We start from the raw sequence: 234,560 nt of genomic DNA, 5'->3' as shown, positions 1-234,560 counted from the left end.
TAACATTTGTTCTGGGATCAGTTGATGTGTTTTTTTTTTTTTTTATTTGAAGCTTTCTTTATAGTCTAACATCATCAGTTCCTAGTATTCTGTTTATATGACACAGATTTTACTATATAACCTATTAAGTGAGCCTTTTTATTATAGTTTGCTATAGTCTCACTGTTTTGCAAATGCCAAAAATGAGTTAAAATCTTTGCAACTGTTGTTTCTAGCATTTTTTAAACTTTTTTGCTTTATGTATTTTGATGCTTTATATATTTTAATTTTTTTCAGCACATCAAGGTTCCAATAGTTTTTTCATGTTGGTTATTCCCTTTATTAAGAATTACATTTGACCCATTTCATGTTTTTGTCTTGAATTCTACTTTGCTAGATAGTAACTCTACATTGTTGCCCATCCTTTAAAAATGTGTTACAAAAATTTTCAAACATACACAAAAACAGAAAATTGTGAATGAACCAACCTAGATTTACCAGCAGGATTTTTTCACATTTGCTCCATTAATCCCTTTATCCTTTTTTTCTGACATTTTATTTTTTTTAAGATTTTATTTGGCAGAGAGCGAGAGCACAAGTAGGTGAAGCAGTAGGGGAGGAAGAGGCAGACTCCTCGCTGAGTGGAGAGCCAGAGCAGGGGAGGATGGGGCTCATCCCAGGACTCTCGGATCATGACCTTGAGGTGAAGGCAGATAGGACCGACTGAGCCACCCAGGTGCCCCTTCTGAAGTTTTTTTTTTTTTTTTAATTTTTATTTATTTATGATAGTCACAGAGAGAGAGAGAGAGGCAGAGGCACAGGCAGAGGGAGAAGCAGGCTCCATGCACCTGGAGCCTGACGTGGGATTCGATCCTGGGTCTCCAGGATCGCGCCCTGGGCCAAAGGCAGGTGCTAAACCATTGCACCACCCAGGGATCCCATTTTTTGAAGTTTTTAAAGTAATCCCAGACATCGTATCATTTCACCCCAGAATACATTCACATACTTCAGTATTCATCTCTTAATTATTTTTACAGTTGATTGTTGCAAATCAGAATCCAATTAAAGTCACACACAAGATTTGGATGTTGGGTCTTTTCAGCCTCTTTTTAACCTAAAGCTGCCCCTGCTTTCCCTCTTACCTTACCCTGCACCACTGACTTGTTAAAAAACAAAGGTCAAATGTCCCATATTTTTAATTTATCTTTACTTCATAGTGTCATTTAACTTGTTCTTCTATCCCAGGTATTTCCTCTAAATTGGAAGTTAGTTTCAATGCCTCAATTAAAGTCAGGTTCAACTTTCTGACAAAAAAACCCAAAAAAACAAAAAACAAAAACACCTTCCAAACAGTGCTATGTTTAATTTAGTGTATCAGAAGGTACAGGAGATAGGCTTGGCATCAGAAACGGATAGCCTGCTCATGGTCAAGTTCCTCAACCTTTCATGTAATGGTTTCACCCAGTGAGGAGCTTGGCCTAAAAAAAACTATTTCATTAGGAATTACAAAATAGTGACTTTTCTGATGTTACTTTTTTCCACATTTATTGGCTTGAATACTTTGTGAAGAACTTTAATTATGTCTATTAGTTGAAATAGTTTATTTTTTAAATATTTTGAGAGAGCAAATAAATAAATAAATAGATTTTGAGAGAGCAAGTGAGCACACAAGCAGGAGTGGCCGGCAGAGGGAGAGGGAGAAGCAGGATCCCCACTGAGGAAGGAGCCCAGTGCGGGGCAGAACTTTGGGATCATGACCTCAGCCGAAGGCAGGTGCTTAACCAACTGAGCCACCCAGGTGCCTGAAATAGTTGTTTTTTTTTTTTTAAGATTTTTATTTATTTATTCATGAAAGACAGAGAGAGAGAGAGAGAGAGAGAGAGAGAGAGAGAGAGCAGGCTCCATGCAGGGAGCCTGATGTGGGACTCAATCACAGGACCCCGGGATCACGCCCTGGGCTGAAGGCAGGCGCTCAACCGCTGAGCCACCTAGGCGTCCCAATACAGTAGTTCAAAAAGGCAGGATAAATGCATATTTTTTTTCCTTCAGTGCATTTTTTGAATGAATTGGAACGCTTGATACCTTTTTTTAAGGATGGACAGCTTGTGATTGGATTTTGGGTTGACCCAATGCCTTCTAATAGGGGGTCTTTACTAATTCATAATTATCTTAAGTATGTTTGGTTCTTTATTTACGCTACTTTGCTGATTTCTATCTTTAACTCTTGGTATATAGGATGCATTTTTCTCTGGTAATTTTAAAAGCATAGTCCCATTTTACTAGTGATTTTTAATATTTTAAGTTATCTCTACACCCAACATGGGGCTTGAACTCACAACCCTGAGATCAAGAGTCACACACTTCACTAATGGAGGCAGGCAGGCATCCCACTAGTAATTATTTTCAACGTAAAATCAATGCATGCTCAATGCAAAAATTTCAAACCACCCAGGAGACTATACAACTTAAAAGTGTCCCAATTCTACCCAAATGTCTTGGATAGAGAGCATGTTCAGTTGTTCACTGGTATCTCTTCCAGTAAGTCTTCCAAAGGTTCTCCCTCCAATGCTAGGGACTCTTGTTACCAAACTTCCCAGGGACGACTGTTGGGTCCTTCCTTGAATGGGAGTTCTAACCACACTCCAAAAGCAAACTGAATGTTTTATTAGATTCCTCATGTTTCACTTGTCTGAATCCTTCAATCTTCAGAGAGATGGCTCAGTGCCAATTAATTCACAGTGGAGAGGGAATGTGTGGTATTCATTTCTGTTTTGTACATTAAAGGCACACCTGCATCAGACTGTTGTAACTAAAGCACCTCTCCATGGAACACATCTTGGCCCTCAACCACAATTTATCTTCAGCATAGTGCCTGCCCGTATGATCAGGGGTGATGGGGCCCAGGCTCTCCTCTGCTTATGTCATTTAAGACCACACGGCTTTCTAGGTACCCTCAGCCATCATTGCTCTTCTCCATTAGTCCATCTGCCATCTTTGTTAGCAATCTCAAAAGACTGTTGGGTCTGTGCATGCTGCCCTTCCTCTTGCAGGTTTTTCCTACAGGATGTAAGCCTTATCAGGTCAGATGCCTCTGCTCAGAACTCCTGCTCACTTAGAACCTTCCCGGGTTACCACATTTAATTTTCATTATGATCCTGAGGTTTGTGAATGAGAAAAGGCAAGTCCTAAAACAGTAAACAAGTAGTTTAAACAAGCAATTAAATGCTCAAAAAGAGAAACTAATGATGTAGTATGGCTAATTAACTTAAATTAAAAAAAATTTTAAATGCTAAGAGTAAAGTGGGAGGCAGACCAGATCCTCTGACTTCAAGGGCAATAGAATGCTTTCTACCATCTCACCTTACTTTGTCTTTTTTTTTTTTTTTTTTTTTAAGTCATCTTTACACCAAATGTGGGCCTCAAACTCATGACCCCAAGATCAGGAGTCACTGTGCTCTACCAACTGAGCCAGCCGGATCAATAGTATGAACATTTTTAAACAAAATGATGATATTGAAATAATTTTCTATGTTCAAATACAAAACTGTAATGTTTTAACTCTGCAACAAAATGTCCTTTCATACCACATTTATGCTGAGGAACTGAAGCACAGAAAAGGAGATCCCTGCTTGCCACTCACCCTGCTGTTACATCTGCAAGTTGGACCATCTGTCTGTCCTTGTGTTCTGACTTACTTAGAGACAAGTACAAGGAAGCAGTGCTTAGAAACCAGTGGTTTGAAAGCAAAGAGGAAGCTCAAGAGAGTAGAGGATTCCTTTTTAACATAGTTCAGTGAAAAGCACTGTCATCAGCCCTATTGTTGTTTGTTAAGATATAAGCAGCCCTGAGGGCTAACTGGCTCCTACACACTCTAACCATTAGGTAACTACACCAGCACATACCTGTAGGCTCATCTTTCCATTTTAACAAAAAGTCCACTTCTAGTGAGGGCATCTCAGAGTTGTAATTATCTCAACTGCAAAGGAGCCTCAAGACACACAACACCGTATCATTATTTTTAATGTCCAATGTTTATAATATGAGGGCCGGGGCTTTCTCCTCAACTCAAGTTTATAAATTTTCAATTGGCTTGTGAGGCCAATAGGGATACTTCTTCTTGTCTAATTTGGTTTCTGGGAAGACTTCATTCAGGTCCTCAATGGTCATCTGATCAAATGGAATTATGTTCTTCATCTTCTCCAGCTGAAAAGAAGGGAATTGTGTCAAGGTAAAACAGGGCCACAGAAATGCAAAAAAAGAATCCAAGGTAGGTTACTGCTGCTAGGTGAAAGATGGGTGGCCATGAAAGAGAGAAATCATATTACATGCACAGGCCAAGGCTGATCCTTACCTCTTTTTCATATTCTTCAATCCTGGCCTTTGAGAGGGACAAAAACTCAGCACAGCTTTTCACCTTGAAGAGAAGGGAGATACTGTTTTGAAACCAAGTTGTACTGTCCTGACTCTGAGGCTCCCAAGACAAAAGTCCCAGAGCCCCACACTCTTGCTTTCCCACTCTGTATGCAGAATATGTGGCTGTCCTGACTCCAGAGGGAATGCTGGCTTTGGGAAGCAAACTACAGCTTTTCCTAAATGCACAAAGAAGCCCATACAGGAGAACCAGCTTACTCTAGCAGGACTAAGGATTGTCAGCAAGTTATTCACCTAGGCAACCTACAGAGTGCCCGTGTTTCACAGACTAAATGTCAGGACAAGCCGCCTGATCTCCTAGCCAGATTTCTCTTTTGGTGGAGCCACCTGGGTTCCCACATTTGACTTGGCTTTCTCTTTTTTTTAAGATTTTATTTATTTATTCACAAGACACAGAGAGAGAGAGAGAGAGGGGCAGAGACACAGGCAGAGGGAGAAGCAGGCTCCATGCAGGGAGCCCCACGTGGGACTAGATCCTGGGTCTCCATGATCACACCCTAGGCTGAAGGCAGTGCTAAACCGTTGAGCCACCCGGGCTGCCCTCTTTTTTTTTTTAAGACTATTTATTCATGAGAGACACATAGAGGCAAAGACATAGGCAGAGGGAGAAGCAGGCTCCCTACAAGGAGCCCGATGTGGGACTTGATCCCAGGACCCCAGGATCATGACCTGAGCCAAAAGCAGATGCTCAACAACTGAGCCACCCAGGCGCCCCCCACATTTGGTTTTCATACTTTCAAGCATATAGTTAGGTATTTGAATACTACCTTGGATAATTTCCCTACCCAATTCTAACTCCTTGTTTCTAACAGCTTTGTGGAAGTATAACCAGCAAACAATAAAATGCACATACTGCAAGAAGGCTACTTGAGAAGTTCTGATATACGTATCCACCTGTGAAACCATGACCACAATCAAGACAGTGAACGAATTTATCAGCCCCCTCCCTCCCAGTCCCAGGCAACTACTGAAGCACTGTCACCATAGAGTACTTGCATTTTCTACAGTTTTATTTTACTGCTTTTAATTCACTCTACCTTAACCTAACTTCTAATGTAAGAAAACTTTAGAATAAATAGAGTCCAGACTACTTACATCTTCTTTTTCCTCAGCATCCACCTGGACAGTGTATTTATCCTCTGGCACAGGAACCTTCAGGGCATTAAACTACAAACACAGGGACAGTTATTTTTTTAAAGATTTTATTTACTTATTCATGAGAGACACACAGAGAGAGGCAGAGATACAGGCAGAGGGAGAAGCAGGCTCCCCGATTCAGGACTCGATCCCAGGACCCAGGGATCATGACCTGAGCCAAAGGCAGTAGCTCAACCAGTGAATCACCCAGGTGCCCCAGGGGCAGTCGTTATTAATATACTGGGGAATCCAAAGAAAGGGCTCAAACCCACCAATCCTTATAGATAAAAACACATTCTCCATTTCAAGAGGAAACCAGTATGCATCTAGCTAGCATGCTGTAGTAGGAGTATTACCCTGAAAACAGGAACTCAAGGTTCTGAGTCCTGTCACTAACTGGACAATTATTATGATGAGCTTCAGTTTCTTCATCTGAAAAGGACAGCTGGATTTTGATGACCTCAAAAATGGCCTCCTAGAACCTTGTACTCCTGAAGAAACTCTGACTTCTCTTTCAAATGAAACCCTAATGGACTGACTGGCAGAAGTAATGTTTATTTACCCCATGGTGATGAACACAGTCTTCTTAGAAGACTGCTTAGTCCTACAGCCCACAATGAACACTGTACCTGGCAGAGAGCAGTTGTTTGAAAAGCTCTGCCAAATGAATAAACAAATAAAATCTGGATACTGAGGTTTAACATGTAAATGTCAGGAGACGTTCAGTGGATGAGACATTAAGCCAAAAAAGAGCAGAAAAAGGAGGAAAATAGTGAAAGGGTAGAAAAGATGTTAGGGAGACAGGTGAGGGGCTAAAAAATAATTGAGAAGACCTGGGATGGAAACTTAACTCCACAGCCCTGTGGCTCCCTGATTAAGGCTATACTGGACTGTTTCTTTGGGTAAGAAACTTGTTGAATGAAGACGTTGAATTCTCTGCACATATTTACCATATAAATCTACTACCTCAAGACTTTTGATCACACCCATCTTTCCTGAGCTTCCTTTGGGATCTGACTGTTAACAGCACCCTTGTTTCCATGCTGTCATCCTGCATGTGTAATTACCTACTGTTTTGCTCCGCACCCACAAGCCACACTACAAGACCAGTGCATTAGCCACCTGAAGTCTCTCACCTTCTTCTCAAAGTCATCTACCAAGCCAGCCTTTGCCACATTGGCCTTGTAGTAAGCCCAGTCGATAGCAGGTGGTTTCTCAGGAAGAGTAGCCAACCTGCTCACATGGAAAAGCAGAAGTTAATATTGTTCTATGAGCAAGAGAAAATTCACACAGTACTTTCCCTGTTATCCCTATGGCCTAGAGCTATCATCACACTTTTCTCTAGGAGGAAGATCATAGAATGTCAAAAAACTACTTTCACTTGGAAAAATGCATGCATTTTTTAAAAAGATTCATTTATTTAGAGAGAGCTCGTGTGCTTGAGTGGGGGGAAGGGACAGAGGGAGAGAATCTCAAATAGATGCCCTGCTAAGCAGGGAGCCTGACATGAGTCTTGATCTCATAACCCATGAGATTATGACCTGAGCCAAAACCAAAGTCAGAAGCTTAACTGAGCCATCCAAGCGCCTCTATGCATGGATTTCCTTATATCAGAAGACCATAAGGAATTCATATGTAATTCCAAATCACTGTTTTGCTTCCACATTCAGTAGCAAGGAGGTCCCTCTCAGAATGGTACTGACCTGGAGGTAAGCATCTCATTCCAGGATTTCAGGGAGTTGGCAATGGCCTTCTGGTTTCGGGGTATGATCTCCCCAAAAGCTACCCAGTCAATGGTTTTTAGAGCAAGTTTTCGCCCAGCCATCTTGAGATCCTGGAAAATAAAACAGGTCAGATCACAACAGGGCTCTTACTGAGAATCCTCTAAATGGCACCTTAAAAACATGCAAATCTTTAGAAAGTTGATCAGCATTCTAAGAGCTTGAGGAGTATATTTATAAACTAAAAGGATAGGGATCAGGATTACTAAATAAGGAGGAAAGTTTAGCTTTTCAAATTCAAGGGATGCAACCTGGCATATAACCACATCATTTGCCCCGAGGCTGTCCCCCTCTATTCTCCAACTCCTACTCAACTGTAAAAGCCCAGTTCTCTAGTGTTTGCTCTTCATGTACCTTTGGAAATACTTCTAGTTGTACGCATTGCATAAAAGTGATCATTTAAATACATTTCCAGTCTGATTGCATGTGTTTTACTCACATTACCCAGTGCATAGAACCTAAACATATATGCAAGTTTCAACAAACCTTAAATAGAACAGAACCTAGGCCAGAATTTCCTCACCTGAAAAATTGAGATAAAATCAGCCCTTCTTACCTTAGAAGGCTGTTAAAAGTACCAAGTGAAATTGTGCACATCAATCTGCCCTACAGTCTTACCAAGTTTCAGGGGCTCTCCACCCACTCCCTACCTGACTGATAACACCTGCGCTTTCTTAATTTTTTTTTATTTATGATAGTCACAGAGAGAGAGAGAGAGAGGCAGAGACATAGGCAGAGGGAGAAGCAGGCTCCATGCACCGGGAGCCCGACGTGGGATTGGATCCCGGGTCTCCAGGATCGCGCCCTGGGCCAAAGGCAGGCGCCAAACCGCTGCGCCACCCAGGGATCCCATGCGCTTTCTTATTTATTTCTGATTATCTTCTGCAGCACTAGCACATAACCCCGTTTTTTTTTCTACCAATACCCTTAACAGAGGTATTCAGTACATATGTGAATGTGAAAGAAAACGGAAAGTAGTTACAGCCATTTTTTTAAAACTAAGAAAATCAGAAAATTGACTAAAGTTAAGATCAGTGTCAGACAGTGGGAGAAAGACTGAAATGTCAAAGGCCTTTACACACCATGGGGTGGATCCCAAAGGAGGTGGAAGAAATTCTCAGGATCTTAAAAAAGGAACTAGTCCAACACCTGCCCCTTGCTTCCCCTCCCTCTCAGCAACAGCCGGTTTCCAGGAATGGAGGTGATGGGCAGATGACTTTTAAGTAACCTCTACACCCAAGGTGGGTTTCGAACTTAACAACCCAGAGGTCAAGAGTCGTATGCTCCACCCACTGAGCCAGCCAGACACCCCAGCAGGTGCCTTGTAAAGACGCCAGAAGAATAAGCGCCCTTACAAGACTTTTCCAAGCACCAGTGCAGGTAGGCTTCGTAGATGATGGGATTTTTGTCCTTTATTTATTGCTGAATCCCCAGCGCCCAGAACGACAGTCAGGCAGGCGCACAGGAGGTGCTGAGTATCTGTCGAAAGGATACGCGGACCCTGCATTCGAGGAGCCCCGAGCGCTTCGCACGCTCCAATGTTGGAAGCCTCAGGAGAAGACCGAGTGTCCCCTCAACAAGTTAACATCATCTCGGGGTCACGTTTCCCCCAGCCCCCAAACCGGAATGTCGATGTCGGCCGCGCTGGGGACGGACCGAACGACACAAGCTGTGCGGAACGAGACCCGGGTTGGAGGAGGTCAGAGGAGGCAGGGTCACAGCCCGGCGCCGCGACCGCGCGCGGGGGAGGGGAGAGGACCGGAGAGCGCAGCAGAGCGGCGGTGGCGGCGGCAGCTACACCCGGGCGCTCTGCCAGCCGGACGACCGCAGGGCCCGGCCTCCTCGCCGGGAGTGCGACAATGGTCGACGCGAGGACTGCAGAGGGCAAAACAGGGCGGCCCGCCGGTGTCCGGGACCTGCGCCCCGAACTCCACTCACCTTCACCGACCCCGGCGGCCCACAGTCCACAGCAGCAAGGGACGGAAGTGGGTCACCGGAAAGCGTCCCTGAGCCAATCCCAAAGCCGAAGGGGCGGGCCTTGCTGCTCAAGTCAGCCCGTAGAAATGGAGACTGGCTCCGGAAGTCCCGCCCCCGAGGGCGGGCACAGCGCCTCCCCCTCACGGGTCCCCGGGCGCTGGTTGGGGGCGCTCCCGTCCCTCTCCCCCAGCCCCACCCCCGCCGATGGGCCGGCCCGGCTCTCCCTGCCGAGAGATGGGCCGGCCCGGCGGCGCGCGGGCAGCAGCGGCGGCGGCGGCGGCCCAAGATGGCGGAGCTGCAGCTGGACCCGGCGATGGCGGGGCTGGGAGGGGGTGGCGGGAGCGGGCTGGGCGACGGGGGCGGCCCGGGCCGCGGGCCCCCCAGCCCTCGCCCCGCCGGCCCCACGCCCCGCGGGCACGGCCGCCAGCCCGCCGCCGCCGCGCCGCCGCTGGAGCCGGGTCCGGGACCGCCAGAGCGGGCAGGGGGCGGCGGTGCGGCCCGCTGGGTCCGGCTGAACGTGGGCGGCACCTACTTCGTGACCACCAGACAGACCCTAGGCCGGGAGCCCAAGTCTTTCCTGTGTCGCCTCTGCTGCCAGGAGGACCCGGAGCTGGACTCGGACAAGGTGCGCCCCGCCCTCGGGCGCGCCCCCGGCCTTCGGAGCCCCCTCGTGCCTCCGAGCTCGTCCCCGAATTCCTGCGACACGCTCCTCCTCACCGGCGGGCTTTCCGGGCCGGGACCCCCCCTCCCCCCACCCCCCGCCAGGCTGGCCCTGGGGGCTGTCCCCCCCATCCTAGTCGCACCCCGGCTTTCCCTCTGACCCCGCCCTTCGCTCCCAGCGACTCTTTCCCCACGCAGTGCCCACCCGCTCCTACGAGAACCCGCTCCACACCCCTTCTCCGTATCCCTCCCTCTCTACACCTCTCATGCCCGCCCCTCAGATCTCCACGAGTGTTCCCCTGGCTCCTCGTCAGCCCCTCACTGCCTCTGCCAGATGCGTCCAGAACTGGGTCAGGGTTGAGCGAAGGCATCTTCCTAGCTTTCTCAGACTTCCTCTCGGACCCCTCTGCCAAGTTGGGTGAAAGCCTGGGTCTGACAGCTGCAGGAAGTGCTTCTCGTGATAGCACACTTCTCTCCTGTGGTCCTGGGCCCTGAGCTCATACGTATCTGGTAACAGTGTTTTAGGACCAAATTAGAGCTCAGATACATGCCTCAGAAAGAGATTTGCACAGTTGCCAGTGCAAACCTAAGCTGACTGGTTAAGGCCATCGGAAAATGAAAACTGAAGAATGCTGTTGAGCAAGATGCATGGCTGCTAACCAAAAGTTGAGAGGTGACGGAGACACTTCCAACCCGTTTCCAGTTTGAGGTGTTGTTTATTAACACATTCATCATTTAGTTGCCAGCTTAAAGACGTTGACCATAGCTTACACCACCTTCTGTCCTGTATAGTACTCAGCCGGTTATATTGAAACAGTAGGGTTTGGGTAGAGATTGGCTGATGTTATTTTTTTCACCCTCTGCCTCTCCTCTGATTGATCTCAGATCGATGGAGACCTGTCCTGCCCTAACTTTAAGGAGATTCCAAAACCTTTGCTTATAAAGGAATTATTTTTATCTACCCTAAATCTCTCTCGTTGCAATAGAAGCCAGTTTCTTCTTGTTCCTTTTACTGTAAAGATGAGTAGGATTAAAGCTGCTCAGTGCCAAGTCCTGGCAGTGCCAAGCTTCCTCTGGGCACAGAACTGGGGTGTGTGAGTTACAGCTGGCAATGCAGACTCCCACTGATGCTGGCTTGAGTTCAGTATTGCCAACCATACAGAGGTTTTCTTAGAATTAAGAATGTGATTCGGGGGCAGTAGACAACTGTGAATGTCCATCTCAAGCAAAGATTTAAATGATCAAACTATGGCATTTTCTTCCACTTTCTTTATAACAGATATCCCCGAGAATAATGGTGGTAATTGTGTCCAAGCAGAGATTTGGAAGTTCAAGGAAACACATAGATGATTTGACTAGACATCTGTAACACCCCACCTGAAATGATCTCAGAGCGCAAGATACAAGATACATAAACCTAGCCTTCTTGCCAGTAGTTTGTGATAAGCAGCGTCTAACGAAACTTGCCCTCTCACCAAGGAATTGTGACAGAGAGGCTGAAACCCTGCCCCAACTTCGTCTGAACGCTCCAAAGTGATACCTTTGTGTTTGGTTGGCAGGACGAGACAGGGGCCTATCTGATTGACAGGGACCCCACCTACTTTGGTCCTATCCTAAACTACCTCCGCCATGGGAAACTCATCATTACGAAGGAGCTGGCAGAAGAAGGTAAGAACAATGTCTGAACTGGGCATTTTCAAAATTCAGGCCATATCTTTAAACCTTTGAATTTTTTATTTATTTTATTTATTTATTTATTTATTTTTTTTTTTGAGATTTTCACCGAGCTCATGTGCAGATGTAGTAAAGGTTTATAAAAGTGAGCCAGGAGTCTCTAGTTACCTAGTCTTATCTTAGGAAGTACTGCTTAAGGGATCCCCACTGGACTCCGTTCAGCCTCCTTAATGAGAAGGAAAATAGTTAACTCAGTTTTGCAGATAGCTTTGGGAGCATTCTCCAAACCTACAGAATGTCAGAATCCCTTTTTACTTTTACTTATATGCTTGTTAGTGTGAATGTCCGTAGCCTGAAGCATCACATCTCTGACATTAATTATTTATATTTTCAATTTCAGTTTGAACTTGCTGCTATAAAAAATAATAAGGACTTGGCCTCATTTCTTTTAAGACTGGTCTCATGCTTCCTTGTAAATTCTTGCAGCTGACCTAATTCATTCTCCAGTCCATTGTCAGGTGTATCATCGGTTGCCTCATCTTTTTGGTTTTTAGGGCATCCGGACCATAAGTGGGTCTAGACATCTTTCTAAAAGGCTTGATGTGGTCTCACCAAAAGCATTCAGTTGAAGATTGGGGCCTGTCCCTAAATCCAGGGCATCCTGACCTGGAAGCTTTAGCTCTGAGTAAGAAAGCTGTAATGGCTGTGCTAGTTAATGAAGTGGCCATGAAACACATCTGTTTCAGCCAATAAAAAGAGGACTCTTGTGTGCACTCTTTTTTTAACATTCCAAATGCATACAAAAAATAGTAAATTCCATACACTTACCATCCAGCTTTAACAATTACCACCTCACAGATAATCTTGTTTCTTGGAAAGAAGAATCTTCAGCATCTTTCTAAAAACTTAAAAAAAAAATTGTTTTCTATTTTGAAATATTTTCAAACTCAGAGAAAAGGGCAAGAATAGCACAAAGAACTCCCAGATTCACCAGCTTTTAACATTTTTTGTCATATTTGTGTTATCATCCATTCTCTTTCCCTCCTCCTGCCCCTCATCCCTCCCCATCATAGTTTTTATTTCTGAACTATTTGAGTCTAAATTACAGATTCACCTCTTAATACTTGAGTGTATTTCCCAAGAACAAGGGTATAGTATACTTTTCGAGTATAGGAAATTTAATATTGATAAATATTTTTATCTACAGCTTATATTACAATTTTATTAGTTCCAATAATGTTCTTTGTAGCAAGTGTTTTTTTCTGATATCAGATCACATCCCACTTGGTTGTCCTGTCCAAGGCTTTTGATTTTATTTAGTACAGCATTCTTTCGGTGCCTGCCTTTTATGTCATTCAAATAATAAGCACCCGGGATCCCTGGGTGGCGCAGCGGTTTGGTGCCTGCCTTTGGCCCAGGGCGCGATCCTGGAGACCCGGGATCGGATCCCACGTCGGGCTCCCGGTGCATGGAGCCTGCTTCTCCCTCTGCCTGTGTCTCTGCCTCTCTCTCTCTCTCTCTCTCTCTCTCTGTGACTATCATGAATAAATAAATAAAATCTTTAAAAAAAAAAAAAAAAACAAATAATAAGCACCTTATTAAATTTGGTCCACATAAATTTATACACATACAGCCACCCCTGGTCATTTTTAGGAGAAACTGGGTAAGCATTGCAAGTTCAGGAGTTCTCCAATCTGACCAGTTCCAGGAACTAAGTGACATATGGGAAAGGTATCCTGCAGCTAATGGGCAGGTACAGGGAGAGTCTGGGAAGGTGCCAAGTGGGAAACCACAGGGATGAAACAGAGTGAACAGAGCAGACCTAGAGCTTGACTCACTCACTCTGGGGAGAAGGAAATGGGTATATTCTGAACAGCAAAGAATGTTTCCTAGGCTGGAGGGGAGAGACTAGGCTTCCATTTGAAAAATGCAGTTCTTAGCAAGCATGTAAACTTCAGCCTCTTCTTGCTGTATTCTGGGGAATGCACACATCTCTAACTGCAGTTTGGTCTCTGTCCTAGGTGTGCTGGAAGAAGCGGAGTTTTACAACATTGCATCTCTTGTGCGGCTGGTTAAGGAACGGATACGGGACAATGAGAATAGAACTTCTCAGGTAATGGGTTTTGAACTTTTTTTTTTTTTAATAAGATTTTTAATCTCCCACACCCAGCCATGGGGCTCGAACTCATGACCCCGAGATCAAGATTCACATGTTCCATAGACTGATCCAGCCAGGTGTCCCATGGGTTTTGAATTCTCTTTTTTTTTTTTTTTTTTTGGGTTTTGAATTCTTAAAGGGAAAAGGTGTCAGTGGCTCTCTTAGTCACTGTGTCTGAGTGGGATTTGAAAAGGATGATGTCTAATCAGGCAAGAGCTACGTCTCCCTTAAAACTGGAGGTCTGTGTGGAACACGGTCCATCTACCAGGCGGGTAGTACTTTCATCACCAGACTTGGTCAGAACAAGGAAATAGAGAAGAAAAAGTAACAAAACTAAACAGCCACTCTATCCCTTTAGAAGAATGAGAGATTGTGGCTGTTGACCATGTGGCAGCAGGAGGAGCCCATGGCACCTTAGATCCAGAACCTGTTTCTGCAGATAGAGTGTCTGTCTCCCTCCACATAAAGGCCCAGCAAGCTCTTGCTTCCACCTGTTGGCCACTCTTTATTAGGACCAGCCTTTAAAGTGTAACCGTTGTCACATTCAGCTCCTGATAGTGGCCAGTCTTGTGAAACCAGTCTTGTGGCCTAGACTTTAGAGCTGCTTGTGAATCATGCTTCTGAGGAAATAATCTCAAGCTTCTCTGTTTATTATGAAGTCTCGGTTTTTATATTAACTCAATAGATAGAGTAACAAAAAGAAACATACGATCTGCCACCTAGTTTGAGAAGGGAAGACAATAGGACACACAGAGCTGATTTCCCATCACATGTCCCAAGTAGCCACAGTGGCATCTTTTAGGCTCTTGAGATTCTCTGCCTCCTAGGAGAGGATCTGTGCCCTCTAGAAGCTTGAAGTCTAGCAGGGAAAACAGATGCTCCCTTTCCTGTGTAGGCTCTATTTTAAGAAAGTACAACTGCCATGACAGAGGGCAGCATTGGACTCCACTGTGACCATCTGTCTTGTAGCATGACTTCTTATCCCATCAGATCCTGGTGATGGATGCTTCCCTAAGATTCATCTATTGCAATGTAGAATTTTCCTGTGATTAAAAAGGCAATATGATAAAAAAAAAAAAAAAAGGCAATATGTTTCTTTTCAAAAGTCAAAACAAAACAAAACAAAAAGTAAAAAAAAAAAAAAAAAGTTCCTTGCTCTTTCTGTGTTACATACAGTTCATGTTTTCTGGCTCTAAATGGAATTATCTGGTTGGTAACTGACACCTATAATAAAAAGTGACCTCTCTTGCTCACTTTATCTCTAGTAGTTTGCAAAAATGAAAAGAAGCTTATTTAGTTTTCCTCTTGACTAATGGCTGAAAGCCTTCTCTTTAATGTTCAAAGATGAATTTATAGTTGGTTTTCAGTTTACCATATGAATTTGGTCTCAAATTTTACGTATGTGGCATCTTTCTCTATTGTAGATATTTAATAGCAGGACATTCTGGAAATCTAACTTTATCCTCAATTTTCCACATTCCAAAAAAATTTCTGATTGCTTAGTGTAAATTTTGATAGTACCATGAATTATGTAATTTGAAGCCATTCAACCCTGAATGTTCTCGGTTCTTCGCCATTAGCTAAGTCCTTGAGAGCATTGTAAGATTTGTTTGATGACAGCGATTAAGTTAATTAGTCCTCTAGGTTCTGAAGGCTTGTGGTTATAGTCCCAGTTGGAAGCTCTTTCTGTTCTAGGGATGTCAGGGCCTTTTTTATGTTAATTGATCTTTCCATCTGTCCTTTTTATTTAGTGAAACTCTGAGCAGTGGATTTGAGGTTGTTCAAAAACAGCCTCTTTTGCATGTGTCACCTATGGCCCTAAGACAGAGTTGGCCATGTGTGTATTCTTGTGGTTGTCCCTTCAAACACATTATCTCCTTTAACTTGTCTATTTTCTATAAAGATTTTATTTTTAAGTAACCTCTACACTCAACGTAGAGCTGGAACTCATAATCCTGAAATTAAGAGCCACATACTCCTTTGATCCAGCCACGCACCCCTAACTTGCCTATGTTTTAAGGAGACACATCTTGACAGGTAAAAGCCCAAGATGTGGGTGTCCTACCTCACCTTCTTTTAGTGTCTTGTCTTCTAGGGGTGCCACCACTCTACTACTTTACTGTCTCTGATAATATTTTTTGTTAGGTCATTAATCTTAGTGCATTTGAGAACACTTATGGGTTACTTTGGAAGAGAAAAATTTAAAAGAGGTAATACATACATCTTAAATACCTGGCACTTGGACAGTTTGTGGCCAGTATCATAGATCTTTCATGATACTCTGAGTTTTGTAACATAAAACACTTGGTTTTTCCAAAATGTGTGATTAAAGCCAATTGAAATCTTTCGGAGATTTGTTCTATGTTTTATGTGGAGTGAATGTTCTTGGCATCTCGTGTAATGATAGTCGCACTCAGTCTGGAAGGGGAGAGCACGGGAGAAAGAGTGCAATGTTGAGGGCAGACCAACCCAAGCCCTGGCGCTGCCTCCAACCCAACGAGCACTGCCTGACGTGGGCAAGTCCAGTGACAGCAGTGTCCCACAGAAGACAGGAGATGGGACTAACACTCAGGGCTTGTAGCACTCCATAATCCAGAGCTGCTTTTGCTGAGCCAGGCTTTCCCCAGCAATGAATTCTTCCAAAATGATTTTCCAGGGTAGCCCTGGTGGCGCAGCGGTTTGGCGCCGCCTGCAGCCCGGGGCGTGATCCTGGAGACCCTGGATCGAGTCCCACGTCGGGCTCTCTGCATGGAGCCTGCTTCTCCCTCTGCCTATGTCTCTGCCTCTCTCTCTGTCTCTATTAATAAATAAATAAAATCTTTAAAAAAAAATGATTTTCCAGATAACTGAAGCCCAGTCATCCTTTTGGAAAAGTACGAAAGCCAAGTTTCTATCATTCTTGAGGAAATAGTCCCTATTTTCTTTTTTTTTTTTTCCTATTTTCTTAAAATCGTGTGAATATAACCAATCTGTCTGTGATAGAACATTATTGTTCTGAGCTTTCGTTGCTGTTTGTGCTCTAACAAATGCCTCATGTCCTTTGGGACATGCAGCTGTTGGACCCAACACCGACAGGTCCACGACTGACAAGTACTGAACCTCCCTGTGTGCCACCGATGGTCCTCCTGTGAACAGGAGCTTTCATCTGGTGAGCATGCCTCCTGCAGCAACCCTTGCCCTCACTGGACTCTGCCTTTTAATCCCTTGTGGGCCAAGTTCTAAATGTGAGGGGTTCTGCTGTGGATAAAGTGTAGGGGCCTTGGTGCTACAACTTTGGGGCATCTGGCCTTCTCATTTCTGGTTCTAACTTCTGCTCCAGAGTTGAATGGGCTAGTAAATGACTTCTGTCTGAATCTCTGACACGGACTGGGTGTCCAGCAGCTTAATCCTGTCCTGACACTAACTGACATGTAGTAACTATTTCTACAGATTTCAGGGCTCAATCCAAGACTGCCCTTAGTTCAGACAGCAGTGCCAAGTCCCAGGTACCCAGGCTACCTGCGCTTCTGTCCACCTTGGGCATAAATTGAAGGGTTCCTATGACATCCCCCTTTGGGTTCAGTAATTTACTAGAACAGCTCCTAGAACTCAGGAGAATGCTTTGCTTACTATTATAGTTTATCTCTAGGAGACAAAGGAACAGCCAGGTGGAGAGAGACATGGGGCTGGATCTGAGTGCAGAAACCTCCATGTCTGTGCAGTTGGGATGCCACACTTGCCCAGCACCTGCTTGTGTTTGCCAACTTGGAAGCTCCCTGAACCCCAATGTTGGGGGTTTTTAAGGATGCTTCATTATGTAAGCACAACTAAGTAGGTTAAATCCTTGGCTGTTGGTGATCGAATTCAGCCTTCACCCCCTCTCCCTCACACCAAGGTCAGCAGGTAGGACTGGATGTTCTAACCCTGTAATGGTGCTTGGTTTTTCTAGGGACAGGTTGTTAACACAAAAAAGGCACTTATATCGATCAAGAAATTCCAATGTTTTAGGAATTCTGTGCTAGAAACCAGGAACAAAGACCAAATACTTTTAGTGAGCACTTTTGTAATAGGAATGCTACCATGTAACACGGAAACACTTTCAGGTACTGTCAGCAGAGGGAAAAGTAGTTTGAACATTGGTATATTGTGGGATTCCTATTTAATATATTATTCCCATAATAAGGTATCACTCTGTTAAACCAAAGTACGGTCTACATTTTCAGCATATATGTCAGATATGAATAACTTAAGAGGATGCTTTCTTGTCCAAAGTAAAATTACTTTGTTTTCTACTCCAGGAAATAGATGAAATCTAAACACATAATTCATTTTTCTGAACTTCAGAATTATTTTACCTACTAATTCATAGCCTTGAGCCTGCCTTTCTTTGTTTGTTTGTATAAGTTTATGTTGAAAAATGACTGCTGCTTATAAGAGGGGCTTGTGTGTGGCTGTCTAGAAAAAAGTCCAAGCAAACTCCTTTTCAGTGTTCATTCTTGGAAAGAGCCGCACCAGGGCAACTGTAAACTGTTGTGTCCTTGAAATCGTTCTTCAAAGTCTGTTGGTTGTTGCAGGGCCCTGTGAAGCATGTGTACAGAGTCCTGCAGTGCCAGGAAGAGGAGCTGACACAGATGGTCTCCACTATGTCTGATGGTTGGAAATTCGAACAGGTATGTTTCCGAAGTGGCAGCCACCATGGCGCCTCAGCGCAGGAGGCCACACGCCTCAAATCATCACCGCCTGTAGACAGCTAATAACCCCAGGGGTTCGTAGGGCCAGGTGCGAACCTGTTCAGAAACATGGGAAAGAGCCACTTGGCGTGGATTATTTGCTCAGTTTTACAGATTGAGTTGGGGAGAATTCGGAATAGTATCATGTCTCCCGGCTTCCCATCCAAGTTTCGATTTGATTATTGTACCCAGAGGGAGCCAGCCAGCATGCCTAGGCTTGAAAGTGCCTCTCTGGTTTTTTTTCTCCTTCAGAGGGATTCCTTTCAAAAGCACCCAGTTGACACATTCCAGAATAAGCACCTAAAGAGGGCTAGGATTCAGCAACAGTCCTTCCTTTCCTTCCCCCAGGGTGAGGATGCTAACATATACATAACCCATCCCGAAAAACATGAACAGATGTAATGCGAAAGGAGTCAGACGTGATGAGAAGTGTGGCTTGGCCGTTTCCCATCAGTCTGTGCATTTCTGTTTTTTGAGCTTTGTACTGTGGCAGAAGTATCCAAACAAAGCCACGCAGTCAGAATCGTAATGTTTTCTTCCATTAGGTGGCAGAATTGTGTTTGCCACGGGGAGGCTGGACTTGAACAGAATGAGTATGTTACAGTTTTGTGTGGATCATGCCTCTTTTTATGCAGAGTTGAAGTTATGCAGAGTTGAAGAGTCTGTTGAATAGTCCCCATAAACTCATCTTCTCAAATAGCCACTGTGCTTCCCATTAAGAGCATTGTGCTAAAGATTGAACATACAAGTGTCTGTCTTCAGAGCCAGTACAGGATCATTCCTCATACTTACCTGCACTGCCGACTCCATTCAGCCTGCGTATGCCACCCTAGTTCTTAGGTGGGGACTGCAAAAAGTTGCCATGCTTCCACTCCATAAGTATTTTCCCCAACATGTCTTTTTTTGCCCCCCAGAGATTTTAAGTAATCTCTACGCCCAATATGGGGCTCAAATTCATGACTCCAAAATCAAGAGTTGCACGCTCCTCCTGCTGACTGAGCCAGCCAGGCATCCCTCCCTGATATACATCTTAAGCAAAGAATATTTTTTTAAAGATTTTATTTATTTATTTATGAGAGACACACACACAGAGAGAGAGAGAGAGAGGCAGAGACACAGGCAGAGGGAGAAGCAGGCTCCATGCAGGGAGCCTGATGTGGGACTCCATCCCAGAACTCCAGGATCATGCCCTGGGCCTAAGGCAGGCGCTAAACCGCTGAGCCACCCAGGAATCCCCTGCAAAGAATATTATTTTAAATGTTTTAAGTATTCTTTATGAAACCAGTGAATAATTTTGGCTTTTTTTCTCATCTTGTTAATGTTCTGGGGGTGGGCAAGGCACATCCCTACTAGCTCTTTCTTTCTTTCTTTTTTTTTTTTTTTTAAGATTTATTTATTCATGAGAGACACAGAGAGAGAGGGGCAGAGACACAGGCAGAGGGAGAAGCAGGCTCCAATGTGGAACTCGATCCCGGATCCTGGGATCACGCCCTGAGCCAAAGGCAGATGCTCAGCCACTGAGCCACCCAGGCGTCTCCATACTAGCTCTGTTATATAGATGAGGAAGAAAAAGGCACAGGGAGGCAGAGGGGCCCAAAGCCCATTCACAGAGCACGTCAGTCATGTTCTTCTGACTTGACGCCCTGTTGTGCTTACCCAGATGACCTTACCCTTGGGCTCCCGTTTTTCCCTGTGCATGTATATTTCCAATTTAGAACTTTAAAATTTTTTTTAATTTTTTAAAATTAATTAATTAATTTTTTTTAGTATTTTCTTTATTCATTCATGAGAGACACACAGAGAGAAGGGCAGAGACACAGGCAGAGGGTGAAGCAGGCTCCATGCAGGGAGCGATGCAGGACTCGATCCCAGAACCCCAGGATCACACCCTGGGATGAAGGCGGCACTAAACCTCTGAGCCACCCAGGGATCCCCTAGGATTTTTTTATTTATTTTTTTATTTATTTTTGCGAGAGAGTGCACATGAGCCAGGGGAGGGGCAGAGGGAGAAGCCGTCTCCCTGCTGAGCAGGGAGCTCAATGTAGGATTCAATTCCAGGACCCCGAGATCATGACCGAGCCACAGGCAGATGCTTAACTGACTGAGCCACCCAGGTGCCCCTCTTATTTAGAATTAAATCCTGAATTCAATTTGCTGAAAAGGTTAAAAGACCCAGCAGCATATGGCTTATGGTAACTCTCCAGTGATTCACTCGGTGCTTTCCAGAGCCTTCTGAGTACCAGTCTCCCATCTAGGACTTCCGCCTAAAGATGAGCCAGCTCCGTGTAGGTGTTTGGCTGCAGCCAGTGTCCGTTCTCATTCACAGAAACACTCCCTTTCACCTCAGCGTTTTGCTAGCAGGAATATGATCGTGTTAATCCTAGCTGCTGCCTTTGGGATTGTTTCAAGTGCTTGGGTGCGGAGACCATGGCAGAGCCCAGACTTTGCTTCTCTGGGGAAGACTTGCTGAGGACGCGCTGGCAAGTGACTGAGATCCCGTGGTCCCCTGGGGCCACGATGGTCCCAGAGCTTCATTGTCCATGAGAAGCAAAACTACAAATTGGGTCAGGAGGAGGGCTGGGTTTGGTGGTGTTTCAGTCAGTACTGGAAAGTGACTGTTGATCGTGTTTTTGTTCTGTCAGCTAATCAGCATTGGCTCTTCCTATAACTACGGAAATGAGGATCAGGCCGAATTCCTTTGTGTCGTCTCCAGAGAACTAAATAACTCTACCAATGGCATCGTCATAGAGCCCAGTGAGAAGGCAAAGGTAAGGAAGCACCTCACCATCGGCCTGTTGCGGAGGCCTCCTAACTCTGGGAAATGGACAAGGGGAGGTGGGTGGGGGGTTGGGGCAACCAGGTGACAGGCACTGACGGGGGCACTAGATGGGATGAGCACTGGGTGATACGCTATTATATGTTGGCAAATCGAACTCCAATTAAAAAAAAAAAAGATCAAACAAACAAAAAAAAGCGCCTCACCAGAATTAGGTCTCCGTCCTGTTTGTTCCCCGCCCCTCAGGGAGCTTTGCCTGAATTGTTTGATTTGTTGCTCGTGGTTTCCTCCCTTTCCTTCTAAAGCTAGCTTTCCATTTTGCCTTCGTTTTGGTCTTTGTCATTTACATCAGGATTTATGGAGCAGTGACAGGAGGCAGGCGCTGAAATAGCATAGACTTTACCTACCCTGTCAAATCCACAAAACAATCGTATTGCCACTAATTCCTCCAACATGAGAATCCTGAAACTCAAAATTGGAAAATATTTTGTGTTTATCCTTCGAAACCGTTCTTTTCTTTTTTTTTTTTTTTCTGCCTCAAGAGAAAAGGTATTGGGTTACCTTTGTGACCTCCCCACCCTAAGTTACCAGGAAATCATACACTGTTACCTCACACACACACTCCCAAGTCAGCAGCACATGGTGTGTCTGAACCGTTTCCTTTACTGTGGGAGAAGTGGTCCAATAGCATGTAAACTTGGGGCCCCACGGTGTTTAGCAAGAGTCTTTTACAACTGAAGGGCTTCGGGGGAGGTCTGGGCTGCAGCCCTGCCTTGCCTCCTGGGATAATGAGGATTGTGCTGCTCATCCTCGCCGGGGTCCCTTGGGAAGCAGCCTCAGCCTAAAAGCAAGTCTGCTCCAAAGTCCGAGCCTCAGCCCTCTCCCCAATCTTCCACTTGCAGATTCTTCAGGAGAGAGGATCTCGGATGTAAAGGGCAGATCCTTAACCATTAGGAGAGCAACCGGCAGAGCACCTCGTGAAGTTAAATCCTGCTGTACAGTAACCGAGCTACTGCAAAGCAAAGCTGAGCCTGGCCCCCCAGTGGAGAAGTGTTCTGGTCAAAACCAAAGGAACCCCTGCCCCCACCCACAGGAACCTGAAGACAGAAGCAACTTCTGGCTGCGAATACCTTTTCAGAAACCTGCTTTTGTTTTCTTAGCCAGTGTTATCAATCTTTACAGCCGCAGCTGGGCTGGGTTCCCAGTGGGAGCCCTTATGGGCATCTGGGGGAAGGGAAGAGGAAGGCCTAGCTCCTCGTACATGCCCTCACTTCAGAGGAGCTGGAGCACGTGTAAGAGGATCGTCCCTAAGCTGTGCCATGTTTTTGCCTGAGCGCCACGTTGGACGTTGGCAGCTGCTCTGTAACACTATGTTTCCCCTCCTTCTGTGCACCCCAAATTAATGTGCAGCAGATGCCAAGAATGATAGCTTCAGTCTGTCAGACCGAATTGGGGTTTTGATAAAGGATAGAGTTGCCAGGATACCCCCACTCCTGCAAACAAAACCTCTGAGGAAGGGGACGATGGCATGTCCTTGGTTGTGGGTGGAGGTTGGGGATCCTGCTCTGGGTTTGGGGCACTCAGCTGCTCCCATGTTCATCCTTGCCTCATTTGCCTCCAGCAGCCCAGACCTTCCAGTAGCTTGCTTTCTCCCCAAGAGGAGGTTTGAGGCAGGCAGCCTCCTGCCCTCGGCCACGCAGACAGATGGGAGCTTCAGGTAGTTGGTCCGCAGCCTTCACTCCACCTCCGTCGGCCCATCTTCCTTCTCTGACTTTTTAAACTGGACCTAAGACTAAAGGGACTTGGGATCCTCTGATGGCTTGGGGTGGGGATAGCATTTCTTTGAAAGTTGCCAAATGTGTTATGTTGTAGTATCCAAAAGTGTTGTTATCTCTGTGATTGTCTCTTGGAAATGCCTTGACTGGACATTCAGTATTTGTTTGTGTCTCTTCTTGGTTCCTAACCTTGGCAGATTTGCCCGGCAGGTGTGTCAGTGACCCCACACCATCCCCAGTAGAGTGTGTTTGCTGGGCAGTCTGAGGACAACCCTCACCCCTTAGCATCACTTCCTTCTTCAGAGTGCCATGTCATCAAGAATCAAACGCTTGTTTGACTGAGGGGGCAGTCAAGCCCTCCTCTGGGCTGGGCCCACAGAGCTTGTGTCTGGATCGTCTCTCTGAACTTTTGAGTGTTGGTGAGCAGTCATTGAATGCAAAGGGCCAGAGAATCCTTATTTTTCCCTAGATGACTTTCCTAGTATGGGCAAATGGCCCAGAGAAGGGGAAGGTGCCATGGTACACTCCATCTGTAACAGCCACTCATGCCAGTCACTCCTGGTTTCCTTCACAGCTTAGGTTCTCTCTGCTTCACAGCTCAGCTGCTTACTAGGTGGGTCTGGGGCTGTAATTTTTGGAAATGACTTACAGACTGTGCCAAATGTCCTCCGAGCTTGTGACCTGCCCGTGTGCAGATGGTGTGACTCTTCTCCAGGATTCTCACTTTGACCTTCTCTCTCTATGCTTACAGCAGGATAGAAATGTGTGTAGGGATGTCTGCTGATAACGTGTGTATGTACACACCAGCGAAAGCACATGTGTTGACACTGGCACCTTAACTACGGCCCATGCCCATGATTTCTACAACTATAAAATGATAGAGGAACTTCAACCTGCAATAAAAGCAGTCACCTTTCAAAAAGGTCCAGGCATCATCCTGTCCTCTTTCAGAAAAAAACAAGATTGAGCATGTCAAGGAAAAGCTACTCTCACCAGAATAGGACAGAGGACTCTAGAAGAGGGGCTCCTTGGCCAGTTCAAAAAAGTGACGTTTGACTCAGAGGAGGGAAAACAGCTTCATTTGGGGCTTGGAGCCCAATCAGATTTGCTTGCCCAGGGCATGCCTGACGATCGGCCTGTGCTCCCAAATCTGCACGAAGGAGTGAAGCAAGGTGGGCCAGAGGGTGGAGGAGGGCAAGCCCCTCAGAAACACATGGTTACTCATTTCTCTTTTCAGAGTCCCACAGTGGATCCTATAGAAAGACTGAGCCCCTGACTGAGCGCTCTGAGAAACAAACAGAAGTGACATTTCTGTTCTAGAGGGCTGGCTTTACTGAGGATTCCCTCCTCATGGCAACCCAATGACGATTGTTCCAGGGCTCCTGAATCTGAGGATGATTCATTTCTTAAGGTTTCTGGAAAAGTATTCACCCCAGCCCTTTATGAACCGAGTCAGTATTTTTTCCTGAAAGCCCTCTTCCCCCTGGGAGAGTCTGGCTGATGACTTCGGAGAGAGGTCTGGCCATCGATTTGGGGGTGTCACATGGCCAGTGACCCACATTCTCTCCAACTGCCCAGTGCTGCCAGGAGAGTGTCTTCCTTCTTTGTTCTGTGCCCAGGCCTGAGGCCGCAGGCGATACAGGCCCAGCTCATGAAGCAGCCTGGCCTCTCCTAGGAGAGGCCACAATAGTGCGCTTCTGTCTTTCCCTGAGAACCTGCTTTCTCCTTGGCAGCAAGGCACGGCCCAACCTCCTCTAGAGTGACTTCGTTTCTGCAGTCTTAACTGATCTCAGGGGTGTCAGCGAGGTGTAGGGGAGGTAGGGACAGAGATGCTGGGGGAGTAAGGCCAAGAAGACACCCACACCCTCCAGCATGGCCTTTGACCCAGAGGTGAGGGACCATGCCTGTCACTTGTGGGTGCCGTTTGTTATTGTTTGTGTATTTAACTAAAGTCTGAAATGCTGTGACTTTTTTTGTCAATAAAGACATGAAACAAACTTCTGAATCTCCTTGGTTTCCCATCACTACTGATGATTCTCCAACTCTTCTCAGGAGATGACTTTCACTAAACCTTTTCTACCAGGGCTTCTTATAAAGTTATTTCTCCTGCTGAAGCTGCCTGAGAGGGTGCTGGGCCTTCCTCCTCAGGACCAGGAAAATGGTGAGAAACAGGAGGTGGGGACAGATGGGCTACCCACCAGGGAGCTGGGATGGGAAAGGGAAAAAGGATGAGGCCGTTTTTAAGGGAAAAGAGGTCTTCCTGGAAGAATGTGGCCAGGAGCCCGTTTTCTCTGCATGGTAGAGAAAGGAATAAACGTGAGACAAGTAACCAGCAAGCTAAGCATCGGTCACTTGGACCAGGCAGGGTGTGGGACCCTTGGAAGGTGTTAGATCGTCCCCTCCCGTGGGCTGCTTACAGTGAGGAGACACTACACACAAAGGTAGCAAACAAGGTATGTGTTTTTTAAAGATTTTATCCATTTATTCATGAGAGAGACAGAGAGAGAGAGGCGGAGACACAAGGGAGAAGCAGTTTCCACACAGGGAGCCCGACGTGGGACTAGATCCCAGATTCCCAGGATCACGCCCTGGGCTGAAGGTGGTGCTAAACCACTGAGCCACCCGGACTGCCCAGGTATGTGTTTGTATCATCGGCCAGGGTCCAGTGGCAGACAGACCACAGCAGTTGTTAACGGGTGGTAAGAGGAGGGAAGGGCTCTGAGGGACACAGATGTCACAGACGTAGTGACTGCCGGATGGACATAGTTCTTGCTCCTGGGGCAGGAGAGCTAAGAGAAGAGGTCAGGACTATTAAAATGTAGAGGTTGGGAGCGCCTGGGTGGCTCAGTGGTTGAGCATCTGCCTTTGACTCAGGTCGTGATCCTGGGGTCCTAGGATCGAGTCCCACGTGGGGCTCCTTGTGGGGAGCCTGCTTCTCCCTCCATCTCTGTCTCTGCTCTGTCTCTCTCTGTGTCTCTCATGAATAAATAAGATCTTAAAGTGTAGAGGCTTGGAGGAGGGGCCTTGTGCAGGAGATGTGCCATCTCCGGGGGCTCAGTGAGGCTGCCTCTAGGACCACACTTCTGGGACCAGGCTATCGCTGTCAGCGAGAAGCTGTGTTGCTGTGGTTCTCTAGTAACAGGAAGGAGCATGTCCCTTCTTTTTTGCCTCTAGCCTTACAGTCTCCCTCTCATGTTTCCCCACAAGTGAACCTGCCCAGGGATGGGCTGGTGAAAGCGAACTGCACTTGGCAGCTTCGCAGCTCCAGCAGCACGGTGCAGAGTCCAGAGGATGGATTGGGGCTGGAGGTAATAACAGCCAGCTCTCCCACCTTGACTGCTCAGCACCCATACATGAGCTTCTATGCATATTTGAACATACAACAGTAAAAAAGCTTTATGCTTCTACATAACACGATAACAGCTACTCTACACAGAGGTGATCTTGCCCTCTCCCCAGCGTGAAACACGTGCCAACAGGCTGTTCCCAGGTCACATCTATTTCTGGGCTGGGTTAACTACTCAAATTGGCTTGATGGTGAGACAACACCTAGCTTGTGACCGGCAGTTCAGGCCACATGATCACTTGACCCATGGTTAGTTAGGTACCTGGTTCTCAAAAGGAGACAAGTTAGCTGCAAAAGAAGGCATGGATATTTTCCCAAACCCTGCAGTTTGGCATGGCAATTCTCCAGTCAGGGCTAGCTGGAGGCTCCATACAGCGTCAGCATTTGCAATAGATCGTTTGAGTATTGCCTGAATCTGCTCAGTCATAAAGCCCAGGTGACAGCCCAGAATGAAATGTTTATTTTTTTTTTAAGATTTTATTTATTCATGAGAGACACACAGAGAGAGAGAGAGAGAGAGGCAGAGACACAGGCAGAGGAAGAAGCAGGCTCCATGCAGGGAGCCTGACGTGGGACTCGGTCCTGGGTCCCCAGGATCACACCTTGGGCTGAAGGCAGCACTAAATCACTGGGCCACCAGGGCTGCCCTGAATGAAATGTTTAATAAGAATAACACCACACAGGGACACCTGGTTGGCTCAGAGGTTTGGCGCCTGCCTTCAGCCCAGGGTGTGATCCTGGAGTCTCGGGATTGAGTCCCATGTCGGGCTCCTTGCATGGAGCCTACTTCTCCTTCTGCCTGTGTCTCTGCCTGTGTGTGTGTGTGTGTGTGTGTGTGTGTCATGAATGAATAAATAAAATCTTAAAAAAAAATAAAAGAAAAGAATAGTACCACACAGGGACACTCCTGGATTCCCGGATGGAGTCCCACGTCGGGCTCCTTGCGTGAAGCCTGGTTCTCCTCCCTCTGCCTGTGTGTCTTTACCTCTCTTTCTATGTCTCTCATGAATAAATAAATAAAATCTTTATACCAAAAAAAAAAAAAAAAAAGGATCACACCACACATATTTTCATCACTAAAGCTTTCCCTTAGAGTGAACTATAACTCCATTAAGCCAGTTTAATTCCTTGATGAGTTTTCTATACAGTGCAATTAAATTGCTTCTCTGTTTTCTATTTTCATTTTCATTTTTACTTTAAAATATTTTTATTAAGATCATTGTTTTCCATGAAATTTTATGGTGGAAATTTAACTCAACACAACAAATTCTAGTTCTTGCTCTTGCAAGCTGTAGCTTTTGCCCTTGTGGGCTTTCTTTTGTGGCTATTACCTCATCCGTGTTTATCTTCCTCAAGTCAAACTTGACAGTTCAGAATCTAAGTCTCATATCTAAATGTGTATATTTTCAGCTGATGTCATTTTTCTGTTAATGATTTCTAACAATATACAACATGGAGAGAAGATTGTGTGTGTATGTGTGTTAAGATTTTATTTATTTGAGAGAGAACAAGCAGAAGAGAGAAGAAGAGACAAGCAGACTCCCCAAAGAGTGGGGATTCCCTCGTGGGGCTCAACCCCAGGACCCTGAGATCATGACCTGAGCCAAAGTCAGATGCTTAACCAACTGAGCCACCCAGGTCCCCCCACCCTTTTCAAGCGGAATTTATCAAAAGGCTTTTTTTTTTTTTAAAGCGACTCTATGTGCAAGGTGGGACTTGAACTCATGACCCTGAGATCAAGAGTTGCATGCTCTACTGACTGAATCAGCCAGGCATCCCAGATTGTGTGTATGTCTTAGCTTCCCTGGAAGGAAATTGTGACCAAGTACCCTTACATTTTTCTGGATCATTCCTTATGTGCAAGGCCAGGCTTTTGCTTCTGCTCACATTTCATTCTGATAACTTTGCACATGCACCATCTACACAATTGGCAAATCAAAGAGCACAACATCCTCAAAATATGTCCTGCTTTGTTCAGTTGTGATGGATAGCTGGTAAGTACATATTTGAAAAAGGAGGATTAGAAGTCTTCAGAGAGTTCTTGAACTAGACCCTGAGGTTGGAGAAGGTGCAGGAAGTTGGTTGGCAGAATGATGGTTAGCCTATCACCTACAGCTAGTACTGCTCAGGTCTATCACCTCTATCACAGGGATAGAGTAGACATCCACTTATTTTCTGTGATTTGCTGCACAACCACTGCATGCCCAGAACTGCAGTAGGCACTGATGACCAAAGCTGAGTCATGGAGGCCTGCAGAACACTGAGTGGGAGAGGAAACTGCTGGAGGCAGGAGGGATATAGCCAAGCAGTTGCTCTAATGGCCAGGGAATCTTTAGAACCTAGGCAGAGGCAGAGGGATGAAAATCTCCAGCTGGAATCAAGCCCCATTGAGATACTTAGAAAGCATCCTCTTTCAAGAACCACTACAAATCCTGGGGCACAGGATACCTGTGTGGCTCAGTGGTTGAGCATCTGCCTTCAGCTCAGGGCATGATCCCAGAATCCCATGGTAGAGTCCTGCACTGGGCTCCCTGCATGGACCCTGCTTCTCCCTCTGTGTCTCTGCCTCTCTCTGTGTGTCTCTCATGAATAAATAAATAAAATCTTAAAAAAAAAAAAATCCCAGGGCATCTGAGTGGCTCAGTTGGTTAAGCATCTCTCTTTTTTTTTTTTTTTTATGATAGTCATACAGAGAGAGAGAGAGAGAGAAAGAGGCAGAGACACAACACAGGCAGAGGGAGAAGCAGGCTCCATGCACCAGGAGCCCGACGTGGGATTTGATCCCGGGTCTCCAGGATCGCGCCCTGGGCCAAAGGCAGGCACCCTGGGCCAAAGGCAGGCGCCAAACCGCTGCGCCACCCAGGGATCCCAAGCATCTGACTCTTGATCTCAGTTTGGGTCTTGATCTCAGGGTCATGAGTTCAAGCCCTGAATTGGGCTCCACACTGGGCATGGAGCCTATCTAGAAAAAAAAAAAAAAGGAATCACAAATCCTAAGCAGGAGAAATAAAACACACATTTTTTTTTTAAACACACATATTATAATAAAACTGAGGGCAGCCCCAGTGGTTCAGCAGTTTAGTGCCACCTTCAGCCCAGGGAGTGATCCTGGAGACCTGTGATGGAGTCCATGCTGGATTCCCTGCTTGGAGCCTGCTTCTCCCTCTGCCTCTCTCTCTCTCTCTCTCTCTCTCTCTCTCTCCTCTCTCTGTCTCTCATGAATAAATAAATAAAATCTTAGAAAAAGAAAACAAACATGGAGAAAATCTAAAAGCCACCAGAAGTAGAGAGGGAAGTTCCTTTCAAAGGAGCCACAGTAAGACTTACAGCCAAGTTCTCAATAGAAAAATATAAACCGGGGATCCCTGGGTGGCTCAGCAGTTTAGTGCCTGCTTTTGGCCCAGGGCATGATCCTGGAGTCCCAGGATCAAGTCCCGTGTTGGGCTACCTGCATGGAGCCTGCTTCTCCCTCTGCCTGTGTCTCTGCCTCTCTCTCTCTCTCTCTCTCTCTCTCAATCTCTCATGAATAAATAAATAAATAAATCTTTAAAAAAAAAAGAGAAGAAAAATATAAAGCGGTACACAGTGGAATTAAATCTCCCAAGCACCGAAAGAAAATAGCTGCCAACCTAGAATTCTATACTCAGTAGAAATATACTTCAGTATTAAAGACGATATAAAGGCATCTTTATATCAAAAGTATTTGTTGGGTCACCTGGGTCGCTCAGCAGTTGAGCATCTGCCTTTGGCTCAGGGCATGATCCTAGGGTGCAGGGATGGAGTCCCCACATCAGGCTCCTTGCAGGGAGTCTGCTTCTCCCTCTGCCTATGTCTCTGTCTTTGTGTCTCTCATGAATAAATAACGAAAATCTTAAAAAAAAAAAAAAAAAGCATGTCACTTGCAGACCTTGTACTGAAGGAAATACTAAAAAGTGTTCTTCAGGGGGTGTCTGGTTGGCTCAGTTAGAAAAGCATGTGACTCTTGATCTCAGAATTGTGAGTTCAAGCCCCACATTGAGTGTAGAAATTACTTTTTTAAAAATTAAAAATAGGGGGATCCCTGGGTGGCTCAGTGGTTTAGCACCTGCCTTTGGCCCAGAGCATGATCCTGGAGTCCTGGGATCGAGTCCTACGTTGGACTTCTGCATGGAGCCTCCTTCTCCCTCTGCCTGTGTCTCTGCCTCTCTCTCTCTCTCTCTCTCTCTCTCTCTGTGTGTGTGTGTCTCATGAATAAATAAATAAAATCTCTAAAAATTTTTTTAAATAAATAAATAAGTAGGGGCAGCTGGGTGGCTCAGTTGATTAGGCATTTGACTTCGGCTCAGGTCATGATCTCAAGGTTCTGGAATCAACCCCAGTCAGGCTCCACCCTCAGCAGGGAATCTGCTTCTCCCTTTCCCTATTCCTCTGCCCCTCCCCCTGCTCAAGCTCTCTTTCTTTCTCTTTTTCACATAAATAAATAAAATATTTAAAATAAATAAATAGGTGTGCCTGGGTGGTTGGTTAAGCATCTGCCTTTGGCTTGGGTCATGATCCCAGGATCCTGGGATCAAGCCTCACATCAGGCTCCCTGCTCAGTGGGGGAGCCTACTTCTCCCTTTCCCTCTCCTGCTCCCCCTGCTTGTGCACACTTGCTCTCTCTCTGTCAAATGGATAAATAAAATATTTAAAATAAATAAATATATTCTAAGGGTTTGCCTTATATCTAAGAAAAGATAAAAATAATGCTTTATATTAGACTGACAAGGCATACATTCACGTTACAATTTCTCAGGTAACTACCTAAAAAATAATAATTAAAAAGCTATAGGGGTGGGCAGCCGGGGTGGCTCAGTAGTTTAGCGCCGCCTTCAGCCCAGAGCGTGATCCTGGAGACCCCGGATGGAGTCCCACGTCGGGCTCCCTGCATGGTTGCTGGTTCTCCCTCTGCCTTGTGTCTCTGCCTCTCTCTCTCTCTGTCTCTCATGAATAAATAAATAAAATCTTAAAAAAAAAACAAAAACACAAAACCCCCTGCTCAGTGGCCAGTCAGCTTCATTCTCTCCTCTGCCCTTCCCACCTCTCTGTTAAATAAATAATAAAATCTTCTATAAATAAATTTAAAAATACGTATAACCAGGGTGCCTGGCTAGCTTAGTCAGTAGAAGATGTGGCTCTCAAACTTGCATAGAGCTTACCAAAAAAGAGGGAGGGATAAAAAAGTATAACCACCAAGATAATAGGAAGGAAAAAACTGAATAATAAAAAACAGTAATGGGGGGGATACCTGGGTGGCTCAGCGGTTTAGCGCCTGCCTTTGGCCCAGGGTGCGATCCTGAAGGCCCCAGGATCGAGTCCCACGTCGGGCTCCCTGCATGGAGCCTGCTTCTCCCTCTGCCTCCTGTGTCTTTGCCTCTCTCTCTCTCTCTGTGTGTGTCTATCGTGAATAAATAAATAAAATCTTAAAAAAAAAAAAACAGTAATGGTAAAACCACAATTCAGCAGAAAAACAATGATTATAAATTTGTGTATATCTAATGATCTAGCCCCAAAACTAATAGAAGTAAAAGGAGAAATAGGCAGGGTACCTGGGTGGCTTAGTCAGCTGAGCATCTGATTCTTGATTTCAGCTCAGATCATGTTCCCAGGATCCTGGGATCGAGCCCTGTACTCAGCACAGAGTCTGCTTATCTCTCTTCCTCCCCCTCTGTATCTCCCCTGTGCTCTCTAAAACAAATAAATAAATCTAAAAATAATAATAATAAAGGGGGAAAGTATTTAACAAAGGAAGAAAGGCTAAAAATCATTATATAAACATCTCAAGAACTTAGAACAGCAAGTTCAACCCAAGAAAGTAACAGGAAAGAAATAATAAAGAAAGCAAAAATCAAAGAAATGGAAAACAAACCCACAATACAAACTCAAAACCAAGAGCTGATTCTTTAGAAAGATTAGTAAAATGGACAAACTCTGAATGATTAGACTCATCAAGAAAAAAAATACAAATTGTATCTGGAATGTAAAAAGGAGACACAAATACACACCCCCCACACTTTATAATGATTATAAGTGCCTTATATAAGGTAGATACCCAAAGGAATTGAAATCAGGGACTCAGATATCTATGCACCCGTGTTCACAGCATTATCCATGATAACCAAAAGGCAGAAGCAACCCAAGTGTCCAACAACAGATGAACAAACAAAATGTGGTATAGTGGAATATTATCCAGCCATAAACAGGAATTCTGATACATGGTATAACATGGATGAACCTTGAAAACATTAAGTGAAATAAGACTCAAAAGGACAACTATCATATGATTTCAGTCATACAAAATAAGCAAATTCATAAAGATAGAAAGTTAAGTTATTTGGGCGGGAGGGAGGGGGCAGAGGAATTATTGCTTAAGGGTTACAAAATTTCTGTTAAGGGTGATGAAAAATTTTTAGATGTAGATCACTATTTATATGACTATATCACTATTTATAGATCACTATACATTGTGAATATACTTAATACCCACTGAATTGTACACAAAAGTGGTTAAGGTGCAAGTTTTGTATTAGAGTAATAATTATAAGTGGATGTTATGAACAACTTTACACCAAAAGAATTTGAAAATTTAGATAAAATGGACAAATTACTAGGAAAGCACCACTTAGCAAAATGGATACAAGAACGAACAGACAATATGAATAATTCTAAATCTCTAAGAGATACTGAGTATTTAATTAATAACCCTTCCACAAAAAACACTCAGGGCCTTGGTGGCTTTGCCACCAAATTCTGCCATACATTCAAGGAAGAAATAATATCAATCTTAATCTTTCAAATAAGTGATAAAGAACACTCCTGAACTCAGTTTATGAAGCTAGCATACCTTAACACCAAAACTTGACAAGGCATTACATCAAAGGAAGATTCCAGGCCAATTTCTCTCATGAACGCAGAATCAAAAATCCTAAGACAATATTAACAAATTGAATCCAGGGGATCCCTGGGTGGCTCAGGGGTTTAGCGCCGCCTTCAGCCCAGGGCATGATCCTGGGGTCCCCGGGATGGAGTCCCACGTCGGGCTCCCTGCATGGGGCCTGCTTCTCCCTCTGCCTGTGTCTCTGCCTCTCTCTCTGTGTGTGTATCTCTCATGAATAAATAAATAAAATCTTTTTTTAAAAAATTGAATCCAGCTTATATAAAAAGCATAACACGTGGGCAGCCAGAGTGGCTCAGCGGTTTAGCACCGCCTTTGGCTCGGAGCGTGATCCCCAGGATCGAGTCCAGCGTCGGGCTTCCTGCGTGGGGCCTGATTCTCCCTCTGCCTGTGTCTCTGCCTCTCTCTCTCTCCTTCTGTGTCTCTCATGAATAAATAAAATGTTAAAAAAAAAAAAAAGCATAACACGTCACAAACAACTAGAGTTCATTCCAGAATGCAAGGTTGGTTAGAAGAATGAAAATCAGTAAGTATAAAATTGCCACATTAGCAGAATAAAAGAGGCAATGCTTATGATCATTTCAAAAGATGCAGAGGAAGAATTAGATAAAAGTCAATATCCAGGGATCTCTGGGTGGCTCAGCAGTTTGGCGCCTGCCTTTGGACCAGGACATGATCCTGGAGTCCCAGGATCAAGTTGCACATCGGGCTCCCTGCATGGAGCCTGCTTCTCCCTCTGCCTGTGTCTCTGCCTCTGTCTCTCTCTCTCTCTCATGAATAAATAAATAAAGTCTTTAAAAAAAAAAAAGTCAATATCCATTCCAGGTATACACTTAGCAAACCAGGAAGAAAAAGGGAGTCTGCATAATCAGATACAGTTCTCTACAGTAAACCTAGAGCAGGGATCCCTGGGTGGTGCAGCGGTTTAGCGCCTGCCTTTGGCCCAGGGCACGATCCTGGAGACCCGGGATCGAATCCCATGTCGGGCTCCCGGTGCATGGAGCCTGCTTCTCCCTCTGCCTGTGTCTCTGCCTCTCTCTCTCTCTCTGTGTGACTATCATAAATAAATAAAAATTAAAAAAAAAAAAAACCTAGGGCAGACATCACACTTAATGGAAAAATGTTGAAAATTTTTCCTCTGAGATGGGAAAATGAGAAAGGAATGCCTTCTCACTCCATTTCTTTTTTTTTTTTTTAAGATTTTATTTATTTATTCATGAGAGACACACAGAGAGAGAGAGGCAGAGACACAGGCAGAGGGAGAAGCAGGCTCCATGCAGGGAGCCCGACATGGGACTCGATCCCAGGACTCCAGGACCACACCCTGGGCTGAAGGCAGGCACTAAACCACTGAGCCATCCAGGGATCCCCTCCCTCTATTTCTATACAACAAACAGGGCTACGTTAGGGTATTGGAGCAAGACAGTGATCTACTGCCAGTTTTCAGGGCATTTGTCCTGTTGGATGGGGGACGGAATGGGAAACGGAAACTGACAAAGAAGCAATTATAGAGCCATGACAATCTCCCTTCTACTTCACTCATCCCTTTTTTCTTCTGAGAACCAGAACCATAGTGGAAGCAACAATCTTTAGGATCACCAATCAGATAATGTTGATCATTCAACTTTAGACAAAGAAGGGGCTTTGAAATATCATCTCCTGTAACAACGCTGTCGATTCACAAGAACCATGGTCCAGAAAGATGAAAGAGTTGCCCAAGATCCTACTGCCGCGTAGATGCCACTTTCCTCTCTGGGTGGTGATGTGAATCCCTTAGGTCCACTGCAAGCAGCCTGAGGTGCAGCAGCAACTCTGCCTCCTGGGGTGAAGGCTCTGGAGTAAAGGATCACCCATGGAGAGACAGAACACATCAGCACCAGAGCATGTCCAGCGGCACACCATTTGCCCTGCTGACATCACAAGCAGAATGCTAGGGCTGCTCACACTTGAACTGTGATGTCAGGAAACAAAGCTGAGGGCAGTCTCCGAGGAGGGGGGCTAACTTGATGGGGAGATCACAAAACAGCAGCCAAAGGGAAAGGTGAGAAGGCAGGCATCAGATCCCGAGAGATGGAGAGGACCAGGGTGGGGGCACATGGGACTGACGGGGACCCTCCCAACAGCTAGTGAAGTGGGACCAGGGCAAGGTCCCTGCACCTGAGTGCCCAGGGGTTCTTTTCCGTCCCACCGCAGGGCAGCCGAGCCTCTAGCCCTCTCTGACATGGAGAAAGTTTCATGTAAGTACTTGTGCTTCCTACTTTTCTTCTGAAGGGCCAAAGAAGTGGCTCCTTTCCCTTGCACTGATGTGACTTCTTTCGGCTCATCCAGTTGCTTGTCCAAGATTTGCTGCAGGAGTTAGGGCTGCGACACAGAGAAGACAATCCCCATGTTACGCCCCGCTTTGTGGGCTAACTGGTGACACACCCTCTGTACCACCTGGACAGACAAGTGCTTCTATGGGAAGGACTGGTGTACCCCTAAAAGGCCCCTCAGCTCCTTTCTTTTTTTTTTTTTTAATTTATTCATGAGACACACAGAGAGGCAGAGACAGAGGCAGAGGGAGAAGCAGGCTCCTTGAGGGGATCCCAATACAGGACTCAATCCCAAGACCCCAGGATTACAACCTGAGCCAAAGGCAGATGCTCAACCACTAAGTCACCCAGGTGTCCCAAGGTCCCCTCAGCTCCTGTTCTGACTTCTTTAAGGCTTGCTCTGTCTTCTCAGGGCCACTCCAGGACCACAACCCCACCTTCCAGCCCCCTCCCCAAGCCCAGCTCCTGATGAGTAACAGCAGTGTCCGCACATTCGAGGACCAGGTCCTCTGTCCCATTTGCCTGGAGGTGTTCCGTAACCCAGTCACCACCGCCTGCGGGCACAACTTCTGCATGACCTGCCTCCAAGGTTTCTGGGACTACCAGGCTACTGCGGGCGAGACCCTCTACTGCCCCCAGTGCCGAGAGAGCTTCCCATCCAGACCGCGCCTCTGCAAGAATGCCATCCTGGAGGAGATGGTGACCTGCTTCACCCAGGCCAAGGACCAGACCTTGGGGTCCTCACAGATCCTGGCCGGGCCTCGGGACGTGCCTTGCGACTTCTGTTCACCCCAGAAGCTCAAGTCAGTAAAGTCGTGTCTGCAGTGCATGGCCTCTCTGTGCGAGAAGCACCTGCGCAGCCACTTCGAGGACCAGGTGTTCCAGGACCACCAGCTGCTGGAGCCCGTGTGGGACCTCAAGAGCCGCCTGTGCCGGAAGCACCGCAAGCTGCGGCGGCTGTACTGTCGCACAGAAGGCTGCTGCGTGTGCGGGGCCTGTCTGCTGGAGGAGCACAAGAACCACGACACCATCCCCCTGGAGGAGGAACGTGCCCGCAAGGAGGTGAGGCAGGGATCGGGGGAGGGTCAGGATGGGGGGCAGGAGCCCCGACCTCGTGGTTCTGAGTCTCTCACTGAGTGTTAAAGTCTTTCCCAAGCCTGGGCACACCTGTCCTTGGAGGGAAGTTACATAACCCTCCGAGGGACAGTCATAAAGGTAGACATGCCCTGACATGGGAAAGGGCTGGCAAGTTTGAGGAACAAGGGTCCGACGTTGTATGCGTGAGTTCTATGTTCATTTTTTTTCTGGCACAGAAGAAGGAAAGTCTAAAAGAAAACATTGTCATGGTAGGTGGGGCAGATCCCCACCTTTTCTCTCCTTTCACATTTTGTTCAACATATTTGTGCTGCTTTTCTTAGAGTGGAGGACTTCTATTTCAGACATTCTATCATGTGTATTCAGTAAGAGTGCTCTTCCCATGTGGCCACCCGGTGACGGTCTGCGGCCAGGAGCTCAGGCCGGAATATAAACCATTCGCCACACTGTTGAGCTCAGCTGACGCTTTTTCCATAGCCAGACTTTGTCAACAAAGCAAGCAGTGTGTTGACTGATAGTCTGGCTTGAGCTTCTTATTTTGTGTGGGCCACCAACAGTTCATGGACAGGCACCTGGAATGGCACAGTTCTATCATCTGTTTTAAACAAGAACATGCCCGTTGCTGGGACAGGTGGAGATGAAGGCTGCTCTCTAGAGGGACTTGGGACACATGCTGCCTGGGCCAGGTATCTCCGGGCTCCATATCTGACGTGCCCCTCCTCGACCCACCGCCTCCTCTCAAGCCACCAAACCTCCACAGCCCCTTTTTGTGACCTGAAACCCTGTGGTCATCACTGTCAGGAGCAGAGAACCTGATTCCTAAAGATGGGAGGAGAGTCTCAGGGAGTAAGGGTAGTCCTGGGCCATCTGGCCTCCAGCTCTGGTCTTTCTCTCTCTGGGCATCTTAGCAACGTCAGCAGCGTGTCTCCTCTGGGCTTGTAGGAGGGTTTCTCCCAGGCCACCTCTCTGAATCAAGGGCCGTCTCCTCCTCCCTCTCACTCCCAGGTGGAGGTTCGGAAGGTCCAGGCCAATGTGGAAAACCAGATGCTGATCATCAACTCTGACAGCCAGAAGCACCGAGGGCAGGTGGCCTTTCTCTTGGTAAGGCTGGCCTGCCCTCTCCCAGGCCCCGGCTTCTCACACACACACACACACACACACACACACACACACACACCCTGCACCAGGCTGAGGGGCACTCTCAGGGCTTGGAACCCAGTGGTCAGCAACCGGATGCCTAGGCAGGCTCCACGCCCTAACAATGGGGGAACCAGGCTGGGGCTGGGAGATGCCTCTCCACACACCATGTACCCCACGCACACCCCCCACAGAAATTGATCCAGACAACACGTGATGAGGTGAACACCTGCTTCTCAGAGATCATCCAGGAGGTCAAACAGCTGCAGATGAAGGTCTTGGATTTTGTGGAGAAAGAGGAGGCGGCCGCTCTGGGGAAGCTGGGCAGCTCCATCCAGCAGAGCCACAACCGGCTCCTGAAGCTGGAAGGGGACAGCATCTGGCTCCGCACCCTGCTTGCCAACAGGAGTGACCAGCAATTTCTGCAGGCAAGGCCCACCCACCCCTTTCAAGGCCCTAGGGCTCTGATAGAGCCTCCATTCCCCCTCCACCCTCAGACACACCAGATCTGCCCAGATCCAGGATAAGCGATCAGCATTTGGGGCTGCATCTCTGTCCATTCTTTGGCCTCTGGGGGCCTCCCCATTCCAGGCCATTGGTCCTGAGCTTACACCAGCACCCTTGGCTTCTTCCTCCACCTCAGCACTCAGCCTGATCCTAACTTCCTGCCTTCATTTCCCTGGAACAGAAGGGAGTGGACGCTGAGATTCCAGGCATCTGCCACAGTCTATGTTTCTCTAGACTCTCCCAGACCAGGGATGGAAGTGAGACCAGAACAATCCATATAGCCTGGAATGAAATCCCCTTTCCTTCCCCAGCCCTGGCCTAGTCCCCAGCCCATTGCTGCTACAAGAGGGTAGCAGGCAGGGTAGCCAGCAGAGGTTTGGGTGGCAGCAGTCTTCTCTCCACGTGGGGCCCAAGGCTACCCAAACCGTTGCTGGGGAATTCAGAGCATAGACCTCCTTTCTTCAGCTGATGTCATATGTGGGGGGGGGGGGGGGGTGGATTTCTAGAGCTGTTGCTCACAGTTGCCCCAACACACACACACACACACACACACACAGGCACACACATACCAAGAAACTTTTGGCAAAGTTTTTCACTAAGCAACTAAAAGCTCAAAAGAAATCCTCCTCCCATTGTTTTCTTTTTTTTTCCTCCCATTGTTATCTAATACACTTTGGTTAAACCATTAGGCTACAACAGCCATGCTTTTGGCAAAGCCCTAATCTCACATCACAACCAGGAGGAAGGGAGAGAGATGTCTAGGTTTGAAAAGCAGCAATTTCTCCACCTGCCCCATGATCCTGGGGACCCCGGGGACCCTAGCCTAAGCAGGAGCTCCTGGCCTCTGCGTAAGCCCTGGCTAACAGGTGGCACTGCTGGTCACTCCCCGAATTCAGGAGTTCCCCAGGCTGAAGCACTTCCCTGCCTGCATGGAACCCCTGATGGGAACCAACTGTGAGGAGAAACAGACCTTCCTCCAGTTGCCAGAGACTTTGGCCGAGCTCCGGACCCGGCTGATGGACGTGGGTCTCAGCTTCATCAATCAGATTCTCCTGAAGGGTCAGTACCTGGCAGTCTGGGGCCACTGGAGACTCACCTGCTTTCTGGGGTGGGACCACCCTACAGGGCAGTGCTTAGGGGCTCTAGGCACTCGTAGAGAGCCCTGCCTGCCCGTGTGCACCTTCCCCAGGTGTTACAGCCTCCCGGAAGCCCACATCTCTCTCTGCAAGGATGCTGGGCTGTAAGAGTATCCTCAGCAAAGCCCCTCCATCTTCCCCAGGCATTAAGATGAACTCCTATGAGGTGCTGCCCCCAGCTGTGGACAGGAAAATACTTCTCAAATGTGAGTCCTCAGTACGGGGGTCCAGACCCAGGGGTGAGAAGGAAAGGAGGTCCCAGCCCCACCTCCAGTCAGACCAGGGCTCCAGAGAGATGCCAGCTCTCTCTTGCCCTGACCTTCCTCTTGGGACTGGAGATCTCAGGAGGTCTCAGCTTGTGATTCCAAGGCCCTGAGAGGAGAGGAGGACTATCCCCCATGGGTGGGGCAAGGACCTGCTTATTGCCCAGCTGCTGGCTTGCCACCCTCCCTGGGCTCTGATGTGTGGCACAACCTCTGCCCTTGCCTGAGTGCCTGCCCGTGTCCCCGGGGGTTTCGCCAAGCCAGCTTGGATGACTCTGCCCATTTCTTCCTCATACAAAAATGTCTTTCTTTTTTACTATTATTAGTTTTTAAGTATTTATTTATTTATTTATTTATTTATTTATTTATTTATTTATTTATTTAGGAGAGATACCCAGAGAGCATGAGACAGACAGAGAGCAAGCACGAGCAGGGAGGGGCAAGGGCAGAGGGAGAGGGAGAAGCAGATTCTCCCTCTGATACGGGCCTAGACCTCCGGACCCTGAGATCATGACCTGATCTGAAGGCAGATGCTTAACTGACTTAGCCACCCGGGCGCCCCCAAAAGTCCCCTTTCTTTTGATGCTTCTGCAGCCGCTCTCCTGGGGGGTGGGGACTGGGAGGCACATCTCAGTGACTTCCCTGAGATATGGTGGGGGGTCTCTCTGGGGAATCCCTGAGTCACCCCGTCCAGTCCGGGAGCCCTGGGCCCTCTGTCAATCTGGCTCAATCCTGTGTCCTCCCGCCCGCGCCCGGGGGAAGAGAGGGCCGGGGAAGGTGCTCACCGGGGTCCCTTTCCCGGCCACCTCCCCACCCCCAGGTTACTGCAACCTCAACTTTGACCCCACCACGGCCAGCGAGGAGCTGTTCTTGTTCAAGGAGACGCACTCGGTGCTGAACCTGGGCATCCTCCTGGAGCCCCTCGGCGCGGGCGGCCCCGTCCCGGGCTTCAGGCAGTGGCCGCAGGTGCTGTGCTCGCGCGGCCTGTCCGAGGGCCGCCACTACTGGGAGGCCGACGTGTCCAACTCGTGGGTGTGCCTGGGCCTCACCTACCGCCGCAGCCCCCCGCTCGGCGGCCGCCCGCGCCGCAACACCGTCCACCTGCTGGGCCGCAACCCCTACTCGTGGTGCCTGGAGTGGGACTCGCTCAGGTTCTCCGTGTGGCACGACAACGCGCAGACGGTGCTGCACGGCGGCTACCACCGCACGCTCGGGGTGGCGCTCGACTGCGGCGCCGGCTGCCTGTCCTTCTACGGCGTGGCGGGCGGCCTGAGCCTGCTCCACCGCTTCCTCGGCTCCTTCCTGGAGCCGCTCTACCCCGCGGTCATGGTCAGCAGCGGCGCCTCGGTCACGCTCAAGCAGCGCCCGGAGGCGGAGGCCTAGGTGCGGCCAATAAACCTGGACCCCGAGCGCTGGCTGGGCCTGGAGGAGGGGCGCCGGGGGTGGGGGTGGGGGGGCGCCCCCCGGAGGTCTGTGCTGTGCGGGGGTGGCCCCGGGAATCCCAGGAAACAGGCGACCCCCTCGGTTCCCGCAGCCACAGGAGAAGGGCTCCGAGCCAGGCTGGGGTGTCCGCACCCCCACATCCCAGCAGCCTCCGGAGCTGGGGGGATTCCTGACCTGGAAGCACAGCTTCCCCCACCGCGGGCGACCAGCCCATCAGAGGCCCCTGGCCTTGGTTTTCTCGGCTGGTCCTGGCTGCTCAGCCTCAGGGGCCCACGGACGTGTTCCCAAAGGCCATGAGACCTGAGTGGGGGGGCTTGGAGTAGGTGGCTTCTCTCTGCTCCTCCCCTGCAGGTGGCCGGGCTGAGAGTGGCACCTGACAGACAGATGGCTTAGGGGTGTTCTATCCCAGTTGCTTAATGGGGGCCTGGGAGGTTAAGCCGTGGAACCCAGGCTGATCTCAAGAAGCAAGGCTGAGGGCCTACTGTCCAGAGCGCAGTCTCACACTGCTGGTGTTTCAGTCTGGAGCCGATGTGGAACTGAGGCTCTCCACCCCGCCGCCCTCCTCTGTGTGGCTGAAGGCTGTCTTCCCAGCGATGGGCACACCCCACTCTACTCATAGCATGTAGCACTGCCCAAAAGCAAAGGGGCTGCTTCCACGTCCAGGCCTCCGCCATCCCACCTGCCTGGCTGGGTGTGCGGGTGTCTGCCCTTCCTGGGAGAGGCTGGATCCCGGCCAGGTTACTGCCTTGCAACTGCAGGAGTGGGCCTGGGGATTCGGCCCCTCTAGGGAAGCCACCTCAGCATTTCCAGCTTCAGCCAGCCTCTTGTTCCTCCCACTTCTCTTGTGGGGGGGCTCTCAGGTTAATGATTGACTCCGAAGAGGAAATGCTACAAGTCCTGGGAGAGAACCCCTCCAGCAATGCAGTCCAGAACCGGGCCAAACAGCACCCCACAGGGTGTGCCTGAATTCCATCCCCACCCAGCCCCTTGGAAGAGAAATTAGTGATCCTAGTTTCCGGTCAGGAGAGGTCATTTAGGGGTCAGGGCAGGGCCAGACTGCAATAGGTGTAGAGGGTATATGCTCAAGGTCTCTCAGGCTGGGGCATTGGCTCCTCTAAGCAAGCTGTGTCTTACCCATCTTCCTTTCTGGCGTCTTCACTCAGCACCAATTCCAGTCATTCTTGTTTTCCTTGAGCATGCTGATAGGTAGGAATCACCTTTCCAAGGAACACCTTTCCAGTGTTCAGGAGAGGTCTTTTCATATCCAAATGTCTCAATCTAGGTTCCAACACCCACCCACCACCCCACCCACCCCTACCCCCCCCTCCCCCCCCGCAATCTTCATTCTTCCTGGGCTAAGGTCAAGAAATGCTGAGGTGGGGTACAAGGAGACAGCAGAGCTGTTCTGGTTAGCCACATGGATAGATCTCTGAGCCCTTCCCCATCCGGGAGCTGACAAGGAGGCAGCTATCCTTACCAGCTCCTCCTGGGGTGCTATTGTGATGCCAAAACCATCCTCATACCCTCAAGCACATGTTGGTTGAAATCCACATCTGTATTTTTAAAAGATTTTATTTATTCATAAGAGAGAGGCAGAGACTAAGGAAGAGGGAGAAGCAGACTCCCTGCAGGGAGCTGATGTGGGACTCAACCCCAGGACCCCGGGATCACGCCCTGAACCAAAGGCTCAACCACTGAGCCCCCCAGACATCCCCACTTCTGAATTTATTTTTAAGATTTTATTTATTCACGAGAGACACGCAGAGAAGCAGAGACACAGGCAGAGGGAGAAGCAGGCTCCATGCAGGGAGCTCGATGTGGGACCCGATCCCGGGATCCTGGGATCATACCCCCAGCCAAAGTCAGAGAATCAACTGCTGAGCCACCCAGCTATCCCCACATCTGAATTTAATAGGGGTATTTGCTTTCCTAAACAGCTCTTCATTTGCAGTTCCTAGGCCACTAGGAAATCACAGTGATAGTCCTGAGGGTCCTCAAAAGCTTTTTAGTATTTCAAAAACCCAAATAGCAAGCAAGCCTGCACATCAGGGAGGCTAGCCAGCAAGCCAAAATGTCAGCATTTTCTGCTCAGGGCTTAACATGTGCCTCACGGCAGAAATATGCTAGAGGCGTCCTCCTGGGTGCCAGATCAGCCAGTGCTTTTGGATAATCCATGTCTGTGAACCCTATCCCTTCCCTTTCCCCCACTGTGGAGAGACCAGGGAGGGGACTGTCCCTAGAATGCCACCCACACACTTCTGATGCCTTCCTGCTGCTGCTTTAGACTCAAATATTTTTATTGTGAATCCAGACAGGCTGTAAACTAATCTGTCTCCAGGGATTATTTCGCTTTAAAAATGTCCAAGTTGTTCCTTACAAATAGATTGTGTTCCTGTATGACTTGGGTAATTTTTAAATTAATCTTTTTTTGCATTTTTTTAATCAAAGCAATGCTTTTATTTAACAACACATAGTGTTTACTATATGCCAGCCTCTGTTCATGGCAAATGAAATGTTCATGGCAAACATGAACTCACATAATCCTCATAATAATGTTAGAAATAGGTATGAATTATCCTTATTGTATGGATAAGGAAACTGAGAAGAGATTAAGTGACTTGTCCAAGATCATGAAGGTGTTTAATTGAGCAGTCAGGATTCAAGTCTACTCTTAACTTTTTTAATTTTCAAGATTGTATTTGAGAGAGAGTACACAAGGGGTGGAAGAGGGAGAAGCAGGCTCCCCACTGGGCAGAGAGCTGGGTATGAGGCTTGATCCCAGGACCCTGAGATCATGATCTGAGCAGAAGGCAGATGCTTAACCAGCTGAGCCACCCAGGCATCCCTATTATTGTGGGTTTGTTTTTTTTTTTAAAGATTTATTTATTCATGAGAGACACAGAGAGAGAGGCAGAGACACAGGCAGAGGGAGAAGCAGGCCACACGCAGGGAGCCTGACGTGGGACTCAATCTCCAGGATCAGGCCCTGGGCTGGAGGTGGCGCTAAACTGCTGAGCCACCCAGGCTGCCCCATGTGTACTTTTTTTTTTTAAGATTTTATTCATGAGAGACAGAGGCAGAGACATAGGCTGAGAGAGAAGCAAGCTCCCTGCGGGGAGTCCAATGTAGAACTTGATCCCAGAACCCCGGGATCACGCCCTGAGCCGAAGACAGAGGCTCAACCACTGAGCCACCCAGGTGTCCCTGTTGTGTACTTTCAAAACGCAAAAGTTACTCAAAGTGCAAAAATTACTTATTCACTGGCTGTATAACATTACATTCTACAAATATGTCCTATAGCTGTGGCGTGTGGTTTTTTTGTTTAATCTCTACACCCAACGTGGGGCTCAAACTCATGACCTTGAGATCAAGAATTGCACACACTTCCAACTGAGCCCGCCAGGAACCGCTCCTGTGGCTTTGTTTGGCTTTAATTCCTTGATTCCCACTAGAGGTGAGCGACACGTGGCAACCCAACCAAAACCACAGATGTTGCTTCCTCCATGTTACCCCACGTTTGAACGCAGAAGGGTCAAGGTAGGGGCTAAAGGATGCTGGCAACAACAGGGTCCATCTCATCATGTTGTCCCACAGAGGGGAGGGATCAGAAGCAGGACCAGGTGGCAGGAACCTAGGGAAGAACCCTGAACCCTAGGGGAGGTATGGTGTGCCCAGGCTGGAGGTAAAGGGAGGGGATGTTTGTGGGAACCTCAGGCAGAGTATGCCTGGCATATGGTGGGTACCTGATGGCTGCCAGGAGCACCCCACCCAAGAGAACATAAGCTCAACTCTGCACTTTTCCTGTGAGGAAGGCCCCTGGTGGCAACATGGACCAGGCCCCACCTGCTAAGGAGAAGTGGGCTGTCTCCAGCCTGCCCTGCTGGCTCAGTCCCACCCCAACTCCACTCCCCAGATCCTTGCCACAAACATCAGTCTCCAGTAGCTTTCATGGACTTCATTACCAGCCCTTATACCACCCCTACCCTCTGAAGGGTCTTCCCTCCTGGCCTTTGCTCACGCTCTCTCCGCTGTCTAGAGCACTCTTCCATTGTCGCCCCTGTAAGCCCTCCACATCACTTGTCATATTCTACTGTGCAGTCCTTTAAGACAGCTAAGATGCTCTGCTTTCCAAGAAGCCAGTGTTTTGTTTTAAGATTTTATTTATTCATGAGAGGGACAGGCAGAGACATAGGCAGAGGGAGAAGCAGGCTCCCTGTGGGGACCTCGATGTGAGACTCGATCCCAAGACCCTGGGATCACAACCCGAGCCAAAGGCAGATGCTCAATCACTGAGCCACCCAGGCGCCCCTCAAGAAGCCAGTCTTGAACCCCGTCTCCCTAAGCCAAGTGGTGTTCCCTCCTCTCTGCTCCTTAACACCCTCTGGATGCATCCCTCCTGGCATCCACCTGTTTCATGTGAGAATTCTCCATCGGATGTAGGAGCAGCCTGGATATTTCATGTCTCCAGTGCTTAACACGTGCCTGCCAGAGAGTGGGTGCCTAATAAACGTTGACCCAAGGACTGAAGGAAAACTTCTAGAGGTTGGAGGGGAAGGGGCCACCCAGGTCCTTTCCTGGGTCAGGTCAGGCTGGATGTGAGTGGCCTGGCACGCTGCTCGTTGACTTTTTTCCCCTCCCTTTGCCAGCATTTTGCTAAGTCTGCACACACTCTGTGTCCAGGTGTAAATAAAAGGCCTTCCTACTCCTCCTTTGGCTCCCATTTTTTACTTCCCCTCTACCCCGGAGATTCTTTGAGGCTGAGGATCGATCCTCCAGCAGGTGTGTGTGTGTGTGGGGGGGAAACACAAACCCCTCTCAGCCTCTGTTTCCTGACCTGCAAAATGGCATGGAGAGGAATACCATTCATATTTGTTAAAGATTATATGAGTCCCAGTGCTTCCCAAACCAGGCCACTGGGAAACATGCATTTGGGGCAGGGCCAGGACTAGGGTGAAGCAAGTGAGGCATTCACCTCAGGCTCAAAATTTAAGAAAGGCTCCAAAAAAACCTCAGTCACCAAGATAAATATTTTAATGCAATATTTTACAAAATCAAAATTAATGCAAAAATCCATGATGGGGGATGCCTGGGTGGCTCAGCGGTTGAGCCTCTGCCTTTGGCTCTGACAGGTCATAATCCCGGGGTCCTGGGATCGAGTCCGACATTGGGCTCCCTGCAGGGAGCCTGCTTCTCCCTCTGCCTGTGTTTCTCCTCTCTCTGTGTGTCTCTCATGAATAAATAAAATCTTAAAAAAAAAAAAAATCCATGATGGTCAGAATTTCAAAATTGTAAAGAAAGACCAGACCTTACCCAGTATCTGTACTAGATGCTTTGTAACCCCTCAGACTAAGCCTGACCCTGACTCCAATAAAATTTTATTCATGAAACCAGATGACTCCTTTGGACATAGTTTGTTGATATGATTTTCGATAATTGTTGCATTAAATTATTTACCCTGATTACTGAAATTTGTTGGTATCCTGTAAATTTTGAGCTCCAGGCAAGTGCTTCACCTGCCTCATCCTAGATGGGCATGTCACATATCTGGAATTGAGTAGCTGGACCAGGAAGGAGGAGTCGGCGGGGATGGCAAATGTCCTGCAATTCTCAGAATAGCCATCCCCAGTTTCCCTGTTGTTACTAGGATATATATGTGCACAGGTACTGCAAATGAAAAGTTAAACAACATTCATTTAGTGGCCTACCCTTGCCAAAATAAATAATAATCAAAGTGTCAGAAGCCCAAGGGCACCCAGTAAAAGGCTTTTGGTTCCCTGCCAAATGTTTCTGGAAGCTGACTCTTCCTCATTTATGACTGGATTCTTTCTGCTTGGAGGACGTGTGCCTTAGTGCTTTTGTGTTTTATGCGTAGTTGGGAGGTGACAACAGTGGCTAAATTTCAGCCCAGTTTGCTCCAGTGTTCCTCAAATGGCTTCTTAGGGGCTCTTGTGGGCCAGGCACTGGGGGGCTCCCCATGGGCTACTGTGGGAATCAAGGTAGACGGAGTCTCTACCCCAGTGCAGGGAGTGGAGGAGGAGAGACCCTAAGATCAGTCACAGTGGTGAGTGTATCTAGCCACACACTGAGGTAAAAGCTCTTCAGAGGAAGGGTTGACCAAGAAGCCATCGCATACCAGGCATCAGCAAACTGTGTGGCCCATTGCCAAGCTAAGAATGGTTCTTACATTTTAAAAAAATATTTCATTCATTCATTTAGTTTTAAGATGTTATTTACTTATTCATGAGAGACACAGAGAGAGAGAGAGGCAGAGACACAGGCAGAGGGAGCAGGCTCCATGCAGGGAGCCCGATGTGGGACTCCGATCCAGGGAGTCCAGGATCACGCCCTGAGCCGAAGGCAGACGCTCAACCGCTGAGCCATCCAGGCGCCCCTTCATTTATTTATTTGAGAGAGCAAGCAAGAGCGAGATAGAGAGGAGAGAGAGATTTTTATTTATTTCACAGAGACAGAGAAAGCACACAAACAGTGGGAGCAGCAAGCAGAGGGAGAGGGAAGGGAGAAGCCGACTCCCCGCCAAGCAGGGAGCCAGACTCAGGACTCCATCCCAGGACTCTGGGATCATGATTCGAGCTGAAGGCAGACGCTTAACCAACTGAGCCACTCAGGCATACCATGGTTCTTATATTTTTAAATGGAAGAAAAATTAAAAGAAATGTTTTTAAAGACGTTATTTATTCATGAGAGACACACAGAGAGAGGCAAAGACATAGGCAGAGGGAGAAGCAGGCTCCTTGCAGGGACTCCAGATCACGCCTGGCCCAAAGGCAGAAGTTCAACTGCGAAGTCACCCAGGCGTCCCTAAAAGAAGAATATTTTGTAACACATGGAAATTACATGATGATCCAATTTATCTGCCAATATTGATTTATTGGAACACAGTGCTGCTCATTTGTTTACATATGTAGCTGCTTTTGCCAATAATGGCAGTATTGCAACCAAGACTGATTGGTTTGCAAAGCCTAAAATATCTACTATATGGCTCTCTACAGAAAAAGTATGCCAACTCCTGATTGATTAATTGATTGATTGATTCTTTAAGATTTTATTTATTTATTCATGAGAGACACAGAGAGAGAGAGAGAGACAGAGACACAGCCAGAGGGAGAAGCAGGCTCCATGCAGGGAGCCTGATGTGGGACTCTATTCCGGGTTTCCGGGATCACGCCCTGGGTTGAAGGTGGCACTAAACCGCTGAGTCACCCAGGCTGCCCCTCAATTCCTGATTTAAATCAATATAAATGCACAATAGTGAAAAGGTCACAAAGCAGAGGTAGATGTGCTAGGAGGAATAACTAGGGGAACCAGCCTAGCCAGGGAAATAAAGGAAGTCTTCCTGGAGGAAGTGATGTTTAAGTCATGATGAGATAAGAGTTATCCAGGCAAAAGGGCTCAGGACAGTCCTAGCAAGGGGAACAGCAGAGGCAAAGACCTCACAGCTGGAGGAACATGGCAAGCAGAGAAAGCCAGGGTGGCTGGAAGGCAGTGAGTGAGGAAGAGTGATCTGGGGCTGAAATGGCGGGCAAGGGCCAGGTCTTGAGAGTCTTGTGGCCACACCAGGGGCTCGTCTTCATCCTGCAAGTCCTAGAAAGCCACCGTAGAGTCTTAAGAAGGGTGAGTAATGGGTCAAGATCAGACTTACTTTGCAGAAAGATCAGCTCAGCTACAGTGCTGAGGCTGGTCTGGGGCTGGTGGTGGAGATGAGGTTAAGTGGTCAGAGTGGAGAACTGGGAGGTAAAGTGAGCAGGACTTGGTTATAGATTAGATACAAGGCATGAGAGAGACAGAAGGTCACAGAAACTCATGGGATGCTGGCACTGCCATTTACTGAAATGGAGCACTGAAGAAAGACCGGGTTTGGCTTGGGGTGTTGGGGAGGGGCAGTGTAGACAGGCATCCATGGCAAGTACTGGTTGATGCTGTGTCTGGGTTCCTCTGTGGGACACAAGTGGAGGTGCCAGGTTGGATATCTGGAATGTGGGTTCATCAGTATACAGGTGGTGGTTGGAGTCACAGGTGTGAAGTGAAAGAGGACAGGACAAAGGTCAGAGTCTGTAGGACTCTCCAGGACTCTCTGATTTAATTCAAAGGTTAAGGGTAACAGCAAGAGTGGCAAGAGAAGTGGCAGGAAACCAGGAGAGAATGATGTCCTACAAGCCAAGGAAAGAATGAATTTCAAGGAGGGAGGCATCAGTGGGGTCAGATGCATGTCCATTGCATGTGGTGACATGAGAATGACCAGAAGGGACAGAAGTTCAGCTTTTTTTTTTTTTTTTTTTTTTTAAGATTTTATCTATCCATTCATGAGAGACGTAAATAGAGAGGCAGAGGGAGAAGCAGGTTCCTTGCAGGGAGCCCGATGCGGGATGGGAACTCAATCTGGAACACGGATCACACCCTGAGAAGGCAGATACTCAACCGCTGAGCCACCCAGGCGTCCCTAGAAGTTCAGGTTTTTTTTTTTTTTTTATTTACTTATGATAGTCACAGAGAGAGAGAGAGGCAGAGACACAGGCAGAGGGAGAAGCAGGCTCCATGCACCGGGAGCCCGACGTGGGATTCGATCCTGGGTCTCCAGGATCGCGCCCTGGGCCAAAGGCAGGTGCTAAACCGCTGTGCCACCCAGGGATCCCGAAGTTCAGGTTTTGAGGATGAGGGAGGAGGGAGGAGGACAGAGGGAGGAGGGGAGTTGCAGAAACAGAGCCAGGAAGAGAAGACACCTCTCGTATCAAGTTGGGCTGGGGCTGGAGCTGGAGGGGAATATGAGTAGAAGGAAGATAGGTTTTTGATTTTGTTTCATTTTAGGAGACACCTGAGCTCATTATTTTTTTTTAAAATATATTTATTTAATTATTTGAGAGAGAGAGAGAGAGCACACAAGCAGGGGGGAAGGGCAGAGAGAAAAGCAGATTTTCACCCCTGAACAGGACTTGATCCAAGGACCCTGACCTGAGCCAGAGGCAGATGCTTAACCAACTGGCCACCCAGGCACCCCCTGATCTCCCTTAAATATCAATCTTGCGCAACAGCTAATCTGCATGATGATTCAGAATTCCTCTGGGTAGATGTGCGCCCAGTAGAAATTTTAGCCTTAGCAGGAAATGCTAAAACCTCCAGGGTTCCCAAGGGAAGGAGACTAAGTGCAGAAGGTGCAGGCCAGGGGCACCAGGGAAGATATCTTGGAGGTGGGCCTGGGGCTGTTCCCTGAGGATGGGTGGCTCCATCTGGCCACAAATGCATCCTGGGCAACCCTGGATACAGGGCTGAATAATGCTCCCCCCCCCGTAAAAAAAAAAAAAAAAAAAAAAATCATGTCCACCTGGAACCTCAGAATGTGACCTGATTTGGAAATAGAGTCTTTGTAGACATAATTAAGATGAGATCATATAGGAATAGATCCAATGACTAGTGTCTTTATCAGAAAACAGACACACACATACAAGAAGAAGAAAGAAGAAGAAGAAGAAGAAGAAGAAGAAGAAGAAGAAGAAGAAGAAGAAGAAGAAGAAGAAGAAGAGAAAAGAAAAGAAAAGAAAACAGAGACACAGAGACAACCAGACACAGAGAAAAGATGAAGGCAGAGATTGGGGTAATGCTCACAAACCCAGGATAGCCAGCAGCCTCCAGAAAGAACCAACTTCAACAACATCTTAAATGTCAGACTTCTGGCCTTTAGAACTGTGAAAGAATTTTCTTTCTTCTTTCATTTTTGTAAGATTTGTTTATTTATTTATTTATTTATTTATTTATTTATTTATTTATTTGAGAGAGAGAGAGAGAACACAAGCAGTGGGGAGGGACAGAGGAAGAGGGAGAAGCAGACTCCCTGCTGAGCAGGGAGCCTGATGAAGGATCTGATCCCAGGACCCTGAGGTCATGATCTGAGCTGAAGGCAGATGCCAACTGAGCCACCTGGGTGCCCCACATTTCTGTTGTCTTAAACCCCCTCGGTTCATGGTCCTTTGTGATGGTCCAGGAAACCAACAGAGCACCAGTTGAAGGCTAAGTGTTGGATGCTGTGCCAGATGCTAGAGATATTAAAGCTGATAATCCCTGAGGTGTTCCTGGATCTTTGGAAGCTGTATCATCAGGGACCACCAGGCATGACCGTCTAGAAGAGGTAGCACTCAGTCTGTGTCATATAAACAGCGTGTAGGGGGTGTCCAAGGTAATGGGGTAGCACCTGCGTGAAAACAGGAAGATGACCAAACACCAGTCAAGACTGGAGCAAAGGGAGGGGAAGGACCAGCAGGAGACAAGCTGAACTTGATTCGGAACTTGATTCTTCAGTGTGCTCAGGTCACCACTCCCCAAAGTGGCCTGATCCGGTTTGACTGATGGGGACTGAGTGGGAGTGAGAGAGAAGGTCATAGAGGTGAAATGAGGACATGAGCAGGGGAAGTGAGGAAGGACGGGAACACAGGTGAGGTGGGGTAGATGAAGAGATGAATCTAATGGGTGAGCTATGGGCGTGTGGGCTGGGAGTATTGGGAAATCGGTGTGCATTCAGAGCCCTGCCAAGGTGTGGGCAGAGTTGACCTGGAACTCAATGCCAGAGAAGGCTTACAGGTACAGCCCCTGAAAAGGTGGGTGCTTTTCCAAGATGAATCTGGCAGTCCAGGCAGAGAGGCTGAGTAGAGAGATCCTATTAAGGCTCGGTGTCAGTGCTGTGTGGGCCTGTTGAGGCCCCAGCATCAGGAAGAGATAAGACATATGAGCAAGATGGGAAAGAGCAGTCAGTGGAATCAAGGATTAACTGGATTTGAGGTTGGAGGTGAAGGGGAGGGAGGGAGGCTTGGGACCAAGTCAGAGAATGAAGATGCTTTCCCTATTGGAAAAGGAAGATGGCAAGGATGGTATGGGGACAGGCTGAGTTGGGATGACAGAAAATCACAAGGAGTTGGATCTGTAGCTCTGGGGAAAGGGGACCAGCCTGGAGGAGAGAGTCTGGGTAAGAGGCAAGAAGGAGGAAGCAGGAGAAGGAAGAGGGTACTCAAGATGAAGGAGTGGCCCCAAAGCCCAGGGAGCCCCCCTCCAACAGCCCCCTCCTAGGCTAGGAGAGAGCGCTGTGTCTAGGCTGTAGTTCTAGAAGTGCCTGCCTGCCTGATTTATGACCATTGCCCTTTCCACACACCTGAAATCAGGGTAGGACTCAGGGACAATCCCAAGTTAGGTGGTGTGAAGTCACCCTGTGGTTTCTCTTGTCTTGGTCCTAGCATTAGGCACATGCTGCGCCTCAGTGGGAGACAGCAGGACATCTCTGCCCCCAAGGACTGGGGGCTAGAGTGGTGTGGGCATTGAAAGCTGTGGGTGCCCAACATCACTTCCAGCATTTATGGCAGCTCCAGGACAGACTGTGCCTATAAAATCTGACTTCAGGAGGTCTTTAGGCAAACAGCCAGCTGGGTGGCATGACCGAGACCTCTGGGGCCAGCCAACAAGCTGCCCATGCCCTGGGCAGAGTAGGGCAAACAGGCAGAGGGATGAAGAAAAGAAAGAACAGAGAAGCTTCCTTCATGCTGGTGGAGAAGGAAGAAGTCTGTAAACAAGAAGTCACAGCCACCAGCAGTGTCCAGAACAGACCAGATAGGTTGTCCCCGTTGTTCCAACAGGGACAAAACCAGGGACACCAGAGGGTCACAGCCAGAGGCCAAGAGCAGGAGGAGAGGAGGAGGGACAGAGAAACCAGGATCCCATTCTGGAACTTTTAAACACTTAAAATATATTTTTTAAGGTTTATTTATTTATTTATTTATTTATTTATTTATTTATTCATGAGAGACACACAGAGAGAGAGGCAGAGACACAGAAAGATGGAGAAGCAGGCTCCCCACAGGGAGCCCAATGTGAGACTCCATCCACCAACCCGGGATCACGCCCTGAGCCCAAGGCAGACGTCCAACCGGTGAGCCACCCAGGCGTCCCACACTTAAAAAAATATATATATATATCTTTTTTAAAGACTTTATTTATTTATTCATGATAGTTACACAGAGAGAGACAGAGAGGCAGAGACACAGGCAGAGGGAGAAGCAGGCTCCATGCAGGGAGCCTGACGTGGGATTCGATCCCAGGCCTCCAGGATCGCGCCCTGGGCCAAAGGCAGGCGCCAAACCGCTGCGCCACCCAGGGATCCCATTAAAAAATATTTTTAAAGACTCCCAGGATGTGGACCCAGGGTGCTAAGACCCAGGAAGTGGGGAGTTACTTAGATGGCCAATACTCCATGCCTTCATTCGGCCAATGAGCTAGTACCCAGACAGCACTCCATACGTGTTGACCCTTCCCATAGCTGTTATAATTCTGCATTACACGCTCTGCTAAGGGCTGGGGAAGGATTGATCATCTAACAAGAAAGCTCCTAGGCCTCCAGGAGCTTAGTGGGAGCCACATGCCACTCAGCAGGATTAATGCCTCAACCTATAAGGTCTGAGAGGCCTTCTTGGAAGAAAGGGCTTCTAAATTGACACTTGAACACACCAACCGGGGGCCAGTTAGGTAAAGGCAAGGCTCCTCAAGACAGTGTTCCAGGGAAAGGGAACAACCACACACGTGCAAAGATCTCAGGGTGTTCGGCCAACCAACAACAGAATGTGGTGGTGGTTGATATCATTACTAATAGATGGTGATTATGCTATTAAGTACTAATTACTTACTATTAATTCCTGAAGATTTATGACTTTGAGCAAGTACCTCCTTCTCTCTTTGAGCAGATGCCTTGGTTCCCTTATCTGTAGGATGATGACCCTTCCAATTCTATGTCCCTAGTCACATGAGCCTTGGGGTTCATCCCAGGACCCTGGGATCATGACCTGAGCTGAAAGCAGCCGCTTAACCGACTGAGCCACCCAGGCACCCCACCCCACCCCACCCCCACTATGTATGCAGTTTAATGGATCCCATCCCTTTCTCCCAATGTTTGTATCCAGGGAATGTCCTTTCATGTAAGAGCCAACCATAGCACTGAGACCCCAGCACCGGCAAGAAATGAAATATAGGCACGGTTGGGACGCCTGGGTGGCTCAGTGATTGAGTGCCTCCCTTTGGCCCAGGATGTGATCCTGGAGTCCCGGGATCGAGTCCCACATCAGGCTCCCTGCATGGAACCTGCTTCTCCCTCTGCCTGTCTCTGCCTCTCTCTGTGTCTCTCATGAATAAATAAATAAAGTCTTAAAAAAAAAAAGAAATATAGGCATGATGATGACCTATTCCTAACATGGATCTTATAACTAATACAAGTATCTCCTACATAATTCACCCAGAAGTTAAGCCATCCTAGTAGATGTGAAGTGTTATCTCATTTTGGCCTTGATTTGCATTTCCTTGATAACTAATGATGTTGAGCATTCTTTTTTTTTCTCTCTTCTCTCTTTGCTTTTTTTTTTTACGATTTTATTTTATTTTATTTTTTAAACTTTTTATTTATTTATGATAGTCACAGAGAGAGAAAGAGAGAGAGGCAGAGACACAGGCAGAGGGAGAAGCAGGCTCCGTGCACCGGGAGCCCCATGTGGGATTTGATCCCGGGTCTCCAGGATCACGCCCTGGACCAAAGGCAGGCACCAAACCGCTGCACCACTCAGGGATCCCAAGATTTTATTTATTAATTCATGAGAGTCACAGAGAGAGAGAGGCAGAGACACAAAGGCAGAGGGAGAAGCAGGCTCCATGCAGGGAGCCCGACGTGGGACTTGATCCTGGGTTCACAGGATCATGACCCCAGCCGAAGGTAGACACTCAACTACTGAGCCATCCAGGCATCCCTCTCTGTTTTTTTTTCTTTCTTTCTTTCTAATCTCTCTCTGTTTTTAAGTAGACTCCAAGCCCAACATAGAGCCCAACTCGAGGCTTGAACTCACCACTCTGACACCAAGACCCCAGCTGAAATCAAGAGTCAGACGCTTAACCTGCTGAGCTACCCGGTGGTCCCGAGCATCTTTTTGTGTGTTTGTTGGACATTTGTATGTCTTTTCTGGAGAAATGTCTACTCAGATCCTTCACCCGTTTTTAAAAAAAATATTTTAGGGCAGCCCGGGTGGCTTAGCAGTTTAGTGCCTTCTTCAGCCCAGGATGTGATCCTGGAGACCTGGGATTGAGTCCCACATCAGGCTCCCTGTAGGGAGTCTGCATCTCCCTCTGCCTGTGTTTCTGCCTCTCTCTGTAAATAAAATTTAAATAAATAAATAAAATTTATTTATTCGTGAGAGACACAGAGAGCGAGGTAAAGACATAGGCAGAGGGAGAAGGGGGCTCCCTGCAGGGAGCCCTATGTGGGACTCCATCCTGGGACTCCAGGATCACAACCTGAGCCATTTGGCAGGTGCCATTTTTTTTTTAAAGATTTAATTATTCATGAGAGACACACAGAGAGAGAGGCAGAGACACAGGCAGAGGGAGAAGCAGGACCCATGCAGGAAGCCCGATGTAGGATTCAATCTCAGGACTCTGGGATCCCGCCCTGAGCCAAAGGCAGACATTCAACAGCTGAGCCACCCAGGTGTCCCATCCTTTGCCCATTTTAAAATAAGGTTATATGTCTTTTGATTGTTGAACTGTAAAGAGTTTTTTTGTATATTCTTGATACAAGTTCTTTATCAGATATATGACTTACAAATATTTTCTCCCTTTCGGAGAGTTATCTTTTCACTTTCCTGATAGTGTTTTGGCACACAAGTTTTTAATTTTGATGCCATCTGATTTATGTGGCTTTTCCTTTTGTCACTGGAGCTTTTGATATCATATTTAAGAATCCATTGCCTAGTTCAAGGTCATAAAGGTTTACTCCTGTTTTCTTCTAAGAGATTTATAGTTTTAGTTATGACACCACCCCCTTTTTTTAAATAGTGTGCATTTAGAGTCCAGGCCCATCGTTTTGCATGTGAATTTTCAGTAGTTCTAACACCATTTGCTGAAAAGACCATTTTTTCCACACTGGGTTGTCTCAACACTCTTGTGGAAAATCAACTGATCAGAAATATAAGGGTTTATTTTCAATTCTATTCCATTTGATATATAGGTCTATCCTTATGCCAGTACCACACCGTTTTTTTGTTTTTTTGTTTGTTTTTTTAGTTTATTTATTTTTAGTAATCTTGACATCCAAGGTGGGACTTGAACTGGGGATCCCCCAGACCAAGAGTCTCAAACTCTTTTAGCTGACCCAGCCAGGAGCCTCAGGACCACACTGTCTTGATTACCATAACTTTGTAATAACCAAATAACCTTTAAATAATACGTATTAAGGGCTGGCTAGGTGAGGAAAAAGATGGAAAAGGGCCTACAGTTCTGAGGGGCGCAGGCAGAGGTGGTGGGCATCCTCTACCCTGCACCAAGGTCTGAAGGGTAGACCTCTTGGCTTGCCTATAGATGCCTGAGTTCCTCTGGGTGTAGCCCTCAAGCTCCAGGCTTTCAATAGAAGGATCATTGAGGGGGGGCTAAAGCTGACAAAGACGCTCAGTGGTTGAGCATCTGCCTTCAGCTCAGGTCATGATCCCAGGGTCCTAGGATCGAGTCCCCTTGGGGCTCCCCGAAGGGAGCCTGCTTCTCCCTCTGCCTGTGTCTGCCTCTCTCTCTGTGTCTCTCATGAATAAATAAATAAAATCTTTTAAAACATAAAATAAAAATGGGACGCGGCTCAGCGGTTGAGCGCCTGCCGTTGGCCCAGGGCGTGATCCTGGATTCCTGGGATCGAGCCCCACATCGGGCTCCCTGCATGGAGCCTGCTTCTCCCTCTGCCTGTGTGTCTCTGCCTCTCTCTCTCTGTGTCTATGAATAAATAAATAAAATCTTAAAAAAAATAAAAAGAAAGTTGACGAAGGACGGCTCCTCCACCCCGGGCTCCTACCCGACACCCCCGCTGAGAGGTGGAGCCCCTTAAATCACACGCTTTCTCCATCCCACTCCTGGGAGCCCTAACGCTCTCAGGGAGCCGGAAATAGCCTGCGGGCTATGCAAATCACATGCAAATCACATGGTAATCACACGCTAATCACACGCACACGTTCCCGCGGAGCCGGCGTCCGGAGCCGCCGGCGGGACCACTCGGAGCCCCGGGGCTGGCTGGGACGAGGGGCGCAGGCCCTGGCCACGCTCCGCCCCCGCCCCCTCCCGCCCGAAGCCGGGCCTCCCTCCCCGCCCCCCGGCGCCCTGCGGCCCGCCCCCCGAGGGCGCGGCTCCTGGCCGCGGGAGCGCCGGCGTCCTGCCTCCTCCATCCCTCGCGGGCCGGGCCGCAGGAAGCCGCGCTCGGCGGGAGCGGAGCCGCCCCACCGCCGGGCCGCGCGAGCCGGTGAGCGGGCGCCCCGGGCCTCCCATTGTCCGTCAGGTGACCTCCCGCTGGGGTCCCCGTTAGCGCCGTCGCAGACCCGCCTCTCCGTGGGCCTCCCGGGCGGTTTCCCGCCTGTGACCGGCTCCGGCTTGAGGGTCCGGGAGAGCCTCGTCCCATCTCCGAGCTGCCCCCGCCTGCGATGGCTGAGGCCCCGCACGCCGGAGGGGGGTTCTCCGAGCCACCCCCACACTCCTGGCCCGGGGGGTGGGGCGGGTGGGGCGTGGGAGCAGCATGGGCACCACGCAAGGCCTGGCCTGAAATCCCGCGGGCGCCGCCTGGGCGTCCCATTAGCCCCACCCAGGGGAAATCCGTCCTGGGGAGGGTGGGAAAGCAGAAGGGCCCACGAGGGCAGGGACAGGGACGGGGCCAGGCCGGGAAGAGGTCACCAAGGCTCTGTTGCCTATCCCATCCCCCTTCCAGGCTGAGGTCAGCCAGCTCCTGCGGGAATGTGGGGGCACGTTTAGGGACAGAAAGGAGGAGGGTGACTTGTCCCAGCTCGCGGAGGTCCGGAACGCCCTGTTCCTACCTCAGCCCCTGCCAAGTGTAGGGGTTTGAGGGCTTGTCAGTCCCAAGCCCAAGCAGGTTCTGGCGGTTCTCTTACCACTGCCACCTGGTGTCCTGGGCCCTGCCTGGCACGGGGTCTGGGAAGGGCAGGGGTCTCCGGGCCCTGCTCTGGAGCCTGTGGTGCCGCCTTTGCCTCTCACAGGAGGAGAGGGAGCATCCCTTCCACTCAAGACACCCAAACCTTGCATGAGAGCATTGGCTCCCTCCCCTGACCATGGCTGCAAGCTTAGAGGGGCAGAGAAGGGATTCTGAGGGCCTGGTGAGGGCTCTGTCATCAGATGGGAAGCTCTAAAAGCAAGCCAAGGGATGTGTGCAATGTTTGGAGGACAAGAAATGCCATTTGAACTTGTGCCCTGCCCACAAATCTAGCTTCCTGACACTTGGACATGAAGATAGTCTCAACTCTGGGCAGGGGGTCCCTGAGGGCTGAGGTGGGCAGCTCCTCCCAAGAGCTGCTCACTTCCAGTCCCTGGAAGTGAGAGTGAAGTGTCTCCAGCTGCATTTCCTTTCTTGCTCCAGCCACATACCAGGCTGCGATCATGATTCATGGTGTCCAGTACAAAGGAGAGACCAAGTCCCTTCTGGGGTGGAATAGGAGCCAGAGCCCCCAGCCGCATCTCTTCTCTGCTCTGCTTGAGTCTTCTGGAATGGACCTGCCTGCCAGGAAGCCAGGTCACCCTTGGTCCTGGTCTTGCCTACCCCCTGGGGAACACAGGTGGGTCACATTAATATTATCTTCTGTGCTCACCCAAGGGCTGGTGCGTGAGTGTGAAGAGGTCCCCTCTCATAGTGTAGGGGGTGGGGGGGGAAGGGGGGCAACAATGATAGACAAGAGAATGATCCACTCCAATGTGGTGTGAAAAGTACAATTAAAGGGAGATATAGAGGAAGGGGGCCTAGTCCAGCCAGGGGTGGAAGTCCGGGGAGCTTCCCAGGACTCTGTCAGGGCTGAATCTTGAAGGACCAACTGGATTCTCTCTGGCTAGGATTTTGGAACCTCAGCAGCCTCGTTCACGAGGAGGGACCCCTTGTGGAGGAGGGGGCTGGAGGATCAACCAAAAAAACTGTTGTGACTAGGAGTCGCTGGAGGTCTGGGAGGGGACACTCCCTCATGGAAGGCAGATTCTGCAGGGGAATGCCGAGAGGGAGGCCAGGGGACCACAGACCCAGGAGGCAGGGCTCCCAGTGTGCAAAGAGAGAGCAGAGGTGCTTAGGGTTCCCTGGGCTCTGACTGTCCCAGGAGGCCTGGGGGAAGGAGAAGCTGGGAAAAGTCAGCCCCATTGAAAGATTTAGACTGAAAGTGGGTGCAGAGTGAAGGTTGGAATCCTGGACAAAGTCTCCAAAGGGCTGCCCAGAGAAGTGGCTGCTGAGAAGGGCACTAAAGAGGCCTCTCTGGGGTAGGGTGTGCGGCGGGCCTCTCTCTATAAGGGCACAACAGCATGAGTGAGAAGGGACCAGAGCTGGGGAGTGGGGGGGTGGGACTGGACTGGGGTCTAGGCCCCATCCTGTGTCCCCTCTGTCATCCACCTCCTCTCTGCCACCTCTAGGTCAGCGACTGTGTTGCTCTGAAGGGAAACCGGTAGGGTTCTAGGGCTTGAAAGTGACAGGGGTAGGGCAGGAGGACGTGAAGGTGGTGGAGGAAGGCTGGTGGCCCTTCTGGGAGGAGGAAGGGAAAGTTGGAAGACCGAGGGGTGAGCTATGGAGAGGCTATGCAGGGGACATTCAGGCCATCACAGAGGGGATCGGGTTGCACTGGTGGCCTTTTCATTTGTTACGGGAACAGAAATCCTGGAAGAGGACTGTATCTAAAGTTTGCCTGAGCCTGAGACTGGGCCAGGATTGGGGCTGAGGGAACTCTGGGGCCAGTATCACTTACAGGAGCCAGGATGGCAGGATGACGCACCTGCAGCATGCACTCACACACACGCTCATGTGTGTGTACTCTGCAAGGCTGGCCTGAATGGGCCACTCACCTTGGACAGGGCTCCTGGGGGTCCTCTGGAGTGGGAGGAGGCTTGGTGCCCAGAGGAAAGATTAGAGCCTCTTTGGAAGGAGGCCTTTAGGGTGGATCCCATTGAGGTGCTGTTTTAAAGCCCTTGGGCCTGGTGGGGAGGAAGGTGTGGAGCACAGGGCGGGGCAGAAAGATGGGGTTGCATATTTCTGATAGTTTCCTGAGTTTCCTTGGTTTCTCCCAGGACCTGGGGCTAAAAGGAAGAAGGCTGTGGGAACTGTAGCTCAAGGGATCCATTGCCTTCACTGAGGTGAAGGTTGCCAGCACCCCAGCCCTGAGTGTGGGTGAGGGCCGAGGGCCCTAGGGGATCAGGGGACTGCAAAAGGGCCCTGCGGTTGGGGAGTGGGCCTTGGGGCTTTGAGGCCTGGTTATGGCAACCTGTGTGATGCAGGAGCAGCCTGGATGGTGGTGATAAGCTGAGAGAGGCCTGAGCCGAAGGTGGGGGGTATGCAAGAGCATCTGTGTGGTGTGTGACCCTGCGTGTGTGTGTCTGCATAGTGTGTGACTGTGTGTGTGTCCGTATGTCTGTGTATCATGTGTCTGTGTACATTTGTCTCTGGGCTTGGGTCCATGTAGGTGTGTCTCTGTATATGTCTGTGCATGTCTGCGTGAGTGACTTTGCGTGTCTCTAGACTTTTCTGTGTGTGTGTGTGTGTGTGTGTGTGTGTGTGTGCATCTGCCTATAAGGCTCTGTGTGTCTCTGTCTATGCAGTGTGTGTTTGTGCGTGTGTCTTTGTCAGCGTATATCTTGGTATATGCCCATGTGTGACTGTGTGTGTATCTGCATGTATATGTGCATGTTTGGGGGGGCAGGAGGGTGGTGCTCAGAGAAGCCCTGACAGGTGGTGGGTCATTACTGAGCATCGCTGTAGAGCTTGACTCTGCCACAAGCTCCCTGTGGAAGGGGTGATTTCAGAGGACCTTTGGATGAGACCCATGTCTTTTCCTGAAAGCTGCTTGTTTGGTGCCCTTGGAAAGCTATTCTGTGTACACTCCTTGGCGACGCCCAGCACCAGCTTACTCACCTAGATGTCTCAACGGCACCAACAGGGGACCCTGATGTCAAGGCGGCGTTGCGAAAGTCTGTGTTTGTGTGCGGGGAGCCTGCTTGTGAATGTTTGAAAATGCATCTGTGCGTGTCTGCGGGGACATTGGGACTACGCTGGCTCTAGAGGTCTGTTCCACCCTATCAGCAGTTATTGAGTGCTTGCTGTGTGTGGGAGGGGGCCCCCGAGGCTGGGCCGGGAAGTCCCACCTGCTGACCACCAAATCATGTAAGTCTAGAAAGAGTTCCACCCACCTGCCTTGTCCCACTGATGGCTCACCTGCTTGCCCCTCCTGCCAGGCTGGCTCTGGGAAGTGGGTGAAAGGAAATGCCAAGGCCAACGTGTTTGCGTCTGGCCACCTCCCAGGAGGTGCTGGGGCAAGAGGAAGGGATGGTTTCAGCCACCCAGGGAAAGTGGCAGGTGAACTGGGGTTGGCAGCTCCATTCTGTCCCCTCCACAGGTGGCCCAGGCAGTGGTAGCGGCATTCGTGGCAGAGGATGCCCCAGGTCCCGGAGCGTGCAGAGGGCTGCTGGGCCTGGGTGGTGCTCCTGGCCTCCCTGGTGACCCAGGGTCTCACTCTGGGCTTCCCCACATGCACTGGCATCTTCTTCACTGAACTGCAGCATGAGTTCCAGGCCAGCAACAGTGAGACCTCGTGGTTCCCCTCCATCCTGACAGCCATGCTCCATGCTGGGGGTGAGCAGCCTGGGGAAGGGCTGAGGGAGGGTAGAGAAAGAGCCTGGCTGAGGGAAGAAGCCACAACCTCCCTGGCCTCCTGGATCTCTCTCTCTCTCTGAGGCCACTGGCTTTGTCTCATGGGGTGAATTCCTAAGATGTCACCTGATTTCAGCAGGGCCAGCCCCCCTGGCTGGAATCCTGCAGGGCTGGGCTGTACTGAGCTAGGCTGGGCTGGGCTGGGGACAGTTGGGGAAAGGGTATGGAGGCACCTTAGATACAAAGCCAGTCCTCTCCGTGGCTGGTGGCCACAGGAGGATACATGAAGACTGTAGGAGTGCTAGGCAGTGAGTACAGACTTGAGGAAGAGCTGCTTGGTGACCTCTCTGAACCTCAGTTTCTTCTGCAATATGGAGGTAACATCCAACACCCTACCCACCTCCTACATGGGATCATAGGGAGGATCCCATGAGTCGCGAGCAAGCAGTATTTGGAGAACCCCGTTAGGAGCTTCCAGATGGGACAGGGGGCTTGAGGAAGACACGAGGGGCAAGATGGGGGCAGGGCAAGAGTCCTATCTCTCACCAGGAAGCAGAAGGGTTGTTGCAAGGGCTGGGGAGGTGGAAAGAAGGCAGCTCCCCACCTGATTTCTTGATTGGCTCTTCCAGAAATGTGTCCCCCCTCACCCTGACTCCAGTGAAGGGGGAAGGCCAGGTCTGTCCAGGAGGCTCCCTGAAATGGCCTTGGGCTCAGGGGCCTGCCCCTGGTTCCTGAGAGCTCTTTAGGGAGACTCCATAGACAGCAACCTGATGGGGGTGGTAGGGGGTTGGTGCTGGTCACCTGGAGGTAGATCTCACGCCCCACAGGGCTCTCCCCATGCATGTGTTTCCTTACCTGTGTTTCCTTAACTCGGCTGAGCCCAGCTCCCTACCTCCCTCCTGCTACTCCCTCCACCTGGCACAAGCAGCCTGGTTGTTTTTCCAGGTCCTTCCCTCCAATTGGGAGAGAGGTCAGACTGGGCTAGATGGCCTCGTTGAGATGACCCCTGCACCTGCCACCCCGGGGCATGGTTTTGGGGCCTTGGGAGAGGCTGGGACTGGCCCAGACCACATGACCTTTTCACCTGCAGGGTTGGGGCAGAAGTGATAATCTCTGGCGGTTCCTTGCATGCAGCTAGAGAGGGGTCTGCGCCAGAGCCCAGGAAGCAGGCATGCAGCGGGGATCCTAACTCCGTAGATTCACCAGCCCCTAGCAGGCATGCCAACACCTCAGTCGGCCTGGGATTCCTGTCTGGAATACACCTCTTTAGGCCATGCTCATTCAGAGTATCAGAGAAATTTTAAACTCGAAATTATGCATGATCCCAAGCACCCCTTACCCCCCTACATCTTAGAAATGAAGGAACCAAGCAAGGACAAAGTACAAAGCCTGTTCATGGTTGCAGAGAGAGTTCAGGGCAGAAGCAGCACCTGGCAGAGGAAACGCCCTGCCTCCCAGTGCCCTCAGCTATCTAAGGCTAGTGCAGATCCCAGCCCCCACCCCTGACAGGTCCCAGCCCCCACCCCTGACGCCACAACTTGGGGCTTTCCCCAGTGTCACCTCTCCAAAGTCAGGTTAAAGTTTAGGGTGGGGATGATGGAAGACACGTGGGGCAGTGGTCACATTCACTGCAAAGTCTTGCCTCTCCCTCTCCCTCTGCTTGGTTATCTCTGAGTATGAGCTGCTTATTTCCTGTCACTCCCCTACTCGTATTGGCTCACACCCACGCATCCTCTCTCTGTGGCGCACACACACACACACACACACACACTCTTTCTCTCTTTCCCTGTCCCTTTCGCTGCACTCTGGGAAAGTAACTCTGTAGAAATTCCATTACGTGTACTTGGGGGCAGGGCATCTGGTGAATGGGGCCCTGCAAGGTGTTGAGAAGCAGCCAGCCGGGACTGGCTCATTTCTGCTCTGGGTCTGGGCTGGTGAGAAAGCAGCTCAAGGTGGGGGTGGGGTGGAGGAGAACAGGCCTTTCTCCACCAGAAGCCAAACATCTGGGTGCAGTGTTGGCTGGAAGTGAGGAGAGGGGGAAAAAGCACCCCACCCAGTTTTCTCCTGAGCACTCCGGAGGCCAATGCAGGGGGGTGCAGAGTGGCTCAGGGCCCCAGGCTGCCCACCCTGGATGGGTTGGAGGGTAGCAGGAGGGCTGTGGCCAGACCTCTTGAGAATGGGAAGCAGGCAGGGGCTGTAGCTGCTCATTATGGTTTTGATGCCCTGGGACCCTCACCTGCTAAGACAGACCACCCCCACCCCCACCATCACCCCCAGCAAGAGGCATCTATGCAAGTCATAAGGCAATCCTATTTTACCTGGATGGAATCAGCTTCAGGTCAGTGTAGGGAAGGGCCTCAGTCTTTTGCTCTGGGGATCCCTGTTGGGGTGAAATTGAACACATGCAGGAATTCTCCTCTTCTCCTCATAGCTGGTCAGATGTCATCCAGGGTGACCTCTTGTAGTGGAGGCACAGAGAGGGATTGGGTTTGCCCCAACCCATAGCCAGCCTGTGGCCAGGTGGCAATCAAAATCTAGGCCTATAGGCCCCAGGGCTGTGCCTTTCAAGCCACCTAGATAGTTCTTGCTGGAACCCCCTCCCAGGCTTACTCTCTCCCTTCCTCCAGCCCTCCTCATTCAGTTACCACCTGCTGGCTGTCTCCCCCCACAGGACCCCTATGCAGCATCCTGGTGGGACGCTTTGGCTGCAGAGTGACGGTGATGCTGGGAGGTGCGCTGGCCAGCCTGGGCATGGTGGCCAGCTCCTTCTGCCGCACCCTTAGCCAGCTCTACCTCACAGCAGGATTCATCACAGGTGACCGTCTTCCCATTTTGAGAATTTCTGGGTGCCTACTAAAAAGTGCTAGACATAAGTGTAGGCAGGATGCCTAATCTGGGGCTGCTTATAGTCAGGCGAGGGAGAGGGATAGTGAATACATAAATGAGAAAGATTGTTTCTGATTGTGACAAGCACATGAGAAGATAGGACCTCTGATGTGATGGGGTACTAGCTGGGGGTAGGGGTGGGCAGAAAATAAGCAAAGAGGTAAAATATCTAGGACACCCCATGCAGAAGATAAAGCAAGGGTGGAGGAGGCTGCTACTTCCAACAGGGCAGCCAGGGAAGGCCTTGCAGAGAAGGTGACATTTGGGCAGAAAGCTAATGGAGGTGAGGGAGTCTGCTGCTAGGGTCTCAGGGAAAGAGCATTGCAGGCAGCAGGAACAGCAAGTGCAAAGGCCCAGAAGGGCCCAGGGGGCAGAGGGGGTAGAGGCTGGGGAATGGATGGGGAATAGTGCCTGAAAGGCTTCGTAGTGAGATAGGATCTGAGGAATATGGGCAGAGGTGTGAGTGATGTCATTCAACTGCTGTTTATAAAACATTACTCTTAGCCACTAGATTGAACATATATGCCCTGGGGGCAGTGGTTAAGTTAGAGCAGGAGACCAGGGAAGAGCATGGTCATAACCCAGGCAGGAGGTGGCTGTCACTTCAGCTAGGGTGGTATGATGGAGGTACTGAGGAGCAGTCAGGTTTCAGGACTGTGTGTGGGGTACAGAGAGGAAGAGGCAAAGATGGCCCAAGGTTCCAGGAGCCAAGAAGGGTGACACCAAGGTTTTTGCCCCAAACCACTGGAAGGATGGAGAAGCCTTTAATTACAACGGGGAGCCTAGAGGAAAAACACATTTGTGGGTGGTTGGGAAGCTCAGGTGTGGAAACATCCAGTCTGACGTTCAGGCACAGGCCGTGGGCTACAGCGGGCAGCTGTGGATCATGACATGGCTGGCATTCTGATATATATATTTTTAAAGATTTTATTTACTTATTCATGAAAAACACAAAGAGAGAGAGAGGCAGAGACACAGGCAGAGGCAGAAGCAGGCTCCATGCAGAGAGCCTGACGTGGGACTCGATCCCAGGTCTCGAGGATCACGCCCTGGGCTGAAGGCGGTGCTAAACTGCTGAGCCACCCGGGCTGCCCGGCATTCTGCTATTGAGAGGAGGTATCATCCCTGCTGTCCCTGAGGGGACAAGGGTGGGTGGCTGAGGAGGTCTGAGGACCGGGCCCCGAGGTAGGTGTCCAGCAGTCCAGGTGGGAAGAAGAGACACAGACAGGAGGAGACCCAGGAGAGTGGGGTTTCTTGAGAAAGTGAGCATAGAAAGTACAGTGGGAGGAGGGAGTGAGAGCCCCGTCAGGCTGCTGGTGGATCAGATGGAGGGGGACCAGCCTCGACCTTTGGATTTGGCAGCATAGAGGTTGCTGACCCTGATAGGAGAGATTCTGGATCCAAGGTGAGGGCGAAAGGGCGAAAGTCTGATTGAAACTGGTTTAAGAGCGAAGAGGGTGAAAGGAATTGGAGACACTAGAGACAGTATTTCCAGAAAATTGTTATGAAGAAGGAGAGCAGAGAAACGGGCTGGTACCCAGAAGAGGCCATGGGGTCAAGAGAGGGGGTTTTGGGGGGTATTTTTTTTCTTTTTTAAACTGTTTTATTAACTTCAAAAAATGTAATGAGCACCATTCCAGGCAGTAGGGTAAACCTCCCCTGCTGACAATCTGACAGACTGAGTCAAACACAACGTTCAAGGGGTGCCTGGCTGGCTCAGTCGGTAGAGCGTGTGACTCTTGATCTCACGGTCATGAGTTCAAGCCCCACGTGGGGCAAAGAGCCTCCTTAAAACAAACACACAACCCCTCCCCACATTCAGTTAGGAGCTGGTAACAAGAGACCCACAAGAAACATGAAACACTGAAGGGAACATTGTAAACGTGTGAGCTTAGAAAGCAGGTACGTCTTCCTATGAACTTGGGGGAAACATCAAGACTCAAGGCATAAGGCCAAACTCCTTATGATGGTCAGGGTGAGGAGGGTCAGGGCTAACTGCCTGTGGACCACGATGGCATTGCCCTTCCCTCCACTGCCTTACGTCTTCTCACCCTTGCCTATGGCTCTCCAAGCCTCTGACGCGTCTCCCACCTATTCTGCAGGATGGAACCCCCTATCGAGGCAGATGACATTCACCAGCTCCCAAAGGGGAGGGCCAAGGGCTCTCCATCATTAGCAACTTGCTCCCTTTCATGCTTTCCTGCATTTTCCCGGTTGGCATCTTCCATGCTGAGATTTTGTACTCCTTGTTCTTCTTTGGATGCCATTGCTCCTGGGCCTACCCCTGTAGTCTCCTCCTCCTCCCGAGGGAGAATGAGCTACAGCAACACTTCCACCTACACACCTGCTCCTCCTCCCCCTCCTACTCTTCTGGCCGCCCCTGGCCTGCAGGCTCTCAGGGCCACCAGGAACAGATACTGAGAAGGTGGCGGGAGCCATGACAGGGTCTCTGTTTTTTTATTTTTATTTTTATTTTTATTTTTTTTTATTTTTTATTTTTTATTTTTTATTTTTTAAAGATTTTATTTATTTATTCATGATAGTCACAGAGAGAGAGAGAGGGGCAGAGACACAGGCAGAGGGAGAAGCAGGCTCCATGCATCGGAAGCCCGACGTGGGATTCGATCCCGGGTCTCCAGGATCGCGCCCTGGGCCAAAGGCAGGCGCCAAACCGCTGCGCCACCCAGGGATCCCCTGTTTTTTTATTTTTTAAAGATTTTATTTATTTATTTGAGAGAGAAAGCCAGAGACAGAGCATGAACAGAGGGGGAGATGCAGAGGGAGAGGGAGAAGCAGACTTCCCACTGAGCAGGGAGCCACACATGAAACTCTCTCCCAGGACCCCAGCATCATGACCTGAGCCAAAGGCAGACACTTAACCAACTGAGCCTCCCAGGCGCCCCCCCCCCTTGTTTTTAATTTTCCCCATAAAGATTTATTTATTTATTTTATTTATTTATTTATTTTTTTAATATGGTTATTCCTGCTCAGTAGGCAGCTTTTTTTTTTTTATATATATATTTTTAATTTATTTATGACAGTCACACAGAGAGAGAGAGAGAGAGAGGCAGAGACACAGGCAGAGGGAGAAGCAGGCTCCATGCACCGGGAGCCTGACGTGGGATTCGATCCCGGGTGTCCAGGATCGCGCCCTGGGCCAAAGGCAGGCGCCAAACTGCTGCGCCACCCAGGGATCCCAAGATTTATTTATTAATGAGAGGCACCAAAGAGAGACAGAGACATAGGCAGAGGGAGAAGCAGGTTTCCTGTGGGGAGTCTGATATGGGACTCGATCCCAGGACCCTGGGATCAAGACCTGAGCTGAAGGCAGACACTTAACTGACTAAGCCACCCAGGCACTCCCCTTGTTTGTTTGTTTGTTTGTTTGTTTTTTAAAGATTTTATTTATTTATTCATGAGAGACACAAAGAGAAAGAGGCAGAGGGAGAAAGAAGCAGGCTCCATGGAGAGAGCCTGATGTGGGACTCGATCCTGGGTCTTTAGGATCATGCTCTGGGCTGAAGGCAGTGCTTAACCGCTGAGCCACTGGGGCTGCCCCCCGCCTTGTTTTGTTTTTAATGGGAGAAATAATATGAAGGAGAATGTTCTGGGAAAGAGGAGAAAGTGGATGGTGGAGGAGAGAGAAATTGCTGGAGGATATGCCTTTGAGTAGACAAGATGTAGGGCATAAGTAGAAGGTTGGCCTTAGCTGGCAGCACAGACCAATGTCACAGACGGAAGGCAGGTGGTCAGCTGGGAGTGAGGAGGGGGGAGGGGTGGAGAAGCATAGAGAAGGGCTGATGGTCATCCAGGAGGGCGGGGGAGTAAACTGATGGTGATGTCACACGGGTGACCCGAGGGCCCGCCTGAGGCTTGTGGTCATGGTGTGGCTGAGCAGGTCAGGCATGGAGTGGGTGGGGATGTGGCATCTGAGCTTAGCCAGAAGAGAAAAGTCTAGGGGAAGCATATTCTGAGTAGTGGGAACAGCAACTGTAGATGTCCCGCAGTAGGGGGGGTGGGGGTGGGGGGGTGGCAGTTTGGTGTCCAGAGGAAGAGAAAGAAGCTGATGTAGCTCAGTCATAGTAAGTGACAGGGAAAATGGCCTGAGATGACACCCAAGAGATGACCAGGGGCCAAACAGTGTAGAGCCTTCTAGGGCATAGTAAACACTGTGGCATTTTTTCTAGGTGTAATGGGAAGTCTTTGGAAGGTGTTAAGCAGGAAAGAGACTTACCCCAATTTAGGTTTTTATTTTGCTTTATTTATTTATTTTTTAAAGATTTTATTTGTTTATTTGAAAGAGCAAGCACGAGGTGGGGGGTTTGTGGGGAGGGGCAGAGGGACAAGGAGAGGGAGAAGCAGACTCCCTGCAGGAGCAGGGAGCCCGACACACACAGGGCTCCATCCCAGGACCCTGAGATCATGACCTGAGCCAAAGGCAGATGCTTAACTGACTGAACCACCCAGGCACCCCCCAATTCAGGTTTTTAAAGATCATCACGGTGCTGTGCTAAAGGGAACAGGTGTGTCCCTGGCAGCCTCAGGAAGACAGATTTGATGCTTCTAAGGAGGTAACAAGGCAGGCTGTTTCCATCTTAAATCCTTGGGGATCTGGAAGGGGGGGGTCTGAGCTAGAACAGAAGGGGGCAGACATGGAACATGATCCTGGGACCCCTCTCTGGGTATGGGTGGGAGGCTCAGAACACCCTTGAGCTGGGCTCCTCTCTCCCACCACAGGCCTGGGCATGTGCTTCAGCTTCCAGTCGAGCATCACCGTGCTAGGCTTCTACTTCTCCCGCCATCGGGCACTGGCCAATGCACTGGCTTCGGTGGGCGTCTCCCTGGGCATCACGCTCTGGCCACTGCTCTCCCGCTACCTCCTGGAGGACCTGGGCTGGAGGGGCACCTTCCTTGTCTTCGGTGGAGTTTTTCTCCACTGCTGTGTCTGTGGGGCCATCCTGAGGCCTGTGGCCACCAGTATGGCCCCTGAGACCATAGAAGGCCCCCCTCCTCCTTCCAAGACACCTGCACCGGGCTGCCTGGCAGCGTGCGGTCGGGCCATCCAGCGCCATCTGGCCTTTGACATCTTGCGGCACAACGCAGGCTACCGAGTGTTCACGCTGGGTGTTATGTGGATGATCCTCGGCTTCCCGCTGCCACATGTCTTCCTGGTGCCATACGCCATGCGGAATGGGGTGGATGAACACAAAGCAGCCCTGCTCATCTCCATTATCGGCTTCAGCAATATCTTCCTGCGGCCGATGGCTGGGCTGGTGGCAGGCCGGCGGGACTTTGCTGGCCACCGGAAGTACCTGTTCAGCCTGGCAGCCCTGCTCAATGGCCTCACCAACCTGGTGTGCGCGGTGTCGGCCGACTTCCGGGTGTTGGTGGGCTACTGCCTGGTGTACAGCGTGTCTATGAGTGGCATCGGTGCCCTCCTCTTCCAGGTCCTCATGGACATTGTTCCCATGGATCGGTTCTCTAGCGCCCTGGGCCTCTTCACCATCCTGGAGAGCATCTCCATCCTCATCTCCCCGCCACTGGCTGGTGAGGCCCCAGGAGGGAGGGCGGCCAGGTGTATGTGGCTGTGGCCTGGGTGGGCAGGATATGGAGATAGGGCAAAGGGGAACAGTCAACAGATTTGGGTGCCATCCAGCCTCTCCAGAGGTAGAGACTTGGAATCTGTGATTTTCCCAAGCACCCTAGGGGATTGGCTGCAGCCTGCTCCCCAGCAGGCACCTAGGGTGCAGTTAAAAATAAGGATTCTTTTAAAAGATTTTATTTATTTATTCATTCATGAGAGACAGAGAGAAGCAGAGACACAGACAGAGGGAGAAGCAGGGACTCAATCCCGGGACCTGGGATCACACCCTGAGCCGAAGGCAGAGGCTCAACCGCTGAGCCACCCAGGGATCCCCAAAATAAGGATTTTTGTATCAGACTTGCCTGAGTTCTTCATCTTCCTTCCTCTCAGTACCTCTGCTTTATCAGTAAAGTAGGGACGATAGTAGAATCTACCTTGTAGGCTTGTTGTGAGGATCATAGTTACATAGCAAGAGCTTAGCAGGAAAAAGCCTGGCACGTAGCAGAAAGCTACATACATGTCTGCTGTTATTAACATCCTGGCTGTCCCACTTCCTGCCTGTGGAACCTGGGTAGGTCATTTTTCTTCTCTGAGCCATAGTGTCGTCTGCAAAATGCAGACAAGAACACCTGCCTGTGCCAGTCCCTGGCTGAATACAGAGGCCCAGTCCCCACCTCTCAGTGCTGATCTGATGGGAGAGTCAGGAATTAAAGCAGAGACACATTTGTGCTCAGTGTAATGATTTGTGCCAGGAGGGAAACAAACAGATGTGGGACCAGAGACCCCATGAGCAGACTTGCCAGGCAGGCAAGAGCACAACATTCAAAGTAACAGGTAGGGTGTGTGAAGCCCTTGATGCTAGACCGTATCCAGCGCACGGCAGCCAGCAGTTAGTACAGTACGACCATGACAATGAGGACGCTTCCCAAGTGTGTCATTGGAAGTCCCCGTTTCCAGGGGAGTTCGTCAAGTCAACAAGTAGAGAGAGCTCCCCAGGAGGAGGTATGGGAGGGCCCATGTGTGGCTGAGCAAATATCCCAGACTACTGGCCCTAGTGTGCTAGGCTTCCTGCCACCAAGGGTAAGGGAGACATGCCCTGAGGTGCTCTTCTGGATCAAGAGCTCTTCCTGCCCCCTGGAGAGCAGGCTTAGTGTTTCCTTTCTCCTTTCATGCAACAAATCTCATATTGAGTGCCTCTTAGGTGCCAACCACAGTGACTAGTGCTAGGGAAACAGCAGAGCCCAAAGGAAAATCCCTGCTCTGGCAGAGAACGCAAGTTAGTGGGAGGGAGGTCTGGGAGCCCCAGGATAATGGCCTAACTTGCTCTCTGTCCCCCAGGGCTCCTGCTGGACACCACCAACAACAACTTTAGCTATGTTTTCTACATGTCAAGCTTCTTCCTCATATCAGCTGCCCTCTTCATGGGTGGCAGCTTCTGTGCCCTGCAGAAGAAAGAGAGGCAAAGCAAGCAGGCCGAGGCGGAAGGAGCCATCACGGAGGCTGCCTCAGAGCAGGGCCTCACGGTAGAGGACTCACGTGGGTCCAGGAAGCAGCTGTATACCGAGATCATGTATGTGACCAGTGTCTGAGCCCTGAGGTCAGTGAGGGACCACTGCCTCAGTCCAGGAGTGTGATGTCCAGCTGCCAGGGGCCAGGGTGAGGGACTGGCCCAGGAAGCCTGAAACACAAAGCCGTCCAGGCTCTGCACACTGGAACTCAGCCAGGAGCTGGGACCTTAGAGGCTGGCCTCCAAAGACTCAGGGTTCCTCCCAACCAGCAGAATCCAGGAGCGGGTCCTCCTGACTTTTTCTTTTGGGTACCAGAGTACCTGGAGCCCAGAAAAGTGAGTCTATACCCTACACAGAGCCGGCTCACCTCAGCTGGCTGCCCAGTACTGCTGCTGCAACTCAATACACTGGACCCTCCAGTCTAGCCTGGATGTCTCTGATGGAATCTCTTTGTCCTTCTCTGGCCTCCAGATAGTTCCAAAGAACTCATCCCTCCTCCAGGGCCCTCCACTCCCTCTCTGCTCAAGGGCCCAGCCCTCGCCCTTAGGGCTGCCCCCAGCATAGGTTGCTGGGCCTCCTGCTGACTGGAACCTTGGGAAGAAGAACCTCATGAAAGGTTGAGTTGTGATCCCCAGTGGGCCAGGCTGAGGGGTTGGCTTGGACACAGGATACAGACAGATGAAAGGTTGGGCAGAGAGGACCCATCCTGGCGTCTGAGCAAAGAACTAGTGGGGAGGAGCCCTTGGCTTGGGTCCTAGAATCAGTGAAGTCTGAGGGGTCCCCTGCACTCAGCATGAGTGCTGGGAGGCTGGGAGACCTGTGAGCAGGGGAAGGGAAGGATTGCTAGGCAGAGCCCGAGGCCTCTGGGAAAAATGGAGCTGCTTTTGTAACAGAAGCCTCTCACTCCCTGGCCTGCCCTCTGCTCCCTACTGTGTCTGAGGTGTCCTCCCTGGGGTAAGTAGCTGGCTGGGCCAGCAGCCAGCCCACCTCTGCTCCCTGTTGGCCTGTGCCTGTGGCCTGGAGGTCAGTGCTCCCCACACACATACACTTTTTGCTGGGACTGTTTTCTGAGGTCATCACTTGGGGGCTGGCTGTCAGGCCAAGCTCGTTCCAGTGGGATACCGATGAAGGCTTTGGAAAAACAGAGTTTGTTTGAATTACATACAAAAATGTTCCTGGAGTAGGTTATAAACCCCGTGAACTAATGAAGCTGGAAAACAGGCCTTGAGTAAGTGCCTACCCTCCCCCTTCCATTCTCCCTGCTCAGCGGGGGCTCTTCCGACCCAAGGCCTTGTTTGTTGATTCAGGCTCAACCAGGCTCCAACAAGAAAGCCTTATCAGGAAAATAAATTTTATTTTCATGACCTAACTCCAGCCTTCCTTCTCCTGAGCCTAGCTGGCATGAGTAAGCATCCTTGGGGAAGTACTGTCTTCCCCAGGACCCTGCCACGAGTGCCCCCTTATGGCCAAAGAGAGTAGTGCATAAGCAGAGGACTGAGGTAGCTTAGACGTGAGTTCATGATTGGTTCTGCCACAATTTGCCGTGTGGCTTTGGGCAATTGTTCACCACCTCTGGGAGGATCTGGAGACAATACAGTCTCTTCTTGCTTGAAAATTCTGATCCTGAAGACCATTTGCTTCCTGCTCCTCACCCAGGCCTGTGCTCGGCCACCATCCACAGCCTGTACATTGAAAGGGGAATGCTTGGATGCATTTTTTTTTTTTTTGGTAAAGATTTTATTGATTTATTCATAAGAGATAGAGAGAGGGGGGCAGAGACACAGGCAGAGGGAGAAGCAGGCCCCATGCAGGGAGCCGGACGCGGGGACTCGATCCGGGTCTCCAGGATCAGGCCCTGGGCCAAAGGCAGGCGCTAAACCGCTGAGCCACCCAGGGATCCCCTGCTTGGATGCATTTTTAACCAGGTCCTGTCTCCTCCATCTTGACTGAGTGGTAAAGGAAAGAGGGGACTGGTGGGAAGGTGGACACTTTGGGCACTAATAGCTTCCAGGCTTTGAAATGTGCAACTTCTATTAGGCCCACTTCCTGAAAACGGATTTCTTTTAAGGAAAAGAAGTATCTGTGAAACATTCCACATAGGGATCCCTGACCTCATCTGCCCCCAGCCAAGAGTGGCAGTTAACCTCTGGGCAGATTTCCTTCAACAAGTATTACTGAGCATCTACTGGACACCTGGTGGTACCCTCATCACAAAACCAAGGGCTGAGAAATATTCCCCAAGGGGAAAGGCCCCTGAGCCTTTCAGAGGGGATACATGAGGGTGGATGGGATAGCCTGGGAGGGAGAGAGGATCTGAAGCAGACAAGCCCTGGTCCACCTTGGGATGAGATGTACTTCCTCCGGTTGTATCAGCTATTTACAGAAGCTGAAGGGCCTGATGAAGGGATCTAGGGCCACTGTCCTACGTGGAGCTGTCAGGGTACTGAAGCACCCCGATTATAGTCATAACTCCTGTTCCAAGGGGTGTGGATAGGGCAGGGGCTGACCACAGAGCCTGTGCCCAGAGACATGGGGCTTGCTGTCAATGAGGCTGTGGCAGGCTGGACTGTAGCAGCCATTTTGCTCTCGTGCCAGGCCCAGGGCCAAAGATATGTGGTCCTTAGCCTCAAGAAGCTCACAGACACACCCCCGCCCTCCCTTAGCCTCACATTTTCAAGCACAATGAGAGTGCAGCAGGACCACTTCCCTGCATGGTGCTCTATCCCCTGTGCCCACAAGGTCTAGGTCACACATCACCTTCCTGAGAAGCCCTGAGAAAGAAACAGGCCAAAGGGCTTCAGCATCCAGGGCTCCAAAACCCAGAGCCACCAAAGTGGTACATTTGGGTCAACGGAGGACCTGGGGCTGGTCAATGCCTCTAGTGCCCCCCATCCACCTAGGTGGCAAAAAGCCTTATTAGGACATTACCCTGAAATTTTTAGCCAGAGATGGCCAGCTCAGGGCTGGGGAGCAGACGGTGCCAGGCTCACCCGGCTTTTTGGAAAAGCCAACCAGAAGACAGTTATCAAAGGACCCATGTTGGGGTGCAGGCAACTGATGCTCGCGTTCCAGAAGGGGAGTCCCTTCGTCGAACAGGCTGGGCTGCGCCCCCCTCGTCAAGTGCAAGGGGGTGTGGAGGTTCTTCTGCCTTGACACCTCCCCACGTGGGCGCCCTCTGACTCCTGTGGGTGCCCAAGCGCCATAGAGTCACTCAACCTCAGCCCTGCGCCACCCTTCCGAGGGCGGATCCCCTCCAGCCTGAACCTCCAGGCGCTAAGCGCGCCGCGCACGCGCACGGAGCTCAGAGACAGCCCCGCCTCTTGCTTTGCCTCGGCCCGCCCCTTCCGCCCTCTGGGGCGGGGCTAAGCTCGGCTTCCGCCGGAACCCTGGAAAAGTCAAGCTTTGAAGTTTTGCGGTGGGCTGTGCCGCGCGCTCCTTCTCGTCTCCGGGGCCCAGGTTTAGGTTTTCACGCGCTATTCTCGAGGCCCTGAGACCCCCACGCCGACCCTCCGCATTCCAATTCCGGCAGCAAATTACTGCAGAACCTGTTTCCTCCCTCCCACACTCTCCCCCCCCCTTCCCCGGGCCCCCTCCACCGCCCTGACCATGGCCCAGAAGCCGAAGGTGGACCCCCACGTCGGTCGCCTGGGTTACCTGCAGGCGCTGGTCACGGAATTCCAGGAGACGGAGAGCCAAGGTGAGAGTGGCAGGGTGGGGGCCCGGGCGGGGCGGGGCGGGGCGGGGCGGGGGGCCGGCCGCCGCGGCCGCCGCGGACCTGGCCCCAGCGCCACTCTTCCGCCGCAGACGCCAAGGAGCAAGTGCTGGCCAACCTCGCCAACTTCGCCTACGATCCCGGTAACTACGAGTATCTGCGGCAGCTGCAGGTCCTCGATTTATTCCTCGATTCGTTGTCGGAGGAGAATGAAACCCTGGTGGAGTTTGCTATTGGTAAGGATGGGGCGGGTCTCCCAGATGCCTGACTTGACTTGGTGAGGTAAGCGAGTTAAAAGTCAGTCCCCGGGGAAGGACTCTTTTAGGTGATACCTCTGCTGAGAAGGCAGATCTTCTCGATGTCTGTTCACACATTGTCCCAGGTCGCAGCTATCTTGAGTCAGGTCCGGAACTAATGCCTGGACTCCCTCTGCATGTCTGCCTTCCCTCCCCTCCTACTTAGAGATGAGATCGTAAATGAGGGAATGGATTGAAACCACTTGAAAAGAAAAAAGTTTTTAAAATGCTGTTTTTATTTTATCTTTTTTTTTTAATTTTTAGAAAAAAGATTTTATTTGAGAAAGCATGCATGCATGAGCAGGGGGGAGTACCAGAGGGAAAGGGAGAAGCACACTCCCTGCTGAGTGCAGAGCCCATCTCAGGGCTGGATCCCAGGACCCTGAGATCATGACCTGAGCCCAAGTCAGACGAGGAACCAACTGAGCCACCCAAGCACCCCCAGAATGCTGTTTTTAAACATCTTTATTTTAATGTGTTAATATCAAGAGAAATAGGGGTGGCTTATAGCTCCTATAGCTGTTATGGTTTAAGATCTGTTGAATTATTCAGTGGACAGATACTTACTGGGTATGTACTGTGAGTAAGGTACTGTTCTAAATGCTGGAGAGATGGTGAACAAGTGGAGGAAAGGGAGAGACACATAATGAGCAAACAAAAAAGCTGAGGCTCTCAAGGAAGTAAACAGGGTGATGAGATAGAGCAGAGTGCAGAGGTAGGGGCTACTTCATTTCCGCCAACATGGGAAGGCATTCTAGGAAGAGGCACAGCATGGCCAGAGACCCTAAAGCAGGAGGAGCCAGAAAGAAGGCTGATGTGGCAGGCTATGGGGAGTGGAACAGAGTGCTGCAAAATGAGGTTAGAGAGGTGGGCAGCACCAGAGTTCACATGACCTTAGCTCTAGACTATGGGAAAGAGTTTGGAATTTATTCTGAGGACAAACAAATTCTTTTTTTTTTTTTTTGGTAAAGATTTTATTTATTTATTTGAGAGAGAGACAGAGATAGCACCAGCGGGGAGGAGAGGGTGAAGCAGGCTCACCACTGAGCAGGAAGCCCGATGCAGGACTCGATCGCAGGACCCCGGGATCACAACCTGAGCCAAAGGCAGATGCTCAACCATGGAGCCACCCAGTCATCCCTCTTTCTCTCTCTTTTATTTTTTTTTTAAAGATTTTATTTATTTATTCATGAGAGATACACAGAGAGAGAGAGGCAGAGACACAGGCAGAGGGAGAAGCAGGCTCCATGCAAGGAGCCTGATGTGGGACTCGATCCCAGGTCTCCAGGATCACACCCTGGGCTGCAGGCAGTGCTAAACCGCTTAGCCACCCGGGCTGCCCCCTCTTTCTCTCTTTAAGTGAACTTTGTATTCCTTTCCTTTTCCTTTCCCTTTTCTTTTCTTTCTTTATTTTTTATTTTTATTATTATTTTTTTTTAAGTAAGCTCTATGCTCAATGTGGGGCTGGAACTCACAACCATGAGATCAAGAGTTGCATGCTCTGGGCGCCTGCATGACTCAGTCATTCAAGTGTCCGACTCTTGATTTCGTCTTAGGTTATAATCTCAGGGTTGTAAGATGGAGGCCCATTTCAGGCTCTGTGTGTCAGGCTCTGCATGTCAGGCTCTGCACTGAGCGTGGAGCCTGCTTGAGATTCTTGACACCCCTTTCATGCTTGCTTGCATGTGCACACATGCTCTCTCTTAAAAAAAAGTTGCATGCTCTACCAACTGAGCCAGCCAGGCACCCCGTGAACTTTGTATTTTATACAAAGTTTATATAAAATATTTTCTGTATTTTAGAACAGTTTTAGAAAAATTGTAAAGATAATACAGAGGTTCCTACATATGTCACACCCAGTTTCTCTACTGTTTGTTTTTTTTTTTTTTTTAAGATTTTATTTATTGGGCAGCCCGGGTGGCTCAGCGGTTTAGCGCTGCCTTCAGCCCTGGAGCGTGGTCCTGGAGATCCGGGATTGAGTCCCACGTCGGACTCACTGCATGGAGACTGCTTCTCCTGCCTATGTCTCTGCCTCTCTCTGTGTCTCTCATAAATAAATAAATGTAAATAAATAAAATCTAAAAAAAAAAAGATTTTATTTATTTATGAGAGACACAGAGAGAGACAGAGACACAGGCAGAGGGAGCAGCTCTCCCATGCAGGGAGCCCAATGTGGGATTCGATCCCGAAACCCCCCCAGGATCACGCCCTGAGCCAAAGGCAGACTCTTAATGGCTGAGCCACCCAGGTGTTCCCAGTTTCTCTGTTATTAACCACTTACATTAATATGGTAATATGGTACATTTGCTACACTTAATAAGCCCTATATTGATTACATTATTATTAACTACTGTCCATACTTGATTCATTTCTTTAGTTTTTCTTTCTTTTTTTTTTTTAAGATTTTATTTATTTATTCATTCATTCATGATAGACATAGAGGCAGAGACAGAGGCAGAGGGAGAAGCAGGCTCCACACAGGGAGCCCGATGTGGGACTCGATCCCAGGACTCCAGGATCGTGCCCTGGGCCAAAGGCAGGCGCTAAACCACTGAGCCACCCAGGGATCCCCATTTCCTTAGTTTTTCTTAGTACTCTCTTACTGTTCCAGGATTCCATACAGGATACTGTGTTACTTTTAGTTATCATATCTTAGGCTCCTCTGGACTGTGCCAGTTTCTTGGACTTTTACTTTTTTTTTTTTTTTGGATGACAGTGATGGATTCAAGTAACGCTGGTCAGATATTTTGTAGACTGTCTCTCTTTCTCTCTTTCTCTTGAGATTTTATTTATTTATCTGAAAGAGCATGAGTGGCGGGGAGACTCGGAGAGGGAGAAGCAGGCTCCCTGCTGAGCCCGGAGCCCAATGCAGAGCTCGATCCCAGGACCTCAAGATCATGATCTGAGCCGAAGGCAGATGCTTAACCAACTGAGTCACCCAGGCACCCCTGTAGACAGTCTCTTAACTGGGATTTGTTTGATGTTTTTCTCTTGATTAGACAGGATTGTGGGTTTTAGGGGGAAGACAGCCACAGAAGTTAAGTTTTCATCACATCATGTCATAGAGGGATCCCTGGGTGGCGCAGCGGTTTGGCGCCTGCCTTTGGCCCAGGGCGCGATCCTGGAGACCCGGGATCAAATCCCACGTCAGGCTCCTGGTGCTTGGAGCCTGCTTCTCCCTCTGCCTATGTCTCTGCCTCTCTCTCTCTCTCTGTGACTATCATAAATAATAAATAAAAGAAAAAAAAAAAACATCATGTCATAGAGCCATGCTGTCAGCATGGCTGATGATGGCCTTGACTAGCCAGCTGAGGTGGTATTGGTCTGGTTTCTCCACTGTACAGTTATTCTTTCATCCTCCCCTTTCCATATTGTATTCTTTGGAAGGAAGGTGCTCCATAAATGATCTCTTTTAATCATCAGTAGGATTATTGAAGGATCCAGGCCAGTTCCACAGAATTTTGCACCTTCCTAACTGTCTAGTTGCCTCTTTCTGGTGTCATTTAGTTTTTCCTCTTTCCCCTTTATTTCCTGGAACCCAGAAGTTAGATTGAAGGCCTTGATAGAATCAACTAATACTACCCCCCACACACTGAATACAGATGGGTGTGATATAAAATTTTGAAAGACCATCCAGGCTGGCCCCTACTGTTTGGGATACCTGGAACTGGAGTACAAATGGGGGTGATCCCTTGTCTTCTCACCACAATAGGTCTCATACCCATGTGTGTGGACATCCTGGCTGTGTTTGTTCCTGTCCTGTGGCCCCTCCTTGAACTTAGGAGTGTACACACAGCAGTGGGGTTGCACACACCAACAGCAGAGTCCACCCCTGGGAGTCAGGATCCAGGAAAGAGGCCCATGCAGCTGTGGGAGCAGGTTCAGGTCCTGGAGCTCCAGGTATAGGAGAAAGGAGGATGGGCTCTGTGTGGGCTCCCTGGAATTTTCAACCTGTGGAGGGGGCCATAGTGAGGCCCTCTGGAAGGTTATTATGCTAAATAAATACTCTAAACAATCAGTGGCTTTGAGATTTTCTTCTGTATAAGTCCTCCATCCCCTCCCTCTACCCCACAGCTTCTGCCATCTGAATGGTGACAGTGGCGTCTGTGAAGCATAGCTTCCACCCAGGAGTGACAGGGCTCCTCCAACTCAAGCTTCTGACTGGAGAAAACTTGTATAAAAGGTCTAGTCCAGGGATCCCTGGGTGGCACAGCGGTTTGGCGCCTGCCTTTGGCCCAGGGCGCGATCCTGGAGACCCGGGATCGAATCCCACATCGGGCTCCTGGTGCATGGAGCCTGCTTCTCCCTCTGCCTATGTCTCTGCCTCTCTCTCTCTCTCTCTCTCTCTCTCTGTGACTATCATAAATAAATTTTAAAAAACATAAAAAAAAAAAAAAAAAAAAAAAGGACTAGTCCACCACAGAAAGTTTTTGTGGGTTCAGGAAGTAACTTGCCCAGGGCAGGAGTGCTCTTTTTTTTTTTTAATTTTTATTTATTTATGATAGAGAGAGAGAGAGAGAGAGGCAGGCAGAGGGACATAGGCATAGGCAGAGGGAGAAGCAGGCTCCATGCACCGGGAGCCCGACGTGGGATTCGATCCTGGGTCTCCAGGATTGCGCCCTGGGCCAAAGGCAGGCGCCAAACCGCTGCGCCACCCAGGGATCCCTTTTTTTTTTTTTTTTTTTTTTTTTTTTGAGTGCTCTTAAGACCCTGGTCTGCCGAGCTGGGAGACTTGGGCCTGGCCTGGGTTCTTGTTTTCCTGGGCAGCTTCCCAGGGCAGGTGACCAGCCCGGGACCTGGAGTCCATGGTCCCAGCTTCTCTACTTCCTAGCTGATTCTTTTTTTTTTTTTTTTTTAATTTTTATTTATTTATGATAGTCACAGAGAGAGAGAGAGAGGCAGAGACACAGGCAGAGGGAGAAGCAGGCTCCATGCACCGGGAGCCCGATGTGGGATTCGATCCCGGGTCTCCAGGATCGCGCCCTGGGCCAAAGGCAGGCGCCAAACCGCTGCACCACCCAGGGATCCCCTTCCTAGCTGATTCTTGTGGATGAGATCCATCTGTCCCTTCTCTGAGACTCGTTTCTCACCTGCACTGGCCTGGCCCTATGTTGCAGGACTGTTGTGGGAAACAGAAGTGGGTGGGTGTGTCTCCGTGAAGGTACTTCGTCTGGCTGGTTATTTTCTTAGTATCCTTACAGCAGTTTTCCTTTCCCTGCCACTTTTCCTTATGTTCTCTTCCTCTCCTTCCACCAGCACAGGGTCCCTAGTCCCCAGAGTACTAGCTTTCTCAGCATCGAATCCCTCCATGGCATTGTTTGCAGAGTAGATTTCTCTCGTATTTGTTGTGTATGACTTACCAGGAGAGTCCCCATCATACTTAGGTGCATATTTTGTTACTGCTTTTATTTCCTTTTCACATCGCTGGCCCTGAATGAGAAGCACTGCCAGGTGCTTACTCTGCTAACAGACTTTGTGCTGTGCTTTGTAGTTTTGACTCTCTCACCTCTAGTGACAGGCCTGAGATTGTGATTTCCATGAGGGCAGCGCCCAGCTCTGCTTACCTCTGAGGTAGGTGAGGGAAGGGCCCGGGAAGCACAGACTACTGGCCATGACTTGGTGCTATAACCCTGAGTGGGGTTGGTTCTGGAATAGCTGGCAGATAGGAGAGCTGGCTTAGATCACTCTGAACCTTCATTTCACCAATGAGGAGGAAATGGAAGCAGAGGCTCCCCCACCCCCACCCCCGGGCCCAGATGGTTAGTGGCAGGCCAGGTTAGGATGCAGGCTTCCTTCCATCCATCCTTGCAGCCAAGCTCGGTGGCAGGCATCCTGAGTGGTGCTGGCTGATGTATCAGCTCTGAGGTAAGGCCTGCCCTGTCGAGTGGCTCTCTTGCTCTGGGGGCTGAAAGCCACAGCAGTCCCTCACCATGGCGGGCTGGTGTTCTTGACTGTTGACATTCTGGGATAACTGCACCCTTTGAGAAGAATCTGATTACAGTGCTTGTGAGTAGCACAGGGCTTTTTTAATACTTTTTTTTTTTAATTTTTATTTATTTATGATAGTCTCACAGAGAGAGAGAGAGGCAGAGACACAGCCAGAGGGAGAAGCAGGCCCCATGCACCGGGAGCCCGACGTGGGATTCGATCCCGGGTCTCCAGGATCGCGCCCTGGGCCAAAGGCAGGCGCCAAACCGCTGCGCCAAGCAGGGATCCCGCACAGGGCTTTTTGAGTCTGTACCTTCCTCTTTCTCGGTCTTTTCTTCTGTGGATTGCCCATTTAGAACTATTGTAGAACTGTTTTACTTACCCTTTGGTTATAGCCCTGACTGCTTTTTCTCCCGTCAGGGTCAAGAGCTCTGGCTTGAGAGCTGTTATGATAAAAGCTGCCTTTCCGGATGCCTACCATATATGCCCACTGTGTGCCCACTGCTCGCTGGCACATGCCCACCTTGTATCAGCACCACCTCCAGGGTCTCTGAATGTGTCACCAGCTACAAGGCCAGCAGTACTAAGCTGTCTTCACATATGGGGAAACAATTCACAACTCCTCTGTGAGGAACTTACGGATTCTCCCTGGATCCAAATTCTGTGCCCAGGGGGTCCAGCTGGCAGAGCCAAGGCTCAGACTCCAGAATGTTGTCTTTCCTTGTTCTTTGTTTCCACCACACCTTGCCATTTCCACACTGCCCTTGAGGTGGTTCTGGTGGGAAGTCATCCTTGCCACTACTGGTTGTGCTTACAGTCCGGGTGACACTTAGAAACTACCACTGGGAGACAGCACTGGTTACGTCAGAGCTGCCCTTGTTTGGGGTGGGGGACAAGAATGCAAGAATTATGGAGAACCAGATATAGAGCCAGGATCTCACTAAATACCCAAATGAGTGAAAGAATTTGGGGTTCTTGCTCCAAATAAGAACTCTGACAACCTTTGGCATTAATTTGGGAGTATTTGCCCAAAGTACTATGGGTTGAGTCTCAGGCATTCTGTATGCAGCCTGTATACACCTGCACCATCCTAGAGGCAGTATGGAAGTATAACGGAACCAGGAGAAAATTTTCTGCCTCTATGACAATTGGTTGAGTCCTAGTATGTCACAGAATACTTGGCAGTTTTGTTACTCAACAGGGTCCAAGTAGGTGGCCTCCCAGAATTCACCTGAAGTTGTTTTTGTGTTCTATTTCCTGCAATACATGTAGTTGCCACCAGATGGTGGTGTTGCTCAGAGAAAGGCTGGGAGATCAATCTTCAGTGGTCTCTGGCAAACAGTACTTAATACAGTTGAAAATAAGCACGCCCCATGATCTAACAGTTACATTCATAGGGTTCGGGCACATGCCATCCAGACATAAGTGCAAAAATGTTAGTATCAGCATTATCTGTGATAGTCCCAAACTTGAAACAGTCAGTAAGAATGGATACTGACATTGTGGGATGTTCATACTACTTATTTAGCAAGGTAAAGGAACAGTCTGTAGCTACATGCAGTAATCTTCCTAACAGTAACCTTAAGCAAATCATGCTAGATACATAATATGTACCGTGTAGCTCCATTTCCATAAAGTTAAAAAATAGGTAGAAGTGAATTATAGTATTAGTGTAGTAGGGATGTATATGTAGTAAAAAAAATTTTTTTTAAGATTTTATTTATTTATTTGAGAGAGAGCAGGTGAATGGGGGGAGAAGCAGAGGGAGAAGGTTAAACAAATCAGGAAGGTGTTCACCCCTGAAAGGGAAAGAGAATTGGATCAGGAAAGGACACACAGAGGCTTTTGGATTGCTGATGGTATTTTACTTCTTGACCTTGGTACTGCTCACCTGGGTATTTGCATTCTATTCGTATGTGTCAGCCCTCTTCTCTACCTGTGGGTTGCAGGTATGGGCCTTGTGCCAACCTCTGGGGCTATAAACAAGTGCATGGTTAGTCCATATTTACTGTGTGCTTAATCACGTTAATTATCTCTCCTCATTTTACTGATGGAGAATCTGAGTTGCTTGCTCTAGTCCCCTAGGTCTTTAGTGGCAGTACTAGGATTCTAACTAGATCTGCCCACCATAGAGCCCTTGCTTTATCCTCTATGCTCTGGATTTCCCTATGCCTCCTTCTCTCACTGATGAGTTAGGCTTCTGGGCTTAGACATCTTTCTGCTTAAAAAGCAATTCCTCAGGAAGCACAAGGCTGGCTCAGTTGATAAAGCATCTGACTCTTTATCTTGGGGTCATGAGTTCAAGCTCCATGTTGGGTGTAGACATCACTTAAATAAATAAAACTTAAAAAAAAAAAAAAAAAAAGAATTCCTTGGGGCACCTGACTGGCTCAGTCGGTAGAACATGTAACTCTTGATCTCCGGGTAATGAGCTCAAGCCCCAATTGGATAGAGAGTTTTTCTTTTTCTTTTTCTTTTAATATTTTATATATTTATTTATGAGAGACACAGAGAGAGAGAGACATAGGCAGAGGGAGAAGCAGGCTTCATGCAGGGAGCCTGATGTAGGACTCAATCCCAGGACTCCAGGATCATGCCCTGAGCCAAAGGCAGATGCTCAACTGCTGAGCCACCCAAGCGTCCTAAGAGGTTACTTTAAAATAAAAGAAAAAGAAAAGGAATTCCTCAGCTATCCATCTGTGGCAGGATTCCCCTTATAGAAAGGAGGTGATGTCAGTATTCTTACCCCACTGCTCCCTTCCGCTCTAGCTGGAGCAGGGCAGCCTCTGCCACTCCTTTCAGACTTGCAGAGACCAATTCTCCTTCCTCTGAGTTCTGGGCAGGAGGAAGGTTGTGTGTGTAATTTATGTAATTTTTTTTTTTTTAATTTTTATTTATTTATGATAGTCACAGAGAGACAGAGAGAGAGAGGCAGAGACACAGGCAGAGGGAGAAGCAGGCTCCATGCACCGGGAACCCGATGTGGGATTCGATCCCGGGTCTCCGGGATCGCGCCCTGGGCCAAAGGCAGGCGCCAAACCGCTGCGCCACCCAGGGATCCCTGTAATTTATGTAAATACATGATTGGTTCATAAGCTGCAGAATTCAGAAGGGTATGTAGCAAACAGTAACTCCCTCTGTAGCCTTTTCTGGAAGTAACCATTGTTACTAGTTTCTTTTATATCCTCCCAGAGTTATTTTCAGTATTTACAAATAAATATGTTTATATTCACCTATATACCTTTTTGCAGGTTCTGCATGTGTGGTAGTAGATAGATATTCTGCTTTTTATTTTTATTTTTTAACGTAGCATCATGCCTTGGTGCGCAGAGAGTTGCTTCATTCTTTGTAAATGCCGTGTGCCATTCCCTGGCACCGAGGGACCGAGGGACCAGTGTTTAGCTCCCTGCCTTAGGGGTGGACATTTACATTGCTTCCAGTCTGTTCTCACAAGCAGTACTGCAGTGGATAACCTTATTTGTCGGCCATTTCTCCCCTGTAGGGGTATACCGGTTAGCATAAATTTCCAGTAGTGAAATCTAGGTCAGAAGAATGAAAAGCCATGTTTTCTCTTCTTTTGATTTAATTTGATGTTTGTTATGATGGGAAACATTCATGAGTTTATTTTTTATTTATTTATTCAGGAGAGACACAAAGAGAGAGAGAGGCAGAGACACAGGCAGAGGGAGAAGCAGGCTCCATGCAGGGAGCCCCACGTGGGACTTGATCCCAGGTCTCCAGGATCACACCCGGGACTGAAGGCAGCACTAAACCGCTGAGCCACCTGGGCTGCCCAACATTCATGAGTTTAAATCAGAACTGTATATAAGGTGTTTTGAGAGAAGTCTCACTTCCATTCCTATTTCCTTTCACCCTGTTTCTCTTTTTTACACATAGTGGTTACTTCATATACTGTTCAATCCCTCAACATTTATTTATTTATTATTTATTTATTCATTCATTCATTCATTCATTCATTCAGTTTGTTTGACAGAGAGAGCACAAGCAGGGGGAGCTGCAGGCAGAGGGAGAGAGAGGAGCAGACTCTCCGCTGAGCAGGGAGCCTGACCACATGGGGTTAGGGCTGGATCCTCCGACCATGAGATCATGACCTGAGTTGGAGGCAGACACTTAACTCACTGAGCCCCCAGGTGCCTCTATCTGTCAACGTTTAAATTTCAGAAAGAACCATTTTCAAGATGCTAAAGTAAAACCCAAGAACAGATAGTCCCAAATGAAGATTTTTACCTGGGATGGGCCGCAGCCAGCCCATCACCCTGGAGTGGCTGAGTCATCAAATGGAGTATAAAGTCTTGGGCTGCTCTCTTCTGCTCTCTCCTCAGGCTTGCCTGGCCCCTAGCCGCTGGCTAAGTACTTATGGCTGTGACCTCTTTTAATCCCCAGAACAATCCTTAGACCCTCCTATCTCAGCAGTGGTGCCCTACTCACTGTGTGCCCTGAGGTCACCTACCTGACCTCTGAGTCTCCAGCTTTCTTTTCCTTGGTTGTACTTGGGGTTTTCTCTTTTGCCTCCCTTGGGGATTTCTGTGGTTCCCTGTTCCTGGAAGGGCCCTGCTTTTGCCTCTTGTTCTCCTTCTGTCTTGTCTGGTCCACCCAAAACATGTTCATCAGCCAGTCAGAACTTGCTCTCCTTTCTGTTTGGTAACTGTGGTTTAAGATGCCGCATGATCAGCACACAGTGAAGTGCACATATCTTGTGTCAGTTTGACGTTTGTTTTTTTTCCTTGACCTTTTTCTTTTTTTTCCTCTTTGTAAGTTTTCATTTAAATTCCAGTTAGTAGGGGATCCCTGGGTGGCTCAGCAGTTTAGTGCCTGCCTTTAGCCCAGGGCATGATCCTGGGGTCCCGTGATCAAGTCCCACATTGGGCTTCTTGCATGGAGCCTGCTTCTTCCTCTGCCTGTGTCTCTGCCTCTCTCTTTTTGTGTCTCTCATGAATAAATACATTAATAAAATAAATACATAAATTCCAGTTAGCATACAAGGTAATATTAGTGTCAAGTGTAGGATATAGTGATTCAACACTTCCATACAACACCTAGTGCAGGGATCCCTGGGTGGCGCTGCCGTTTGGCGCCTGCCTTTGGCCCATGGCGCCATCCTGGAGACCCGGGATCGAATCCCACGTCGGGCTCCCGGTGCATGGAGCCTTCTTCTCCCTCTGCCTGTGTCTCTGCCTCTCTCTCTCTTTCCGTGTGACTATCATAAATAAATAAAAATTAAAAACAAAAAAAACACCTAGTGCAGTTTGATGGACTTAATTCATTAAGGTATCTGTACATCTAAAATCAAGTTACACAATGTTTCCATCTCCCCCAGAAAAGTCCCTCATACCATCTCCCAGGTAGTGTTTTCCACCCCCAGGTTACCACTGTTCTAATCCAGGGGATTTACCTGTGTTGTTGTTTTTGTTGTTTTAAGATTTTATTTTGGTGAATGGAGCATGGAACCTGCTTAAGATTCTCTCTGCCTTTCTGCCCCCGTCCCCCTGCATGCTCTTGCTTGCTTGCTCTCAAAAAAAAAGTTTTTTTAAAGTAATCTCCACCCCAATGTGGGGCTTGAACTCATGACACACTGAGATCAAGATTTGCTTGCTCTACCAACTCGGCCAACCAGGTGCTCCTGTTTTGCCTGGTCTTGCGCTTCATCTAAGTAGAGTTACTCAGGATGTACTCCTGTGTCTGGTTTCCTTCACTTAGTGTATTTGAGATTCGTCCAGATTGTTAGTGTCATCAGCTCACCTTTTTTTTTTTTTTTTTAATTATATTTATTCATAGAGACACAGAGAGAGAGAGAGGCAGAGGGAGAAGCAGGCTCCATGCAGGGAACCCAATGTGGGACTCGATCCCGGGTCTCATACCTCGGGCTGCAGGCGGCGCTAAACCGCTGCGCCACCGGGGCTGCCCCATCAGCTCACCTTTGTAGGAATATGCCACAATTTGTTCATCCGGCTCACCTGTGGATGGAGATTTGTTTCTAGTTTAGAGCCTTTTGTACACAGATTTTTTTTTTTATCAGATTTTTTTTTAAAAAAGATTTTATTTATCCATTCATAGAGACACAGAGAAAGGCAGAGACACAGGCAGAGGGAGAAGCAGGCTCCATGCAGGGAGCCTGATGCAGGACTGGATCCCAGGTCTCAATCCCGGGTCTCCTGGATCACACCCCAGGCTGCAGGCGGCGCTAAACCGCTGCGCCACCGGGGCTGCCCTTTGTACACAAGAAAATCTGTGTACTTAGGTACTCCTTTCTCTCAGATTCAGGTAGAAGTGGAATTGCTGAGTCATACGGTGGGCATATGTTTAACTTGAGTAGAAGCTGCCACATACTTTTACAATCCTGATGGCCTGTGAGACTCCTGGCCACCAGCACAAGCATTCCAGCAGCCCCACCTCCCACCAGCCCTTAGTATTGACAATCTGTTTTGTCTTAGCCATTACACTCAGCGTGTGGAGGCATCTGATCGTGGTTTGAATTTTCATTTCTTTTTTTTTTTTTTTTTTTTTCATATTTGTTTTTTTTTTTTATTGGTGTTCAATTTACTAACATACAGAATAATACCCAGTGCCCGTCACCCATTCACTCCCACCCCCCCGCCCTCCTCCCCTTCTACCACCCCTAGTTCGTTTCCCAGAGTTAGCAGTCTTTACGTTCTGTCTCCCTTTCTGATATTTCCCACACATTTCTTCTCCCTTCCCTTATATTCCCTTTCACTATTATTTATATTCCCCAAATGAATGAGAACATATAATGTTTGTCCTTCTCCGACTGACTTACTTTCACTCAGCATAATACCCTCCAGTTCCATCCACGTTGAAGCAAATGGTGGGTATTTGTCATTTCTAATAGCTGAGTAATATTCCATTGTATACATAAACCACATCTTCTTTATCCATTCATCTTTCGTTGGACACCGAGGCTCCTTCCACAGTTTGGCTATAGTGGCCATTGCTGCTAGAAACATCGGGGTGCAGGTGTCCCGGCGTTTCATTGCATTTGTATCTTTGGGGTAAATCCCCAACAGTGCAATTGCTGGGTCGTAGGGCAGGTATATTTTTAACTGTTTGAGGAACCTCCACACAGTTTTCCAGAGTGGCTGCACCAGTTCACATTCCCACCAACAGTGTAAGAGGGTTCCCTTTTCTCCGCATCCTCTCCAACATTTGTGGTTTCCTGCCTTGTTAATTTTCCCCATTCTCACTGGTGTGAGGTGGTATCTCATTGTAGTTTTGATTTGTATTTCCCTGATGGCAAGTGATGCAGAGCATTTTCTCATATGCATGTTGGCCATGTCTATGTCTTCCTCTGTGAGATTTCTGTTCATGTCTTTTGCCCATTTCATGATTGGATTGTTTGTTTCTTTGGTGTTGAGTTTAATAAGTTCTTTATAGATCTTGGAAACTAGCCCTTTATCTGATATGTCATTTGCAAATATCTTCTCCCATTCTGTAGGTTGTCTTTGAGTTTTGTTGACTGTATCCTTTGCTGTGCAAAAGCTTCTTATCTTGATGAAGTCCCAATAGTTCATTTTTGCTTTTGTTTCTTTTGCCTTTGTGGATGTATCTTGCAAGAAGTTACTATGGCCGAGTTCAAAAAGGGTGTTGCCTGTGTTCTTCTCTAGGATTTTGATGGAATCTTGTCTCACATTTAGATCTTTCATCCATTTTGAGTTTATCTTTGTGTATGGTGAAAGAGAGTGGTCTAGTTTCATTCTTCTGCATGTGGATGTCTGAATTTTCATTTCTCTGAGAAACTGTGACGAGCACACTCATAGACTGGTCCTATTGTGCAGAGTTTATTCAAGTCTCGGCTCATTTTTTACACTGTGTTCATCTTTTTAAAATTTTTTTAAATTTAATTTATTTTTTTATTAAAGATTTTATTTATTTATTCATGAGAGACAGAGACATAGGCAGAGGGAGAAGCAGGCTCCATGCAGGGAGCCCGACGTGGGACTTGATCCTGGGACTCCAGGATCACGTCCTGAGCAGAAGGCAGATGCTCAGCTGCTGAGCCACCGAGGCATCCCCATCTTTTTTTTTTTTTTTTTTTTTTTATTTACGATAGTCACACACAGAGAGAGAGAGAGAGGCAGAGACACAGGCAGAGAGAGAAGCAGGCTCCATGCACCGAGAGCCCGACGTGGGACCCGATCCCGGGTCTCCAGGATCGCGCCCTGAGCCAAAGGCAGGCGCCAAACCGCTGCGCCACCCAGGGATCCCATCCCCATCTTTTTTTAAAAGATTTTATTTGTATGACAGAGAGAAAGCACAAGCAGGGAGTGGCAAAAGGAGAGGGAGAAGCAGGCTCCACACTGAGCAGGGAGCCAGACGTGGGGCTCGAACCCAACACCCTAAGATCATGACCTGATCCGTAGGCAAACACTTAACTGAGCCCCCAGCCACCACCAGCCCCCTCCTGTGCCCTGTGTTCATCTTTTCTTGATAGACAGTAATAACTATTCTCTATATATTCTGGGAAGAATCTTCTTTCAGATATAGTCTATTAATATTTTGTCCTTTTGCCTTTTTACTTTTTTATTTTTATTTATTTTTTTAAAAGATTTTATTCATTTATTCATGAGAGACAGAGAAAGAGAGAGAGAGGCAGAGAGAGAAGCACGCTCCACACAGGGAGCCTGACTTGGGACTCTATCTCGGGTCTCCAGGATCAGGCCCTGACCGAAGGTGGCACTAAACCGCTGAGCCACCCAGGCTGCCCCCTTTTTTACTTTTTTACTTTTTTTAAATGGTGTCATTTGTTGAATTTTACTTTCCTTATTTATTTCTCTTCTCTTCTCTTTTCCTTTTCCTTTTCCTTTTCCTTTTCCCTTTCCCTTTCCTTTTCCCTTTCCTTTTCCTTTTCCTTTTCCTTTCCATTCCTTTCTTTTTTCACTTATTTGGGGGCAGCCTGGCTGGCTCAGCTGTTTAGCGCCATCAGCCCAGGGTGTGATCTTGGAGTCCCGGGATCAAGTCCCACATCGGGCTCCCTGCATGGAGCCTGATTCTCCCTCTGCCTGTGTCTCTGCCTCTCTCTCTCTCTCTCTGTCTCTCATGAATAAATAAATATAGTCTTTTTAAAAAAAATTCACTTATTTATTCATGAGAGACACAGGGTGAGAGAGAGAGAGAGGCAGAGACATAGGCAGAGGGAGAAGCAGGCTCCCCACAGGGAACCCGATGTGGGACTCGATCCTGGATCCCAGGATCACACCCTGAGCTGCAGGTAGATGCCACCCAGGCATCCCTCCAAATGAAATCTAGATATATTTTATTTTATTTTATTATGAGTTTTTTTAAAGAAACATTTTATTTATTTATTCGTGGGAGACACAGAGAGAGAGAGGTAGAGACACAGGCAGAGGGAGAAGCAGGCTCCATGCAGAGAGCCTGATGTGGGACTCGATCCCAGGTCTCCAGGATCAGGCCCTGGGCTGAAGGCGGAGCTAAACCGCTGAGCCAACCGGGCTGCCCAAAATCTAGATTAAAAAAAAAAAATCCTTTTCTGAGGCACCTAGGTGTCCCGATTAAGTGACCAGCTCTTGATTTTGGCTCAGGTCATGATCTTGGGGTCTTGGGATGGAGCCCCACATCTGCCTCTGTGCTCAGCAGGGTCCCCTTGAGGTTCTCTCTTCCTCTTCCTCTATCTCCTCCTGCTCAGGCATATGCATGCCTGCTCTCTCTCTCTTTCTCTCTCTCTCTCTCTCTCTCTCTCAAGTAAATAAATAATTTTTTTTAAAAAAAAGCTTTTTCGGGCAGCCCAGGTGCTCAGTGGTTTGGCACCGCCTTCAGCCCGGGGCGTGATCCTGGAGACCTGGGATCGAGTCCCACATCAGGCTCCCTGCATGGAGCCTGCTTCTCCCTTTGCCTGTGTCTCTGCCTCTCTCTCTCTGTGTCTCTCATGAATAAATAAATAAAATATTTTAAAATAAAAAAAATTTAAAAAGCTTTTTCCTGCTTATAAAAATAATATTTTCTACCCTGTTTCCTCCCCACAGAAAACAAAAAACAAACAGAACATTTTCATGGAGGAAATCTTAAAAAATAAAGGAAATAAAAATGACTCCTAATCCTGCTGCACAGAGATAAGCATTGTTGGCTTTTTTGCTGGGATTCCAGTTTGTCTTTTGTTTTGTTTTTAGATTTTATTTATTTATTTGAGAGACAGAGAAGGAGCAGGGGGAGGGGCAGAGGGAGAAGTAGACTCCCCACTGAGCAGAGATCCCGATGTGGGGCTCCATCCCAGGACCCTGCAATCATGACTTGAACCCAAGGCAGACGCTTTCCTGCCTGAGCCCCCCTAGTGCCCTCCAGCCTGTCTTTTGTTAATGTGACTGTCCATTTATTGAGTATCTGCTATATGCCAGGCTGAGGTGGCCAAATGAGACAAGACAAATTCCCCCTTTCGTGGGAGTTGTAGCTTAGTGGGGGTAACCTTCAGTAAACATGACAAGTAACTTAGTCATGACGGGGAGTCACAAAGGAAGTGACGGGAGGGCTCTGGGGACAGGGGCTGTGAGGGTGGTCTAGGAAGGCTCCCAGAAGAGGTGACATCTTGCTGTACTTGTTCATTGCAGTTTTATCATATATACAATGTAATAATGTTTTTCCCTCCTTAACCTCATGTCACAAGCATTTTCCTATGTTAAATACTCTTTGAAAACATGATTTTTGGGCAGCCTGGGTGGCTCAGTGGTTTAGCACCGCCTTCAGCTCAGGGCGTGATCCTGGAGGCCTGGGATCGAGTCCTACGTCAAGCTCCCTGCATGGAGCCTGCTTCTCCCTCTGCCTGTGACTCTGCCTCTCTCTCTTTCTGTGTTTCTCATGAATAAATAAATAAAATCTTTAAAAGGAAAAAAGAAAACATTTTTTTAAGAATTGTAGAATTTTGGGGATCCCTGGGTGGTGAAGTGGTTTGGCGCCTGCCTTTGGCCCAGGGCGCGATCCTGGAGACCCGGAATCAAGTCCCACGTCAGGCTCCCGGTGCATGGAGCCTGCTTCTCCCTCTGCCTGTGTCTCTGTCTCTCTCTGTGACTATCATAAATAAATAAAAATTAAAAAAAAAATAATTGTAGGATTTTCCCATCATATTGACATACTGAACTGGATCCACCCAGCTTGCTCTTGCTGGCCATTACTTAGGAAGCTTCCAGGCTTCGTGTTCCTCTTTTCCTACAGGCCTCCTTCATTCTTCAGGGCAGGTTTACAGAGGTGGACTCAGGAGGGAGAGCTCAAAGCACCTGTGGCCTTGGCTTCTTATGGGGCCCCTGGCTCTATTCAGACTCCTTGTCCTCTGAACCCCTCACTTTTCAGGCACTCACTCTTCTTTTCTGCTCTGATGATTGCTGCTAGCAAGGCAGAGGGGCTTCAAGAATGCCCTGTGGTTGGGTCCCAGGCAATGGCAAGCTTTGGGAGGCGCAGGATCCATCTTTGGAGACTTCTCCCTTACATGGGCAGCAGGTGGGGCCAGCCATCCTGAGGCCTCCTTCCACCTTCACCCTCCAGCACATGCCATCTGATTATCCCCTAGCCTGGGTGGCAGTGGCCCCACCCAGGCATATCTCTGTGTGATGTTGACTCACTAGCCAAGGGTGACTCAGATTTCATCTTATCATACTTTACAGCAGAGATAAATCCCACCTCCTACCCCCAGTCAGTCTACAATTTGGGTAGGAGGCTGTTTCACCACTGGTGGTTCAGAAGAGATAGTGTAGGTATGTCTGGGAAGCCAGAGGCCTGCCAGAGCATTGCCACTTGTCCCATCAAAGTGGCATAGGATGTCCCATCTTCTGGGACTTCAGGCAATATACTCAACAACCTCAGCTTCCACCAAAATAGGGGTGATGTTAACACTTCACGGGGTTCAGTTGCATTCCCTACATGTGTCCACAACTGTGTGGACACTCACAGTTGCAGGTCCCTGGAATACAGAGGCAAACCAGAGAGCAGAGCCTCTTATGTTGTCTAGTGACAGAGACAGACAGCAACTAAGGAATGTAGTCAACACGATGACCCCAGGACATGCTGAGGGCTCCACTGGGGTGAATGTGTGCTGAGGTATCATCAGCAGGTCAGGCAGGCCTCTGGGTGTCCCACAGGGAGGGACCTCCATCAGAGTTACTTGTCTCCCTCGCCTCATGACTCCAGGAGTGCCTCTCAGCTCCTTCCTTGCCTCAGAGGTGCTCTTGAGCCACACCTCAGATCCCAGAAATGCAGAAGTTCATGGTAGGTGATATCTCGGTGAGCCAACTGTCCAGACCCCAGCCCTCTGCAGGTTTCCCCCTTTCCCCAGCTGGTCTACAACCCTTCCAGGAAGTATTCATGGAATGTCTTCTGCATCAGGCACCAAGGAGCTGGTGGGAATAAGACGGCCATGGTCCTGATCTTAAGGGACATACCTTCTAGTGGGGCTTGGCAGTTAGCAAGAAAAGAAACCTGCCAAGGTAGCTTCTCAGGGTTCCAAGTATATGAAGAAAATGGCATGTGGGGCTGAGGGGAGTGCCCAGGATGTAGAGAGTGGTGAGTGGGGTATTCCAGGGAGCCTTCCTGGTGAGGGAGCTGAGAAGTGTTGGGTACCAGCAAAAGGGAGGCAGCATGTGAAAATCTGGGGCCAGAAGGTCCCAAGGATGACCTGAGGCTCTGTGTGACAGGGAGAGAAGGACCAGACCAGATGGCACAGGGCCGTGAAGACCTCAAAGTGGGATTTTGATTTTATTCTGAATGCAGGGAGGGGTCCCTACAGGCTGAATGGATAAAACTTTTAAAGACCTTTCCCTATAGCAGGACTCAAAACTGTCCCAGGTACTATGAGGGAGGGGATAGCAATGTCAAACCTGGGTAGACTCCTGTGTCTGAAAGAGGTGTGTCCCTGCCAGCCCCTAGCCCTCCCCTGTCCTCTCCTGTTCTAGCCTCTTAATAAATAAATTTACTGCATCCATAGCCTGGCACACTGCACAGCCACTAAATGATGCCATGGTTGTAGATATATTGGCATGGAAGGATTCACAGTACATTGTTGAATGAGAAAAGCTGGCTTACAAAACAGGAAACTCACATTTTTATTAAATGTTTGTATGTATTCACATATTTTGAAGTTGAGAAATGAAAAGCAAATGTTGGATGGTAGGATTAAGATGGGTTATAATTCAGCTATTTTTAACAACTTTATTGCGATAATTGATATATAAGCTGTACATCTCTAAAGGACACAATTTGATAAGTTTTGACATACACACACACACACACCTGTGAAATCATCACCTAACCTGTTTTTTAATTCTGTAAAGTGATATAGATTTTATTTTGGGTTTTTTTGCTGAAAGAAAGAAAGAAAGAAAGAAAGAAAGAAAGAAAGAAAGAAAGAAAGAAAGAAAGAAAGAAAGAAAGAAAGAAAGAAAAGAAAGAAAAAGAAAGAGAGAGAGAGAGAGAGAGAAAGAAAGAAAGAAAGAAAGAAAGAAAGAAAGAAAGAAAGAAAGAAAGAAAGTCAGTCTATCCACCATTGAACTGGCTGAACCAAGGGGCAAAGGAATTGGTATCCACTTCCTGAAGGTGAGGCTGTGGCCTTCAGGAGCCTTGAAAGGAAGGGATGGATACCAGAATGGACTTTATTTTTGTTTTAAAGATTTTATTTATTTACTTGACAGAGAGTGCACACACAAGCAGGGGGATCAGCAGGCAGAGGCAGAGGGAGAAGCATGGAGTCCAATGTGGGGCTTGATCCCAGAACCCTGGGATCATGACCTGAGCCAAAGGCAGATGCTTAACCAACTGAGCTACCCAGACACCCCCAGAATGGACTTTGGATCCCTTGTCCCTGGGACAAAGTGGGTAGAGATAAGCTGGGAGGGGAGGTGTGCGGTTGTGCAGGCCTGAGGCATCTAGTCTCCCCTTGTTTGTCCCCAGGAGGCCTCTGCAACCTGTGCCCAGACAGGGCCAACAAGGAGCACATCCTGCAGACAGGGGGCATCCCACTCATCATCAACTGCCTGTCCAGCCCCAATGAGGAGACTGTGTTATCCGCTGTCACCACGATCATGTACCTGAGCTCGCCAGGCTCTGGCTCCCACCCTGAGCTGACTGCCATGCCTGTCGTCCAGTGCATGCTGCGCTTCTCTCTCTCGGCCAACACAAGGCTCCGGAACCTGGCCCAGATCTTCCTGGAAGACTTCTGTTCCCCAAGCCAAGTGGCAGAAGCCCGCACCTGGCGGGCTCACTCTGCCTTGGGTATCCCACTGCCAAGGACTGAGGCCCCACAGCAGCCTTGATCCAGGGGGACCTCATAGTCATGACCCCCTGACTGCTTACAGAGGAGACCACAATCCTAGTGGAGGCTCAGGGAGCAGGAGCAGCCTGGCTCCCACTGAGCACGTTCTCTCCAAATGGTGCCCTTTTGACTATTTTATTTTTTTAAGATTTTATTTATTCATGAAAGACAGAGAGAGGGGCAGAGACACAGGCAGAGGGAGAAGCAGGCTCCATTCAGGGAGCCCGTCGTGGGACTCGATCCCAGGTCTCCAGGATCAGGCCCTGGGCTAAAGGCGGCGCTAAACCACTGTGCCACCGGGGCTACTCCTCTTTTGGCTATTTTAAAGGTGAGTTTTCTCAGCACGGCAGATATTTACACTGTGGTGAGAGGCACTGATGAAAGAAGAAGCCAGACTTGGAGATGTGCAGGAGAGCAAAGGCAATGCCATTTCCATAGGCTGGCACTCTCATCCAGCTGGAGGTCAAGGTCCTGCCTCCCGCCCCTCAGCTCCATCCTGGTGCCCCACTGCCAGGCTCTCAACTTCATGTGAGAAGCACCTGGGACCCTAGATTCAGAGGCTTGCAGAAAGGCCTTCTCCTGAGGAGCTGGGCCTGGGATCAGAATTGCTTGTGCTTGAGGAAACAGGAATTCTCCTATAATAGGAATATCTGAAGTAATCTTGAAGAATAGAAATGAGATGCCAGCTCAGGGCTCTGGGAAGGTGCCATGGCCACTCCAGGGCTGTGCAGGCTGGGCACTGGGTATGGTTGACACCAGCCTAGAGAACTCTGGCCTGGGATCAAAGTGTTTATCCACAGAGGCCTGTCAGGCACCATGGGTTTCAAAGATAAAGATGTGGTCCTTACTCTTGTGTTTTGTTTTTAAGTGAGAGTGGGAGGAGGAGCAGAGGGAGAGGGACAATCAGACTCCACACCCAGGGCAGAGCCTGACATGGGGCCCTATCCTATGACCCTGAGAAAACAACCTGAGCCAAAACCAAGAGTCAGATGCCCGACAAACTGAGCTACCCTGGTGCCCCTACTCTTTAGTGATGCAGCCCATTGATTGTGAAGGTAGACCTCAGGCATTTAAGACCACCACCATGAGGGTGAGGTCACATATGTATGCTTCGCTTACCACCCCATGGCCCCAGCCTGAAAGTCCTGGTCCCCCTCCTCTGCCATCAGGATTGGGTTAGTGAGGGGGAGTCCCTGCCCCTGGAAAGGAGTCTCAGACTCAGAAGGGCTTCAGGAACGCCAGTGGTGCTCAAGGGAGACAGAGGACCAGATACCAACAGAAGCATGTGGTTTGGAGTCCACAGTGTACATTGGTCAGCACAGGGGAATGGTGTGGGGCCCCCATTGAAAGTTGGGGTTCAGGAGCAGTGGGAGCTTCCTGGCCTCCCTTCTGCACTGCCTCAAGGTTGACCTCTACCATGGCCACGGAATGGTGTCCAGGTGGTTGTGGACATGGGCAGGTTCTGGAGCCACTAAGGACGGGAGGAGAAAGCCTCCTATCAGCCTGTATTCAGCTACTCCCCCAGGGCTCTTGTCCCTTTACTCTCCCCCCCAAATAAAGGGCCTTTGAAGAGTGGTGAGCCAAAGTGTTTTATTAAAAAGGTTCTTGGGTGATTTTTCCACCGTTTCCTTGCCAGCCATCCTGTTCTGTTCCAGGTGGCTGGCTTGTGAGCACAGAGGTTACCGTGTCTCCCTGCTCTGTGGTGCTGGGGGCCACCACCAGGACACTTCCCTGTCATTCAGCTCTACTGGGGTTCCCTCTGGCCCGCCTTCCCTTCCTTCAGCAACTCTCCACTATTTCGGCCCCCCGCTTGCTGTCTATGATCTCCCTCCAGTTGTCACTCCAGGAGAGCAGCCGTCTCCTCGTTGGGGGTAGGGCTAGGTGCTGGTTGTGGCAGCAGGTGAACAAGATGTGCTCCCATCTTGGGGTCTCCTCTTGGCCTGGGATAGGACATGGGACAGAGGCGGTGAGATGCAGTCTGTAATCTGGTTATTTTTACTCCCTCTCCCTAATCCCAGCAGGCCAGATGCCTGGAAGGTTGCCAGGAAAACAGGTCTAACCTCGAATGGTGTCCTTGTCATCAATGAGCAGGTCCCCCAAGACCATCGTCTTGTCCCTTGTCAGGATAATGCGCTCCACAAACTGGGGGCCCAGGTGATTCTCCACCCAGCGGTACTGTGGGGAGGATACAGGTCTATCAGTGGGGCCAGTGGGTAAACAGGTGGGAGTGGGATCTCCAGCCCTTGAGAGATGCTGCTCTCCTCACCCTGCCTCCCCCCCCCCCCCCACCAACTTCCTGTGTTTCAATTCTGGTTTATTTTAAACATCAGAACATAGGAAGCTGTTGGCTCTGAAGTGCTGGGGTAACGGCACCTTCTCACCCACACAGTGTTCATACTTCATCAGGGGGCTGGTGCAGATGAAGACCTCGGTGCTGCGTGGAAGGGGCACAGGTTAGGATTAGGGTGGTACCTCCCTCATTCCACCTCCCCTCCCTCTCTGCCCTTCCTCACTCCTGCATGTTGTTCATCTCCTGCAGGGCTTCCAAGGCTCCAGGGATAGGCTCCAAGTCTAGGAAAAAGCCTGGGGCTTCATACACACTGGCCACTTTGTCCTGAAAGATAGCATGTTCTTATCTCAGCTTCTGCCTCCAGCAGATCTAGCCTCGGGAGGACCCTCAAAATAAGATTCCTGAGGGACTCTGGTCCCCAGATCAGAGCTATAGGGAGAGGATTTTGTTTATGGGACAGCATTTTTCCAGACTTTCTTGTCCAGGGTGAAAAATGGATTCTGAAGTGAGGGTTTTGTTAAATAGGACGGGGGTGTCTCTGGAAATGGAGCAGAGGCGGTGTTGCCTAAGGGGAGGGCTCCCCTTCCTAGGCGCCCTGTGGGGTTGGTGTGGGGTCGGGGCTTCCTGCTTCCAGGGACACTGTGGGGTCGGGGCTCCGGCTCCTGAAGACATTGTGTAGTCAGGGCACCTGGCTCCCAGGCCTCTCTGGGGGTCGGGGCGCCTGGTTCTCAGGGACGGTGTGGGGTCGGGGCTCCCGCTCCCGGGGTCACTGTGGGTCCGGCTCCCGGGGACCCTGGGGTCGGGGCTCCCGCCATCCCCGCCCGCTCCCGCCATCCCCGCCCGCTCCCGCCGTCTCCCTCCCTTCTACCGCCAGGTCGGGTCGCAGGGCTCGGTACTGCTCGCGGGCGAGGAAGCCGCGGCGCTCTTCCAGGGCCACGTGCGGCTCCCCGGGGAAGCGGCGGCGGAAGCCCCGCAGGAGGCCCGCCTCGAAGTCGGCCAGCACGCCGTCCATGTCCACCAGCACCCGCACGGGCCGCGCGCGCCGCGCCCTCGCCGCCGCCATCGCCGGGGCCCGCGCCGGGGAGGCTGGGGGAGGGGGGGAGCGGGGCGGGGCGGGGCGGGCGGGCGCCCCGGGGCTCATTTGCATGCGGCGCCCGGGCCCGGGCCGGCGGGAGCGCGCGGCCTCCAGGCGCCGTCCTCGGGGGCGCGCCCGCTCGCCCCGCACGGGCCGGGAGGGGACGGGACCTCCCGCGCCGACCCCGGGGCTGAGCCGGCCCCGGGCTCCCGACCTCGAGGCCCGGGGTCCCCGCCCACCTTCGCCTGTGGGGCGGGGCGGGGCGCGGGAACACGCGGGCGGGACCCGGGCCCTAATGCCGGCGGCGCCGGTGACTTCGAAGGGAAAGGCTGCAGCCCCCTGGCCGGCGGGGCAAACCGGCCACGCAGCGTCGGGAGCGCCCGCTCTGAACGTCCCGTTCCACCGGAGGGGCCCCATTTCCACCGAGCGCGGGTGGTCGAGGAGGCCCTTTCTGGGGAACGGCCCTGGGCTCGGGGGTGGGCGGTTACAGCCGCGTCCAGGGACGTGCCGCGCTGCGGAGGCTGTGGATGCTCCTTGGTAGATTTTACGCGGTCCTGACCCACCAACTATACACTCAGACTTAAGCGACCCGGCTTCCTGTAGCTCCGCATCCGAGCACCCAGCACCTCCGAACCCATGTTAACTGAAGCATTACAAAGAGAACAGTGTCCTGTTCTAAAGGGATCAGGTTAGGGCATCCGGGTGGCTCGGGTGGCTCGGCGGGTTAGCGCCGCCTTCAGCCCAGGGCCAGATCCTGGAGACCCGGGATCGAGTCCCACGTCGGGCTCCCTGCATGCGGCCTGCTTCTCCCTCTCTCTCTCATAAATAAATAAAATCTTTAATCTGAAAAATAAAGTGATCAAATTAAAAAGCCTTTAAGAGGTATAGTCGGCATTGGCACTACTGAGTCCTCCACTATTTCCCCAACTTCCCACCCACATCACACAACCAGTGTGGAGTCCAAACTGTCAACGAAATACACTGTTCTGCCGTCATCATCCTAAGATCATACAGCTCCACTTACCAGACCCTAAGCTAAGTGGAAAATATAACACTCTTAGCAAACGTGTTTACATAGTATTTCCTAAAATCTGTTCTGGCTGCCAGAACTGTCCCTTCCCTCACTTGAATTTTGATTAGGCTCTTATCTTCAAAAAATTAAAAAGAAAAAAAACAAAACAAAAACATTGACCTTACTTACAAGTTGTGACAGAAATCAGGACATATATCTCTTTTCCAGGATCCCCATTAGAAGAGTACCTCCTAAGAGTCCTAATAGAAACCGGAACTCAGGCTAGTATTTGTAGGGCTAACCTGTTTTGGTGAAATTGGACAGATCCTGTAACAAAGCTGTTGCTCTCCATTTTGCAAATGCTTTGCATCATGAGGAAGAAAGACATTACATCCCCAGAACCTATAAACACCCTATTCTTCCCAAAGAAATATCCAGATTTCAAATGAGCCGCTGGTTATGATCATCTCAAAGGTCTCACTTTTTAAGATGGGGAAATTGGTCCCTAAATGACTAAGCCAAAAGAACAGTTTAGTAGCATAGCTAGACCCTAAAAGCCAAGTCTTAATGCCCAATTTGTACATTTAATACATCATGTTAATCTAGAACTTTCTGCCTAGAACCCAAAGAGCTTCTGTCTCCTCAGATCCTCATCTTCCTTCCATTGGAGTCCTGTTGTAACCTCTCACCATTGAGAGGCCCCTTGCAAGGTGAGAGGACTTAAAATCCTGTCTTACTACCCAGCACAAAGGGTAGGTGGTGAACCTAAAAGATATTGGCTAATAATTATTTTATCATTTATCCCATATAACTCGTGTATTTTTACTACCACGGATATCATTTTGAACTCCTGCTGTGCCTTTAAACCTGTTTTCTTTAAAGAATGTTCTTTATTGAGAGAAGCCCAACTTCTCTGGGACTTCATTAGTCTGTTTCAACTCTAATGACTCATCAATCCTTGCACAACAGGATTGATAGTAACAAAGAAAAACAGTAACTCAACAGGTAGAACATTGAAACAGTCTCAAAAAGATGACACAAGACACCATGTTTCAAAATTTGTACATTGTTTACTTTAAGCAACAGTCCAGGATTGTGAAGTACAACACACATTTTAAAGATGAGACTTCAGTTCATGGTCAAGCACCAGCATCATGCACACAGCTTCAAGTTATCTAAGAAGAGCACTGCCCCCTGGGGGTCTGTTCATGACGAAGACCCACTTCTGTGTGGTCACCGCCCTTGCTTGCTTACCACTTGGAAGTTGTCAGTTTGAGCATAAGTCGAAGCCTTCCTCTGAGTGACAGCGGCAGGCTTAGCTCAGCGGCTAGTTGAGTTAGTATCTGGCTTATTTTTTAAGGTTCAAAAATTAAAAAGGCAGGTTTTTTTTGCTTTGCAGGCAGCAAGGCATGAGGCGCAGGCCTCTATTGTTCTGTATGGCACAGGAAGATGCTTTTAGCAAAGGGTACTCACTAATAGGTTTTGGCATAAAGACAACCCTGTGTTTGGGGGCCTGAAGATGCCTGCGGACTGTTTACTGGTCTGTCCAAACAAGGCTTGGTAAACCCAAGTAAAGCTGACAAAGAAAGGGTTTTAAAAACCTCAGTACAAAAGATCCTCTAACACATTTGGAACCAAATTGTTCTTAAAAACACTGTACTAAGTGTCACAAAACTTTCCCTCCAATCTACTACTAGAAAACACTCATGCCATGGCCTACAGACCCAGAGGAATCAGGACAGATAGAGAAACCTGTTCTTAAAAAAAAAAAAAAAAATTTAAAATTAAAAAAAAAAAAAAAAGACAGCAGTACATAAAGTGCTTCTTTTTTAATGAAACAAATCCAAAAGATGTACAGTCAGGCTCAAGTTGTGCAGTTCACAAGCATGGAGAAAACAAACAAACAAAACGACAGAGTTCAAGAGAATCAGAGCTAACCCAGGACAAGGCTGGACTTGCCGCCAGGGGGGTTTCTTCGGGACGGCACTGGGGCCGGTGCCACCGGGCTGGGCACAGGGGCAGCGGGCACAGGCTTCTCCTCACTCTGCCCCAGGCTGGCCTGCAAGTCTGTGTCCACGTTTTCTAGGAAAACAGAAGGAAGTTAAAGCTAAAAACTATTTCCAGGTAAGATGAAGAGTCTAAGATTTGGAGGGGGGGATGGTTCAAATCATACCTAGAGAAGAAGGCAACAATCATTCAACCATGTCCCCCAAACTAACGACTGTTAGTCTTTTGCCATATTTGTCCTCAGGCTTTTGTCTGTGTGTGTTCTTTTCTTTCTTTTTTTCTAAAGATTCTATTTATTTATTCATAGAGACAGAGAGAGAGAGAGAGAGAGAGAGAGAGAGGCAGATACACAGGCAGAGGGAGAAGCAGGCCCCACGCAGGGAGCCTGACATGGGACTCGATCCCGGGTCCCCGGGATCACGCCCTGGATCTAAGGTGGCACTAAACCGCTGAGCCACCCGGGCTGCCCAGTATGTTCTTTTCTAAATTTTACACGTATATGAAGATGTTAAGTATTTTATCTATTTGTTTGCTCATTTATTTTTAAATATTTATTTATTTATTTGAGACAGAGAGAGCAGGGGGAGAGGCAGAGGGAGAGAGAGAATCCTCAAACAGGCTCCCTCCTTAGGCACAGAGCCTGACTCAGGGCTCAGTCTCAAGACCCCAAGATCATGACCTGAGTCAAAATCCAGTTGGCCATTTAACCAACTGAGCCATCTAGAAGCCCAGAAGATGTAAGTATTTTTAAAGATTTACAGATAAAAAAAAAAAAAAAAAAAAAAAAAGATTTACAGATAGGCGGGACACCTGGGTGGCTCAGTAGGTTAAGTGTCTGACTCAGTTTCAGCTCATCTCATGATCTCAGGATCATGAGGCTCCAGGCTCCACAGGGAGTCTGCTTGAGATTCTCTCTCCCTCTCCCCCTCCCCACTGCACTCTCTTTAAAATAAAAGAACTTTACAGACAAGCTATAGGCCCCTGACCCCCAATCCACTTCCATGTGGGTCTCTTCTCCCTATTTCCAAAGGGCCAACTAGGAGTTGTGTCTAATCCCTTGTTTAATGCATATTTATATTTTATTCCTAACAGATAATACATACTGTTTTTTGTTGTATTTGACATGATACAAACATCCTTCTTTTACACTCTTAGTTAGAACCATCCCAATCATTCCAAACAAAGCTATAATGTAGACAGACTGGAATAGGTACCCACAGGGATACCAGGGCTCCTGTCTTCAAAATGAACAGATACTACGCATCGTCCTGAAGAGGCTGTGCCGTGCTCTACCCACATCTTGCATGAGTCCACCGTCCATATACCTTTACGTACCCACCATTTGATAACCACCTCCCCTTAAAAATTGCCCAAATTGATAGGTGAAATGTTATTTCATTCCTGGTTTATATTACATTTCCACGAACTTGATTTCCTTTTCTTTTCAAGTAGGCTCCATACCCAGGGCAGAGCCCAATGTGTATGGGCTGAGATCAAGAGTCATTTGCTTATGGTGAGCATGTGTGTGCTCGCTCGCTCTCTCAAAAAAAAGCTTTGCAAGGCAGCCTGGGTGGCTCAGTGGTTTAGCATAGCCTTTGGCCCAGGGCGTGATCCTGGAGACCTAGAATTGAATTCCACTTCGGGCTCCCTGCATGGAGCCTGCTTCTCCCTTGCCTGTGTCTCTGGCTCTCTCTCTCTCTGTTTCTCATGAATAAATACATTAAACCTTAAAAAAAAAAAAAAGCTTTGGACACTTAACACTGAGGTGCCCCTTTAGATTTCTTTTTCTTTTTTAAGATTTTATTTATTTATTCATGATAGACATGGGGGGGGGGCGCACAGAGACACAGGCAGAGGGAGAAGCAGGCTCCATGCCAGAAGCTGGACGTGGGACTCGATCCTGGGACTCCAGGATCGTGCCCTGGGCCAAAGGCAGGCGCTAAACTGCTGAGCCACCCAGGGATCCCCTAGATTTTTTTCTAACCACAAAGATAACTCATTAAACTGACATCATTTATTAAAGAGATTACCTTTCTCCTACTGACTTGTAATATCTCCATTAATCAGGTCATTCCCATTTATATTAACTGGGTACTTTCCATGTCAAAGTCTTGAAAATTAGCCTATTATTACCCAACATTCTAGACATTGCTTGATGATCCATCCACTAATCTGTGAAATCCCCAACAAACATATATTTTTAATGAGGCAGTTTCCAAACTTGGAAAAGTCTTTGTTCCACGTCAAAAGTGACTGCAAAATGTCTCATCTCATTTCCATGTTACACCATCAAATTCAATTCAGTTGCATAGTCTGATACCTGCTCTAAAATAAAATCTCTCACACACGCACACAAAGACACCTTTAGGTGTAAGAACTTCACATGGACTTGTATTGGATACCAATGAAAAGTTTTGATTTAAAAAAAAAATGTACTTTAAGTCCCTCAAAGACTATTAAAAGGTCATGTCCCTAAAACCACTTGTACTACATTTTTAAAAAAGATTTTATTTATTTATTCATGAGAGACACGGGGGGGGGGGGGGGGCAGGGACACAGGCAGAGGGAGAAGCAGGCTCCCTGTAGGGAACCCGACGTGGGACTCGATCCTGGATCTCCAGGATCACACCCCAGGCTGCAGGCAGTGCTAAACTGCTGCACAACCGGGGCTGCCCCCAGAATTTTTTTTTTTTTTTTTGGTTTTTTTTTTTTATTTTTTTAAAGTAATCTCTACACCCAACATGGGGCTTGAACTCACAGCCCTGAGATCAAGAGTTCCATGCTCTACAGACTGAGCCCGCTAGGCACCCCTCCATAAAATGATTTTTTTTTTTTTTTTTGAGTAGTTTCTATGCCCAATATAGGGCTCAAACTCAGGACCTCAAGATCAGGAGTTGCATGCTCTACTGACTGAGCCAGTCAGGCACCCTTCCACAAATCAAGCTCATACCCATCAATCTTACATTTGTCTTTCATTATTAAGGGGGTGGTATTGTCTTTCATAACTAGGTAACATGCCAAAAAAGAAAGAAAGGAAAAAAAAAAGCACATATGGAGAATAAACAACAGCAGGCCTTAATTTAAATGTTTCTTTGTCTAGTCAGAAATACTCCAGCCAGAAAGAATGGAGGCTAGTCTGTTACGCCATCCCTTTAGTCTATAATGAGGCAAGTATAGGAACTGAAAGTAAGGCTTTAGAGACTTACACAGGGCCTGAAGAGAAAGCTATTGTTTGTTCAATCAAATAACTGAAAAATGGGATTTTAGACACACTCTACTATAATACCAATCTTTATACTCCTAACTTGTCTTTTTTGGTATTTCAACAAGGTAACTGAACAGACACTTCCATCATAATAAACAATAAAGTGGTTTATTATAAGGATGAAAGAGCTGGGGGTACCTGGATGGCTCAGGTCGTGGTCCCAGGGTCCTGGGATTGAGCCCCACATCAGGCTCTCTGAAGGGAGCCTGCTTCTCCCTCTGCCTGTGTCTCTGCTTCCCTGTGTCTCTCATGAATAAATAAATTTAAAAAAAAGAAAAGAAAAAAGGAAGAACTGGGAACACCAAGAAATGCGTCAGATTAACTTGCCTGAAGGCAGGAAAGACTTCGACCTAAACCCTGTGGACTGTCTCCCTCCGCTACAGATTTCCGACACATTCCCTTTGGCCACTCCTATGTTTAATTCCCCTAAAGAAGAAGGCAATTTTCCTCCTATCCAAACAAAATCTGTCTTGTATAAATTGAGTAGGAAGAAGGAAAAAAAAAGAAGAAAAACAAAAACATAAACTGAGTAGAGTAGCTGGGCTTTAGGGCTGACCTCTATGCCACCAGATGAATGTTGAATTATTATGCCCCTTGTCATTTCATGACAAATGAACTAAAAGTAAAGGCTTGTCACGCTATGCAAATCAATATGCTGTTTACCTAAAGCAACTGTAACCAACTGAACTGGGGGAGAATTTATTTATTTATTTTTAAGATTTTATTTATTCATGAGAGACACACAGAGAGAGAGAGAGAGAGAGAGGCAGAGACACAGGCAGAGGGAGAAGCAGGCTCCATGCAGGGAGCCTGATGTGGGACTCGATCCCAGGACCCCTGGGATCACACCCTGGGCTGGAGGCAGGTGCTCAACCGCTAAGCCACCCAGGCATCTCGGGGGAGAATTTATGATTAGGAGGAATAATGACAAATTTTTTCACAGCTCCATCAGGTCTCTCACATACTTCTTCAGGTTCCCCGAATTTCAAACTATATCCATTAGCTAAAAGTAGTGACTAAGAGTTAGCTAATAAGTAAGGCTGAGTGTGGAAGTATTTCAGAATATGAAAAGCAGCGAAACTGAAAAGCCCTGAAGATTTCTTTACCTCCAGAAAAGATTCTTTGCAAACAGAACACATTGGACACAAACAATAACCAATACACCTTCAGTCCAGTGAGAAAGTGATTTGTGCACTGAGGAAGAACCCAGGTAACGCTCACAGGTTCAAGGGATTCTTCTCCTACCAAGCCCATCAATTAAACACTATCTGAGGGGCCCCTGGGTGCCTCAGTTGGTGAAGCATCTCCTTTGGCTCAGGTCATGATCCTTGGGTCCTGGGATCGAGCCCCATATCTGGCTCTCTGCTCAGCATAGTCTGCTTCTCCCTCTGCCCTTCCCCCCTGCTTGTGCTCTCTCTTGCTCATGCACACTCTCTCTAATAAAATAAATCTTTAAAAAGAAGAAAGGAAGGGCAGCCCCGGTGGCGCAGTGGTTTGGCGCCGCCTGTAGCCCAGGGCGTGATCCTGGAGACCGTGGATCGAGTCCCACGTCAGGCTCTCTGCATGGAGCCTGCTTCTCCCTCTGCCTGTATCCCTGCCTCTCTCTCTCTGTGTGTGTCTCTATGAATAAATAAAATCTTTAAAAAAAAAAAAAGAAGAAAGGAAGAAATTTTAAAAAAAGGAAGGAAAGAGAAAGAAAGAAAGAAAGAAAGAAAGAAAGAAAGAAAGAAAGAAAGAAAGAAAGAAAGAAAGAAAAGAAAGGAAGGAAGGAAGGAAGGAAGGAAGGAAGGAAGGAAGGAAGGAAGGAAGGAAGGAAGGAAGGAAGAAAGAAAGAAAGAAAGAAAGAAAGAAAGAAAGAAAGAAAGAAAGAAAGAAAGAAAGAAAGAGAAAGAAAGAAAAGAAATACGGAGAGGGCAGAAAAGGGATCTGGTTCTTAAAACACCTGTTTCACGGGACGACTGCCACATGTAATGGTAGGAAGAGGCCCTGAGGAAGCAGCCTCTTCCTTCTTCTGGACCAGATGGCCTTCTGACGGCTGCATTTCACTGAGTCAACTTTCACCTGATTCCTACTGCCTGACACACATAAGCCTTTCATTACATGCAGAATTAATTCTCTGGCACTTGTTAAGGAAGTGCCAATAAATACTTCAAAGATTGAAAATCATTAAATAAATGATTATAGCTCATTTCCACATATAATTGGTAACATGGATGCTAAAAATTTACATCTGCCCCCTAAATCATCATCCACAAGATCACAGAGGAACATGTCTTGCTGAATAAGCGCCCCAGCGTAAAATCAAACAAACTTGGCAAATTACATGTTGTGCGCCAAGCTTGAAATGCCAGGAGTCTTATTACTAAAAAGCTCTCATTAAGAATAACAGACACCAGCCTGACTACTGTACGTATTTGTGAAAGACTCTCCATTTTTCCTTCCTTCTGCATTTCTGACACTGCTCTCACTCCGGCAGATACAAATGTGACCATGTTTGCAACTTCCCAGTTTAATTTTTCTCTCTTCCCCACCCAGTGCGTGCTGGCACTTGGGGCAAAGCCAGGTTTCACTCCCCAGTCTCTTTCCCCAAGACACAATTTCAGTAAAAATTCTGACTTATTCTAAAACCATTTACAGGGGCAGCCCGGGTGGCTCAGCGGTTTAGCGCCACCTTCAGCCCAGGGCCTGATCCTGGGTCCTGGGATCGAGTCCCACATCAGGCTCCCTGCATGGAGCCTGCTTCTCCCTCTGCCTGTGTCTCTGCCTCTCTCTCTCTCCCTCTCTCTCTGTCTCTCATGAATAAATAAAATCTTAAAAACAATAAAAAAAAAAAAATTTTACAGAACCAGAAATTTAGGCTTCTGAAGGACTCACCATGAATGTTGCCTTCTCCCTGAAAAAAAAAAAAAGAAAAGAAATTAAAAATTTACTTCAGTTTTATTTATTTTTTAAAGTTAATTTTTTTTAGTAATTTCTACACTCAACGTGGGGCTCAAACTCATGACCCTGAGATTGAGTCACATGTCCTTCTGATTGAGCTAGCCAGGTGCCCCTAAAAATTTACTTCGGATTTTAATTTTATAACAAACAAAACAGTCATAGTTCTAAGAGGCTACTATCTATCTGTCCTCCACTGACAGATGTGAAATTTCATCTTGATGCAGTCAAGTTCAGGGGCAGGGAGCAACACAATTACATTACAACCTTTACTTTGGGAAAATGCTGCATGTCAAGTTTCCCCAGGGCCAGCAATACCTAACACACCAAAAAAAAAAAAAAAAAAAAAAAAAAAAAATTAACATTTACGTCAATGGTCTAATACCAATTAGCATGTCAGAGGATCTTTTATCAATGGGAAATGGTAAATTTATCTTTCCTTTCTCCCTCTCCTTTCTCCTTATCTAGCTGTTGAAGAGCATCTATCAATTCCAAAACCCCACACAGGTCTCTCTACACTTGCATGCATGATGCCTCTGTGCTCGGAGGTCCCTGCTTAGGAGGCCACCCTGCCAGGGTTCCAGACCCGCACCTGGGGGCACTGGGACCATGCTCCTTTGCAGACAACTGAGGGTAATGCCCAGTCTGCAGTCTCCTGGAGTTCAGCTTAGAACAACTGAACAATGTTTGCCAACAACGATAACAGTCTTTGAACTCACAAATGTTACTCTGAGTTACATGGGAAGTAAGTGTGATCCAGAAGTTCCCAAAATCCAGAGTGAAGGAGAGACTAATCCTACTGGTAGAAGAGATCTCTGTACACCCAGATCATGTCACCTCACTCTCCTGACTTTATTCTTTATCCATCTTCCATTACCAATGTGGCCTCAGTCCCTTTCCTAATTATCTCTACATATGTAAGGCTCCAGTGGCAGAACTGAAGCTCTTAGTACAAAAGGAGAGAACTGAATTTCTAAACTGTATTAACCACAAAGTACCCTTACCCCCCAGTTTGTCACACTGACCTTCAGATCTAAGAAGTCTCCAGAGTTCCCTTCAGAAGAGTTCCTTCTCTGGGGTCCAGATGACTCAGAATCCTCTATGCCACCACTAGACTTGGCACCTGAATTAAAACATACTTCCTTGAAGAACACGACAGACAGAAAGAACTAAAGCAAAACATTTATTTTGTGAGTGATGTTCATGTTAGTCTCCTATTACAAAATGAGCTAAGTGTTAGGAACGTTAACTGAGGGCTTGAGAATTCTACAGAGGGACCAAATAACTCAATCTGATCTCAGTCCTTATTCTGACCCCTCGAGACTCAGTGGTTCCCACTTCTTGGTCCCTGTCTTTTCTCCACTGACAAGCTTTAACTGTAGTTGATCTTATTATGGTTGAACTAGATTTGGCTCACTAGCGCAGAACCAACGGTAGTTATTCATGCTGGGTCTGTCCCTTTGGTGATCACAGATATAAGCAGTACCTGCCGACTTGGCCCATGAAGGAGGATTTTCCTCAGGTGTCCCAAAGATGCTGGATGCCATTTTGTTCCTCCTCACAGGTTGTTCTGATGGTTCATCAAAGCCTAATGAAAAATTGGATCCACCGCCCGGAGGCCGCAAAACCCTTGGAATAATTGCAAAACATCCATTTCAGATCATACCAAAACATTTCTCAGCATAAATACTTTCAAACTCCTTTCATTCATCCCTCCTCCCCCTACCCTTCTCAAAGTGAGAGCTACTAATGGGAAAAAGGACTTGATTCATCATGGTATTAATTCAACACAAGATCATACCCCGTCAAAATGGCTAAGTAGCAGACAGACAAGAAATAACAAGTGTTGACAAGGATGTGGAGAGAAAGGAACCCTCATGCAGTTGTTGGTTAGAATGTAAATTGGTGCAGCCACTGTGCAGAACAGTATGGAGGGTCCTGATCCAGTAATTCTTCTCTGGATAGCTGGATACCAAAAACAAAAACAAAAACACTAATCTGAAAAGATACATACACCCCTAAGTTTTTTGCAGCATCATTTACAATAGGCAAGATATGGAAGCAGCCCAAGTGTCCACTGATAGATGAATAAAGAGGATGTGGTGTGTGTGTGTGGGTATGTGTGTATGTGTATACACACAATGACATATTAGCCATAAAAAAGAATGAAACCTTGTCATTTGAGACAAAATGGATGGATGTAGGGGTATGATGCTAAATGAAGTAAGTCTGACAGAAACAAACACTACATGATTTCACTTCTATGTGGAATCTAAAAAACAAACCAAAAGAACAAACAAAAAATCAGATTCACAAACAGAACTGGTGGTGGCTACTGGGGAGGAGGAGGATGGGGGGAACCAGGTGAAGGGGATTAAGAGGTACCAATTTCCCATTATAAAATAAGTCACAGGGCTGAAAAGTACAGCATAGGGAACATACTGAATAATACTGTAATAAATCCATATGGTGACTACACTTACTGTGGATTTTATAATGTATAGAATTGTCACATACTATATGTTGTGCACCTGAGACTAATATAATATTGTATGTCAACTATTCTCAATAAAAAAACGTAAAAGTTGGGGATCCCTGGGTGGCTCATTGGTTTAACACATGCCTTTGGCCCAGGGCGTGATCCTGGAGTCACAGGGATCGAGTCCCACATCAGGCTCCCTGCATGGGGCCTGCTTCTCCCTCTGCCTGTGTCTCTGCCTCTGTGTGTGTGTGTGTGTGTGTGTGTGTGTGAATAAAAAAAAAAAAAGAAAAAAAACTTAAAAGTTTTAAAAAATTCAACACTAGGGGGACACCTGTGTGGCTAGGTGGTTAAGCGTCTGCCTCCAGCTCAGGTCATGATCCCGGGGTCCTGGGATGAGTCCCACATCAAGCTCCCTGCAGGGAGCCTGCTCCTCCCTCTGCCTATGTCTCTGCCTCCCTGGGTCTCTCATGAATAAATAAAATTAAAAAAAAAAATTCAACAATGGATGTTAAGATACAAAATGCTGTTTTATAATATTTGTGTAAAGTTGTCTGACACACAAGGCAGCTAAAACAGCCTGTCTCATGTTCCCTTTTAGGAGACAGCAGAAGACCTAACAGACCTCACCTAATGAGCTAAGCTGGATATATTTGCAGAGAAGTGTAGAAGCGCATCTTGTTATTTACGTATTCAGAATGCATTTCTGAATATGTATATACAAGTATATATATATTTGTATATACACACACACACACATATATATATGCACACACACACACTTGTATATACATAAATATACATGTAAAAGTTAAGCTGACCAATTTAGAAGCCCAAGGAAAGCTTAGGACAGTCTCCTCCTCTCTCGGCATCACCAGGCAAGCCCTGTTTATACACTTGTACCAACACAGCGTTCTTCCTAGCAAACACGAGGGACCAGCCACAGGAGGAGGTCCGTAGGAGACACTGGTGGGAGGCTCCAGGCATGTTCGATAACCAGGCACTGTTGGACACCATCTATAGCTTTTGGTTCAGCAAGGAAACCTAGCACTTGCATGTTGGCAGAGCTTTGTGCCTCAGCTTGATCAATGTGTTCCCTCCCTGGAAAAACTCAATTTAACTTGTCCTGTCACTCGCAAAAGAGAAAATGGACATGCTCTTACGGGAAGGTTTTCTAACTACTGATTCTGTTCCATTATTGGAGACAGGAGTAGTCTGGTCTCCTACTTCTTCCTAAATCAGTTTGAGAAATATTTTTCTAGAAGGATGTACATTTCATCCAAGTTTCCAAATACCTAAGTTGTCATTTGCAAATGCAGGTCCTTACATTAGAAAAGAATGGAGAAATTAAACACTTGCAGTGCAAACCCTTCTAAGTGTCCCTCTAAGGGTGTTCCAAGCCTTGATTTTTTGTTTAAAGAGTTTATTTATTCACGAGAGACACACACAGAGAGAGAGAGAAAGAGAGAGAGAGGCAGAGACATTAGGAAGGAGCCCAATGTGGAACTCAATCCCAGGATCCCGGAATCATGCCCTGAGCCAAAAGCAGACAGACACTGAAGCACTGAGCCCCCCAGGTATCCCAAGTCTTGATTATTTTTAAAAACTACTGTTGCATTCTAAATGTTTTGTCACGTCCATTATTTTCTTCTTTAGCCCAAACATTATTTATTTAAAAATATATCTATAAGTTTCCAAACATAGGGGTCTTTCTGATTTATTCATTTCTAACTTTTTTTAAAGATTATTTATTTATTCATGAGAGACACACACACACACACAGAGAGAGAGAGAGAGAGGCAGAGACACAGGCAGAGGGAGAAGCAGGCTCCATGCAGGTAGATCCCGGGTCCCCAGCATCACGCCGTAGGCTGAAGGTGGCACTAAACCGCTGAGCCACCCGGGCTGCCCTTAATTTCTAACTTTTAATTATAACACAGACAACAGCCTGTGTGACATGAATCCTTTGAAATTTGAGATGTGCTTTAAGGCCTAATATGTGATCAATTTAATAAATCTATATATGCTTGAAAAGAATGTGTTTTGCCAGTGTTCTATAGCTCTAGTAGGGTCAAGCTGCTGTAAGTTGTTCAAATCTACTGATTTTTTTTTAAGATTTTATTTATTTATTCATAGAGACACACAGAGGGATCCCTGGGTGGCGCAGCAGTTTGGCGCCTGCCTTTGGCCCAGGGCGCGATCCTGGAGATCCGGGATCGAATCCCACGTCGGGCTCCCGGTGCGTGGAGCCTGCTTCTCCCTCTGCCTGTGTCTCTGCCTCTCTCTCTCTCACTGTTGCCTATCATAAATAAATAAAAAACTTAAAAAAAAAAAAAAAAAACATAGAGACACACAGAGAGAGGGGCAGAGACACAGGCAGAAGGAGAAGCAGGCTCCATGCAGAGAGCCCGACGTGGGACTCGATCCAGGGTCTCCAGGATCACGCCCCAGGCTGTAGACGGCGCCAAACCGCTGCGCCACCGGGGCTGCCCAAAACTACTGATTTTTAGGTATGTTCAACACTTAATGAGAGAATCTATTAACAATTACTATTACAATGAAGAGTTTGTCAGTTTCTTCTCAGAATTCTGTCAAGGTAACAGTTCTCTCTCAAAAAGATTGCCACCGGTGGCACTTGGGCAGCTCAGATGGTTAAGTGTGGGACTCCTGATTTCAGCTCAGGCCATGATCTCAGGATCGTGGGCTGGAGCCCCACAAGCCCAGAGCCCCCGTGGTGTCAGGCTCCTTGCTCAGCAGGGAGTCTGCTTAAGGATTCTCCCCCTCTCCTCCTCCCCCAACTGGCACACATGCTCTTTCTCTCTCTCTAAAATAAATCTTTAGGGGCAGCCCAGGTGGCTCAGCAGTTTAGCGCTGCCTTCAGCCCAGGGCGTGATCCTGGAGACCCATGTCAGGCTCCCTGCATGGAGCCTGCTTCTCCCTCTGCCTGTATCTCTGCCTCTCTCTCTGTATCTCTCATGGATAAACAAAATCTTAAAAAATAAAATAATAAATAAATATTAAAAAAAAAAAAAGTAGAAGAGGCGTGCCTGGCTGGTTCAGTCAGATCCTGCAACTGTCAATCTCGGGGTCGTGAGTTCGAGCCCCATACTGGGTGTAGAGATTACTTGCCCGATGTGGGACCCGATCTCAGATCCCCAGATCATGACCTGAACCGAAGGCAGGTGCCCAACCACTGAGCCACCCAGGTGTCCCTTTTTTTTGTTGTTTGTTTTTAAAGATTTTATCTATTCATGAGAGATAGAGGGAGGGAGGCAGAGACACAGGCAAGGGAGAAGCAGGCTCCATGCAGGGACCCTGACGTGGGACTCGATCCTGGGACTCCAGGATCACACCCTGAGCCTAAGGCAGATCCTCAAACACTGAGCCACCCAGGCGTCCCTATACTAACTTTCTAAAGCATATTTTGATAATACGTGTCAACTGTTTGCTTTTTATATGAACGGGCATTTCTACTTCCAGAAATTGTTTTTTATTTTTATTTTTATTTTTATTTTTATTTATTTATTTTTTTTTATTTATTTATGATAGTCACACAGAGAAAGAGAGAGAGAGAGGCAGAGACACAGGCAGAGGGAGGAGCAGGCTCCATGCACCGGGAGCCCGACGTGGGACTCGATCCCGGGTCTCCAGGATCGCGCCCTGGGCCAAACACAGGCGCTAAACCGCTGCGCCACCTAGGGATCCCTGTTTTTTTTTTTTTTAAAGATTTTTATTTATTTATTTATGAGAGATCTAGAGAGAAAGAGAGAGAGAGAGAGAGAGAGAGAGAGAGAAAGAGGCAGAAACACAGGCAGAGGGAGAAGCAGGCTCCCTACAGGGAGCCTGACGTGGGAGCCGATCCCGGGACTCCAGGATCACACCTGGGGCTGAAGGCGGAACTAACCGCTGAGCCACCCAGGCTGCCCCAGAAGTTGTTCTAATTAGATAATCAGATATATGTACAAGGAGACTCCTGTAAAAATGTTAATCTGTAAATAAAATTGGGAATACCCTAACTGGCCATTAGTAGGGTCTTAGTTATCAAGACATGTCCATACAACAGAAAGCTGTATATAGTAGGATCAGAGTTACCTTCATTAGCAGATGTTATCTAAAACTCAGTGAATGAAAAACGTTGGAAAAGAAACATAAGGCCAATTACATGTTACATAAAACAATGTGTATATGGTATGGATACACTTATCTAGCTGTGTGACCTTGGGAAAACTGCTTAACCCCTTAATGCTTTGGTTTTCTCTTCTATAAAAAAGAGGTTTGTAGTAGCTGCCTCGTACGACTATTCTAAGGATATCCTATAGACTGTGCTTAGAACAGAACCTGGAACATAGCCATCATGTGTTCCTAGCTACTATCATCATAAATAGACATAAATGCCTGAAAGTACATACACCACGATGTTTTCCAGGGTTTGTGCTCTCAGATGGGATTTCAGGTGAATCTCAATGTCCTTTTTTTATACATCATATTTTTCTGTCTTGCCATAATCTAAAATTCTTTTTTTTTAAGTGTGTGTGTGTGTGTTTTAAGCAATCTCCACACCCAATGTGGGGCTTGAACTCACAACCCTGAGATCAAGACTCCCCTGCTCCACCAACTGAGCCAGCCAGGTGCCCCAATCTAAAATTCTTTTGAAGGTTGCTTCTGGGTTCCAGAATTCCCTGAAAACCTTTCTTTTGACAATACTAGTTTTCCCACTGGCCACTGCATGTGATCATTTGTGGACACCTACATCCACACAGGACGGCACGTTACTTGCATCTTTCTTTCTTTTTTTTTTTTTAATTTTTATTTTTATTTATGATAGTCACACAGAGAGAGAGAGAGAGAGAGGCAGAGACACAGGCAGAGGGAGAAGCAGGCTCCATGCACCGGGAGCCCGACGTGGGATTCGATCCCGCGTCTCCAGGATCACGCCCTGGGCCAAAGGCAGGCGCTAAACCGCTGCGCCACCCAGGGATCCCAATACTTGCATCTTTCAACAGAAATCCCAGCTCCTCTGCTCCCTGGGTGCAGCTGACACCGAGGCCGGGGGTCCCCTTCCTACCTTGTCCCTGCTACCCACAAGCCAGCAGACGCAAGCCTTGGTGAAGCCCTGACAGCAATGAAGGAAATGTGACCAACTATCAACAGGGCCTCTCCACTTTATCCAGTTCTTACCTTCTTCACCAATCCAGCTGAGCCACTTCCCTGAACAGTGGGCTTATCCCCACTTTGGGTATTTGCTCCCATCTTTACTCCTGCCTAGAGCGCTCTCCACCCTTGCCTCAAGGGCTCTTCAAAACCCAGCCTTAACCTCTTAAACCTCCACCTCCTCCATAAAGCTGATGAGTAGAACCTTCCAAAGGCTCAAAGAGTATAAGGTAGCACATGGAGGAAAAGATGGCAGATCCTCTCCTTTTGGTGTTAAAAGTGCCTGAAAGTAAATGTTTTTGGCCTGTGCGTCATGCAGTCTTTATCAACTATTTGGCTCTATTAGCACAAAGGCAACTATAGTCAACATGAAAACGAGTAAGTGCAGCTCTGTTCAAACAAAACTTTATTTACAGACACTGCATTTGATCATCATGTAATTTCCACATGAAATCAATAGTTTTTTAACAATCATTTGTGAATATAAAAATCAGGTGTCCACAGCATTTCAAGGGCAATAGTTTGCTGGGCTCTGTTCCATCTAGTTCAACAGCCTCACTTTTTGAGAGCAAAGTGAAGCCTTTGAGAACCTCTGAAGAAACTGTCCAATATTACTAAACTGACAAAGATGAGGACCAAAATCCAAGTCCTCAAGTCCCTGGCAGGCATGTAAGAAGGGCTCAAAGTGCTGAAACACAGGGAGCATATGAGGCTATTTTCTCTTTCATTTTCATACAAACCTATGTAGCTGGTCCTGATTAGCTTCCGTGTTTTCCAACCTCAGACTGTCTTATACTTCTTCTGCAGGTCTTCTAGCATCCTCCCCTGAATCCCATATTTGTGTTTGACCACAGTAATATTCAATATGCAATTTACACTAAATAAAAGTCATTATTTAACCCCTAGGGCAGGGGGTGAGAGGAGACCCATTATGGTTTTTGTAACATGTTAAAATTAAAACTCTGTTTTTAAAAAGTTTCAGACATTAAATATCCACTTAGTTTAAATTAATTATATGGATTAAGATAAGTGTGTTCAGGGGCGCCTGGGTAGCGTCTGACTCTTGATTTTGGCTCAGGTCACAATCTCATGGGTGGTGGGATTGAGCCCCACATCTGGCTCTGTGCTCAGCAGGAAGTGGGTTTGAGATTCTCTCTCTCCCTGTCTGCCCCTCCCCTCCACTCACTTGCTCTCTCTCTCAAATAAATGTTTAAAAAAAAAAAATGTGTCCACAAATATGTTTTATCAAGATGGTAATTGTAGGTTTGCTTAATTAAATCTGTTAAATCATAATTAAAGGTGGGTTATAAATTCTTAATAGGCTTTCTCTCTCATGCTAAAGTTCTGAAGCAACCAGGTTTTTATCCCTTGTTCCCCAAATCAACAAAGACGCCTGAAATAAAATCAGAATTAACTTGCTTCATTGTCATCCCCTCCACTCCCTAGGGATTAGAATGATTTTTTTTTTCTTCTCATCATAATTAAACCTTCATGAGTTATTTTAGCAAGATGAAAATCTCCAAAACCCTGGTGGCTTGGGAAGTATTTTTTGGCTTAAAAAAAAAAAAAAAAAAAAAAAAAGACACTAGCACCCAAACATCAGCTTAAAAAGAAAGTCAAAGCTCTGAGCACTCAACTTTTTAAAGGTCTGTGTTCCTTCCGCAATAGCAGGTAATACCTACTCCAATGACGTCAGTGTTGTAGAGCCCATTTGTAACAGTGAGACATCCCCAAACAAAGGATTTGGATCATAAGACAGAAATTATTTCAGTTTTATTTTTTTAAGATCCTCTCATTCTTTCTGATCTAAACCAAGATTACATATTTGAGACTCAACAAAAATGTGCACGTGTGCTATGGATAGCAATTTTTTAAAAAAAATTACTCATTTTCTTTCTTCTTTCTTTAAATCCCAGAGTTCACATGTGATCTTTGCAGATCATCCCCTACCAGACTAAACTGATAATGTTGCTTATGGAGCCTGAAGAATGTTACTTCAGAAACAAGTGAAGAATCCGATGAGATTACAGAGGAAGGAAAGATAAGAAGTAAATGTAAGGACAAAGCTCCAGTCCAGAGATCACAATACTGGAGGGAAGTTGATGACAAAAGGTGAATGAAAACATTTATTCTGCGGAACCAAAAACCATTCCCATCTCACATCTCCAATACACATATCAAAAAAATAGCATGGGGATCCATTTGACTCGGTTACTGAAATTCTTTATGAAGCACTGAACAGCAACCCCAAAGATAAAACCTGATTTATAACAATGTGTCAGTTTTCACATTCCAGCCACTACAGTCTGACCAGCAGAAAGTTGACCGCATGGCACAAAAAGAAAAACCAAGGTGCAGTGTGTTCCAGTGTCCTCTGAAAAAAAAAAAAAATGATCTCATTGCAAGGATGACAACAGAAGAGGGAGTGACCAGTATTTTCAAACGTCTCTTCCTACTCAAGGTCCCCAACCTGCAAGGACCCACCAATTTTTTTTTTTTTTTAAATCTTTCCTACTCTTTTCTACATTGTGTAAGATAAAGGGATGAGTTGAAAAGGAGGGTCATGTCCAACCTAAGACTCGGTGCTGAGGCCAGCTTTTTGTTCCCAAGTTCACCAACCCCTGTGAGGCACTATTTCACAGCCGTCTTCTTAGCCCCACAAAATGGCTCCCTTTGTGCCACTTGCCCAGGACCCCAAGGCTGGCTGCACACAAATGCAGGTCGTGATCAGTGAAGAATAGGTGCCCAGAAAAAGTGGAACCTAAGCTTCCCACAAGCCTTGAGCAGGATCCCAGAAATGCCTGTATCCTACCTCAAAAGGAACAGGGTGCCAATTAGCCCAGACAATGTGGACACCTTGCACCGGTTACAAACCCTTCCATCAGGTCAGGCAAGGGCTTGGGAAGGGAGGGTTCCAGTCCAAACACCCAGTGGCTTCTTCCCCCAAATGCTGCAGCAACACTGGCCAGAAAGGCCCCGGCTCCCCAGGTGGAGACGACAGTACGGAAGAGACAATGGATGTCTCCGGCCCCGCCCAAGAACTGGAAGCCTCCTCCAGCTCGGGAACCCGGGCCAGCGAAGAACTCATTCGGCAAACGTCAAAGGAGGAAGGGGCGGGGGGGAAAGGTGGGATGCAAAGACCGAGGTCCGAAGGTGTGAGCGCGGAAAACCCGCTCGCACTGGTTCACCCCCCTCTCGCGTTCCGAGGTGGGCGCGGGAGGGGAAGGAGCCGGGGTCTTTCCTTTGTTAGCGGAGGGGAAGCACTTCGCGGGGGGCTGGCGGCGGGGGCCTGGGCGGGCGCGGGGGTCGCGATCACCTGCCCCGCCCGACCACAAATGCCACCTGCCGGGCGGGCCCCCGTGGGTAGGAGCCCGCAAGATTCGATCGCTGCGGCCGCAGGAGGGGCTGTCGCGCCGGGCGGGGGGCCGCCACCTGCCCCGGGCCACGGACGCGGCGAGCGCGTGCCCAGGGGTGGGACAATGGGGGGGCCTGCCCGGGCACCTGGCGGCCGAGACCACCGCCCTGGGGCCGGGCCGGCCGCGCCAAGGGAAGGAAGCAAACGCTCTCCGCGTGGCCCGACCACCGAAAGCCGGCCGCGCTGCGAGGGCGAGCGGCCCCGGCCCTGCCCGGCCCGGCCCGGCCGACCCCTCGCTCCGGGGGAGGAATGAATGGGAGATGAGCGGCAACCGGGCGGGGCCGGCGCGCGGGGCTTGCGGGACCGCACAAAGACCGAGCCGACGGCCGAGCCCCGCCGCCCGGCCCCGCACGAGCGCGGCGCCCCGGGCACGTTACCGCCAACGACCGGCCGCCCGGCCCCCGAGGCTCCGCCGGGGACCGGCCCTCCCACCCCCTCGAGCCCCGCGCGGGGCGGGCGCGGCCCCGCAGCCTCACCGAGAGCTATTCCTGCTGTTGGGATCGACTCCCTTGAAGGTGGTGGTGGTGGTCATGGTGCCGAGGAGCGAGGTAGGCAGGCGCGGGAGCAGAGCGCTGAAAGGGTCGGGTCCGCGGGCCGCCGAGCAGCTCCCCTCCCCACCGCCTGCGACCGCTGCAGGAGCCTCCGCCGCCGCCTGCCTCCCCGGCCGCAGCCTTTATACGGCTCGGGGAAGCCCGCCCCCACCTTGCCGCTATTGGCCAATTCAAACAGCCTTTTTCGTTCCTATTGGTTCCCTGGAGTGCCAAGCATCGTGCTTCTCCTCGACGGGCTGCGGCGGCCCCTGCTCAGCCTAAACCCACCCCCTTCCTGGTCGGGGTAGGTCTTTGGAAGTTCCCCCTCCCCCACCCCCCCAAATCTCGGTGATGATTGGACAAAGGACAAACCTGCCCCGCGCTGGGCACAAGTGGTGCTGGCTGTCACCGAAGAAAGTTACCTGGCAGGGGAAAGCTCGCCCTGGGCGAGCTGGAACCCACAAGCCGAGGACGGATTTGTCTTTACCACCCACTTACTCGCCTTACTCATGGAGAGACAGCAAGGGCATGCTCCTTAAGGGACGGAAATGTCTGCTACAAACTGACATTCGTTGAATACCTACTGTGTGTCCCCTTTGGAAATACGACAGTCTCAAAACAGCAGCACTATGAGTCAGCAGCAGAAAGCAAGCCAAGATGATCCCTTTTAAAACGACTGGAAATTCTTCACATTTTAATGTTACTATTTAGCTGTAAATGGGTGGTGCATGTACTAGACCAAAATTACAGTCGTTCCGATTTGAGGGCCTGTTCTAAGGCTAGTTAATGCGCGGCGGTGGAGAACAGTCACATCCCTCGCTACCAAGACGATGGAGCAGCCCTGGCCTCTGCAGCTGTTTATAATCCTTAAGTCATGACTCCTCCACCTGTCTGGGTAAATCTATCCCTGCAACAAATGCAGACAACACTTGGAGCGCTCAAGAATGGCTGTTTACAAGATTCTAGTAGGAAAGTTTTGAGCAAATCAGAGTGTAGGCCTTCCCATGTCATTCATGTTTCCTCAAGGCAGACCTTTTTCAATATTTCCATAAAAAAATCGAACATTCCTATTTATGTGGCCTCCTCTTTCCTAGAAGTTGGAAGTTTTATTCTTAACCAGTCTCCTGGGTTTTCATGAACAGCCAGAGAGAATTTCTTTTCTAGGAGGCATGGATCATATATTTATGTGCTGACTGTTTGTTTGTTTTTAATTTTTATTTATTTATGATAGTCACACAGAGAGAGAGAGAGAGGCAGAGACATAGGCAGAGGGAGAAGCAGGCTCCATGCACCGGGAGCCCGACGTGGGATTTGATCCCAGGTCTCCAGGATCGTGCCCTGGGCCAAAGGCAGGCTCTAAACCGCTGCGCCACCCAGGGATCCCGCTGACCATTTGTTTGAATTAAAATCTTCCCATTCTTGGGATGCCTAGATGGCTCAGCGGTTAAGCTGTGCTTTCATCTCAGGGTGTGATCCTGGGGTTCCGAGATAGAGTCCTACATCGGGCTCCTTGAGGGGAACCTGCTTCTCCCTCTGCCTGTCTTTGCCTCCCTCTCTGTGTCTCTAATAAAATCTTCCCATTCTTAAATGGTGGGCCTAAATTTCCAAAACTTTTATTACTTTTAATCATTTGTTTCCTAAAACTTTTATTTTATTTTTTTAAAATTTATTTATGATAGTCACAGAGAGAGAGAGAGAGGCAGAGACATAGGCAGAGGGAGAAGCAGGCTCCATGCACCGGGAGCCCGATGTGGGATTCGATCCCGGGTCTCCAGGATTGCGCCCTGGGCCAAAGGCAGGCGCTAAACCGCTGCGCCACCCAGGGATCCCTGTTTCCTAAAACTTTTAAAACACACACACACATAAACCCTTCAGACCAAGCTAGCCAGTGAGCACACATGCTCTCCTTGTTTAAGTCATATAATTATCAACTAGGAGGTAAGCAGAGTATGGGTGGTTGCTATTGTAGACTCCCACAGGAGAAATCAGAGCTTGAATCCAGCCTCTTACCTCTTCTGAGCACTAGTTGTCCTACTTGTAAAGTAAGGACAAAATAGTATTTCAATTCCACAGAGTTGTGAGGACTGAATGAAGTAATGGATGAAAGTGCTTGGCTCAACATGTAAGCCATCATTAAAGTGATAGCTATGCTTATTTCCAGACACACTTGGAAGGTAATCACAAACTTTTTAATAGTCTGAAGTTGTATTTATGTGTTAAATGAAAGGTTTGGACAAATCTTCAGGTGGGTCCCTTTTTTTTTTTTTAACTAGGCTCCATGCCCAACATGGGGCTTGAACTCAAGACCCAGAGATCAAGAGTCCCATGCCCTACAGATTGAGCCAGCCAGGCATGCCAGGCTGGGTGGGTCCCTTTTGGCCTAAACTTTTGAGTTCACTCTAGACTTGTCCTAATTACCTCCCTCCCCTGTAGTAGAAAAGACAGGTTCATATGGCAATATGGCACTGGACTGGAAATGGGAAAGCCTGGGTTCTGGTCCTGCTCCCTTAAAAAGACACTTCTGAGTCATTTATGCTCTTGAACCCAGTTTCCTCATCTGTAAAAATGGGGTTAAGGGCACCTATTTTAAATTGTTGTGAAGGTTGAAACGAGGTAATTTTAAGAATGTTGTACTTGGTAGGGGCATCTGGCTGGCTGAGTCGGTATAGCATGCCACTCTTGATCTCAGGGCTGTGAGTTTGAGCCACACAATGGGTATGGAGATTACTTTAAAAAAATAAAATCTTTTAAAAAAAATGTAGTTGGTAAACTAAAGCTTTCTATTGCAGCTGCCCCATCCTGGCTGCACATCGGATGAATGCCAGCCCCATCTGAGATCTACTGATTTCGAATTTTGGTTGGGGAGGGGCAGGTAGAGTCTGACCATGGATATCTTCAAGAAGTTAAACAGATAACTCTCACACTGGCTTGGGCTGAGAACCTTTGCTTCAAATGCAAGGGATCCGTCTTTTAATCTAATGATTTGTAAAGAAGAATAAATTATGTAAAATACATATCTGATTAAGGCTATTTCAGGCAGGCCTGTTTGGTGCATTTTATTTTATTTTATTTTATTTTATTTATTTATTTATTCATTTATTTATTTATTTTTTTTGGGGGGGTGCATTGTATTTTAAAAAAGAATTTCAGGGATGTCTGGCTGGCTCAGTCTGTAAAGCATGTGACTCTGGATCTCAGGATCATGAGTTCAAGCTCCACACAGAGCTTCCTTAAAAATAAAATGGGGGATCCCTGGGTGGCTCAGTGGTTTAGCACCTCCCTTTGGCCCAGGGTGCAATCCTGGAGTCCCAGGATCGAGTCCCACCTCAGGCTCCCTGCATGGAGCCTGCTTCTCCCTCCTCCTGTGTCTCTGCCTCTCTCTCTAAAATAAAATAAATAAATAAATCTTTTAAAAAATAATAAATTAAAATAAAATAAAATAGGGGCACCTGGGTGGCTTAGTTGGTTGGGCCTTAGGTTCAGGTCATCATACCAGTATCCTGGGATCAAGCCCTGTATCCAGCTCCATGCTCAGTGGGGAGTCTAGTCTGCTTGTCCCTCTCCCTTTGCCCCCCACAACCCTCCCACTCATGCTCTCTCAAATAAAATTTTAAAAAATAATAAAAAAGAATCTGCCTTAAATAATGTAAAATTGTCAGAAATTTCCAGAATGACAAGCCTTACTATTTACTTGCTCATGTCATATAATAGTTTTGACTAAAATCTCTATACTCCACTTTTTGCTACAAGATGGAGATTTATGGTAAAACATGATACATAGCTCTAGCTATAATGACCTTTGCTCCAGATGACCAACCCAATTGAAAATGGGACATTAATAAAATTATAGTCGATTCAAAAGATCAACACAGGGATCCCTGGGTGGCGCAGCAGTTTAGTGCCTGCCTTTGGCCCAGGGCACGATCCTGGAGACCCGGGATCGAGTCCCACGTCAGGCTCCCTGCATGGAGCCTGCTTTTCCCTTTGCCTATGTCTCTGCCTCTCTCTCTCTCTCTCTCTCTCTCTCTGTGACTATCATAAAAAAAAAAAAAAATCAACAGATCAGATCAGGATGAAAAGTTACAAAAGGATGGTTGCTTTTACAATCATGAAGGTTGGGTAGGCTGGGTGGCTCAGCGGTTTAGCGCTGCCTTCAGCCCAGGTCATGATCCTGGAGACCTGGCATCGATCCCGTGTTGGGCTCCTTGCATGGGGCCTGTTTCTCCCTCTGCCTGTGTCTCTGCCTCTCTCTCTCTCTGTGTGTGTGTGTGTCTCTCATGAATAAATATATTATTTTAAAACATAAAATAAAATCATGAAGGTCCATCATTAAATTTTAAAATACATATGTAAGACTGTATATCAATACAAACAAAATTTGCTCTAAATCCTTCGGTTCACCTAAAAAAACTAATGAAATATTTAAGACAGATGAAACCTTATGACAAGGAATGGTCTGACAGCTATTTCTTTTTTTTTTTTTAAGATTTTATTTATTTATTCATGAGAGAGAGAGGCAGAGACACAGGCAGAGGGAGAAGCAGGCTCCATGCAGGGAGCCCAACATGGGACTCGATCCGGGGTCTCTAGGATCACACCCTGGACTGCAGGCAGTGCTAAACTGCTGGGCCACCCGGGCTGCCCTACTTTTTTTTTTTTTTCCCTAACAGCTATTTCAATATTATAACAATGTTTTTCAAACATTTATGAAGCAGAATCCAAATATATAGATGAATAAAGCAGCTGTGATTTAAACTGAGCAGAGGTTATGAAATCCTGGCCCCTTCTGCTTCTCCATCCCTAGCTGGCCTTTCTATCCACTATCCTTTTTTGGCAGAACCCCATGGTTCCATGCAATTTCAAAACCACTGCCCTATATGTATGTTCCATTTTCACCTGCTTTTTAAATACAGTGAAGGGGAGAATGAGCAGTTATCTACTAAGCAGCAAGTGCCCTCTGACTTCACTTAGTTTCATGTTGCCACTTCCCTACTATATTCCAGTACTAATGTTCATTTCTACTTCAATTTAGAAAGCCTAGTAATCAGCGTTCCCAGTAAGTTTTTATAAACCCAGTGTTCTCAGACTTTCCTCAGAACTCAAATCTATTGTTCCGAAGCAGGTGGCAAGAAATTACTATTTAAAAGATGTCAAGAAATATTTAAAGCTCTAATAATTTTCCTTTAACATGGACATAAATCTTGTTGGCTTTTAAATTTGTTGCTGGGTATGTGGAGAGTTTTATTCAAGAATGCAATGTACAGGGGATCCCTGGGTGGCGCAGCGTTTTGGCGCCTGCCTTTGGCCCAGGGCGCGATCCTGGAGACCCGGGATCGAATCCCACATTGGGCTCCCGGTGCATGGAGCCTGCTTCTCCCTCTGCCTATGTCTCTGCCTCTCTCTCTCTCTCTCTCTCTCTGTGATTATCATAAATATAAAAAAAAAAAAAAGAATGCAATGTACAATTTACTCAAAATAGAATAATCTAGAAGTTGTTCTTCACCACTTGATGCCTACTAAGGTAATAACTAAATTTAAATGAAACACAATATGCACTAAAATAGCATCTCTTGGCTCTCAAGCATGTTTTTTGCCTCAAATACTACCCACTTTGTTCTGACCCCTCATAATACCAACCTGCCCCAATTTATTCCAGAATGCCAGGGGAAATGGGCAATCTAGAGGGCCTTATTATTGGGATTTACTCCATCTAGTTTATGCAATTGGGTTTGAATCAACTTCTTAGATTATTTTCTCTCACTCTGATCCAGAACATGTTATAAGCTGAACCCAAATGAAATTGCAGACAGTTGACTATTTCTAACCTACAAGAACAGTAAACTATGATCGAACATTAATATTTTCTTTTTTGTTTTCTTAAATACTCTATGCCCAATAATCCTGAGATCAAGAGTTGCATGTTCCACAGACTGAGCCAGCCAGGCACCCCAATACATTTTCTTGTATTTTCTATTCCATTATTAAAATGCTACTCATGTGCTTTTGAATTTCACTAAGTACCTGAATTAATAAATCACTCATTGACAAGTATTTCTAACAAGGGTTAGAAACCCCAGGATTGCAGGGTGCCCCATGTCACTTCTGTGTGACTTAACCACACATATTTACACATACATTCTGTATCCATCACTCTTACAGCCAAATTTAGTATGCATCTGTCCATTCTTTTCTTAGCTATATCCTCACACACAAAGGCATATCAATGGCACAGGGACAACTGAAGGCGTTTGTTTTCTCTTGAAACTCATTTGCCATAATATAAACAAACCACCTGAGATATGGAAAATGGCAGTCACATTTCGCCTACTTTGTCAAAGGTAAACAAAATGGCACATATCCTCTACTGGTCTGACATGCCACTCTCACGTCCTTTTTAATCACTGAATTGTGGAGGGAGAGCGTGATTCCTATTTCCCCACTCTTTTCCTTCTCTAGATTGAGCTGAATAAAATGATGTGGATTTTGTTCGCTTTCCCCAATCCCATGCTACTATTTCTATATTTAATAAACAAGCAAAAAACTCCTCTAAGCCATCTGTCCTGCTCTCCTAGAGATGAATCTGGCCTCCTTTGCAAAAACAATTGCTAAAATTACAAACAACCAATAATTTTTAAAAAACAGCATGCCCTGAAAAATGTGAGAAAATTCTTCCCTTAATATTCTAAATTCTGTAAACTTGTGGCAAAGTTAGCCATATAATATGCCTTAAAAACATGAATTGCAAAAAAACAAACATTACATGACAATTCTGAGACTTCAAACAGTTTCATAAGGGCCCCAGGGGTATAGGAAATCCTAAAATGATCTCATAGTCACATGTCACTGCTTACAGGGAAATAACGCTCCACATTCCAAATAGATTAAATTCCTAACCTGTTTATATGCTCTATTCTAATTATGTTCCAACTCTGAGGAACTCTTTTCATTAGCTAACCACTATACAGACTAAAATCTCACTATAAAGTACATGTGTGTCCTACTACATGGAGGACCACCTTCAAATCACCACCTACACAATCAGAATGTTGAAGCATGTAGTGGACAGGTCTTTGGTTCTTAGGATATTGGAGAATCAATATTCTGAGGACAGTTTCTCCTTAAAGACTCATTATTTTTTTAAGATTTATTTTTATTTATTTATGATAGAGAGAGAGAGAGAGAGAGAGGCAGAGACACAGGCAGAGGGAGAAGCCGACTCCATGCCAGGAGCCCGACGCGGGACTCAATCCCGGGACTCCAGGATCGCGCCCTGGGCCAAAGGCAGGCGCAAAACCGCTGAGCCACCCAGGGATCCCCTTAAAGACTCATTAGGACACAATTTAGCATTAAGTATTTATGAAAAAAATAACTGATGAGACAAAGATTGTATGGTTTTAAAAGAATAGAAAATTCTTGCTGTTTTTCATTTACATTAAGTGCAAGGCATCAGCAGATTATGGAATTCTGTTGAAACCTCAGCATCCTATGGCCCTTACTGCGCGCTGAAAATAATAACTTTTATTTAAAGAGTTCAGTACGTGGGAGGCATTGTGCTAGGCAGCTAAAACGTTTATTATCTCATGTAATCTTCACCATCCACAAGGTGCTTAATTAACTCTTAAGAGTTGTGATGATGCTTCCCAGAATTGCTTCTCAATTCTATACTGCTTTGAAAATACATTTCTAAGGTAGGACCCAGGCACAGGTATGTTTTTAAAAGCTTACCAGGAGATTCTAATGCAAAACCACAATCCAGTATCAGTGTTAGTCATATTTAAAAGCGGCAGTATGGGGATCCCTGGGTGGCTCAGTGGTTTAGTGCCTGCCTTCGGCCCAGGGCGTGATCCTGGAGACCCAGGATCGAGTCCCGCGTCGGGCTCCCTGCATGGGGCCTGCTTCTCCCTCTGCCTGTGTCTCTGCCTCTCTCTCTCTCTCTATCGTAAATAATAAATAAATCTTTAAAAAAAATAAATAAAAGCGGCAGTATCTTAACTCAAAAATAAACCTCAGCAGGACAGTTGGATCTCTCCAATACACTGTAACTCCCACAAAGACCTTGGCAAAATTCTCCAAAAAACTTCCCTTATATCCAGGGATTCTACTTTCTACTGACCTCCTGCAGTCCCAGTCTCCTACATAGAAGTACACACTCTGACCAGAGTCTCCCATTTCTCCTCAAACTAGGTTACTACTCCCCGTCATCCATTCCACATCTTCCCCTTTAGGGAGAATATAATCTGATCATCAGATCAAAGTAATTTCCACAAAATCATGAACAAGCAAAAAAATGAACCAAACAACTTGATACTATTTTTGAAAAGTTGCTAATACCTTTTGCCTTCGCCTCAAGCAGTGTGTATGAACAGGAGTGCTTGGGAGTAAAAACTTTCTCATTTCCCTGTACAGAACTGTGTTCACTTAGATATTGTTTGCCACTTTAAGGATATGAACATGGGGTATTATTTGTTTGTTTTAAATTTATTCATGAGACACACAGAAAGAGAGGCAGAGACACAGGCAGAGGGAGAAGCAGGCTCCATGTGGGACTTGATCCCGAGACTCCAGGATCATGCCCTGGGCCGAAGGCAGACGCTTAACTGCTGAGCTAACATGTGGGGCATTAATGTGAGCGCAGCCAGAAAGAGTGGAGCTAAATTGTCCCAATTAATCACAATGGCAGTATTAAGTCCCATCATTTGAACCTCTCCTCTGAAGGCAAAAAAAATTAAAATGCAAAGATTACATTATTTTCAATAATTATTTTCAAAGTGTTACTTAAAAAGTGCTCCTTAGGAGGGAATCCCTGGGTGGCGCAGTGGTTTAGCGCCTGCCTTTGGCTCAGGGCACGATCCTGGAGACCTGGGATCGAATCCCACGTTGGGCTCCCGGTGCATGGAGCCTGCTTCTCCCTCTGCCTATGTCTCTGCCTCTCTCTCTCTCTCTCTGACTACCGTACATAAATTAAAAAAAAAAAAAAAGTGCTCCTTAGGAATGCCTGGCTGGCTCCCTAGGGAGAGGGGGCAACTCAATATTGGGGTCATGAGTTCAAGCCCCATATTATATATACAGATTAGAAATTTTTTAAAAAGTTCTATAAATTTTGCATAGAAAATTTGTCTTTCAGGGCACCTGGTGGCTCAGTCGGTTAAACATCTGCCTTCAGCTCAGGTCCTGGGATCCCAGGGGTCCTGGGATCGAGCCACCTCATCGGGCTCCCTGCTCAGTGGGGAAACTGCTTCTCCCTTTCCCTCTTCCCCTGCTCCTGTACTCTTTTGCTCACTCTCTCAAATGAGTAACTAAAATCTTAAAAGAAATTGAAAAAAAAAAAAAAAAAAAAAAAAAGAAATTGTATCAGGTTTCTGTTTAGATATTCCTCCCAACATGGCAAAAACTCAGACATGACATGTTAGTAAATTCCTACTTAAATAAGGCCCACTTCAAGACCCTTTACATAATAAAGTTCTCTGGCTTGAATTATAATCCTAATTTTTAATTTTTAGGGCACCATCAAATTCTACCACTTAACAGTACCTAGTACAACAAATCAAGACAGGCACTTACCTAAGAATTCTTGGGGGCAGGGTTCCCACACAGATGCACAATATAAATTGTAAAAGTAGGTTGGTAACATTTTACACACAGGAAAATAAAAGTTGTTGGCTCAAGATTAACTCATATATACAGAATGAAAAAACTATGGAACAGGGGCGCCTGGTTGACTGTCAGAAAAGCATGCAACTCTATCTTGGGCTCATGAGTCCAAGCCCCACATTAAAAAAAAAAAAAAAAAAAAAAAAAAGCCCACCCTACGTATCACCTGCTGCCTGGGGAAACTCTCACCATAAAAACGGGGGATGTAAAGAAAACCTATGTTGCAACAGTGGTAGAGTGAACTAATTGACAAGTCATGACAGGACTTGGGGACCTGATGCCAAAAGGCCACACTGGTGAATACGAAGGGTGGAAATTCAGTTTCTTGAGTACCAATATGGAAAAACTGAATTAACAGGTATCAGACCTATTCTCCAGTCCCAGTTTCAGCTCTATTATGTTTACTCGTTCTATGGCTGTTACCCTTCCCCATACAACTGTATTTAAAAACCGTGATGCCCTGCATATTTAAGTCTGATAAGCAATGGATAGATGTAGATAAATATTTTGTCCTTTACATGGAACAAAGACTCTATTCTGGGTTAGGGAATAATTTATTCATCAAAGTGGGGGCTAGAATGGTTAAGTGATTTATCAGCAGAGTTAGCAAACTCAGAACTTTCTCCTAGCTGCATGTAGTAATCCAACCTGCCAGGTACTGGTTACAGAAATTATTTGGGAATAAATCCACAACATTATGACCTAATTTTTTTTTTTTTTTCCTGCTAGTAAGGTTGCATTATCTTGAACTGCCTAAGCTTTTTAAACAAAGAGGCTGAAACATTAGTTGCTAGTCATTTATAAACTTTGTTATTCTTTGTTTTGCATCAGTCTGTCAGGAATGCAGTGTAGCTTTACTTCTTCCTTGAAATGTTACTTCTAACAGGCCTACTCAATTCATGTTTTTTTCCTAAGCTTCAACTTTCTCCTCAATATTCTTCAGAATAAAGAAAACAGCTCATTTTAAACAAGAAGTTTATTTAAACAACAAGACGCTTGACTTGAAGGGAAAACTATCTAGGATTCATTTCTTTTAGAGTAATTTATCCCTACTTAAAGACAGATTGCCCTACATGTAACAGCTACGTACAAAAAAGTTATAAAATTGTCCTTGGTTTTACAATGATAAATGAAAAACATTAAAATTCTCCAATCGAACAAGGTATGCAAGGATTTTTATGTTGTTCTTTTTTTTTTGTTAAACAGTGAGAGCAAAATAACTTACTGGAATATAAAGATAAGAGCTGACTGAGCATGCCACTAATGGAGAGAGGGGGTATTTTCACAGAAGCAGTATTTTCCCCCATCCCATCTCCATTTGATGTCGATCAAAACATACCATTGGCCATTTAGTTAAAAAAAAAAAATGCAATATGCTTGTGCACATACACAGTTACTTTATGTACAATAAAGGAATGGGGAAGGGGAAAATGAAAGAATAGAGAAAACTATACTGTAGTAGTCAGGATGTGGTGGAACCAAATTACGGCTTTCTATTTGAGAATGTCTTCTTGGTCTGGAGGAACAGAGTTCTGGAGTAAAGTAGCAGGTTCCCTTTTTAGTAGACACCTCCTGTCTGCTGCTGGAACACATCAATTGTATCTTCATCCTCCATTTCCAACTAGCATACAAGAGAAGAAAAACAAATGGAAGGACACTGATTATCAGCTCTGAAGATTGTAACTCTTGGACTTTAAGTACCCTGAAACTGCACAAGTTCCACCCAATTCCAGTGTTCGTTGTTGCAGACATCCTATAGCTTAATGTAGCATCAGTCTTAGGTTTATTTAATTTAATTTTTATTTTTAAAAGGTTTTATTTATTTATTCATTCATGAAAGACAGAGAGAGAAGCAGGCTCCATGCAGGGAGCCCGATGCAGGACCCGATCCCAGGTCACCAGGATCAGGCACTAGGCCAAAGGCGGCACTAAACTGCCGAGTCACCTGAGCTGCCCCAGTCTTAGGTTTAAATGAACTTTTCACTTGGTCTTAATTATATAAGGACTATAAAAAAACTTAGTTTTTCTTTTTCCTTTTTTTTTTTTTTTTAAGATTTCTGTTTATTTATTCATGAGAGACACAGAGGCAGAGACACAGAAGGATAAGCAGGTTCCATGCAGGGAGCCCAAAGTGGGACTTGATCCTGGGACTCCAGGATCACACCCTGAGCCAGAAGGCAGACGTTTAACCACAGAGCCACCCAGGCATCCGTAAAAAACTTAGTTTTTAAGTGAAAAACCTGAATATGTACGTGAGTTACATCACCTCACTTTTAATTATTGAAAACAAAAATATTAAATGATAAAATATACCATGACAAAAATAAATGATATAAAATAAAAACGGAATAAGTAAGTAAATGGGAATAAGAATGATATGTGTAAAGGATTGACCGCGGTGTTGTTTAGATGAGCAAAAGACTGGAAATAACCTAAATAATAATAAAAACTCAAAGAAGTGTGGTACACTCTTAGAGGAAATACCACACATTTATATGTGCAGAAACGGAACCATCCCTAAGCTATATTAGGCTAAAAACAAAACTAGGTAGTGGGGCACCTGGGTGGTTCAGTTAGTTGGGCATTTGACTTGATTTTGGCTCAGGTCACAATCTCCAGCCCAGAGTCAGGGTCCCAGCTCAGCACAGAATCTGCTTAGGATGCTCTCCTCTCCTCACTCTCCTCCTCTTCCCTTCCCTCATGCTCTCTAAATAAATAAATAAAATCTAAAAAACCCCTAAAAACAAAACAAAACACCCCACTTAGACAGCAAAAGTGGTTATAGTATGACTATGTTTGTGTTTTTAAAAGTGTGTGTGTGCACACATATAGCATGAATGCATCCTGGCATGGGCACAAAGCATAGCAGTTAGCTCTGTGCAGTAAGGGAAGGGAAGGGGTATGCACAAGGAAAGACCTCCTAAAAACTACTTTCAATTTTATTTTTATTTTTTATTTATTATTATTTTTAAAGATTTTATTTATTCATGAGAGACAGGAGAGAGAGGCAGAGACACAGGCAGAGGGAGAAGCAGGCTCCATGCAGGGAGCCCGATGTGGGACTTGATCCTGGGACCCCAGGATCACGCCCGGGGCTGAAGGCAGATGCTCAACTGCTGAGCTACCCAGGTGCCCCCTACTTTCAGTTTTAAACTTCTATTCACAAACTAAGTTTGTAAGGCTCACTCCCTACATATTAAACAAAAACCGACCATTCTTTCTACCAGAGTAGAAAGATCTTGGTATATACAGCAGCACTGTCAAATAAATAACCTTTGTAACAGTTTGTTATGCTGATAATTAGTCTCGAAAAAATATGTTCCAAAACTGGTAATTTGTGGGGGAAAAAAAGAAACAAGAACCCTGGGTACCTAAAGACAAGAAAGGGAATCATTTCTAACAAAGTTCAAATACACTAAAAGTAGGACTGTGGCATTAAAATGTTAATGACTAAGTCTCAATTCCCTCTTTTGTAAAATGAAATAGCATTCAGTTATGAGAATTAAATGAGTCGAAGAGAGTATTTAACGGAATGGTGGGCACATAATTATATTACTATTAAAAATGGTCATTAAGATGTTCTAATTTATCATAATTCTGCTATTTAATAAATACTGTGAGAATTCTAAAATGAATCAATTTCATTCTACAGTGAATTCAATTTCAAATGCTAAAAGGAATTCAATTCCACATTTAATATGAAGATTTTATGATGCAGTTCTGAACAAACCTATAGTTTAATATTTGCAGCCAGCTTTGTAGAGACAAGAACCTGGGTTTGGTGGTGGGTGAGAGTATCAAGACAGAAAATACATTCTAAACATCCAAGTTTAGCATAATACGTTTTTATTCTTTTTTAAACCATCAAAACATGTCTTCAGCCTATCTACTAAAATAAAACCCCCGGGATGTTACATTTTATAGTGAAAACTTGAAATGCCTTCAAAGGACAGGAGTTTTTCACCAAGAGAATTCAGCTCCTCCTTGTGGCTACCTAAGATAACTGCTTCTTAGAGACTCACCACAAATTACTTCAAAATATTCTTTCCTGAAGGACAACTCAGATATTTCAAATTTTTGAGATTATCAACAAAAACCCAAACAGGATGGGCTGCTTTACTCATCATATTTATCACTTTCTAGTTTTTACGGACTGAAAAAAAAAAAACAAAAAAAAAACAAATTCAAAAGTAGAAGGGCTACAATTGACATTTCTATCAAAATATTTTTCCCCCAACTAGAAGTCTTAAGTGCAACCTGAGAGGGTAAAAAGAAACAAAGAGCTTCTGCCATAGAAGACTGTCCAGCTGATCCCTTACAAAGTGAAAGAACTAAAGTGATGTGTAAAGAGGTTAAGGGATCAGCGTCATCTTTGGCAGAAGACTTTAAGAAGCCACTTATGGGATGCCTGGGTGGCTCAGTGGTTGAGTGTCCGCCTTCCGCTCAGGACGTGATCCCAGAGTTCCGGGATCGAGTCCCACGTCGGGCTCCTGCATGGAGCCTGCTTCTCCTCCCCCTGCCTGTGTCTCTCATGAATAAATAAATAAAATATTAAAAAAAAAAAAAAAAGAACCCTACTAATCAAGCTAAACAATCAAGAGACTTCCCATCAGAGCCCCAAGATTCCTTTGGTTCACAAAGACAGGTAAGAGAATTCAGCATGGGAAATCAAATTGGTGAGGATCAACAGCCAGCCGATCACCTGTGGGGGAACCTGGAGTATGATCAGGAGCTGCGGCGACAAAAACAGCATTCTCAATTATTTTCCCCAAATAATGCTGGCAACAAGAATTGATTAAATTAACCAAGTGACCTGTCAGATTCACAAAATGATAACTGGATATTTAAAATTTGACATTTCCTGAAGAAATACTAACTCATTTTCTTTGAGTTCTGAACTCTGATAAAAACAAAAAACTATTATTCCAATGTTTGAAAGTCCACAAATTAATAAACAAGGCTGTTGAACAAATTAAAAAAAACACTGACTCTTCTAGTTAGTATATAGAGATTTTTACCTGTGCAGGTGTGTCTGTTTCATTGATTGGCTGCCCATCAAATCGGAATCTGATCTGCCTCATTGACAAACCCTACAAGAGAGTTTAAAAGCAGTAAGAATGCAATGAAACAGTAAGAACAAAAACAATATGCATGTTTAGCCACAAATAAGAGAAATCTAAATAAACGATCAACTTGTTAACATTGCTATGTGGATAAAAAGATTTAGGATGATTTTCACTTTCTTCAATCTAGGTTTGATCTTCTTTGGAAAAATCTTTTATTAAAAAAAAAAAAGGATTTTTTATGGCTGTCCAGGTGGCTCAGCTGGTTAAGCGGCCAACTCTTGATTTTGGCTCAAGTCATGATTTCAGGGTCCTGAGATCAAGCCCTATGTCAGGTTCTGTGCTGGGCATGGAGCCTGCTTAGGATTCTCTCCCTTTGCCCCTCCCCTAACTCGCACTCTCTCTTTTTTTTTTTTTTCTAACTCGCACTCTCAAACAAATCTTTTTAAAAAAAGTTTTAAAAACAGCTGTATTGCTTTGAAACCAGCTACTCCAAGCTTAAACAGACCATACCTTGAGTCAAACTGCCTTTAAAGGAGTTAGAAAGACACTGAAATTTATTTATTTATTTATTTATTTATTTATTTATTTATTTATTTTTTAAGATTTTATTTATTTATTCATGAGACACCCACAGAGGGAGAGAGAGAAAGAGAGAGAGAGAGAGGGAGAAGCAGAGACACAGGCTCCATGCAGGCTCCATGCAGGGAGAGGGAGAAGCAGGCTCCATGCAGGGAGCCTGACATGGGACTCGATCCCGGGTCTCCAGGATCAGACCCTGGGTTAAAAGTGGCGCTAAACCACTGAGCCACCCAGGTTGCCCGACACTGAAATTTAAAGTAACAGATATGCACAGTATTCTTCCATGCATATTAAGAACTCTCCAAAAGGGGTGAAAAAAAAACCCGCCCTTAATAATGCAAACTGAAGTCACCTAAATAAATGTAATGATTAAAAATTTTGCCTTGGGACGCCTGGGTGGCTCAGTGGTTAAGCATCTGCATTCAGCCCAGGGCGTGATCCTGGAGTCCAGAGTCCCACATTGGGCTCCCTGCATGGAGCCTGCTTCTCTCTCTGCCTCTGTGTCTCTCATGAGTAAATAAAATCCTTAAAAAAATAATAAATTTTACCTTAAAGCTACTTAACTTTCATTTATACTCAAACAATTCCTATCACCAAGCAAGAATAACCTATGTTTCAACCCAGCAAAATGCTAGGCACACCACAGGAATTCAACAAGTTCTTACTCTTGGGCAGTCAACATTTCCTTTTTTAACCCCCAGGCATTCAACATTTCCACCATAACCATCCTAAAACCCACTCGTAAGTGCATAAGCTTGAAACTGTGGAATACCTCAAAAGAACCACCTGCTTTTTTATTTATATTTCTTCTTAGTATGTACCCTGATCAGCAATGATTATATGTCAACCTCTCACTAAAAAAGTAGGCTCCAGGAGGGACAAGAAACTAAGACTGTATTGGTTATACTGCAATCCTTGCACACAGTTGGCACTCATGGATGTCACTAATGGAATAAAATACATGAAAAGCAGCATCTAACTTATGTTTCATTTAAAAAAAAATAAATCTAAAAAAAATAAATAAAAAAAATAAATAAATCTAAAGCTACTAAGTTGAGGAGCAGCTTTATTACAAAAAAAGGTAATTTTAAAATTACATTATGGAGTTTAGCCTCTAGAAATTTTTATATGCATTCAAGGAGATAAATGAGCCTAATCATGCCCCTTCTGCAAAACAGATTCCAGGGGCACCTAGGTGGCTCCGTCAGTCAAGTGTCGTCTCATCCATCATGATCTCAGGGTCTTGGGGTCCAGCCCCACATTGAGCTCTCTGCTCAGTGAAGTCTGCTTCTCCCTCTCCCTCTGTGCTCTACCGCCCCAAATAAAATCTTTTAATATGTTTTTAAAAAGCCAGATTCCAAAGTTTTACTAATCATTACCTACCTGACGCAGGGGTGGGGAGAAAGGGAAAGGAGCAATGCAGCAAAGCTCTTAACTGCAGCCAAATGAAGACAAGATAGGAAAATAAAGTATCTTTGGAGACATGCTGTAAATATATTAACTGGAAAAACAGCATTTTAGGAAGCATCCTACCAAAAAAAAATCACTCCTGTACCAATCACAAACTATAATTATTGTTACACAAATCCCTGCTTAAACTTAAAATGAAACTCAGTTTCTAGGACTAGAATATTGGAAAATGTGCTCAATAAACAGTTCTATGACACCTGTATTCCATTATTTAACAAGGATTCATTAAGTCTGTCTTTAAAACTATCTCTAACATGAAGATCATATTACGTCCCTTTAAAACTCTAGTCTGTGACACATACCACTTTCAGATTAGCCTTGTCTTGAGGAATACAAGCAATTCTCAGACCAGATAGGGGACATCCACAATCTCAATCCATTCCTCATGACATCCAAATTTGTGATTATGCAAAGCAACCAAGAATTAAATGCCAAGCCATTAGCTACTAATTACATACTTACTAACACTCCATTAAGACTCATTGCTTTAACAAAATACTAAGCCATAGGCTGGGCTCTTTCTCTACTATGCCCCCTAGTAAGGTCCTAAGGTCAATGGCATGGTCATTCAAAAGGGGAAAAAAACACAGGACCAAAAACAAGTATCTTATTCTTTTATTACTACCTGTTGACAGGCTTTTCCTTGTCAATAAGAGCATTTCTTTTGCTACAGATCAAAAGTCTAAAATTCAGGAAACTTGCCTCTCAGATTCCATAAATTATGTAAATTCAAACAATGAATCTACATTAAACCAGTATTAGGTTCCACTTCTGAGTAAATCTCTAAACTTTGCTTGAGCTGTGCCACAAAAGAGCTGTGCGAGGTTTGCTCTTTGGATCCCCATTTCTTCATTTCACAAAAATGAAGTGGACTAAACCAATAAATCAATCTGTGCTCTCTGAAGCTATCTAACATTCCAAGAAATAATCTGTTATAGTAAATGTACACTATAATGGAATCATATGCCTTCAGTCAAAAGCTATATGGCTGACAAAGTGAGTAAACTCAATTCTACACACGAATAGAAACCTTACAAGCCAACCTCTGAAGGCAGTTTGAATGTTCTCTATCACTTTATAAGCATTTACTGAAACATCGTATGTATGTCACATACTGGTCTACGCTCGACAGAAATAGGCCCTATGCTCGTGGAGACAGCAATACAAAAAAAAAAAAAAAGTGAGAGGACTGAGTGATGGGAGCAGAGGGACTCTGAATTAATCAGAAAAGTCTCTAAAGTTAGTAACCGAGCAAGAATGGAATCAAATCATTGATGGCTTAGCACTATCCAAAAGAAATATGTGAGCCACACATGTAATTTTTAATTTTCTCACTGCCACATTAAAAGCAGGTTAAAGGGACACCTGGGTGGCTCAGTGGCTGAGCATCTGCCTTCTGCTAAGGTTGTGATCCCAGGGTCCTGGGATTAAGACCCGCATTGGGCTCCCCATGGGGAGCTTGCTTCTCCCTCTGCCTGTGTCTCTGCTTTTCTGTTTCTCATGTATAAGTAAAATTCTTAAAAAATTTTTTTAAAGCAGGTAAAATTTTAATGTTTTAAATCAATATATTCAAAATCCTATTGTTTTAAAAATTGATGTTTGAAAAATTGAGACATTTTACTTTTCCCACTATGAATTTTTTTTTAAAAGATTTTATTTATTCATAAGAAACACAGGGAGAGAGAGAGGCAGAGATACAGGCAGAGGGAGAAGCAGGCTCCATGCAGGGAGCTGGACGTGGGACTCGATCCCAGGTATCCAGGATCACACGCTGGGCCAAAGGCGGTGCTAAACCGCTAAGCCACCTGGGCTGCCCCTTTTCCCACTATGAATTTTCAAAATCTAGCATATATTGTACTCTTAATAGCACGTATTACTTTGGACTAGCCATGTTTCAGGAGGTAAACAGTCATATATGGCTACTGTTTTATTTTTTTTAAGATTTATTTATTTATTCACAAGAGACGGAAGAGAGAGAGGCAGAGACACAGGCAGAGGGAGAAGCAGGCTTCTCACAGGGAACCTGATGTGGGACCCAATCCTGGATCTGGTGATCATGCCCTGAGCCAAAGCCAGACCCTCAACTCAGATGCTCAACTGCTGAACCAACCAGGCATCCCATGGCTACTGTTTTAAACAGCATTGGTTCAAGTAGAGAACATATTTTGTTGATAGATTATACAGATCCTAATGTTCTGACCTCCCAACTAGATGTAACATACTACTGTTTATGGAGTGAGGACACCAGAGAAAAAGATTTCTAGTAGAATCGAATCTTTTTTGCATGTTGTTTGAAATGCCTATTATATATCTACTGGAACTCCTCCAAAGATCCAATACCAAGTGAGTTCATTAGAAAGTAAATATGATCATTCAATTAATCTTGATAGGAAATCCTTAGTCAAGAATCCTTAATGTCAAAAAACAAAACAAAACCCTTTATCTATGCAAGTTAGACTGGATAAATGTTTTTGACTTCTGAAAAGCTATACCCTCACTTAAAAAGCAGGATCAGCCCAATTAGGTAACACTTTAACTCCCTTTTCCTTAGAGAGAAGCAAACATTTGAAAAGTAAACAGGGACCTTGCTTCAATCAGAACTCTGAGGTTATTCCCAATTTAAAAAGAAAATGGGAATTAATCTTTCCAAATTTTTCCTGAATCTGGTCTTCAAATCATATTTGCATTCCAAGTGATATGCAGAATTATTTTTTTTATGGATTACCAATGCTTCTTTTTCCCCTATTCCAAATCAAGAGTGGCCCCAAATTTAGTCAACTTAACTGAAAAAATTAAAGAGAAACTTTATTTACGTAATACACTAAATTTTAACATGCTACAAAAACCCCCAAATTCTTGATTGACCCACTAAACTCAATCTTATAGAACAATCTCTTATAAGGACAATCTGCAATATGAGATATACTGTGTCTTTGGTTTTTCTGGCACAGTGTAATGCACATGGTAGGCATCTGGTAAACATCAGGTAAGTAAAAAGTTCCCTGGGGTCCCTACAGGAAATACAGAAGTTTTATATATGAACATCTTAGAATTAGTAGAGGTTATCAATAGATATGTATAATAAAATGTTAATGGTTAAACTAGGTGGCTAAAAAATAAATAAATAAATAAACAAAACAATCTAGGTGGTAAGCACATGGGTATTCAATGTAATATTTTTTAAAATTTTGTTCTACATTTGATTTCCATATTAAGTTTTGAAAAATAGGACCTTTTAAAAAATACATGACCAGGGTGCCTGGGTGGCTCAGCAGTTGAGAGAGTTCAGACCACGGCGTGATCCAGGGTCCAGGATCGAGTCCCCCATTAGGCTCCCTACAGGGAGCCAGCTTTTCCCTCTATGTCTCTGCCTCTCCTAAATAAATTTAAAAAAATCTTAAAATATATATATATATGACCACTTAAAATCTAAAATTTAGTAATGAGAAAAGATATGCAGAGAACTTTGTTGAAAACCATTAAATCTAACCGTGAGTTTTTACTTTGTAAAAGGTGTGCTATGTAAAAGTTCTACAAGAGGATTACCTTTTAAAATTCCCCTGTAACCTGAAGGGGCACTAGTGTTCAAATATGGAAGATGCTATTAGCACAACTAGGAAGTACATATATTTACCAGTTGTTTAAAGGGATTTCACCAAAATTCTTCAAGTACGAGTACACTGAAAATTGTATCTTTTAAGGAATTGTGAGATTAGTTTACATATGAAAATAAGAATCCTAAACTCATTATTCTAAGTAAATTAGGCATAAAATAAACCCTTAATCTCAAAAATAAATTTATCTTTGTTTCTTCCAAACACCCTTAGAGCTCATGGAGAAATTCCAACTATCAGCTCAATCTCCCAACTTCTATAGTTTCTATTTTGAGCCTACTTTTAGGACAATTTGCAATGCAGACAACTTGTTAGTCTAAAAGAATGACTTTCCCAACTTTCATGTTTACATTCAGGGTTGAATTAAAAAGAAAAAAAAAAAAAAAAAAGCTTCTGCTAGGTTATTGTTGAATTAACTGATCTAGGTATCAGTTTTTGTTATACTTGCAAGAGTCATCTTCAAAGTTGCCTCCATATGGTTACAGACTCAATCTCACAAAAGGAAGCCTCTTTGTCTTAAACTCTGCATTCACCTCCCAGCATCTATCTATTCACCTCTACTTCCTCTTCTTGCTGTCCCTTTACTAATCTCTGAGTAAAATGTAAATGTTGTTATAACATAGGAGTGTTTTTGCTAGACTCAGGAGGTTAAAGTTCTTGACCTATACCATTAGTTGAGAAAATTTTGCAATTTTACAAGTTTCAGGAATATTGCAATGTTGTTAAACTCACAATTTTATTTCCAAATTGGTTTAAATGCAGAAAATAAGTTCTTTTGACATTGACATGACACAAATTTTAAATGGATTAAAGAAGGGATGAAGGAGGAGAGGAAAAAAAAAAGCCTGACAAGAAGTTTTCATCAGGTTCATTCTTATTTTCTTATAAAAGTAAAATCACATCCCCTCAGGGACAAATTGCATGTTGTGACTATAATTTGATGTATTCTGGCATAGGACTAGAATCTTACAGAGTATTAACCAAACCACCTAAAGGTTTTCATGAAGCATTAACATACCAAGTGCATGCTAGAATTGAAATGTCAAGTAAGGTGTGTTCATTCAACCAAAGATAATCAATATGCCTGCTTAGTTTCTATCCTCAAAAAAATAAAGTTTTATTTTTCATAAATTTTATTGGAAGTGCATATGTCAGTTCCTCACCTGTCGTTCACAATAGGCTTTCATTAGTTTACTAAGTGGTGTATGCCTCTTAATCTTAAACTGCACCACAGAACCATCCTGCCCCGCCACCTTCAAATTAATATGATCGTTGTTCTCAGTCTTCACTCCTTCCTGTTGAAAGAAAAATAAAAGTATAATTTGGAAAATGTGAAAAACAAACACCTTTTTAAGTAGCAGCAGCTCAACTTGCTTCAGAAATCAACAGGTTTCTCATTCTGTACGATAAAAGAGTATACAGCTGTTTTCAGCCGCTGAAATCAATCTGAAAGATGAAAATCCTGGAGCAACAATATTAAATAGCTGTCACAGAAACCGAAAAGGAGCCTACATGCTATTCCATCAGCGATAACCATCGATTTTTAAAGATGGGTCCCACTCAATTCACTTAAAGGCACTCCTGCATCTCAATTTTCTAAAATGGCATATTTTATCCCTCAAAATGTCATTTCTCCTAAAAAGACTAAAAATAAGCATCCTTTCTCTTTATAAAGCGCTTTAAGTACAGAATGCAAAGATAAAAAACGTAGAACCTGCCATTGAAAACTCATTACAACTATTTTGTTAAAAAGTTACCAAACTCAGCTCAAGAACTTAAATCTCAACTACATTAAAAAAAAAAAAAAAAAAACACACACACACACACAGAACACATTGAGGAATAACCTTCGATTCTCTCTGAAGCAGCCGTAGTAACTTAGAACCACTATTCATGTTCGCCTGTATTAGCAGCCTCACTTTTGTTTATTTTCAGTTAAGAGCTCTTATTCTCCCCTCCCCTTTGTTGTCATGGGTCAAATGCAGTTTTCTTCCAAGTCTTCTCTGTAGATTTCCACCCAACCTGCAGTTCACCAAAATCAAGGGTGGATGGAATGCTGTAGCCCCCGCAAGTCACTTCAGAAAGGAAGGGGGGAGGGGGTGTCACAGAACAAACCCCACTTAAGTCCCGTGTGCCAGGAAGAAGTGTGAGCCCTAGTCCTCACGGGAAGAGCCTCCTGGTGCCTCAAAACCCGCGTTAAAAAGTTCAGCCCTACGAAGTCTCTCGGCTCGCACCTCTGCCTCCAACTTCTCGAAACCGCATGGTCTCCTCAGGTTAGGGGTGATCTGGCACCCAGGGGAAAGCCCCTGCCCAGCCCCCTGGGGACCCCCAGGCTGTGAAAGTGGGAAATACCCCCCAGGAAGCCCCGAGCCCCCGGCCCCTCACGATGGCCCAATGGGAAGCCCATCGGCAGCCCATTGATTCGCTCCGAGCCCTCGCCAGGCCAGCGCGGCCCGGGGCAGGGGTCCCCAGATGCCCGCAGCCCCCACCCCTGAGGGGGAAGCCCGGGGCGGAGGGAACTCCCCGCCACCGCGGAGGCGGCAACACCCGCCGCGGCCCCGCACGGGGTCCGCGGAGGGTGGGGACACCGCGCGCCCTAACGCCCCTCCGCACGCGCGCCCGGCCGGCCGAGCCCGAGGAGCTCCGCTCGCGGCCGGTGGGCCCGCGGGCGTCCGCGATCCGCCCGCCCAACTCGCGCCCGGCGCGCACTCCGAGGCGGCCGGGGGCGGGGGAGGGCGGCGGGGCCTCCTCCGGCGCGGGAGGGAGGAAGAGGGGAGGGAGGAAAATGGCGCGGAGCGCCCGGGCCTGAGCCGCGGCCGGCCCCGTGGGGGGCCCAGGAAGGCGCGGGGAGCCCGCGGCGGGCTCGGGCCGGACCCCGGCCCGCGCCGTGACCCCGACCGCGCGGCGAGCCGAGGAGGCCGGCGCCGAGCTCACCTTGGGCTTTTCGTCGGCCATGGCGAGTGCCGGAGTCTCCTCAGCTGCCGCTTCACAAAAGAGGTACCAGGTCCGCACCGAACGAGCACACAAGCAGCACCAGGAGCGGCAGAAGAAGGAGGCGGCAGCGGTGGAGGAGGGAGAGGGCGCGCGCACGTCGTGCGCTCCCTCCCCCCACCCTGCGTGCGCGAGCACGAGCCGCCGGGGCTTCCCATTGGTTGCCGCCTCGCGGGAGCGCGCAACGCTTACATAACCACCCCCACCCCCCGCCTCGCACCGCCCCGGCCTGGGCCAGGCGCCCGCCAGGCCGGCGGGAAGAGGCGCGGACACGCGCACCCGGCCCGCCGCGGGGGCGCGCCTGGCTCTGGGCGGGGCTGTATTGTCCTCCTTCTGTGGTGGAGCTTAATCAAAATGGCTTCCAGCTGGTCCTAGGTGGGGACGAGGAGGCTTGAGGCCTAGACGTGAGACTCCGGCCGGGGAAGGCAGATTGATTAGGGGAGGAAGGGGGGGCCTCAGTCAAGGCCCCTGAATGAGGTTCTGGGAAAAACCCCTCTTGTTTGGTGGCCCAAATGCAGCTTTCCACACGGTTGGAGGAACATCACACTCACTCAGCCTCTCATCCTTGGAATTTTAAAGCTTCAGCCTCAACCCGCTTCCCACCGGGCTCTTGCCTCAGTGCGGTCCCTACTTGCGTCTTGCTGGTAAACCCGTACTTTGCTAGCTGAGGAAAAAATGTTCATCCTACAAACTCCTTACTCATGGCCTGGTTCCCAACCTCCAAGAGGAAACAGGATCCGTCAGAGAGAACCACCCGATGTCGAGCTCCAAACCAATCGGTCGGGTTAGAAAAATAGAAGTAGGTCCCTCCTGTCTTAGGAACAATCCTGACTTCGGTGCAGTGGATTCCTCCCGCTCCTCTAGGTAGGTTTTATTATTTCCTCCGTCCCTACACTTTCTTTAATTCCTCCTTAGCAGAGAAAAAGACTCTCTCGATTCTATTTCCTTCTTAAGTTACCACCATATCTCGCTCCATTCTTGGCCAAACATCTTGAAAGACTGTCCATGCCAGCTGCCTCCACTCCCTCACCTCCCACTCACTCCTCAATCCACTGCAATCTGGTGCTGTCCCCGGAGCTCCACTAAAACTGCTCTCTGCAAGGTCACCACAGATTTCTGGGCTGAATCCATTGTACTTCCCAGTCTTCTCCTCTCAACTCCCTCCCTGTGACTTTGGGCTGTTGACTTGGGCGTGTCCTTGATCCCTTTGCAATTTTTTTCCTCCTCTGTCTTTCCCTTAAATATTCCTTGCATTTTGCTTTAGATCCTTTTCTCTTATCCTCTCTTGGGAGGATTTTACCCACGTTCTACTACACCTATAGCTAATGATTCTCAAATATGTATTTATAAACTAGATCTTGCGGTAGCTTCCAACCCACAAATCCAACTGACCTGTGAACACCTCCACTTGGATGTCCCAGAGGCACCTCAAACTCAGCATATCCCAACCAAAATTCCTTTCACCCTCCGGGACATGCCCTTCTCCTTTGAGTTCTTGGTTCACCCAATGGCACACCATTACAACTGTTGCTCCTCCAAGCCAGAGAGCCAGGGGACATCCTGACTCCCTATTCTTCATCCTTGCCCCTCCACATGGAATGGATCTTTGAGTCTTATCTCTTCTTTTTAAAAATATGTTATTTATTCATGAGAGACAGAGAGAGAGAGACACAGAAACAGAGACACAGGCAGAGGGAAAAGCAGGCTCCATGCACGGAGCCCATCGCGGGACTCGATCCCAGGTCTCCAGGATCATGCCCTGGGCTGAAGGCGGTGCTAAACTGCTGAGCCACCCGGGCTGCCGGAGTCTTGTCTCTTCCACCTTCTAAACGCCTACCAAATCTAGCTACTTCTCTTCAGCCTCTGGTTTCTGGGCTAGTCTGCATTTGCTGGGCTTCCAGATGATCCTTCATGGGGAAGAGGAGGCTTAAGAACCTAGATGTAAGACAAGCCAACAAAGGCAGATTGATTGGGGGAAGCCTGAATTCAAGTCAGCTTACCCCAAGTCTACTGCAATAGCCTTCTGTTTTGTTGGTGTTTTTGTAAGGTATGTCTCTCTTGTGCCTGTATATTTGAGTGGATCAGAATCATCTGGGGTACCATTTTTTTGTTTGTTTTGTTTTAAGCAACCTCTACTCCCAACATGGGGCTTGAATTCAACTCCTTGAGATGAAGAGTTGCATACTCTACCAACTGAGCCAGATGGACACCCCTAGGGTACCAGTTTAAATACATATTCCTCAAAATTAAAATAAATGCATATTCTTGGGCAGTGTGGCTCTGGAATCCCCCGTTTTTAACAAGCTTCCCTGGTGATTCTGCTGCACCCTGGTCTGAGAACCACAAACCATTCTTTTTTTTTTTTTTTTTTTTTTTTTTACCACAAACCATTCTAAAGTAAAAACAAAAGAAAAAGTTTCTACCACTCCTAGGTTCAGTGGCAATCCTCTGCCTTAAAGGGTAAAGTCCAAAATTCTAAATAGACCTACAGAGCTCTTTGAGAGCTAATCCAGGCGAACCATTCTAGCACTTTCTCATCATTTCCTCCTGGAAGTCTCTGCTTCAGTCATATTCAATTACTTGGGGTTCCTGAATGTGCCTGCTCTCCATCAACTCTAAGCTTTTGTCACTGTAGGACTCAAAGATTCAATGAATAGGTAAACTGAAGCTATGACTATGTGTAAGGTCCTATGCTAAGCATTGGGCAAAGTCCCTGACTCAAATAACATAATCAGGTTGGGGTGGGTAGGAAATACACAAGAAGTGAAAGGGGAAGAGAACCAACTGCCAGGCGGCAGTCGCTGAGTGGGGATTTATTAATATTAGCTCATTTTCTCCTTACACAAACCCTTCCAAGTAAGTGTAGTATTTATTTGCTACCGAAGGCCAGAGGAGTTAAGTAACTTGCCCAATACCACACAGCTGGCAAGTAGTGTTGATTGAACTTCTGTATGCCAGGGAATGAACATGCTGTGCCAGGTACCATAGAGAAAGAAAAATGGTATCCTTGCTCTCCTGAACCTATGTCTTCTGTTGCCATTACATATCCTCCTAGCCTAATAAGATGGGAAAACCATCAAAATGGAATATATCATGTTAAACTTACCCTTATTAATATAGGAGGGCCTCCAAAAATCAAATGGTTGTTTAGTCATTAGTATTTGGGTGACAGGTGTGTCTTACAATATCCTTCCTCTCCAAAATTATGCTAAATTACAAAATCACCTCCAGGCAAAGGAGGAGATCCTATTAAAAAGTAGTTAAGCATATTCAAATGTGTGAGCAATATATATTCCAATGGCAGAGTGGAATTCTGTGAACTGAACCTAGGGAATCTACTAAAGTTGTATAGTGAGAATCTCTTTCCAATTTCCAGCAGGGGGAAATGTGAGAAGATAGAAACTTTCCAACATAAAGTTTCTCCCTCCATCATTTTTATAGAGGTGGGAAAGAGGGTGGCTGTGCTCTGGAAAAGAGTGCTTTAGAGTGAGAAAATAAAAGGGGTAGTAGATACAGAAAAGAACAATGGTCGGTGTTCATTGAGTGATTATTACCTGGGGATTCAGTGCTAAGTCCTTGACCCTCACAAAACCTCTATTATTGTCCCTATTTTACAGATGAAGAAAATGAGACATAGAAAGGTTGGGCAAGGGCAGCCTGGGTGGCTCAGCAGTTTAGCGCCACCTTTGGCCCAGGGCGTGATCCTGGAGACCCTGGATGAGTCCCACATCAGGCTCTCTGCATGGAGCCAGCTTCTCTCTCTGCCTGCCTCTACCTCTCTGTGTGTGTCTCTTATGAATAAATAAGTAAAATCTTTGGGGAGCCCTGGGTGGCTTAGCGGTTTAGCGCCGCCTGCAGCCCAGGGCATGATCCTGGAGACCCAGGATCGAATCCCATGTCAGGCTTCCTGCATGGAGCCTGTCTCTCTCTCTCTCTCTCAAATAAATAAATCTTTTTTTTTAATATATTTTTTAAGTCTTTATTTATTTATTCATAGAGATGCAGAGAGAGAGAGAGAGGCAGAGACACAGGCAGAGGGAGAAGCAGGCTCCATGCAGGGAGCCTGACGTGGGACTCGATCCCAGGACTCCAGGATCACGCCCCGGGCTGCAGGCGGCGCTAAACCGCTGCGCCACCGGGGCTGCCCTCAAATAAATAAATCTTAAATAAATAAATAAACTTAAAAAAAAAGTAAAATCTTTAAAGAAAAAAGAAGAAAGTCTGGGCAACTTGGTCACCCCGCTTGAAATCGAAGAGCCAGGGATGCCTGGGTGATTCAGTGGTTAAGCATCTGCTTTCAGCTCAGGGCGTGATTCCAGAGTTCTGGGATCGAGTCCCACATCGGGCTCCCTGCATGGAGCCTGCTTCTCCCTCTGCCTGTGTCTCTACCTCTCTGTCTCTCATAAATAAATAAAATCTTAAAAAAAAAAAAAAAAGGAAGAGCCAGAATCCTGTTGAACTCGGCTTTCCTTTTTTTTTTTTTTTTTTTTTAAAGATTTTATTTATTCATTCATGAGAGACACAGAGAGAAGGTAGAGACATAGGCAGGCTCCTTGCAGAGATCCTGATGTGGGACTCGACCCCAGAACTCTGGAATCACACCCTGGGTCAAAGGCAGACAGACGCTCAACCACTGAGCCACCCAGGCAGCCCAAACTTGGGCTTTCCAACTCAGAACCCAATGCTTAGTTACTGTAGGACTGCATATAGATCCCTATGGAAGGAAGAGAGAAAACAAGCAGAAAAAAAATCGTAGAATAGTGCCAGGAGCACCAGTTGTTTTGACTTAAATTTTTGCTTGACTGTCTCTCACCAGAATGAAAGTTCCATGAAAGCAGAGACCTGTCTGTCTCATTTGCAGTTTTATCTACAACACCTTGGGCCCTTCCTGGATCCTGAAGGATGAGAGAAGTGGTGAGAAAGGAATCCTGTGGTGAGCGTTTTTACCATTATGAGTTGAGTAGGGGGTGCCTGGGTGGCTCAGCTGGTTAAGCATCTGCTTTTGGCTCAGGTCCTGGGATCCAGCTTCCCACTCCCCCCACCCTGCCCTGGGATGAAGCCCCGTGCCTGACTCCCTGCTCAGTGGGGAGTCTGCTTCTTTCCCGCCCCTCCTTCTCCCCATGCTCATTCTCTCTCTCTCACAAAAATAAATAAAATCTTTAAAAAAAAAAAAAAAAAGGAGTTAAGTAGGAACTTGGACAAGAAAGGCCTCATTCCTCTAGAAATCTAATTTAGGGCAGCCCCAGTGGCGCAGCGGTTTAGCGCCGCCTGCAGCCCGGGGCATGATCCTGGAGACCCTGGATCGAGTCCCATGTCGGGCTCTCAGCATGGAGCCTGCTTCTCCCTCTGCCTCTCTCTCTCTCTCTCTCTGTGTGTCTCTATGAATAAATAAATAAAATCTTAAAAAAAAAGGAAATCTAATTAAATATCAATAATTGGTATAGGAGGGTAAGTAAGGGTAGGGCGGACCTGCCAGAAGGTACTCCTCAGGGCCAGCTGCCAAAGATAAAACAATATTCCTACAAGGGGTAAGAAAACAAGAATCACAGAGTCTTGTTTAGAGCTTTAAGTCTTTGCCAAAAACCCTAAGAAACACATAACTGAATTTATAGCACTGACAACTAAAACGTGTAGTTTATAACATCAAATTTCCTTCACATTCTAACAAAGGTTAGTTGAGTACTTGAGCTATCTCTGTGAACACTGCAGGAACACTGAATACTGAATGCCTAAATACTACAGGAAATCTGGAGGCAGAATGGTGATATTATAGAAAACTTCCAACTTTCTATCTTTGCGTCACGGCAAAGATGGGACTTAAGATAGTGCCAACAGTCAAAGCCAAGAACCTGCTATATTGCACTTTAAATGTGTCAGCTGGGGTATAACTGTAGGGAAATATTGTCCCACTTCACAATATCATATATCACTGTCTAGTAATATACATATTGCACACACATAACTCAGAGGATGGCCCTGTAAGTTTTTTGAGGGTAGTTGTCATTGCTATTCACTTTTGTAGTCTCAGCAAGTAACAAAGTCCTGAGAACCAGTGATCGATACATGGTTATTGACATAGTGATGGTAACAGTATTTTGTCATGAGAATACTAAAAATGCCTACATTGGGTTTCCTGAATGCAATTTTTACACTGGAATGACAATTTCTTCTAATTCCATTAACATTCCAGTCCTCCTCTGTCCATTACTGAATTCAAGTAGGACCCAGTGACTGGAGACTATTTCATAAAATGAACAGAAACAAATCGAGCAAGGCTTGTATTTTGCAGTCGTGCCAGATATAGGTGATACCTATACTTTTCAAGCTCCTTTTTAAAAAAAAAAAAAAAGACTCTATTTATTCATGAGAGACACACAGAGAGAGGCAGAGTGAGAAGCAGGCTCCATGCAGGGAGCCTGATGTGGGACTCGATCCTGGGTCTGGGACCATGCTCTAAGCCGAAGGCAAAAGGTCAACCACTGAGCCACCAGGCGTCCCTTCCAGCTCCTTTTTGTGATTGATCACTCTCACCCTGAGGTAGAGAAGAGAGCTGAAAGAATGGTTCTCAAAGGGTGGTTGCTTGGGCAACAATATCACCTATATTTGTGAATTTAGTAGAAGTGCAAATACCTGGGTGCCACCCTAGACCTATTGAGAAAGCAGCTCTGGTAATGGAGAGGACAAGTCAGTGATTGAACAAGCACTCTAGGTAATTCTGACTCTCACTGAAATTTAAGAGCCACAAGGCTAGAGCAGCTTTTATTCCTCCAATAGTTAGTCACATTTATGATTTTGTTTCTCAACTTGAAGTCCTCTGTGGTCAGGTATTATTGGGGCTATAAAGCAAATTTTCACAAACAAGACCTTATTCGTATATGTGTACATATGTATGTATCAATATATGTATATATGTACATATTTAAAACATGTATCAGGAAAGGATTTTTATTTTTTTAATTTAATTTTTAATTTTTTAAAGATGTTATTTATTTATTGATGAGACACACACAGAGAGAGAAGCAGAGACACAGGCAGAGAGAGAGGCAGGCTCCATGCAGGGAGCCTGATGTGGGACTCAATCCCGGGATTCCAGGATCACGCCCTGGGTTGAAGGCAGGTGCTAAACCGCTGAGCCACCCAGGAATCCCTAATTTTTATTTTTTTTTATTTAATTGTTTTTTTAAGTAGGGTCCACACCCAGGGTGGAGCCGAATGAGGGGCTTGACTTTAGAAACTTGAGCTCAAGACCAGGGCTGAAGTCAAGAGTCAGATGCTCAACTGACAGTCACCCAAGTGCCCCAGAGAATTATTTTTATTTTTATTTATTTATTAAATTTTTTTAAATAAAGATTTTATTTATTTATTCATGATAGACATAGAGAGAGGCAGAGACAAAGGCAGAGGGAGAAGCAGGCTCCATGCCGGGAGCCTGATGCGGGGACTCGATCCCAGGACTCCAGGATCGCACTCTGGGCCAAAGGCAGGTGCCAAACCGCTGAGCCACCCAGGGATCCCTATTTTTATTTATTTTTAAGGATTTTATTTATTCGTGAAAAACATAGAAAAAGTCAGAGACACAGGCAGAGTGAGAAGCAGGCTCCATCCAGGGTGCCCGATGTGGGGCTGGATACCCGGTCAGGATCACGCCCTGGGCTGAAGGCAGTGCTAAACTGCTGAGCCACCGAGCTGCCCCTGGGAATTATCTTTAAAGAGCAAAAATTGGGATCCTTGGGTGGCGCAGCAGTTTAGCGCCTGCCTTTGGCCCAGGGCGCGATCCTGGAGACCCGGGATCGAGTCCCACGTCAGGCTCCTGGTGCATGGAGCCTGCTTGTGTCTCTGCCTCTCTCTCTCTCTCTGTGACTACCATTAAAAAAAAAAAAAAAAAATTAAAGAGCAAAAATTTAGGGGCTGACTCAGTCGGTAGAGCATGGAACTCATCTTGGGGTTGTGGGTTCAAGCCCTCCACAAGGCCTATCTCAGGACTCAGAGATCATGACCTGAACCGAAATCAAGAGTCTAGTGCTTAACTGACTTGCCTCCCAGGTGCTCCTTATCTCAATTTTAATTTGGTCTTTATCCACATGTAAATATCTTCATGATTGTAGAAATACTAATTGTAGAAAATTTTTTGGTCTACTTTGGAATTTAAAATCATCTGGTAAACATGCTAAATGATGACTTTTTCTTTTTTTTTAATTTTAATTTTAATTCCAGGTAGTTAACATACGGTGTTATATTAGATTCAGGTGTACAATATAGTAATTCAACAGTTCCCTATAAGAGATGACTTTTTTTGATGATTAGTTAATAATACTCCACAAGTTTTTTTTTTTTTAAGATTTTGTTTTTTGGGTGCCTGGGTGAGTCAGTTAAGTGTCTACCTTTGGCTCAGGTCATGATCCCAGGGCCTCAGGATTGAGACACATGTCAGGGTCCCTGCTCAGCCTGATGGAGCCTTGATTCTCCCATTTTCCTCTGCCTCCTCCCCCGTGCTCATTCTCTTTTATTCTCTCAAATAAATAAATTAAATCTTTAAAAAAATATTTTATTTTTAAGTAATTCCTACAATGTGGGGCTCATACTCATGACCCTGAGACCAAGAGTCATATGCTCTACCCACTGAGCCTACCAGGCACCCTTCTCTGCTAGTCTTTTGTTCTACATAAATATTGATAGATACCTTTTATTTTTTACACAATTTTACTTTTATCTTTATAAAATTTTGCTACAATTACAATTACCTTTTAATGAATTCATAAGCCTTTTGTAACTGTGAGACAGACTACTTCCTGTTTTTTTTTTGGTCGTTATTCAAAATGTCCTTCTTGAATACTTCCTAGAAGTACAATTATGGGGACAAAAAAGGTGAACATATTAAAATATCTTTAGACTTTTTTTTTTTTAAAGCTGGCTTTTATTTTTTTATGATAGTCACAGAGAGAGAGAGAGAGAGAGAGAGAGAGAGAGGCAGAGACCTAGGCAGAGGGAGAAGCAGGCTCCAGGCACCAGGAGCCCGACGTGGGACTCGATCCCGGGTCTCCAGGATCACGCCCCCGGCCAAAGGCAGGCGCTAAACCGCTGTGCCACCCAGGGATCCCTAGACTTTTTTTTTTTTTAAGATTTTATTTATTTATTCATGAGACAGAGAGAGAGAGAGAGAGAGAGAGAGAGAGAGAGGCAGAGACACAGGCAGAGGGAGAAGCAGGCCCTATGCAGGGAGCCTGACGTGGGACTCGATCCCGGACCTCCAGGATCATGCCCCGGGCTGCCAACTTTAGACTTTTCCATGTTGTTCATAGTTCTTCCAAATAACTGAACAATTTCATAGCTATTATATTTACTTAGTTGTTCCTCTAGGGTTGAAGATCTATACCAGCAATTCTTAGCAGCAGTGATTTTGTCCGCTAGGGAACATTGGGGATATCTAGAGACATTTGCAGTTGTCACAATTGTTGAGAGGTATCATTAGCATCTAATGGGTAGAAGCCAGGAATTTTGCTCAACTTCTTGCAGCACATAGGACAGCCCTCACAACATAGAATTTTACTGTCCAAAATGCCAGTAGTGTGGAGGTTGATTTTTTTTTTTTTTTTTTAAGATTTTATTGGGTGCCTGGCTGGCTCAGTCAGCAGAGCATGCAAGTCTTGATCTCAGGAGTTGTGAGTTCGAGCCCCACGTTGGGTGTAGAGATTTCTTAAATAAAAGCTTTTATTTATTTATTTTTAATAAAGATTTTATTTATTTATCCATGAGAGACACAGAGACATAGGTAGAGGGAGAAGCAGGCTCCATGCAGGGAGCCCAGCCCGATGCAGGACTGGATCCTGGGACTCCAGGATCACGCCCTAGGCCCAAGGCAGGCGCTAAACCGCTGAGCCGCCCAGGGATCCCCAGGCTTTTTTTTTTTTTTTTTTTTTTATGATAGTCACAGAGAGAGAGAGAGAGAGAGAGAGGCAGAGGGAGAAGCAGGCTCCATGCACCGGGAGCCCGACGTGGGATTCGATCCCGGGTCTCCAGGATCGAGCCCTGGGCCAAAGGCAGGCACAAAACCGCTGCGCCACCCAGGCGTTCCTGAGAATGATTCTTAGTTTGACTTTGGAGTGACTGAAAATGATTTTTAGTTGGGACTTTTGTACAATAAGTATGTTTTGTTTTAGGAGATTTTGATTCCAGAAATATTTTATTGTCTTCCTTGGGTTCTGATATATCTCAGGTTGAAGTTTCTCTTGCATAAATGAGACTCTTCAGTCTAGATACAGGAATTTAGGAGTTAAACCAAGGAATATAAGGAAAGGAGGAGCCTGAGAAGGATGAAGACATAAAGATTTGTATATTGATTGTTTTTCCAAAAGTATTCATTTATGATTATATGTAAGAAAAAGAGAATATGTAAACTATGTAATTAAACCTCATTCTTGGAAGCACATTGAGAGGGGCTAGGAGGAAGAAAAAGATCCATAGATAGAATAACTTTTTGCTCTTAGGCTAAAATATGTTTCCAATACTTTCCCCCAGTATTATCTAGCTCTACGTCAGACAATTTCAGTGCCTGTTATTTTCAAATGAGAGTTGACTTTTTACTTGTTTTTTTAATCTTTAAGTAATCTCCATACTCAACATGAGGGTGAACTCACAACCTCAAGATCAAGAGTCATATGCTCTACCGACAGAGCCAGCCAAGCACCCTTTCAAATGGCAATCTTAAAATATGAAGAAACTGTAGTACTAAAATTCTCCAAGGTCTTTTGTCATTCAAATAGTTTTTTTTTTTTTTTTTCCCCCCTCAGGTCTCTCTTTGAGAAAGGTGTCTTTCTTTTTGGTCTTTTATCCTATTATTTTTTTCTTTCTCCTCATCCTACTCCCTAGAATAATTTTTTCTGAAGGAAATTAGGCATGATTTCTATCAATGTCTTATTAAGTCTGACTTTTAACTTCTGCTGCTGGGAGAATTTTGAATAGCCAGAGCAGATACGGTAACCAGTTTTTTTTTTTTTTAAGATTTTATTTATTCATTCATGAGACATAGAGAGAGGCAGAGACACAGGCAGAGGGAGAAGCAGGCTCCATGCAGGGAGCCCGATGTGGGACTTGATCCCTGGTCTCCAGGATCCCACCCTGGGCTGAAGGCGGCGCCAAACCGCTGAGCCACTGGGGCTGCCCTCAGTTTTTAAATTTTTTTTTTTTTTTTTTTAATTTATGATAGTCACAGGGAGAGAGAGAGAGAGAGAGGCAGAGACATAGGCAGAGGGAGAAGCAGGCTCCATGCACCAGGAGCCCGATGTGGGATTCGATCCCGGGTCTCCAGGATCGCGCCCTAGGCCAAAGGCAGGCGCTAAACCGCTGCGCCACCCAGGGATCCCTGCCCTCAGTTTTTAAAACTGATTTGCTATTGAATGTTTACTTTTCATTTTTAAAAATATTTAATTATTATCATTTTTAATTTTTATTTTTTTGGGGGGAGAGAGAGAGGGAGAGACTGAGCATGGTAGGGGAGGCAGAGGAAGAGGGAGAGAGAATCTTAAGCAGGCTCCATGCTAAGTGCAGAGCCCAACGTAGGGCTTGATCTTCCGATCCTGAAATTATGACCTGACCAAAATCAAGAGTCTGACACTTAACCCATTTTGCCACCCAGGGGCCTCAATATTTGATTTTTAAGTAAGCTCGACACCCAGTGTGATCAAGAGTCACATGTTAAAAAATAAAAAAAAATAAAAAAAAAAAGAGCTGCAGGCTTTACTGACAGAGTCAGCCAGGCACCCCCTTGAATGTTCATTTTACTTTTCAGAAAATATTAGGCCTCTTTTTACTCCCAGGAAATGGACATGAATGCTTTTCTCAGACATCATACCCACAGCACTGATGTTAGAAACACTCAAATCAGTGTAACTCTGTGAAACATTTGGAAAATGCATCAAGACATAGTAGGTAGAACTGTGGAATTTTGTGCAAAACTACATTAAAGTTCATCCTATGGATAGCTGTCTTCAGAGACCGGGATTTTTTTTTTTTCCTTTGCTTAATCTGTACCTCAATATAATAAACTATCTGGGTGACAGTGTTTTTCCCAACCACTCCAAGTCGTCTTTTTCTTCCAATTCAAATAGGCCGCTTAGAAGAACCTCCGGGAAGGGAGCGTTTTAGAATTATGTCTTGTTTTCAGATCAAATTTCTAAGTTAAAGCAGCTGCCACATCTTCAGGCAGTTTTTCCTAAGACTTACCTTTAAATTTGGATTTATCTTCAATTCGATCAAAAAGTCGCTTATTTGGGAATTTAGAACCAGTCCTATTTTCTTCCCTGTGTATGTATTTGCTAATACGGTATTCACAAAATCAATCACTCCTTTAAACAACCGGGACACTTCTGAGTTTTCCATAACAAAGGTCTGGGATTCCGTGGTTTGAGTGTCCTTTTCTCCTTTGCTTTGGTGAGATAACAAACCAGTATTTGTATTTCATTAAGCCCAGCTGTCTCGATTTCACAGTTGTTTCGGCCGCATCAATTTTGTACGCGTGCTTTCGAGCGTTTTAGGGCGGGAGTGGCGACGACCGCCTGGATGCACAAGCCCAGTGGGCCGACGGGGATTGGGCAAGGACCGGATACCGTTCAGAGAAGCAGCTGCGCCGAACTTGCAGACCAGACAGGAACGAGAAGAGCTAGAGTCAGGCGACGCCACGGGCTCGCTCACTCGGGAGCCAGGCACTGCACTCGCCTCCGGCCCCAGAGCAGCCGACTCAGCTCGCGCAGGCGCAGTCGCAGTCGCTCCGCGGCTCCCGCCGTCTCCGGGGGCCTTTACCCCGGCCGGTGCCGGGCTGCCCGCGGCGGCGCCTGACCTGGCCGAAGGTTACTGTGAGGACCGGCTACCCCGGCGCTGTTTTCCCTGTCGTGTTGTCGCCCGCCATGAAGGAGGGGCACGTGTAGAGTGTCGCGGAGGGAGGATCGTGGCCGAGAGGAGGGGCCCCTGCCGCGCCGGGGGTTTGGGCCTGCAGGCAGTGCGGGAGGCGCCCGGGAGGGGGTCCTCTCTCGCAGCCGGCTGTGAGCGGGAGGCCTGAGCCGGGAGCTTCGGCGGCCGAGCTCGTTCCAGGCTGCTGAGGCGAGGCGCAATGGAGGAACTCGACGGCGAGCCTACCGTCACGGTAAGGGCGCCTCGCACCGGCCTCGTCTTCGCGGTGTGAGGGTTGTGTCTGCTTCCACCTCCCGCGAGGCTCCCGGCCTCCTCCCTCAGCTTCGCTGCCACAGTTCGGAGGTCCCATTAGCTAGGTGCTCGTGTTTGGGTCGCAGTGGTCGCTGTTTCCCCACATTTTCGTTTACTCAGAAATGCCTGGCTCGGAGGCCTCGCTCCCTCACCCTTTCGTGTCTTCCTGACTTTCCCATCCCACTTCCCTCGCTTTTCCTATTGGACTAGCGCTCTAGTGAGCGGGCACCGACCGAGCAGAGGAACTGGGGCTTTTTTTCTTCCGCAGAACTAAGCTTCGCATCTCAATACCGTGAGCTTGGCTTCTGCCTCTTGTGCCGTGCTGGCCAGGGTTTACTAAAAGTTTTTACTCACTTCGGAAGATTTCTTGTTCTTCTTGTTCTGTTCGCTTTTAGTTCTGTCTGGACTTTAAGAAGAGTGTCAAATGTGAATGATCTATGATTTTCTTTAAACATTTTATTTATTCATGAGAGGCAAAGAGAGGCAGAGACCCAGGCAGGGGGAGAAGCAGGCTCCGTGCAGGGAGCCCCATGAGGGATTCGATCCCAGGACCCCAGGACCACGCCCTCGGCTGAAGGCAGGAGCTAAACCACTGAGCCACTCAGGGATCCCTAATTTATAATGTTTGAAAAGAGATTCGTGGCTTTTTCAATAGGAGATACCTACCATTCTGGAACACACTTTCTTTTTCTCTCAGGTTTATCTCCTCATTTTTCAGATTCAAGAACCAGCACCCTCTTTCTCAAGAAAGCCTTCCCCCTACCTCCCTGACTAGGTCAAATATTAGTCCGTTATTGACTTGTTCTGCACCTCTTAGCTCTTGGTCAGTTATAAGCCTCACTAAATTGCAGGTTGTCTGATCTTGTATTTTTGCTTTTTAGAAGGTTGAGTTGCCTGCAGTTTTCAGCGAAAGCCATCAGGTGGCAAAAGGGTGTCTGACAAAAACCAAAGATTAAAGGTGGGGGTCGTTTCAAAGCTAACTGGACAAAAGGAGACACGAGATCATAAATAGCAGTTAACTTGGGTTGTTGTTACTCTATAAAACTTACTGCTGTTAAGTGTTAAATTTTTAAGACCTATATAAAGTACTTTATTACATATCAAGGGCTATGTCAGTGTCAGTTGGAAGAAAAATCAGAATATCAGAATCACTGGAACGTTTTCAGACTATGTGTCATCTTGCCTTTCTCTCCTCCACTTATGTCAGAATCTTTGGATGGGGGCACTTTTCCAGTAACCTGCACAATCCTGGGGAGCCACTACGTTAATATTGAGCCATGATAATTAGCTATGCTTTACAAATTAAATGAAGATGATCTAAGCTTTTTTTTTTTTTAAGATTTTATTCATTTAAAAGCAAAAGATTTTATTTCAGAGAGCACAAGCAGGTAAAGGAGCAGAGAGAGAGAGAAGGGGGTGGGGAGGGAGGGAGGGAGGGAGGGAGGGAGGGAGGGAGGGAGGGAAAAAGAAGCAAGCTCCCCACAGAGCAGGGAGCCTGACACAGGGCTTGATCTTAGGATCCTGAAAACATGATCTGAGCCAAAAGCAGACAGTTAATGGACTGAGCCACTCAGGTGCCCCAATCTAAATTTATTTTTTAACACCAGTAGTGATGATGGACTTGTGATAGCTCAGATCCACACTGGTGTTAAGGAGACCAGATAGGAAACAGGCCTGGGCGGAAGGTGGCACTAAACTGCTGAGCCACCCGGGCTACCCTATTTATTATTTTTTAAAGATTTTATTTATTTATTCATGAGAGACACAGAGAGGCAGGGACCCAGGCAGAGGGAGAAGCAGGCTCCCTGTGGGGAGCCCGATGAGGGACTCCATCCCGGGACTCCAGGATCACGACCTGGGCTGAAGGCAGATGCCCAACCGTTGAGCCACCTAGGCATCCCACGTACCATATTTTTAAAAATAATGAATTGTAAGACTTCTTTTTATATTCTATATATCAAATACGTGTTTTATCCCAGTCTGTGGCTTCCCTTTTCATTTTCTTAATTCTATCTTTTTAACAGCAAAAGTTTAATTTTGATGTCCGGATTATAAGTTGTTCTGTAGTTTGTGCTTTTTGTGTCCTATCTTTTCTTTAAGATCAAAAAGGTTTTCTACTGTGCTTTTCCAATTTTACAGATTTTACTCTATGTTTGTGTCTAATTTGTGTTTTGTCTATGGTGTGAGGTTTATTTTTTGCATATAGATACTCATTTCCTTCAGCACCACTGTGCGTAATACTTCCCCCTTGCCTGGCCTATTCATCCATTAAGAATCTGCTAAAAAATCCTCTTTTGTGTTTATCTCTGTCTTAGCATTGCTCCACTTTTCTTACTGCCTGTTTATTGGACTTCTCAGTAGACTACTAGCTTTTGGAGGGCAGAAACTGTATTCTAACATTGTTGTATTTCTAGAGCACAGTACAGAAAAAGGCTTACTAGACATTGCTTAGTTGTTGGATGACTGCATTAGCCCTTTCTGAGAACTGACTGCACTTGTCTTGAGACCAGAATATTGCCAGCCAAATTTATTCTCTGGCAAAAATGTTTATGGAGTGCCAACTTTGTGCCAGGGTCTCTTCTAGGCAGTGAACAAGAATCCTGGAATCCCCTCCCCTTGCAAGCTTTTATGTATTTATAGGACAGATAACCATGTAGGAGAGTCATTTCAGGCACTGAAGAAATGCTGTTGTAGTCATATGAGAGTTGATGGTGACTTGGGTTAGACTGCTAGACTTGGTAAGTGGTTGGATTCAGGCTTATTTAAGAGTAGAACGGGATTTACTGATTAGACAAAGGTCGTAAGGAAAAGAGAAGAATCGAAGATTGCTCCTAACAGTTTGGGAAAGGCTTTGTCCTGGTGGGAGAGACTTGGACGTGAGCACCAAGAATCCTTTTTGGTTCTGTTGTTATGGATATAGCTCTAGAGGTTAGGTAATCTATAAAGGTGTGAATTAGGTAGTTGAGTATATAAGGCTGAGGCCCAAAGGGGTTGATCTGAGTTGGGGAGAAAAAGTCTTCATTAAAGAGATGGCACAGAAGACATGGTATTGGAGGGCTCCTTTTAGTAAGTAAACAGTTGAGTTTATTTTTTATTTTTTAATTTTTTTTAATTTATTTATTTATGATAGTCACACACGGGGCGGGGGGGGGGGGGCGGGCAGAGACATAGGCAGAGGGAGAAGCAGGCTCCATGCAGGGAGCCCAATGTGGAACTCGATCCTGGGACTCCAGGATCATGCCCTGAGCCAAAGGCAGATGCCCAACCACTGAGCTACCCAGGTGTCCCATCCTTTTTATTTTTTTAAAATCCTCTTTTTCTAAACTATAGATTACTAAATTATATATAGTAATTGATTAAGGGCAGCTTTCCTTTATATCAACACTTGCAAAGTGGCAGGCTGGGTTGAGGTGCCTGGCAAAGCTCACTTGCTTATTCAGGGTTTAACACACTAGCTGATCTCAACCACACTCAGCTGTATATACATAGATCAGCTCTTAACTTTCATAACCATTTATTTCTAGGGTTATACTTGCAAATCAATTGAAAGCAAAGGCTCTAGTTAAAATAACAGTGTCTGTACCTTTATTTTACTAGTTGATTCCAGGAGTGAATTCCAAGATGAAGCAAATGTGTTTTGACTGGGGTCCAGGGGAGATGCTGGTGTGTGAAACCTCCTTCAACAAAAACGGTAGGTTTTTTTCCCTTATTCTCTCAGATTTAACTAACTGCGGCAGTTGAACAAACTTTGTACCATTTTCATTTTTGGAACCTTAGTTAAGATTTTTTTTTTCTAAAGATTTTATTTATTTATTCATGAGAAACACACAGAGAGGCAGAGACACAGGCAGAGGGAGAAGCTGACTCCATGCAGGGAGCCCGACGCGGGACTTGATCCCAGGACTCCAGGATCAGGCATTTGGGCTGAAGGTGGCGCTAAACCGCTGAGCTACCCGGCTGCCCAAGTTGTTTAAGATTTTGATTCATTTATGAGATGTGGCAGATGTTGACTCTAAGGAAAAAAATTAATAATTTTTGTGGTGTGCCTTCATATTTAAAAATTTCAAGTTTTTTCCCATTCTTGACCAGAATGACTAAATTCCCTTCACAGTAGCTCCCGTACGGTGAAACCTTAGTTCTCCTAGCCCTTACCTTTGTATTATTGTGAATTTGATGAATTCTTATGGCTATTGATACAAAGCACAAAAGATCTGGAGGGTGAAATGGCTCTTCCTTGTTCTCTAAGCTCCTTCAGGTTTTGGACATGGATCTTTTCTTCCTGTGACAGACTCCTCTAGTAGCAAGATAAGGCTACATTTTGACATTTGATTTTGCTTTCTCCTTTTCAAGAGAAGTCTCTGCAAATGTTGAAGAGATTTTTTTTGCAAATCTTCGACATGTTCTTTATCCAAATGTGGAGATTTTCCTCTTTTATAAAGAGGAGATTGATCTAATGAAAGTCTTATAATTTTGGCAAATCATGGGGTGTGCAGTTCATGCAATTTTGAAGTGCTATATAGTTTTTTTTTTTTTTTAATTTATGATAGTCACAGAGAGAGAGAGAGAGAGAGAGAGAGGCATAGACATAGGCAGAGGGAGAAGCAGGCTCCATGCACTGGGAGCCCGACGTGGGATTCGATCCCGGGTCTCCAGGATCGCGCCCTGGGCCAAAGACAGGCACTAAACCACTGCGCCACCCAGGGATCCCCCATGAAGTGCTATAGTTAAAAAATTTTTTTTCGACGTGGTTTTCCTTGATTTTATTGTTGACCGTTGTCCCTGATGTTGCCAAATATTTATGGGATATTTTGGTATTAAAGATCTCAAGCTTGGCAGAACTGTAGAAGCTGCCAAAGGGACAATTGCTTAGAATAGAACCTTCTTTGAATATGTCTGGCCTCTTTTCATACTTCATGGGAAAGCTTATCAGCATTTTTAGTTTGTCCTCGATTGTTGGAAACATGAGGTTTTCTGTTTATGTCTGTTGAAATCTCATTAGAGACAAGCCATTGAACATCATCAGCTTGTTCAAGAAGCTGTTATATAAGGAATTTCCACAAGTTGGTGGTTTATAATTTATCATTATAGAGCCTTTTTATCACTGTTCCAAAATATTTTAGTCAACTCTTGATTCTTTGTTTTAGGAGTAATGGCAGTACAAAATAATATAGAAATAATATTTATTTGAATTTGAGATTATATAAAATTTCAGCTGTAAGTTTATCTTTTTTTAGGCTATTTGTTTATTTGAGAGAGAGAGAGCCCTGAAGCATGCTCATGCAAGGAGGGAGGGGCCTAGGGAGCTGAAGAAGCAGACTCGCAGAGCAGGGAGCCCAACCCAGTGTTCCATCCCAGGACTCTAGAATCATGACCTGAGCTGAAGGCAGATGCTTAACTGACTGAGCCTCCCAGGCACCCCTTGGCTGTAGGTTTATCTTATTTATTGAGTTATACATAGCTAATATTAAGTGACTTTAATTTTTTTCAATATATGTCAATTGATGGAGGGAAAAAGTAGTTCCAAAATAAGTTCAAGGGATCCCTGGGTGGCGCAGCGGTTTAGCGCCTGCCTTTGGCCGAGGGCGTGATCCTGGAGACCCAGGATCAAATCCCACGTCAGGCTCCCTGTGCATGGAGCCTGCTTCTCCCTCTGCCTGTGTCTCTGCCTCTCTCTCTGTGTGTCTCTCACGAATAAATAAATAAAATCTTTAAAAAAAAAAAAAAAATAAGTTCAAGTCCCGTGTTGGGCCTACAGCTTGCATTTATTTATTTATTTATTTATTTATTTATTTATTTATTCATTCATTCATTCATTCATTCATACATTCATACAGAGTGAGCATAAGCAGGTGGAACGTCGGAGAGAGAGGGAGCACCAGGCTCCCTGCTGAGCAGGGAGCTTGATGTAGGGGTCAATCCCAGGGTTCTGGAATCTTGACCTGAGCTGAAAGCAGATGTTTAACTGGCTGAGCTACCAGGCACCCCTTATTTTATTTTTTTAAAAGATTTTATTTTTAAGTAATCTCTATACCCAATGTGCAGCTCAGACTCACAACCCCAAGATAAAGAGTTGGACACTCTCCTACCCACTGAGCCAGCCAGAGCTTGCTTTAAAAAAATGAAAGAAAAAGTAAATTAATTAAAAAAAAACAACAGTAAAATACATAAGCCAGTGAGTTGAGGAGTAAAAGTCTGAGAGTAAACATTCATATTTAAGCAATTTACATGTAAATAATTGATAAATGATAATCATACTTTTTTGGGGGATAGAGGCGGGAGTGTGAGTGGGGCGTGGGGAACAGAGGGAGAAGGAAGAGAATCTTAGGCTCCATACTCAGCATAGAGGCCAATGTAGGGCTCAGTCTCACAACCCTCAGATCATGACCTGAGCCAAAGTCAAGAGTTAATTGCTTAACTGACTGATCTACCCAGACACCCCAATTTATACTTTAAAAATGAAATCAACAGCAAAGAAGCTGAAGCTTTTGTAATTAGATAACTCATTTAAAAATTTAAAGTGAGTTTTTGTATGAGGGTTATAATGATTGATACTAAAATTTTCCTGTTTCAGAAAAATCAGAGACCGAACCAGGCTGCCCCTTTATCTATATCATTCGAAAGGATATAGATGTTTACTCTCAGATCTTGAGAAAACTCTTCAATGAATCCCATGGAATCTTTGTGGGCCTCCAGAGAATTGAAGAAGAATTGACTGGAAAATCCAGAAAAGCACAGTAAGTAGGCTGCTAATGGGTGTTGAAGTCCAAAACTAAATTGTGAAAGCCAAATGAAATGTGTTGTCTTCTTTCTTTCTTTTCTTTCTTTCTTTTCTTTCTTTTCTTTCTTTTCTTTCTTTCTTTCTTTCTTTCTTTCTTTCTTTCTTTCTTTCTTTCTTTCTTTCTTTCTTTCTTTCTAGAAAGAGCAAGTACACGGTGGGGAGAGGGTGCAGAAGGGAAGGGAAAAGCGCTCTCCCTTGAGCAGGGAGCCCAAGGCAATGTGGCAGGGCTCGATTTCAAGACCCTGGGACCCTGACCTGTGTTGAAGGTAGCCGCTTAGCCACCTGAGCCACCCAGGTGCCCCTGGAGCTTTTTTATTTTTTAATTAATCAATTAATTAATTAATTCATTCATTCATTCGAGACACAGGCAGAGGGAGAAGCAGGCTCCCCGCAAGAGTGGGACTTGATCCCAGACCCTGGGATCACGCCCTGAGCTGAAGGCAGATACCCAACTGCTGAGCCACCCAGGCATCCCTAAAGATTACATCTTGATAACTAAACCAGTTGCTTTCTTGTGAATGTTTTAGTTTTGTCATTTTCTTTTTCCTTTTTTTTTTTTTTTTAATTTTATTTATTTATGATAGTCACAGAGAGAGACAGAGGCAGAGAATAGGCAGAGGGAGAAGCAGGCTCCTCGCAGGGAGCCCGATGTGGGACTTGATCCTGGATCCCAGGATCACGACCTGAGCCAAAGGCAGGCGCCCAACTGCTGAGCCACCCAGGCGTCCCTCATTTTCTTTTTTAAAGACCTTATTTTGAACTAATTTTGGACTTACAGAAAAGGTAACAAAAATAATAGATTCCTGTGCATCTCTCACCCAGTTTTCTAATTTTTTTTTTTTTTTAATTTTTATTTATTTATGATAGTCACAGAGAGAGAGAGAGGCGCAGAGACACAGGCAGAGGGAGAAGCAGGCTCCATGCACCGGGAGCCCGACGTGGGATTCGATCCCGGGTCTCCAGGATCACGCCCCGGGCCAAAGACAGGCGCCAAACCGCTGCGCCACCCAGGGATCCCTCTCACCCAGTTTTCTAACGTTAATATCTACATAGCCATATTATTGTTACTTGAACTAGGAAAATTACACATCAGTGTAAAGTGATTAAAGACTTCATTTGGATTTCCTTTTTTTTTTTTTTTTTTTTAAGATTTTATTTATTCATGAGATAGAAAGGCAGAAACATAGGCAGAGGGAGAAGCAGGCTTCCTATGGGGAGCCTGATGCAGGACTTGATCTTAGGACCCCGGGATCATGACCTGAGCCAAGGCAGACACTCAACCACTGAGCCACCCAGGTGCTCCTTCATTTGAATTTCACCAGTTATTTCACAAATGCCCTTTTTTCTTTTCTGCATCTCAGGTTGCATTTGGTTTTTATCCCTTAGTCTCTTTCATGACCTTGACACTTTTGAAAAATATCAACCAGTTATTTTGGTGACTGTCCCTCCATTTGGGTTTCTCCAGTGTTTTCTCATGATTGGACAAAGGTGGTGCATTTTTAGTAAGAATACCACAGAACTGGTATGTGTCTTCAGTACATCATGTCATGGGATTCATGATGTTGATGTCTTATACTGGTTTTGTGGACCTTGATTACTTCAGTGGTTTCTACTTGGTTTCTCCACTATGAAGTTACCATCCTTCCCTTTGTGACTAGTAAGTATTTGGAGAAGAAATTTTGAGATTATGCAAATTGTATTTCTCCATGGGCAGCCCCGGTGGCTCTGTGGTTTAGCGCCACCTTCAGCTCAGGGTGTGATCCTGGAGACCCGGGATCGAGTCCCACGTCGGTCTCCCTGCATGGAGTCTGCTTCTCCCTCTGCCTGTGTCTCTGCCTCTCTCTCTTTCTCTCTCTCTCTCTCTCTGAGAGACAGAGAAAAAAAAATAAAAAAAAAATTTTTATTTGAACCACTAGTTTCACTAGTGTCCATCAGTGGATATCATCTTTTTTTTTTTTTTAAAGATTTTATTTATTCATGAGAGACACCAAGAGAGAGGCAGAGACACAGGCAGAGGGAGAAGCAGGCTCCCTGTGGGGAGCCCCATGTGGGACTTGATCCTGGGTCTCCAGACCACACTCTGGGCTGAAGGCAGGTGCCAAACCTCTGAGCCACCCAGGGATTCCCCCAACAATTAATATGAATTCATGGATATTTATTTTATTGTATGGGTTGTCTCATGTGTTACTCATTTTGATGCTCAAGTTGTTAAAACTTTGGCTGTTAGAAACTCCTTCAGGTTGGTTCCTGTCTTTGAGCAAGCTCCTATCTTCTATTGAGAACTTCCTTCCTTTTTGTCACCACAAGATGCTCCAGGCTCATCTTGTGTGTCATTTCCTTTTTTGTAGATTGGTTCGAGTGAGTAAGAACTACCGCTCAGTCATAAGAGCATGTATGGAGGAAATGCACCAGGTTGCAAGTAAGGATTTTATGTGTGTACATGTGAGAGTAATTGAAATGTTTGGTTATAAATACCGCAAGAGAAAATGTATTTGACTTCACAGTTTAAAACTCTTAACTTTCCTATATAATCCATAATTTTTTGGCAGTTATCTTAAGTACATTTTAAAAAAATATTTTATTTATTTATTTGAGAGAGAGAGCATGAGAACATGAGGGGTAGAGGCAGAGAGAGAAGCAGGCTCCCTGCTAAGCAGGGAGCTCGATGTGGGACTCAATCCCAGGACCGTGAGATGACCTGAGACAAGGGCAGATGCTCAACCCACTGAGCCACTCAGACAGCCCTCTTAATAAGCACATTTTTCAAGTTAGAACATACTGAGTCGAGCAGCCCGGGTGGCTCAGTAGTTTAGCGCCACCTTCAGCCCAGGGCCTGACCCTGGAGACCAGGGATCAAGTCCCATGTCGGGCTCCCTGCATGGAGCCTGCTTCTCCCTCTGCCTGTGTCTCTGCCTCTCTCTCTGTGTCTCTCATGAATAAATAAATAAAATCTTTAAAAACAAAACATACTGAGTCGACAGGTGTGAGACTAGCAGCCAAATTAACAGTCTTTGAAAATCACATTCCTGGTTCTTTAACTTTGGTGATTTATTTATTTATTTTTAAAAGATTTATTTTGAGAGAGAAAGTGTGAGTGTTGGGGGAAGGGCAGAAGGAGAGAGCTTTTTTTTTTTTTTTTTTTTTTAAAGATTTTATTTATTCATGAGAGACAGAGGCAGAGGCAGAGACACAGGCAGAGGGAGAAGCAGGCTCCATGCAGGAAGCCCGATGTGGGACTCAATTTCAGTACTCCAGGATCATGACCTGAGCCAGAGGCTCAACCATTGAGCCACCCAGGAGTCCCTTAAACAGATTCTGCTGATCATACAGTCTAATTGAGGGCCTGATCTCAAGATGCTGAGATCAGGAACTGAGCAGAAACCAAGAGTTGTTCCTTTAACTGACTGAACCACCCTGGTGCCCCACCCTTTGTGATTTAAAGTAACCATAACCATGAGAGCCACGCCTGGATGCCTGGATGCTGAGTAGTCCTTTTTTTTTTTTTTTTTTTAAGATTTTATTTATTCATGAGAGACACACAGAGAAAGAGGCAGAGACACAGGCAGAGGGAAAAGCAGACTCCACGCAGGGAGCCCGACGTGGGACTCGATCCTGGGTCCCCAGGATCACGCCCTGGGCTAAAGGCGGCGCTAAACCGCTGAGCCACCCGGGCTGCCCTTATTTTTTTTTTTTTTTTTAAAGATTTATTTATTTATTCATGAGAGACACAGAGAGAGGCAGAGACACAGGCAAAGGGAGAAGCAGTCCTCATACAGGTAGCCTGATGCGGGACTCGATCCTGGATCCTGTGAGTCTAAGGCAGACACTCAACCACTGAGCCACCCAAGTGTCCCCCCAGAGTAGAGTCTTTTATAACCTGATGGTCTCTTGTTTGCTGTTTGCAGTTGAAAGTGTTGCTTGTAACTTGAGGGCATTGAGTTTGTGAATCACTGATCTGCAACAAAGAGGAAGCATTTTTTAAAATCTGTATTGAAGGGGCTCCTCAGTGGCTCAGTCAGTTAAGTGCCTGACTCTTGGCTTCTTCTCAGGTCATGATCTTAGGGTCCTGAGATGGAGCTTTATATCAGCTTGCACTGAATGTGGAGTCTGCTTAAGATTCTCTCTTCCTCTGCTCCCTCCCCCACCCCTATGCACTCTCAAAAAAAAAAAAAAAAAGATCTGTAGTGAAAATGGGTGATCACTAGAGGAAACAAAGGTACAAGCCAAAGAACCTGGTATGTGAAGCTATAACTATGAGAATAAAATTTCAGTGTTCACTTACAATGTTTTGTGTTTGTTAGTTGCTGCCAAAGATCCAGCCAGTGGTCGCCAGTTCAGCAGCCAGGTAAGGGGAGGACCACCTTTGTTGTTCTGCTGGCACCATTATGTCCTTCTGTGTCCTGTGTCTTTTTTTTTTTTTTTTAATTTTTATTTATTTATGATAGTCACACACAGAGAGAGAGAGAGAGAGAGAGGGGCAGAGACACAGGCAGAGGGAGAAGCAGGCTCCATGCACCGGGAGCCCGACGTGGGACTCGATCCCCGGTCTCCAGGATCGCGCCCTGGGCCAAAGGCAGGCGCCAAACCGCTGCGCCACCCAGGGATCCCTGGAACCACCATTTATTATTATAAACTGTACTCAGTTCATGAACCCATATTTTTACTGAGTTGTTTACTTTAGTCGGCACTGGAAGATGACTGAAAGAATTCTCTTTCTTTGGTAGAATCTTGATAATGTTCAAACTCAATAAATACGGACTAGTGCACTATCTTCTAGTGTGCTCTAGTGCACAGTCAGCAAAGCATTTCCACTTATGAATAAGGTAGTCTTTGTGTATGAAAGGATGGTGGGGGAGAGGAGACTGCATATTCCTGAAGGCAGGGTCAAGACCTGATTTATTTTTGGGTCTTTTATTGGATTTGCCTTTTAACAGATTTTTTTAAAACTTTAGTCCCTTGAGTACCAACTTCACAATTTTTGCTGTATCTGTAGAATTCTTAATATTATTTACTGAATATTTTTCTAAAAATCATCTTCCATTTTACTCAGAGCCTCTTTCTATTTTTTTTTTTTATTTTTTTTTTTTATGATAGTCACACACACAGAGAGAGAGAGAGAGGCAGAGACATAGGCAGAGGGAGAAGCAGGCTCCATGCAGCGGGAGCCCGATGTGGGATTCGATCCCGGGTCTCCAGGATCGCGCCCTGGGCCAAAGGCAGGCGCTAAACCGCTGCGCCACCCAGGGATCCCAGAGCCTCTTTCTAAATCATAGTATTCGTGAAGACCATGGGTGTGATGAGATAGTTTAATGTACAGTATAAGAGAATAAAATTAAAACAAGAACCATTAAAATAAAAAGTTCTGAAGTTCTCTCACGGGTTTCCCATAGGGAACATTCAGTAATTATTGAGTTAATAATAAATGACCGTCATATGATTCAAGCCCTGCTTCATTCCTTTGCTCTAAGAAATCTCAGGAATGTTTTCATTTAAAACTTTATCTCCATTTCTTCCTTAGGTCTCCATTTTGTCAGCAATGGAGCTCATTTGGAACCTTTGTGAGATTCTTTTTATTGAAGTAGCCCCAGGTAAGCATGGAATCACCCCTTCACATCATCAAAAGTGTTCCCTTGCCCTTTCCTATTTGTCTTTCCTGCATAGCTGATGAGTTTTATTGCCATGAATGCTCTTTTCATCGTTCTTCATCAGCGTAACCAGCAGAAAGCCGTATGTAACACCCAAAGGAGCCTGCCTGCCGTTTTGTCAGCTATTACAAAAAGTCAGAATGCCTTCTAAAAACCAAAAATGTTGGGCAGATGACCCCTCAAAAAAAGAACAAAAACAAAACCATACTGAACAATGGTGGTGACAAGGGTGGTCAGGATTTATATGATGGACTGGTCAAGCTTAAAAAAGTTCTGGGAGAATCAGGGGAGAGGTGTGGAATGGGTTCTCCCTTCCAGCCTTGGAAAGAACGAACTCTGTCCACTCCTTGATCTCAGACTTCTGGCCTCCAGAAATGTGAAGCAATAAAGATTGGTTGTTAAAATAAAAAAAAATTTAAAAAAGGAAAAGAGTTTTAGGGATGTGAGGAGGGATTAAGTGGTGAGAGGAGAATTCTGTCCCCAGTGATTGGGGCAGGGGCAGCCCTACATGTGAACTGTCCACTCCAAATTATTCCATGTTCTTGAACTAAATTGTGGTCGGTATGGTATCATGGCTTGAGTGGGCTGTCTGTGGAGGTGCGGCAGGCTTTTTTGCATTCTCTTGATGGTTTATGTTTGCTGTTGTCCACAAATGAGTGTTTATAAATAATCTCTGTGCAGTCATAGCTTTTTACTCTTACTCCCACTAAAGCCCTGAGCAATGTGAAACTAAAAATTAGTTGTTTAGTATTTACCTCGTCCAGTATATTTTGAGGGCTGTAGCTATCTATATTTTTATCGTTGTTACATACTTAGCACCTAATCAGTACCAATCCCTACCTGGTCATTTCTTACATAGCCATTGAGTATTGCATAGTAGTGATGAATTCGGAATGGAGGGGGTGGTGAGATGCAGCCCTTTCTTTTTTTTTTTTTTTAACTTTTTTTTTTTTTTTTTAAGATTTTATTTATTTGTTCATGCGAGACACAGGGAGAGGGGCAGAGACCTAGGCAGAGGGAGAAGCAGGCTCCCCACAGATAGCCCAATGCAGGAGTTGATCCCCAAACCCGGGATCACTCCGTAAGCCGAAGGCAGATGTCTGCTCAGCCGGTGAGCCACCCGGGTGTCCCAGATTCAGCCTTTTCAAAGAGTCATGAAAGGTGGAACTTCCTGGCTCAGAGGAAGTATTTGTAAAGGTCCATTTCCTAGCCCAGTCCTTTATTCAGGACCAAAGGGGTGCCTACTTAAGCGAGATCAGCCACTTCCTACATAGTCATTTGTCTGCCGTACATACTCTGTCTGTGCTTGGGAGGTGGAGTTTGCTGCAGATGAAGCTGAGGTTTTTAATGTGTAATGAGAGTCTTTCCTCCCAGCTGGCCCTCTCCTCCTTCACCTCCTTGACTGGGTCCGACTGCATGTGTGTGAAGTGGACAGTTTATTGGCAGATGTCCTGGGCAGTGAGAATCCAAGCAAACATGAGAGCTTTTGGAACTTGGTAAGCATCTCTTGCAGTCTGACCCTCCTGACTTCCACCTTGTATTCTGTTTTTCCCAGTGCTTGTTGGTGGTCCTGAGGATTGCCTTCTGAGCCTTGTTTACACTCAGACTGGCTCTTTGGGTCTGTGATTTATGGAGATGCTCTTAGATCTTTTCTTCTCTGCTCCATAGGAGAGTTTAGCACTAAGTTGTCGTGTAAGAGAAGTAATGCTTTATAAATGTTCCAGTAAGCAGGGAAACTTAATTTCTTTGTGAATCTAAGAAAGAGAAGAAGTGATAAAACTGATTGATAGAGGCTGGTGGAGGAGTGGGAGGTTAATGTAAATGAGCAGGACGGGTTTTAAGGTGATATAAATGTTCTAAAACTAGATTATAGTGATGGTACGCAACTCTGTAAACTTGCTATATATGTAGGTGAATGTTCATAGTGTGAAAATTATAACTCCATATAGCTATTAAAAACAAAAAGCTCGATGATCCTGAAGTCATTTGAATTTTCAATTTGGAAGTCAGTACGTATATTGGGGCTATGTGTGTATGTATGTATGTATGTATGCTGTGCCTATTGACCTGTGACCTAGTTGGGAGGGACGGGGGAAAAGGTTGCTAGTTGACCTGAATAATGGAAAGTTGATTAAACTTAAAATCTGAAATTCCGGTAAAGAATTGTTACCAGTGATGCTATTTCTGGGCCTTTTGTTGCTGGGAGATCTGTATAAGTGGAGGGAGAGCTTGCTCAGGATATATTGGGCCCAGATTTCGAGTCTCTGATTTATTCACTGAGTATTTATTGAGTGCTCCTATTTGCAAGGCACTGAGGAAACAACCATGACCAAACTGGGCAAAGATTACTGCCCTTATGAAGTTTACATCCTATCCTCGTGGGGAGACAGGAAATAAATACAGAAACAAAATATGCAGCGTGCCTCACAGTGAAGCATTGTGGTGTGGAGAGCCGTAAAGCCAAGGTGGGGAATTGGCAATGGTAGAGCCAGGGAATCCAGAAAGGCCTTCCTCATGAGATGATGTGGGAGGAGCGATGCTGGGCCAAAGAAGGGGAGAGAATGTTGCAGACAGTGAGACCTGTAGGCACTCCGACCTGAAGGCACAATGAGATGAGGTGCAGTGTGAACGAGAGCATGAGTTGGGGACATAAGGGCAGAGAGTCACAGGGTCAGATCGTAGAGTCCCCTAGACTGTTATAAGGACTTTAACTTTGAGAGAGGTAGGAGAGTGGGGTGGTGAGAACATGGTCTGTGGTGCCAGACTGCCTGTGTTAGCATCCTGGCTCTGCCTCTTACTAGCTGTGGGGTCTTAAATGAGTTACTTAACAGCTATTAGTTTCTTCTGTATAATGCAGATGATAATAAGATTATATTTAAGATTATTTTATTTATGATTAGGGTGCCTGGGTGGCTCAGTCATTTATTTAAGCATCTGACTTCAGCTCAGATCATGATCTTAGGGTCTAGGGATCAAGTTGTGTGGGGCTCCCCACTTAGCGGGGAGTCTGCTTGTTCCTCTCCTTCTGCCCCTTCCCCCACTTGTGCATATGTGCTCTCAAATAAGTAAAATCTTTTTTTTTTAAGATTTTAAAAATTTATTTGACAGAGCATAGGCAGAGGGAGTGGCAGGCAGAGAGAGAGAGAGAGAGAGAGAGAGAGAAAGCAGGCCCCCACTGAGCAGGGAGACCGATTTGGGACTCGATCCCAGGACCCTGGAATCATGACCTGAGCTGAAGGCAGATGCTTAATCAACAGAGCCACTGAGGTGCCCCTCCAATAATAAAAAATCATGAAAAAGATTGTTATGGTTAAAGGACATAAACGTGTGTAAACTAGTTGATAGACCCAACCCCTGAGTCAGATGGGGTTAGGGGCATTGGAGAGTTGAGCAGTCATGTCATGATCTGACATAGGTTCTCAAGGCTCTCTGGCTGCCCTACTGAGGATAGAGCAAGGGAGAAGCAGAGATCAGTCTAGATGGTACTAAACCAGGCAAAGATGGTGGTGACCTGGACAAGGATGGGAGCTGAGCAGAGGAGGTGGTGAGAAGTCATTAAATTCTGGATGCAGTTTACAGGTATTATTGATGGGATTTGCTAATAGATTGGACGTGCATGTGTAAGAAATAGGAGAATGTGGGAAAATCAGGTTGGTAAATTGGAGGCAGCCAGGTGTTTACTTTCAGACATGCTACATTTAAGATGCCTGTGAGATCCAAGTGGAGACACTGTCCAGGCAGTATGGTATACAAGTCTGGAATCCAGAAAAGGAAGTACAGACTAGAGAGAAATTGGGTATTTGTCAGCATGTATATATTTGGTTTTTTGAGCATGACTTAGTACAGGAAAATGTTACTTTGTATGTTTTACATATTGTGTGTATATACTGTTGGTTGTCATTAGTCATGACAGGGTCTATAAAATTGCCTGGAACATGTATTGATGATAACCAATGCAAAGTTCTTTGAGCCTCTGAGCTCATTTTTGTCACCTGATCAGTGTATAACCTTGTTTTATGTATGTTTTTATTTAAAGACACCTTATTTGATACACATTATTGACTCATTAACATTGAACTTATGGCCAACAACACTGTATTGCATGCCTGAATGAAGCTTATCTAACATACATTTTCTACTTATGGACCATCATCCATTCTTAGCACTTAGAAACACTATGTAGCACTTAGCACTATGCTTGGAGGCTCAACAAAAAGCACAAAAATACAAAAAAAAAATGATACTAGATAGATCCTTTTTTTTTTTTTAAAGATTTTATTTATTCATGAAAGAGAGAGAGGCAGAGACACAGGCAGAAGGAGAAGCAGGCCCCATGCAGGGAGCCTGATGTGGGTCTCGATCTTGGGACCCCAGGATCACACCCTGGGTCGAAGGCAGGCACTAAATCGCTGAGCCACCCAGGGATCCCCTAGATAGATCCTGAAAAAGACACTTGTTTAGTTTGAGAGTTGATACAGGAAGGTAGAGTGCCACCTGGTTCAACTTCAGCTGGGAATGTGCAGTGACTCAAATTTTTTGCCACTCTGTGCATCTCCAAAAGTAATGGTGAAAGTACCTCACATATACTGATTTTTGGGGTTACAAATAAATGTTAACAAATAGGCAAATTCACAAATATGAAATCTCTGAATAAAGAGGATTGACTATATTGATTGACTATATTGTATGTGTGTGTACATATTTTTTATTTGAACTAAAACTTTTATGAACCAATCTTTATTTGATGTACTATGCCGTTTTCTGTTTCATTCATTCATTTATTTTTTTTAATTTTTATTTATTTATGATAGTCACAGAGAGAGAGAGAGAGAGAGGCAGAGACGCAGGCAAAGGGAGAAGCAGGCTCCATGCACCGGGAGCCCCATGTGGGATTCGATCCCGGGTCTCCAGGATCGCGCCCTGGGCCAAAGGCAGGCGCTAAACCTCTGCGCCACCCAGGGTTCCCTCATTCATTCATTTATTAAGTAAATTCTGCATCCAGTGTGGGGCTTGAACTCATGATCCCAAGATTAAGAGTTGCATGCTCTACTCGACTGATCTAGCCAGGTATCCGCATTTCATTTATTTTTAAAAATTCGGTTGCCATCTGTTGCAACCCAATCAAATTGGGTTATAACATGCAGTTTGAAAAGCATGGTCTAGTTTAAAACCATTAGACTGGGTGAGCTAGACTACTGCTGGAGAGAAGAAACTATCATATGTCCACAAGCCTGGGAAACCAAAGTATGGATTGAGGAGACTGGCTTCTGGCCTCCATGCAATATTCATGTTCTTGTGTGTCCTCCCAGGTGACCATCTTGGTGCTACAGGGCCGGCTGGATGAGGCTCGGCAGATGCTCTCCAAGGAAGCTGATGCCAACCCCTCCTCTGCAGGCATGTGCCGAATCCTGGGGGACCTGATGAGGACAATGCCCGTTCTCAGTGTATGTGGGAGCAGCCCTGTTTTGCTGAGTCACATGAGAGGGATTTGTTCATTAAGCACAGGGGGTTACTGTAGTGACAGCATCTCACTGTGTCTCTCCCCTTAGCCTGGTAACACCCAGACACTGACAGAGCTGGAGCTGAAGTGGCAGCATTGGCATGAGGAATGTGAGCGTCACCTCCAGGACAGCACATTTGCTGCCAGCCCTCACCTGGAGTCTCTCTGCAAGGTCAGTGGGAAGGAAGTCCACGTTGGGGTCCAGGTTGGAGCTGTGACATCCAACACAACAACAACAGGAACACAGTCCTCTTTGGACAGGCTGTCCATCAGCTCTGCCAGGAAAGAGAGAGCTTTCAGACCAGGTGTTCTTATTGAGATCAGGGGGGGTGTTTCTGGTTTCTTTTAATTTTATTTAGTTGAGAGAGAGAGAGATAATGAGCCAGAGAGAGGGAGAAGCAGGCTTTTTGCTGAGCAGAGAGCCCAATGTAGGGGTCATTCCCAGGACTCCAGGATCATGACCTGAGCCAAAGGCAGGCACTTAACCAACTGAGCCACCTAGTGCCCAAGGTCAAGAGAGTTAACAGAGAAGTTGGCTCTGGAACTGAGAGAAGATGTCTCTTTCCTTAGATCTTGCTAGGAGATGAAGCCGCCTTGTTGGAGCAAAAGGAGCTTCTGAATAACTGGTATCATTTCCTAGTGACCCGGCTCCTGTATTCTCATCCCACAGTAAAACCCATTGACCTGCACCTTTATGCCCAGGTGAGCCTGAACTCCAAGGGATGGTGGTGGGTAATAGGAATCCTGGGGGCTAGGTCATTTTCAGTGTGCGACCTCTTTGAGTTGAACCTCCCTGAAGAACAGGAAAGGTCTTTCCTTTGCTTCCCCCATCTTTTATTTTTATAGTAACCTCTGCCCCCAACATGGGGCTCAAACTCATGACCCTAGAGATCAAGAGTTGCACATTCTTCCAACTGAGCCAGCCAGGTGCCCCATTTTTGAAGGACCCCATTGCCCTTCTCCAGGGTTCCCTACACAGCAGCCCTGCCTGCCCCCTTGAGTCTCTCTTTCCATCTGGGAATTGAGTTCCAGTTCCGTCACCACCTTTCCACAGTCCAGCCTTGACCTGTTTCTGGGAGGTGAGAGCAGCCCAGAACCCCTGGACAACATCTTGCTGGCCGCCTTTGAGTTTGACATCCACCAAGTGATCAAGGAGTGCAGGTAGGACCTGCTGTGCCACCACCCTTGGCTGTCTTTAGGGGTACAGTTTGGGACACTAAGTATACTCGGGGTTCTGCAACATCACCGTCATCCTTTCTTAGAATGTCTCATTCCTTCTTACTGGTGTCTTAACTTTCTTTCCACTGACCTGCTCCACTCCTGAGCCACATGCAGGTAGATAATGGCTGCTCTCTAGACAAGCTTAGGGACCTTCCTGGGGCTCAAGTCCTACTGTGTTTATAATAGTTTTCGTTTCAGGGTTGTTTACTTGAACAACATTGCAGTAGGTTACTTTGATATTTAAAACCAAGAAAAACCCAGCAAGCCTATTTCTTGGAACCTGATGGGTATTCAAACCACCTTAAGAGAGAGCGCTTCTCAATAGTCTCCCTTTCAGGTTTCCCTTTCTGGTGACCTGTGGGCTGTCACACTCTGGCTGAGTCTGTTTAGCGCAGGGGTTCCACACCACCCCTCTCCTCAAGCAGGTAGGTGCATTGGACCTTCAGCAAGGTGGGAATGGGAGTGTCAGACAGAATGAATCGAAGGTACAAGGTGTCAGAAATTTCCATATATAGTAAGTGAGACAGTTTGGCATCCCTTCTTATGCAGCCTGGTCAAGTGGCTACTGCATTGAAGACTCCCTGAAGGGAGACCATTGGGAACTACAGCAGACGACCTTGCTCAGTATTGAATTCATTGACCTCAACTGGATCTTACTCAGCACATCTGGCCAGTGGGGAAGGGGTCCCTTCCTGCGATGCTCCTCTTGTTTGAGCCAGAAGAAAGCCAAGATTTCCAGAAAATAGAGCTAGATTTGGAGAAAGAAAACTGGGTTTTGTGTTCATATTCTTTTCACAGACATGTAGCTGGAGCTGAAAGATGACTTCCAGAATCCGGCTGATTGCAGGGTGGGGAGGGGGGGGCATCTGCACAGAGCAGTTAGCGAGAATAACTTACAAAGGTGCACACACATGTCATTATTTGGCTTTGTCATTGTCTCTGCCTATTATTCAAAGTAATGGGCATTCCTAAATATACTTAGTCTGTTACAGCAGTGGGTTATTTCTACCAGGACTTCCTTTCTAAGCCACATCTGAATTTTTGGGAACAAATCAGATTTGAGCAGAACCGGAAGGAAGGACAATGAAAAGAGAAAGCACCCTGTTCTCTGCAGTGACAGTAGAAGAAAGAGAGGGTGCCAGTGAAGAGGCGGGGCTTTGATGAATGCCGCAGAAAATGGCATCACCCTCCTGCCAGTCACACATAAGGAAGGATCAGTCTCTCGGCCCCTTAGTCTGGGCCTGTGTCTAGCCTGGTGAGCAGGAAAGGGTCTAAAGTATTTCTGTTTCCAGTAAATTTTGGAGCTTGGGTTTTTCTGATCAGGAAGCTACTTCCTACTCTATTCTGAAAGAGGTATCATACTGTAAGTCCTAGGACCTTATCTCAAGAATTGGAGGATAGGCTGAAGTATCTTCAGATTAGCAGAGTTTTAGAAATGTGCCGTCCTGGATGGGGAAGGATTGGATTTGGGGTCCTGTGAGCACTTGATTTTTCTTGAGTTATCTAATCAGACCCAAAGTTCCTGGGAAAACAGGGAAAGTCTGGGGTTGGGCCAGTGGACTGGTGATGTAGGGAAGTCTTACTGATTTATTTGGGTGTGATGTCAACTGTGTTCATGACTAGCCTGTAAAGGGGAATGAGGGGAATCTTTTTTTTTTTTTTTTAAGATTTGACTTATTTATTCATGAAAGACACACAAAGAGAGGCAGAGACATAGGCAGAGGGAGAAGCAGGCTCCCCATGGGGAGCTGGATTCGGGATTTGATCCCAGGATTCTGGGTCCTGAGTTAAAGGCAGATGCTTAACCACTGAGCCACCCAGGTGTCCCCAGGGGAATCCTTTTAAAGAGGCCAGAAGGGAGATTTCTAAATGGGTACCTGATGATCCCCATGTTAACTCTGCCAGACCTCTGGGGCAGGAAGGGCAATGAAGGGTTCTGAAGTAGAGCATAGGCCTACTTCATCAGCCTCTTCTGTAGGGCCACAGGTTTGCCTATTATCCCCACAGCTGAAAGGAGAAGTCTGGAATCTGAGTGTTCATTTCCTCCCCCTGCTTTATAGTGTCCTCTAAAAGCCAGTTCTTTGCTATCTGGCAAGAGGAAATAGGGAGCTGGCATAGAATTCACCAGGAGCTGGGCAAGATGTCAGCTTTCTGGTGCCCTTAAAGTCCTCCCAAATACTGAACTAGAAGGAAACTAGTCTTCAAAAACTAAGAAGTCCAGTTTAATGTTTGTCTAATCTAGAATCTTCTTGCTGGACCTTTGGCCTGGCCCATAACTTGGCTGCAGTGGTGTGTAGACAGACCCTCATGCACCATTTGCAGAAGAAGGTCCACAACTGCCTGAGCTCAGGTAGGCAGTGGTTGCTGCAGAGCCACCTTACCCTGGCTGTCTCCCCAGCTCCAGTTCTTTTTTAGCAGAGGCCACCCCAGAGCTGTAAGCCTTCCTCAAACATCTTTGAATGAGGAGGCTGTTTTCCTGGCCTGTACGGAGGAGATAAGGCCAGGAGATTGCTTTTGGGATTCTCTGTTAAATGTGTATAAAGCTCCCAGATCTGTTGTTGAGACTTATTTAGCTCTACAGGGAGGATGTTCAAGGCAGCCTTGTTCAGCACTCTGTCCAGTCTTGGTCACTCAAACTGTGTCATTAGCGCTCTGCCTTCAGTGGTCACTGTCTTGCAGCCTTGGAAGCTACTGTATCCCCTTGGAAAGATGCTGGAGGGCTGCCAGACTGAGGCATGCTGTGGCCCACTGGCTGGCTGTCTCACCAGAACCATGAGCATCAGTCTGGGTAACAGCAGCTGTTCACAAGGGCTGAGCTGTTATTTCCCCATACCCATTCTTTATACCCCACACCATGCCAAGCTTTGAGATTATAGCAGTTTTCCTTGTATTCTTGAATTTATAACCTAGGCTAGATGTGTGGAACCCCTTAAGAGAGGACTTTATATCAGATTGGAAGGTGAGGAAAGAATTATTGAAGGAGGCTTCACTTGAGTCCTAGAAAGCTCAGCAAAGAACAGAAAAGGTCATTTTAGGCAGAGAGAAAAGCATGGGGAAAGACCCAGGCAGGAAAGAAAGCCTGTAACCTGCTGAAGGAACTGCACACGTCTGCACACATCTCTTAGAACCAAAGACTAAGTAAGGGGTTGAAGTGACAAAGATCAGAAAGGAGTCAGATTATCAAGAACCAAATAGAGGGATCCCTGGGTGGCGCAGCGGTTTGGCGCCTGCCTTTGGCCCAGGGCGCGATCCTGGAGACCCGGGATCGAGTCCCACGTCGGGCTCCCGGTGCATGGAGCCTGCTTCTCCCTCTGCCTGTGTCTCTGCCTCTCTCTCTCTGTGACTATCATAAATAAATAAAAAATTAAAAAAAAAAAAAAAAAAAAAAAAAGAACCAAATAGATACACTGTACTCAGTAGTTTTGATTAAATCCAAATGGGGAGCCCCTGAGGATTTTGAGTAGGTTAATGCTGTGAAATTTGTATTTGAGAAGGAGCAATCTGAAGAGTATGGAGAACAGCAGGGCTGGTAGCTGGGAGACCAGTCCTAAGACTAATAAAAATCACCCATGTAGAAAATGGTTAATAATTACAATAATGGTGGGCAGCCCAGGTGGCTCAGCGGTTTAGCACCTGCCTTCAGACCAGGGCATGATTCTGGAGACCCCGGATCGAGTCCCACGTCAGGCTCCCTGCGTCTCTGTGTGTCTCTCTCGGGAATGAATGAATGAATGAATGAATGAATGAATAAATAAATAAAATTTTAAAAATAATAATTACAGTAATGGTGATACTAGTTAACATTTATTAGACTAAGAACTTTTACGGATTATTTCAGTGTATCTTTGAACAGACTTTTGAGGTAGTAGCTTTTTTCATGCCTATTTTACAAATGAGAGCAGTGATTGCTGGTAAAGTCACATTGTTAGTTCTCAAAGGCAAAGGCACTGTGGTTATTTGGATCCAAAGTCATTTGCTAAAGTCCATACTGTTTGCTGAGCTCTTAAGCATTAACAGGCCATCAAGAAGTCCTATATTAGCTCAACTTCAAAATTCTCTCCAGCTTCTTCTCATTCCCTCCTCAGCTGCCACCATAGCCCAGCCACCATTATTAATAGCCCAGACTATTGCAAGTAACCCATGATTGGCTTTGTCACTAACCATATCTCTACATTGTTTGCACAGAACAGTTTGAGCATTCTTTTTAGTCTTTTTTTTTTTCAAGGTTTTCGGTTTTTTTTTTTTTTTTTTAAGGTTTCATTTATTTATTCATGAAGACACAGAGGAGAAGAGAGAGAGAGAGAGAGAGGCAGAGACACAGGCAGAGGGAGAAGCAGACTCCATGAAGGGAGCCTGACGTGGGACTCGATCCTGGATCTCCAGGATCATGCTCTGGGCTGCAGGCAGTGCTAAAACTGCTGCGCCACGGGGCTGCCCTCCAGGTTTTGTTTAAGAGAGATAAGTTGGGGAGCAGGGGGAGAGGGACAAGCAGACTGTGCTAAGCATGGAGCCCAATCATGTGTTTAATCCCATGACCCTGAAATCGGGATCTCAGCTAAAATCTAGAGTCAGATGCTCCACTGAATGAGACACCCAGGCACTCCTTGTTTTCTTTAGAGTTTCTTTATTCATGAGAGAATCCCAGAGAGAGGCAGAGACATAGGCAGAGGGAGAAGCAGGCTCCCTGTGGGGAACCCGATGTGGGACTCAATCCCGGGATCCTGGAATCATGACCTGAGCCAAAGGCAGACGCTTATACTGAGCCACCAGGCATCCCACATTTTTGGTTTTTTTTTTTAAGTTTTTATTTAAATTCCAGTTAGTTGGGCAGCCCCAGTGGCGCAGCAGTTTAGTGCTGTCTGCAGCCTTGGGGTGTGATCCTGGAGACCCTGGATCGGGTCCCATGTCAGGCTTCCTGTATGGAGTCCGCTTTTCCCTCTGCCTGTGTCTCTGCCCCTCTCTCTCTCTCTGTCTCTATGAATAAATAAAATCTTTAAAAAAAGAAAATAAATTCCAGTTAGTTAACATACAATGTAATATTAATTTCAGGTGTGCAGTATAGTGATTAAACCTTCCATACATCACCCATTGCTCATCACAAGTGCCTTTTTTTTTTTTTTTTAAGGATTTTATTTATTTATTCATGAGAGACATGGAGAGAGAGCACAGGAGAGTCAGAGACACAGGCAGAGGGAGAAGCAGGCTCCATGCAGGGAACCTGATGTGGGACTCGATCCCTGGTCTCCAGGATCAGGTCCTTGGGCTGAAGGCAGCGCTAAACCGCTGAGCCACCTGGGCTGCCCAACAATGCCCTCCTTAATCCTCATCACTTAAGGACACCTCGGTGGCTCAGTGTTTGAGCGTTTGCCTTTGGCTCAGGTCATGATCCCAGAGTCCTGGGATCGAGCTTGCTTCTCTCTACTGGTTCTCTACCTCCCTCTGTCTCTCAAGAATAAATAAAGTCTTAAAAAAGAAATCTTCATCACTTATTTCTCCCACCTCCCCATCCATCTCCTCTCTGGTAACTAGCAGCTTATTCACTCTCATTAAGAGTCTCTTTCTTGGTTTGTCTCTTTCACTCCTTTTTTCTCCCCCTTTGCTCATTTGTTTTATTTAAGATTTTATTTTGAAGTAATCTCTATACCCATTGTGGGGCCCCTCACTCAAAACTGAGATCAAGAGTCTCAAGCTCTACCAATTGAGCCAGCCAGGTGCCTTGGTTTGTTCTTTATTTTTTTATCTTTTATTTATTATTTTTTTAAAGATTTTTAATTTATTCATTAGAGACACAGAGAAAGAGGGAGGCAGAGACACAGGCATAGGAAGAAGCAGGCTCCCCGCAAGGACCCCGATGCAGGGACCTGATCCCAGGACTCCTGGGATTACAACCTGAGCCAAAGGCAGATGCTCAACCGCTGAGCCACCCAGGCACCCCTGTTTTGTTTTTTAAATTACACACGAGTACTAAATAAAATCTTTAAAGGGGGGGGCAGCCTTGGTGGCGTAGCGGTTTGGTGCTGCCTGCAGCCTGGGGTGTGATCCTGGAGACCTGGGATCGAGTCCTGCTTCGGGCTCCCTGGGTAGAGCCTGCTTCTCCCTCTGCCTGTGTCTCTGCCTCTCTCTCTCTGTGTCTATGAATAAATAAATAAAATCTTTAAAAATAAATAAATAAATTACACATGAGTGAAATCAAATGGTATTTCACTTTCTCTGGTTGATTGATTGCACTTAGCACAGTACTGTTTAGCTCCATCCTTGTTGTTACAAATGGAAAGATTTCATTCTTTTTTTGTGACTCTTATTCCATTATTCCATTGTATATATGTACCACATCTTTATCCATTCATCAGTCGATGGACATTTGGGCACTTGCCATCTTTTGGCTATTGTAGATAATTCTGCAATAAACATTGGAGTACACGTACCCCTTTGAATTACTATTTTTGTATCTTTTGGGTAAATACCTAGTAGTGCAATTGCTGGGTCATGGAATAGTTGTATTTTTAACTTTTTTAAAAAGTAAGCTCTATACCCATGTATGGCTTGAACTTGTGACCCCAAGATCACGAGTCACACAGTCTACTGACTGAGCCAGACACCCCCTCTACCTTTAAGGGTTTTTTTTAAGATTTTATTTATTCATGAGAGACAGAGAGACAGAGGGAGAAGCAGGCTCCATGCAAGGAGCCAGATGTGGGACTTGATCCAAGGATTACGCCCTGAGCTGAAGGCAGACGCTTAACTGCTGAGCCACTCAGGCATCCATACTTTTAAGTTTTTGAGAAACATCCATAGTGTTTTCCACCAGTTCGTATTTCCACCAACTGCGCACAGGGCTCCCCTTTCTCCACATCCTTGCCAACTGATCTGTTGTTTCTTGTGTTGATTTTAGCCATTGTGACAGGTGTGAGCTGATATTTCATTGTGGTTTTGATTTGCCAGTCTTCTCAGTGTTAAACCAGGTTTTCCTGCTTTCTGACCCAGTGGCTTCCCATCACAAGGCCCTAAGTGAGCTGGCCTCTGCTTACCTTGAAGTTTGAATCACATGGGCTTCATTTTGAAGTAAAAACAAGACTTTCTACTCCAGAGCCTTTACACTGACTATTGCCCCTATTTCAGGAGGGCTCCTTTTCCTTGTTTTCCTGTGGCAGGCTCCCTGCCTCCTCCAATCCTCTGTTTAAATAACTATTCTCTGGATCCCTGGGTGGCGCAGCAGTTTGGCACCTGCCTTTGGCCCAGGGCGCAATCCTGGAGACCCGGGATCGAATCCCACGTCGGGCTCCCGGTGCATGGAGCCTGCTTCTCCCTCTGCCTGTGTCTCTGCCTCTTTCTCTCTGTGACTATCATAAATAAATAAAAATTAAAAATAAATAAATAAATAAATAAATAACTATTCTCGATTCATTTTCTATATGTAGCTTATTCTAGAGGGGTGGACTGTGCATGTAATTGTGTACCTACAGACACATATATGTATGTACACAGTGTATCTGTGTACATACAGATATGGGGAGATATCTTGTATTTATATTTTGTAGGTTTATTCACCTTATTTAATATTCGACCTTAGGACCAGCCTTTTTTTTTTTTTTTTTTTTTTTTTAGTTTTTATTAATTTAGAGAAAGAATGCGAGTGCATTAGAGCAGAAGTAAGGGAGGAAGAAGGAGAATCTCAAGCAGACTCCTTGCTGAGTTTGGAGCCTGATAGGGGCTTGATCCCACAACCCTGAGATATGACGAGCCCAGATCAGGAGTGGGATGCTTAACCGAGCCACCCAGGTATTCCATGGGACCGGCTACTCTTGATTTCAGCTGTTACTTTTGAATTTTTCATAACTTCAGTTTCTAAAGATAGCTTCGGTGTCTCAAAGCGCTGTACTGACCATCATAATTCCTCCACTTTGGCATTCAAGCTAAAGTTAAAAGAATAATTAGCCAGTCACTTAGTAGCAGGACTGGATTTGAACCAATTTGCAGTGTGGATAAACCATATCCATGGTGGTCAGGAAGCAGTTTAGTAGGGATTAGTTATGTGTTAACCTCAATTTCAGATTTGCTGATTTTTATATTTATAGAGCACTAGTCAAAGGAATCTTTTTTAAGATTTTATTTATTTATTCATGAGAGACACAGATTGAGAGAGAGAGAGGCAGAGACACAGGCAAAGGGAGAAGCAGGCTCCATGCAGGGAGCCCGATGCGGGACTCGATCCCAGGACTCCAGGATCACGCCCTGGGCCGAAGGCAGGTGCTAAACTGCTGAGCCACCCAAGGATCCCCATGGAATCTTTTTTTTTTTTTAAGAATTTATCTGAGAGAACACGTGAGGGGGAGCACAAGTTGGGGGAATTTTATTTATTTGAGAGAGAGCCAGCAGCAGAGAGCATGAGTAAAGAGGAGAAGGGGGAAGCAGACACCCCACTGAGTAGGGAACTATATGTGGGGCTGGATCCCAGGACCCCGGGATCATGACCTGAGCCAAAGGAAGATGCTTAACCGACTGAGCCACCCAGGTGCCCCTTGGTTACTTTTTTAAAGATTTATTTTAGAGAACAAGAGAGGACTGTGTGTGCATTTTGAGGGGGTGTACAAGGGGGGGAGAGGGAAAGAATCTCAAGCAGACTCCCCACAGAGCATGGAGCCTGATGCAGGGCTCAGTCCATGACCCTGAGATCATGATGAGCCAAAATCATGACTGGGATGCTTAACTGGGGCACCCAGGTGCCCCAGTGTGTTTGTCTTTTACTCTTAGGAAAGTGGAGTTTTAATGATTACTTTCTATAACAAAATCAAATGTAAGTAAACTGGAAGCAGACTATCAAGATAGATAGTTTCAAGGTATAATCATGCATTAAGGTAAAAACTTCTGCTTTCATGATCTAAAAAGAATAGAGATTGGTTTACACTGAATTACTGGACAAATGTTCAAAACTTACGCCTTGTTCTTAGGGCTATGGATCCTCAAATATTCCATCTGTTCCAGGATTCCACCATTAGGGAATGCTCTTGTTTCTTGGTTTCAACTCAGGTCATGATTTCAGGGTCATGGGATCAAGCCCTGCATTGGGCTCTGTGCTGAGTGAGGAGTCTGCTTGAGATTCTGTCCCTCTCCACCTTCACGTGCACTTGCGCCCTAAAATAAAATCTTTAAAAAAAAAGTAATATTTTCCAATATTCTTTTTTTTTAAAAAGACTTTATTTATTCATGAGAGACACAGAGAGAACGAGAGAGGTAGACACAGGCAGAGGGAGAAGCAGGCTCCATGCAGGGAGCCCGAATGGGACTCGATCCTGGGTCTTCAGGATCACACCCTGGGCCGAAGGCAGACGCTAAACCGGAGAGCCACTCAGGGATCCCGTTTTTGGCAATTTTCAAAAATACCTTTTCTTGTATTTTTTTATATTTCCACAATCCTTCAATACTAAGAGTTCTATAAATTATGTGCTACACAAAGTCCTATCATGCTCAAGTTTTCAAAGAGTACTTCCTTGATCCAAGTTCTCCTTTAGCTATGGCTTTGCTAATTTTGTAATTCTGTGTTCCTTTCTGACCTTGTTCTTTTAGACAGGAGTCCCAATAAATAAGATCTGCTTGGTGAGGAGCCTGCTGCTTCTCCCTCTCCTCCTCACTCATGCTCTCTACTACTCTCTCTCTCTCAAATAAATAAAAACTTAAAAAAAAAAAAGTCAAGCATTATATACAAAGAGAAAGGCCTATGCCAAGTAACAAATGAGTAATATAACCAGAAATGATGTATGTACATACAGTAAGTGCATTGGAATACTCTATAGAGCATGATGCAGGGTGTTTTCAAACAACTGATGATGTAAAACAGTGATTTCCAAGGCATTTACTTAATCAGACCTTTAGAGGGCCCTAGAAACCTTCACTTTTAACAAGGGCCCCAGGAACTTCTAGGTTTTGATTAAAAGTGTGGTTTGGGAGAGGACTTCACCTTCATTGTGGCCAGAGTACATATACGATAAAATTATAAATCTTGTAATTGAACAAAATTTCTTTATACAAAGTACTAATAGAAACCTAAACAAAAGATGGTTTTTAAAAGTATCATGTATATATATGTATATATATAGTCCTATTCATAAAGTATATTAATCAAAAGCTGTACAATGAGAAGCATTAATAGTGAAGCCAGCTGCAAATATATTGCTTTGAAGTCCATGTTTCCTCAAGCATCAAAAACTACCAGTCTCTTAGTATTTTGTTGATTTCTGTATTTTTGATGTGTTAGTTTCAGGTTTACTACATTTGACAATTCTGTACATCACAAAACGTTCACCACCAGAAGTGCAGTTACCATGCGTTACCACATAAAGTTAGCATAGCTATACTTTTCATTTGCATAAATCACTCATAACTGGAAGTTTGTACCTTTTCACGTAGTTCTCCAGTCCCCTACCTCCCTCTGTCTGATAACCACCAGTTTGTTCTCTGTGTTTATTAAGCCTATCTGTTTGTTTGGTTTTTTTTTTACACATTATTTTGTATCCACATTCTCTGCATGTGATTGGATCCCTGAATTTTATTTTCACTGTGACATTTTCCAGAGATCTAGATTGTTGGCTTCCACTTTGAGGGCTTACCATCCTTCTGAGTATCCACTGTCCGTCCCCACATAGCACATAGCTGTGTGCTTCCAGACATATTTTCACTTGTTATTGTCCCTCCCATCCTTTTATGCAAAGGATATGCAGGCTCACATGGGCCATATAGTCACCCTGACTCTCCTTCTTGCCCTGGTGTTTGAATCTGTAGTATTGCTCTGAGCAACTGGTGGTTTGTGGCCCATCTGACAGACCTGCTGGATCACTGCAAGCTCCTCCAGTCGCACAACCTGTAGTAAGTGTGTGGCGGCCATGCCTGCCCTTGGGTTGGGCTGTGGGAGGGCCCTGAATGGAGCAGGCCAGGGGTTTGGGTCTCCTGTTATGTTTTCTTTCAGCTTTGGATCTAACATGAGAGAGTTCCTCCTGCTGGAATATGCCTCAGGACTGTTTGCTCATCACAGGTAGGAAAGCCCCAAGGATATGAGGTGCTTTTCAGCATGGATGTACCACTGGGTCTTGGATTGTGCTCTCCCCTGTCTGGTTCCCTGAAGGCAACGGGTCCAGGGGAGGAGTCATCTTGGTGCCAGTCCCCAAGCTCTAGGGCAGCACATGGGCTCATCAGTCGCTCCTGTCCTTGGATGTTTGCAGCCTGTGGCAGCTGGGAGTGGACTACTTTGACTACTGCCCTGAGTTGGGCCGAGTTTCCTTGGAGCTGCACATTGAGCGGATCCCCCTGAGCACTGAGCAGAAAGCTCTCAAAGTGCTGCGGATTTGTGAGCAGCGGCAGATGACTGAGCAAGGTGAGCCCACCCTCCTCCTGCATGCTTGCTGCTCATGCTGCTCTGGCCGGACTGGAGAACGGCTGGGCAGTGGGTGCCAAGAGATAAGCCAAAACAGGAAAATTATTGAGGAAGGACAAATGGCTAGGGAGGTGTCAGGACTTAAAACAGTGGAGCACACGGCCTTTTAAAGAGATCCTGACCCACTTCCTCTCTCCTGCTTACTCTAAGAAGGTCAGGACTGAGGTCAGCTTGGAATTTACTTCTCCCAGGTGGGTTGCTATTGCTAGCTAAGACTGTCTCAGTGGGGAAGCAGGATCAGTCGCAGCTCAGGAAGAGCACAAAAAGAAAGCTGTTCTATTTTCGCCCTCTCCTTTCACTGTTGAGGGATAAAAACCCAAGTTCTTTCTAGAGGCATCTGCTTGCTTATGACCATCGCTGAAAACGTATGGATGGCATTCAAAACCCAAAGGATGTTTTTGGCACCTGGACAAATGCCCTATTAGCTGACCTGTGAGGAGCAATAAAAATCTTTTTGTACTCCTAAAATCAAACCCACTCACAAGGTCATTCCTGCCAGGATGGGACATAGTGTTAATAGAACCAGGAGGCAATTTATAAGCCCCAGAGTCCCCAGTGTTGGCAACAAGTTGTATTTGGAACCTGTGAAGAGGCTGCAGAAAGCTCAGAGGAGAGAGAAGCCTACTCCTATCTGGCAAGGTTCAAGAACGGCCTGATCTGCAGGGTGAAAAGTTCACCTTCTTTTTCCTTACAAAGTCCGCAGCATTTGTAAGATCTTAGCCATGAAAGCTGTCCGCAACAATCGCCTGGGCTCTGCCCTATCTTGGAGCATCCGAGCCAAAGATGCTGCCTTTGCCACGCTGGTGTCAGACAGGTGGGCTCAACCTCTCTTGGCTTTCTGGGGACTGTCTGGGAAGTCGGGAGGCTGAGGAAGGTGGCCTGGGACCGCTGCTCAGACCTCTGGGCCGGGCCTGGCAGGTTCCTCAAGGATTACTGTGAGCGAGGCTGCTTTTCTGATCTGGATCTCATTGACAACCTGGGGCCAGCCATGATGCTCAGTGATCGACTAACCTTCTTGGGTGAGTCTCTGGGCTCTGTCCCTCGGACCTTCAGCACAGTGATGGGTTGTGCAGATGGGAGGGACTGATTTAGGCTTCTCCAGTGTTTCCTTCCTGTTGAGCCCAAATTCCTTGAACTATGTATGCCAGACTCTACAAAGCATATTTTCTGGAAACATTTCCTAGTAGTGTCAAACTTGAGAAAAAGGTACAAGAGTAATATAAGAAGTAAGGAGCTCCCATGTACGCTTTCTCGAAATTCACCATTTTTATTTTGCCTCATTTATTATTCTCTCAGGTTTTGGGGGAGTAATCTGAAAGTTGGAGTTTCTTCCCCTTTCTTCATAAATACTTGAGCACGTGTTTCCTAAGAGAAGCACATCCTCTTCTAGAACTAGCTATCCGAATGTACCGCTCTCATAAAATCTCTAGTCCATGTTCTGGTTATTATCAGCTCTCCCAGTGACGGCTTTTGTCACGTCCACATTCACAAATTCAGTTTTCCTGTCTCTGTAGTGCTTCTGCATTTCTTAGTGCTTCTGCACTTCTTCACCTTGACTTTTTTTTTAAAGATTTTTATTTATTTATTCATGAAAGAGACAGACAGCCAGAGGGAGAAGCAGGCTCAATGCAGGGAGCCCGATGTGTGGGACTCGATCCCAGGACTCCAGGGTCACGCCCTGGGCCAAAGGCAGGCGCTAAACCGCTGAGCCATCCAGGGATCCCACCTTGACATTTTTGAAGAGTCTGTTCTGCTTTCTTATGCCCTTATTTTGGATTTATGTCAGGTTTCCTCATGATGAGATTGAGACCTATGGGTTCTTCAATCTGTTGCAGTCCACGTCTCTGGTTTGGTTTGGTGGTTACATTCTGGGAGGTTGGCTCTTTGGAGCTCCTTCAAAATGTATGTGTGTGTGTGTGTGTTTATGTGTGTTTTCAATTCTGTTGGTACATGAGTTTCGAGACCGTTCTGGAAGAGTCTCCCTGCTTTGGAGCAGCTGGTCTGGGGTTTCTCATCTTGTTTAGGGCCAGAGGTGACTCAGTGCTCTGTTTTCTCAATAGGAAAGTACCGCGAGTTCCACCGATTTTATGGGGAGAAGCGTCTTGCTGATGCAGCTTCTCTTCTCCTGTCATTGATGACTTCCCAGATAGCCCCACGGTCTTTCTGGGTAATACTATTAATAGATGCCTTGCCCCTTTTGGAAGAGAAAGAGGTACAGTTTGAATTCAGAATGATTTTCTTCTCTGTGTTTTGTAGTCCTTGATTGTGCTTCATTCTGTAGCTGTTGTGGGTGCACATCCACACATCATCTCCCAAGTAGGGCCCTGCACGTATGTGTGCATTCCCCTGTAACGCCCACTCTGAAAATCTGGTATCTACCCAAGAAAAGCTACTTAATTTGAAATGAAGCAGCAGTCTACGGATAGTACTCCGCCTAGGGCCCTGACAGGAAGGGCTGAGAGTGAGCATAAGGGCTCTGTCCTCCCAGAGCTGCATATACAGAGCTCACTCCTCCCAAGGGTTTGCACAAAGGCCATCTCTGAACCCAGGTGCATGCCCAGACCAGTGCAGCCCTTGCCTGGGGAGCAACTAAGCAAAGCAGCCACTCCTCTCTCTCCTAGGTGGTTTTTTCAGCAGAGCAAACATATGAGCTGATGAGATGTCTAGAGGACTTCGCCTCAAGAAGGCCAGTGTGGAGAGAGCCTGGTGTTCAGCGACTCCAGGTTATTTTAGCTTTTGGATTGTTGATTCCATAATGGTGATGAGAAAAGGCTCCTTCCATCTTAGACTTCCCTACTTTCCTCCAGAAACACTGGCTCCTTACAAACTTGTGCTTCTTGAGTTACCTTTTAACCTGTTATTGACACCCCCAACTCTTTAGTAGAAAGTAGGGTGGTTCTAGTGTTCTGTTCTTTTCTTCTGGCGGTCACAGTGGGCCTTTGCATGTGGTTCTGTCAACTTGCTGGAAGCTAGTACTAAATGCTAAATGCCCTTGGTCTGCCTTTGGGTCAGATAGAGCCTTGCAGAGCTTTAAAGAAGGAACACTTCTGCTGTACCTCACGCTGGCTCTGTTTACTTTTAGGAGGACGTGGAGAACACGAAGTTGGAAATGCTGAGACTTGCTCTTGCACGAAATCTTGGCCGGGCCATTATAAAAGAAGGCTCACTGGAAGGATCCTGAGGTCAGCCAAGAGCTGCTTCAATGTGTCATTTTCATATGGCAATGTATATAGATTTCTGAAAAAATAAATTTTTCTTCCCCCAAATAGAAGGCAAATTCTTGGAGTCCAGCCTAGGGAGTTTCCCCTCTACTATGAACCTGAGGTTGGTGGTAATTAAGAAAGTGCTTGTTATGTTTTCCTTGGATGGAACTGGTCTCCCTGTCTTCCAAGAGAAAAAAAAGCCACTCCTAGAAGTCATGACGGTGAGTGCAGTGCCCTCCTTCCCTATTAGCTTAAACAAGAGTGGTCAGTGGTTTACTTACGCTTCTGAAATTTAGCCTTTACAATCAACTGGAACCTTTACCTGGTTTTTACTTTAGAAAAGGAAAAGGTCCAGGAACCTGTACTTTGACCAACAAAAATCTCAGGTGATGCCAGCATATCTACCTGTATACGTCTGGAATTCCTAAGTGGTGCTTTGTCCACAGTAGAGTGAATGGTCATCTGTATTAGGATTCCAGGTAGGGCAAAAATGATTTTATTTGACATGCAGCAAAACAAGGGCAGCAGAGTCAGTATATTGTACACAGCCATTTGTCACAAAGCAGTGACTTCAGTAGTAACACTCAGATAGTTTTAATGTCTAAAGCTTATTATAAAGGTGTATTTTCCATATAGTAATCCCACAAATCTTCCCAGGGCTGCAAGCAGCCAGTCTCTGGAAAGCTCTTAAATTTATAGGTAGTGAAACTGATTCACTTTTGACTTGTCCTAATGAAGCAGTGAAACCTGCTTGCTCAAGATGGAAGGGAAGGAATACAGTAAGGAAACCTGGCAAAGTGCAGGGAGGGATCAGGGAGTGTGGTTTGTGCCACCTTTCCCCAAAGATGGCTCTGTGCCATCCAGCTGAGCTCAGGTGAGCTGTGTGCTCTTTCCTCAGCTGGTGGAGGCAATTTTCCTGTTGCCCCATGAGGCCTAGACTCCCTGGCCCAGTTGCATCTGGTAGATGGAACAACTGGCACAAGCTTTCTGGAGCTGAGCACTGTCAAAGCAACAGGGTCTGGTGACTCGATTCAAGCATGGTTCCTGATCTCACCACCTCCAGACCCCATATCGCGGTGACTGGTGCCCCTCAGCAGCTGGGGATAGTCAAGGTCCCTGGGCAACAGGTAAGGATAGAAGTCTAGTGCAATGTGCCTGACCCTGAGGCCTCCTATTCCCAATCACATGCCACACAACAGGCCATCTGGTGGGAAGAGGGGAAGGCCCAAGCAGGAGGACGCAGAGGGTGATGGGAGTTGTTCTTCCCTTCAGAGGCTTGAAGGGCAGAAGAGCAGTTTATTTCATGCCAAGCAAGAGGTAGTGAATAGGATGGCCTGTTCTCAAGGCAGGAGGCACACTTTCCCCAGAAAGCTTTGAGTACCTGCTTCCAGAGAAGGGGAATACTGGTTCTCTTCATTCTTTCATACTCCTAGTTTTGGCTGCCCCAAGGCCGAGTTCTGTTCCTAACAGGCTGAGTTCCACAGCCTGCCGAGATGTCCATAGGACACAGCCTGCCACCGCCAGAGACAAGCATACAACTGGTGACACGGTGGCTGTTCCAGGGTGATGCTGCCCATGGAAGGCAGAGTTGGAGATGCAGCAGTATATCAACTCACTCTGCCCAGGGTGGCTCAGAACCACTCGGCTTTGCCTACCTCTCCGGAGGTGGGAGCAGGAGCCTGCCAGCAGGGGAAGCACAGAGTAGTGATGGGGGCTGAGGCCTCTAGGGTGTGAGGATGTGGTCCTTGGGATTCTCTTAAGTCTCTTTAGAGACGACTCCTCTACAGCGTCAGGATACCAACACGAGGGAAAAAGCCTCCTCCCTGCCTTGGGTCCATGTTCCCAGGGCAATAGTTAAAGAGTCAAGCCACTCCCCACCCCTGACAGTACACGGCCACTTCAAGTCACACAGGTAGATAAAAATCAGGTCCTTTTAGGGGGCCAAGGGAGAGAGCATCACAGCAGCAGCTCGGCTCCTAGCAGCGATGCCCAGGGCCCCTGCTCCATATCCCAGCTCCAGGCACTGCAGGCAGGACGTGGAGGATGACTGGACCAGAGAGCCCTCCTGTCTCAAGGCAGCTTGCCTGGGCTTCAATGTGGAGGTGACACGGAGTCCTCTGGGGTCATAGATTACCCCACTGCTCCACAGGAGGAAACTCATCCACCTCGCCCACCTCTGTGCTCAGTTGCTCTCCCAGGGCAAAGGTCAGCCTATACCGAAGCCTCGCCTTCTCCTGTGACAGAGGGACAGCATGTAAGATGTGACCTAGGGCCCCTTACCATGCCATTCCCACCACCCCATCCTCACTCAGCCACCAAAACAGGCCAGGGACACAGTGAACACTGCAGTATCATGGTACTTCAGGCATAGAGGTAGAGGTTCTGATATGGGGCAGTGAGAGCTACAGGCTGGACCCCAGTTCTAGCTCACCTTCAGTGGGTTGGCCAACAGCATGACCTGGGTGATGGCTGCAGGTGGCTGGATGGGGCTAAATGGAGATAACTCTGTCCCAGAGGGTGGCTGTAACTTCACCTTCATTGACTGAAGAGAAAGAGAAGCTCCTTTAAGGAGAAATGGCAGGAGCCCACTAGTCACGATGGACACACGCTGCTGCCTGTTGGCCTCAGGGTCCCTCAACACAGTGGGGTTCAAGGGGAGGTAATTTGTACCTCTTGAGGCCCCAGGGAACCAGGGGTACCTTTGGCACTGCGGCCTGCAACACAATGCTTTTGATAGGCAGGGGAGCTGTATTCAGCATGGACACCACCACGACCAGCACATCCGGCCGTCCAGGCGGACACTCCTTGGCAAAGTGAAAGAGGATGCGGAAGCCATTTTTATCATAGGCTGTCACAGGAAGAGCACTGCCTGTAAGAAGAGGTCACATGGGTGTGGAAGGAGAAACCCCACAGAGCCCTGAGGGTGTCTGCCACACCCCTTTAGGGAGGGTGAGGCAACCCTGTGGCCAGCAGGCACCCCAAAAGCATCTGGGAAAGCAGCTGTCAGAACTACCCAAGAGTACGCAGTGGCAACAAAAGGCCAAGACAGCAGGTCACGTTTGGCTTTAAGGGACTTGGGCAGAGAGCCAGTGCCCACCCCTCTCACTCCCCAGAACACTGCAAGCTGTGGGCTCCCTTCCCCCCCATGCTTTCAACACCTACTAGGCTTGATAGATTCCAGGGGGACGTGGACACTGGCCAGGGAAAGCTCTGGCCCCTTCATGGGGCTGCCTTGGGACTGGAAGGCAGGTGGCTGGAAAAGAGGGCTGCCAGGCCCTGGGGAAAAGGGGAGGAGAGGCCGAGCAGTGGTGCTGGTGGGGATCAGAGGGGAGGTGGTGGCCCCAGGGAAGAAGATGGAAGAGACAGGTTTCACCAGGCCGGAGGTCCTGAGAAGCAGGAAGGAGCACAAGGCAAGTCAGAGACCAGGGGAAGCCGCTGGGCCAACCCCTCACGTCTTCCAGGGAACAGCTGGTTCTTACCACCCCTTCCTCCTCTCCCCCGTGTTTCCAGAGGCCAGCCTCAGCAGACCGAAAACGAACATCCCCAGGCCCTCCAGAACTGCCTCCTGTTCTACCGAGCCCAAGTCCAACTCTCCCCACCCCCACCTCTCCCACTCATTACGCTCTGGTATCTTCGAGAAGATGATCAAGGGCATCCAGCTGGTGCAGGGTGCTATCGCCCAAAGCTGAGCCATGGTACCCGAGGGCTGTGGACTCAGCCTTTGGGGCCGAGGCTGGGGCCAGTCCAGACGGGAACAAGAAGGAGCCTGCTTTGGGGGCAGGCCCAGTGGCTGGGACCACAGGAGCAGAGAAGGGAGAAGGCAGTGGAGCCTGGGAGCTGCCTGCAGAGGATGCTGAGGGTGGGACAAGAAGGCCATCTGACGGGCTACAGGCAGCACTCCCAGGCTTGGGGCCGCAGAATTCCAGGTCCGACTGCTCATTCTGTCAGGAGTGGAAAGTGTGAGTGAGCCATAAGCATGGAGGAGCTGTCGCGGTTGGTGGCTTTTGGGTCTCCAGCTCTGGGCCCCACCCTGGGGGCCCGATAGGCAGCCCCCTCTGTAGGGCCCGGGGCAACCCCGTGGCTGTGATCAGTGTTCCCAAGCCCACCCAGGGCAGGGAGTATGGACAGCCAGGGCTGCAGCCAACTGTGGCTGAGGAGTCATGAAAGAGGAAGTCTGTGAAACTGGTTGAGCTTTTTAGTGATGCTTCTACCTGGAACAGGGGCCACTGGCTGTTTCCAGCTGAGTCTTTGGAAGGAGCAGTGGGTGCTGGATCAGCAAGGCCTGTTAGAGAAGATGATGGTGATGAGAAGGGGCTCTGGCCTTGGGCAGCCCCATTTACCCTAGAAGAGTCACATGACAAAAGTCGCTGACAAGTGGGGACTAGGTATTTTTCCAGGCAGCCTCCAGAGGGAAATAAATCCTTTAGTCCTTACATTGAGGGGGGTTAGCTTCTGGACTGAGCAAGACACTCAGTCCACCATGTCCATTCTGGAGCTTGTATGCAGACCACCCTGGGAGCCTGAAGGCATTGAACTTGACTTTCCCTATACCTGAAGCCTCCCTTCCCCATTCCTGCTAAGTACAGGGGCAGCCCTGGGTCCTTTTTCCCAATTCACACGCCTTTCTGCCCTGTTGGCTCCACCAGAAGCCCTTCACAGCCTCCCCCTGGGACACACCCAAGCAGAGCAGCTCCTCGTCCAGCAGGCAGAGGGCGTTGCTTGTGCTGTTGGGTGTTGGGGTGACCTCAGCCTGGCTGGAAGAGTGGCTGCGCCCAGGTCCTGAGGTCTGAGGGGGCGGAGGGAGGATAGGGATGCCGGAGGATGGTGGGGCTGGCGCCAACACTGAGGATGAGCTGCCTGGTGTGTCCAACTCAGCAAGGTCGATGAGAGTGCCTTGGTTCCTGGAGTGGTTTCCTAGATGGGCGAATGGAAGGGAACAGGGGTGAGTAGGGGCCATGCTAGTGGCTGCACAGAGGAAGCAGAACCCTAAGTACAGCCTCTAGCCTAACACTGAACAAAGGCAAGCAAACAAAGAAAACCCTATCCATAGCCTCTGGCCTCTCAGAAGCTGGAGGAGCATTTGGAAGGGCTTAGAATCCCCTTGGGCCCTGTGGGGTGACATGCAGGTCAAGCACTCCCCGCTTGGTGGTAGGCCTGGGGCTGGTCTGGATGGGTCCAAAGGGAGAAGAACATTTTACCTTCCGAGTCTGGCATGGCTGAGGTGGCTACCTCACCATTGATAACCTGTCCTTCAACGACTGTTTTGTAAGAGTTGATGACCCGGGAGAGGTTGTCACTGGCCTGAAGGATGTCCCCTAGAGCAGAAAAAGGTACTTCTCACTCCCAGCCATGACACTACTCCCACCCTCACCCTCCCCGGCCAAATCCAAATTCCTGGGTCATCCTTGTCAACTACTCTTTGACTCACCCAAACTATTGTCATTGTCCTCTGTCTCACTGGCTAGTTTGAATAATGTTCGCCTCTTATTCTCACACCGATCAAACAGCTCCTGAAAGAGTCCCAAACCTAAAGGTGAGAGCTACAAAGTCCCTTGGAAGTGATCTAATTCAGTGTCCACATCCAGAAAGACAGAAGGCTTCTCTACTGCCCCAGTCGGTACCTGGCAGAACTGGGCCCCCTATGCCTGCTGCCAGCTTCCACCGCGCTGTGTCACCTAAGATGTCTGCTTAGGACCAGGGGAAGCGTTTCCCTTCCTGTCCCCGAGGCCAGCACGTGCCTCAGAATTCAGAATATCTACGTGACGAAGGACTAAGGTGCAGCACCAGGGGCACACGGTGGGTGGCTCTGCCCTATTGCTCCTGAGGCAAGGAGGCCAGGCAGAGAGCAGTGAGCCCTGAGGTGGGTCTGCGGAATCACACGGACTCGGGGGTACACACAGCTCCCCTGCCATGTGCGTTAGCCATAGTCTGTGTAAAACGGGGGCGGCCACCGTGCTGATTAATAAGGAACAGCAGGGCTGAGCAGGCTGGCTCCCTTCCCTGGAGCCTGGCTCTCGGGATCGCCTACCTTCATGAGCTCTTTATCTGCCTCTGAAGAATCCTCTTTACTGTAATGAAGCAGCATCTCATTGAGCAGCTTTACGTTGTTGTTAACCTCTTCTAAAGTGTGCAGACGCTTGGTCACCTTCTGGATCCGCGCCTCATCCTACATCAAAGACAAGGAGAAAAAGCTCAACTAGACTCCTCTCCCTGGCTCCCCAGGGCCCCCCCATAGCCAAGGGTCGCACCAGAGAACGTAAGCAGAGGCTAGTCCTGGTGGAAACTCCTTTTAATGCACAGTTCTTGGGAACCACAAGCCTCAGTCCGTATTTAGTTTTTCTTTTATATAACGGCCTGTCCCCACCCCTAAACCAGCCCCCGTGTATGCCTGCTCCTCTAATCCATTCTTCCCCAGAAGCCCCAGTGGCCTCTCGTGATGGCGGGGGGTGGGGGGGTGGGGGAGGGTGGGCAGGGATGAGCAACAGGCCTCACAGCGGAGGAAGGGACTCTTGGTCTGTGGTCATGGGTTCCTCCGCCCCAAGCCCGAGGCCCACTCACTTCCTTCACCATGGACTTGATGAGCTTGTTGGCCTCTTGTAGGTCATCCGGGTTTTTGCTTTTCAGCAACTTGGCTAAAAGCTAGAAGAGGTACCAAAGGTAAAGGGAAAGGCAGCAACCCACCTGGGGAGACCGCAGAGGGGCTGGAGCTCCCGCAGCACTGAGCCCACGCCTCATCTGAGGATGCCATCTGCGGGGGCGCACTTTACCTTGGATTTCTCCTCATCGTCAAAAACAGGATTTTTGGGACGAGGTGGTGGAGAGGGAATCAGTGTCCTGTCCATAGGGATCAGTGGGTCAGACTGCACTATGCCTGACAGGAACACAAGGGGGCAGAGCGTTGGCTCAGGCTGGGGTCCCCCTGACCCCTTCCTCACACGGCAAAGAGGGGTACATCCCTGTGACGAGGGCCTGCAGAGGGTGAGAGGACAGTACACACCTCTGCCCCTCAAAGTGCAGCTGAGCCCTTCCCGTTGTCCTGAGGAGGAAGGAAGGGACGGCAGACAGCACCCCCCTTCCTGGCCTTAGCCAGCCTCTGGGGCTGCTTGGAGGCTGAGGGAAGGTAAGCACATACCCTGCCTCTTCAACATGTGGTAAGCATCCTTGATCTTGGTTTCTTCTGGCAGGGCCAACGTCCAGCTATAAAGCAGCTCGATAACCTTGGTCTTCACTTTCTCAGACACCCTGTCCCCCAGGTACTAAGGGCAAAAGGAAATGGGAAAAGCTCGTAACTGCCACCTGGAGGCAGAGACCGTGGGAAAGCTCTTCAGCAATGAAAGGCTGCGAGTTGGTTCCAGCCTCCAGGCCCACCCCAAAACCAGAAGGTATCTGTGACATGGCGCGGGGAGCCAAGGAAACTGCCGGTGGCAACGCTTGCTCTCTCAGGGTACGGTCTGTGGTCAGGCAGGAATCGGGGAACCCACCACCTGATTTCCATGCATCATCTCCCAGAAAGTGACATTTTACCTCAAGGGAATGAATGAGAATGGCTTAAGTATGAGAAACAGCTCTCTATCCTTTAAGTGGTGCCCAGAGCTTAAGAGCAACACCAGCATGCCCCAGGAGCTGAGTGGCTGAGTGATGAGAAGACTAACTTCTTGGATCCACGCAAGACAGACCAAAGTGACCGCTGTCCCTAGCGCTTCCCCCACCCCCACCCCCCCACCTGCTGCCACATCACCTCACATTCAGCCCAGGAGTCCGTCAGAGGGTTCCCCTCAGGGCCTAGCTCTCTAAAGACAGTTCTGTAGAGATGTTTGTACCGTGAAGCCAGTTAAGATGGGAGGGGGGAACCACAAACGGAGTTCCTAGAAATGAGGAGACTGCTGCTGACTGACCTTTGGAGAGACGACTTTGATTAACTCATTCAAAAACCGGAACTTTCCCACTTCATTATGAAATCTCCTCCCACAGTTCTTCATGCACGCCTCCAGCACCTGCAGCCACATGAGGGGTAGGCACTCAGTGCCGGGGGTGGGGGGTAGTATCTGGGTGGGAGCTGGCGCTCAGCCAGGACCCTGTCCACAGAGCACAGCGACTCTGCACCCAGAGAAAGAACTTGCAAGTAAGCTGCCTTTAGTAGGAAGTAGTGTTACTTTTAGCGACAGAGCAAATTATACTCGCCACACTTTCCTTTAGTTGGCCAACTCTGGTGACTGGCAAGATCAGCATCTCTCCAAGAACCTGCCTCTGAGCTCCACCCTGTGCTCGGGGCCCCTGCCTCTGGCTCCCACCCTTTGTCACTTGGCTTCTCCCACTCGACCTGTGGCCTCACTGGCAGAGACTGCACTTCAGGCCTCTCTGCAGCCTCGGCGCCTGGCACAAGGGCACACGTAATCACGGGGCAGTTTATGGAATGTGTTCCAGATGGATCTTGTATTGAGGATTTCAGTTACCTTAGGATGTGAGCCCTGAAAACCTCAGAAAACCCAGTGGGCAAAAGGCCTCTGCTCATTAAAATCCACTGTCAGAATGAAACAACCTACCGTCAGGGCCTGGACCGCCTCCCATTCCTGCGGAGACTGGATCTTGTGGGCTAGCAGTCGGACAGCGATCTGTGGCCTGGGAGACAAGAGACCACGCTTTCAGGCACTAACCCTGGGGCTACCTGGCTGGCCCTCCTTGGCCAGTTTTGACTTCTGCAGTCAGCTCTCTCCCACTTGCCCCCGCCAATGGCTTTGAGACTCACCCTTCAAGCTCTTTGTTGATCTGATCACAGAAGCCAATTATGTATTCCCAGTCCTCCTGGCGGTTGGAAGGATTGGTGGCCTTATCTTGGGACAGAGCAAAGTGGAAGACCATTGTTATAAAGAGCAAGGAGGACATAATGGAAGGTTTCCCAACAATTTTTAGACACTACTGTGAAGCTAAGTCTGTTTCCAAATTTCTTTTCTGATAGAGAACCTTCAACAGGTCAGTTCAGTATTTAGAAAGTCACAAATGAAGGGAAAACAAATTCTCAGCCTTGTGAAGCTTAGAGTCGACCATGATCAATAAGACAATTATAAACACAAATGATAAAAACCTTCCAAGATAACCATAAAAATTTTAATATAATATAAATAACTCTAGTTATTCCAAAATAAGCTATTAAGCAAGTAGGGATGATCAAGAAGCATTTCCCGGAAAAACTGAAGCCAGGTAATATTTGATAAGGAATATACATACTTAGAAAAATTATTTCCGGGCATCCCGGGTGGCTCAGCAGTTTAGCGCCGCCTTCAGCCCAGGGCCTGATCCTGGAGACCTGGGATCGAGTCCCACATCAGGCTCCCTGCATGGAGGCTGCTTCTCCCTCTACCTGTGTCTCTGCCTCTCTCTGTGTCTCTATGAATAAATAAAATCATAAAAAAAAAAAGTATTTCCTACATACGCTTCAAAAACTTTTACAAGACCTAATTTTCTTTTTCTTTTTTTTTTTTTTAAAGATTTTATTTATTTGTTTATTCAGAGAGAGCGAGAGAGAGGCAGAGACACAGGCAGAGGGAGACCAGGCACCCCCTGCTTTCAATGTTTTCTCTATTGCATATTTTTTTTTTTAAATGGTGGTTTATTTATTTATTTTTATTTATTTATTTATTCATGATAGTCACACAGAGAGAGACAGAGAGGCAGAGACACAGGCAGAGGGAGAAGCAGGCTCCATGCAGGGAGCCCGACGTGGGATTCGATCCCGGGTCTCCAGGATCACGCCCCAGGCCAAAGGCAGGCAGGCACCAAACCGCTGCGCCACCCAGGGATCCCTCTATTGCATATTTTAAGCTCATATTTACCGAGTCCCTACTAAGCACCAATCATTGTACTGTCTATGGGATTGCAGAAACAGAATCTGCCCTTGAGCACTCAGTACCCTCAAGTTTATTTATTTAAGAGTTCATTTATTCATGAGACACATAGACACATACAGGTGTCCCAGTACCCTCAAGTTTAAATAGTCTCCTATGATTAAGGACAAGGGCAAGTAATTGGAGCGTTCTCAGAGGATTATCGAGGGCTTAAAACCCAGGTGCTAAATGTCAAGTCTCCGATTATTTGGTGTTACTGTGTTATTTCCCCGGTTATCCCCAGACCTGTGCTAAAGAGGCTGGCCCCCACTGAGGGTGGTTAAATGTATTCCCATCTCTGATTCAGACCTTGGGAGTCTGCCTCTTCCAGAAAGCACTCTCAAGCTGTTTGCTAAATTTAGGGCTTCAGGTTTGGAAGACAAATGGAAGGCTGAAGGCGTATATCCTATTTAAATACCCATGCTCTTGCAAATCCCCCCTCCACACCCCCGCGCCAAAAGCAGAGCAACAGAACCTTGAAAAAGCACTTCCAAACCAAGGGGTGTCGTCAGAAGTTCCTGAATTCTGACTTCTCGTGACTGTTTTCTTAACTTCCTTTTTCCTAACATTAAAATTCACTAGCTCCATGAACAAATCCTAACAAGGGCTCCCACATCCCCCACCCTCCCAGGGCTCTGAGGCCCAAGAAGTCAGCAGACACCACCCTGAGGCAGAGGGAAGAAGGCCTCTGCTCCAACTGTAGGAAGATTCTGATGGTTTAGGTTCATATTTGGAGGAAAAGGAAAATGTCTGTCCTCAATCTTGAAAAGACCATTAGCAGACCCTCTAAAATGTCAAGCTAGAAGAAAAGCAAGACTAATTCAAGAGTGGCTATTTGTTGCCACAGTGATCTACAAGTTGTCGCCTTCCAGAAGCCCCATGTTTCTCCCATCAGTTGTCTGATACCTTCTCAGGTGTTGGCATGGCTTTGTTACTAATCTATCATTTGAGATGCTTAAAGTTCTCACTTGACAATAAGAGCCTGAAGGAGACAAAAAATAAGACCATCTGAGGGGCCATACCCCTCCCATTGCTGCTATTATTATTTTGAGAAGAGTCACATCCCTCATGGTATAACATGGTATAACTTTTGCGCTGTTCACACTGGAAAAGCATGGCTCTAGAGTACAGCATGGATGCTCCTGCCCACACACACGTGAGCAGTGGGGGCCTCATCGAGCATGTTCTTCCCAGGCCTCTTGTAACTCCCATAGCACCTCTGTTCCAGGAATATGCCCACTTCCTTCTCATTTGTGCTCAACTTCTCTAGAGTCCCACTTCCTTTCACCTGATAGACCTTCCTATTGCAAATCTGCAGGGAGCTCTCTGCCTACCTATGGGCTCGCAAAACCTTGGTTTCAGCAATGGCGAGGCCTGGGTCTGAGGATCTCCTCCAACTCTCCCTTGGAAAGCAGACCACAAGCACCCTTAGGAACTGGAGGAAGTTGGGGTAATTCTGGGTAACTCAATCTCTGCATTTGACCAGTCTCCCTCCCGCAGATGTACACGACTTTCCACCCACTCAACATGCTCCTGGCACAGAGGTGACACCACAGTCTCCCCTGTAAACCCCACCTTCTAGAATTGGCTCTGGGCTCTATTCTGACTTAAGGTTTCTATTTTCAGATCTCCCTTGCAAGCCTTATTCTCTTGCATGTCTGTGCCTCTAGATCTCCTGCTCTCATTTTCAGCTTAGTTCTAGCCCTAGCCTTGACGGTGGCAGGGCCTCAAAAGGTCAAGGAAAGATGGTTCCAGTAGGGGCAGCACCAGCTACCCAATCCCAGCATGGCTCAGATATTTCACAGCCGACAGATTCTATGTAACACATGACTTAGAGATTAGCAGAGGCAAGACACAGGATGGAAGAGAAATCAAGAGTCAGCTTTCCATGCTGGGGTCTTGAATCAAGAGAAACATAGTCACCAAGTCTTTGTTAAGCACTCATAGAAAATTAAGTACAGGGATCAACTACACTGTATGATACTATCCAATCAATCAATAATGTAACAAAGAAAACGAAGTACCAGAGAGGCCAGGGAGAGACTACAGAAAAAGTCCGCACTTAGAGACCACTCTTGGGGAGGTTATGCTCTTTGGGTGCCACACGTGCGAAATAACCAAAGCAAAGCAGAGTATAATTATATAATTTGGTACAAAAAGGAGTTTAAAAACAAACTCATTACTTCTCCTTCCTGACTTCCTCATTTCTATAAATGATGCCATCATTCAAGGCTCCTTTTGCCTCTATACCCAGGCATCCAGCTTTGAACCCCCATTGTGGACTCCTTCCCTTTCACCCACTTTCAGCAACCCAGGGTCCCTTTCTTCTCCACATCCTTTTAAATCCCTCCCTTTCTCTCTGGCAGCTTGGGACTGAGTGCAAGTAACAGAAATCACCATGATTCTTCAGAGGCTCTCAGGTTCTCCTCTCTCATTCGATCTACAATCTCAGTCCATTTGAGGAGAAACATTGGTGTTACAGCAGTAGCATTTAACAAGGAACTTGATCCTGTACAGAAACTCTTTGTGGACAAGATTAGAGAATATAGAACTAAGCGCCAGACATCTGGAGGACCTGTTAATACTGGCCCAGAGTACCAGCAAGACCTGGAGAAGGAGCTTTTTAAGCTTAAGCAAATGTATGGTAAAGCAGACATGAATACGTTCCCTGACTTCAAATTTGAAGATCCCAAATTTGAAGTCTTGGACAAACCCCAGCCCTGAAGAAATAATGTAAAATTTATTTGGCAATTTGTCCTAGATTAGTTGTACAACTGGATCGGAATAAACATGTTTCACAACTGTCAAATGTTCAGAGAACTGTCAAATGTTCTTTTAATTCTGGTTCCAAATAAATTATTTGGTGATGTTGGGTGTACAAAAAAATAAATAAATCCCTCCCTTTCTTACCGCTGCCTCCACCCCACCTCCTTATTTCTTCACCTGCTTCCAAAACTTCTGCTACTTGCTATCCTATATAAACCCCCTAAACTGATCCTCCTAAAACACTGATTTCACCAGATAAGGTAAGTATGGGGACCTGATGGGAAGCCTAGGTGGCTCAGAGGTTGAGCGTCTGTCTTTGGCTCTGGGCGTGAACCCAGGAAGTCTCTCTGTCTCTCATGAATAAATAAATCTCAAAGAAGAAAAAAAAAAGAACGGGGATCTGATAACTGTTGAAATTTAAACTTCTTGGGCTGGAATTCAAGCTTTTCCAGAATTTGGATCTAACTTCCCAGCTTTCTCTCCCATCACACTCCTACAGGAACTCCCAGCCTAAACCAGCCAAACACCTGTTCTATATGCCCCAAACATGGTTTGCTCTATTTACATCACTGTCTAGTGTTTTCTTAGCCAATTTTCCTCAGTCTTCAAGGCCTGGCTCGAATGCCACTTCCTCACTGGGAGAATCATCTTTCCATTCCACTTATCCCCAATTTCCTAAAGAAACTGTCTGCATTTTAGCATTTACAGCTCTTGCCCTGTACCTGTATCTTTTTAAGAATGCTTTATCCAGGGATGCCTGGGTGGCTCAGCGGTTGAGCGTATGCCTTTGGCTCAGGGAGTGATCCTGGTCCCAGGATCCAGTCCCATATCAGGCTCCCTGTGGGGAGTCTACTTCTCCCTTTGCCTGTGTCTCTGCCTCTCTCTCTCTGTCTCTCATGAATAAATGAATAAAATCTTAAAAAAAAAAAAAAAAAAAAAGAATGCTTTATCCACTCCAGCATCACCTTTATCAAACTGAAGACAAAGACAGCTTGAACTTAATTTTCATAATACCTCATATAGCAGGTATTTGTTATAGACTGATTAAGACAATGATAGGACTTCAGGGAAGGCTGAATCAAGAGTCCATGGGCAAGGAGAACCTGAGATGGGTTTTAAAGCATTTAGTTGAGCAAAGGGGAACAGGGCTTCCAAGGAGGGAGAGCACTGTGTGCTGGTGGGACAAGAACAGCTGACTGAGCAAAGCAAGACTACCATGGAGCCACAAAGAGGCGGCAGTAGGTGTGCAGAAGTGCTCTTCTGGGAGAACGCAGAGTGGATGGAGGGGAAGGGGAGAGACACTTTAGTCACCCGGCCAGCAGAGGCCTTTATGATTCTGGCAAACTATGGAGTGACAAGGCTCTAGACGAAAATAGAGCTAAACCACAAACACTGGTCCATTCAATTGATAAAGTTCACAACGTAAGTCATTAAGAACTGTGAAGGTGAACAACAGATTAAAATGGAAAGAATCTTGGAAAAAAAAAAAGGAAAGAATCTTAACAGTGCTAATGTCATTCTCACTAATGGGAAAGATCAAAGGCTAGTCTCAGCTCTACTGTCTACAGATATCATCCCATTCCCTCACTCACCATCTCCACTCTCCCTCAAAAACAGGTCTGTCCCTCTATTTCAAAATATAACTGTAAGCCGAGAAACTATTAAACTCAGCATAGGTCAAATTATTCCATTGTCCTCATTAATATCTGTGAATCAATTCCAGTGTAGTTATAACTGGTTGGATGGGTCTGGGCAAGTGGTTTGATTAGAGTCCAGAGTGTCCTTTTTTTTTTTTTTTTTTAAGATTTATTTATTTATTCATGATAGAGAGAGTCAGAGACACAGGCAGAGGGAGAAGCAGGCTCCATGCCGGGAGCCTGACGCAGAACTTGATCCTGGGACTCCAGGATCGTGCCCTGGGCCAAAGGCAGGTGCCAAACCACCGAGCCACCCAGGGATCCCCCAGAGTGTCCTCTTTTTGTGAAATTGTGATAGTAGTACCTGGTTCGCCAGGGTACTTGATGAATTAAATGAATGCCTTTGGAGCAGTCTGAGCTCCTCAGAGATCAGTTCCATATACAGAAGACTTTGCGACCTGCCGGCAACTGCAGATTTTGCAAATGTAACCTAGGTTCAATCACTTGCAGGGGGTTTCTTATTAAGTAAGATCAGGCTAGGGATCCCTGGGTGGCTCAGCGGTTGAGCACCTGCCTTTGGCCCAGGACATGATCCTGGAGGTCCCAGAATCGAGTCCCACATCAGGCTCCCCGTGTGGAGCCTGCTTCTCCCTATGCCTCTCATGAATAAATAAAGTCAGAAAGAAAGAAAAGAAAAGAAAAGAAAAGAAAAGAAAAGAAAAGAAAAGAAAAGAAAAGAAAAGAAAAGCCAGGCTATTGGCATAAACAGCCATCACCTCCAACAGCTTGGAGGCTCTAGTAAACAGATCCTGCACAAAGCAATCTCTGGGCATCCTGTCTCATCACTCTGTACAATTTTCTGTCTTCACTTAAAGAGGTCTCCAGGGGCCTCTTCTAAGCCCATAGGAAAATTAACTTATTAACCCTTCGGCAGAGTACTACCTGCTAACAAGGTTAACCCATATTTCCTCAGGAGCAGTATGAACTAGCAATTAGAGCAAGGGGCCGCCGCTCTAACTACCGCACTAGGCTGCGCTCCGCAGCTTTGCTCAAAGCAGGCTACCTACGAATGGCTCGTTAAGACGTTCAAGTGTGTGTCCCCCCAACACGGACACCACCAAGCCCTCTGGGCATTGCAGGAATAGGGCAGACCTCTGTCATGCCTTTTTAGATTCTTCTCACTTCAAACATTCTGCCCGGGCGAGGAAGCCACTTCTCAAACACACGGTCACAGCCCTGAAGCTTGTGCGCGTACGCTCGGCGGCACCCACCGCTCCCGGAGTTCCCCTCCACGGAGGCACAGGGGGCCCGGAGTCCCCGCGGCGCGCGGCCCCACCACGACCTCCCCAGGTCGCCGCTGCATGTCAGCCGGAAGCACTGGGCTGCCGCGTCCCCGGAGCCCGCGGGGCCGGGAGCGGACTCGAGCAGACGCCGCCGCGCGCAGGAGCGGGAGGAGGCGCCGGGCGGGGGCCGGGGAGCCCTGCTGGGGAAGGGGCGTGATCGCGGAATGCTCGCGGCAAGGGCGAGCCCAGGCGCGAGCTGCCAGGCGACGCGGCCGCACACCCCTGGGAGCGGAGGGGGGCGGAGTGGGGCGGAGAGGGGGCTCGAGGGCAGGCAGAAGCGGCCGCGGCTACTCACTCAGCCAGGACTCCAGGCTCTCCCCTTCCGCCTCCGCCATATTGCAGCCGCCCGGGCCGGCCCAGCGGCCTCAAACCTCGCGAGAGCCTGCAAGCGTCGAGCCGGGGCGGGGCCTGCATGGGGGCCTGAGAGGAGAGAGCCCCGCTGCAGAGGGTCACGTCGGGCTGCGGCGGATAAGGAGACGTCGAATGTTTCCTTCTGGCTCTTGCCTGTGGACCTCGGAGTGAGAGACTCTCAACGCTCGGATTAATGGAGTGACGTACAGGTTCAGGACCCTGCGGAGCCTTTTCCCCGTCTCCCGTCTACTCGCTCAGGCACGCCAGGGGCAGCCTACGCGGGGTCCTCGTGGCCAGCCAAGATGGCGGCCCCCGCGGTGAAGGCTGCGGGAGGGTGGCCGATCCTGGCGCTGAGCCTGCGGAGTGGTGTCCGGCGGCTACCAGGGTGAGAGGACGGCAGGAAGCTGGGGTGCCGCCTGGGACTTCACGGAGAGACCTGCAGGGAAGGAAAGGGCCACGGGCAGGCCCGCGGGAGCCTGCAGAGAGCTCGGGGGCTAGGATACCTCGGCCCAAACCTCTGAATTGGCTGCGTGACTTTGGGCCAAAGATTGTCTGTCCCCCGCCCGACGGGGCTTAGGGACTGTCCCGCGCCCGACAGTGTTCTGAGTCGAAGCTGAAAGCGCGGTCTTACTAAAGAGTTCAGAGCTGCGGGTGGGGCCGGGGGAGGCGGAGATGCTTAGGCGGGGCGCCTGTCCTGAGGTTCAGGAACCTCGCCTGACCGTGGGAACTTGACGAGGCGGCTTTCCCGGTGTTTTGGGGGAGAGGCCCACCCACCTCTTAGGACAAGAGCCAGAATGGTTACGTTCAGGTTTGCCTAGCGGTCTCTGCCTCTCTCCCTCGTCGGCGGGTTGGCAAACACGCCCATTGTTAAGTCAAGTCTTTCCGCGTGTGGAGTCACCTTTTGGCGACCTTTTCCTCTTCCTCCTCAGGCTAACCCAGGTGAGGTGGAGCCGCTATGGTCCCGAATACAAGGATCCACGGATTGACAAGGAGTATTACCGTAAGCCGTTGGCAGAGTTGACGGAGGAAGAGAAGTATGAACAGGAACTCAGGAAGACTCAGCTTATCAAAGCTGCTCCAGCAGCGAAAACAAGCTCTGTGTTTGAAGACCCCGTGATCAGGTTAGATGGAAGCAAACACTTTTGTTCCTCGGACTAGGACTATACCAGGGAGGGCCTGCAGTAAGGATTCTGTGATACAGCCTGGGAAACCTAAACATTTTGTTTTTCTTCTTGAAGTAAATTCACCAACATGATGATGAAAGGAGGAAACAAAGTACTGGCCAGATCCCTCATGATGCAGGTAAACAGCACGTCTCTCCGGTCTCCATGCTTATAGCTTTGTACTCGGCTCTTTCAGCTTAGCATAAAAAAGAACAGGTTCAGGGGCACTTGGGTGGCTCAGAGGTTGAGTGTCTGTCTTTGGCTCAGGTCATGGTCCTGGGATCGAGTCCGTATCAGGATCTCCACAGGGAGCCTGCTTCTCCCTCTGCCTGTGTCTCTGCCTCTCTTTCTGTGTCTCTCATGAATAAATGAAATTTTGGAAAAAAAAAAAAAACTTCACGTATCTGCCATTAGAATTACCGTCCCTGTATGGGGTGCCCAGGTGGCACAGTTGGTTAAGCATCTGACTTTGGATCTCAGCCCAGGTTTTGATCTCAGAGTCGTGAGTTTGAGTCCCGCATGAGGCTTCATGCTGGGTGTGGAGCCTACTTAAAAAAAAAAAAAAAGAAAAAGACCCTAGTATGTATGTATGTATGTATGTATGTGTGGAGGTGGTGGCTTCAGTGAAGTCCTTCAGGAGTCAGGAACCACCATTCACTCCCCCAAACACAAATCTCAGCCTACTGCTCTCGTCCTCTTCCAGGAAAGAGGGAGGCACTTAAGAACTTTGCCTTAGGGGCAGCCCCGGTGCCGCCTGAAGCCCGGGGTGTGATCCTGGAGACCCTGGATCGAGTCCCACGTCAGGCTCCCTGCATGGAGCCTGCTTCTCCCTCTGCCTGTGTCTCTGCCTCTCTCTCTCTCTGTCTCTATGAATAAATAAATAAAAATCTTAAAAAAAAAACAAAAACAAAAAACTCTGCCTTAGAAGTGCTGAGAGAGGAGCCTCACTCTTGTAGAAGAACAGGATGATAGGAGTAGAAGGCAAGGTACTAGCTCAGCTGGATAAACCTTTCAGGGAGTCTGGGGCAGCATCTTCCAATATTTCTCTCTGCAGACTCTTGAAGCTGTGAAAAGGAAGCAGTTTGAGAAGTACCATGCTGCTTCTGCAGAGGAACAGGCCACCATCGAACGCAACCCCTATGTCATCTTCCACCAAGCACTGCAAAACTGTGAACCCGTGATAGGGCTGGTACCCATCCTCAGAGGGGGCCATTTTTATCAGGTGAGCAGTCAGGGCTGGAAGCAGGGCTGCCCACCCATGAGACAAGATGGTAGGGGTGGGCTGGGGAATGCTTGGGAGTGGGAGGGCCCAGAGTTGGGTCAAGATTGAATTTTATAGGGACCAGGTTCTGTCACAGTCTGCTCACCTGAGTCCTAGTGTAGAACTCAACAGGCAGAGGATAGAAAAGAGAGCAAAGAAGTATCCAGATTACCTTTTCTGGATGCCCCCACCCCCCCACCCCGGTTCTGTCCACTGTGCTGTGTTGTAAATTGTCAGCTTCTTCTGAAGGACTATGTGTAGAACTTGTCTTTATACACCCACGTCTAGAGCTTGACCCATGACTCATGTTTTGACACCATTTCTTAGATTGAATGAGGCTCTATCACAGCTTTTACTTCTGTGTCAGTGTTACAAGTGGGTGTTCTAATCTGCTTTTTTAATGTAGCGTGGAGACCCTCATTAACATCTGTGTCCCTAGGGTCTGGCATGGTAGCTGGCATATAGTAGTGGTCTAGCAAACACTTACTGACAAGAGCGTCTTGTTTTTAGGCACCCCTGATCTGAGTTGGCTAAGTCACCCCAGTTTGATGGGGCTTTTCCCAGTTGATGTTCATATCAACCTAGGTGAGCTTTCATTTAGAGGTGAGCAAGGTCTTTGCTTAATGAGCATCTGTGCAATGAATGCCTCTATGTCTGTTGCACTGAGATCTGCCGGGAGTGAGGGGGACTCACAAAGGAGAAGCCAAGCCCCTCTCCTCAGGAGCATTGTCAGTGCTAGCTCAGAGGGAACCTGTGGCTACTCCTTAGAGCTCAAGGAGGAGGGAGGCTGCAGCCCTGACAAATTGTTGGACTAACTTGCCCACGTCTTGTCCAGGTCCCTGTGCCACTTGCTGATCGGCGTCGTCGCTTCTTGGCCATGAAGTGGATGATTAAGGAGTGCAGGGAGAAGAAGCACCGGCGGATGCTGATGCCAGAGAAGTTGTCACACGAGCTGCTGGAGGCTTTTCACAACCAGGGCCCTGTGATCAAGAAGAAGCATGACATGCACAAGATGGCTGAGGCCAACCGTGCCCTGGCTCACTACCGCTGGTGGTAGAGGTGCTCCACTGCAAGAAATAATGGGAGCCACTATCCCAGTGAAAATCACCTGCTGGCTAAGTAGTTCCTTTTTAAGGGCAGGCCAGCCTAAGGGTGGAATAATGTATTTATGCCTGTTAGTCCTTTGTTTGGGGGGCTGGACGTGCCTTTCCTGCTCTATCTCCTCACAAAGAGGAGACATCAATCTGGATTTCCCCCAGGAACTTAGGGCCTATCCAGCTTCTCTCTCAATTCAGGGTAGAACTTGGAATGATAGGAAAGGAAGCAGTTTTAATATTAGAAACGATTTATTAGAAAATTCTCGCCCTGAACTGGTGTAGCATGTGATATGGAAACTGCCATTTACTAAAATTGACTGGAAATACATTCGTTTCCAAAGTGGTCCTTGTACAAAATGTATAAAAAGCAGCTTCTGGGGTGACTTGTGCTCTGCCCCTCAATATCCCAAAATATCCCACCAGTAGCTCTGGGTACCCATTTTACAAATGGGGAAGCTGAGGCACCAAGCTGGCTCTTGCACTGGTGGTTACACAGTGCAGTGGGTGTTAGAAGCTGCCTTTCTCTGCATGGCCCAGGCTGGAGGTGATGGGGTAGAGGTTGATGGGACGGTGAGGGCAGGTCTGTGTGGTGTCTTCCCCAGTCCCTGAATCCAGGAGAGAAGGTGCTCAGGGCAGGACCACCATGTAAGTGAGGAACTTCTCAGGAGCCACTGAAGGTCTGCAAGGGACAGTCTTTGGGAGAGTCAGGGAGTTGGGTAGGTGAGAGGCCTGTGCTGCTGGTGAGGCAGCCTGAGCTGGAGGCCTAGTCGGAGACCTCACTGTAGTAATACTTGTGGGCAGCCGGGGTCGTCTTCCAGCCAGCTGCCCGAAATTCGATGATTTCAAGCAGCAGCAGCTGGGCCAGGGAGCTGAGGCCGCTGGGGAGCAGGAAGCCGTCCCGGATCAGGACAAAGAGCTCATCCATGCGCTGTCGGTTCATCTTCTCCAGCTGCTCCCCTACCCGGTGCAGCTGCAGCACCAGGCAGTCCACCTGCAGGGGGCGGGAGATGTGATCCCCAGGGTGGTGCTAGCCCATCACAGCTGCTGCGCGCAGGCCCCCTACGCCTTCCCTGGTCATGCTCACACCACCTGGTGGGTGTTAGCCACATCTTCCATTAATGGAGACAAGTTCAGGACTCCCGTGAGCTCTCCTGGGCTGGACTGGATGCCAGGCCTGTCTCTAAGCTGCCACTTAACCCAGGCTTTCTGCCCCTCCCCGGCCCTGCCAGACTGCCTTTCTGGGCCATCTGTATCCACAGCTGGATTCCGATCACAGGATGGCTTTCCTACTGGGAAGAAAGCGTCTGAGCCTGAAGGTTTGGCCTGCTCTCTGTTCTGGATAAATTCCAGGTCTGGCAGCTTGTCCTGGAACTGAGACAGGCCTTGAATATCCCCACCAGGCTCCTGCCTTAGGAAGTTGGTGCTCTCGGATGCCTCCACAGACAGTGGCTGGTATTCTGAGCCGAGCCAGGGCTTGCCCCTCCACAGCTGTCAACCCGGATCACCCACCTCCTCCTCCTTGCTCAGACTGTCGGGCTGGGCCAGCCGGAAGAGGCAGTCGTACACAGGGTTCACCAGGGCCATCATGGGCATGTTGTTCACCTGTAGGGGGAGAGCAGGGGGTGTGCAGAGCCCTGGCTTAGTGGCTGAAGGAGATAGGCTGTCTCTGCTGCACAGGGTGGCTACCAGGGCCTCACCCTCAGGTAGTCAAAGATGTTGCAGATAAAGGTGACATAGCAGACCCAGCCCTGCAGGGACCGGGCTCGCAGCTGCTCCCGAGCCTGGTACTCCTGCTGCAGCCGGTTGAGGAGTCCCCGTCGGAAGACACTCTGGCCTGCTTGCTTGCTCTCAGCCTGTGAGCCAGGGAAAGGAGGGTGAGCCGGAGGCGGTGCCATGGTGGGCCCCCCTCCCAGCTTCAGTGGCTGAGGACCCTCTTGTCTGACTCCACCTCTCAGGGAAGCCGTTTGCTCCTGTCCTGCCAGCAGCCAGACCTGCCCTCTGCTTCAGCCTTTCCCAAAACGTCTCTGCGTTTCTGCAGTCCCAGCCCACCTGAATAATGGCATAGCACATGCGTCCTGCTTCTTTGCTGAACACGCAGTCCTGCAGAGAATGGTCCACAATCACGTTGGCCACCTTTTCCAAGTCCACAGCACCTGGCTCTAGGGCAGAGATAGGTGGGAAGTCTAGAGTTGCTGCTGAATTACTACATTTGTCTCCACGTGCTTCTAGTTTGAGATGTTTTCAAAGGAGCCACCCCCCATGATATGCTTACATTTAAAGAGACCAGAAAACACCAGGAGAAGTAACCACACAGGAGCAGCTGGTGGCTGGGTTATGCCGCTGTTGGAGACTAATCACAGAACGCTAGTTTTCTTAGGGCACACATTCCCTGGCACTAAGATTGCGGAAGGAGCACAGAATAACGATGTGTTTGACAGCAATTTCACAGAAGTGTTCTTACAACACACACACATGAACCCCTAACAAGAGCGGGCCAGGCAGGGCCTCCCCAGCAGGCTTAGCTTGGCATGTGATGGGCATTACTAATTGTTAGCTGAGTCAAACTTCTGTTCTGAGTGCTGCAGAAGGCACTGGTCCAGGACAATTACTGCCTCTCCTCTGCCAAGCAGAGTGCTCCATCCTCTGTCCCGAGTCAGCCAGCTCTGCACATTCAAGGCCACCTGCTGTGGCAACTTGGAAGCCAGGTCCAATGTAAGCGCTTAGGAGACAAGAACTCCGTTCTCTGTGCTCCATCCCCCTTTCATGGGTCCTTAAACCTTAAAAAATGGCTTTGCTGCCCTAGAGGCGACTCTATGATTCATTCTTTCAATTACTGGCCTCAGTGTAGCTTGTCCTGCCGTCCAAGAGTGACTTTGCTGACTCCTGTTCTCAGAAAGCAAAGGGTTGGATGTTCCCAGGCTCAGACCTCCAGGCCCATCCCACTGGCCCCATCCCTACAGCTCAGGAGGGCTCCCATGCTCACCTTTGAGTGCTGTCTTCAGCAGCTGCTGAGTCTCTGCATCAAAAGACTGGATTTTATACTCCTCTCTACCAGGCTCCCCCATGACCATCCAGCCCCCACAGCTCTTTACAGAGGAGGGACTAATGACAGCACCTGGGAAGGAGAGGGGAAGGGAGAGGCCTCAGGTGTGCAGCGCAGGGCCTGGTTTCTACCTTGCAGGCCCCGGCCAGGGCTAGCCAGGGCTGGCCAGCGCTCGGGACAGGTGCTCCCGGCCAGTCCATTGCCTTGGGTGGTTGGCTGAGGGCCCAGGAAGCTTGACTTCTGGTGGAGACTGGGCACCAGCCAGGCACCTGCTGCTGTTTAGAACTCCTGTAGCTTCTGGGGTTACACAAGAGGTGAAGGTGGACGTGCCTACCCTTCAATTTCCATAGGAGGTAGAGTTATTCTTGATACCCAGGCTGGGGGGAGGTGCACTGCGCTGGGGGTGTTGGTAGGGGGCATATCAGACGGCTCCCTGCCTTTCCGGAAGCCCGCCTGGAAGCTGCTCGCCCAGCGCGACTTCCAGAGAGTGACAGGGCCGAGGGCTCGGGACACGTCCATCCCAGCAGGGTTCCACTCGCCCCGCCCCGACTCATCCCTGGGCTGTAGTCAGAATCCTCAGTCCCAAACCCGGCCGGCAGCCCTCGGCCTGGCCTGTGCGGGCGGGTGCGGGGCTGATCCGCTCCGGTCCGGGCCAACTTCTCCCCGGGACAGACCGGGTAAACTGGCCTCCCGAGCGGCAGAAACCCGACCCTGCCCACTCAGGACTCCACACTCGGGAGCTCCATCCTGGAGCCTTCCTCCTAAAGACGAGGGGAGCCGGTGACGCGTCTCCGGCAGTCCCCGTTGGAGTCCCCTCTCCGGACGCGGTGCCTCCCCCCGAGTCCAAGGACGACCTCGGGCATCTCCAAAGCCGGGCGGCTTCCCCAAGCCCGGAACCCCCTTCCGGGTGGCGCAGCGCAGCCGTCCGGGGTCCCGCGGGCGGGCGAGGCCGTGCGAGCGCCGGGACCCACCTGCCGGGCCGGCGCCGCGCCCGCGGGCCCAGAGGCCGCTCGACGGGCATGGTGCGCGCCCCCGGTCCGCCGCGCTGCAGGGCTGGGGCGGCCGGTCGGGCCTCGCCGCCGCTTAGGTCATTTCCGAGCGCGGCGCGGGGCGGGGCCAGCGCGGGGCGGGGCCAGCGCGGAGGGCGGGGCCGCCCCGCCAGCGCCCCCTGCCGGAGTCCCGGCGACGCTGTCCTCCCCGCGCGTGCTCCCGAGGTCCGGGGGGCGCCGGGAAGGCCCGCGACGCCGCCCGCAGCGAGTCCTCACTCGAGTCGGCCGCGCCGCGCCGGACCCGCTCCTCCGCCCAGAGGAAGCCCTCGGTCGCCGGCGGCGGGGCCCCCTCCCACGCCCGGGGCTCAGGTTAGAACAGGATGGAAAGAGACTGGGCGGGGCGGCGGGAGGACAAGGAGGGCTGGCCCGTCACTTCCACCTTCCGCGCGAGAGAAGGCAATGGGACCCCTAAGGGCTGGATCGTCCCCCCACCCTCTCCTCCAAGTACAAACCGTACTGCTCAGGTTGAAAATCAGCGGACCAGGGCCGCCCGGGTGGCTCAGCGGTTGGGCGCCTGCCTTCAGCCCAGGGTATGATCTTAGGGTCCTGGGATCGGGTCCCGAATTGGGCTCCCTGCGTGGCGCCTGCTTCTCTCTCTGCCTCTTTCATGAGTAAATAAAAATAAAAAATAAAAATAAAAATAAAAAAAAAACATAACGGACCAGCCCCCAAGTAGGATCCCACCCCGCCAGCCTGCCAGCCGGGAGGTGCTGGGAGTGACCGTGAAGTTGGACAGGCCCTGGCTCGGTTGCGCCTGGGGCTGGGGAAGAGGCGCGGGCCCAGCAGCTGAGGGCCATCCCTGAGGTCAGCCCTGGGTGACGAGGGCAACCAGAAGGGGCTGGAGGAGCAGTGCCTCTTCCCATCACACAGACCTGTCCACGGCGGTTAAAAGGGCTGCTTGAGGTGGACACGAGCACATGCAGAGAATAAAGTTTACTTCATTCCACCAAAGTGGAATTTCTTAATACATTCTGGTAGCTGCTTTCCTGCAGCCCCAAACCCTGTGGGTGTTGGAGCACCCCCTACCCACAGCCTGGACCTTCATAATCAGCAGCCAGGAGCAGGGAAGCTTCAGGATTCAGGGTCTCAGATATGTCATAAAGCCCCAGGCCAGAGGCTATGACATCACACAGGCCTGCTCCCACACGGAGGGGAGGGTGAAGTCCTGCAGGGGGCTCTGGCGCTCCTCCATCCTGGCTCCCCTGGTAGAGCAAGCCAGCAGGCCAGGCTTCCCCAGGGGGTGCGGAGTGGGTGGAAAGGGTGGTGGTTGTGTTCTGTACATCTGTCTCCCCCACCGCCTCACTGCAGTTTCTCCTCTGTGCCCAGATGAGTAGCTGTCGTGAGTTCCCGTGCTGACAACCCCCACTCCTGGCACCAACCACCCTCAGCAGGCTGGTTGCCCAGGCCTTTCCTTCTACCACCGCCTTCACAAGGCTGCTTCAGAGCTGGGGCCCCTCTGGGGTGACAGAGGACACACATAGCACCATGCTGAGCCCAGGAGGGGGGACCCTGGGTGGGCAGCTGATGCCAGCTGACCCAGCTGTAAGGCTCCCGCCCCTACTCTGGGGAGAGGAGTGAAAAAGACCACCCCCTTTACCCACAGGTCCTGCCCATGAGCACAGCCCACTTCCTGCCAGCCGCCAGGATGTTTTCCCCAGAGGCCCTCAGCTATGCTCCATCCACCCAGGGGAGGGAGAACAGCCTGAGCCAGACTTCATAGACAGGATGATCTGGGCATCAAGTGACCAGTTCTTCCTCCCAGAGCCAGAAGCAAAGCTGTGTGAGGGATACAAGTGCTTAGAAAAATGGAATCTGAGGAAGGCAAGGGTTCCTTCCTGCATACTTTGTGAGGAGGGATGTGGTGCAGAAGGGAAGATGGAGTGAGATAAGGAAGGTGCTTGTAGCTTCGGGTGTGTTAAATTAGCTGGTGGGGCCATGAGCGCACGTGAGGACCGGGGCCACGCCAAGGGCCCAACCCCAACCCTCAGGCTCCAGCTGAAGTCCCCAGAGCCCGGACAGATGTCTGGGCAGAGGGGCTAAGAAGTGCAGGGTGGCAGCTGCTGCCTCTACTTCAAGCACAAGCCTCACAGAGAAACCAGCTCCAGCGCCCTCTGACTGGCGTGGCTGCGTCCCCACAGATCGAGTCCCGCATTCTCCCCGAGAAAGCCCTTGCCCTTCTAGTGACGGCAGAGCAGGCGCCGGGAGAGGGGAGCGGGTGCGGGCAGCAGCTCTAAGTCTGCCTTCCTTCTGGAGGCAGCCCTGCCTGCCCCGGGGCTAGCTGTCCGCCTTCTTCATGTGGTGGAAGAGGTTACAGAAGAGCTCATACCAGAAGAACACGAAGCCGGTAGCGAGAGCGGCCTTCAGCAGGCTGGGGGACAGGCCCTTGAAGAAGCCCCTAGGGCCTTCCTCCCTCAGCACCTGCCGGGCACAGTCCAGGAGGCCCTTATAGCTGCGGACCTGCCAGGGAAGAGGACAGAAGAGGTGATTAGCAGACGCAGACACACACACACACACACACACACACACACACACACACACACACACGCTGGCTCTTCGGTCAGCCCCACACCTGGCACGTCACAGCTCCTGATGAACACCTGCCGGACAAAGCCATGAATGCTGAAAGGCCAGAGGAGTTAACCTTTCCTTTCTCTTCCAGGTGGCCTGGTAATTCATAAGTCTTTTTTTTTTTTTTTTTAATTTATTTATGATAGTCAGGGGGCGGGGGGCAGAGACATAGGCAGAGGGAGAAGCAGGCTCCATGCAGGGAGCCCGACGTGGGATTCGATCCTGGGTCTCCAGGATCGTGCCCTGGGCCAAAGGCAGGCGCTAAACCGCTGCGCCACCCAGGGATCCCTGGCCTGGTAATTCAGACTTAACAGGTGAGGTGCCTGGAAATCAGCACTGGACAGAGCTCCTACTGACTGGGCCTCCTGAGGACCTTTTTCTGGGGCACCTGGGGGGCTTGGTGAAGCGTCTGCCTTTGGCTCAGGTCATGACCCCAGAGTCCTGGGTTCGAGCCCCGCATCGGGCTCCCTGCTCAGCAGGGTGTCTGCTTCTCCCCCTGCCCTTCCCTCTGCTCCTCCTCTCTCAAATAATTTTTTAAAAGATTTTATTTATTTATTCATGAGAGACACACAGAGAGACGCAGAGACACAGGCAGAGAGAGAAAAACAGGCTCCCTGCAGGGAGCCCAGTTTGGGACTCGATCCCAGGACCCCGAGATCATGACCTGTGACGAAGGCAGATGCTCAACCACTGAGCCACCCAGGTGCCCTGAAATAAAAAATCTTTTAAAAAAGGACTCTTTCCCCTATCCCACCTGGTCCCCCCTTGGGCAGTAGATCTGGATCGGACTCCTGTTGGCTTTGGGCCCCAGTCTGTCCTCAGTTAGCCACATGCTGCTGCCAGACTCACATCCCCAAATCTCAACTCCCCTCAAACCTCGCTACCTTCAAATCTCCACTAACCCCCATGATGACAATAACATTATAACAAATCAAGTGGCACCTGGCTGGCTCAGTCCCAGAGTATGGGACTCTTGATCTCAGGGTTAGGAGTTCAAATCCCATGCTGGATGTAGACTTTAAAATAAAATAAAATCCAAGCTCTGTAGCCTGGTGTTCAGGGCATTGCTCCATTTGGCCTCAACTTCCCTCCCTAATCTGCCCTCATTCCCCACCAGTCCTCCCACCAAACCCGCCACGCAGTCTGTTAGGACCAAGGCCTCTCTCCTCTGTCCTGGCCTCTCACTGAATCTCCCTATGCAAATTTGAACCATTCCTGCAGGACAAGTTCATAAATGGAAAAAGGAGGGCATACAACCTTGTATACACCCTGTATTTGATACAAAGTACCCGTGTATGTTTATGCAAAGAAACAAAACTACAGCCAAAGGTTCTGTGTGTTCTCTGGGTGGGTGGTGCAGGGAGGCTGGGTGGGTGGTGCAGGGGGGCTACCTGTGAGTCTTAGTTTTTATCTACGGGACTTCTCTGAACTTCCTACAAAGATATATTACAAGGAACTCAATTCCTCTCTTCCCCAAATACGGGGTGCTCCCTCCCTCCCGTCTCCCATTCCACGCCACTCCTCTCCTGTCATGTATGTATCAGGCCTGCAGCTTCCAGACTTCCCAGGTTCCCAGCTTCTAGAAGGAAAGCCCTGCAGTTACTCACCCTTGCTACACCCCAGCCCACCACTGGATGGCGCCCCAAAAGAGCAGGTGAAAATTCGGTTTGCAAAATCCAAACTGACTAAAGAATGACTATTAGTAACATCACAAAACCACCTAAACTGGGGCTTCTGTAAGTGACAAACCCTTTTAGTGCCTTTATAATGTAATTTACTCAGATTTAATCCACCCCTCTCCAGAAACCCCTACAAAATAAAGCAAAAAACCCCATGCATCAATGGGAGTCTCTGTGTTCTGTAGTATTTTGGACCTTTTTCTTTTCTTTAGGTTTTATTTATTTGAAAAAGAGCACGAGAGCTTTGCGCAGTGGCAGTATCGTAGCCAATGAGGTTTATCCGAGGCGCGATTATTGGTAATTGAAAAAGAGCATGAGAGCAGGGGAGAAACAGAGCGAGGGGACAAGCAGACTCTCCACGCCAAGCATGAAGCCTAACATGGGGCTCGACCCATGACCCCGATATGACTCAACCCAAAACCAGGCGTCACTCAACCAACTGAGCCACCCAGGAGCCCCAGGGACCTTTCTTATGTGAAGATATTCTTTGTCCCAAACTGAACACTTTTTTTTTTTTTTAATTGAAGTAGGCTCCATGCCCAGGGTGGAGCCCAACACAGAGCCCAACACAGGGCTTGAACTCACAACCCTGAGATCAAGACCTGAGCTGAGATCGAGTTGAATGCTTAACCGACTGAACACCCAGGTGCCCTGAACTGAACACTTTTTAAGAGCAAACACTGAACCCTCCTTCACCTGGATCATCCCACAGTGCCCAACTGCACAGGGCTTTGTGTGTGGTGTTCCCATGTGTCTGGGGACCCCCAGGGACGGGATGTGGGGGATAATGCTGCCCAGTAGGCAGGTGAGAGGCAGGGCTCAGAGCTCTCTGCAGGCGGATGGCTCACCTGGCCGAAGGTGGCTCGGGCCCGCTCAAACCCTCCAACCTGCAGCCGTTTCTTGAAGAGGTCCAGGGGGTACGTGAGGGTCTTGCTGATGACTCCAGCTCCACTGCCACAGAGCAGGTTTTTGAGGTTCTCTGAACCAAAGTGGGATTGAGAGGGAAAATGAGAGAAGGGCAATCGGGAAAGATAAGTTCAAAGTCAAGAGCTCTAAGCCTCCACCATAAAACTAAGATCCACTGGTATCCTGAATCTCCGAGGGGAGCCACACAGAGCCACTCTGGGCATGGATGACAAACGGGAGTGGAAGTAGGGGCTTGCAGGCTCCATGGTGTGACTTGGTGCAAGGCCTGGGAGGGGCCAGGAGGCCCAGCCGCCCCCTCAGTCCCCCAAAACACACAACCCAAACCAGGCAGTCTGTAAGTGGGCCCTCTGACAAAAATGAAAACCCTGACCGTAGTCAGGAATAAACGTTGATGGTGCCACTGCTGGGGTGGCAAGAGCCGAAAGTGTCTGCAGGCGGCTGGCTTAATTTGTTTGGTTGGCTGTACTACAGAGCAGGGTTTGGAGAACAGGGCCCTAGCCCCTGACAGGAAGACCTCAGCCCCTACATGGTTCAGAAAGAGATGCTATGGCGTTGGGGTGGGGGCAGGGGAGACCCAGATTCTCCTCGTTTGAGGGCTGTCTCACCACTGTTTGCTCCCTCGGTGGGAATGACCCATTCATGCACGTGCTTCAAGGCGCTGTAGAAGGAGAACTGGAATCCGGCATAAGGGAAGATGGCGATCAAGGTGGGGTTCAAGCCTTTGTAGAAAACCAAGGGGCCTTCGGTCCTATACATGGTCACCACAGCTTCTCGAAGGGTTTTATACACCTGGATGGCAGGCATGCAGCTCGAGTGAGTGCATGGTGGTGGTTTGGCTCTAGGACACAACCCATCAATGTGCACCTCCCCTTGGCTAAAATCCCAGCTACCAGGAGCATTACTTCTCCTGCCCAGGGGACAAAGAAAATGCTGGACAAAACCCCCAAGGGTGGGGTTTTCCAGCAACTCCCTTTCCAGCTATTGACAAGACTAAGATGTCCACACAAGCGCACACCAGTTTATGCCCAAGGACAGCTGCCACAGCTCCCCGCAGAACAGCAAAGACGCAATGTCTGCCCTTGGGTGACTGGTGACACCCCATCATGATGGCACACCCGTTCACAAGAACACGGTGCAGCTGCTGAAACAGGATCACGCCACTTAACACGACTGAAAGAGAATAATCCCCCAAATATATAGTGATGAGCACAGTGAGAGGCTGAGCAGTGGGTTTAGTGTTTGTGGAGGAGGAAACTAAGCAGGGATCACCCCCCCCACCCAAGGATACTCGAGAAATGAGGAAGGGTGAGCATTACCTCCACGAAGGGAAGGCCAGGCAGGGGAAGCGAGATATTTACTCATTATTTTAGGCTATTTAGGGTTTTTGCCATGTGCATATATTTAACCTTTTGTAAGCTGTCAACAGGTGATCTCCAGGCGGGAAGACCACAGGGCATTGATTTTTCTGAGTACCCTTCTATTCTCTGCAGGGGACCAGAGCAGCTGTGGACACAGGGAGGCACCTCACCAACAGGGCAGCTGATGGAGCTACTTGGGGTGTTAATGGAGGGGCACTGGCTCTCTCCTCTCCTCTCAGCTCCCAGGTGCAGGCAGCCACACCGAAGGATTTCACCCTGGTGACCTCCATGAGAGCGCCCAGACTCAGAGGAAGACCATCGAGCAACAAGCCTGCCACAGGACCACGTCCCACTGCACTTCTCCAGGTCCCCTGCAACACCAGGCTGGCAGCCCAGGGCCACTAGACAGCTGAGGACAGCCCTGCTAAGAACAGAGCCCAGGGGCACCCACTGGCTCAGTGGTGTGTGTGACTCTTGTTGATCTCAGGATCACCAGTCTGAGCCCCACGGTGGGGGCAGAGATTTACTTAAAAAACAAACAGAAACCACAAAACCCCCGGAGACCAAAAATGATCCATGTGGGGCGGAAGGGCAGAGGAATCATCTGGAGGGAAGAGACAGTATAGACGGAAGAAGAAAACCAAAGGAAACTGAGACCAACCACAAAATTAGAACCAATATTCGCTGAGGCCACAGAGAAGGCAACACCTCCGTGATAAAAGGTGGGGGCGTCTATCGAGCCCCACATCAGGCTCCCACTTCCCTCTGCTGCTCCCCCTGCTGGTGCTTTCTGTCAAATAGATAAATAAAATCTTAAAAAAAAATTAAAGTGATTTATCATGAATAAATAAATCTTAAAAAACAATTATTTTTAAGATTCTATTGATTTATTCATGAGACAGAGAGAGAGAGAGAGGCAGAGACACAGGCAGAGGGAGAAGCAGGCTCCATGCAGGAAGCCTGATGTGGGATTCGACCCTGGGACTCTGGGATCACACCCTGAGCCAAAGGCAGACGCTCAACCACTGAGCCACCCAGGTGTCCCAAACACCTCTATTTTCAAAAAAAAGATAATAAGGTTTTTGTTTTGTTTTGGTTTTTTTTTTAACAACTCTGTGGTAAAACCACAATGAGATACCACTATTCACACCTAGTAGAGTGGCTAAAATTTCAAATAAAATAAACAGGAGGGCCTGGGTTGGTTAGGTGCTGACCCTTGGTTTCAGCTCAGGGCAAGACTTAAGGGTCGTGAGACTGAGCCCCACACTCAGCAGGGAGTCTGCATGAGATTCTTTCTTTCTGCCCGTCCCCCTGCTCAGGCACACTCATTTGTTCTCTCTCTCAAGTAAATAAATAAGAACAAAATAAAAATAAAAAACAGATAATACTAAGTATTGGTGAGGATAGGTGCCATTGGAACTGTTGGTGGGTTTGCAAAATGGCATAGCCAAGTAGCAACTGGGCTGGCTTTTCCTCATAAAACTAAACTTTTTCACCATACAACTCAACAATCCCACCCCTGGGTATTCACCCAAGAGAAACAAAATGTTCACACAATCATTTGTAGGTGAATGTTCATAGTGGTTTTATTTATAACCACCAAAAAAACTGAACCACCCTGATCTCTTCCAACTAATAAACCATGGTGGGGGCCACAGGATAGAATACTATGCAGCAAGGAAAAAGAACCAGCCACTCACATAGCAACATGGATGAATCTCAACTAGAGACACCAAGTGAAGGGCACCTACTCAAACACCTATGCAAGACGTGATTCCCTGTATGTGACATTCGGAAAAACACACAACTTTAGACAGAAGACAGACCAGTGGTTAACTGAGGCTGTCAATAAAGAGGAACTAACTATAGAGAGGCAAGACATTTTGGAGGTGATAGAATTTTTGCTTTATGTCTTGACTATAGTAGTGGTTATGGGACCGTATGCATTCATCAAAAGTCAGAGGAGCACCTGGGTGGCTGAAGTGTCTGATTTGGTGGTGAAGTGTCTGATTTGGGCTTAGGTCATGATCTCAGGGCCCTGAGACTGAGCCCTATGTCGGGCTCCAAGGTCAGCAAGGTCTGCTCGTACTCTGTCCTTCAAATACATAAAATCTTACAAAAAAAAAAAAAAAAAAGAGAGAGAGAGAGAGAGAGAAAGCTGTACACTAAAAAGAGTGAATTTTACCATGTAAGTAATGCTTCAACAAACGAAAGCAAACCAAAAAAGTGCTCTTAGGAACTAACATACTAATGTTACAAGCATTTTTTAAATTCAATAGAGGGCCCCAAATGATAAAGGCAAGGAAACCTCCCAGAAAGTAGGACAGAGAGGCAGCTGAACAATAGTAGAGCAAAGAGAAGTCAATCAGAGGATCAACCCAGGATGTCCAACTGACATGAATTCCACAAAGAAAAAGAAAAAAAAGAAAAAAAAAAAAAAAAAAACAAAGTAGCAATTGTGAATAATCATTCTTGACCATTTTCTAGGCATGAGAACAGGAATGTCTAGATCTAAGAGTCCAGGAAGTGCCCATCACAATGAATGAAAGAGACATGGACCAGTGCATATTACTGGTAAATTTCTAGAATGCCAGAAATCAAGAAGGGATCCTAGAAGTTCCCAAGGCAGGAAGGACGATAGTTTCATATAAAGGATCATTAATCGGAGTGGTTCTGGACTTCTCTACGGCAACACTGAGAGCTACCTAGAATTCTACACCCAAATTGTAAGTCAAGTGTAAGTAGGGTCAAATAAAGGCATTTTCTATCAAGCCTTCCCTAAAGAAGCTCTATCTCCAGTATATCTTTACCAAAATGAGGGATTAGTCAAGAAAGAGAAGACATGGGACCCAACAAGAAAATTCCTAACAGAACAGCTGATAATAGTCCTGGAGCAAAGAGTCCATAATGAAGCCAGAGGGTGAAGGCTGTCAGAAAGCTCCAGGAGGGTCTCCATAATAATGGGTGACTAATGACCACAGGCTGACCCTATTAAGACTGTTTGAGGGTACTTTGTGATAAGCATGCAGGAAGCTAAACAAAATACAAGGCAATCACTAACTTCAGGCAAGACAAAGATACACAAGAAAATGTAATTATAATGTATTTCAATGCTTAGCAGTAACATTTACATAATCATAACAGCACACTCAGTACTGATTTAGCCAAAATCTATAAATCAGTTATACTGAAATCAGAGAAAGCACAAGCATGCAAGGGTGATGGTAAAAGAGGTAAAAGCTCATCTTCCACAGTAGCCATCTATAGCTAATGTCTATAATTTAAAAACTAGAAAGAAAAAGAGAGAGAACTAGTAGTATAAACATGTTACTAAGAATTAGTTAGTACATAATGGAAGAGCCACAAGTGGTTACCTCTGGGGACTGGAATCAGGGGGTGGCTGTTTCTTTGTTGTAATTCATGCAGAACCACCAGTCTTTTTAACCTTTATACATCTTACAGATCACTGATGAAGAAACATTTTAAAGACTTCATTTATTTAGAAAGAGTGAGAGCAAACATGAGCAGGGGAGGGGCAAAGGGAAAAGGAGAGAGAGAATCTCAAACAGACTCCATGCTGAGCAAGGAACCCTAAGGCAAGACTTGATGTCATGACCCTGACATCATGACTTGAGCCTAAACCAAGAATCGGATGCTCAACCAACTGAGCCACCGAGGTACCCCTGATTAAGAAACATTTAAAAGGTGAGGATTTAGGGCAGCCCAGGTGGCTCAGCGATTTAACGCTGCCTTCAGGGCATGATCCTGGAGACCTGGGATGGAGTCCCACATCGGGCTCCCTGCATGGAGCCTGATTCTTTCTCTGCCTGTGTCTCTGCCTCTCTGTGTGTGTCTCTCATGAAGAAATAAATAAAATCTTAAAAAAAAAAAAAAAAAAAAAAAAAGCTGAGGATTTACAGCATGGCTACTACTGATCTATGTAAGGAAGAGGGTCTACAGCTTTTAAACTACTCACTTTGGCACACAATACAATTTCCTGATCATTCCAGAATCTAGAATCTCTATCTCAATCATCTAAGCCAGAGAGATGTTATTCTCTTTTCTTTTTTTTTTCCTTCTTTATTCTCTTTTCTCTTAAACATTTTTCTTCCCACAGACCTCTTTTTCAAGATTATTATTGAAGTATAATTGATATACAATGCTCTATTAGGTGTACTTATGGATACACAAGGTGTACTTAGGATATACAAGGCTCTATTATTTAGGTGTACTTTCTCATAGATTTTTTTTTTTTTTTACTAAAGATTGGGAAGGCATGGAAAAGGACACCAGCATCCCAGAATGGAAAAGCCAATGAAGCACCACCACTCATCTTTTTTTTTTCATCCCAGCAGCCACCACGTTGCTGAGGGCTATGTCTTCTCCAACTGCAAACACTCTTTCCCTCTCCCCATCTCTCTGCTCAGTGCTTAGGGCCCTCATCTCATTTCTCCACCAGAAGAAAGCTGTATTTCCCACTTAAGTGCCATACAGAAGGATGTAGCTCTCATGTCCCATTCCTTTGCTTGTAGACTGGTTCCAGGGCACTTTGCCCTTCTAAACCAAGAAAGTCATCAACAAAAGGGCTCCACCAACCCAGGATCTCCACCCCAGGCAACAGAACTGAACTGAAACCATAGTTACTCTAAAACACATCAAATGCTTCCCAAAAAAAATACCCTAAAGCAGAAAGGAAACAGAAAAATTATTCTTTATTGGGTGAGCACACACATGTGTACGCACATACACACAATGCTATTCTTATATATGTCCAGGAAACATAGATTATGGTGGGGAGGTCTATTTCAGGATTTAATCCCTCCCTTTCATTCAGTAAATTCTTCCTGGAATCTGACTCAATTATCCCATTTCCTCTATCCATTCTTTGTGGAAAACAAAAACACTCTGCTTATAACTCAAATATGATCTCAAGTTTCATTCTCCCAGATGCCTCTACCATCCAGCCTGCTGTTCATTATTTGTTCTGTTTCCCACCTATAGGTTCTGGCTCCCTCATGAGGCTGTGAACACCTTGCATGGTGCTCAGCACATTTATAGGTTTTACAGATGGACCAGCAGAGGGGAGGCAAAGCCCCCAGGCTCTCCCACTTTGTTCCCTCTAAAGAAAAGAGTCCTAGCTCCTGGAACACCTTCTGTTATTCGGGCACCCCCTCTCTGGCACAGCTACTCACCTTGGGCTCACCCTGAGCTGCAAAGCGAGTACGCAGCACGTCCACAGGATGCACAGCGAGGGTGGCTGCGCTGGCAGACAGGCCGCCACACACGAAGTGCACTGAGAAGTCACGGGCATCATACTTGGTGGCTCTGTGCACCAACTCGGTCAGGAGTTCAAATGACAGAAACTGCAAGAGCACATGACAGAGTAATTGAGAAATACGCCCCCAAAACACCACAGCCCAGGTGGAGCTCAGTTCTACGGTAAGGAAATACTCTCCTTGAGCAATGACAAAACACAATAAACATATAATTTTGTGCAAAGTACAGATGCGATTTTATATTCTATTTGAATAAAGCCAAATATCGAAAGGGTTAGGAAAATAGATGGGAAAAATTTTATATCACAAAGGTTTTTTTTGTTTTTGTTTTTTTAAGATTTTACTCATTTATTCATGACAGACACAGAGAAAGTGAGGCAGAGACACAGGCAGAGGGAGAAGCAGGCTCCCTACTAGGAGCCTGATTCCAGACTTGATCCCAGAACCCTGGGATCACAATCTGAACCAAAGGCAGACGTCAACCACCAAGCCAACCAGGCATCCCAAAAGTTTTTGGGTTTAAGATTTTATTTATTTGAGGGAGAACAAGAGCGTGAGTGAGGGAGTGGGGAGAGAGAATCTGAAGCAGACTCTGCACAGAACACAGAGCCCAATATGGGGCTCGATCCCATAGCTGGGAGATCATGACCTGAGTCAAAACCAAGAGTTGGATGCTTCACCGACTGAGCCACCCAGGCACCTCTGTGCCAGAAATTTCAGAAAGTTCTACACGGAGGTGCCTGGGTGGCTCAATCGGTGAAGTGTCTGCCTTCAGCTCAGGTCATGATTTCAAGGTCCTGGGACTGTGTCCCACATTGGGCTCCCTACTCAGTTGTAAGTCTGCTTCCCCCTCTCCCCCTCTCACTCTCTCTTTCTCAAATAAAGTCTTAAAAAAAAAAAAAAAAAGAAGTTCTACTCAACGAGTTTCCTCAGAACTGGGAAAGGAAAACCATTGCTGGATTCTCTGTGGGTACCCTTTCAGTGCAACTAGCAGTGGCACTGCTTGACACTCTGCCCTGGAGCAGAAATTCTCTCAGAAGTCTACTTATTCCATATTCTATGGTATAAGCCCCCTTATGCTGAGACCTTCCTCAAGCAGCTCAAGATGGCTCAGGCTCCTGAGAGCACGCTACTGTGTGTATCCATCATGCTGCAGCATCTGAGTGCTAGCTGCAGAGGCAGAATGGCAGGGGAGTGTCAACCCATGAGTACCTGACACCTCAGCCATTGCTGTGATGCCACAAGAAAGGCAGACAGGGGCTACTCTGGCTGTTCAGGTGGGAATCCTGATTCGGCCAACTTTCTCGCTGGTGACTTTGGCTGGCTTCGTTACTTAAGCTCTCTCTGCCTCGTCTTCTGTTGGTAACACAGGTGTGACCTCAAAGGCCTGCTGTGAAGCACGGAAGTGCTTCATGCAGAGCCTGGCTCACAGTGAGCACAGCACAGGCTGAGTCCTACTAGCCACTAAGAGTGTATGGCTACACACCACCCACCATGAAATCAACTGGTGCTGGGCCGCCTGGGTGGCTCAATCAGCTGGGCGTCTGACTCTTAGTCTCGGCTCAGGTCACAATCTTGGGGATGTGGCACTGAACCCCCAGTTGGGCTCCATGCTCAGCGGGGAGTCTGCTTGTCCCTCTCTCTCTGCTCTTGCCCCTGCTTGGGTGCACATGCGCTCTCTCAAATAAATAAGTAAATAAATAAATAAAATGTTAAACAAAACAAAACCAGCTGGTAGTGAGCAGCATGAACGTGTGAACAGAAGATAAGAGGCCTGCATTCTCACTCAACCCGGCCTCTCCACACCCAGGCTGTGTGGCTTTGACAGCTCTCTGCTCCTCTGTGAGCCACAAAACACCACGTCTACCTTCCTCACAATGCTGCTGGGAAGTTCAAAGGAAGTAGAGGTGTGAAAATGCTATTTTGAATAATGAAAGGACTGGTATCACCACTTGCCAAAACTCACTGGGGGCACAGCATCAGAACAGCCTCCTAGGGGCAACACCTGATATCCAGCTGGTGCTAAGTCCCCTTGGTGGGTGGAGGACGGGGGGAATATATGGAAGGGAATGCCCATGGCACAGCTTGATCTGACTATCTTCAATTTCAGACTTCAAACTCCAGGTAGTTTCCTGGTTAAGACAAATAGAAGGTGTGGTGACTGCCTCCTGCTGTCCTACCCAGGCAGGGTCCCTTTGGGCCCCACCTTCCTTGTGTTCCTCTGTTGAGCAACATGAACCCAGGGGCCTGACCGCCGACTCATTCTCCCCCGCCACCTACCTGGACAGCTCCATAGCCTATAGAGAGAAGCTGGGCTGGGACATGTCCTTTCCAGAATGCTGTGGGGCCTTCCTCCTGCAAGATCTGTCTCCCGGCCTGTAGGATCCCATGGTATTTTGCACCAGGGTCACTGCGAGACAGGCGTTCAATCTGAAGCTGGAAGCAAAATTGAAAAGGTCAGGACAACAGGGGCAAGGGTAGTGTGAGAAGGAGCAATTTCGAAAATGGAACAAAGGCAGTGAAGTGCTTCTCCTTGACCAAATTCCAAGCTCTAGAAACTGCTTTGACAAGAAAGAGAGAACTTGTCATCCAGACCATTACATGGAAAAAAAAGGGAAAGGATACCTGGAAACGTATCTTGATGACATCCAAGGGGCTGATCATCACCCGAGTGACAAGTCCAGACACAGAGCCAGCCACAGCCACCTCAAAACTGGAAATATTCCTGCCATCAGCTTTGGGGTCATAGCCGACCATCCCTGCCTCCGGCCCATACAACGTCCATCAGTTTCCAGCTAAAAGCAAAGAAGAGACATGGAGTAAACACCAGAGCAAGTTCGTAGGGTCTCTCTGCTCACAAGCCACCTCCTCAGAGCAGCCCTCCCGGACTGTCCTCTAAAACAGCACCCACATCCCCTCTAATCCCCTTGCCCTGCTTTATTCTTTTATATAGCATTGACATACTGGACATTTATTCTGCACATCTATCTGTCTCTTGCCACTTTCCCCACTAGGATGCGGACCTGTGAAAACATGGCCTTGCTCTCATCTGCCCATCCCCAAATTTCCAGTGCTGAGAACAGAGCCCAGCATGGTGAGTGCTAAGATTCACTGACTGAACAAAGCAACAGGCTTGGTAGGAAATCGTTCAGTTCCAGAGATCAGTTTGCTTTCCAAGACACCTGGCTTTATGGCAAACTCCTGCCTGAGGTGAAGTCCCAGGCTGGGCCAGTGTGGGAGCAGAGCCCACGACAGCGGAGCACGGAGGGAGATGTCAGACATTCAGGCTCTGGGAGCGCTCCATGGGATTCTCCGAAAAGCCCACAAGATCCAGAGGAAGAGCCCAGCGACTACTGAGCACTCTTGCCTTCCTTCCCCACCGTCTGAACACCTCAGGCCCAGCTCTGGCAATGGAGCTGCACTGCGCTATGCTTTGTAATGATGCTCCCCAGCCCACCTGATCCCTGTTGACCTCTTCAACCTCACCCTGGACCTCTCTTCAGCCGCTTCAACTAGGGTGGGCCCTGCTCTGGCCCAGTTCCTAGAAAACACTGCTTGAGTTCCTATCTGCCAACCTTGCCTCTGCACCCAGTATTCCCCATGTCTGAAACACAGTGGCTCTCCCCATTTCCCACCCTATATACCCCACTCCCCCTATTCCCTCTTCCCCAGGCTAGCTCCTCCTGTGCACCAAGGCTCAGCTAAAGAGCATCCTCCCCAGGCGTTTTCCTTATGGCCTCTCTAGCATTCACAGCACTTGCTCCGCATTGAGAATTACTGTTCTAGAGAAATATTAGCACGGGTGTGTAAAATGTCACACATTACATCATTGTTTGTAAAACTGGATATAACACAAGTGCTGGGCAGCCCTGGTGTCTCAGCGGTTTAGCGCCACCTTCAGCCCAGGGTGTAATCTTGGAGACTCAGAATCAAATCCCATGCATGGAGTCTGCTTCTTCCTCTGCCTGTGTCTCTGCCCCTCTCTCTCTCTCTTTCTCTGTGTCTCTCATGAATAAATAAATAAAATCTTAAAAATAAAACCACACAAGTGCTTACCAATAGACAGATGGATAAATATACTAAGTCACATCCAAGCAATGGAATCCTATGCAGCCATTAAAAAGGATGAGCCAGGGGCAGCCCGGGTGAAAAACAGTTAAGACCTAATACACTCTGTAGGGCAGCAGAAAGCATAGGGGAGAAGCCTGTATGAACACACACAACAGTTTGGTAAGATTACCTTTAGGGGGGAAAAAAAAAAAGATTACCTTTGGGGGAAGGGTTGGCAATGGAAGAGAGAAAACACACTTTTCCTTTTTTCTTTTTATTTAAGATTTTGTCTATTTGAGAGAGAGAGAGAGAGAGAATGAGCATGAGCAGGGGGAGAGGAAGAGGGAGAGAGAAAGGGAAAAGCAGACTCTCCACTGAGCAAGGAGTCCGATGTGGGGCTCGACCCCAGGACCCTGAGATCATGACCTGAGCTGAAGGCAGATGCTTAACTCCAGGTGCCACTCCCTTTTTCTTTATACAATTCCGTATCATGTGAATTTGTTACGCACCACCCGACTCAAAACAACTAAAACTGAATATAAAATGATTTTAGAAGGGGCAGCAGCATTAACCTAGTTCTTGAATACCAATAGTAACAGGAAAACTCAGTGCCCACACAGGGCCAAGCTCTACACGTCACTGACTTTTTCTCCACTGGAACTCTGTCTGCACCACTCCCTCAACCCCAAATTCACTCTCCTGAAAATATCAAAAAGTGCTCCAAGCCATCTTTAAAACTAACAAGGCCCTAAGGTAGCTTCATCAGCAAAGTATTCTAAAATAACATTTTAGGGACACCTGGGTGGCTCAGCGGTTGAGCGTCTGCCTTCGGGATCGAGTCCCACGTGGGGCTCCTGCGAAGAGCCTGCTTCTCCCTCTGCTTGTCTCTGCCTCTCTCTCTCTGTATCTCTCATGAATAAATAAATAAATCTTTAAAAAAAAACAAAACAAGTAAAATAACATTTTATTAAAATTCTATTGGTGGGACGCCTGGGTGGCTGAACAGCTGACTCTTGATTTCAGCTCAGGTCATGATCTCAGGGTGGTGAGTTCAAGCCCCACACCCGGCTTTGTGCTAGAGAAGGAGTCTGCTTGAGATTCTCTCTCTCTGCCCCTCTCTCTTCCACTGGCACGCACACTCTCTCTCTCTTAATAAATAAAATCTTGGGGATCCCTGGGTGGCGCAGCGGTTTGGCGCCTGCCTTTGGCCCAGGGCGCGGTCCTGGAGACCCGGGATCGAATCCCACGTCGGGCTCCCGGTGCATGGAGCCTGCTTCTCCCTCTGTCTGTGTCTCTGCCTCTCTCTCTCTCTCACTGTGTGCCTATCATAAATAAATAAAAGTTTAAAAAAAAATTTAAAAAAAAAATAAATAAAATCTTATTAAAAAAAAAAAACCTGGGATCCCTGGGTGGCGCAGCGGTTTAGCGCCTGCCTTTGGCCCAGGGCGCGATCCTGGAGACCCGGGATCGAATCCCACGTCGGACTTCCGGTGCATGGAGCCTGCTTCTCCCTCTGCCTGTGTCTCTGCCTCTCTCTCTCTGTGTGTGACTATCATAAATAAATAAATAAAAATTAAAAAAAAAATTAAAAATTTTAAAAAAAAAATTAAAAAAAAAAACCTCTCATGTATGAAATCTCCCCACCCCTGCCAGGAATGTGCCCATTTCTTGGCAGCTTCTTCCTCTTTCCCATTAACTTTCTGACATTAACTCAAGCTGCTTCTCTCCAGGCACCTGTGAGAAGCAGCTTAAATATGGGCATGTGACTGGGAGGCACGGTGTCTCCCGGCCTGGGGCCACTGAGATCACTCTGAGCCGGGGAGTGCTCTGCCATCAGGGAGGGAATGGGTCATCTCCATAAACAAGCAGCTCTGCATAGCTGGACATAACAGAAGACCTCAGATCAATAAGTCTGAGTTCAAGTTTTGCCTCTTCCTAGCCCCCTGGGAGGCTTATTTAACCTTGGTTCTCCTCTCTTCTGTAAAATAGAAATAAGGTCTGCCCTGCCTAACTCAGACTGCTGAGAGGATCATGCAAGATCCCGTATGTGGTAAGCTTTGTAGAAAAGGTAAGTCAAGGATCCCTGGGTGGCCTGGCGGTTTGGCGCCGCCTTCAGCCCAGGGCGTGATCCTGGGGACCCGGGATCGAGTCCAGCGTCGGGCTCCCTGCATGGAGCCTGCATCTCCCTCTGCCTGTATCTCTGCGTGTGTGTGTGTGTGTGTGTGTGTGTGTGTGTGTGTGTGTGTCTTTCATGAATAAATAAATAAAATCTTAAAAAAAAAAAAGGTAAAAGTCTAAAACCCATGAAAGGGCTGGTTGAATCGAATCCCATAGTGACCTTACTTTTTCCGCTTGTTCGAATTTCCTTCTTGTCCCAGTAAACTTTGAGATTTACCTAAAGAGACAAAATATAAATGAACCGTAACTATATGCACGATACACGGAACAGAGCACCCGGAGCCGGGGCCCGCTGGAGCGAGCGGCAGGAGGGGCGAGCCGGCCTCCGCCACCCTCTTCTCTTCCCTGCAGAAGCCCCGGCGTCCGGCTGCGAGCGGGTAGCTCCCGCGCCCGTTCGCCCACGCGTGCGGCCGGGGGTCCCGCAGACGTCCCCGCGTGCGGACATCGACGTCCAGCTCTGCCTCGGGCCGTTCTCTCCCTGAGTCCGAGCAGACGCCCGTGAAACAGGCACCCACGTGTATGGGTGTCCCGCGTGTGAGCGAGGTTTTTGCTCCCTGAGGATGCGCCTCAGGTCGGGCGTGGCATGAGCGCGTACAGGCCCTGCCCACCCCCCCCGTGAGTGCCGGCGCGCGTGTGCTACCCACCCGTCCCCGAGCGCAACGGCGAGGAAGGGGCAGGTAGAGGTCACTCACCCCGCACGCAGGGCGCGGCCCGACTCCGCGCGGGCTCCTCTTCCAACCTCCTCACGCAGTCTCACAGCAAAACTAATTGCGCTCGGCAGCAACTGACGGGCTCTCGGGCCAATCAGAGTGCAGCTTCCCACAGACTCTGGGCCAATAGTTGTACAGCCACAGACGGGCAACACCTCTTTGCAAGGTGTCACTGGGTAATGTAGTCCGCCGCGGTGCCAGGCGCAGAGCTTTCTGGGAGATGTAGTCTCGCTGCGCGCGCGTGCGCCAGTGTTAATTACGCGTGGGTAGAGGGTGCGTCCCGAAGTCTGGCAGTGCCCTTCGGCGGTGCCGCGCTGAGTGGCCTGCGGCTCCCGTCGTCCTGCGGCCGGGTGGAAGCTTGAGTACCCTGAATTTGACTCGCTTTCCTCAAAACCCTCAGAGTCCCAAGAACTCAGATAATCTAAACTTGCGAAAGATGGCGGGAAGTTTAGCTAAAGCCTGCAGGACTTGGGGAAAGAGTAAATGGGTTTTTGAAACCAGGAAGAGCACGGCAAAAATGTGGTTTTGTTTCCCCTTAGGGTTTACTGTGCATAATTTCTTATTATAAAAATCTTATAACAATACATTACAGACGCTACAGAAAATGTAGAAATGAAGGGGGAAATGACTCATCCTACGGCTCTCACACCAAGTAGCATCAGCGTTTTGCAGGACAGTGTTTCTTCCTGATTTCTTTCTTTCTTTCTTTTTTTTTTTTTTTTTAAGATTTTATTTATTTATCCATGACAGAAAGAGAGAGGCAGAGACACAGGGAGAGAGAGAGGGAGAGAAGCAGGCTTCATGCAGGGAGCCTGACGTGGGGCTAGATCCCGGGTCTCCAGGATCAGGCCCTGGGCTGAAGGCGGCGCTAAACTGTTGAGCCACCGGGCTGCTATCTTCCTGATTTCTTAATTGCATTTTCCCCATTAGCGCAATCCCTTTACCTACAATTTTATTTTTTTTTTAATTTATTTATTCATGGAGAGAGAGAGGCAGGCTCCACGCAGGGAGCCCGATGCGGGACTTGATTCCGAGACTCACGCCCTGAGCCAAAGGCAGAGAGGCTCAACCGCTGAGCCACCCAGGGATCCCTGATGCACAGTTTTATTTATTTATTTATTTATTTATTTATTTATTTATTTATTTATTTATGCACAGTCTTATTTTATTTTATTATTTTTTTTATTTATGATAGAGAGAGAGAGAGAGAGGCAGAGACATAGGCAGAGAAAGAAGCAGGCTCCATGCACCGGGAGCCCTATGTGGGATTCAATTCCGGGTCTCCAGGATCGTGCCCTGGGCCAAAGGCAGGCGCCAAACCGCTGTGCCACCCAGGGATTCCCCTATTGGGGTTTTTTTAAAGAAAGCAGGTGGTTTCTCTGGTAGAGTTTTTCCCAGGCTGGATTTTTTTTCTTTTTTTTAAGATTTATTCATTCATTCATGATAGACACAGAGAGAGAGAGAGGCAGAGACACAAGCAGGCTCCATGCTGGGAGCCTGAAATGGGACTCGATCCGGGGACTGCAGCATTGCGCCCTGGGCCAAAGGCAGGCGCTAATCTGCTGAGCCACCCAGGGATCCCCGTCCAGGCTGGATCTTGCTGGTGGTACCTGTGTGGAATTCTTCTAACATCTTACACTGCTT

At 47.4% G+C, this 234,560-nt stretch overlaps 12 protein-coding genes, 5 long non-coding RNA genes, 1 other non-coding gene and 1 pseudogene across 38 annotated transcripts in view; 9 read left to right on the top strand and 10 right to left on the bottom strand.

Moving 5' to 3' along the window:
- Window positions 1-5,500, top strand: part of LOC112672786 (uncharacterized) — a 7,671-nt gene extending 2,171 nt beyond the window's left edge. Inside the window, exon 3 of the long non-coding RNA XR_003144507.3 lies at window positions 5,223-5,500. This is a non-coding gene — a long non-coding RNA (uncharacterized LOC112672786). The remainder of the gene's footprint in view (window positions 1-5,222) is intronic.
- ATP5PD (ATP synthase peripheral stalk subunit d) lies at window positions 3,992-9,286 on the bottom strand. The gene is made up of 6 exons (XM_049114582.1): window positions 8,411-9,286; window positions 7,251-7,381; window positions 6,684-6,780; window positions 5,506-5,577; window positions 4,331-4,393; window positions 3,992-4,182 (listed from the first exon to the last, which is right to left on the bottom strand). The coding sequence occupies exons 1-6, from the start codon at window positions 8,411-8,413 to the stop codon at window positions 4,051-4,053; spliced, it is 498 nt and encodes a 165-aa protein (XP_048970539.1). The 5' UTR covers window positions 8,414-9,286; the 3' UTR covers window positions 3,992-4,050.
- Window positions 9,287-9,417: 131 nt separating this feature from the next.
- On the top strand, window positions 9,418-25,054 carry KCTD2 (potassium channel tetramerization domain containing 2). Its single transcript, XM_025467938.3, has 6 exons — window positions 9,418-9,930; window positions 11,525-11,633; window positions 13,661-13,752; window positions 18,351-18,446; window positions 21,149-21,274; window positions 22,185-25,054. Exons 1-6 carry the CDS (start codon window positions 9,592-9,594, stop codon window positions 22,212-22,214), a joined length of 792 nt encoding a protein of 263 aa, XP_025323723.1. The 5' UTR covers window positions 9,418-9,591; the 3' UTR covers window positions 22,215-25,054.
- LOC125755802 (uncharacterized) lies at window positions 12,432-32,765 on the bottom strand. Its single transcript, XR_007413145.1, has 3 exons — window positions 31,971-32,765; window positions 31,670-31,819; window positions 12,432-12,544 (listed from the first exon to the last, which is right to left on the bottom strand). It is a non-coding gene; the product is annotated as an uncharacterized LOC125755802 (long non-coding RNA).
- A 2,478-nt stretch (window positions 32,766-35,243) lies between these two features.
- On the top strand, window positions 35,244-41,175 carry LOC112672787 (E3 ubiquitin/ISG15 ligase TRIM25-like). 2 transcript variants are annotated; one of them, XM_025467940.3, is made up of 8 exons: window positions 35,244-35,357; window positions 35,510-35,553; window positions 36,041-36,690; window positions 37,729-37,824; window positions 38,055-38,288; window positions 39,264-39,426; window positions 39,647-39,709; window positions 40,587-41,175. In XM_025467940.3, the coding sequence occupies exons 1-8, from the start codon at window positions 35,323-35,325 to the stop codon at window positions 41,147-41,149; spliced, it is 1,848 nt and encodes a 615-aa protein (XP_025323725.1). In that variant the 5' UTR covers window positions 35,244-35,322; the 3' UTR covers window positions 41,150-41,175. The 2 variants fall into 2 exon arrangements, with proteins under 2 accessions (XP_025323725.1, XP_025323724.1); XM_025467939.3 differs by having other exon boundaries at window positions 39,557-39,709.
- A 16,221-nt stretch (window positions 41,176-57,396) lies between these two features.
- Window positions 57,397-80,125, top strand: LOC112672999 (monocarboxylate transporter 6). The gene is made up of 9 exons (XM_049113760.1): window positions 57,397-57,548; window positions 58,635-58,830; window positions 61,633-61,868; window positions 64,558-64,701; window positions 69,510-70,319; window positions 71,695-71,939; window positions 75,327-75,561; window positions 75,669-75,812; window positions 79,585-80,125. The coding sequence occupies exons 3-9, from the start codon at window positions 61,670-61,672 to the stop codon at window positions 79,776-79,778; spliced, it is 1,971 nt and encodes a 656-aa protein (XP_048969717.1). The 5' UTR covers window positions 57,397-57,548; window positions 58,635-58,830; window positions 61,633-61,669; the 3' UTR covers window positions 79,779-80,125.
- On the top strand, window positions 66,478-66,550 carry TRNAK-CUU (transfer RNA lysine (anticodon CUU)). The gene has a single exon. It is a non-coding gene; the product is annotated as a tRNA-Lys (tRNA).
- A 17,529-nt stretch (window positions 80,126-97,654) lies between the features above and the next one.
- Window positions 97,655-99,469, bottom strand: NT5C (5', 3'-nucleotidase, cytosolic). Of its 2 annotated transcripts, none has more exons than XM_025467941.3 (5): window positions 99,240-99,469; window positions 98,595-98,695; window positions 98,455-98,515; window positions 98,142-98,256; window positions 97,655-98,021 (listed from the first exon to the last, which is right to left on the bottom strand). In XM_025467941.3, exons 1-5 carry the CDS (start codon window positions 99,432-99,434, stop codon window positions 97,861-97,863), a joined length of 633 nt encoding a protein of 210 aa, XP_025323726.1. In that variant the 5' UTR covers window positions 99,435-99,469; the 3' UTR covers window positions 97,655-97,860. The 2 variants fall into 2 exon arrangements, with proteins under 2 accessions (XP_025323726.1, XP_048970536.1); XM_049114579.1 differs by having other exon boundaries at window positions 98,467-98,515.
- Window positions 99,470-102,272: 2,803 nt separating this feature from the next.
- JPT1 (Jupiter microtubule associated homolog 1) lies at window positions 102,273-120,384 on the bottom strand. Its single transcript, XM_025467942.3, has 5 exons — window positions 120,189-120,384; window positions 110,154-110,296; window positions 109,693-109,790; window positions 108,605-108,623; window positions 102,273-102,540 (listed from the first exon to the last, which is right to left on the bottom strand). The coding sequence occupies exons 1-5, from the start codon at window positions 120,242-120,244 to the stop codon at window positions 102,392-102,394; spliced, it is 465 nt and encodes a 154-aa protein (XP_025323727.3). The 5' UTR covers window positions 120,245-120,384; the 3' UTR covers window positions 102,273-102,391.
- On the bottom strand, window positions 115,673-120,172 carry LOC125755801 (uncharacterized). Its single transcript, XR_007413144.1, has 2 exons — window positions 119,110-120,172; window positions 115,673-118,671 (listed from the first exon to the last, which is right to left on the bottom strand). It is a non-coding gene; the product is annotated as an uncharacterized LOC125755801 (long non-coding RNA).
- Window positions 120,385-130,851: 10,467 nt separating the features above from the next.
- Window positions 130,852-143,876, bottom strand: SUMO2 (small ubiquitin like modifier 2). Of its 2 annotated transcripts, none has more exons than XM_025467957.3 (4): window positions 143,557-143,876; window positions 141,786-141,917; window positions 134,912-134,983; window positions 130,852-131,514 (listed from the first exon to the last, which is right to left on the bottom strand). In XM_025467957.3, the coding sequence occupies exons 1-4, from the start codon at window positions 143,575-143,577 to the stop codon at window positions 131,452-131,454; spliced, it is 288 nt and encodes a 95-aa protein (XP_025323742.1). In that variant the 5' UTR covers window positions 143,578-143,876; the 3' UTR covers window positions 130,852-131,451. The 2 variants fall into 2 exon arrangements, with proteins under 2 accessions (XP_025323742.1, XP_025323743.1); XM_025467958.3 differs by lacking the exon at window positions 130,852-131,514 and adding an exon at window positions 133,723-134,625 and having other exon boundaries at window positions 143,557-143,745.
- Window positions 143,877-143,960: 84 nt separating this feature from the next.
- NUP85 (nucleoporin 85) lies at window positions 143,961-190,647 on the top strand. 5 transcript variants are annotated; one of them, XM_025467947.3, is made up of 20 exons: window positions 143,961-144,477; window positions 148,430-148,546; window positions 160,405-160,498; window positions 163,379-163,541; window positions 165,934-166,004; window positions 167,887-167,930; window positions 169,104-169,173; window positions 170,605-170,726; window positions 174,540-174,674; window positions 174,780-174,902; window positions 175,301-175,432; window positions 175,785-175,891; window positions 186,728-186,811; window positions 186,912-186,977; window positions 187,165-187,316; window positions 188,073-188,190; window positions 188,295-188,395; window positions 189,437-189,588; window positions 189,998-190,099; window positions 190,459-190,647. In XM_025467947.3, exons 3-20 carry the CDS (start codon window positions 160,429-160,431, stop codon window positions 190,555-190,557), a joined length of 1,911 nt encoding a protein of 636 aa, XP_025323732.1. In that variant the 5' UTR covers window positions 143,961-144,477; window positions 148,430-148,546; window positions 160,405-160,428; the 3' UTR covers window positions 190,558-190,647. The 5 variants fall into 5 exon arrangements, with proteins under 5 accessions (XP_025323732.1, XP_025323731.1, XP_025323730.1 ...); XM_025467946.3 differs by lacking the exons at window positions 143,961-144,477; window positions 148,430-148,546 and adding an exon at window positions 156,575-156,748 and having other exon boundaries at window positions 189,437-189,543; XM_025467945.3 differs by lacking the exons at window positions 143,961-144,477; window positions 148,430-148,546 and adding an exon at window positions 156,575-156,748.
- On the bottom strand, window positions 145,234-156,403 carry LOC125755799 (uncharacterized). Its single transcript, XR_007413141.1, has 2 exons — window positions 155,833-156,403; window positions 145,234-145,548 (listed from the first exon to the last, which is right to left on the bottom strand). It is a non-coding gene; the product is annotated as an uncharacterized LOC125755799 (long non-coding RNA).
- A 405-nt stretch (window positions 190,648-191,052) lies between the features above and the next one.
- GGA3 (golgi associated, gamma adaptin ear containing, ARF binding protein 3) lies at window positions 191,053-206,642 on the bottom strand. 4 transcript variants are annotated; one of them, XM_049114570.1, is made up of 18 exons: window positions 206,502-206,619; window positions 199,805-199,963; window positions 199,326-199,410; window positions 199,123-199,198; window positions 198,475-198,573; window positions 197,712-197,835; window positions 197,347-197,450; window positions 197,072-197,218; window positions 196,608-196,745; window positions 196,008-196,089; window positions 195,778-195,894; window positions 195,257-195,493; window positions 194,791-194,861; window positions 194,201-194,520; window positions 193,742-193,965; window positions 193,279-193,448; window positions 193,011-193,121; window positions 191,053-192,813 (listed from the first exon to the last, which is right to left on the bottom strand). In XM_049114570.1, exons 5-18 carry the CDS (start codon window positions 198,556-198,558, stop codon window positions 192,703-192,705), a joined length of 2,040 nt encoding a protein of 679 aa, XP_048970527.1. In that variant the 5' UTR covers window positions 198,559-198,573; window positions 199,123-199,198; window positions 199,326-199,410; window positions 199,805-199,963; window positions 206,502-206,619; the 3' UTR covers window positions 191,053-192,702. The 4 variants fall into 4 exon arrangements, 3 of the variants coding, with proteins under 3 accessions (XP_048970527.1, XP_048970526.1, XP_025323728.1); XM_049114569.1 differs by lacking the exon at window positions 199,805-199,963 and having other exon boundaries at window positions 206,502-206,642; XM_025467943.3 differs by lacking the exon at window positions 199,805-199,963 and having other exon boundaries at window positions 197,138-197,218; window positions 206,502-206,642.
- A 164-nt stretch (window positions 206,643-206,806) lies between these two features.
- Window positions 206,807-210,406, top strand: MRPS7 (mitochondrial ribosomal protein S7). Its single transcript, XM_025467952.3, has 5 exons — window positions 206,807-206,942; window positions 207,487-207,678; window positions 207,796-207,859; window positions 208,775-208,942; window positions 209,817-210,406. The coding sequence occupies exons 1-5, from the start codon at window positions 206,860-206,862 to the stop codon at window positions 210,036-210,038; spliced, it is 729 nt and encodes a 242-aa protein (XP_025323737.1). The 5' UTR covers window positions 206,807-206,859; the 3' UTR covers window positions 210,039-210,406.
- MIF4GD (MIF4G domain containing) lies at window positions 210,309-214,760 on the bottom strand. 3 transcript variants are annotated; one of them, XM_025467953.3, is made up of 6 exons: window positions 214,628-214,760; window positions 213,062-213,193; window positions 212,128-212,237; window positions 211,776-211,931; window positions 211,588-211,680; window positions 210,309-211,069 (listed from the first exon to the last, which is right to left on the bottom strand). In XM_025467953.3, the coding sequence occupies exons 2-6, from the start codon at window positions 213,147-213,149 to the stop codon at window positions 210,842-210,844; spliced, it is 675 nt and encodes a 224-aa protein (XP_025323738.1). In that variant the 5' UTR covers window positions 213,150-213,193; window positions 214,628-214,760; the 3' UTR covers window positions 210,309-210,841. The 3 variants fall into 3 exon arrangements, with proteins under 3 accessions (XP_025323738.1, XP_025323740.1, XP_025323739.1); XM_025467955.3 differs by having other exon boundaries at window positions 214,623-214,755; XM_025467954.3 differs by lacking the exon at window positions 214,628-214,760 and adding an exon at window positions 214,093-214,238.
- Window positions 214,301-221,843, top strand: LOC125755800 (uncharacterized). 2 transcript variants are annotated; one of them, XR_007413142.1, is made up of 2 exons: window positions 214,301-214,479; window positions 220,835-221,843. It is a non-coding gene; the product is annotated as an uncharacterized LOC125755800 (long non-coding RNA). The 2 variants fall into 2 exon arrangements; XR_007413143.1 differs by lacking the exon at window positions 214,301-214,479 and adding an exon at window positions 216,627-216,837.
- On the bottom strand, window positions 214,635-233,042 carry SLC25A19 (solute carrier family 25 member 19). 8 transcript variants are annotated; one of them, XM_035720492.2, is made up of 10 exons: window positions 232,899-233,041; window positions 232,372-232,423; window positions 230,247-230,318; window positions 230,035-230,151; window positions 228,604-228,773; window positions 228,259-228,414; window positions 225,895-226,065; window positions 219,950-220,133; window positions 219,266-219,396; window positions 215,089-216,627 (listed from the first exon to the last, which is right to left on the bottom strand). In XM_035720492.2, exons 5-10 carry the CDS (start codon window positions 228,733-228,735, stop codon window positions 216,445-216,447), a joined length of 957 nt encoding a protein of 318 aa, XP_035576385.1. In that variant the 5' UTR covers window positions 228,736-228,773; window positions 230,035-230,151; window positions 230,247-230,318; window positions 232,372-232,423; window positions 232,899-233,041; the 3' UTR covers window positions 215,089-216,444. The 8 variants fall into 8 exon arrangements, with proteins under 8 accessions (XP_048970533.1, XP_035576385.1, XP_048970531.1 ...); XM_049114576.1 differs by lacking the exons at window positions 230,035-230,151; window positions 230,247-230,318 and adding an exon at window positions 214,635-214,772 and having other exon boundaries at window positions 216,497-216,627; XM_049114574.1 differs by lacking the exons at window positions 230,035-230,151; window positions 230,247-230,318 and adding an exon at window positions 230,827-230,958 and having other exon boundaries at window positions 232,899-233,042.
- LOC112673025 (U4 spliceosomal RNA) lies at window positions 218,658-218,739 on the top strand (annotated as a pseudogene).
- Window positions 233,043-234,560: the final 1,518 nt, after the last annotated feature.

The sequence above is a fragment of the Canis lupus genome, chromosome 9 (assembly GCF_003254725.2).
Source record: "Canis lupus dingo isolate Sandy chromosome 9, ASM325472v2, whole genome shotgun sequence".
Taxonomy (NCBI): domain Eukaryota; kingdom Metazoa; phylum Chordata; class Mammalia; order Carnivora; family Canidae; genus Canis; species Canis lupus.
This window is presented reverse-complemented; position numbering and strand designations above follow the sequence as displayed.

Coding starts and splice junctions, on each gene's coding strand:
- ATP5PD (XM_049114582.1), bottom strand. Junction 6,781..7,250: donor AATGAGATGCTTACCTCCAG/GTCAGTACCATT, acceptor CCATGTGAGCAG/GTTGGCTACTCTTCCTGAGA. Junction 4,183..4,330: donor TTGAAGAATATGAAAAAGAG/GTAAGGATCAGC, acceptor CCTTCTTTTCAG/CTGGAGAAGATGAAGAACAT.
- KCTD2 (XM_025467938.3), top strand. CDS start 9,592: ATGGCGGAGCTGCAGCTGGACCCGGCGATGGCGGGGCTGGGAGGGGGT. Junction 9,931..11,524: donor CGGAGCTGGACTCGGACAAG/GTGCGCCCCGCC, acceptor TTTGGTTGGCAG/GACGAGACAGGGGCCTATCT. Junction 18,447..21,148: donor ATGGTTGGAAATTCGAACAG/GTATGTTTCCGA, acceptor TTGTTCTGTCAG/CTAATCAGCATTGGCTCTTC.
- LOC112672787 (XM_025467939.3), top strand. CDS start 35,323: ATGGGGAGATCACAAAACAGCAGCCAAAGGGAAAG. Junction 37,825..38,054: donor GGCAGGTGGCCTTTCTCTTG/GTAAGGCTGGCC, acceptor CACCCCCCACAG/AAATTGATCCAGACAACACG. Junction 39,427..39,556: donor CAATCAGATTCTCCTGAAGG/GTCAGTACCTGG, acceptor CACCTTCCCCAG/GTGTTACAGCCTCCCGGAAG.
- LOC112672999 (XM_049113760.1), top strand. CDS start 61,670: ATGCCCCAGGTCCCGGAGCGTGCAGAGGGCTGCTGGGCCTGGGTGGTG. Junction 70,320..71,694: donor CATCTCCCCGCCACTGGCTG/GTGAGGCCCCAG, acceptor TCTGTCCCCCAG/GGCTCCTGCTGGACACCACC. Junction 71,940..75,326: donor AGATCATGTATGTGACCAGT/GTCTGAGCCCTG, acceptor GCCCAGGTTTAG/GTTTTCACGCGCTATTCTCG.
- NT5C (XM_025467941.3), bottom strand. CDS start 99,434: ATGGCGGCGGCGAGGGCGCGGCGCGCGCGGCCCGTGCGGGTGCTGGTG. Junction 98,257..98,454: donor AACACTGTGTGGGTGAGAAG/GTGCCGTTACCC, acceptor TCCTCCCCACAG/TACCGCTGGGTGGAGAATCA. Junction 98,022..98,141: donor TGACAAGGACACCATTCGAG/GTTAGACCTGTT, acceptor GTCCTATCCCAG/GCCAAGAGGAGACCCCAAGA.
- JPT1 (XM_025467942.3), bottom strand. CDS start 120,244: ATGACCACCACCACCACCTTCAAGGGAGTCGATCCCAACAGCAGGAAT. Junction 110,297..120,188: donor AACAGCAGGAATAGCTCTCG/GTGAGGCTGCGG, acceptor AATTATTCCAAG/GGTTTTGCGGCCTCCGGGCG. Junction 109,791..110,153: donor TTCATGGGCCAAGTCGGCAG/GTACTGCTTATA, acceptor GTTTTAATTCAG/GTGCCAAGTCTAGTGGTGGC.
- SUMO2 (XM_025467958.3), bottom strand. CDS start 143,577: ATGGCCGACGAAAAGCCCAAG. Junction 141,918..143,556: donor TGGCCGACGAAAAGCCCAAG/GTGAGCTCGGCG, acceptor TTCTTTCAACAG/GAAGGAGTGAAGACTGAGAA. Junction 134,626..134,911: donor AAACAGACACACCTGCACAG/GTAAAAATCTCT, acceptor TTGTCGCCGCAG/CTCCTGATCATACTCCAGGT.
- NUP85 (XM_025467945.3), top strand. CDS start 156,716: ATGGAGGAACTCGACGGCGAGCCTACCGTCACG. Junction 186,978..187,164: donor GGACTGTTTGCTCATCACAG/GTAGGAAAGCCC, acceptor GGATGTTTGCAG/CCTGTGGCAGCTGGGAGTGG. Junction 190,100..190,458: donor CTGGTGTTCAGCGACTCCAG/GTTATTTTAGCT, acceptor GTTTACTTTTAG/GAGGACGTGGAGAACACGAA.
- GGA3 (XM_049114569.1), bottom strand. CDS start 206,541: ATGGCGGAGGCGGAAGGGGAGAGCCTGGAGTCCTGGCTGA. Junction 197,451..197,711: donor CCACATGTTGAAGAGGCAGG/GTATGTGCTTAC, acceptor TGTTCCTGTCAG/GCATAGTGCAGTCTGACCCA. Junction 193,966..194,200: donor CTTCTCGAAGATACCAGAGC/GTAATGAGTGGG, acceptor CCTGCTTCTCAG/GACCTCCGGCCTGGTGAAAC.
- MRPS7 (XM_025467952.3), top strand. CDS start 206,860: ATGGCGGCCCCCGCGGTGAAGGCTGCGGGAGGGTGGCCGATCCTGGCG. Junction 207,679..207,795: donor TTTGAAGACCCCGTGATCAG/GTTAGATGGAAG, acceptor TTCTTCTTGAAG/TAAATTCACCAACATGATGA. Junction 207,860..208,774: donor CCAGATCCCTCATGATGCAG/GTAAACAGCACG, acceptor TTCTCTCTGCAG/ACTCTTGAAGCTGTGAAAAG.
- MIF4GD (XM_025467953.3), bottom strand. CDS start 213,149: ATGGTCATGGGGGAGCCTGGTAGAGAGGAGTATAAAATCCAGTCTTTT. Junction 211,932..212,127: donor TGTGCTATGCCATTATTCAG/GTGGGCTGGGAC, acceptor CCTGGCTCACAG/GCTGAGAGCAAGCAAGCAGG. Junction 211,070..211,587: donor GTCTGAGCAAGGAGGAGGAG/GTGGGTGATCCG, acceptor CGCCCCCTGCAG/GTGGACTGCCTGGTGCTGCA.
- SLC25A19 (XM_035720496.2), bottom strand. CDS start 228,735: ATGGTCGGCTATGACCCCAAAGCTGATGGCAGGAATATTTCCAGTTTT. Junction 226,066..228,258: donor TAGGCTATGGAGCTGTCCAG/GTAGGTGGCGGG, acceptor GTGCTCTTGCAG/TTTCTGTCATTTGAACTCCT. Junction 220,134..225,894: donor CAGCTCAGGGTGAGCCCAAG/GTGAGTAGCTGT, acceptor CCTGCCATCCAG/GTGTATAAAACCCTTCGAGA.